At 37.1% G+C, this 288,358-nt stretch overlaps 3 long non-coding RNA genes across 7 annotated transcripts; 1 reads left to right on the top strand and 2 right to left on the bottom strand.

The window, feature by feature from the left end:
- Positions 1–82,234: 82,234 nt before the first annotated feature.
- LOC120099707 (uncharacterized) lies at positions 82,235–92,060 on the bottom strand. The gene is made up of 3 exons (XR_005498872.2): positions 91,940–92,060; positions 89,954–90,024; positions 82,235–82,356 (listed from the first exon to the last, which is right to left on the bottom strand). It is a non-coding gene; the product is annotated as an uncharacterized LOC120099707 (long non-coding RNA).
- Positions 86,615–236,335, top strand: LOC134484339 (uncharacterized). Of its 3 annotated transcripts, XR_010061743.1 has the most exons (5): positions 86,615–86,762; positions 87,052–87,116; positions 91,705–91,764; positions 222,340–222,423; positions 236,118–236,335. It is a non-coding gene; the product is annotated as an uncharacterized LOC134484339 (long non-coding RNA). The 3 variants fall into 3 exon arrangements; XR_010061742.1 differs by lacking the exons at positions 222,340–222,423; positions 236,118–236,335 and adding an exon at positions 92,519–92,626; XR_010061744.1 differs by lacking the exons at positions 222,340–222,423; positions 236,118–236,335 and adding an exon at positions 92,109–92,475.
- Positions 223,577–263,597, bottom strand: LOC134484338 (uncharacterized). Of its 3 annotated transcripts, XR_010061740.1 has the most exons (5): positions 263,362–263,597; positions 262,355–262,409; positions 237,369–237,507; positions 230,347–230,544; positions 223,577–223,928 (listed from the first exon to the last, which is right to left on the bottom strand). It is a non-coding gene; the product is annotated as an uncharacterized LOC134484338 (long non-coding RNA). The 3 variants fall into 3 exon arrangements; XR_010061739.1 differs by lacking the exons at positions 223,577–223,928; positions 230,347–230,544 and adding an exon at positions 236,073–236,236 and having other exon boundaries at positions 263,362–263,591; XR_010061741.1 differs by lacking the exons at positions 223,577–223,928; positions 230,347–230,544; positions 262,355–262,409; positions 263,362–263,597 and adding exons at positions 236,073–236,236; positions 238,751–238,853.
- Between the last annotated feature and the right edge of the window lie 24,761 nt (positions 263,598–288,358).

Genomic DNA, 288,358 nt, shown 5'->3' with positions numbered 1-288,358 from the left:
AAAGACTGAGATGATGAAGACTCAACTAGAAGCACTTCTCTCTCCCACATATCAGTGTCAGACACAAACTGCACTAAAGGGATCATAATCCTGGAGAAGTTTACTCTAAGCTAAGATCAAAATACGTGTCCATCCCTTCTTCCTTAGGATGTTTTTCTTCTTGACAAAAAGAATAAAGGCCATGGGCTCTCAGGAAACAACTGTGCCCTTCCCAACACATGGGTTTTGGAATAAAGAATGAATGATATAAACTCTGTGACTTTCAGGAACCATAAGATCAGGGAAGTCCAGATGTTTCTGAGATGCTTCCATCTCCGGATTCCCATATGTGGAAGGCTCAGATCAAGGCTGTCTCTTCAGGGAACCCACTAAACCCCTACCCATGACTAACTGAGCTCTGCAATGGACCACATATTTCTTCCTTTTTTATACCAATACAGAGGGGCAGCTTCTTTCTCCCCATCTCTGATCTCCTCATCCTCTTTGTTCTCCCTACCAAATGGCTGTTTACTCTTAATTAAAGGCCAATTAGCAAGCCCTAGAGGTACTGAAGGAATATCTGAGAGGCAGTTGCTGTCACAGCAACACTTGTGACATTACAGAAGGATCTAGGGCTCTCCAGGATACAAGAGATTTTTCAGGGAGGGCCTAATGATGATGTCACTGAGAACTGCCAAGGCCTTCCTGCTGAACAGCTTTCCTTACATTACCAGTTTTGAGAGTGCCTTTTCCAGGAGACTCTCTTGTGACACAGGGTAAACCTTTATGTGCTCCATCTCTCTAAGCCTTGAGACTTCTCTTGTCCTCATTAGTGGTAACATGCTCTGAATGGAGAATGTTAGTCTGGGGCTCGGCATGGGTAGAAATGATTTAGGAAAATAAAGTATAGGATATTCTTCTAGATAATATTTTTATTCCCAGGTTCATTCGTGTGACTTACTGTTCAATATTCTATGATTTCTCTTTTCCCCAACTGGCTGTATTTTCCCTATAGACGACTAATTTATTGAATATTGTATTACACAATTGTGATCATGTTCTAGTGTGCTTCTCTTGCTTAGTGCTGAAAAAAGTGATACCCAATACTGTATTAGAACAAATATTACATAGTACACCTAAAGAAAACAAATTACTTCCAAGGCCAACATAACTTCATAAGTAAGCAATTTGAATTTACAGAGAAATGTATTATTGTAAATTGTATTATTTATCTTCAAAAGTACCCTTATAAGGATCTTTAAAACAATAGAAATCTAAACATCTGTATAAAAATTTCATTCCTGCTTTAAAAAAATCAGAATGCACATCTGTGATATTGAGTTGTAAAGTGCGTAAATAAATAAATGAATTTTAAAGACACAGATGTCCCATCTATGGTCAACATGTTTTGGGAAAGCCCAATTCTAGTTGTTCGGTACCCACATGAAGACTCTGTAGTGCCTATGTCCTTAGAGGCCATAATCCTTTTCATTCTATTCTTCCATCAGAGTCCCAAGCTCTACCCATGGTTTGGCTAGTTGATGTCTGCTTCTGTATGAGTCAGCAGTTTAGTGGAGTCTCTCAGAGGGAAGCCATCTTAGATTCCTTTCTCCAAGCATATCAGAGTTTCATTAATAATGTCAGGGATCAGTGCTCATCTACGGGGTGGGACTTAATCTGCACTAACCATTGGTCAATCATTCCACACTCTCTGCTCTATGCACGGACCTTTCATTTCTTGTGGTCAGAATAAATTTTGGGTCAAAAGTTGGTGTCTCTCTCACTCCATTTGGTTTGCTCTCTGGCTACAGGAGATGGCTTCTTCAGGTCCATATCAGTGAGGCTGTGAGTCTCAGCTAAGGAAACACTCATTGATTCATGGGCATCTCTTACCCCAGGTCTCTGCCACTTTCTGGATATGACTTCTACCTCCACACCCCTTTCCATCTAGGCTGCTGTATCTGGCCTCTGTAGCAGAGTATGTGATAACAGAGACTAGATATCCAAGGTGAGGAGATACCCATGGGGTCCACTCCTGATCAGAGGAGAAAGGGCTAGGAGAAAGATTGTGAGAAGGGTGAACCTGAGGGGGGCAGTGTGCAGTAGGTACAGTGAATATATAAACAAATAACTATGAAAATAACTAAGTCTACTTGAAGGTAGGAAGCAGATATGTGTATATGTGTGTGTGTGTGTGTGTGTGTGTGTGTGTAACTAAGTAAACTTGAATGTAAGAAGCAGGTGCTTATGTGTTTGTGTGTGTGTGTAAGTAATTAAGTAAACTTGAAGTAAAGAGCAATTTTGCATGTGTCTGTGTGTGTTAGTGTGTGTGTATCTTTGTGTTTATGTCTGTGTGTATCTGTGTGTTTGTACGTGTGTGTTTGTTCATCTGTGTGTGTGTGTGTGTGTGTGTGTGTGTGTGTGTTTATCTGAAACTATGATATTGATGTTGAGAATCACCTGGTTGAAATTCTTTTACACCGCCCTATTAGAAATTAAAAAGGGGAGGAAAGACTACTCATGTTCCAAAATCGTAGGCCCTGGGTGCCCAGAACTGAAGTATGGACTGACCAAATGGTACACAAAGCAGAGGCTAACAATTCACTCTCCTGAGAACTACTTAGCAGTTCCAGTCCAATGCAATGAATTTACATGTACTGAGGAATATGGAATTGTAGCATAATGAGCTGAGATCATTTACAAACAATTTCTGGAAAATTTCCAAAGAGCTAAGAATGGATTTAGGGAATTTTCAAGGCCCCTGAGATATTAGTTTGTGGTTTAAACTCTGCCCAGATGGAAACGTTTAAATACTGGACTAATCTACTAAAGTAATTTAGTAGCAAGCATGCTTTACAATTAATTGCAATTAAGCATGGTGGTGAATAAAGAGAACACTGTAAAACAAAGTTATGTTTCTTAAAGTTTGTTTGAAGACAGCAAGAAAGAGCATAGTGGTTTTGTTTTCTTTCTTTCACAGACTTTTCACCTTTTTGAAAGAGCACTTTGGGATCCTTAATTACCTATTTATTATCAGACCTTCCTTCCAACCCAGAGTTCTTTCAGGTCTGCCTTGACTTCTTGGTTCATTACCTATAGACAATGGGGTTCAGCATGGATATCACTGTGGTATGGAAGATGACCAAGAATTTATCACCTACTTGTAGGTGGTTACATGTAGGTCTCAAGTAGTTTTGTCCCAACCCTACAAGGCAACCTATTCCCGATGAAAAATTGCCAAATGGGAATATACCTCTCGACTCATTTGTGTTGAATAGTTAATTAGGGCCATACAGTGGTCAAAGGCCATGGCTGCTAAGGCAGCACTCAGTTATACCTGAAATTGTGAAGAAAAAGTGTGGCACATCCCTCCTGAGTGACTCCTCAGATCTCACTTACAAGGCTCTCCATATCTTGCGTATGACAGAACCAGTGTATCCAATTCCCAGGATACATAAGTTCGCCAGAAAGAAGTGCATGGGGGTGTGTAGAGTTGGATTTATGTAGATAGCTAATGCTATGAGAGCAGAATGAAGGTTAACAGGAGGAAGCATTCTCCAGAAACCTCAAAGTTCTTGGTAATTGCAAAGCATTTTTAAAACAATCCCTTTTCCTGCCACAAAGAGCAATTGACACAATTGACACTCATCTCCTGGAAGACAGAACAGTAAGCCATTAGAAGGATTCTTGTAGATGAGAGATAATGATTTTTTAACAGTTTTAGACACTCACTTACATCGGAGTCAAAGTCTTTCTCTGTAGTCACAAAAATCAAACTTAGAAATGATTTATTCTCACAGATTTTCATATCTAATACTTTCTTTCTTAACACCAGGGGATTTTCCAAAATGTGCTAAGCATTGAGCAAAGTGTCCAAATATTTACAAAGATGGTGCAAACTTGTATTCTTGGCACTAATGAAGCTCAGGCAGAAGGTTTACCATGGGTCTGAGTTCAGATTCACATGCTGTATAAGCAATCATTCAAATTAAGGAAAGAAAACCTTGACTGTATCTCAAGTTTTTACCCATTCTAATCACTAACTAGTTATAAATGTTATGCAGAAAAACAGATCAACCCAGTCATTTCTACGCTTTCGTTTTGCCACAGGTATAGTCTCTCCAACCACCGTGTGTGTGTGTGTTGGGCCCCGATTATTCTCTGATTGCTCTTATGAATATTGAAACCCACACAGTAAAGGTATAATTTCCACAAGACCCTTTATTTTTGAAAAAAATGTAAAGTCAAATAATCATTTGATAAAAAATGTTTACAGGTTTACATACATAAATTTAAAGCCAGGGAACATCTAGATGTCTGCACAATATTGACATGGTCTGAGGTGCATCTGAGCCATGAAAGAGAAGAAGGATCAACCAAACAGGACCATAACCCTTCATGCTGGATTTTTCACTATGGCAGCTGTTATCTGTAACTTAATAGTTTCTGTCTCTTTATAGAACATGTTTTCTTAGTGAAACTATCACTGCAGAGGCATTAAATTTCTGTTTTCTTAATATTGTTCATGTTATTCTATCAATCAGACTATTGATTTAATTTAAAAAAGAGAAAAAATGAGGTGTTGTCTTGATATGTATTCCAGGCTAACCTGATTCCTTATTCCTCTCCCTCAGTCTTTTGAATGTGAGTATTCAAAAAGACATGGTGCCTGGCTTGATAGAAATTTCGTCCTATCCTTTCATCTCAGCATCTTAGAATTCCACCAAATTGCCTGTATTTCTGTACACATAGTATCTATACAGTTCATTCCTCTTTGCTCACTTTTGCATATGGCAGCTGCTGTGTGCTTGCTTGGTAACCTACATGGAAAGATGTTCAATTCCAGCACAGCCTTTTCTGTTTTCAGATGCCACCCTCTCTTCTTTCTACAGGCACATTCTGTTTTCACACTGTAACTTGTAAAGTAGCTGTAAGCACTGCGCTGGCGACTACTTTTCATCTTGTTCACATTGTAGCCTTATATGGAGACTGAGTATGGACTGCAAAGTTCTTATCATTATGTTTACCATCCTTACCAATCAATGAGCTCTGATGTAATGAGAAGCTCCAGTGTTTAGCTTATTTTGGCTCCTTTGGGATTCTGCCTGTCCCTTCCCATTATAACTTCTGAAGTTTAATCTCATGTCTCTCAAGTATTGGAGAGGTGGCTAACTCATTTTTCTCCCAGTCTGATATCTTTTCCCTTCAAATGATATAACCTTTCCTGTTTTGTTGGGTGTATATGTCTTTGCTGAAGATTGGGTTTTCTTGCCAAAAGATACTTTTTCCTGACAAGGTTAGAATAGGAGATACCACCAGCCTATTAGGTTCTATCTCTGTTTACTTGATATAATGGAATTTCAAAGATATGTGAGTAGATCAATCGCATGGTTGATCCACAAATCAAATGTGAGCTTCAGTATTTCCAAATTATAAATACACATGTTACCTATGTTTATAAATACTATATAAGACACACACACACAAACACACACATGCACACATACTCACATGTATGCCACATACATATGTGTGCCTATGTATTCATGCAGAAACACAGACACAGAAAAACAGAATAGAAAAAGAGCACATGGAGATTGTACATGTATTAAAATGTTAGTATAAACAACAATGCAGGGTAACAGTATTTGTTTACATCCCATTTCACCATTTGTTCACTTAAAGACGAGCCTGAGAAAACAATGTATTCCCAATGAGTTTGCTTGTGTGTGAAATAAGTTAATTTCCCAAATCACTTATGTTGATCTGGTATTGAATGTTTGTCAGCTACATGGGTCATGAGCATGTGTGCATGTCTACCCACACACATTTCAGATTTACGTTTGCTTACACTCTGTTTTGGGGAATTTCTCATCATCGTACATAATTTTCGTTTCTATTCACTAATTCATTACTAGATTAATTTTCTATTGGGAATAATAAAAAAACCCAGCTCCCCAAACAACAACAACAAAAAAAACAAAGCAATACATTATTTCTCATGGGGGCAGGAGACATAATCAGGTATACCAGTTTATTAGATCTATTAATTAGATCTGCATGCATTCATAAAAATCTAAGTGTAGAGAATATGAGACATACTTAAAGCTCTGACATTTATGAAGCAGGAGGTCTGTTGTACATACTTGACATCTCAGTGGACTCTGCAATTGTAGAAAAATTGTGGAATGCAAAGGATTCTATTGTGATGCATTTCACACTTATTTTGATGTACTGTAAATATTTCTCAATATTAAATTAAAACAAACAAACAAAAAGAAGTAAAAAATCACAGAAAATGAATACTTTTTTAAATTTGAAATATTTATAAAGAAACTTCCTTTTCATTAGTAGGTTCTGTATTTGTATAGGCATCTCTTTAAGTAGAGAGTGTGGCCTTTCCTCTCACAGTTAAATTTCCAGAAAATCAACTCAAGAACTAGAATGTTATATTTACATTTAAATTTGTGCAACAAAAATGATTCGTGGGAAATCCTGAGGCTGCAGGACATATTGACACAACTCCGCACCTCAGCACAGATCCCTGATGCAAGGAGAAATTGAACAGTGCTTCTGGACACTGTGATATAGGAACCGTCTGCCACTGGTACACAGGATTCTGGTCTGCAGCGAGGACTGCGCTGAATGGGCAAAAAGTTCCCTGTACCCAAATCCCATAGGGGTGACAGCTGCTTACACACATGAGAACAGAACACCAAAGACAACTCAATGACTAGGGCCAAGCGTAGAAACCTAAGAAACAAAACCAATACTACTTGGCATCAGCAGAGCCCAGTTATCCCACCAAAGAAAACACTGAATATATAAACTCACCAGAAAAGCAAGATTTAGATTTCAAATCACATTTGTTGATAGTGACGGAGGAATTTGAGATATACCTAAAGAATTGCATTAGAAAATTCCAGGAAAACACAAGTGAACAAGTAGAAGCCCTTTGAGAGGAAACACAAACATCCATGAAACAATTACAGGAAACATGACCAAACAGGTGTACGATTTGAAAATAGAAATAGAAATAATAAAGAAAGCAAAAAGTTGACAAAGATGGACATAGAAAAACAAAGGAAGAGACAAGGATCCGGAGATACAAGAATCACCAACAGAATGCAAGAGATAGAAGAGGAATCTCAGGGGCAGGAGATTCCATAGAAAACATCGACACAACTGATGAAGATAATGTAAAAACAAAAAGTTCCTGGCCCAAAACTTAAAGGAAATCCAGACGGAAATGAAAAGTTAAACCTGAGGTTAATAGGTATAGAAGAAAGATATGACTCCCAACTTATTGGGTTAGTAAATATCTTCAATAAAATTAAAAAAGAAAACTTCCCTGACCTATAGAAAGTGATGCCCCAAAACAAACAAGAAGCACACAGAATTCCAAAGAGATTGGAACAGAAGAGAAATTCCTCCCATCACATAATAGTCAAAACACCAAATGTGCAAAACAAAGAAAGAATATTAAAAGCAGTAAGGGAAAAAGGTCGAAGTGACATATATACTCAGACCTATAAGTATTACACCAGACTTCTCACCAGAGACTATGAAATTGAGAATATCCTGGACAGATGTCAAATAGACCCTAAGAGAGCAAAATTGCCAGACCAGGTTATTGTATCCAGTAAAACTTTCAGGTAACATAGACAGAGAAACCAAGATATTCCATGAAAAACCCAAATTTATGAAATGTCTTTCAGCAAATCCAGGCCTACAAAAGAAAATACATGGAAAACACCAACACAAGGAGAGAAAATACATCATACCAAAAACAAGAATATAATTTCCTTGCAATGAAATGAAAAGAGACAAACAAATATAATTCTACCTCTAATTAGAACAAAAATATCTCTCCACATCAATGGACTCAAGTCCGCAATGAAAAGGCACAGACTCACAGAATGGATACAGAAAGAGTATGAAGCATTTAGCTGTAGGCAGGAAACACACCTCAGAGACAAAGACGGATACTACCTCAGAGTACATGCCTGGAAAACAAATTTCAAGAAAATTGCCTGAACAAGCAAGCTGAAGTTGGATTATAATATCAAATAAAATTGAATTTCAACCAAAAGTCTTTAAAAAAGATAAGGAAGGAAAGGCCTTTCTAAAGAGGATAAAGAGGATGATGACTTCATAGTCATCATAGGATATATCCACCAAGATGAACTCTCCATTCTATGTATCTCCAAATGAAAGGGCACCTGCATTCATAAAAAAAAAAAAAAAAAAAAAAAAAAAAAAACCTTACTAAAGTACATAGCATACATTGCATTTCACATGATAGATAATAGTAGGAGATTTCAACACCCCACCCTCCTCACTGGAGAGATCATGGAAACAGAATTTGGACAGAGATGTAGAGAAACTAACAGAAGTTATGAACCAAATTTATTTACCAGATATTTATAGAATATTCCATCCTAAATATAAAAATATATACATTATTTTCAGAAGCTCAGTGAACCTTCTCAAAAATTAACCATATAATCGGTCACTAAACAGGTCTCAATATATACAGGAAGATAGAAATAGTCCCATGCATTCTGTAAGATCACCATACAATAAGACTGGTCTTGAACAAAAACAATAATGATAGAAAGCTCATGTATACATGGAATTTGAACCATGCTCTACTCTATGACAATGTGGTCAAGGAAGAAATAAAGACATAAATTAAAAACTTCTTAGAACTTAATGAAAATGAAGATACAACAATCCCAAACATATGTGACACAATGAAAGCAGTACTAAGAGGAAAACTTATAGCTCTGAATGCTTGGGAGAAGAAACAGGAGAGAGCATATATCAGCAGCTTGACCGCACACCTAAAGCTCTAGAACAAAAAGAAATAAGTAAACCCAAGAGGTGTAGAAGGCAGGAAATAATCAAACTCAGAGATGAAATGAATCAAGTAGAAACAAAAAGGACTTTACAAATAATCAACAACACCAGAATCTGTTTCTATGAGAAAAACAACAAGATATATAAACCCTTACCCAGACAAACCCGTGGTCACAGAGACTGTATCCACATTAACAAAATCAGAAATGAAAGGGGAGACATAAAAACAGAATTTGAAGAAATTGCAAAAATCATGAGATTTCACTATAAAAGCCTATATTCAAGAAAATTGGAAAATATGGAGGCAATGGACAATTTTGTAGACTGATACCAGGTACCAACATTAAATTAGGAACAAATAAACCATCTAAACAACCCCATTAATCCTAAAGAAATAAAAGAATTTATTAAAGGTCTCCCAACCAAAAAGATCCCAGTTCCAGTTGGGTTCAGTACAGGATTTTATTAAACCTTCATAGAAGACCTTGTAAAAATACTGTCCAAACTAATCCACAAAATTAAAACAGAGCACTATCAAATTGCTTCTATGTAGCCACAATTAGTCTAATACCTAAACCACACAAAGACCAAACAAAGAAAGAGAACTTCAGATCAATTTCCCTTATGAATATTGATGCAAAAATACTCAATAAAATACTTGCAAACCAAATCTAAAAAAACATCAAAATATTCATCCGTCATGATCAGGGATGCAGCAATGTTTTAATATAGAGATAACCATCAATGTGATCCAACATGTAAACAAACTCAAAGATAGGGACATATGGTCATTTCATTGTATGCTGAGAAAGCATTTGACAAAATTCAACAGCAATTCAGGATAAAAGTCGTGGAAAGATCAGGAATTGAATGTCCGTATCTTAACATAGTGAAAGAAGTATACAGAAATCCTCCAGCTAAGATCAAACTAAATGGAGAGAAACTTGAAGCAATCTCACTAAAATAAAGGACAAGACAAGTCTGCCCACTCTGTCCCCACTTATTCAATACAGTTCTTCATGTCAAAGCCAGAGCAATCAGACAGCAAATGGAAGACAATGGGATACAAATTGGAAAGGGGAGAAATCAAAATATCACTATTGGCACATGATAGCATAGTATAATTAAGTGATCCCAAAAGTTCCACCAGAGAACTTTTTAACCTGATAAACAACTTCAGAAAAATGTCAGGGTTTAAAATTAACTCAAACATACCAGGAGCCTTCCTCTCCTCAATGTATCCATAGACAGGCTGAGAAAGAAAATAGTGATTTCACAAACTTCACAATAGTCTAAAATAATATAAAATATCTTGGTGTGAATTTAACCAAGATAGTGAATGATCTGTATGCAAGAAGTTGAAGTATCTGAAGAAAGAAATTGAAGAAGGTCTCAGAAGATAGAAAGAGCTACCATGCTCATGGATTGACAGTAGTAATATAGTAAAGGTGACCATTGTGCCAAAAGCAAACTACACATTCAATGCAATCTCCATCAAAAATCCAACTGAATTCTTTAATAGAGATAGAAGAAACAATGTTAAAATTCATTTGGATTAAGAAAAAGCCAGGAAAGTGAAAACTATCTTCAACAATAACAGAACTTCTGGGGAAATCTTCAACCCAGAATTCAACAAGTATTACAGAGCAACAGTGATAAAAAGTGCACGGTGTTGGTACAGAGACAGAGAGATCGACAATGGAATAGAATTGAAGACCCAGAAATGAACCCACACTCCTATCAGTTGATCTTTGGCAAAGGAGATAAAATCATCAAAGGAAGAAACATAGCATTTTTCAAAAATAGGGCTTGTTCTACTGGAAGCCAGCGTGTAGAAGAAGGGAAAATATCCCATTCTTTTTTTTTTTGGTCCTTTTTTTCGGAGCTGGGGACCGAAAAATATACCATTCTTATGACCATGTACAAAGGTTAAGTCCAATAAGGGAGAGAGAGAGAGAGAGAGAGAGAGAGAGAGAGAGAGAGAGAGAGAGAGAGAGAGAGAGAGAGAGAGGGAGGGAGGGAGGGAGGGAGGGAGAGGAAGAGGAAGAGGAAGAAGAAGAAGAAGAAGAAGAAGAAGAAGAAGAAGAAGAAGAAGAAGAAGAAGAAGAAGAAGAAGAAGAAGAAGAAAGAGTTGAAACAGAATAAAAACTAAACTTTAATACTTCCCCATTCCCTCTCTTCCTCAGCTGTTGTGTAGGCAGTCATGTTAGTGAGACATTATGAGTTTAATTTCTGCTGTTACTTTGAGAACCCATCTCATAGTACTCTTTAGTCTTTTACAATCTTCTCGCACCCTCCTCTGTAATGTTTCTCAGCCTTGAATCAAGTGACATTTTGTAGATAGAGCCATTGAGAATGGACTTGAAATTGCTAACCTGCAGTTTGAATGGCTGGGGTTTTTCCTGTGATCTTTGTTGCAGAGACTGTAATTAATTCTGTATATAAGGACACATGGCTTTGATTGTTGTTAGGTAAGATACTTGCTTAAGTAAGTAAGGGGCTTTTCATTCTACCCCATAACCACAGCTTCAATAGCCTTCTACACATGGGTAAATTACCAGTACCATCCATGTTCATTGAACAGGACTTAAGCAAAATTAGAGAGTTTTTTGCTATTACCAAGCTATTTATGCCACTGCCCTGCCATCGTGGATATTCTGCCATGTTGATCATTGTGTTCTCCAGGCATGTTGTGAAAAATCACTTAAAACTGACAAGACTGATGATTGTAATTACAGGTTATACTAGAAATTCGACCAGTGCCTGGCACATCTTCCTGTAATAGAATATTGACTTTCTGATAGGCAGGAGGATGTAAAAGTTAAATTTAGTCTTAACTAAAAAAAGGAAATTAAAATTTTCCTGCTATAGACATTTACTTAATTGAAGCAAAATAAAATCTATTTACTTGATGTTGGGGAAATATCATTTAACAATATAATCCTAAATCCTTTTAAGTGATTAAAAATCACAGATTGTTATTAGCTGTCATACTGTGTAAAATTGGCATCAGGATTGTGACATTGAAATATTCTGTTTTATGCAAATGCATAGTAATAATGAACAAAATTATGTACCAAGCTTCATGCTTTAGGTAACTAATTGCATGTATTCAATTGTATCTAAGATAATTTTACATTATCTAGGTATCAAATGCATAATTATGATTAAAATAATTAAATATTAAAATAAGCATACTAGAGTTACCAAGTGGACATGGAAAATAAAATATATTAGAATAATCAAAAATATTTATTAAAAGCCAAATGATGAAAACATTGTATATATAAAAGCAGCCTGGAGCTATATGTCACCTTAAAGTGTTAGAGTGTGTTCCAGTGAGGTGGTTTAGCAGATAAAATTTCATGGCATGAAAAGCCAAGAACCTAAATTAGATACCTACTCATATATGTTTGGAAGACTTCTATATTCACTATATGACCAGAACACATGAAAGCTTACACAGAATATTAATAATGAGACTAATGAGAACAATAATACTAAGAAAAAAAACAAAACTCTAGGAATATTTTAAAAATTAATGTATTGCCCTTCAAATAGAAAATTCAACACATTTTCTTAGTACATTAACTATTCAAAGAACAACTAAAAAGGTCTTACTTCATTCTATATGAAAGCAAAAACACATCAGATGGACTGTGTAAAGAGAGAACTGCAAGGTGTAAAATTAGTATAGTCATTGCAGAGGAAAGAAACAGACACTAACCCAAGGTTTTGTAAGTAAACATTTGAAGGATTTAGTGCATAATATTAACATATTTAATCCAACACATCTTAAGATGATAAAGAAAAGAAAGCTGGAAAAAATAATGCATGTATGTAGTCATAGCACTTAAAACGTGGCAAGATGTTTCAAGTTCAATGATACCCTGAAATACATCAGAAAATTATAAATAGGTTATTTTTATTATGGAGTGAGTACTGTAGTATTAGCTTAGTGATTAAGAGTACTTACTGTTCTTAATAGCAAACACGTTCGGTTTCCAACACCCATGAAGCCACTTGTGATCATCTACAAAAGCAGCTCCTGGTCTCCCCATGTACCTGTGTTCATACGCACAAATCTATACATAGACATTCACACATAACAGATCATTAATATAAAAAGATTCATAAATCTATTTTCTGCACAAATTATAAAGAGTAAGCCTTCTACATATGCAAACAGAATTGATGGAATGTAATAAGAAAGAAAATTCACAAGTAGTATGAAGAGGAAGTTAAGGAGTAAAGCTTACACAGTTCAGTAAGCATAAAACGCTAAACTTCATGATTGAATTGCAATGTAGATGTTAAAAAGAATCTAGCATTTGAATTTATAAGTGAATCTATTTATAAATTATTTTATTTATTTACATTATTCCATTGTACACTCTCCTGGTCTCCTCCCAGAGTTCTTTATCCCATTCCACCTCTTCCTTCCCTGACTCCAAGAGGATTTTCCCCAAATCCTGCCAGACACCATAATCCCTGTGGCCTCAAGTCTCTCAAGGATTAGGCCAGACCAGTCAGTCCTCTGCTATACATGTGTCAGGGCATCAGACCAACTTGTGTATGCTGCCTGGTTGGTGGCTCAGTGTCTGGTAGATCTCAGAGGTCCGGGTTATTTGAGACTGGTGGTCTTCCTATAGAGGTTGCCCTCTGCTTCACCTTCGTCAATACTTCCCCTATTCAAAATATGACAGAAGTCAGAGACTGATACCCTTTTAAAATATATGTCTCATTTAATTTTGAATGGTATACTATGGGTTCTTTCACATAAAATTGATTACTATATGTATTTATTATAGTCTCTGAGATGGAAATTGGCAGTATTTATACAAATATTACATTACTTTACAGCCTTGACATCATTCCAACAACGTGTTTTGTAATTTATACAAAATATAATGTAAATAATCACCACTGAGTACAGTGCCTGAGTCAGTGTCCATGCTGATTTTCTGTAGCTTACTTTAGTTAATGAAAATGAAAATAATATGAAAGCCACCATGAGGTTATTATTTAAACAAATGAGTATACTACCATTTATTAAATGGATGATGTTCCATGAAGAAATTCCCCATGCACATGTATTCAAGATATATTGTTAAAAGAAAAACACATGACAGAATATTGCATTATGTAATCAAACTTCATAAACAGAAGATTTACACATATTCTTTAATTTTGTCAATGTAGAGTAAACCTGCTACAAGAGCATGGGAAGCAGTAGATAGAACACTGGGAGTTCTAGTTCAATTTGAGCTACACTATGAGACCCAATTTTAAAAACAAATAGAGTAGATTTGAAAGAATGTCTGCCAAACCGTTCTTAGTGGTTACATTTGAAAGTTTTAAGAAAGCAAGTTATTCTTTGACAATTCCACACTTGCACAACACATGTATGGAAGCCCTCTACACTCTCAATCTAATATCTTTCCCAATCAACATACTCTGTTTACACCAAATCCCATAGAACGTGCATGTCTTTTATCTTTTTTGCTTCATGACCCCCTGGATATAAACTGAGCCTCTTCTGTGAACATGTGCATGAAGCTATACATGTAACATCTGGTAAGACACCCATAGCTACATCATTTTCTATTTCCAGCATTGCACTTAATTCCTTTGAATAGGCAGTATCAATATTGTATAGAGTCTGTTCAGATAGATGTAACTATTGTGAGTTCCTGAGTGCCACAAATGTATCATGCTCAGAGGACAGCGTCTCACAGATCTCCTTAATTATTAATTAGCCCTTGAAAGAAGCCAAGCCCTGCATCTCACCTTCTCTCTAAACTGGAAGTTATCTTCAATGGGTTATCATTAGAAAATGAAAACTTAGTTTTCTCCAAGGCAATTTCACTGGGTAACCAAATTAATTTTAAGGGTAGACTGCATATAAAGCACTAAGGGAACTCAATATTATCTTTGGAAAATCCTTGTTAGGACTTTTTCTTCAGAATGTTTTTTTCCTTTTGTTATTTGTTTATTTATTTATTAATTTTTTCTCTGTATGTTTTGTGTATATATTTTTTCCTGGTTTTATGTTTCCATGGACTTCATGAGTATGTGAATGGAAGTCTGGGTCTCTGTGTCTGTATCTGATTCTTGTAGCATGCATTGGCTCTTTTCTATCTGCTTGTTTTGTTCTACTCCAGTTCATTAACTTTCATTTTATTTTTATCCCATAGATGACTGTTTTCTACTGAGAGTCAGAAGAATGTAGAAACAGATGATTAGAGAGGCATAGAAGAATGGGATAGTAGAGGGAAGGGAAATCATAATTCAAATATATTGCAAGAGAAAGTCTAATTTTAAGAAAATAATTTTAAAAACATACTTTCTAGGGCCTGTCTGTCCCCTTTTCTCAAAGTCCTAAGTAGCTCCACATCAAAAGTTAATGAAAATATTTAAAACCCTTTCGAAGACACAGCAAATGATTTATATACAGCCAATATGGAATGGACAATATGGGAGTGAAGCTTCTGTAGAGTTGCAATAATGCAGTAGGAGAGTCTTTAAATGCTTTCAGAGACATCAATCCACAGAGGTTCAGTGAGAGTTTCACATGATGGATGTTACAAGGTTTGAATGGGAAGGTATACATTTTCGATACTTCAGTTTTCATGAAACTCTTCAAGATCAAATTAAAAGTTCTATGGGATACAATCATGGCATAGGTATGTTCCTTTTAAATTTTCAAAATTAAACCAAGTAATACTAAAATATCCTTAATAAATAGAACATAATGTATCCTAAGCCCATATCAACATGACAATTAAGAAATAGAAGTAAATGCATATTAGTGGATAAAAGCTGTTTCTAGAGAGGCACTATCCTATTTCTGGGACAATTTCACTTCGTTGTCAGATTTGTTGAGTCAAAGTATGATAATGAAGGCCTTGCTGTAAAGTGCCATTCTCTCACTAAGGGACTCCCAAACCCTGTTGTATAGGGCACTAGCATTTCATTCAATCATCTGAAGCAATTTTGCAATATCTTTATAACATTAAAATGACTGTACAGGACTTAGTATTCATTAATATATCTTCTTCAAGCACAATACTTCTCATTCATTCTTTGGTGTATCAAAATTCCAAATTCAATTTTATGTAAATTAGATAATGATGGTGTTGATGATGTTGATGATGGTGGTGGTGGTGTTGGTGTTGTTGGTGGTGGTGGTGGTAGTGGTGGTGGTGGTAGTGGTGAAGATGATGAAGAAGTGGTCAAAAACGATCTGTTGGGACAGAGTACAAAGCACATACTATATTCAGTGTTTTTCCTTTCTTTAGTGTGACTAGGATCTACAGTGAGAAATAATCTATTGTCAGTGCTATGTTGGGAAGGAGAGGTTTAAGCTCATCAAAACCCCACAAAACACCAGAAGAGAAAGTAAAATTTGTCATGAGAAATTTATTTCTATTTTTAAAAGAAACCCTTGTCATAACCATAGCAATGAATCAATATAATTTTGTGAGGCAGCAAATTGCCTTTCATAGTTTAGCTAATTAATATAAAGTGATAATGTACAGAGTGCAATCCCTGGCTGTCAGAACCAAAGCCCATGGATTTTAGATCTCGTTGTCCTAGGATTTTAAAAATGAATGGCATAATTGATGGCAATGTGCCACCCTAAAAGTCTTACCACATAAGTCACAGAGACACCATAATATATGATGAGTATCAGGTTAGAACTTTTATATTCATAAGAATTTGGAGTTTCAAAGAGTAAAATTGTTGAGGTTAAGAACAGGACATTTTTCGATTTGGATTTCAATCTCTAGTGTGCAGTTTGGTTTTGGTGGATCATTATTCAGTGTTTCATTTTATTTTATTTGAACAGGTGATATAAGTTAACTGTACAGATTAATGAGCCTCAGTTTGATATTTCCATAATGCAGATAGCATTCACTGAACTAAGGTAACTAAATTTTTTCACTGAATTTTCTGCAACTTACAGGATACTCTATTCTATTTTTGAGAAAAATGACTTCCATAGAATATAGAAATCATTAATATATTTTCAGAAATTTTTTTTATTTTAGAATTTTTATTTATTCCTCACACATGTATACAATGTACCTTGATCACACCGATCCTTAACTTGGTTCTACACTCTCTGGATACATTCCCTTTTCAGTTTCATGTTCTTTATGTTTTCCTGTTTTATTTTCTTTATAATCCATTGGTTCACTGAGTACTGCCTGCTTGGATCTTCCCTAATCCATTGTCTTAATTATGTACAGGAATTTGTCATATGACTGTAGATGCAGTGAGCCCATAGGTCCAATAACTGTGTCATGTCTAGATGGGACAATTTCATCTTCTCGTTCCTCAAATTCTGCCTTCTCCTTTTCTGCAATGTTTCCCTAGCCTTATACTCAGCTCTCTTCTTCTCACTTTCTTAGCACTTATACCAGTTACACAAATCTACAGTAATTGCTGCACAGTACACCTACTCATTTCTCTGACCACAGCTCATAAAAGCAGTAATGTATGGACAAAAACAATAAGAATTGGAAGGCAGTTTGACAACATGGATATTTAGCCAAACAGGAATAGTAGAATCCTCTCTATTGCCAAGTGAACCATGGGAAAAATGTGACCATGATTATAACATGACATCTGACTTTCCTTCTATAGAAGAGGCTTCAAAGGCAAACAAACAGCAGTTGGCCACTTTAATAAGATTTAGATAATTGTCTTCATACTTCTGAATTTTCAACTGGCACAATGATATCTATTTTCATCAATATCCATGCCAATGATATAATTTTGCTCTTTTGTTGGTTAAATAAAGGTCTAGTGCCTATATAATTTATTTTTCCAATTGTGTAACATGGATATTGTGAAGAGCTAGAAGGTAAAGACATTCATGGAATTAACACTGGAGTAGACAGATTCCTTCAGGTAGATATTCCATAAGTGGTACTATTGGATCACAAATAATTTCAGTTTTCAGGTTTATATTAATTTCTTTAATAACTATATTAAATTTTAGACCCAACAAACTTATACCAGGGTTCTTTGTTCCAGCAACACTATACAAACACTGTTATTTGTAATTGTACTTCAGCAATGATTTGTGGGTTTAGTATTTTTCATGTAATTTTTGATAATTACTGTGCCATTATTTTAAGCATTTATTCAAATATATAGCGTATTTAATTGCATTACTTTATTTATGAAGCATAAGGTATTTTGTGTCTAAAAGATATGATCCATACGTCAGATAAAGAGCCAGCAAAGTTTTATTTTCTCCATTGATATTAACTTGGTATCTCTTAATGACACTCCATTGTGAGGATGTACCATATATCTGTGTCCATTCCTCTGTTGAAGAGCATTTGATTTCTTTCCAGCTTCTGGCTATTATAAATAAGGCTGCTATGAACATAGTCGAGCATGTGTCTTTGTTAAATGTTGGGGCATCTTTTGGGTATATGGCCAAGAAAGGTGTAGCTGGGTCTTCAGATATCTCAATGTCCAATTTTCTGAGGAAACTCCACACTGATTTCCAGAATTGTTGTTCCAGTCTCCAATCCCACCAACAATAGAGGTGTGTTCATCTCTTTACACATCCTCGCCACATTTGCAGTCACCTGAGTTTTTGATCATATCCATTCTGAGTTGTGTGAGATGAAATCTGAGGGTTGTTTTGATTTGCATTTCCCTTATGACTAAAGATAATACATTTCTTTAGGTATTTCCCTGCCATTCGATATTCTTCAGCTGTGAATTCTTTGTTTTGCTCTGAACCCCATTTTTCAATAGGGTTATTTTTCTCATACAGTCTAACTTCATGGTTTTTTTGTATATTTTGGAAGTAAGTCCTCTATCTGTTGTAGGATTGGTAAAGATCTTTTTTCCAATCTGTTGGTTGCCGTTTTGTCCTAACAGCAGTGTCCTATGCCTTACCGAAGCTTTGCAGTTTTATGAGATCGCATTTGTCGATTCTTGATCTTAGAGCATGAGTCTTTGGTGTTTTGTTCAGGAAATTATATTCAGTACCCATGTGTTCGAGATGCTTCCCCACGTTTTCTTCTATTGGTTTGAGTGTATCTGTGATGAAATGGATGTCTTTGATCCAGATGGACTTAAGCTTTCTACAGTGTAGTAACACTGGTTCGATCTGCATTCTTCTACATGCTGACCCCCAGTTGAATCAGCACCACTCTATAAACATGCTATCATTTTTTTTCCATTGATGGTTTTTGCTCCTTTCACACAAATTAAGTGACCATGGGTGTATGGGTTGATTTTTGGGTCTTAAATTCTATTCCACTGGTTTATTTGCCTACCTCTGTCTTAATGCCATACAGTTTTTATCACTGTTGCTCTGTAATATTGCTCGAGTGCATGGATAGTGGTTCCCAGGGAAGTAATTTTATTTTTGAGGAAAGTTTTAGCTATTCTGTGTTTTTTCTTATTCCAGATGAATTTATTAATTTTTCTCTCTAACTCTATGAAGAATTGGATTGGAATTTTGATGGGGATTGGAAAGAATCTGTAGGTTGCTTTTGGTATAATGGTCATTTTTACTGTATTATTTCTGCCAGTCCATGGACATGGGAGATCTTTCCACCTTCTGAAGTATGCTTCAGTTTGTTCAGAGACTTGAGGTTCTGCTCATATGCTTATATCTTTTACTTGCTTGTATAAAGTAACCCTGAGATATTTTATATTATTTGGGGGGTATTGTGAAGGGTGTCATATCCCTAGTTTCTTTCTCTGCTTGCTTAGCTTTTCTGCAGTTATTTTTATACCCAGCCACTTTGCTGAAATTGTTTATCAGGCTTATTAATTCTCTTGTGGACTTTTTGAGGTCACTAAGTATACTATCATATCAACTACAAACAGTACTATTTTGACTTCTTTTTTCCGATCTATATCCCTTTGACCCCCTTCAGTGTCTACTTGCTCTGGCTAAGATGTCTAGAACTATATTGAATAAGTTGTGAGAGAGTGGGCAGCCTTGTCTAGTCCCTGATTTCAGTGTGATTGTTTTAAGTTTCCCTCTACTTAGTTTAATGTTAGCTATGGATTAGCTGTATATGTTTAGGTATGGGCCTTAAATTCCTGTACTTTCCAGGTCTTTTGTCATGATGGGTGTTGAATTTTGTCAAATGCATTCTCAGCATCTAATGAAAGGATCATTGGGTTTTTATCTTTGAGTGTGATTATATAATGGATTAGGTTGAAGATTTCCACATACAAAACCATCCCTGCATGCCTGGGATAAAACCGACTTGATCATGAGGGATGATTGTTTTGATGTGTTCTTTGACTTTTTTTTGCAAGTCTTTTATTGAGTATTTTTGCATCGATATTCATAAGGGAAAATGGACTGAAGTTCTCTTTTTTGTTGGGTCATTTTGTGGCTTAGGAATTAGAGTAATTGTGGCTTCACAAAAGGAATTCAGTAGTGCTCCATCTGTTTAATTTTGTGGAATAGTTTGGACAGTATTGGTATGAAAATTTCTATGAATTCTGGATAGATTTTTGCACAAAACCCATCTGATCCTTGACTCTTTTTGTTAGGGAGGTTTTTAATGATTGGTTGTATTTCCTTAGCAGTTATTGGTTGTTTAAACATTTTTTTCTGTTCCTGACTTAGCTTTGGTACCTGGCATTACTCTAGAATATTGTCATTTTTCTCCAAATGTTCAAGTTTTGTTGATTATAGGCTTTTGTAGGACGATCTGATGACTTTTTAATTTTCTCTGATTCTGTTTTTCTGTCTCCCTTTTCAATTCTTTTTTTGTTAATTTGGACACACCCTGTGTGCCCTCTTGTTAGTCTGGCTAAGGGTTTATGTATCCTGTTGATTTTCTCAAAGAACCAGCTCTTGGTTCTGTTCATTCTTTGTATAGTCCATTTTGTTCTACTTGGTTGATTTTAGCCATAAGTTTGATTATTTCCTGCCTTCTACTATTCCTGGGTGTATTTGCTTCTTTTTGTTCTAGAGATTTTAGGTGTGCTCTCAAGCTGGTGACATATGCTCTCTCCTGTTTCTTTATGCAGACACTCACAGCTATGAGTTTTCCTTTTAGCACAGCTTTCATTTTATCTCAAAAGTTTGGGTATATTGTACCTTCATTTTCATTACATTCTATGAAATCTTTAGTTTCTTTCTTCATTTCTTCCTTGACAAAGTTATCATTGAGTAGAGCATTGTTCAACTTCCATGTTTATGTGAGTAGTTCTTTCCTAATTGTTATTGAAGAAGAGCCTTAGCCCATGGAAGTCTGATAGGGTACATTGGATTATTTCTATTTTTCTGTATCCTTTGAGGCTTGCTTTATGACTGATTATATGATCAATTTTGGAGAAAGTGCCATGAAGTGGTGAGACGAAGTTGTCCTTTTGTTTTATGATAGAATATTGTAAAATATCTGTTAAGTCCATTTGGTTTATAACTTCTGTTAGTCTGTATATGTCTCTGTTTAATTTCTGTTTCTGTTATCTGTCTAGTGATGGGAGTAGTGAGATTAAATCTCCTGGATTATTATTTTCGGTGCAATATGTTTTTTTGAGGTTTAGTAAGGTTTCTTTCATGTATTTGGAGCATAGATATTTATAATTTCTAGTTCATCTTGGTGGATTTTTGCTTTGATGAATATGAGATGTCCTTCCTTAAGCTTTTTGATCTCTTTTGGTTGAAAGTCGATTCTATATGATTTTAGAATGGCTACTCAAGCTTGATTCTTCAGACCATTTGCTTGGAATTTATTTTTCCAGCCTTTTATGCTGAGTCTGTCTTTGTATCTGAAGTGTGCTTCCTGTAGTTCAAAACGCTGGATCCTCATTGTGTATCCAGTTTGTCAGTCTGTGTCTTTTCTGTGGGGAATTGAGTCCATTGAAGTTGAGAGATATTAATGAATAGTGATGGCCACTTTCTCTTAATTACATAAATGGTGGTTACTTTAGGATTGTGTGGTTCTCTTTGATTTGTTGTGAAAATTAATTCTTGCTTTATCTATGATTTTACTTGCCTCTATGTGATGGGGCATGCCAGTGAGTGTCCTTTGTATTACTGGATATGTAGAAAAATATTGTGTAAATTTGGTTTTGTCATTGAATATCTTGGTTTCTTCATCTATTTTAATTGAGAGTTCTGCTGGATACAGTTGCCTGGGCTGTCGTTTGTGTTCTCTTAGTGTCTTTATGTCATCTGTCCAGGATCTTCTGGGTTTCATAGTCTCTGGTGAGAATTCTGGTGTAATTCTTATAGATTTGCCTTTATATGTAATTTAATCTTCCCCTTACTGCCTTTAATATTTTTATTTGTTTTGTGCATTTGGTGTTTTGACTATTATGGGATGGGAGGATATCATTTTCTGGTCCAATCTATTTTGAGTTCTGTAGGCTTTGTGTATGTTTATGGGCATTTCTTTCTTTAGATTAGGGAAGATTTCTTCCTTAATTTTTTTGGAGGTATTACTGTCCATTGACGTTGGCAGTCTTCACTCTCTTCTGTACCTGTTATCTTTATGTTTGATCTTCTCATTGTGCCCTGGATTTCCTGTATGTTTTGGGCTAGGAGCTTTTTCTGTTTTACATTATCTTTCACAGTTGTCTCAATGTTTTCTATGGAAACTTCTGCTCACTAGATTATGTCTTCTATCTCTTTTATCCTGTTGGTGATTCTCACATCTATGACTCCTGGTCTCTTTCCTAGGTTTTCCAACTCCAGGGTTGTCTTCCTTTGTGATTTCTTTATTGTTTCTATTTCCATTTTTAACTCCTGGATGGTTTTATTCATTTCCTTCTCCTTTTTTGTTGTTTTTCCAGTAGTTCTTTAAGGTATTTGTGTTCCTTCTTTTTGGGATTCCACCTGTTTACTTCTGTATTTTCTGTTATCCTGTATTCTCTTAAGGGAGTTATTTATGACCTTCTTAAAATCCTCCATCGTCATGATAAAATGTGAACTTAAATCTAGATCTTGCTTTTCTGGTGTGTTTAGATATCCAGTGTTTGCTTTGGTGGGAGATTTGGGCTCTGATGAACCCAAGTAGTCTTGATTTATGTTGTTTGATTTCCTGTGCTTCCCTCTAGCCATCAGGTTGTCTTTGGAATTTGCTTGTCTTGCTCTTTCTGTCAGTGGCTTGACCGTCCTGTAGGTTCATGTGTCAGGACTGCTGTAGACCTGTTTTACTTGTTTTTTTTTCCCCAGTCATGGGAACAGAGTATTCTGCTCTCATGCATCCAATTGCTCCTGTGTACTAGCTTTCATCTCTCCCTGTGGGCAGGAGCCAGAAAGAACTTCCCATACTTCTCCTAGGTCCTTCTGTGGGGGTAGATGACACAGAAGGCCCAAGGTGTTTTCCTCTTTAGTCAGGAATCTGGGCAGAAAGTAGTCTCCCTGGTTTCCCAGGAGTATCTGCTCCTCTGAAGATCTAGTTCACCCACCCTCAGGATTTGTGAGCAGGGAGGTGTTTGACCAGTTCACAGTCTAGAACTGCTCCTGCAGTTATACTCCTCCTATATTCCTGGGTCCAGAGGCACTATGGAGTTTTTTATAGGGCCAGAGATGAGAGTATGGGTGGGCAGACATGGCAGTCTCTGTGCCTTCTAGGCTCAGTATTGCCCACACTCCTGGGTGTTCATCTCTCTCCCACAGTGTTTAGGAGCAGGGAGCTCTGGGCTGGGATCAGCAAGGTTCAGGAGCTTGCTAGGAACTGGAAGTGCCTGGTACCAGAGATGTTGTTTCTTTGCTTGTCCTGAGTCCACCACTCAGGTCACTTAGAGGAAAAAAGTTGGATTCACTTCTGGTCTGAGGCCTGAAGTTGCTTCTCAGGCTGACTTTCAGCTCACTATGAGAGCCTCAGCGAGAAAGGTCCTGCCCCTACTGCACGTAGGTCCCTATGCGCAGGATGTCCAGATGGAGCTAGGTGGTTTTTTTTTTTTTTTTTTGTCAGGAATGTGATCAGAGTTCTCAGGAGTTTCTGCCTCTCAGACAGTCTAAGTCTTCCCCACCCCACATGAGAATTGGTAGTAGGTGCAGTTTGGACTACAGGGCTCCTTCAGCTTAACTGCTCCTATATTCATGTGTCCAGAGGCATTATGCAGTTTCTTCTTGGGCTAGGGATGTGGGCACAGGTGGGCAGAAGTGTCAATCTTTCCTTCCCTGAGGTCTCAGTATTGCCAGCTTGTAAAAATACAAGACTGATTTCCAGAATGGATATACCAACTTGCAATCTGACCAAAAAAGGAGGAAAGTTCCTCTTTCTCCACCTCCTTTTCAGAATCTGTTGTGAATTTCTTATCTTACCATTCTGAGTGGTGTGCTGTGTAACCTCAGAATTTGTTGATTTGCATTTACCTGATGGCTAAGGATGTTGATATTCCTCAGTAGAGAATTCTTTGTTTAGTGCTATTCACCATTTTTAAAGGACTATTTGATATTCTGGAGTCTAACTCCTTGAGACTTTTATAGATAGATTTTAGCCCTCTATCAGATGGAAGCTTGGCAGAGATCTTTTCTTAACCTATTTTATTACCTTTTTCCAAATTCCAGTTCCCTATGATTTTCAAAAGCTTTATGAAGTCCCATTTGTCAATTCTCGATCTTGGAGCAAAGACATTGGTGTTATGTTCAGTAAATTTCCCCACTTTTTCTTCTATTAGTTTTAGATTATATGTTTCTTGTGGAGATACTTGATCCACTTCGACTTGATCTTTGTACAGGGTGATAAGAATTGTTTGATTTCCATTCTTCTACATGCTAACCTCCAGTCGAATGAGAACCGTTTGTGGACAATTTTATCGTTCCATTGGTTGGTTTCGGTTTCATTTCAAACATAGGTGTGTGCCTTCATTTCTGGGCCTTCAATTATATTACACTGATCTACCTGACTGTCCCTTTACCATTCCGTTCAATTTTTATCATTATTGTTCTGTAATACAGCTTGAAGTCATCAATAGTGATTACCCCAGAAGTTCTTATATTGTTGAAGAACTTTTTCTCTATCATGGGGTTCTTGTTATTCCAACTGAATTTTCAAATTGCTCCTTCTAACTCTGTGAAGAATTGAGTTGGAATTTTGATGGTGATTGCCTTGAATCTTTTGATAACTTTTGGCAAGATGGCCACTTTTATAATATTAATCCTGCAAATGCAAGAGCATGGGAATTTTTTCCATCTTCTGAGATCTTCTTCAAAATTTTTCTTCAGAGACTTGAAATTCCTGTCATACAGAGCTTTCACTTGCTTGTTTAGAGTCTAGATGAGGTATTTTTTATTATTTGTGACTATTTTGAAGGCTGTCATTTCCTTATTTTCTCCTCAAACTGTTTATCCTTGAAATAGAATGCTATTGATTTGTTTGAGTTAAGTTTACATCCAGCCACTTTGCTGAAGTTGTTTATCAGATGAACGAGTACCCTGGTGGAATTTTGGGGCCTAAAATATACAATCACATCATCTTAAATCATGATATTTTACGTTCTTGCTTTCTAAATTTTTCCGTTTTCCAACATGTTTTTGTCTAATTTTTGTGGATAAGACTTCCAGTACTATATTGATGGGGTAAGTAGATATTGGGCAAAATTTTCTAGTTCGTGATATTTGTGGTAGTGCTTCAAGTCTCTCTTCAGTAAGTTTGTTGTTGGCAACTTTTTTTATGTAATTTCTATTACTATGTTTAAGTATGGGCATTGAATTCCTAATATTTTCCAAGACAATTAACATGAAGAAATATTGATTTTTCAAAATATTTTATCAGCATCTATAAAGATGATCATTTATTTCCCCCCCAGGAGTTTATTTACATAATTGATTCTTCTATGTCCTGAAATCCAGTTGAACCATAATTTCTTGAAAATTCTGTCTTTTTTCCATTTCATAATTTTAGCACCTTTGTCAAAGACAAAGGTGTGTGCATTCATTTCTGCATCTTCAGGCTAGTGAGCATTTCTTTGTCCCACAGAGTTCCCAAAGGAGTTTCAAATGTTCATTCCCTATCCTACAGGTCTCCAGTCTTTGCACTTATCCTCCAAATGTGGTGAAGAAGACAACTCTCGTCAAGGGGAGGTACAACAGGCCCCATAATACAAAGATGATTGCAAAACTTCCTATCTTAAAGGTAATCTCAGTGATTTCTCATAATCCACAAATGGATTAAGTCCTGCCCCCTCTCCACATGAGACTGTATTACCTTCACCAGCTGCCAAAGCAGGGCAGAGAGCTATGTCCACTCACGAAGACAGTCAAATGTGTCCCCCATCTCCAACAAAGTGCGTTATGCAATCTGCTTTGGGTAAAATGAGTTTGAAACCTGATTCTGCTGACAAAGGGGATTTCAGAACTTCCCTATTAAATCTAGAGGACCTTCCAAGTCCTCCACTATTAAAAAAATGTGCTTAAATCATCACTTATGTTCCAAGAGGGATAAAATACAGTCACAAATCCCCAAGTGAACCTCATAACACAAATACCAGCCCTGGCAGAGACAAAATTTTCTGCATGTACACCTTTAGATCAAGGATCATTGCCAGCTTCAGAAGGGGCTCTTGAGATTTCTATACTCAAGGAAGATGTGGTAGAAAATTCTGAGTCCACCCAAGGGACTCTTGTGCATTCTGTACATAAAAAATATGATTAGCACACTCTCCATCTCCCCCAGTACATCCAATGTCCCTATACAGAACATTATTCAAATATCCTCTAAAATTGAAAAGGACCTTCTTGACTTGTCATCAGGCCCAAAACGAGACAAGTTTATCTAAACACACAGTCAATGAGCCATGCACTGTCCATATTTATACAATGTACAGAGAAGATAAAACACCCCCTACCTCGTCAGAGAACTCTAGGTCATTCTGACCTGAAAGGAGAGGCTCCAAAATTTTCCACATATACATCAGAGATGCTAGAATTTCCCAAAACTGAGCAGGATTTTCTGAGTAGTACTCTACCTCATAAAGAGATTGTGGGACAAGAAACATCTACAAAAGGATATCTACCCACAGCCACATCTTTAGAAATGACTTGTGGATGTGACACAAATAAAAAAAGATGTTGTAGGACATTTTCTATCTTAGAGAAGGTTATGGATTCAACCATATGTTAACGAGGAGTGGGGGAACATGATATGCAAACACCAGTGTCTGCAGCATCCTTGATAACTGAGGAAAGGGATTCCTTCTTTTCCATTTGGGCAAAAGAATGCATACAACCTCTGCAAACTTCACAGGGGGCTATAGGACCTTCCTTATCTCCTCAAGATCAGCCATCTTCCCCAAATACAGAAGATGCTACACACTCTTTCAAATATGAACAAGGGGTTTCCAGTCCTTCTTTATACCCACAAGCTGGCCCAGAACATCTGAAAAATACATCAAAGACTTTGGATTTTACCTTATATTCTGAAGGGGCCTTGGAACCTGTTTTGCCTATCAAGCAGGCTATGGAACCTAACACTTCTACACGAAAGTCTGTTTCCACTTCTTCAGCAGAAGAAATTTTTTTTGGAACTTCCTCAATTACACAACAATATCTAGAAACATCGTTATCTGCTCATGAGGCTCTCAGCCCTCTCACATATGTCCATGATGGTCTAGGAGAGGTCACATCTTCTGAGGTCGTTCTAATACCTACACCACATTCTGACGTCACAGTCAGTATTTCTACACGTATACACGGTACATTAAGACCTTCCTCATCTGAGAAGGATGTCTTAGGATCTACTGCATCTCAACAGCTTGCTTTACAACTATCCCCATCTACCCAAGTAGATTTATTTCTCATGTCCACTCTGGGGAGAAATGGTCAACATTCTCCCTCTACCAAAATGGACCTCAGGAATCCAGTTTCTAGAAACAAAGGGTTAAGATTTGACCCTTCTGATGGAGTCTTGAGAAATTTCTCCTCGAAAGAAGACAGTTTCAACCTTACCCCTTCTGCCAAAAGGTATCCTTTGCCATCTTGTGCTGCCAAAGAGAAACCAAGAGGTACAACTATTCCTCAGGAGAGTCGCAAAAATTCTCCATATGTCCAAAGGGCCTTGTAATTTTCCAAAAATGATGAAGGAATTGTGGAAAGTTGCCAATCCTTACAAGGGCATGCTAGATATTCCACATTGTCCCAAAATGCTCAAGTACCTCCTCCTTCTACCAAAAAGGCATGCTCACCGTCTGCCCTAGGATTTCAGGGAATTTCATCACCCCTCTCTAGGGTTACAGAAACTGTTCTCCGTCCTCAAAGTAATTTGTCATTGTGAAAATTAGACTTCAAAAATACAAAAACGTTTTTTATATTTCCAAAGTTCTGATGGAAACTCCACATCGAAAAAAACTCATTTATACCTTGTGCCATTAGCCCAAGTGTATCAGAAAAATTCCATGTCTTCTAAAGCATCAAAAAAATCAATCTGTTTCTAGCACTCTTCCTGGGAAACATTTACCATCAGCCATAGAATCCCCAGTATCATCAAAATCTAAAAAAGGAGTATCTAGAATATTTATCATCTGCCCAAAGGTCTTTAAGATGTTCAGCAACTTCTCCATTAGCTTGGTTAACCCATAGAACAAAAGAACAAAAGCCATCTTCCCAGGGTGTTTTCCCAAGAACCACATAGTTTTTCTTTTCTTTATGCCAAGATATAATGCCAGCTTCCTTCGCCCCATCTCTATTCTCTTGACCCTCTTTCTTCTCCCTCCCAAATGGCTGTTTACTCTGAATTAGAGGCCAATTAGTAAACCCTAGAGTTACTGAAGGAATATCTGAGAGGCAGTCGCTTTGAGGACAACTCTGCAAACATCACAGAACCTGCTAGGGCTATCAAGGATACAAGAATATTTCAGGCAGGACCGAATGATGATGTCCCTGAGAACTTCCATGGCCTACATGCTAAACAGCTTTCCTTACATTGACTAATTTCTAGGGTGTCCTTTCCATGAGTGTCTCCTGTGACACAGTGGAAACCTTTACATACTACATCTCTCCAATGCTAAGTACTTCGATTGTTTCATTAGTGGTTACATTCTCTGAATGGAGAAAGTTAGTTAGGGGCTTAGCATGGGAAGAAAAGATCTAGGAATATGGAGTGGAGGAGATTCTTCTGGATAATAATTTTATTCCCAGGTCCATTCCTGTAACATACACTTCAATTCCCTAGGTTTTCTCTGTATATCCAAGCAAGTATTTTCCCTACAGACCTTCAAATGAATAAATATTGTATTAATTATTTTGTCTGCATTCCTTGAGAGGGGACGTTATATATATTCCTGAATGTGTACTCAAAAATTCAGTTTTCCAATTAAATTTTTTGCAATGATTTTGTCTACAAAGGGGGCACAGCAATAGAGTGAGTATAACAGTGTAAATACTTTGTACCTTCCTCAAATGATAAACTCCCAAATCCTTATTTTATCCAAACATTACCAGACATCATTAAAGCAAAGGACAGCATGGACTATAATATTCGGTTCTGTTGTCCCATTTGATATCAGTTCTGCGTTATCTACCTTACTGGATTCCCATGACGAGACTTGAGGGTTTTGGATGTTTTACCCTGATTCTTTCCTCAGGCCAAACATAAGATTCAGGAGGATGTGCAGAATGAGGAATAGAGTGTGGTCCAGTGAAACCTCAGCTTCATTAGGTTCATAAGAACAGGAGAGAGTCTATTTGGCACTGTCATTTGTGGATTCTACCTTCTTGATCTTGTATCCCAGAATCCATGACAAAATGCCATCTAAATTCATAGCCTTATCATATATATATATATATATATATATATATATATATATATGTGTGTGTATATATATATATGTGTATGTGTGTGTATGTGTGTGTATATAGATGATATATATATATATATATATATATATGATTTATAGACATATAGATATATAGATATATAGATATACGGATATAGATTTATAGATGTATAGATATACAGATATATAGATATATAGATATACAGATATATAGATATACAGATTATAGATATGGATATAGATAGAGATAGAGGTAGATATATTAGCCAGCAAAACTAGATAAGATGGATGAATCTTATTATTGCATGATTAGAAGAAACGGATATAGGTCTATCCTGAGAGACACAGTTAGAGCATGTCAAATACAGAAGTGAATGGTAGTGGCCAACCAGTGAACTGAAAACCGATCTCTTGTTGGTAGATTTTGAGAAGGGTTACAAGAGCTGAAGGAGCTTTTAATCCTATAAGGAAAAACATGCCATCAAACCAGAGTTTTCTGATAGTATACAAATATTCAAAGGTTGTACATGGATAGACCTATGGCTCCCACTTCATATGTAGCAGAGAATGGTCTTGTTGGTCACCAATGGAATGAGATGCCCTTGGTCTAAACTAGGTATTATTACCAATTCAATTGAATGTCAAAGAGCAATAAGAGGGATTATACAAGAAGGGCATGGGGACCGGTTAGGGATCTCATGGAAAGCAATCTGGGAAAGGAAAATATTTGAAATGTAAATATGGAAAATCAAATTAAAAAAGCAAAAAAAATCTTGCTAAAAATAATAAATATTAACTAAGTTAAAAATAAGAAAACTGCCATCGATTCATACATATTGAATGAGAAATCTAAAGGGTCACAATCAGGCAATGGCTGTCAGAGTAATCCTAGCGAAGAGACTGATATGATGAACTATAAACACATCTCACTCCCAAATCCCAGTATCAAACACAAACTGCACTATAGGTATTCAAATAATTAAGGAGATTCCTCTGAGCTGAGGACACATTAATTGTCTTTCACTTCTTCCTTAGGACCCTTTTCTTTTGGGCAAAAAAATAAAAGGCATGAGCTGTAAGGAAAAGGACAGTGCCCTCCCCTACACCTGGCTTTTTTGATAAATATATTAATGATATAAACTCTCTGACTTAAAGGAACCATTAGAAGGAGAGAAGTCCAGTTAGTTTTGACAGGTTCCGAGCCCCTGAACCCATGTGTGGAAGGGTCAGATCAATTGTATTTCTTCAACGTACCTACTCAACTCCTAGCAAAGAGTCAGTGAGATTTTCCGGGGTCAACATATTTCTTCCTTTGTTTTATACCAAGAAAGAAGACCATCTTTGTTCTCCCCATCTCTGAGCTTTTCATATTCTTTGTTCTCACTCCCAAATTGATATTTCCTCTGAACTAAAGGAGAATTAGTAAACCTTTTAGGCACTGAAGGAATATCCAAGAGGCATTTGCAGACACTTGTGACATCACAGGAGAAGCTAGGGCTCTCCAGGATACAAGAGATTTTTCATGGAGGGCCTAATGATGAATGTCTCTGAGAACTGCCATGGCCTCCCTGTAAACAGCTTTCTTTACATTGACCAGTTTCAAGAGTGCCTTTCCAGGTATGTCTCCCATGACATAGGGGAAACCTTTATGTACTCCATCTCTCTAAAGCTAGGGTCTTCTCTTTGCTTCGACAGTGGTTACATGCTCTGAATGGAGAAAGGTAGTCAGGGTCCTGACATGGGTAGTAATGATGTAGGAACTTGGGAGTGTAGGAGATTCTTCTGGATAATATTTTTATTCCCATGTCCATTCCTGTGACATACAGTTCCATTTTCTAGGTTTTCTCTGTTTTATAATGGCCAGTATTTTCGCTATAGACCTTTAGGTGAATGAATATTGCATTTCACTTTCTTTTTGTACATTCCTTGATAGGGGACTTTATAAATATTTCTGAATGTGTACTCTAAATTACTGTTTTCCAATTCCATTTTCTGCTATGATATTGGAAACAAATGTGGCCCGGCTATAGAGTGAGTATAATAGTGTGAATACTGTGTACTTACTTCAAATGATAAACTCCCAAAACCTTATTTTATCCAAAGATATCCATACATCAATAAAGCAAAGGACCACATGGACTATACATTTCGGTTCTCTAATCAAATTTGATAACTGTACTACATTATGTACCTTCCTGTGGTCCCATGGCCAGCCTTGAAAGTTTTAGATGTGTTACCATGATTCTTTTAAAGGCCAAATAAAAGAAACAGGGGTATGGGCAGGAAAAGGAAGGCCTGAGGGACAGTGAAACCTCAACTTCAATACCTTCATAAGTATAGGAGTGAGTCTATTAGACATTGACATTAGTAATTTCTACAATTTCTACATTCTTTACATAGTTGCACAGAATCCATGTTGACATTCCACCTAACCACCATATATATATATTTTTTTTTCTTTTCAGACACCAAAACTAGATAAGAGTGATGAAGCTAAGTAGTGCTATTGCTATTGGCCAGGAAACTGATATACATATGTCCTGAGAGAAACAGCTAGAGCATTTCAAATAAAGAATAGAATGCTAGTGGCAAACAGGTGAACTGAAATGGACCTCTTGTTGGTAGATTCTGAGAAAGAATAACAAGAGCTGAAGGAGCTTTCAACACCAAAAGAAAAAAAATGCTAATGAACCAGAGCTTTCTGGTACTAAACCAATATTCAAAATCTGTACTTGGACAGACCTATGAATCCAACTGCATATGTAGCAGAGGATGGCTTTTTGGGCACCAATGGAAGTAGAAGGCCTTGGTCCTTCCCTTGGTTTGACTCACAGTTAAAATAAATGTGAAAGGACAGTAAGGTAGTTTATAGAAGAACAGGAGAGGGACCAGTTAGGTATCTTATGGTAGTAAACTCTTGAAAGAAATAATATTTTAAATGTAAATGTACATATTTATTTGTTTAAAAAAACAAATAAAATTTGTAAAAATAAAAAAATATAAAAAATAAATGAAAAGAAAACTGACAGCTAAACACAAACACAGATGTTGACTCAGAAATCTAATGGATCACTGTCAGGGTATGGTAGTTACAGATATAATAGTGGAAAGACTAGGATGGTGAAGACTCAACTAGAAACACTTCTCTCTCCCAGATATCTGTATCAGACACAAACTGCACAATAGATATCTAAAGCATGGAGGAGTTTACTCTGAGCTAGGCACACAATACTTGTCCTTCCTTTCTTCCTTAGGTCCTTTCTCTTCTTGTCAAAAAGAATTAAGGCCATATGCTCTCAGGAAAACAACTGTGCCCTTCCCATCACTTGGCTTTTGATATATATGAATGATATAAACTCTCTGATTTCCAGGACCCATAAGAACAGGGAAGTCCAGATGCTTCTGAGAGGACCCCAAATCCTGATTCCCATTTGTGGAAGACTCAGATCAGTGCTATCTGTTCAGAAATATCACTCAACCCGTACCAAGGAGTCACTGAGCTTTCAGAAGCACACATATTTCTTCCTTTTTTTAGAGCAAAACAGAAGGGAAGCTTCCTTATCTCCATATCTGATCTCTTCATCCTCTTTTTTCTCACTCCCAAATGGCTGTTTACTCTGAAATGGATGCCATTTACTAAACTCTAGAGGTAATGAAGGAATACCTGAGAAGCAGATGCAGTCATGACAACACTTGTGACATCACAGAAGAAGACAAAGCTCTCCAGGTTACAAGAGATTTTTCAGGCAGGGCCTAATGATGATGTCACTGAAAACTGCCATTGTCTCCCTGCTAAATAGTTTTCTTTACATTGACCAGAGTTGAGGGTGCCCTTCCCTGGTTTGTCTCCTATGATTCAGTGGAAACATTTACTCCATCTCTCTAAAGCTAGAGATTTCCCTTTGCTTTATTAGTGGATACATGCTCTGAACGGGAAAATTTAGTCAAGGTCCTGGAATTGGTAGAAAAGATCGTGTAACATGGAGTGGAGGAGATTCTTCTGGATATTAATTTTATAACCAGGTACATTTTGTGAAATACAGTTCAATTTTGTAGGTTTTCTCCATTTCCCAAAGGCCAGTATTTTCCCTACAGACCTTCAATTGAATGTATATTTTATTTCACTTTCGTATTGTAAATTCCTCGATATGGGACTTTATAAATATTGCTGAATGTTTACTCAAAACTTTTTTTTTCCAATTCCATTTTCTGGAATGATTTTGGCAACAAATGTGGCCTAGCTATAGAATGAGTATAAGAGTGTAAATATTGTGTACCTACTTGAAATGATAAACTCCCAAATCCTTAATTTATCCCAAAATTATCAGGGATCAGTCAAGCAAAGGACAACATGGACTATAGAATGCGATTCTCTAGTCCCATTTGATATCAGTTTTGCATTATCTACCTTACTGTGTTCCCGTGGCCAGACTTGAGGTTTGCGGTTGTTCTACAATTATTCATTCTTCTGGAATAATAAGATTCAAGAAGGACAGGGAGAGGAATGGCTTGAGGTCCAGGGAAACCTCAACTTCAATATGTTCATAAGAAAAGGAGGGAGTCTATTTGACATTGTCCTTTGTGGATTCTACATTCTTGACATAGTTAAGCACAATCCATGTGAAAATTCTACTTATCCACGTAGCGGCAGGAGCCACGCTAAGGATATATATATAAGATAAGATTAGATAAGATTGATGACGCTAAGAAGTGCATTCTGCCAGGCAACAGATATAGATATTTCTTTTTTTTTTTTTTTTTTTTTTTTTTTTTTGGAGCTGGGGACCGAACCCAGGGCCTTGCGCTTCCTAGGCAAGCGCTCTACCACTGAGCTAAATCCCCAACCCCAATATTTCTTGAGAGACACAGCTAGAGCATATTATATACAGAAAAGAATGTGTTTTGTAAAAATATGAAAATAAAAAAGTAAAATTTCCTGTTACCCTGCTAACTCTGGCACCAATATGTCTGAAATTCTCTGCTAGATATCTTGGAGGAAACACATTCCCACTCCTCGGCTGCACAGTGTTTTTTGCCACCACACACTTTCCTATACACAAACCCTCACATAAAAATCACACAACACAATAATCTTTGATCTAGTAGATTAGATATAATTGCCCACTTAAACATACAAATCTGGGTACCATCCATCCCTTAGGAACATTAATAATAACATGTAAATACACAGAGCAAAATCTTAAATTCACTTACCATGGCTTCTCACTCTGTCATCTTTCTTTCTCTCCTTTTTCCTCTAGTCTTCTCCTCTTCTTTCAAACTTCTCTCCCGCCCATTCTTCCTTCTCCTCCCATGACAACCCTCCTTCTATCCTGTTCCTGCCACTCACATATACTTCACAAATTCAATAGGCAAGTGGTTCTGGTGAAGTAACCTGAGTCCTGAGTACAGGACTATGCAGCTGACCTTGGGGCATTGGAATTAGTATCAAACACAGATAACTTCAGGGCAAACCACAACATGAACCCTAGTGGACAAAAAGTGAACTGAAAATGGACTTCTTGTTGGTAGATTTTGAGAAAGGATTAGAAGAGGTGAAGGTGCTTTCCACCCCTTAAGAACAAGAATGCTAATGAAGCAGAGCTTTCTGGTAGTAGACCAATGTTCAAAAAATGTACATGAACATACTTATGTCTCCAACTACATATGTTGTAGAGGATGGCCTTGTTGGACAACAATGGTAGGAGAACCCTTGGTCCTGCCTAGGTTTGGCTCCCGGTAAAGTAAATGTCCAGGGGCAGTAAGGGTGGTTATAGGAAAAGGGTAAGGGGACCGGTAAGGAATCATATAGTCTGAAAACTGGGAAAAGAAATAATATTTTAAATGTAAATTTAGAAATATCCAATTAAAAAAGCAATAAAATTTGTTTAAAAACTAAAAAAAAATGATAGAAATAAAAGAAAATAAATCTGCCAGCTAATCACACCAATTGATTCAGTATTTTTAGGGGTCACTGTCATGGAATGGTATTCAGAGTAATACAAGTGGAAAGACTGATATGATTAAGTTTCATCTAAAAGCACTTCTCCTTCCCACATCTCCGTGTCAGACATGAACTGCATTATTAGAATCCAATGCATGCAGGAGTTTACTCTGTGCTGAGGACACAATACTTGCTTTACTTTCTTCTTTAGGACCTTTCCTTCTTAGCAAAAGGATAAAAGCTATGAGCTCCTTGGAAAAACTAGAGTGCCCTACCAAAACCTGACATTTGGGATAAAGAAATGAAATACATAAACTGTCTGACTCCCAAGAAAATTAACAAGCAGGAAAGTCCAGATGCTTCTGAGAGGCTCCCAGCTCCTGATTCCCATAAGTGTGAAGCTCAGATAAATGTTATCTCTTCAGTGAACCTACTCAACCCCTACACAATACTTAAAGAGCTTACCCATTGACCACGTATTCCTTCCTTTTTTTATACCAAGACAGAAGGCTAGCTTCCTACTCCCCATGTCTGGTCACTTCATCCTTTGTTTTCTCCCTCCCAAATGGCTGTTTACCCCCCATTAGTTGCCAATTTGTAAACCCTAGAGGTACTGAAGGAGAATCTGAGAGGCAGTTGCAGTCATGACAACACTTGTGACATCATAGAAGAAGCTTGGGCTCTCCAGGATACAAGAGATTTTTCAGGGAGGACTAATGATGATGTCACTGAGAATTGCCGTAGCCTACCTACTAAACAGCTTCCCTTCATTGACCATATTTGAGGGTGCCATTTCCAGAAGTTTCTCCTGTGACACAGTGGAAACCTTTACATACTTATTCTCTCTAAAGGTAGAGACTTCCCTTTGCTTCATTAGTGGGTACATGCTCTGAATGAACAAAGTTAGTCAGGTGCTTAGCATGGCAAGAAAAGATTTAGGAACATAGAGTGGAGGAGACTCTTCCAGATAATATTTTATTCCCAGGTACATTCCTGCGACTTACAGTTCAGTATCCCAGGTTTTCTCTATTTCCCAAAGTCCAGTATTTTGCCTACAGACCTTAATTGAATGAATATTGTATTTCACTTTCTCATTGTACATTCCTTGAAAAGAGACTTTAATATTCCTGTATGTGTACTCAAAAATTGTTTCTAATTCCATTTTCATCAAAGCAAAGGACAAAATGACTATAGAAATCACTTTTTTAGCACTTTTTGGAATCAGTACTACACTATCTATCTTCCTGTGTCCCCATTGCTAGACTGGAGGGTCGGATGTTTTACCATCATTGTCTCTGAAGGCCAAACATAAGATAAGAGAAGATGGGTAGAAATAAGAATGGCTTGAGGACCAGTATAACCTCAATTTCAGTAGAAACATAAGACAAGAGGGATTCTATTTGTGTCAATTCTCAACTCTACATTCTTGAACTAGTTGCGCAGAATCCATGTTACACTTCCATCTAACCACATAGTTTTAGGGTCATCAAAAGTATATACATATACTCATATACATATACATACATATATATATATATATATATATATATATATACCTCTGCCACCAAACTAGATAAGATTGATGTATCTAAAAAGTAAATTCTGCAAGCAACCAGATATAGATATTTCCTGAGAGACACAGGTAGATCATGTTAACTGCCTAAACCACACAAAGATCCAACAAAGAAAAAGAACTTCAGACCAATTTCCTCTATGAATATTGACGCAAAAATACTCAATATAATTCTTGTGAACCGAATCTAAAAAACAATCATCCATCATGATCAGGGATGCAGAGATGTTTTCATATACAGAAAACCGTCAATGTTATGTAACATATAAACAATCTCAAAGATAAGGACACATGGTCATTTCATTAGATGCTGAGAAAGCATTTGACAAAATTCAACAACACTTCAGTGTAGGGAGCGTTGACGTAAAGCATAAATGGTGCCGAAATCCAGTCCCGTCTGGAAGTAAACGATTTATTGCATATGCACAGGCTTGTCTCCTTGCCAGGGTGGCTGTAGGGTAATTAGGTGATCCGGCGCCCTCCTGTTGTGACAAAAGATACTGCACATGTGCGGGTTTTGCCCCTGGCATCAGTTTGACGGGATGGTAATAAGCTAATGAGGAATTCATGCGCCGCCAATACCTGAAGGAAAAGTAGCAGGGGTGATAGTGGGGTGATTCATTCTCCGCCAATCCCTGAAGGACAATTAGCATAGCCACAGCCTGTTGTGTATAGAAGGCAAGTGCTTTTGCCGCTAGAGGTCCCTGTATCACCAAAGAGGTGATATTGCCATAAAGGCTGTAGAGAAGAATCCGACAATGTCGTGTCTTCCTTGCCAGATGAGGTGTATACACTTATTGACCCCAAAAGTTTACCAGAGAACTTCTTAACCTGATAAACAACTTCAATAATGTGTCAGGGTATAAAATTAACTCAAACATACCAGGACCCTTCCTCTCCTCAATGGATAAACAGGCTAAGAAAGAAAATAATGAAACCACACACTTCACAATAGTCCCAAATAATGTAAAATATCTTGGTGTGAGATTAACCAAGCAGGTGAATTATCTGTATGACAAGAAGTTCAAGTATCTGAAGAAAGAAATTGAGAAAGATCTCAGAAGATAGAAAGAGCTTCCTTGCTTATGGATTGACACGACTAATATAGGGAAGATGACTATTTTCCCAATAGCAATGTACACATTCAATGCAATGCAATATCCATCAAAAATCCAACTGAATTCTTTAATAGAGATAGAAATAGCAATTTGCAAATTCATTTGGAATAAGAAAATGCCAGGACAGCTATAACTATCCTCAACAATAAAAGAACTTCTGGAGGAATCATCACTCCTTAACTCAAGCAGTATTACAGAGCGATAGTGATAAAAACTGCTTGGTATTTGTAAAGAGACAGATGGATGGACTAGTGGAATAGAATTGAAGACCCAGAAATGAACCCACACACCTATCATTTGATATTTGGCAAAGGAGATAAAACCTTCCAAAGGAAGATACATAGCATTTTCCAATTAGTGCTGGCTCAACTGGAAGTCAGCTTGTACAAGAATGCAAATTATCCCATTTTTATGACCATGTACAAAGCTTCAGTACAAGTGAATCAAGGACCTACACATCAAACCAGAATCACTCAAACTAATAGAAGAAAAGGTTGGGATGAGTCTTGAACACATGGGCACAGGGAAAGTTTCCTGAACAAAACACCAATGATGTAGGCTCTAAGATCACAAATTGACAAATAGGACCTAATAAAACATGAAAGCTTCTGTAAGGTAAAAGACACCATCATTTAGGCAAAGCTGTAACCAACAGACTGGGAAAATATTTTTACCAATCCTTTATCTGATAGTGGGTAATATTCAAAATGTACAAACAACTTAAGAAGTTAGACTCTAGAAAGCAAAAAAAAAAAAATTAAATACATACGTTCTAGGGCCTCTCTGCCCCCATTTCTTAAAATCCTAACATATCAAAAGTTAATGAAAATATTTTAAACCCTTTCCAAGGCACAGAAAATTATTTGCTTACAGCCAATCTGAATCAATCAGGCTGACTTTCAGTTCTTTATGAGAGGCACGAAGAAACATCCAGCCCCTACTGCTCCTAGGTCCCTATGCACAGGAGGCCCAGATGGAGCTAGGTGTTTTTTTTTTTTAAGTCAGGAATGTGAGCAGAATTCTCAGGGGTTTCTGTCCCTCTGATGGTCTCTGTGGTCTGACCACACCACACGAGATTTGGGAGTAGGATGCTGTTAGGACCAGTTCAGATCCAGTTGCAGTTTGGACTGCAGGGCTCCTGCAGCTTGACTGCTCCTATATACATGTGTCCAGATGCACTATGCACTTTCCTCTTGGGCTAGGCCTGTGGGAACAAGTGGGCGGAGGTGGCAGTCTCTCCTTCCCTGAGGTCTCAGTATTGTCCCCTCTTCTGTCTCACAGAGTTTCCAAAGGAGTTTCAAATGTTCATTCCCTATCCTGCAGGTCTCCAGTCTTTCCAATTCTCCTCCAAATGTGTTGGAAAAGACCCCTCTGGTCGAGGGGAGGTACAACAAGCCCCATCAAACAAAATGGTCTGCACATCTTCTTCTCTTAAAGGTAATCTCAATGATTTCCATATTCCACAAATGGATTAAGTCCTGCCCACTCTCTGCATGAGACTTTAATACCTTCGCCAACTGCCAAAACTTGGAAGAGAGCTTTGTCCACTCACAAAGACACTCAAAGATGTCCCCCATCTCCACCAAAGTGCCTTATGCAATCTGCTTCGGGTTAAATGAGTTGAAAACTGATTCTGCTGACAACGGGAATTTCTGAAATCACTATTAATCCAAGAGGAACTTCAAAGACCTCTATTATTAAAAAAGGACTTAAATCATCACTTATGATCCAAGGGGGGCAAAATACAGTCACAAATCCTCAAGTCAACCTCATAACACACATAACAGAAGAGGAGTGACAAAACTTTCTGCATGTACACCATTAGATCAAGAATGACTGCCAGTTTTTGAAGGGGCTCTTGAGAGTTCCACACCCACACAAGATATGTTAGAAAATTGTGAGTCCACCTAAGGAACTCTTGTGACTTCTTCACATAAAAAATATGATCTAGCACCCTCACCATCTCCCCCAGTACTTCCAATGTCCCTATAAAACAGAGAAATATTCAAATATCCTCTACCACCAAAAAGGACCCTCCTGACTTGTCATCGGGCCCAAAAAAGACAAGTTTATCATAACACATTGTCAATGAGTCATGCAGACTCCATATTGATACAATGTACAGAGAAGATAAAACATACCCTTCCTCCTCAGGGGACTCTATGTCATTCTGTCCTGAAAAGAGGGGCTCCAAAATTTTCCACATGTACATCAGAGATGCTAGAATTTCCCAAAACTGAGCATGATTCTCTGAGTAGTACTCTATCTCAAAAAGAGACTGCAGGACAAGAAACATCTACAAAAGGAGTTCTACCCACAGCCACATATTTAGAAATGGCTTGTGGACGCAACACGTGTACAAAAGATGTTCTAGGACATATTGCATATGTAGAGAAGGTTATGGATACAACCATATATGAACGAGGAGTAGAGGAACATGATATGCAAACACCAGTGTCTGTAGCATCCTCGACATCTGAGGAAAAGGATTCCTTGGATTCCATTTGTGCAAAGAATGGATATGACCTCCGCAAACTTCACAGATGACTATAGGAACTTCTTAATCTCCTCAAGATCAGCCATCTTCCCCAACTACAGAAGATGCTACACACTCTTCCAAATATGCACAAAGGGTTTCCAGTCCTTCTTTATACCCACAAACTGACCCAGAACACCTGCCAAATACCTAAAAGCCTTTCAATTTTACCTTATCTCCTGAAGGGGCCTTGGAACCTGTTTTGCCTATCAAGCAGGGTAGGGAACCTGACACTTCAATACTTCAATATGAAAGTCTCTTTCCATTTTTCCTGCAGAGGGAATTTTTCTTGGAACTTACACAGTTACACAACGATGTCTAGAACCTCCTTATCTGCTCATGAGAGTCTCACACCTCTCACATATGCCCCTGTTTCTCTAGGAGAGGTCACATCTCAGAGGTAGCTCTAATACATTCCCCCCATTCTGACATCACAGTCAGGATTTCCACATATATACACGATACATTAAGACCTTCCTCATGTGAGAAGGATGTCGTAGGATCTACTGCATCTGAACAGCATGCTTTACAACTATCCCCATCTACCCAATTAGATTTATTTCACATGTCCACTCTGTGGAGAGATACTTGACATTCTCCGTATACCAAATTGGACCACAGGCATCGAGTTTCTAGAAACAAAGGGTTAAGATTTTATCCTTTTGATGGAGTCTTTAGAAATTTCTCCTCTAAGGGAGACAGTTTCAACCTTCCCCCTTCTGCCAAAAGGGATCTTGTGCCATATTCTGCTGCCGAAGAGACACCAAAAGCTACAACTACTCCTCAGGTGAGTCTCACACCTTCTCCATCTGCCCAAAGGGACATGGAATTTTCAAAAAAGACTAAGGAATTGTGGAAAGTTGCCAATCCTTACAAGGGCATGCCGGACATTCCATATTGTCCCAAAATGCTCAAGTAACTCTTCCTTCAACTGAAAAGGCATGTTCACCATCTGCCCTAGGTTTCAGGGAATTTCTTCACCCCTCTCTAGTGCTCCAGAAAGTGTTTTCCATGCTCAAAGTGATTTGTCACTGAGCAAATTAGACTTCAAAGATACAAAACCTTTTTTTTTTATATTTACAAAGGTCTGAAGGGCAGTCCACATCGAAAAAAAACCATGTAGACCTTGTGTCATTAGCCCAAGTATATAAAAAAAATTTCCATGTCTTCTAAAGCATCTTAACATCAACCTGGCTCTAGCACTCATTCTGGGAAACATTTACCATCAGCCATACAATCCCCAGGACCATCAAAATCTAATAAGGGGTATCTAGAAACTTTGCCATCTGGCAAAAGGTCTTTAGGATGTTCAGCATCTTCTCCATGAGCTTGGTGAACCCATAGAACAAAAGAATTAAAGCCATCTTCCCAGGGTGTTTTCCCAAGATCCACATATTTCTTCTTTACTTTTATACCAAGACAGAAGGCCAGCTTCTTTCTCCCCATCTCTGATATCTTAATCCTCTTTGTTCTCCCTCCCAAATGGCTGTTTACTCTGAACAGTAGGCTAATTGGTAAATCCTAGAGGTACTGAAGGAATTTCCGAGGAGCAGTTGAAGACACGACAATACTTGTGACATCACAAGCTAGGGCTCTCCAGGATGTAAGAGATTTTTCAGGGAGGGCCTAATGATGATATCACTGAGAATTGCCATGGACTACCTGCTGAACTGCTTTACTAACATTGAGTAGATTCAAGGGTGCACTTCACAGAAGTGTCTCCTGTGACACAGTGGAAAACTTTACATACTTGATCTCTAAAGCTAGGGAATTCTCTTGGCTTCCTTAATGATTACATGCTCTGAATGGTGAAAGATAGCTAGGGACTTGGCATGGGTAGAAAAGATTTAGGAACATAGAGTGGAGGAAATTAATGTGGATAATAATTTTACTCCCAGGTCTAGTTCAATTTTCTCAGATTTATCTGTTTCCCAAACACTAGGATTTTCCCTATAGTCCTGTAATGGAATGAATATTATATTATATTTTCTTATTGTACATTCCACGATAGGGGACTTTATAATATTCCTGAATGTGTACTCAAAATTGTTTTTTCCAATTCCATTTCTGCAATGATTTTTGGCAACAGAGGTGGCCCAATTTTAGAATGAGCATAACAGTGTAAATACGGTATACATACTTCAATGACACACTCCCAAATCCTTATTTTATCCAAAAATTACCAGACATTAATAAAGGAAAGTACCACATGGACTATTTAATTCGTTTCTCTAGTCCCACTTGATATCAGTTCTGCAATATCTACCTTCCTGTGTTTCATTGCCATATTTGAGGGTTTTGGATATTTTACCATGATTCATTATTAAAGTCAAACATAAGATATAGGAGGATGGAAAGCGAGAGGAATGACTTGAGGACCAGTGAAGCCTCAATATAAGTAGTTTCAAAAGAACAGGATGGAGTCTAATTGGTGTTGCCATTTGTGGATTCTACAGTCTTGACCTAGATGCGCAGAATTCATGTTAAAATTCCAGCTAAAATTATAGCTGTAGGAGCCAACAAAAGTACATATATATACATCAGCCACCGAAACTACACAAGATTGATGGAGGTAAGAAATGCATTCTGTCAGATATAGATATTTCCTGAGAGACACAGCTAGATTATACAAATACAGAAGTGAATGGTAGTGGCGTACCAGTAAACTGGAAATGGACTTCTTGTTTTTATATTTTAAAAAAAGATTACAAGAGCTGAAGGGCTTTAACACTATAAGAACAACAATGCCAATGAACCAGAGCTTTCTGATACTAGAACAATATTCAAAAAATGTACATGGACAGAGCTATGGCTCCAACTGCATATGTGGAAGAGAATAGACTTGGTGGGCACCAATGGAAGGAGAAGTCCTTGGTCCTCCCTAGGTTTGACTCCAAGTTCAAGGTAATGTCAAGGGGTAATAAGGAGGGTTATAGCAGAAGGGCAGGGTAACGAGTAAATGATCTTTTAGGCAGGAAACTGGGAAAAGAAATAACATTTTAAATGAAAATATAGAAACATCCAGTTAAAAAAAGCAATAAAATTTGCTAAAAAATGAAAGATATAAAATAAAAGTAAACTGCCAACTAATTATACCTGTTGACTTGGAAATCTACAATGGTAGTCAGAGTAATACAAGTGGTAAGACTAAGATGATGATATCTGAACTAGAGCACTTCTCTCTCCCAGATAGAAGTATCAGACAGAAACTGCACTATAGGTATCCAAAACATTGAAGAGTTTACTCTGAGCTGAGGACATAATGCTTGTCCATCCCATCTTCCTAAGTAACTTTCTCTTTTTGAGAAAAAGTATAAAGTCCATGACCTGTCAGGGATACAACTGTGCCATTCACAACCCTTGACTTTGGAATAAAGGAATGAATGATATAAACTCTCTGACTTCCAGAAAGCAAAAGAAAAGGGAAGTCCAGATGCTTCTGAGAGGCTCCCGGCTCCTAATTCCCTTATGTGGAAGGCGAAGATAAAGGCTATCTCTTCAGAGTTACCCCTCAACACCTAACAAGGACATACTAAACTTTCCCAAGCACCACCTAATTTTCCTTGTTTTTTTATACCAAGACAGAAGGCCAGCTTCATTCTCTCCATTTCATATCCTTCATCCTCTTTTTTCTCACTTCCAAATTGTCTCTGAATTAGGCCAAATAGTAAACCTTAGAGGTATTGAAGGAAAATCTGAGAGGCAGTTGCAGTCATGAAAACAGAAGGAGCTAGGGGTCACCAGATTATAAGAGAGTTTTCAGGGAGGTTCTAATGATAATGTCACTGAGCACTACCGTGATCTACATGCTGAACACTTCCTTACATTGACCAGATTCAAGAGTGCCCTTACCAGGTATGTCTCAGGAAACACAGTGGAAACCTGTATGTACTACATCACTCTAAAGTAGAGACTTCTCTCTGCTTCTCTAGTCGTTACATGCTCTGAATGTAGAAAGTTAGCCAGGGGCTTAGCATGGGTAGAAACGATTTAGGAACATGGAGTGTAGGAAATACTTCTAGATAATATTTTTATTCCCAGGTTCATTCCTGTGACATAAAGTTCAATTTTCTGTGTTTTCTTTCTTTCCCAAATGCCAGTATTTTCTCTACAACCTTTAATTGAATGAATATTGTATTTCAATTTCTTACTGTAAATTCCTTGATAGGGGACTTTGTAAATGTTCCTCATTGTGTAATCAAAAATTCTGTTTTCCAATTAAATTTTCTGCAATGATTTTGGTCACAAAGGGGGCCCAGCTATAGAATGAGTACAACACTGTAACTACTGTGTACCTATTTCAAATGATGAATTCCCAAATCCTTTTTTTTTTACCAAAAAATTACCAGACATCAGGAAAGCAAAGTATAACATGGATTTTTTAATTCGGTTCTCTACTCCCATTTGATATCAGTACTACCCTATCTTCCAGTGTTCCCATGGCCAGACTTGAGTGTTTAGGATGTTTTACCATGATTCTTTCTCAAGGCCAAATGTAATCTACCAGATGATGGGCAGGGGAGAAGAATGGCTTGAGGACCAGTTAAATGTCTACTTCAATAGGTTCATAAAAACAGGAGGGAGTCTATTTACATAGTCATCTGTGAATTCTACATTTTTGACATAGTTGGGGAGAATCCTTGTTAACATTCCGCCTAACAACGTAAGTGTAGAAGCCTCCAAAATTATTTATATACATCAGCCACCAAAACTAGATAAGATTGATAAAGCTAATAAGTGCATTCTTCCAGGAACTGGATAAAGATATTTACTGAGAGACACAGATACAGCATGTCAAATACAGAAGTGAATGCTAGTAGCAAACCAGTGAACTGAAAACAGACCTCTTGTAGGTAAATATTGAAAAAGGTTAGAAGAGCTGAAGGTGATTTCAACCCCATAAGAACAACAATGCCAATAAACCAGAGCCTTCGGATACCAGACCAATAAACAAAGAACGTACATGGACTGATCTATGGCTCCAAATTCATATGTGGCAGAGGATGGCCTTTTTGGGCAAAAATGGTGATGATGCCCTTGGTCCTCTCTAATTTGTCTCCCAGTTCAAGGGAATGTCAATGGACAGAAAGTCTGGTTATAGAAGTAAGAAAAGGGAACATGTAGGGATCTTAAGGGAATAAACTGGGAAAGGAATTAATATTTTAATTGTAAATATAGAAAACATCCAGTTTAAAAAAAGCAATAAAATTCTCTAAAAAATATGAATGACATAAAAGAAAAGAAAGATGCCAAGTAATCACATGTATTTCCTAGGAAATTGAAGTGGTAGTCTGAGTAATACTAGTGGAAAGACTGAGATGATCAAGTCTCAACTAGAAGCACTTCTCTCTCCCAAATATCAGTGTCAGACACAAAATTCTCTATAGATATCCAAAGCATGAGTTTACTTGGAGCTAAGCATACAATACTTGTTTTTCCCTTCTTCCTTAGGACCTTTTCTTCTTGACAAAGTATAAAGGTCATGACTTATCAGGAAAACAAATATGCCCTTCAAATACTTGGCTTTTGGAATAAAGAAATGAATGATATAAACCCACTGTCTTCCAGGAACCATGAGAACAGAAAAGTCCAGAGTGTAGGAAGTTCTTATAGACAATATTTTTATTCACAGGTCATTCCTGTATACTCTATCTAGTTTCCAGTGTTTGCATGCCCAGACATAAGGGTAGGATGATTTATCATCATTCTTTCTTAAGTCCAAATGTAAGATACTGGACTAAGGACAGGGAGAAAAATGTCTTGAGGACCAGTTAAACATATTCTTCAATAGGTTAATAAAAACAGGAGAAAGTCTATTTGAAATTGTCATTTGTGAATTTTACACTATTGACATATTTGGCCAGAATCCATGATAATTTTCCACTTAAACATTTAGGTGTAGGAGCCACCAAAAGTATATATGTATACATCAGCCAACAAAACTAGGTAAGATTGATGAAGGTAAGAAGTGCTTTCTGCCAGGCACCAGATATAGATATTTACTGAGAGGCACAGATACAGCATGTCAAATACAGAAGTGAATGGTGGTAGTAAACCAGTGCACTGAAAACGGACATATTGTTGCTAAATCTTGAAAAAGGATTAGAAGAGCTGAGGGTGCTTTCAACACCATAAGAACAACTATGCCAATGATACAGAGCTTTATTTTACTAGACAAATATAAAAAGAAAGTACATGTACTGACCTATGGCTCCAAATGAATAAGTGGCTGAGGATGTCATTTTTGGGCAACATTGAAAAGAGAGGCACTTGTCCTTCCTAGTTTTTTCTTCCAATTCAAGGGAATGTCACGAGCCAGAAAGGCTGTTTAGAGAAGAAGGAAGGGGTTGGGGATTTAGCTCAATGGTAGAGCGCTTGCGTAGGAAGCGCAAGGCCCTGGGTTCGGTCCCCAGCTCTGAAAAAAAGAACAAAAAAAAAAAAAAGAAGAAGGAAATGGAATGCGTAGGGAACATATGATCAGGAAACTGGAAATGGAAATAGTATTTTAAATGTTTATATCTACTTAAAAATCTAGTTAAAAGGAATTAATTTTGCTAAAATATAAAAAAATGAATGATATAAAAGAAAATAAATGTGCAAAGTCATAACAATTATTGGCTCAGAAATTTAAAGTCATAGTCATAGTAATACTTGTGGAAAGACTGAGATGATGAAGTCTCAACTAGAAGAATATTCTCTCCCAAATATCAGTGTCAGACACAAACTGCACTATAGGTGTCCAAAGCACAGAGGAGATGATTACCTTGAGTTAGGGACAGAATATTTGTTTTTCCCTTCTCCTTAGGACCTTTTCTTCTTGACAAAAAGAGTAAAGATCCTTAGCTCTCATTAAAACAACTGTGCCTTTCACAACACTTGGTTTTTGGAATAAATAAATGAACGATATAATCCCTCAGGAACCATAAGAACAGGAAAGTCCTGTTGTTTCTGAGAGTCTCCAAGCTCATGATTCCCTTATTTATAAGGCACAGATTAAGGCTATCTTTTCAGCGATATCACTCAAGCCCTACAAAGGACTCACTGAACTTTCCAAAGGACCACATTTTTCTTCCTTATTTTTTATACCAAGACAGAAGGCCCGCTTCCTTCTCCCCATTTCCAAACACTTCTTCCTCTTTGTTACCACACCACAATTTGCTCTGAATTAGAGAATATTAGTAAAACCTATTGGTGAAGGAATAACTGAGAGGCTGTTGCAGTCACGACAATAGTTGTGACAACACAGAAGCTAGGACGCTCAAGGTTACAAGAGAGTTTTCAGGGAGGTACTAATGATGATGGCACTGAGAACTGCTGTGGACTACCTGCTGAACACCTTTCCTTACATTGACCAGATTCTAATTTTCACTTTCCAAGTATGTCTCCCGTTACACAGTTGAAACCTATACATAACACATCTCTCTAAAGCTAGAGAGTTCTCTCTGCTTCACAAGTGGTTACATGCTCTGAATGGAGAAAATTAGACAGGGTAGAAAAGATTTAGGAACATGGAGTGTAGGAGATAATTCTAGATAATATTTTTTTTGGTTCTTTTTTTCGGAGCTGGGGATCGAACCCAGGGCATTGCGCTTCCTAGGTAAGCGCTCTACCACTGAGCTAAATCCCCAGCCCCTCTAGATAATATTTTTATTCCCAATTTCATTCCGTTGATATAAAGTTCAATTTTCTGTGTTTTCTCTGTTTCCCAAAGGCCAGTATTTTCCCTACAGACCTTTAATTGAATGAATATTGTATTTCAATTCCTTATGGTTAATTCCTTGATAGGGGGTTTTGTAAATATTCCTCAATGTGTACTCAATAATTCTGTTTTCTAATTCCATTTTCTGCAATGATTTTTGTCACAAAGTGGGCCCAGCTATATAGTGAGTATAACAGCATAAATACTGTAAAACTACTTCAAATGATAAACTCACAAATACTTATTTTAACAAAAAAATTACCAGACATCAGGAAATCAAAAACAACATGGACTATTGTATTTGGTTATCTAATCCCATTTGATATCAGTACTACACTATCTAGCTTCCAGTTTTCCCATAGCCAGACCTGAGGGTTTAGGATGTTTTACCAAGATTCTTTCTTAAAACCAAATGTAAGATACCAGATGATGGGCAGGAAGAAGAATGGCTTGAGGACCAGTTATACGTCTACTTCAATAGGTTCATAAAAACAGGACGGAATCTATTTGCATTGTCATTTCTTAATTCTACATTCTTCACATAGTTCGGCAAAATCCATGTAAACATTCCACTTGACAAAATAGGTGTAAGAGCCACCAAAACTATATTTGTACTCATCAGCCAACCAAACTAGATAAGATTGATGAAGGTAAGAAGTTCATTCTGCAAGGAACCAGGTATAAATATTTACTGAGAGATACAGATACAGCATGTCAAATACAAAAGTGAATGCTGGGATATACCAGTTAACTGAAAACAGACCTCTTGTTGGTAAATTTTGAAAAAGGATTCGAAGAGCTGAAGGTGCTTTCAACCCGAGAAGAATAACAATGCCAGTGACCAGCGCTTTCTCATAATAGACAGATTTACAAAGAAAGTACATGGACTAACCTATGGCTCCAAATGCATATGTGGCAGAAAATGGCCTTTTTGGGCAACATTGGAAAGAGAAGCTCTTGTATTCCCTACTTTGTCTCCCAGTTCAAGGGAATGCATTGCGACAGAAAGGCTGGTTTGAAAAGAAGGAAATGGAACGGGTAGGAACCTTATGGGCAGGAAACTGGGAAAGGAAATAATATTTTAAAAGTAAATATAGAAACATCCAGTTATAAAACAATAAATTTTGGTAAAAAATAAAAAAAAATGATATGAAAGAAAGAAAGCTGCCAAGTAAAAAGACATCTTGACACAGAAATCTGAAGTGTTATTCAGAGCAATACTAGTGGAAAGACTGAGATGATGAAGTCTCAACTACAAATACTTCTCTATCCCAGATATCAGTGTGAGAGACAAACTGTACTATAGGTATCCAAAGCGTGGAGGAGTTTATTCAGAACTAGGGATACAATACTTGTTTTTCCCTTCTTCCTTAGGACCTTTTCTTCTTGAAAAAAAGAGTAAGGGACATGAGTTCTCAGGAAAACAACTGTGCCCTTCACAACACTTGGCTTTTGGTATAAAGAAATTAATGATATAAACTCTCTTATTTCAAGGAACCATAAGAACAGAGAAGTCCAGATAAGAACAGAGACGTGCAAATGCTTCTGAGAGTCTTCCAGCTCCTGATTCCCTTATGTGGAAGACTCAGATCAATGCTATCTCTTCAGCGATATCACTCAAACCCTACAAAGGACTCACTGAACTTTCCAAAGGACCACATATTTCTTCCTTGTTTTTTATACCAGGAAAGAAGATCAGCTTTTTTCTCCCTATTTCTATTCCCTTCATTGTCTTTGTTATCACTCCCAAATGTGCTCTGAAGTAGAGGCCTATTAGTAAACCCTAGAAGTACTGAAAGAATATCTCAGAGGAAGTTGCAGTCACAACAACACTTGTGACATCAGAGAAGAATCTAGTGCTCTCCAGGTTAGAAGAGAGTTTTCAGGGAATGCCTAACAATGATGTCACTGAAAACTGTCATGGCCTACCTGATGAACACCTTTCCTTACATTGACCAGATTCAAGTTTGTACTTTATAGGTATGTCTCCTATGACACAGTGGAAACCTTTATATACACCTTCTCTCTAAAGCTAGAGAATTCCCTGTGCTTGACTAGTGGTTACATGCTGTGGGGCGTGGCATGGGTGAAAACGATTTAGGAACATGGAGTGTAGGAGATGTTCCTAGATAATATTTTTAATCCCCGGTTCATTCCTGTGACACACAGTTAAATTTTTTAGGTTTTCTCTGTGTCACAATGACCAGTATTTTCCCTACAGATGTATAATTGAACGAATATTGTATTTCAATTTCTTATTGTAAATTCCTTGTTAGGTGACTTTGTAAATATTTCTCAGAAATTGATCTCAAAAATTCTGTTTTCAAGTACCATTTTCTGCAATGATATTGTCACATATGGGGCCCTGATATAGGGTAAGTATAATAGTGTAAATTCTGTGTACCTACTTCAAATGTAATCTCCCAAATTCTTATTTTATCGAAAAATTACCAGACATCAGGAGAACAAAGACAACATTGACTATTGAATTCTGTTTCTTGTCCCATTTGATATCAGTACTACACTCTCTAGCGTCCAGTGTTCCCATGGCCAGAATTGAGGGTTTAGGATGATTTACCATGATTCTTTCTTCAGGCCAAACGTAAGATACTGGATGATGTGCAGGGAAAAGAATGACCTGAGGACCAGTTAAACGTCTACTTCAGGTTTGGGATTTACCTCAATGGAGAGCGCTTGCCTAGCAAGCGCAAGACCCTCGGTTCCTTCCCCAGCTCTGAATAAAAGAGAAAAAATAAAGTCTACTTCAATAGGTTCATAAAAACAGGGGGAGTCTCTTTGAAATTGTCATTTTTGAATTCTATATTCTTGACCTAGTTGGTCAGAATCCATGTTAACTTTCCAATTAACTTCACAGGTGTAAGAGCCACCAAAAGTATATATGTATACATCAGACCAAAAAAAAAAAAAAAAACTAGATAAGATTGATGAAGGTAGGAAGTGCATTCTGCAAGGAACTGGATATAGATATTTACTGGAGACACAGATACAGCATGTCAAATACAGAAGTGAATGCTAGTAGCAAACCAGTGAACTGAAAACAGACATGTGGTTAAATTTAAAAAAAAAAGGATTAGAAGAACTGAACGTGCTTTAAACCACATAAGAACAATGATGCCAATGAACCAGAGATTTTTATAACTAGACCAATAATCAGAGAAAGTACGTGGACTAGCCTATGGCTACAAATGCATATCCTGCAGAGGATGGCCTTTTTGGGCAACATTGAAAAGAGAAGCCCTTGTCCCCTCTAATTTGTCTCCCTGTTCAAGGCAATGTCATGCGGCAGAAAGTTTGGTTAGAGAAGAAGGATATGGAACAGGTAGGGATCTTATGCACAGGAAACTGGAAAAGGAAATAATATTTTAAATGTATATATAGAAACATCTAATTAAAAAGCAATAAATTTTGTTTAAATATAAAAAAATGAATGATATAAAAGAAAAGAAAGCTGCAAAGTCATCACAAATATTGACTCAGAAATCTGAAGTGGTAGAGTAATACTAGTGGAATGACTGAGTTATTGAAGTCCCAACTAGAAGCACTTCTCTCTCCCAAATATCAGTGTCAGACACAAAGTGCATGATAGGTATACAAAGCATGTATGTGTTTACCTTTAGTTAGTGACACAATACTTGTTTTTCCTTTCTTCCTTAGGACCTTTTCTTCTTGCGAAAAAGTGTAAAAGTCATGAGTTCTCAGGAAAACAACTGTGCACTTCACAACACTTGGCTTTTGGAATAAAGAAATAAATGATATAAACCCTTTGACTTCCAGGAACCATAAGAACAGGGAAGTCTACATGCTTCTAAGAGCCTCACAGTTCCTTATTCCCTTATATAGAAGCTCAGATCAAGGCTATCTCTTCAGCCATCCCACTCAACCCCTACCAAGGGCTCTCTGAGTTTTCCAAAGGACCACATATTTCTTCCTTGTTTTTTTATACCAAGATAGAAGGCCAGCATCCTTCTACCCATTTCCTATCTCTTCATCCTCTTTATTATCACTCCCCAATTTCTCTGAATTACATGTCAAACAGTAACCACTTTCAAAGTATGTCTCCTGTGACACAGTGGAAACCTTTATGTACTCCATCTGTCTAATTCTAGAGATTTCTCTCTGCTTCACTAGTGGTTTCATGTTCTGAATGTCGAAACTTGTTCAGGGGCTTGGCATGGGTAATAAAGATGTAGGAACATGGAGTGTTGGAGATTCTTCTAGAGAATATTATTATTCATATGTCACAGATTTTTTCCTGTGACATACAGTTCAATTTTCTAGGTTTTCTCTGTTTCCCAAAGTCTAATATTTTCCTTACAGACCTTTTATTGAATGAATATTGTATTTGAATTTCTTATTGTAAATTCCTTGAAAAGCAACTGTAGGCAGCTGCGACGTGCCAGGACTCTAAGTTGGTGCTAGTTTCTGCCTTCCACCCTCCCAATGGTGAGCTCTCCTTTTAGTAAACTATTCCTTATTTGGCTATGCCGCCTGGCCTGCCAGATTCTGCATTTTGAAAGCCTATCTGCATGACCCATTTGGCTTGCTAGGATTGGCCAGCACTATCTATTTAAGTTTGGTTTGGGGGTTCCCTGGGGTCAGAAGATTGTATCAACGTTCCTGAGTAAAACTCGTCGAAGAAGATCTTCACTATTCGTGTCTTCCATGCTGGTCGAGGGTGGACACGGCAAGTGGTGACCCGTAAAGGGACCTCCTGATATCAGAACTTCTTGCAGTCGGGGCATCGCTGGAAATTTCCCAAGGTAAGGTGGGACCATAAGGACCGTGGGAAATAAGTGGTTATAAATTCTCAGGGTAGTTAAAAAGTAAGTTCTCGGTAGAAACAAACTGAAATTAGGAAGACACTTGGTAAATTTAGTCACAGCAGCCTAGAAAGTTTTGATCCTGAGGACCTCACAGTCTCATCCAATTTTTCTGGCTCTTCAAGAGCTCTTTGAGCATAAGAAACTAAAAATAAAAAGGAGCACCATAGAGATATTTTTGTGTGAATGCCATGTCTTTGCTCCCTGGTTCTCAGACTCTGGTAATCTTACTGTGGCAAGTTGGGAAAAAATAGGGAAAGACCTTGATTTTGCATTGGAACAGGGGACTCTAAGACCTGGGGTCCATCCAGTGTGGCGTTTACTGCATAGTTGTCCTGAGGATCAAAAATGTTGTCAGGCAACTATAGAGAAGGGGAAAGCTGCCCATGAAATGCTTCAAGAGGAAAGTTCAGAAAACCAGGGAAGTACAAAGGAGACAGACTCAGAAAAGACAGATATAGAGGAAGAAACAGATGAAACAGATTAAGAAGAAGAAAAGGAAAAAGTCTAAAATGGTGGAGGAACTCCCTAGGAGGGTCCCCTCAGCTCCTCCTCCCTGCAATGTTGTAGAGGGAGAAAATAAAGTTTCAGGTGCAGGGGGTCCTCCTGTGGTTAACAACGGCACTGTACATGTGCAGGGTTTTCACCCGGCATCAATTGGCTAGTAATATGCTAATGAGGGAGCAGCACAATGCTAATGAGGTAATTCATGCTCCACCAATCCCTGAAGAACAATTAGCATAGCCTCTGCTGCTGTCTATATAAGGTGAGCACTCTTGCTGCTTGAGGTCCCACTGTCCCTGTTCAAGAGAGCTGTACAATAAAGGCTTGTTCGCAGAGGAATCCTGTTGCCACGGCTTCTTCTTGCGAGACATTGGGCACGCAACAAACAGGTAGTCCATTCTGCCCAGAAGTCCAGTCCGCACATAAGTGAATCTGGCCTATCCTTTTTATGTGGATGCTAATCAACAAAGGTATCATGAGCCTTTAGACTTTAAGGTGATCAAGTCCCTGAAGGAATCAGTAACACTTATGGAATTATGGCCTCATTTACCATAGCTTAGGTTGAGGTCTGACACAGATTTTGCATGACTCCTAGTGATTGGATTAAACTTACTAGGGCCTGTCTTAGACTGGGACAGTATTTGTATTGGAGAACTTGTCTTATTGAGTTTCCCAATGAACACGCTGACTCTAACTTGGCAGCACGGCGAGGGGCAGCCAGTCTGTCTGGGATAGAGATATGTTGCTGGGTCAGGGACGCTTTGCCAATGCTCAGACAGGGTATCCAGGACAGGTTTACCAGCAGATTAAGAAGTTGCAACAAAGGCATGGAAATCATTACCTAATAAGGGAGAAGTGAGTGGAAACCTAATCAAGATCCTTCAACGACCTATGGAGCCATTCTCTGACTTTGTAGCCTGATTAGTGGAAGCAGCGGGGAGAGTCTTTGGCGACCCCGATACGGCTATGGCGTTGATTAAACAGTTGGCCTATGAACAGTGCACAAAGGAATGTCGAGCTGCTATCATTCCTTACAAGAATAAGGGACTTGAAGCTTGGATGAAGGTCTGTAGAGAAATAGGGGGACCTTTGTCTAATGCTGGACTTGTGGATGCTGTTATGCAGAAGACGCAGAGAAAAGGAGGAAGTTCAGGAGTGTGTGTTAAGTGTGATCAACAGGTGCACCTAAAAAGGCAATGTTGAGAAAGGAGAAGTCTATTCAGTACAGGAATTGGCCAACGCCCAAGGCAACAAGGTCTGTGCCAAAGTCCAAAAAGGGGAACCATTGGGCTCATGAGTGCCACTCGGTAAAAGACATCAATGGGCAGCCTCTTAGCTTGGGTTTTGGTGGAGCAGGTCCAAAAAATGGACAGTCGGTTCCAGGACACCAGGACCTACAAATATATGGGCCAGTGGAGAATCAGGACTTATAACAGAGTCACGAGATATGGCCGTCCCTTCGCCATCCGAGAGGACAAGGTGAGCCACTAAGTGCTCCACAGAACTGGACCTCTGCTCCACCAGCAGACCTGTACTAACGCCTTGAATGGGCGTCTAGTTGATAGAATCTGATTTAAAGGACCCCTTGAACCTGGGCCAGTAGGGTTACTTATAGGGAGATCATCTACATATTTAAAAGGACTACATGTCCATCCAGGAGTTATTTACCCAGATTATACTGGGGTAGTCAAGATCATGTTAGAATCACTGAAAGGTATTGCTGCCATTTCCCCTGGGGACAGAATACCCCAAATATTACTTTTGCCTAGACTTCATGAAAGATTTGTAGCCCACTCTAGAGGGAGAGGAGAGAATGGTTTCAGTTCCACAGTCTCCGATCTTACATTTTTAGCCTTGGGTTTAAACCAACGCCCAGTAATGGAGCTAAGGGTAGATGGTAAAAGGATCCTAGGAGTGTTGGATAAAGGGGCCGATAGAAGTATAATAGCTAAGAAAGATTGGCCCTCTGGAAGACCAGTACAGGCCTCATCTCAAACATTACAAGGTCTCCATTAGACAAAAGCTCCTGATATGAGGGCAAGACAACTGAGTTGGAGAGATCAGGAAGGGCATTCAGGAGTTATGCAACCGTATGGGTTGGATTTGCCCATTTCCCTTTGGGGGAGATATTTGCTGAAAGATATGGGTTTCAAATTGACCACTGAGTATTCTGAAACTTCACTAAAGATTATGAAACATATTGGCTATTTTCCTGGTATTGGAATAGGGAAACACCTGCAGGGTACGACTAACCCTATAACTGCCCAACAGAGAGAAAGGAATCAGGTCCTGGGTTTTTCCATGGGGCCACTGAAGAAGGGTTCCCATTACCTGGAAAACAGAGGAGCCGGTTTGGGTTCCTCAGTGGCTGCTTTCTTCTGAGAAGTTTGCTACAACTAAAGCTGGGTGCCAAGCTTATAAAACCATCAGTATTACCTTGGAATACCCCAATTTTTGTGTTTAAAAAGAAGTCAGGGAAATGGAGACTGTTGCATGATTTACGAGTTATTAATGAACAGATGCAAATCATGGGCCCCAGTGCAACTCGGGCTTCCTCTTTTATCCTCTCTGCCAGACTGTTGGCCTGTTGTAGTGATTGATATAAAAGATTGCTTTTTCTCCATACCTCTTTGTCCAAGAGATAGTGAAAGATTTGCTTTTACTGTTCCATCATGCAATCATGAAGAACTTGATCAACGACTACAATGGGTAGTTTTACCACAGGGTATGGCCAATAGTCCTTCCGTGTGTCAACTTTTTGTGGGCAATGCCATTGCCCCAATAAGACAGAAGTTTCCTGCACCCAATTTTACAGATGATATCCTTTTAACTGCAAAGTATGAAGAGATTTTAGATTTAGTATATGGAAATTTAGTTAAATTGCTAGAAGGTAGGGGATTTGATTACTGCCCCAGAAAAGGTACAAAAGGGCAATTTTGTAAATTATTTAAGAACAAAACTAAGTCCTTATACCTTTATCCCCCAGAAGGTTGAATTGAGGAAAGATAATCTTAAGACTCTTAATGATTTTGAAAAATTACTAGGAGATATTAATTGGGTCAGATGTCATTTAAAATTACCAAATTATGAATTAAAACCATTGTATAATACTTTAGTTGTGGATTCGGCCTTGTAATCTCCAAGACAATTGACTTATGAAGCAAAGGAAGCTTTAGAGAAGGTTGAAAAAGGATTACAAGGCACAATTTTACATCGATGGAAGGAGGGTGCTATGCATTCTAGCCACCCACAGCAGCACACAGTATTGTTGTGGCAAGAAGGTCCTCTGCTTTGGGTTTATCCCAAGGCTTCTCCAGCTAGATCAGTAGAGTATTATCGTACAGCAGTTGCATGATTAGCCCTGAATGTGATCCAACAGTGCGTACAATAATTTGTTGTTTCCCCTACCTCAATCATCGTGCCCTATACAGGTCAGCAGATGAAGATCTTGTGTGGCACTGTGGATGATTGGGCTATATCATGCTGTGGATTCCATGGAGAGATAGATAATCATTATCCAAAACACTCTTTGCTATCCTTCTTTAAAGAACATCCCGTGATCTTTCAGTGTTTCTATATAGGGGGCGCCAAACATTTTTACAGATGGATCCAAAAATGGCTGTGGAGCTTATGTGATTAACCATCAAGAGACAATTTTGTGCCAATATCAACCCGGCTCTCCACAAATAATTGAATTCAAGATTGTGCAGGAAGTGTACAAAATTGTTCCTTTGCTTTAATTTGCTCTCTGATTCGTCATATATGTTAATGCAGTTAAGATATTAGAAGTGGCTGGCCCTATTAAAATTAGCAGCACGGTATGCCAGCTGCTGAGAGAACTTCAGGAATTGATCTGAGAAAGAGGTCACAAGTTTTTTGTCCAAAATATTAGAGCACATAAAGGTTTGCCTGCTCCTCTCAGTGAGTGAAATGATCTTGTGGATAGATGTACCCGAATGGAGTTCATATTCCTAAGCTCATCATTGGATGAAGCCCAACAGTTTCATAAACAATTTAATGTGCTTACTAAGACCTTAGAGCAGAAGTTTCACTTGTCTTGAGCAGATGCTTGACAGATAGTTTTAGGATGTCAACAGTGTATCACTTTTCACCATCCCCATAGTGTAGGGGTTAATCCTAGAGGACTTTTGCCCCTAAAGGTTTGGCAAATGGATGTAACTCACATATCTGGATTTGGGAGCCTAAAATACATTCATGTTTCTGTGGATACTTGTTGAGGTGTCATTCATGCTACCCCTAGGAGTGGAGAAAATGCACCCAATGTTGTTGGACACTGCCTCTAAGCCTGGGCTGCTTGGGGAAACCCTCAACACTTAAAAACTGATCGTGGCCCAGCATAAACTGCCAAATCTTTCAAATCCTTTTATAAACAGATGAATGTGCCATGACCTGCCTTATAATCCCCAACATCAATGTGTTGTTGAGCAAGCACATCGTACCTTGAAGGAATGCATAATTAAACAAAAAAGGGGAATAGGCCATGGTAGAAGCCCCAAGGAACAGATATCCTTAGCCCCTTTTATTCTTAATTTTTTTTTTAATTTTGAATGATGATGGCCTTTCTGCTGCTGACCGACATCAGTGTCGGGCAGGCACATTGAAAGTTATGTGAAAGGGAAAGATGTGATCACTGGCTTATAGCATGGACCAGATCCCATGTTGGCATGTGCAAGAGGGTCTGTTTGTGTGTTTCCTCCGGATCTGCAAGATCCTTTGTAGGTCCCTGAAAGATTGACCAGGAGGTGCTACAAGAATGATGATCCTGCTGTTGCTGACACTCCTCGGTGTGACCCAAATGCTGGTTCAAACAGAGCACTGGTGGGGGATACTACCGGTGTTCCCAAGACTCATGCCGATACGTCATGACTTTTAAGCCCACTCCTCTAATTTGGTTAAACAGTTGTCACGTTATCTTCAAGGCAATTGGGCAGGAGAATTCGACTCCTAAATGGATCAGCTACATGTAGCCATCCTGAAGATGAACTCCACACGTGCAGATGCTAGACTGGCTACAAGATTGTCATCTTGGATTGCTAATGCTATGAATCATCTGAGGGTATGGGTGGGTATGGAAACCCTAGCTGGACTCTTGCTGCTGGTCTCCCTAGTGTGCCTGTGGTTTCTATTTTAGAATGAGGTTTGTTCAGAGGTGGCACACAGTTTGCAGCCATTGAAGCAGGACAGTCCCCTCAAGCCTGTCTAAGGGTCATTCAGAAGAAATTGTTGTACCTCACGCCCGAGTATGTGTGAGTGACTGTGCACAGTGATGGGCAACCTACCTTCTATCTATGGCATGGAAACTTGTGGAAGACGAGTTGTCCTAAGACTGGTTTAATGAAGATATGATCCTAAGACACGTGGTTGGGGGGGTCACCATGCTCAGTGGTTCCTTTGCCTTCTTGGTTAATTAAATAAAAGGGGGAACTATAGGCAGCGGTGTTTGGTCCGCCTCAAACATGGCAATGGTTTCCACCTTCCACCCTCCCAATGGTGCGCTCTCCTTGTAGTAAGCAGGTTCTTATTTGTCTATGCCTGCCTGGTCTGCTAGCTTCTGCATAGTGACAGCCTACCGGCATGGCCCACGTTGCTTGCTGGGATTGGCCAGCACTAGCTATTTAAGTGTGCTCCGGGGGTTCCCTAGTGTCTGAAAATTGTATCAAGGTTCCTGAGTAAAACTGCTTGAAGAAGATCTTCATTGGTCATGTCTTCCTTGTTAGTCGAGGTTGGGCATGATAAGGGACTTTGTAAATATTCCTCCATGTGTACTCAAAAATATTGTTTTCAAATTCCATTCTCTGCAATGATTTTGGTCACAAAGGGGACCCAGGTAATGAGTGAGTATAACATTGTAAATATGGTGTACCTATTTCAAATGATGAATTCCCAAATACTTATTTATAAAAAAATTACCAGACATCAGGAAAGCAAAGGACAACATGGACTAATGAATTTGGTTTCTTGTCCCATTTGATATCAGTACTACACTATTGAGCTTCCAGAATTCCTATGGCCAGACTTGAGGTTTTAGGATGTTTTAACATGATTCTATCTTAAGGCAAAACATAAGATACCAGATGATGGGCAGGGAGAAGAATGGCTTGAGGAACAGTTAAACATTTACTTAAATAGGTTTATAAAAACAGGAAGGAGTATTTTTGAAATGGTCATTTGTGAATTCTATGTTCTTGACATAGGTGGGCAGAATCCATGTTCACATTCCACTTAAACACTTAGGTGTTGGAGCCATCAAATATATATATACAAATCAGTCAAAAAAACTAGATATGATTGACGAAAGTAAGAAGTGCATTCTTCCAGGAACCAGATATAAATATTTCTTGAGAGACACAGATATAGCATGTCAAATACATAAGTTAATGCTAGTAGTAAGCCAGTGAACTGAATATGGACCTCTTTTTGGTAAATTTTGAATAAAGATAGAGGAGCTGAGGGTGTTTACAAACCCATACTAACAACCATAACAATGACCAGAGCTTTCTCGTACTAGCCCAACATACAAAAAAAGTACATGGACTGACCTATGGCTCCAAATGCATATGTGGCTGAGATGGCCTTTTTGGGCAACATTGGAAAGAGAGGCCTTGTCCTCCACAGTTTGTCTCCCAGTTGAAGAAAATTTCATGCGGCAGAAAGGCTGGTTAGAGAAGAAGGTAATGGAATGGGTAGGGATCTTATGGAAAGGAAATGAAGAAAGTAAATATTTTAAATGTATATGTAGAAACATCTACTTAAAGAAGAAAAAATTGCTAAAATATAAAAAAAAAGAATGATATAAAAGAAAAGAAAGCTGCCAAGCAATCTCACATATTGACTCAGAAATCTGAAGTGGTAGACAGGTTAATACTAGTATAAAGACTGAGATGATGAAGTCTCAACTAGAAGCAGTTCTCTCTCCCAGATATCAGTGTCAGACACAAAGTGCCCTATAGGTTTCCAAAGCATTGAGGAGTTTAACTTGAGTTAGGGACACAATACTTGTTTTTCCCTTCTTCCTTAGGACCTTTTCTTCTTGACAAAAACAGTACAGTCATGAGCTCTCAGGAAATCAACTGTGTCCTTCATAACACTTGGTATTGGAATAAAGAAATAAATGATATAAACCCTCTGACATCCAGCAACCATAAGAACAGGGAAGTCCAGAAGCTTCTGACAGTCTCCCAACTCCTATTTCCCTTATGTGGAAGGCTCACATCAAGGCTATCTCTTCAGAGACCCCACTCAATTCCTACCAAGGACTCACTGAGCTTTCCAAAGGACCACATATTTCTTCCTTGTTTTTTATACCAAGACAGAAGGCCAGCTTCCTTCTCCCCATCCTATCTCATCATCCACTTTGTTATCACTCTCCAATTTTCTCTGAATTAGAGGCCAATTAGTAAATCCTAGAGGTACTGAAGGATATCTGAGAGACAGTTGCAGTCATGACAACAGTTATGACATCACAGAATAAGCCAGAGCTCTCCAGGTTACAAGAGAGTTTTCAGGGAGGGCCTAATGGTCATGTCACTGAGAAATGCCATGTCCTACATCCTGAACATCTTTCTTTACATTGACAAGATTCAAGGGTGCCCTTTCCTGGTGTGTCTCCTTTGACACGGAGGAAACCTTTATGTACTCCATCTATCTAAAGTAGAGACTTCTCTCTGCTTCACTAGTGGTTACATGTTCTGAATGCAGAAATTTATTAAGGGGCATGGCATGGGTAAAAAAGATTTAGGAAAATGGAGTGTAGGAGATTCTTCTAGATAATATTTTTATTCTATATATCATAGGCTCATTCTTGTGACATACAGTTCAATATTTGAGGGTTTCTCTGTTTCTCAAAGGTCAGCATTTACCTACAGACCTTGAATAGAATGAATATTGTATTTCAATTTCTTACTGTATATTGCTTGATAAGGAACTTTGTAAATATTCTTCAATGTGTACTCAAAAATTTTGTTGGCCAATTCCATTTTCTTCAATGAATTTGGTCACAAGTGACTCCAGCTATAGAGTGATTATAAAAGTGTAAATACTGTGAACCTACTACAAATGATAAGCTCCCAAATCCTTATTTTATCAAAAAATTTCCAGACATCAGGAAAGCAAAGGACATTTTTCACTGTTGAATTCAGTTCTCTACTCCCATTTGATATCAGTACTAGACTACATAGCTTCCAGTTTTCCCATGGGCAGACTTGAGGGTTTAGGATGTTTCACCATGGTTCTTTCTTCAGGCCAATCCTAAGATATTGGATGATGTGAAGGGAGAAACATGGCTTGAGGAACAGTAAATTATCTACTTCAATAGGTAAACACAAGAGGACTATTTGAAACTGTCATTTGTGAATTCTAGATTCTTGACATAATTGGGCAGAACCCATGTTAACTTTCCCCTTAACCACATAGGTGTAGGAGCAACCAAAATCATATCATATATATATATATATATATATATATATATATATATATATATATATATATATATATATATATATATATATATATCAGCCAACCTAACTAGATAAGATAGGTGAAGGTAAGAATTGCATTCTGCCAGAAATCGGAAAAAGATTTTTCCCGAGAGACAATGATACAGCATGTCAAATACAGAAGTGAATGCTAGTAAAAAACCAGTGAATTAAAAACGGACCTGTTCTTGGTAAACTTAAAAAAAAAGGATTAGAAGAGCTTAAAGTACTTTCAACCCCATAAGAACAACAATGCCAATGAACCAGGGCTTTCTCTTACTGTACGAATACACAAAGAAAGTACATGGACTGAGGAATGGCTCCAAATGCATATGTGGCAATGGATGTAATTTTTGATCAACATTGGAAAGAGAAGCCCTTGTCCTCCCTTGTACATCTTTCAGTTCAAGGGAATGTCATGCGGGAGAAAGGCTGGTTAGAGAAAAAGGAAATGGGAATGTGTAGGGATCTTATGCTAAGGAAACTCAGAAAGGAAATAATATTTGAAATTTAAATATAGAAACATCCAGTTAAAAAAAAACAATAAAATTTGCTAAAAATAAAAAAGAAAGATATAAAAGAAAGTAAAAGCTGTCAAGTAATCACACATATTGACTCGTAAATGTGAAGTGGCAGAGTAATACTAGTGGAAAGACTGAGATGATGAAGTCTCAACTAGAAGCACTTCTGTCACGTTAATATTAGTGGCAGACAAAAAAATCACTAATGGTGTCCAAAGCATGTTGTTTACTTCGAGATAGCAACACAATATTTGTACTTCCCTTCTTCGTTAGTACCTTTCTTCTTGACAAAAACAGTAAAGGTCATGAGCTCTGGAAAACAAATATGCTCTTCACAATACTTGGGTTTTGTAATAAAGAAATGAATGATATAAACTATTTGAATTTTAGGAACCATAAGAACAGGGAAGTTCAGATGCTTCTAAGAGACTTGCAGCTCATGATTCCCATATGTGGAAGGTTCAAAAAAGGCTATCTCTTTAGCGATCCCACACAAATCCTACCTTGGACTCACTAAGCTTTCCAAGTACCACATATGCCTTTCTTTTTTTTTAAAAAAACAAGACAGAAAGCCAGCTTAATCCCCTTCTCATATCTCTTCATCTTCTTTTTTCTCACGCCCAAATAACTGTTTACTCTGAATTAGAGGCCAATTAGTAAACCCTAGAGGTAATGAAGGAACATCTGAAGATCAGTTGCAGTCACAGCAATACTTGTGACATCACAGAAGAAGCTTTGGCTCTCAAGGATACCAGAGATTTTTCATGAATGAACTAATGACGATGTCTCTAAGACCTGCCATGGCCTATCTGCTAAAGAGCTTTCCTTACATTGACTAGATTTGAGGGTGCCCTTTCCAGGTATGTCTTCTGTGACACAGTGGAAATGTTTACATACTCCATCTCTCTAAAGCTAGTGACTTCTCTTTGCTTCATTAGTGGTTACATGCTCTGAATGGACAAAGTTATTCAGGGTCTTGGCATGGGTCGATGAGATTTAGGAACAGGAGTGTAGAAGATTCTTCTAGATAATATTTTCATTCTCAGGTTCATTCCTGTGACACAGTTCAATTTTCTTCGTTTTCTATTTTCCCAAAGGCCAGTTATTCCCTACAGACCTTTAATTGAATGCATGTGTATTTCAATTTTTATTGTATATTCCTTGATAGGTGACTTTATACATATTCCTGAATGTGTACTGAAAATTCTTTTTTCCACTTCTATTTTCTTCAATGATTTTCGCAACAAAGGCACCCAGCTCTAGAGTGATTATAACACTGTAAATTGGGTGTACCTACTTCAAGTGGTAAACACCAAATTACTATTTCATCCTAACATTTCCACATATAAGTAAAGCATAAGACCACATGTAGTATAGAATTTGGTTCTCAGGTCCGTTTTGATCTCGGTTCTTCGTTCCAGTGTCTCAGGGCTAGATTTGAGGTTTTTGGATGTTTTACCATGATTCTTTCTTGAGGCCAAACATAAGATAGAGAAGGATAGGAAGTGATAAGAATGGCTTCAGGACCAGGGAGACCTCATCTTCAATAGTTTCATAAGAACAGGTGGGAATCTATTTGCCAATGCAATTTGTGGATTCTACATTCTTGACCTAGTTGCACTGAATCCATGTTAAAATTCCCCCTAACTTCATAAATGTTGGAGCCACCAAAAGTATATTCATATATATCATTATATATATATATATATATATATATGTATATGTATATATGTATATGTATATATACATATATATCATTATATATATATATCATACATATATCACACACACACACACACACACACACACACACACATATATATATATATATATATATATATATATATATATATATGTGATCAGCCACCAAAACTAGATAAGATTTATGAAGCTAAGAAGTGCATTCTACCAGGAACTGGATATAGATATTTCCTGAGAGACACAGTTAGAGCATGTCTAATACAGAAGTGAATGTTAGTGGCAAATCAGTGAACTGAAAACGAACATCTTGTTGGTAGATTTTGAGACAGTATTACATTGTTGAAGGTGCTGTTAACTACAAAAGAACAACATTCTCAATGACCAAGAGCTTTCTGGTACTAGACCAATATTCAAAGAATGAACATAGACAGAAATATGGCTCCAAATGCATATGTGGCAGAGGATTGCTTTTTTGGCACCAATGGAAGGAGAAGCCCTTGGTCCTACCTTGGTTTTTCTCCCAGTTTAAGGGAATGTCAAAGGGCAGAATTATGGTTAGAGAAGAAGGGATTGTGAACAGGTTGTGATTTAATGGGCAGGAAACTGAGAAAGGAAATAATATTTTAAACGTAAATATAGACTCATCCAGTTTAAAATCACTTAAATTGATAAAAAATTAAAAAAAGAAAGAAATAAAAGTAAAGAAAACTTCCAACTAATCACAGTTATTTACTCAGAAATCTAAATTGGTATTCAGAGTAATACTTGTGGTAAGACAAAGATGATGAAGTCTCAACTAGAAGCACTTCTTTCTCCGAGATATCCGTGTCAGACACAAAATGCACTATAGGTATCCAAAGCTTGGAGGAGTTTCCTCTGACCTGAGGACCCAATACTTGTCTTTACCTCCTTCCTTAGGACCTTTTTCTTCTGGGCAAAAAGAAAAAAAGGCCATAGATATCAGAAAAACAACTGTGCCCTCTCAAAATTTTGCTTTGTAATTAGGAAATGAATAATATAAAACCTTTGACATCCAGGAACCATAAGAACAGGGAAGTCCAGATGCTTCTGTGAAGCTTCCAGCTCTTGATTCCCATATGTGTAAGTCTCAGATCAAGTCTATCTCTTCAGCGATACCACTCCAACCCTTCCAAGGGATCCCTGAACTTTTCAAAGTACCACTTATTTTTCCTTTTTTTTTCATACAAAGACAGAAGGTCAGCTTCTTTCTCCCCATCTCTGATCTCTTTATCCTTTTTGTTCTCACTCCCAAATGGCTGTTTACTCTGAATTAGTGGCCAATTAGCAAACCGGAGAGTTACTGAGGGAATATGTGAGAGGCAGTTCCTGTCAGGACAGTAATTGTTACATCACAGAAGAAGCTAGGGCTCTCCTAGTTACAACAAATTTGTCATGGAGGTCCTATTTATGATGTCACTGAGAACTGCCATCTCCTACATGCTAAACATCTTTTCTTACATTTACCAGATTCGAAGGTGTCCTTTCCAGGTATGTCTCCTGTGACACACTGGAAACCTTTATGTACTCAATCTCTCTTAAGGTAGAGACTTATCTCTGCTCCACTAATGGTCACATGCTCTGAATGGGGAAAGTTAGCCAGAGGCATGGCTTGGGTCTCTAAGATCTAGGAATATGGAGTGCAGGAGATTCTACTGGATAATAATTTTATTCCCAGTTCCATTCCTCTGGCCTATAGTTCAATTTCCTCAGATATCTCTTTTTTCTAAAGGCCAATATTTTCCCTACAGACCTTTAATTGAGTGAATATTTTATTACATTTTCTTATTGTACATTACTTGATAGTGGACTTTATATATATTGCTGAATGTGTACTCCAATGTTCTATTATCCTATTCCATTTTTTTGCTCTGATTTTAGAAAAAAGGGGGCCCAGTTCTAAAGTGAATATAATAGTGTAAATATTCTGTATCTACTTAAATGATAAACTCCTAAATCCTTATTTTATCCAAAAATTACCTGACATTAATAAAGGAAAGGACAACATAGACTATATAATGTGGTTCTGCAGTGGCATTAGATAGCAGTTCTCTAATATCTACCTTCCAGTGTTTCCATGGCCAGATTTGAGGGTTTTGGATGTTTTACCATGATTCTTTATTCAGTCCAAACATAAAGTTCATGACATGGGCTGGGAGAGGAGTGGCTTGAAGTCCAGTGAATCTTCTACTTCAGTAGGTTCATAAGAATAGAAAGGAGTTTATATGGCTTTGTCATTTGTGGATTCTAAAATCTTAACCTAGTAGTGCATAATCCATGTTAAAAATCCACCAAACACCATAGCTGTACAAGGGACCAAATATATCCTCGTCATTCTGATTGGTGTGCTGTGGAAAATCAGGATTTTATTTTTATTTCCATTTACCTGATGGCAAAGGATGTTGATATTCCTCATTTGAGAATTCATTGTTTAGCTCTACAGACACAGAAACACACACACACACACACACACACACACGCACGCACGCACGCACACACACACACACACACACACACACACACATTCAGCAACCAGATGTAGATAAGAGTGATGAAGCTAAGGAGTCTATGCTGCCAGTGAACTGAAAATTGACATCTTGTTGGTAGGGTTTGAAAAAGGATTAAAAGAGCTAAAGGTGCTTTCAACACCATAAGAACAACAATGCAAATGCAACAGAGATTTCTGGTAATAAACTAATATTCAAAGACTGTACATGGAAAGAACTATGGCTCCAACTGCATATGTTGCAAAGGATGGCCTTGGGGTCACCAATGGAAGGAGAAGTCATTGGGTTTGACTCCAAGTTCAAGGCAATGTCAGGGGGCAGTAAGGTGGGTTATAGAAGAAGGGGAGCAGAATTGTATAGGCTAATTATGGAAAAGAAACTGGGAAAGGAAATAACATTTGAAATTCAAATGTAGAAATATCCAGTTAAAAAAGCAATAAAATTTTATAAAAAATAAAAAAAAATGGAAGAAAGAAAAGAAATCTGCCAGCTAATCAAACCTATTGACTCAGAAATCTAAAGAGTCACTGTCAGAGAATGGTATTCAGAGTAATACTAGTGGAAAGACTGAGATGATGAAGTCTCAACTAGAAGTTTTCTCCTCCAGATATCAGTGTTATAAACAAATTACACAATAGGAATCCAAAGCATGGAGGTGTTTACACTGCTGAGGAGACCATACTTTTCTTTCCTTTGTTTCTTTGGACCTTTTTCTTCAGAGCAAAAAGAGTAAAAGCCACGAGCTCTGAGAAGAACAAATGTGCCCTTCCCAACAACTGGCTTTTGTATTGAAGACATTGATTACATAAACGCTCTGACTTCCAGGAACCATATCAAGCAGGGAAGTCCAGATGATTCTAAGAAGATCGCAGCTCCTGATTCCCATGTGTGGAAGGCTCAGATAAAGGCTACTACTTCTGCAATCCCACTCAGTACGTACCCAAGACTCACTGAACTTTCCCATGGACCAGATTTGAGGGTGCCCTTTCCAAAGGTGTCTCCTGTGACATACTGGAAACCTTTACATATTATATATCTTTAAAGCTAGAGACTTCTCTTTGCTTCATTAGTACTTACATGTTCGGAATAGAGAATGTTGGTCAGGGGCTTGGCATGGGTAAAAAAGATCTAGGAACATGGTGTGGAGGAGAATATTCTGGATAATAATTCCACTTCCACGTCCATTCCTGTGACATACATTTCAAGTTCCTAGGTTTTCTCTGTTTCCTAAAGTCCAATATTTTCCCTCCAGACGTTAAATTGAATGATTATTGTATTACATTTTCTTATTGTACATTCTTTGAAAGAGGACTTTATATATTTTCCTGAATGTGTACTCAAAAATTCTGTTTTCTAATTTTATAATTACAATTATAAAATTATAATTATAAAAATTATTAATTATAATTTTATATTTTTGTAATGATATTGGCAACAAAGTGGGCCCAGCTAAAGCGTGAATATAACAATATAAATATTGTATACCTACTTCTAATGATAATGTCCCAAATCCTTATTTTATACAAAAATTACCAGCCATCAATAAAGCAAAGGAGAACATAGACCCTAGAATACGGTTCTAAATTTCTTTTAGGCTTGAAAAATTTTGCCTAGAAAGTTTTGTAGTTGTATTTGTGTCTTTATCCCTCCACTGGTGTCCTTCCGGGCTACAGGAGTTGGCCTCTTAATGTTCCATAACACCAATGTAAGTCACAGCTTCGGTAAACCCCATTGATTCGTGCGTACCTTCATTATCCCGGACTCTTTCTCTTCCTGGAGGTTTCCCCTACCTCCTCATCTCTAAAAGTTCAAGATATCCTTTCCTTCTCCTGACTATCGGGACATATCTCCTCTCCCTTCCCACACAGGATCCATTTTCCTCTTCCTTCCATCTCCCATCTAGTTCCTTCCCTCAATCGGCCTCCTAGACAATTTTATGCCCATTCTACATGAGACTCAATCCTATGCACTTGGGGCATTCTTCTTGTGTATCTTCTTTGTATCTATGAGCTTAGTGGAGAATGTCCTGTAGTTTACGGATAATATTACTTATAATTGAGCAATTTCAAAAACCCTGCTGGATCATATTTTTATATTAGTATTCAACTTTGAAAATGATAATTTAATATGTGTGAATGTCCGGAGGAACAAATTTAAGTAAAAAGAAACTTAAAACATAGATCAAATCACAGATTTTAAAAGTTGACCTAATAATAAAATTGTCTACTATCATAAAATTTGATTATATCACAGGCAATTTTTTAAGTGGTACAATAAATTTGGCAGACAAATGTTGTTTTTACCAAATAATTATGGATAATTTGACTAAGATCAAATAAGATAAATATATTATTTCCATTTTGATATCACTTGCTGGCATTTTTCCTCAAACATGATGTATATAGCATTAAACATAATGGTATTAGATTTAAATTTTAATATTTATTTTAACCTAACCTATAAAGTAACAGGTTGTCTTATTTTATTCTTGTTGACATTCAACCTCATCCTCGCTTTTTCAGTTCTTTATTCCTTACTGTCCTATGTCCCTCACCACTTATACTAGTCTCACTTCATTATTCTTACATCTACATCCATATCCCACATGTTCAATATCTTCCATGGCACACTGTTTAAAACCCAACTTTCTAATGTCTGCGACCTATATCAGTTAAATAAACTCAAACCATCCACAGCTTCACATAAATACAAGTATATTAGAAGGAGATTCTATGATCTATATGAGGAAGAACACATGGTATTTGCCTTTCTGAGTCTTTGCTACCTTACTCGGTATATTTTCTAGTTACATTTATTTTCCTGAAACCATGATAGTTTAGTTTTCCTAGGGCTTAATGAAATACCATTTCGTATATTGTCATATTCTTATGTATCTACATATCAATGAACATTCCTTACTATTCTCAATAAAACAACAATAGATTTTTTTGTGAATAATGATGAGAAAGCTCAGATAGAGAAGTCAAGATTAATTACTGACAAACTAAGAAAAAAATTTTAAAGAAAAAATTTGTGGTTATGTTAACTAGATCAGTGTATGCTAAGGTTAATAAAGGTTGTGGTATATATAATATTTTAATACTAATTAAAATTGTAGAATATTCATACTTTAGAGAATGTTTATAAAATTGTCCATCACTAAGTGATTTTCCACTAATAATTTAATTTTTTTATAAAATATTTTTGTTATATATATATATATATATTTAACTATTTACCTTAAAAATAAAGAACATTAAGAAGATACTGTCATAAAATTCAATAATAACACCAAAGACCTGTTAAATTAATTAAAAACGGACTAGAAGTTATGGAAAACCTCTTCAGTTAAATTAAGAGAATTAGAAAAGTGATAGCATTTTAATAGAAATGCACATGTCAAACAATATACTATAAAATCCTGAAACTATACTAAGATGGTTACTATTCATTCCTATGTGCTAAGGATTCATCAACAAGCATGGTATATGAAGAGAAGGCATATATCAGAAAAATTTATTCATGTTTAACATACTAACTTTCTTCATAAAACTCAAGCGGACAATTCTCTTTTTTGTTGCTTAAAAAGTTTGTACAAAGCACGGCTTTTGATTATAACATAATATTTCAAAACTATCATTAAATATGCAAAGATCTTAACACAAAACCCAGTGTTTTCAGAGCAACCATACAAACTTAAGAAGAAAAGAAAACATTTTTAAGTACATAGATATGCGTAATGAAGTCCCCACCTTACCAGTAACAGACGGGTCAAATTTATTGTTCTATATATTACCTAGAATACTCTATCCCAGTTCATTGTTCCTTAGCATATGTTTTTCCTCATCTTTCTCTGTTTCTTATCTTCTGAAAGCAGGTGGTATTTCTCATAAAATTAGTTCAAATCATAAAATCTTCACTCAACAAAAAGAAAGTGTTTACATTAGAGGAAAACCAATTAAAGGTTCTCATTCTTTATTGTGCAAAATTTTATATTTGATTTTGTATGCTTAATATGCTTCTACACCTTAGTGATGACCTTTCAAGATTGGCCTGAAATTCACCATTCTTAATTCACAATGTAAAAGCCCTTTAGCTAATCACAGAAAAGCCTTCAAAGTGTATTTACATAGGTTTATTTAATAAAAATTCAACTTATAGTTTAAGGGGAATAGTGATGTAAAGCACCTTTTCTTACATTTTCGGTGCCTTCAGATTATTTTATAGCTAAGTCATTTCATTAGAATGAAGAAAGAATTATTAACATCTTACTAAAATAAAATGAGAATTTTTTTTCTCTGTATAATACGGAACTTATTCTTGAACATATTTTTGACAGTGTTTCTTTTATATCCCTGGCAGTACCAGAAAACTCTCTCTCTCTCTCTCTCTCTCACCTTTTCTCTCTTTCTCTTACTGTAGACCAAGCTGGCCTTGAACTTAGAGTTCTGCCTGCTTCTGCTCCCTAGTACTAAGATTAAAGGCCTGTGCAACCACACCGCGTGCTTTTCTACATCTTTAACAAGCTCTTTTCTGATTATATTCCAAATCTTATGAAGTTAGTTCCCTAAAGTACTTAGAAGAAATCCAATACCAAAAATATATTTTGCATATCTAAGTCCCTCTTCCCGAGTTCCTCCTTCATCTAGTCTCCTAGCAAGCTCTCTGAAGGAACTGAAAACAGTTAATGTTTGCTTTCATTACAGGAATAAAGAAAAGGACTGTTTACTGCACAATCTCATGATATCACGGAACAATTCTTCCAACACTACAAAGTGAAATCTCATAAAAAGATGGGTACACGAAGCCACAGTTTATTACCTTCTATTTGGTTGTGCACACTGTGACCACCATTCATTTTAATCAGGTTTAACACAAAGGTAATATCTGCCCCAAGAATCCATTTCTACTATATTGACATATGCAGCCATGTTCAGTTAAATTTAAGCACCAACCGCACCAAAGTAAGGATTTATAAAATATCCAACAGAAACATGGGAAGACATTCTACAAAAATAAATTCATACCGAATAAATAAACAAAAGGTCTTTTACTATTTGTAACACAACATCTATCCATTTTTATTATATTGATTGGTTCTGTGTACATTCACAAGCAAAGAATATTGTATTTAAGCCAGGAAACAACTTGTGAGATTTAGTTCTCTCTATTATTTAGACTATGAAGACTAAATTTAGATATCAATGCTTAATAGAAAGCAATTTTAAATGTTGTGTCATTTAACTGTTTCTCAGATTTTTTTGTATAATTGAAAAAGTATAGCTAAATCTTGTTATTTAATATTTTTCCCACTCCATTTTAATATCTACTTTTACTCTGAGTAATAAGTCCAAATGGGATCTGATTACATATATTGGCCACATATGTATTTTTCTAAAACTTATAAGGCAAAGTTTTATATGCTAGAATGTACACTTTTGGGAGTACTGGAATTTAGTTCATCCTTTTTCATTATTTTCTCTGAAAGACTATTATTTACTAATTTGTTTTAAATTTTTAGAAGTATTTTGTGTGTGTGTGTGTGTGTGTGTGTGTGTGTGTGTGTGTGAGTGTGCCTGTTTGAGTATACATACATACATATACATGTTCATTTGATAATTCAAATATAATAAGACCAGAGAAAGTAGCTTGAGTGATATTGATAATTTATGGACACAGTTAATTTTTGTATATGATGTATATATAACCTTGAAAATATTTTATGAGTATTTTTCAAAAGCAATTTTTAAATATGTACACTAGATCACACATGCTAATTGCATTTTTATCTTTTTCCACACTAATTTTATCTCATTGGATGTCTAGAAAGAAATACATGGATCCATGAATCATGTCTTAACTCCAACTGTAGGTAGAATCAATGATAGATCTTACTTTTACTCACCTTTAGTTCATAAATTATATATTTAATTTGCTCTATTTATATTAGAAACGTGTGCCATATATATATATATATATATATATATATATGTATATATATATATATATTCATTGATAACTTCCTTCTGTCAACAGACATTAAGAATTAATTATTTATATGCATTATTACAAAATCTAAGAACATTACTTTCTTCCATAATCAGCAACCATAATGCATAAATATTAGAACCATTTCCTGACTCTCGCTATTAACAAAAAGTACTTGATATACCATTCCTATAAACATATTTTGATATTACCCATCAAAGTGTCTTCACGGAGATGTCTAACTTTTACTAAAGGGAAATATAGTAAAATTGTTATTATCTTTGAATCACAAATGATGTCAGTATTTTTTCCATTCTATATTTATTTAAATTGTAAAACACAGTTTTTTTAAAATAAGGCATAGAAAAAAGGGACATATTGGCTATAGACAGCAAAAGAGACCAAAGAAATTAATGCTAAACTCTAATATTTGAGCCAATATCAGAAATGGGAAATGATATTTTACTATTAATTTAATGAGACATAGTGTCATTTTTATTTAATATTTTTTCCTGAATATTTTATGTATTTTCAGTTCAAATGGTATATCCTTTCCTACCTTTCCCATAAACCCCCACTTCAGCTTCTTTGAGAATGTTCCCATTCCCACCCACCCACCTCAACCTCAATCCTCTGGCATTACCCTACACTGGGGATATAAGTCTTCACAGTAGTAAAGGCTTTTCCTTCCAATCATGCTCGACAGTGCATTTCTCTGCCACACATTTGGCTGGTATCGTGGGTTCCTCAATCTGTACTCACTAGTGGGTTGTTTAATCCCCCGAATTTATAGTGGGATCTTGTTGGTTGATGGTGTTTTTTTTCCTGGGGTTTTGCAAATCCCTTCAGATCATTAAGTATTTTCTCTAAAACTTCCATTGAAACCCCCTTGTTTAATCCAATGGTTAGCTGCAACCATCATCATTTATATCAGTAGGGATCTGTCAGAGCCTCTCATGAGACATCCATATCTGATTTCTATCAGCAAGGATTTGTTGGCATCAGCAATAAAGTCTGGATTGGGTGGCGGCATAGTGGATGGATCCCCATGTGGGGCAGTCTCTGGTTAACCCTTCTTCAGTCCCTGCTTGACTCTTTATCATTGTATTTCCTCCCATGAATATTTAGTTCCTTTTTCTTAGTAACAATGTAGCATCCACATTTTGGTCTTCTTTATGCTTGGGCTTCATATGACCTTTGGATTCTTTCTTATGAATATGTTTGTGTGTGTGTGTGTGTGTGTGTGTGTGTGTGTGTTTATAATACAATATATATGTATGTATGCACATATAATTATATATATATATATATATATATATATATATATATATATATATATATATATATATTGTTGCTATCCACATATAGCATCATGTGTCCTTGTTACATGTTGGAGCATCTTTTGGGTAAATAACCAAGAAGTGGTATTGTAGGATCCTCATGTATTACCAATTGTGTTAGAAAATTCCAGACTGATTTCCAGAGTGGTTATACCAGCTTCCAATCCCACCAACATTGGAGGAGTGTTCCTCTTTCTCTACCTCCTTTTAATTATCATTTGTCATCTGAATTTGTTTTTATCTTAGCCATTCTGATTGGTGTGCTGTGGAACCTCAGGTTTTTTTTTTTTTTTTTTTTGGTTTACATTTACCCGATGGGTAAGGATGTTGATATACCTTAGTTAAAAATTCATAGTTTAGCTCTATACACCATTTTGAAAGGACTATTTGATTCCCCGTAACATAATTCCTTGAGTCCTTATTTAGATTGAATTTAGCCCTCTATCATATGTAGGATTGGTAAAGATCTTTTCTTAATCGATTGGTTGCTCCTTTTTCCTAATGACAGTGCCTTTTTCCTTACAAAAGCTTTACAATTTTATGAAGTTCCATTTGTCAAATCTTGATCTTAGAGCATAAGCCTTTGGTTTTATATTCAGGAAATTTCCCCAGTGCCCAAGTGTCCAAGATTCTTTCACATTTTTTCTTCTATTAGTGTTAGGTTATATGATTTTATGTGGAGACCCTTGATCCACTTTGACTTGAGCTTTGTATGCGGTGATAAGAATTCATTGATTTCCCTTCTTCTGCATGCTAATTTCCAGTCAAACCAGCATTATTTGTTGAAAATGCTATGTTTATTCCATTGGATGGTTTTGGCTCCTTTGTCAAATATCAAGTGCCTGGGATGTGCCTTCACTTCTGGGTCTTCAATTCTATTCCATTGATGTGGGTATCTGTCTCTGTACCATAACCATTAAATTTTAATCATTATTTTTCTGTTATACAGTTTGAGGTAAGGGATAGTGATTCCCAAAGAAGGAAGAGATCTTTACCAATCCTGCAACAGATAGAGGCCTTATATCCAAAATGTACTAATAACTCAAGAAGTTAGACCGCAGGGAGACAAATAACCCTATTAAAAGTGAGGTTCAGAGCTAAACAAAGAATTCACAGCTGAGGAATGCCAAATGACTAAGAAACACCTAAAGAAATGTTCAACATCTTTAGTCATAAGGGAAATGCCAATCAAAACAACCCTGAGATTTCACTTCACACCAGTGAGAATGGCTAAGACCAAAAACTCAGGTGACAGCAAATGCTGGCAAGGATGTGGAGAAAGAGGATCACTCCTCCATTGTTGGTGGGAATGTACAACCATTCTCGAAATCAGTTTGGAGGTTCCTCAGAAAATTGGACATTGAACTGCCTGAGGATCCAGCTATACCTCTCTTGGGCATATACCCAAAAGATGCCCCAGCATATAAAAAAGACACGTGCTCCACTATGTTTATAGCAGCCTTATTCATAATAGCCAGAAGCTGGAAAAAACCCAGATGCCCTTCAACAGAGGAATGGATACATAAAATGTGGTACATCTACACAATGGAATGTTACTCAGCTATCAAAAACAATGCCTTTATGAAATTCATAGGCAAATTGATGGAACTGGAAAATATCAACCTGTGTGATGTAACCCAATCCCAGAAAAACACATATGGTATGCACTCATTAATATGTTGCTATTAACCCAAATGCTTGAATTACCCTAAATGCCTAGAACACATGAAATTCAAGATGGATGATCAAAATGTGAATGCTTCACTCCTTCTTTAAAAGGGGAATAAGAATACCCTTGGCACGGAATAGAGAGGCTAAGATTAAAACAGAGACAGAAGGAACATCCATTCAGAGCCTACCCTACGTGTGTCCCATACATATACAGTCACCCAATTAGACAAGATGGATGAAGCAAAGAAGATCAGGCAGACAGGAGTCAGTTGTAGATATCTGCTGAGAGACACAGCCAGAATATGGCAAATACTGAGGCAAACGCCAGCAGCAAAGCACTGAACTGAGAACAGGAAACCCGTTGAAGGAATCAGAGAAATAACTGGAAGAACTTGCAGGGGCTCTAGACCCCATATGAACAACAATATCAAGCAACCAGAGCTTCCAGTGACTAACCCAGTACCTAAAGACTATGCATGGACTGACCCTGAACTCTGACCTCATAGTAGCATTGAACATGCTAGTAAGATCACTCATGTAAGGGGAAGTCTTTGGTCCTGCTAAGACTGAACCCATAGTGAACATGATTGTTGGGGGGAGGGCAGCAATGGGGGGAGGATGGGGAGGGGAATACCCATAACGAAGGGGAGGTGGAGGGGTTGGGGTATGTTGGCCTGGAAACCGGGAAAGGGAATAATACTCAAAATGTAAATAAGAAATACTCAAGTTAATTAAAAAAAAGACATGAAAGGATACAGTGTTAGAAATATGCAAAAAAATTAAGTGAAAGACTACAGAAATTTGGAAGGGAGATGAGATGCGGGCAGGTCTAGGAGGAGCAGGAGGGATTGTGGGTGCACTTGATCAGAGCACATTGTATTACATGTACGGAATGTTCCACAAATGAAAAGCAAACCTTCCCATCCTTTTGCTAACCTTATGCTGTGTTACAATGCAAGGCTTTCAAGAAGAACACAGAGCAGATATCAGCTCCTGCTTCTTCCTTTAGGGGTGCCCTTGAGGTGAATAAACTTTACAAGCAGAAAAAAAAAAGAAAAAGTAAAGAAGTTCTTTTCTTGTTGAGGAGAGTTTTCTCTGTCATGGGGTTTTTGTTATTTCAAATGAATTTTCAAATTGCTCTTTCTAACTCTATGAAGCAGTGAGTTGGAATTGTGATAGCGATTGCCTTGAATATGTTGATTGCTTTTGCCAAGTTTGCCATTTTTGCAATATTAACTCTACCAATCCATAAGCATGGAAAATCTTTCCATCTGAGATTTTCTTCATTTTTTTTTCTTCACAGAGTTGAAGTTCTTGTCATAAAGACCTTTTACTTGCTTGGTTAGAGTCACACTGAGGTATTTTTTATTATTTGTGACTAATGTGAAAATTGTCATATCCCTAATTTCTTCTCAACCTGTTTATCCTTGAAGTAGAGGAAGCGTAATGATTTGTTTGAGTTAATTTTATATCCAGCCATTTTACAGAAGTTGTTTATTGGCTGAAGGAGTTCTCTGGTTGAATTTTTGGGGTCACTAAAATATACTATCATATCATATACAAATCATGATATTTTGACTTCTTGAATTCCCTTTGATCTCCTTTGGTTGTCTAATTTCTGTGAATAAGATTTCTAGTGCTATATAAAAGAAGTAAGTGGAGATTGGGCAAACTTTTCTATTCCCAGATATTTGTTGAATTGCTTCAAGGTTCTCTCCATTTATGTGATGTTGGGTACTTTTTTTGTAATATTGTTTTTACTAAGTTTATGTATGGACCTTGAATTTATAATATGTACCAAATCTTTTAACATGAAGAGGTATTGATTGTTTGCATTTTTTGTCACCATCTAACAAAGTGATCATTTGTTCCCCCAACCTGTGAGTTTTTTTAAATAATTGATTTTTCTATATGCTGACCTCACGTTGAACCATCACCATTTTTTGAAAATTCTGTCTTTTTTCCATTAAATGGTTTTAGAACATTTGTCAAAGATAAAGTGACCGTAGGTGTTTGCATTTATTTCTTGATCTCCAGGCTTGGATATCTGGTAAAATTTTCAATTACCATGAATGCAGAAACCAAGATACTCCATGACAAAGCCAAATTTACAAAACATCTTTCAACAAATCTAGCCCTACATGGGATAGTAGATGGACACTTCCAACACAAGAAAGGAACTACACCCTAGGAAAAATTTGGGAATTAATCTTTCAACAAACCCAAAAGATGATAGCCACACAAAAGTAATTACATTTCTAACAATAAAAATAACAGGAAAGAACAATAAATTTTATTTAATATCTCTTATCATCAATGGACTTAATTCTCCAATAAGAATATATAAACTAAGGGATTGAATAAATAAAGTGGACCGAACATTTTGCTGCATACAGGAAATACACCTTAATTATATAGACAGTCACTATCTCAAGGTAAAAGGCTGGAGAGAAATTCCAAGCAAATGGTCCCAAGAAACAAAACGGAAATAGCCTTTCTTACATTGAATAAAATTGACTTTCAACCAAAGATATCAAAAATGATAAGGAAGGACAAAATAATTGTCAAAGAAAAAATAATACTAAGATGAACTATCAATTATGAACAACTATGTTTCAAATGCTAGGGCACCTAAATTCACCAAAAGAAAATCACTAAGCCTCAAAGAATATATTGGCGCCAACACGATAATAGTGGGAGACTTCAATACCCAAGTTCATCAATTGACCGTTTGTGGCAACTGAAACTAAACTGATACATTAAAAATAACAGAAATAATCATCCAAATGGATTTAGCAGATATTTAAATAACATTTCATCCTAAAACTAGAGAATATACCTTTTTTCTTTGCACCTAAAAGTAACTTCTCCAAACTTACCATATACTCTGTCACTAAACAGGTCCATATAGATACCAGAATATTGATATAATCCCATGCACCCTATCAGATTATCATGGACTAGTGCTGGACTTCAATACTTTCTTATTTTTATATTTGTTTTTATTATTGATATTTGCTTAATGTGGTATTTTTGAAACACTAGCTTTCTTGATAGTTTGGCACTATGAAATCCAGGTTGGGTTTAGACTAATAGTAATTCTTCCATTTTGCCTCTATAGTAGCAAGAATGAGAGCTCCATTCCATTCTTTGGTATATACTATATTTTGAGTGAACATTTTGGGCACACTGTGCATTTAATGGTTTTCATCTTTTCTTAAGTATATATTATTATTATCTCATCTTAAAAATTTGTAACTTGACAATGACATTTTTAATATCATGTTTCTGAATGGGTCTTTTGATCTCATTTTGTTTATATTTTATCTCCATTTTAAATGGATTTTCCTTTTGAATATTTTCTGTCTTTAAGTATGTTTGTGCCTTTATGAGATTTTATTATTGTTTATCAATGAAAAAATGCATTTTATTTACACCAGCAGCCATACAGGAAGGGGAACACAAGAGTTAGTTAGCTATTTGTATAGTATGGGTTACTTATTAAAAAATAAAAATCTCTGAAACAAAGGACAGTGATTAATTTCACACTATCCTCCCCCAATGTTCCCAGCATACAGTAATTCCTAGTAATGGCCTGAGGTCATGTGGTGTTGGGAAATACTTTATGGAAGAATAAACCCACAAATCACAGAATATTTAAAGAAAATCTTTCTTCCATACAAACAGATACATAATACGATTACAGGGAGGTCAATACAATTAATTAAAGAAGATGTAAAGAATATGTTGTTACAAGAAACTGAGGACAAGGAAAGAATTTCAAACCACTGTCAACTATACAATGGTGAACATTTGTTCCCAAAAAGTGGTTTGTGTGCCAGAACAATAACAGCTGTACTGGACCCACCTTTTATCTACACAGAGTGGGGAGCTATAGTCCTATTGGAAACAATGAAGACAGAAAACCAAAACAATAGCAAAAGGGGGAATTAATATAAGCAATCTGGTAATGCAAACTACCAAAAACATCTTTATGTTCTAACCAGAAATCGCAGGAAAACTCATATCTGAGCGCCCTATCTAATAACAAGAGTGAGCAAGCCATGGCCTTTCTCCCTTTCATATTTTTAAGTACTTTACAGAAACAAGAATCTCAGATTGCTTTATCCATGATTTATGAAAGGGTTTTCTAGGCGTCATGTATTAAGAAATCATTTAAAGTATTTTTAGCTCCTGACAAGTTTTTATTAAAGTCCTCAATATTCTTGGACTTAGATGCCAAAGTGTAACTAGGCCAACCCTGAGCTGTAAAACTATGACAAGGCAACAATAACGGATATTTTCATGGCCCAAGCACTATAGCAATATACTATTGAGTACAGAGATCCAAATTTATTCAAACAGCTCAAGAGAGAAGGGAGAAAAAAGATTAGAAAAGTGATGAAGAATCAACACCTCCCGTGTGTATGCCAGCATTTATGGTTCTGCAGTAAGTCATAAGAGGCAGTATCCAAGTAGCAAGGGGAGGAAAGGACTAAGGACAAGACAGGGAGATAAACTAGCATGGCAGGTGTATATAAGAGAAAAGCTTAGACATGAAAATGTCCTGTAATTTAAAAAAAGATTTTTTCATTATTTTCTCATTTCAATCAAAAGAGACATCCATGAATGATTCTCCTCTAAGGCTTCCATAAAAGAGGTAAAACAAAAACGAATATAAACATTGAAAGTTTGAAAATAAAACAAAAGAAAAAGAACTTGTGTACGTTTCAGAGCAGGAGCACTGAAAATGAACTAAATCTGGTCAAGATGAAACCTTGAGTGAGAAGTAGGAACTAGAATTAAGAGCTGCAAGAGATAGGCAGGCGAGGAGTGACAGGAACATGGCCAGGCCTGAGAGATAAGACTGGTCCTTTACAAGGGCACAGAATGAGGTAAGAAAACATTTCAAATAAAGCAGCACCTTTCCTTTATGCTCACCTCAGTAATCCCATCCTCTAATAACCCCCGTTTACATACTAAAATAGAAGAGTTTGGTATGTATATCACTCATTTCCCATTTACTTTTATCCCTGCCTCCAAAGTCAGGAAGTCCAAACTTTCTAACTTCCAAGAACAAAAATACAGCCCCAGGTATAAGGGGGTCCTGAGGGCCAAGTGACAAACTGCAATATGTGAGAGTAGAGAATATGGAGATTTCTCATTCAACATAGCAGAAGTTTGATGGCCCAAGCTAGGAAAGGAAAAGGCAACCATATCAGGTAAACAAGGTCTGCTTCTCATAACATTAAACTCATTTATATTATTCTTTCCTTTAAAAAAGAAATACTTTATTTGGGCTTATAATCCAGAATATCAGAGTCAGTGATGGATGATATCAGAGTAAAGATAAACAGGCAGAGGTTGCTGAAAGATTACATCTCAGACCATAAGCAGAAGGTGGAGAAAACTAGATTGAAATAGCTTCAGTCTTTTGAAACCTCAAAGCCTACCCCTAACAACATACCTCCTGCAACAAGGACATACCACTTAGTGAGATTGCAATTTTTGGGCATTTACATTATTCTTAACTACACTTAGTCAAATCACTTCCCAGCTCAATCTTCATTTTGAATGAAGCTGATTTTCCTGCAAAGTGGCTGTACCATCTTCTCTTCCTAATATTGGCTTTCATCATGGGGATAATAGATGATTCTGGATGCATAGGGGATGTTTTTATTCCTATATATCATTCAATTTATGTACTACCTGTGTACTGACATTTCAATGAGTTTCATTTGGAAAAGGTATAAATGGTTGATCTTATATATACGGTTTCAACCTCTATTAACATCTTTTAGAAAATATCAAATATCCATTCTTGATTAATAATTTCTTCTCTCATATGATAAAAAAAAATTTACTCTAATCAAAATAATTCTCTATATTTTCATACTGAAAAATACAGAAGAATATTAAGATAATGTGGAATATTAAATCAGCTGAAGTGCATGTTCATTAATTAAGAATAACCAGAATCATTGATATGTTTTTGGAACATAATATACGAACAAATACCAAAGCATTGAATAAATAGTGTCAGAAGACGAGGGTCATTATATAAAATGTACCTTACCTTCAGATCCAGTGTTTTTGTTCATGTAGCAAGAATTCAATTTACCTACTCTTCCTCAGTATTTTTCATCCTCTCATTGACTCTAATTTCAAAGCTGTATCCTATAACTAGCATATTGTTAAATTTCAAACCAAGAACAGTGCATGTGTCAATCATTTTCCGCCTTTCCTTATTTGTGTTTTATTCTGTTCCCAAAGGCCATGTTGTGTTGAAGTTATGAAGAATTTCTTGCTCCTTTGATGAAAATTTTCTGAAAGCATAGTTTATTCATATTTGTAAAATACTATTGATATGTTTAATAGTACTGGATATTATAGTTAAAATCATCTGGGTTAGGAATTTTTGCATGTATATCATAACACACTAAAATACTAAAGATTAAAAGTAGAAGAGATAGAATTTATTACATGTTTTTACTCTTCTAGGGTTTGTAAGTTTACAAAATCTGAGCAAATGATTTCTTTCTGTGAAATTCACATTCATGAGCTATTATATTCTAATCAAACAGTGTGTCAGCACCAATAAACTTGGATTAAATTCTAATTGCAATACAAAATGTTTGTAGTAAGTCAATGGGCAAATAATTTGTCTGAATATACTAAATAAGCATGTAGTATAATCATAGGTTTGCTCTTAATTAAATAAGTACTCCCAGATACACCTTGAAAAAATACAGATAGTAATGTAAGTTTTTTTTTTTTATATAACAGCTAATAATGGTCTGAGTAATGGTTTAAATCAACAAACCATGAACAGTAAGGAGGAATGTCTAGTGAGTTAGAGGTTCTTTCAAGCATCTTCAAGGGTCTAAAATAAATTCATTTATAATTCTCCTAAATCCACTTATCATGAAATATTCCACATCAGAGTAAATAACACCAACATCTTTTCATTTTCTCAAAAAAAGTCATTGGGTTTCTTTTCTTCCTACTCAACCCACCCTCATTCTACTACCAAACACAACTATTTCCATCATAGCTCTCTGATATGACTCTTTTTCATTATCATTGACACTACTTCCAGATAGACTTCAAAAACATCCTTAAAATCATTCTCTGTATCATATCATAATTCATAAGTAACCAGAGTCCCTTACTATATACATTGTGAGTTAAACAAACTTATTTAAAACTATTCAATGATTTCTAAGACATTTTCAGTAAATAAAAATTATATGTCTAACATTGTTTCTATATTCCCATATGAGACATTGCCTGAGATTCAGCTTTATTTGGACCGTTCTTCTATCTGTTAATCAATACAAACTACTCTCATATTTACTTTTTTGGATATGTCAAGGTCTTTCTCCTCTTATCATCCTTATATTTACTGTAATTTTGCCCAAAATATAGATCAATTATTTTTCATCTAATTTAACTTAAATGTCACTTCCTCATGACAATCTCCATGACCTTATTTCTAAAATAGATTCTTCAACTACTTGCATACTATCAACTCCAACACACTGATTTATGCATTCATTTTTTTCTTTTTTCTTGTACTATAGTGCAATCTTTATAAAAGAAAGTTCATAATACTTTCTATTCATTCCTAATCTATACACTATTATGGACATGGTACATTAGTGGAGACTTATTATTTATTACATGATTCAGTAAGTTGCATAAATTAACTTTATACTATTCTTCATTTTAATGAATATGCATCCCGTGCATTGGTTAGACCATCATGTAGTAATTATGTGAGTTCTTCAATTCAATGACCTAGTTGACATTGCCTAAACATTTTAATTTGTCACAGATAGTCTCTGTCATATTCAAAACAATACTTTGTTCACTGAACAATTATCTCAGCTGGGAATATATTTGACATGAAAGAATGAGATTCCTAAGTTTAATTCACAGCATCCATGTGAAAATGCCAGCTGCCACATGTTTGTGGTACCATCTCTGAAGAGACAGAGAGATGATGATTTCTAGGCACTTACTTATCAGGGAGTCAAATTTCTTTTGTGAGCTGTTCCAGTGAAAGATTAAAAACCAAGAGGACCCAGAGCTGTGTTCCCAGAGCTGAACCTGTACCTCAGCTCTCTGTCCCCAGATCCAATGAGGAAATAGATGGACTTCCAGGAGTGCTGACACACTCAAGAGCACAGGAGAGACTTTTTCTTCTCAGAGGTAACTTCCTGGAGTGCTCAGAACCCACGAAAAGAGGTGCAGTCTGTTACAGCATACTTTTGTTTCTATCTATTCCATATAGCTGAAATTTATCCACAGTTCTTGGCACACAAGATAATTCAAGAGTTAACAACGGTCCCATTACTGTTGACACACAGGCTAAGAGAGAATACAAGCCACTTTCAGAGACAGCAAAACCAGCTAACTCCAGATGGTGAGGGGCAAGTATAATTCCCTAAGGAACATAAACTGATGTTACTAGACATCATCAGAAACCAGTTCTCCCACCAAAGCTAGCCCTGTCTACCCCTGACACACCAGAAAAGAGATAGAAAAGTTTGTAGTTCAAATCACTGAACATGATGAGGTTAAAGGATTTTAAGAAGGACATAAATAACTCCATCAAAGAAATACAAGACAACAGATGTAAAGAGATAGAAGACCTCATAGAGGAAACCCAAAAATCCCTTAACGAATTACATTACAACATAACCAAGCTGCTGGAGGAATTGAACAATCCATCAGGAAGTAAAAATGGAAACAGAAAACAACAACAACAACAACAACAACAACAACAACAACAACAGCAAACCACACAAAATGAACACTCTGAATATAGAAAACCTGGGAAAGATATTAGGAGTCATAAACGCAAGCATCAACCAACAGAATATAAAATATAGAAAAGAATCACAGGGGCAGAAGATACCATAGAAAACAGTTACACAATTGTCCAAAAATACAAAACAAAAAACTCATAACCCAAAACATCCAGGAAATCATAGACAAAATGAGAAGATAAAACCTAAGGATAATAGGTATAGAAGAGAATGAAACTCCCACTTTGAAGGGTCAGTAAATATCTTCTACAAAATTATACTAGAAATCTTCCCTAACCTAAAGAAAGAGACAACCTTGCACGTACAAAAAGCAAAAAGAATTCCAAAAAAATTGGAGCAGAAAAGAAATTTCTTCCATCACATAATAGTTAAAATATAAAGTGCACAAAACAAAGAAAAAAATATTAAACGCAGTAAGGGAAAAAGGTCGAGTAACATAAAAAGGGAGACCAATCAGTATTCCACACTTCTTAAAATAGACTGTGAAAGCTAGCAATCCTGGGTATATATCACACAGATCCTAAATGAAAAAAAAAATGTCAGCCCAGGCTACTGTAAAACCTCTCAACTACCATAGATGGAGATTCCAAGATATGCCATGTCATGAGCAAATTTACACAATATCTTTCCACAAATCCAGTCCTACAAAAGATGATAGATGGAAAATTCCAGTACAAGGCAGGAAACTACACCCAGAAAAAGAAAGAACACAATCTACTTTTAAAAAACACAAAAAAGAGATAATGTAGGTAGCCACAGAAACATAATTCGACATTTAACAAGAAAAATAATAGACAAAACCAATCATTTGTCCGATATCATTAAACATAAAAGGACTCAAATACCTATAAAACGACAAACACTAGAAGTCAACTGCCCTGGAATAAAAACACTTTATTCTTCCTCTGTCTGCAATGGAGGGGTCAGAGACATGGCCATCTGATGGACCAAGATCTAGAATTGACCTTGTGACTGAGGAGTGTCTCAAACATTCAGCCTCTGCTGTAGTGTACCTGAAACTGAATCCTTGTGAACAAGAATCCATAGAAGATTCTCACTTTGTTTGTGGCTGACCAGAACTTGTTCCTCAAACCTTATTGCATAGCCAATACAACTCTGACCACCAAAAAATCTCCAAGAACAATGGATTGAGGTCCCTTGGCCAATGAATAAAAATTCCAGCCTGGATCCAAGGCCACTTATCTAAGATTCTCACCAGAAAGGCCAATATCCCTCACACCCATACCTGTGCGTCTTATAGTAAGTTTAAATAGGGTTTAGATCCAGTGACTTTGACACAAGATTTCAGAATAAATCTCAGATTGCTGTCAAGTCTGTAGTGGAGGCCTTGGAGATAAGAATTTTCTTGAGTTCTCTGAAAATATGGAGCCCTGGAGTGCTGGGACCATAGTCTTCTATAGAAGGTAATCAGGAATAGTCTGTTACTTTCAAACTGGTTTAAGACCTTTCTCCTTTCAAAAACATTGGTATTTTTTTCTGCTCAGGATGATTAGGCCTTAGAGTTACTCATTTGACCAAATGGTCTCTCAGAACCATCCCTTTTGCTTGGGGCCCATGGAATATTTTACCTCAGACCATGGAGCATTGATCCCTCTGTTGAAGGTTCACTGAAATCCAAAAGGAGGGAGCAAATCCTGGAATCTCATGCTACTTCCTTGAGTAAGGTCACATGATATGTTGTGAAGTCTTCAGTCTGGTGCTCATTTCTCTTTGGTTGAATATAGTTTTTAGGAGGCAATCAGGCTTAGGACACCCCCAACTTTTCTTGAATCATGGAATCTATATTCAGTCTCTTGCAGATTCAGCTAAAGATGTGTATATGCTAGACTGTGAAGTACCATTAGAAGATGAAGCAATGTAGGACCTCTTGAGCTATTGTAAGCAATTTAATTTTTTCTCAAATACTAGGGGAATTTGAATACTCAAAACAATTTCCTGTCACAGGGACATCAGCAACTCTTCTTTACTCGGGGGTACTCATCTATTCTTTCTTTGATTAAGGAGGTGTCATATGTTATCCCTGAAAGAAAGGTTACTTCATATCATTCTAGTTTGTTCCAAGGAAGTTTAGATATTAATTTAGGGTGAGGAAACCCACACTATTTCTTGATATTATGGACTGTGCTACAGATATGTTTCCTAATTATTCCCTGGTTTCTCTATCAGTTCAAGGTAAACTGGAGGTTCAATTGGGATGCAATGAAGAGCCCCTGACAAGCATATTCTTCAAAGTAAGATGGATATATTCCACTTTCTTTGAATAAGAAAATCTAGACATACCCTTAAAGTTGAACTTGGCTTAATACAAATTCTTCTGATAAAGAACATACAGAGAAGCAAATGAAATGAATTCTCATACAGATGTTTATTTTTTCTTAAGGAAACTTTAAATTAATATCCCCTGACAATGGTTTCTTCCGAGAATCCACCTCTATCCAGAGAATCTCAGTTCTATTCTTCTAAGAGGTCATAATGTTTCCTTCTGACCTGGGTGGCCAGGCATACATAAATGTTTGAAGGAATGGCAGACCACATGGACATGATGTCCTCAGACATGTCAGTGCAAATCTGAGCCCTAACCTACGTTCTGCCTTTAAAGTTTGTAACATAAAATGGAGCAGTTTCATCTTTGTTGTCCATGATTATTCTGCTGCTTAACAGCTTGAGGAAAAGATAAATCCAGAGATTACCACCCAATATGTAAGAGCAAATTCCCTAATTTCTGGCAAGCACGCCTCATAGTCCCCAGACACATGGTTATTCTGGACTGTGAAAACAGTTGCACTTGACTCTCTTCTTCCAGTACCCAAGGTAAACCTTTGCCTGAAGGAATCTGTGACCTTTTCGCTCTTTCCAGTCCTCCTAAATGTTCTCTCTGAATATTGGGCCCTTGAATTTCCAACAAAGTAGTTGTATACCTAACTGACCAGACATATTTTCAAAAGTGACTCCTTCTATAATCCAGGGACTCGACTCTACTCCGGTTTGAAGTCCCAGAGTCGAAGTTTGGAATCAGAGTATATAACCCTTGCAAACTGCAATCAGGCAAATCAATAGAAATGTAATAATTTCAACATTTCTGCTTAGATCTTAACAGCTGAACGATCCAGAAGGATTAACCTAGCCAGAAACAATTATCCAAAGCCTTTGGCAGAAGAAATATGTTCCTGTCTTTTCTCTTGCATTAACAGAAATTATGAATATATAAAACTCTGAATGAGAATTTGAAACTTATGATTACTGCTGGAAACTTTATCCACTGTATAAGGTACCAGGGACCTTTTCTGTTGACAGAAGTGTGTATGGCACCTATATACACTATGCCTGAACAAATTTCTCTTCATTTTCAATAGTGCTTTAGAGTTTTCCTCTCTTACATGGGGTTCACTTTACCCAGTGTTAACTTACTCCTTCTTCTTATATTGTAGAGCATGTCAGTACTCGCAAAAGTACAGCATTGCCCTAGATCCTTTATGGTAAAGAGACTTAAAACCTGTTTGAAGACTTACATGGCCCTTTTATATTCCTATTCCCATCAAGTGGTGTTGTCTTTTCTTCTTAAAGAGCTGCCAGACCAAGGGAGTGTTATACCACGCATCCTACATGAATGATCATCTAACATTCCCTGTCTTTCCAGTAGGATTGTGGGTCAATTGTCTACTTCAATCCACCCAGGAGATTTTAGACCCTCAGCTTCTGCAAATGGGGGCTTGGGAAATCAAATTCTATTGAAAGGGCCCTAAAAATTATTCCCAGTGCACATCAATTGTCTCAGACCTCCTCCCTGTGTACTATGGGAATTTTGGAGTACCTGTGGAACTAAAGAATCACTAGAGCTGCCCTTCGTCCTATGCCACACAACACAGCTATTAAGAAAGTTTGCTTAAAACTAACCTCTTTATTCAAGGTATTCATACAACACATATGCAAACAATGGTATCTTATATTTCTCTGCTTCTAAATCCTAGTTCAGAAGACACAAAGCTAAATTGACTCTTATACTATGTGCCTTAAAGTAGGTCATCAAAATATACACCATTCCTATATTTTATTCACATATGTGTGTAGCTGAACACATCCATGAAGAAACATCACCGCTTCCTGAACCACTTATACTGTTGTTGTGACCATTGCCTGGACTAAAAGATATATAGGGTATACATATAGAGAACATACTTAGAAGTTACGGAGATAGAGGCAGTACATTTCTCCAAGACCCAGTGTAGCCGATAACCTTCCCCTGCTGACCATGGGTGAAGTGGATACTTCTTTTCTTCAAAATATGACTAGGGACCTCCACATTCTGAACCAATACATTCAGGACTTCACTTTTGCTAAAGATCTTCTCAGAACTTCCCATTTTCTGAATCTCTTCTCAGAACTCTACTGTTCTGATATACGTCCTAGACTCATTCCTCTTTGACGAGGCCCTGAGAACCACCCTGAATGATGATGTGACTCCTTCCCCATCAGTGTGGCCTTGGATCTTTCCCACCTCTTGATGGAGTACACTTCCTTTGTCCAAAGGAAATTCACACATTCCTTTATTCACAAGGTGACATGAGACATGCTTTTCCAAAAAATAGTATGCCATACCTTGTATTCTAAAGCAGTCCCTCACGAATTTGAATTACCTCACATGGATATACTCTAAATAATAGAAATTCAAGGCTTTTACCTTTTACCATGGTGGGTAGAGAAATATGTTCTTCCACTCGGGTTTGAGGTCCCAGTTCCTATATATAGAATCATTGATTGATGGAATCAATCTAATCACTAGAAATAAAGAGCACCCTTTGTTGCTGCCAATATATGGACATATTAAGACAAACTGAATGAGCAAAACATCCAGAGACAGTCATGCAGGCTGTTTAAAAAAGGCCTGGGATGTTACCTGCACTTCCCCATATTAAATACAAGATGTAAAATTCCTACCAACTAAAGAAGTGTAGAAATTGAACGGCATAGTTGGGGAAAATCCTTTACCAAATCAGGTAATAATGACATTCATGTTTCACAGGATGTTTCATACTACCAACCCCAACTCCAAGGGTTTTCTAACACATACCTTTGCACAATCAGATCTCAAAGTTTTCTCTTTCTTAAAGGCGTCAAGATCTTCCTTTTTCCATCAATTACCTAAGTCATTGAACAGAATGTCAGACCTCCCTCCTACAACTGAGCCTACTCTACACATTCCCTGGTTGCCTTATGTCCTCTCAAGTACTCATATAAAGGAAAGACCCCCAAACTTTGATTATTTGAAAGTGGGCTCAATTCACTTCACTTCTGATGAAAGAGGCCCCATGGTCTCATGGCATACCTCTGTAGAAGCCAGAATCAGATTCAATAACATGCAGTTCAATGTAGTACAAAATGGGATCTTCATCCACAAAAACTATAGACATCCAGTTCCTGGCCAAGGGAGTATTGGTATGGATTGATGCTCACAGAGAAATCTCAGGTTTGGCTCCTATGGGCAAGTCTCATTGATTCCATCTATATTTGTGAGGAGTTTCAGTTGTAGCCTCTAGCTCTGAATGCCCCAAGAGCATCACTTAATTACAAGGACATCTTATACCTGATTTAACTTCATTTTTCTTAATTGCCAAACTTGACCAAGATTGCCAGGCAATCATAATTCCAATTTCCCAGTGGGACATCATAAGATTCTTGGTGTAGATCAGAGGGCAGAGTACAGATAGCTAAAATTAAAATATATGCAACCTTACTACAGAAGGTTGTCAAAAATGCAATTTTTCCATCTCTCATTTATGGATGTGTACACATGTACACTTATAAATATATACACCATATATACATATATACATCACATATATGTATATATGTATATATACATTATATATATATATACACATCATAGGTATACATATATACATCATATATACATACATATATGATATATATATACATGTATACATCTTATATATACATATACATATACATATACGTACACGTACAGATACACATACACACACACATATGTGTGTGTGTGTATGTGTGTGTGTGTGTGTGTGTGTGTGTGTGTGTGTGTGTGTGTATCAATGGAGCATCACAGTTCAGACAATCACCCTGATAGAAGAGCATGCTGACTAATGGAAGCTGGAAAGAATAATTGGAAGAAAATTATGCAATACCATATGTTTTCCCACCACCAAAGGTGAGCTAGAATTTTTCCTTCTTCACAGTTAGGTGACTGGATCTTGGTAATTGGTTAAAAATGGCCAGGCACTTTCTTGTTTAGCAAAACAGTTCAGTATGACCCCATAAGTTGCAGTTATGAACACAGGTTACTCAAACTGCACCTATTTCCAAGCCATCTCAACACCATCCTTTTTAGATGAAGGGAAATCAGCACTTCACTTTGATTGGTAGCCTTCAGGTTTTTATTCTTTGACAAATAATACCTTACACCATCCCCTTCTGTCCAAGATCAGTTATAAGAATGACTATAGTTTACTATTGAGATCTCAGAATTTTTTTTTTGCCCAAGAGAACCAAGATTAAAGAGTCCTTAGAGCATACTCAACCTTCTAATAGGGATGTTTAGATCAAATGTAACCCTCTAATAGGGAGCTTTAGATCATGTCCATCTAATTATGGCCACTAAGAAATTACAGATGTGACCAAAGGTACTTCACTTAATTATGATCTATGTTAGTAAATCGTGAAACTTTCATTATTTGTCCTATATACCATCCTTCATGCTTATAACCGTCGTTGATGATTAGCTTCAAGAGGATTTAGAGACTGAAAATCATGACTGCTGAATAATATTAATGCTTGGATCCCTGACAGGCCTCCCATGGTGTAACTGAAGATACGATATGTGAAGTAGCCCTAGCTTGCCTGCTCAAGGTAGGCTTGAACACTCCATTATCCTTAAATAGGTTTGTCACTTTATGCAGATTCTACGTTTCTTTAATATTCTACTCTTAAACGTCATTACTTTAAATCACCAATTTATGTCCAGTATATATCAAATGTACATTCTGTATATAAGAGTGTCCGATATCTGTCTTATAAGACTTACAATTCCTGAAGTCATCTCTGGCACCCAGGTCTCAAACTCCACTTCCACTCAAAAAGGTCCTCAGCAGCTAACCTATTTGACAAAGAATGATTCTGAACCATGCTACTTTTGATGAAAGATGGCCCAAAATTAACACTTAATTGTGTCTCACATTCAAAACTTCCTCTAGGAGGGACATCAGAATGATACCTTTTGCTCCAGTTGTTCTCAAATTCACATCTTCTGTCCATGGGGTCTGTAATGTCACCGTTTCATAGAAGAACTTCAGTGTCTCTCCTTTTCCCTATGGGAGCATCAACACTCCACATCTACTCACAAGTATTTCACCTTTTTTCTCTGTATAGTGGGCAAGAGCACTTTCACCATAGGCCCACATTGGCCTGAAATATCTTCTTTTGCCCAAGGCGTACTCATGCCTGCACTCTCTTGTGGCCATCATTAGCACTTCTTCTCTTGATTTTGTGAGCCTGCTATATCCCAACTGTTTAGGATTACATACAAACTTATTTCTGCTACATGTATTCTGAGACATTCCTCCATGGAAGAAAGGGGTGTTGATCTTTTCTTGTCTGACAAAAGTCTTCAAAGCCCAAAGACAACTGCTGGAATGAAATGCAACCTATAGGACTGATGGAAGAATTGCTACCTGGACTTTCAAATGGCATGAAAATATATGGACATTCTAAATACTGAAAAAGAATAGGAAGCTGATCAAGCAATACTGGATTTTCCTCTGCTCCACGAGGTACTACCATTTTCTCCAGAATAAAATGTTTTTCTTATAATTTTAGAAGTAGCCAGAGATTTTAAACTTCTAACAAACCGGTATACAATATCTCCTTTGCACATTTTCTCAGAAATCCCGGTGATGTTCACGGTGCAATAACAACTTTTTCCCATGAAGTCTGGTATATTACCTTTTTGATGACTGACACAACAGTCCTACTTCTGTGCAAGTTCCCTACCTCCACCATCTTACTGAGTAAGATTTAGACTTATACAATTAAGAGGACTCCAGAAGGCCAAGGAATTACGACACATTCCCCATATGCCAAATCCATTTCCTCTCTAAAATTTCTAAGTTTATTGTCCTGAGAAACACTGTTCTGACGAAGAGATCTCAGAGAAATCTGGACTGAGTTCTCAAACAAGAGTCTAAAAGCAAGCACAAATCAGACTACTATCTTCATTGTGTTCCCTTACACAGAGGTGTCCTTTCACATGCAGAGGAATGTGTAGATGGACATATATTTTAATAAGATACTGAACCTAAGACTACTGCATTAGAGCCTCGTACAAGACTTCTAAGACTGTTGACTGCCTACCATGGATATTCAGATGTGTATTCTTTACTGTGATTTTCAGTTTGGAGTTGCTGAAGTAGTGTGTGGCTGGAATGTTCTATAATTTCCAAGGTATCAATCAACCTTCAACTTCTGCTCAATAGTACTCCAGACATAAGAGGAAGAGAAGCTATGCACATTCCATACAGTCCAGGGGACATCCTATTTCACCCTTATACTTTAAAACATCAAATATCTATCACCTTTTCCTGGAGGGACAGCAAAAATTCCTCTTCTGCACACAGGGAAATTAGATATTCCTCCACCTATTCAAAGGAATCTGAGGATCCTCTTTTCATTTATATGATTTTTTAATTTAAGTTTCAAATATACCATTTCCTGGTTTCCTGTTCATACGTCATCTATCTGCTCTCACTCCTTCTTTGATAATGGTGTTCCCATCCACATCATCCACCCGTCTAATCTTTCTCACCTTCCTTATATTAAGAGTCCACATTTGGAAGGATTAAGAGCTTTTCCTCCCCTTGTTGCCGAAAAAGACCATCTTGTGCTACATATACATCTACAGCCATGAGTCAATCCATGTATATACTTTGGGTGATGCTTTATTCCCTGGGGCCTTTCGTTGTTGGGCATTGTTGTCCTATGAGGTTGCAAGCCCCTTCAGGTCTTTCAACCGCTTCTCTAATTCCTGCAACTGGTGTTCCATTTTCAGATTAATGTTTTGCTGCTAGCATTCAACTATGAATTTTACCTGTTTTGGCTGTGTCTCTCAGGGACATCTATATCCAGTTCCAGTCAGCATGCACTTCTTAGCATCTATAATCTTATATACTTTTGGTGACTGTATATATGTATATGAGCCACAGGTGGGGCATGAATTCCTTCAGTCTCTACTTCTACCTTAGCCTCCACATAAACTCCCGTGAATGTTTTTTGTTCCGCCGTTTAAGAAGGAGTGAAGCTTGCATAATTTGATCATTCTTCTTGAACATCATGTGGTCTGTGGATTATATCTTGCCTAATTCGAACTTTTGGGCTAAAATCCACTTATCAGAGAGTGCATACTATGTGTCCTTTTCTGTGATTGGGTTACCTCACTCAGGGTGACGCTTTCTAGGTCAATCCATTTTCTTATGAGTTTCATGAATTCATTGATTTTAATGTGGAGTAGTAGAACATTGTACAGATGTATCACATTTTATGTATCCATTCATCAGTTGAAGAGCATCTTGATTCTTTCCAGTTCCTGGCTATTATAAATAATACTGCTGTGAGCATAGTGGAGCATGTGTCTTTGTTGTATGTTGCACCATCTTTTGTGTGTATGCAGAGTACAGGTACAGCTGGGTCCTCAGTTAGGGCATTATCCAATTTTCTCAGGAAACTTCAGAATGATTTCCAGAGTTATCGTACAGGTTTGCAATCCCTCCAATAATGGAGCAGTGTTCCTCTTTCTCCATAACCTCACCAACATCTGTTGTCACCTGAGTTTTTGATCTTAGCCATTCTGACTGCCGTGAGGTGGAACCTCGGGACTATTTTTATTTTTATTTCCTTGATGACTAAGGATGTTGAACATTTCTTGACACACTTCTCAGCTATTTGTTATTCCTTAGTTGAGAATTCTCTGTTTAGCTCTGCACCCCATTTTTCATAGGATTATTTGGCTCTCTGGTGTCTAACTTCTTGAGTTATTTGTATATTTTGGATATTAGCTCTGTATCAGGTGTAGGATTGATAAAGATCTTTTCCCAATCATTTCTTTGCTGTTTTCTCCTAATAACAGTGTCCTTTGACTTACAGAATCTTTGCAGTTTTATGAAGTCTCATTTCTGATTCTTGATCTTACAGTACAAACCAGTGGTGTTTAGTTCAGGAAATTTTTCCCAGTGCCCATGTGATCAAGATTCTTCTCTACTTATAGTTTCAGTTTATTGGGTTTGATGTAGAGGTTTTTGATCCACTCAGACTTAAGGTTTGATTAGGCCAATAAAAATGAATTGATTTGCATACTTCTACATGCTGCCCTCCACTTGTTGAAAATCCTAATTTTTTTTCATTGGATGGTTTTGGCCTCTTTGTCAAATATCAAGTGACCATTGATGTGTGTGTTTGTTTTGGGGTCTTCAATTCTATTGCACTTGTCAACATTCCTAGATCTGTACAAATACAACTTTTTTTTGTCATTGATTTTTTTTAATCACTATTGCCCTGTAATACTGCTTGAGGTAAGGAATGGTGATTCTCCCAGAGGTTCTTTTATTGTTGAGTACAGCATATGTATATTGTGCCATCACTTTTATTAAATTCTAAAAAGTCTTTATTCTTCCTTTATTTTTTGCTTGACAAGTTACCTTTGAGTGGAGCACTGTTCAACTTACAGGTATGTGTGGTCTCGCTGATGTTTTGTGGATATTGAAGATCAGCCTTTGTTTGTCACGGTTTGATTGGATAAATGGACATATTTCAGTTTTCTTAGATCTGTTGAGGCCTGTTTTGTGACTTGTTATATGATTAGTTTTGGAAAAAATACTATGAGATGCTGGGAAGAAGGCATATTATTTTGTTTTAGGATGAAATATTCTATAAATATATGTAATGTCCATTTTGTTCACAACTTTTGTTAGTTTGTCTAGATCTTTGTTTAATTTCTATTTCCATGATCTGTCCATTGAAGAGAACGTGGTGTTGAAATCTCCCACTCTTATTATGTGAGGAACATTGGGTGCTTTGAGCTTTAGTAAGGTATCCTTTAAGAATGCAGTTGCCCATGTATTTGGAGCAAAAATATTTAGGAGTGAGAGTTCCTATTGCTGTGATAATCTTTTGATAAATATGAAATTTCCTTCCTCACCTGTTTGGAAAACTTTTGGTTGATAGTCGATTATATTCCATAGTAGAATGGCAAATCCAGCTTCCGTCTATCAGACCATTTGCTTCAAAATTTGTTTTCTAGCCTAATACTCTCAGGTAGTGTCTGTCTTTGTCTCTAAGTTGTGTTTTTTACATGCAACAAAATGCTGGGTACTCTTTATGTATCCATTCATTTAGTCTATGTCTTTCTATTGGGGAATTCACTCCATTGTTGTTAAAATATATTAAGGAATAGTGATTGTTGCTTCTGTCATTTGTGTAGTTAGAGGTAGAATCATGTTTGTGTGTCTCTTTTCTTTTGGTTTCATAGCAAGATTAGTTTGTTGCTTTTTATAGTGTGTAGTCTCCCTCCTTGTGTTAGAGTTTTCTACCTATTATCTTTCGTAGGGCTGGATTTGTAGAAAGATACTGTATAAATTTCGTTCTGTCATGGAATATCTTCGTTATTCCATATGTGTTAATTGAGAATTTTCCTGGCAATAGTAGACTGGAATGGCTTTTGTGTTCTTTTATGGTCTAGAGTATATCATTGCAGGATCTTCTGACTTTCATAGTATCTGGTGAGAAACATTGTGTAATTCTCATAGGTCTGACTTTATATGTTACTTGCCCTTTTTCCCTTATTGCCTTTAAACTTCTTTCTTTATTTTGTGCATTTAGTGTTTTGACTATCATGCGATGTGAGGAATTTCTTTTCTGGTAAGATCAACTTAGAGCTCTTTTGGCTTCTGGCATGTTTTTCGGCATCTCTGTCTTTAGGTTGGGGAAGATTTCTTCAAAATTTTTTGAAGATATTTACTGGCCCTTTAAGTTGTGATTCTTCACTCTCTTTTATACTTCTTATTCTAACACTCGATCTTCTCATTGTGTCCTTGAGTCCAAACAACAGGTAACTTGGAGCAGAAAAGATGGTCTTATCTCTGCCTTCAAGTGTGTAGGCACTCTTACCAACTGGTTTTTAGCTCTCAGTACAGCCAGAAAACAAAAAAGTCCTTCAGCTGAATTCTCCTAGTTCCCTGTGTAAATATTGTGTACCTCCTTCAAATGATAAACTCTGAAAGCCTTATTTTATCCAAAATAGTTTTGGTGCATATGTGTGTGTGGGGGGGGTGGTTGTGTGTGTGTGTGTGTGTGTGTGTGTGTGTGTGTGTGTGTGTGTGTCACATGTCCAGCAGACTCTGAATGGTCATTACTTCAGTCTCCAAAGAACAATATCTCCCTACCCCTCTTATGGATATTTTATTTACTCTTTCAAGGAAGGAGTGAATCATCTGCATTTTGGTCCTCCTTCTTGAGTTTCATGTGGTCTGTGCATTGTATCATAGTTAACTTGAGCATTTGCACTGATATCCAATTAAAAATGAGTGCATACTTTGTTTTTCTGTAATTGAGTAACCACCCTCTGGATGATATTTTCTAGGTGCATCCATTTGCCTATGAATTTCATGAACTCATTATTTTTGATAAATGAGTACTAGTCCATTGTGTAAATATAGGCCATTTTCTGTATCCATTCTTCTGGTGTAGCACATCTGGGTTAATTCCAGCTTCTGGATATTATGAATAAGGCTGCTATGAACATAGTGTAACATTTGTCTTTGTTGTATGTTGGAGCATCTTTTGGGTATATGCCCAGGGGAGGTATAGTTGGGTCTTCAGCAAGTGCAATGACCAATTTTTGAGGAAACTCAGGTCTGATTTTCAGGAAGGTTGTATCAGTTTGCAATCCCAACAACAATGGAGGAGTGTTCCTCTTTCTCCACATCCTTTCCAGCATCTGCTGTCACCTGAGTCTTTGATCTTAGCCATTCTGACTGATGTGAGGTAGAATCACAGGGTTGTTTTGATTGGCATTTCCTTTATGACTAAGTAGGTTATACATAAACCAAATCGTTCTAAGATATGATGTTACCCTAACTGTTGTTCTGTATATAGCTGTGTGCCAATTGAACAATTTCTATCTCCTTCTTCAAAGTTCAAGTCAAATCACATCAAGGAAATCCACACACAATCACATATGCAGAAGCCAATAGAAGGGGCAGTGTCAGAAAGTGCCTAGAACACATTTGCACAGGAGAAAATTTTCAGAACAGTACACCAAAGGCTCTAAGATCACCAGTCAATTTACAAAATCCCATCATTCTGAAAACTTTCTTTAAAGCCAAGTACACTACCAATAGGAAACCAACAACCTACACATTTGGAAAAGAGTTTTACGAACCCTACATTTGAGAGAGTGCAAAAATTAAAAATATAAGAACACAGAAAGGTAAACTCCCACACAACAAAGAACCCAACTTTTAAACTGGATTAGAGAGCTAACCAAGAATTCTCAACTGAGGTATCTCAATAGGTGAAAAACATATCGAGAAATGTTTAACATCCTTAGTTCACATAAAGGCAAATCAAAATGAACATAAGAGTCTTCCTTAAAACAATCAGATTGGCTAAGAAAAAAACTAATGCAGTAGCAGAGTGGGCTAGGATGTAGGGAAAGTGGAACACTCCTCCACTGCTTGCGGGATTAGTAGCTGATAGCCACTTTGGATATCATCAGTGTGGAGGTCCAGAGAAAATTGCAAATAGCTTTACTTGAAAACCCAGCTTTACCACTCACTTCAACACATATACTCAAACTTGATCCACACATAACGTGGACATGTGGTTGAAGATATTCACAGCAGTCTTACTTATAACAGTCGAATGCTGGAAAGAACCATGATATACCTCATCTCCACTCAGGAATAAATACAGAAAGTGTGCTATATGTAAACAATGGAACATTACTTAGGTATTAAATATGAGGACACCAAGAACTCTGTAGACAAATGATGGAACATGAAAATAGTGAAGTAACAGAAATCGAAAAGGACATAACATGGGATGGACTTAGTGACTAGTAGATGTTAGCCCTTCTAACAGAATACCCACTATACAAATCTTTTATAACATGAAGGGTAACATGTGAGAAGGCCAAATGGCAGATACTTGGAACCCACTTAGAAGGGAGAACAAAATAATCATGGAATGCAGTGGAGTGGAAGAATCTAGATAGATGTGGAAAATGATGGATAAAGTGGTGGGAGTTGCACCAATTCAAAGAGACAGGAGAGAAATTCAGAGGAAACGTGGAGTAAATAACAATAAGCATCAGTGGTGGGTGGTGAACTTGGGTATCCCCAGGAAAATCCCAGATGCCAGGGATGCAAGTGTATCCCAGAAACTTACTGTGATGGTGGTAGTTTAAATACCGAGCAGGAAAATAGATAGAACAACTAGAGACTTCCTCCTGTAGCTAGACATGCCCCCCAGTGAAGGGGTGGTGCTGCCCACACAGCTCACATTTTTTTACCTATAAATCTCCAATCTAAAAATGTAAATACAAAAATGGAGCAGAGACTGAAGGAAAGGCAATCCAGAGACCACCCGACCAGAAGAACAATTTCATCCAGAGACTCCAAATCCTCAGACTATTCCTGAGGTCAAGATGTGCTCGCAGATAAGAGCCTAATACGTCTGTCCTCCGTGGGGCTCTGCCATCACCTGACCGTGACAGATGCAGAAACACCTAAGCATTTGCCAGCACCTGACAGCCACAAAGGAAGAGATAGGGGAATGACTTAAGGATCTGGAGGGATTTGGAACCCAATATGAAGAACAACAGTATCAATTAAGCTTACCCTTCAGAGGTTCAGGAAATTTTCCACCTTCTAGTATATGCTTTTGCCAGTGCAAGACTTCTGCTACATAGATACCAGAGCATATGGGGAAGACAACTGCCTCAACTGCCATATCTGGGAAGGGAAACAATTGGTCCTGTGGAGATGTCATATCAAAGAGAAGGGGGATGTTAGAGGGCAAAAGTCGAAGTGGGGAGCACCATATTAGAAAAATGAGGATCGGAATAGCTTAGGGAATTTAAGAAATAAAAACCAGTTTGGGAAATGACATTTGAAATGTAAACAAATAAATATATTATTTTATACATATAATGTGTATAATATAACACATTTATGTTTACAACAGAGATATTCACATCTGTCTCCTTAAGGACTATATATTTCATTTTCTGTACTATAGGTTTGTTGAGAGTTGAAATCCATAATTTTCGTGAGTTCTTACTATTGAAAATCACATAGATACACCCAATCAATGTTTTATCTCCTGTCCTTATAGCTATAAATCTTTAGTTACCACTACAAAAAAAAATATTTTTTACTTCTGTTGCATTGGGATTCCTTTCCATGCCTCAAATGTTTCCCAACTTAACTGTACATTTCTATATTCCCTCCATTGTTATCCTCTTCCCTCTTTCTTCACATTTGACATTCCTGTTCTTGACAGTGTTCCTCTGCAATCCATAAGTTCATTTGTATGTCCCAAAGTGAGGACAGTCTGGACCGCATCCCTTGAATTTACACTAAACTAATCAAACCGAAATAGTGTGGGGAATTAACATTCAGATTAAAGTGAAAATGTCTCCAATTTTTTTTTTTTTTTGATCTGGATTATCTCATCTATGATGACTTTCACAAGGTCCATTCATTGTCCTGAAAATTACATGCTTTCCTTTTTCAATCTGTAAAAGAACCACATTTTCTTTATGCATTCATTTGTAAAGGAACAACTTGAATATTTCTAATTATTCAAGGGTCTTTATACTAGGATGAATCAAAATTTGGATATATTTTCCTCGAGTTATATCTTTAGGCGCATCCATTTCCGGATTCCTGAAGAAACATCATACTGATTTCCAAAGGTGCTGTAGAAGTTTGCATTCCAACCAGGAGAATAGTAATGTTCCCCTCTCTCCATAACACAGCAAACATAAATTGACTCATGTGTTATAAAACTAAAATTTCTGAAAGGGAGGAAAAATTCTCAGAATAATTTTGTTTTGCATTTCTGTATTGTATAAGGATGATAAATATTTCATTTTCTATTCTTAGTCACTTGAGTTTCTTCACTTTTGAATATTTTGTTTAGATATGTAGCCTAATTTAATTTCGTTTCTTGATATATAGTGTTTTAGTTTTTCTAATATTATTTATAGAAGCACGTTTTTGAACATGTACATGGAAATAATGCTTATTATTTTTGAAAATAGCCACTTTAAAATCATTAAGATCAAATTACATAATGCACTCATTAAACTCACAGAATTGGCAGATCTGTTTTAACCAACTGAAATCATAAGGTCGCTTCATGAAATATCCCTATATAATAAAACATTTTCTACATACATTATACTGAGGAATATAGTTTATATATTTTACTCTTTGAGAATTTCCACCAATGAATGTTGATGATAATTTTCCATTTATTTTTTCCACATCACTCTATTTCTTTGAATCCTTCCTGTGTATATCTTCTACATTAAAGTACTGTTTAATAACTCTATGATAAACCCTTACAAATAATTTTCAATCCTCCAACTGAAGATACTAACTGTCCATAGTATGTCAGATAGTTATAGCAGTTTTCAGGCCTTTTCCCTGCATTCTTCCCTGTTGACTGGTTTGAAGCTGTGCAGGAAACAACAGCTGCTATGTGACATGAGGGCAATACTTCTTGTATCCAGACGACTCTCTTTATGTCTGATCCCACCCACAATTTGGGCACCTACAATCTCTTAGCACCTTGTTTCAGGATGGCTTTTTAGTCTTGGGGTATAACATGCATATCCAACTCATTATGGCTGAAATCAATAAAATGTAGACAACTATAAAATGAATGAAAGGAAGGGGTCACTCTTGGAAAGTATTAACAAGATCGTCATAACCTCTGGCCATGTTAGGTAATGAAAGGGTTGAATTAATAAAATGAAAGAGAATATAGGAAACATGGAGAAAACACAGATTATTTAGATTTACAGTCCCAAATCTAGAATATTTTTTAAAGCATTCGTGATTTACTGTGGGGAGCTGGCGTAGTGGCAATCCCAAGATGGAGTCCGGGACTGCTGCCACGTCTCACGAATAGCACCTGAAATTAAGCCCATGCCCCATTGTGAGAACTGCGCAGGCGCATCATAACATTATATGACGTGGACCTATGAACAGAGGTTACACAGACTGGTGAGGTGGTTGAGGGAGGATATAAGGGAGTGGCCTCGGGGGCTGGATGGAGGTATTGTTCCTGCTTGCAGACAAAAGGGTTCCTGAATAAACTGCTTTGAGAAGAACGTGTGGTGTTGCTCCTTTCCTGCTGGTCGGGGTTGGAAGTGAGAGTATATACTAGATGTATTGGGTATAGCAATATTAAATCAGCTCACTTTGCATAATTAAAACAGCTCTATACTAAATAATTACATAGAATCAGGTATTTAATTTCTCCCACCTCAAATATCATAGATTCACATGTATTCAGTTGAAAAGAAATGAATATACATTTAAATAGCATTTAAAGTGTTTAGGACTATTTCATAAAGTAGACAAAAGGATTTAATACATTAAAATTCTATTTTGAATCTGGTATTATCTAACAATGACAGAGAAAATAAGGAGAGAGAGTGAGACAGGGATACAATCTGGCAAAAGGGAAGGTAATGAGAGAGGGAGAAAGAGGTACGGACCACTGACACAAAGAGGGAAGTGGGAGTATTTTACACACTAATTTAAACCTATACACACATATTCTCAATAAAATACTTGTGAACAGATTCAAGTCAACATTAAAAATAATCTTCTACCAGATAAGCTTTCTTCAAATCCCAGACATACAAGAGAGAAAAATTTAAACAGGTCCACTACAAGCAACAAGAAGACAAGAATATACACTGGTTTCACAACTATGTATTACAGTATTTGGAATTTTAGCTGGAGGAATATGACAACCGAAGAAGATCCAGGGAATACAAATGAAAAATTAAGAAATCAAAATGTTCTCGTTTGCAGATGTCATGACACCATTTTAAAAACTCTAAAAATGTATCAGTCTCTTAAGACTGAAAAATACGGTCATAAAAGCAGAATATCATACGAACACACAAAATTCCTTAGCCTTCCTTTATGCCAATCCAAACCATACTTTGAGGAAATATGGGTCAAATTCCCCTCACAATAATCTGAATATATAAAATAAAATATTGTGGATGAAAATATTAAAAATGCAAAGACCACTATGAATTAGCTAGACGTGATCCTGAATAGAGTCAATTGTTCTTTAAAAGTTTAAGTTTCTTAAAGCTGAAAATATATTCACAATTCAAAGTGAAAACTCAAAACACGTTATCGTTTTTGTTTTCCAATTTCAAACCATGGGAGAGAAATCAGGGAAGTATTCCACTTGAAACACTCTTAAAATATATAACAAAATACCCTGAATTCGCATAGTTATAAAGCATACTATGAGAAGACATACGAAGTAACCATGATCCATCCAGAAAACATATAAGAACATTCCAGCTGATGTTCTGAAGGACCTTAAAGACTTGAATAAATCAAACTTTTACAGTTTTAAGGATAAGTAGATAGTATAATAATGTCAATTTTTGATTAATTAATAAAGGAAGGCTAAGGAATTTTGTGTGTTCATATGATATTCTGATTTTATGACCGTATTTTTTCAGTCTTAAGAGACTGATACATTTTTAGAGTTTTTAAATTGGTGTCATGACATCTGCAAACGAGAACATTTTGATTTCTTAATTTTTCATTTGTATTCCCTGGATCTTCTTCGGTTGTCATATTCCTCTAGCTAAAATTCCAAATACTGTAATACATAGTTTTGAAACCAGTGTATATTCTTGTCTTCTTGCTGCTTGTAGTGGACCTGTTTAAATTTTTCTCTCTTGTATGTCTGGGATTTGAAGAAAGCTTATCTGGTAGAAGATTATTATTAGAAATAAAATCTCCCCTTCTGGAGATTGCAGATTAGCCTCAGGAAATGGTTTTTGGCTGGCAGCACCATTGACAAAACAGTGTTTTGGTGGAGGATTTTCCATCAAAAACCTAAGCTTTACCACAGAGGCTAGGTCCAAAATACAAATGATAGTCAGTCAACAGTTTGCCATATCTTGTTATCCAAAGAAAAGGAACAGTTGATTTAGTCATGATTCGGTGATGACTCTAATTCATTTCAGAATCATAGATATTGCCAGCATATATAAAACCAAAAGACCCATATTCAAACAGCAGTATTCTCCGCATTGCCCACAGTCACCATAGTAATACCAGTGGTGAGCTCTACAGTATGGTTTGTTTCTGTTTCCTGTTTTTGCAGCTTATAAACCTTGTTTCTTTGACCCACAGAGAAGTTTCAAATAAAATAATGAAAAAAAATTTGAATTGAAAGCTATTGGTCGCTTGTAGTTGTAGTTAAAAATGAGGACCTCAAGCAATCTTCACTTGGTCCTCTTCTTTTAGGATTGGGGTTGATTCGCTTTTGCTTTTGCTTTTAGTTTCATTTTGGTGATTTTTTTTTGTTTTATTATGTTTTCTTTTTCTTTTTGTTCTTTTCTACATGCAGAGATCAAGAAGTGGTAAGAAGAATTTCAAGTACAAATTCAGATGGCTGGAAAGAGCCCAGTCTCTCTAACAGGTCCACATTGTTTGCTGTACTAGGGATTTTTCTCTTGCCTTTAATATTGCCCATTTCCACTTTTTGGATCCTTTTATCCTGGCATCATTAATACTACATGTATATTATAATTATTTGAATTTCAACTCTGAAATTCTAACTCCTCTATCTCCCACACAAAACCAGAGACATGGATTGAGTCTTGTTTGGTCACGTTTTGATTCTTAGATCGGGAATCTTCCTGCAAACACTGAAGGTCCTGTTCCCAAATTGATTCTCTATAGTTCAATAAAGATGCTCTTGGCCAACCAGTTGTGAGGATATCTAGTATTCCTGCAAACAGGCTAGTAGACACAAGGGTGGAGAAAGGATTTAAGGGTGGAGTAAGAGCTACCAGTCATGTGAGATCTATTACGGAGTGGCCATTTGTGTAGCAGGCAGGATGTTAGAAACACAGTAAGATAAGCTCATATTTGGGGTGCTGCGCTATGACTAATGAGAACTGAGCAATTGAGATAGGTTTAGAGGTGTTGAGAAGGGAGTAAAAAGGACAGTTTGCTATTTGGTAGAGGCTTAAAAATCCTGAAAATAGAGCTAAAGCACATCAAATATTCTTAAGCGTATGTGGCTTTCAAGTGCATTATAAGGGAACCTGATCAGCTCTGGGAGCTTGGACTTCCTTGAGCTTAAAGTGAGGCAGTAGGAACAATTTCTGCAGAGTCTTATGAGAGCAATCCATGACCATAATGACCGTGTCCAAAGTCACCTTGACCATGAGAGTTAAAGCTGACCCACATGCATCTTTTGATATAACCATTTCTTCTATGTGATCTTTTAGTGTTCCATTTGCTCAAAATTATTAGTGAAGAGGGTAAAATGATACTAAAGGCTACTCTTGGTTGGCAACTATTCATCTGAGATTAATTAAACCCCAGAGATAGAGGGAATATGTGAATAATTTCTGCATAATATAAGGGCAATGTAAAATGTATTTCTTATATGGATCTTTGGGGTGGGATGTTGCTTCTTTAACCTAGAACTTCATCAATATCTCGTCTTTATATTTATTTTTTCAGTCATCTGCAGATACTACCTTTTGAGGAATGAATCCTTCTCAGGAGACAATAGAGGGAACCTGCACTTCAATGATAATTAAATGGCACTTCAAGATATCAAATCAAAATATCAAAGTGAGAATGGAATAAATTTATTAGTACAGTGTTTTGCAAACAACTTCTTTCACAAACAGCTTTGGAAGGAGAATTCTGAAATTTTGCATTTCATATTTGACTTTGCTGGTACTCTGACAAAATCAACTCACAACTGTTTGGGGTTTTATGGGCAATTAAATACTACAAACAGAGCTGAATGAATCAGTGCTCTGTGGTATGTGTTAATATGGCTACAGTGAAGAACAACTATGCTAAAGCTATTCATCTGTTTTTCAAACAGCATCCTCATGCAACTGTGGACTTCTGTGGGTCTGTGGATGGATAGGTTGAGAACACTGGCTGAGAGCTGCAAATGCAGAAGTGGGATGGTACATGCTTGGATCATGAAAGGCCTGTGTGTAGATCATAAACAACTTCACAATATTCAATGCTTTAATAATTACTAGGAAGTAGACTTCTGTAAAATGACTTCAGCAGACCAGCATGGTAGAAAAACAGTAACTGATTCCCTGGAGATTTAAATCCACTGGATTGTGAAACATGGACTTAGAGGTAGAGACATGTCAGCACATGAAGACTGGATAATGAAACCACTGTTGTCTCTTAAGTTTCCCTAACCTATGGTTTGAGGCCAACAGCAACAGATTTTTTGCACTGAGGAATAGAATAAAAGCCAATTTGTTGAAAATCCCAATCATAAGAAAATACTGAAATCATCTGTGACGAACATCAACTCTCAGCATGGTTTCAGGATGTCTGAATGTCTGCTGTCAGCATGGGCTTTTACTGACATCCCTTTTATAACTGCAGAGCTCCAATCTGCTTCAGCCACATCATCATCTCTTAATTCTGTTGCAGGTAGATTAGATCACTGTGTCTGCCTATGCAGTCTTTCTCGACATATAAAGACCCAAGGAACAAATCTCACTCCAGGCAGCTGTTGAAAGTAATTTTGAATCGCATTGGTGTTGTTAGTAGATGTAATGTCTTCAAATCCCAGAAGACCATGTTTGCAAAGGAGTTGATTGAGGAAGTCTTGGGTATTTCTTTCATAGGGGCAGGTGGGATCGATGAACAGGACCGCTTTCTCAGACTAGATCTTGCAGTTTACATACACGTGAGCCATGCTGACAGGGTGGCTTCCCAGAATAGAATGTTCAGTTGACGATACTGGTCTGTTTGAGAGTGGCAAACCCAATGTATTCTAAACCATGCATTCTAGTTGAATCCCCATAGAAAACATGGAAGAAAGAAGCATTTACTTTTTCATTTTTGCACTAACAATGCTACCAAACACTCACAGACATTAGAACCTGCATACTGAAGATGTATCCATATACAAATGACCAGATGTGACATCTAGCCTTTTGAACTAATAAAATAATGGATTCTAGGACTTTAAAAATAGTCAGCCAGTGTTAAAGTATGTGGTCCATAGTGTGTGATAATTGTGACTAGTTCGATAGCTCTGTACAGAGAGATTCATCCTTTACTATCTCTTAGGGAACACGAACTACTACACCAGGTATCTAGAGAAGACCTTTTACTGCAGTTTGAGTCTAGCAAGAGTTTCAGCTCAGTTACAAATTTCCAATGGCCACATACCATTAGTCTGATATTCATACGCTGCTTTGATACAGTCCTACTTATATTCTATAGTTCTTGTCAACCGAATTAAAAGAGCATTGTATCCTATTAAAGAAATGCACAGTAATTTATTTGCATGAGTGCAGCAGAGAGAAGGATTATAGGATAAACAAGAATTGGAAAGCAAGATGTCCTTCCTTCTGAGGACCAAGACCAGGTAACCTGAACTACATAAAAATCTGAAACAAGTTGTCTTAAGTTTGATCTTTCCTTCAATCATGGGGCTCCTAGTGAAGGAGCTCAGTTCTCAAGAGTTGGCAAAAATTACCTTTATTGCTGAGCCAGGACAATTGCTGAATACTTCATTCATGGACCTGAAGAAACTCTGTATCCATCCTGCTATAATATGTATATATCTATGTATCATTCATAGAATGGACACTTTACTGTTGGTTTGAAAGCAACAGTTTGTCCCTGAAGAGACACAGATTTCTTCTTTCACAAATTATTTCACAGTCTGATGGTGGGTCTCATAAGTTCATTCCGGGATTTGCTTTACAGTAATCATTCAGTGATCTGGAAGAAACACTTATTTAATGTTGTGAGAACTACTAGAACAATATCAACCATCATTTTCCCTTCCCAGTTTAATTCTGAATCATTCTCCACTAAAGGTCTGTGGTCTCTGATGAAGGCAGCATCTCCACAGACTAGTCTGAATATTGCTCTTAGCACTGCATTTATGATACATCAATGTGATTTCCTTACCACTCTCATTCCCTAGAGAGTTTTTCAATTCATTTCATCTGATGGGTCTAATGTACATCATCACCAAGGATGAGTTTTGAGAGTTTTGCTAAAAAATTTAAAAAAAGAAAGAAATAATAGGAAAGAAAAGAAATAAAGGAAAACTGCAAGCTTATCTCACCAATTGACTCAGAAATCTAAAGTTTTATTCAGTGGAAATAATTGTGGAAAGTCTGAGATGATGATGTTTCAACTAGAAGCACTTCTCTCTCCAGGATATTAGTGTAAGAGTGAAACTGCACTATTGGTATCCAAAGAATGGAGGAGTTTACTCTGAGCAGACGACACAATACTTGTCTTCCATTTCTTACTTAGGACATTTTTATAATTGACAAAAAGAATAAATGCAATGAGCTCTCAGAAAAACATCTGTGACCTTCCAAAAACTTTGGAATAAAGAAATGAATGATATAAAATCTCTCACTTCCAGGAGCCATAAGAACTGCGAAGTCCAGATGTTTGTGAGAGGCTCACAGCTTTTGATTCCCATATGTGGAAGGCTCAGAACAAGTCTATCTCTTCAGTGATCCTACTGAACTCCTACCAAGGACTCACTGAGCTTTCCCAAGGACCGTGTATTTCTTCCTTTTTTTATACCAAGACAGAAGACCAGCTTCCTCCTTCCCATCTCTGATCTCTTCATCCTCTTTCTTCTCACTCCACAATGGATACTCTGAATTAGAGTTTAATTAGTAAATACTAGAGGTACTGAAGGGATATCTGGATGGAGTTGCAGTAACAACAACACTTGTGACATCACTGAAGAAGCTAGTCCTCTCCAGGTTACAATAGATGTTTCAGGGAGGGCCTCATGATTATGTCATTGAGATGTTACCTGTTAAACAGCTTTCCTTACATTGACCAGATTCAAAGGTGCCCATTCCACATATGTCTCCTGTGACACAGGGGAAACCTTTATGTACTCCCTCTCTCTAAAGGTAGAGACTTCTCTTTGCTTTATTAGCTATTACTTGAGATGGAGAAAGTAAGTCATGGGCTTGCCATGGGTAGAAGATTTAGGAACATGTAGTGTAGGAGATAATTCTAGATAATATTTTTATTCCCAGGTTCATTCCTGAGACATAGAGTTCAATTTTCTTCGTTATCTATGTATCACAAAGGCCAGTATTTTCCGTGCAGACCTTTAATTAAATGAATATTGTATTTCACTTTCTTATTGTACATTCCTTGACAGGGGAATTCATAATTATTCCTGAAGGTGTACTCAAAAATTCTGTTTTCCAATTCCAATTTCTGCAATGATTTTGACAACAAAGTGTGCCCATCTTTAGAGTGAGCATAACGGTATGAATACTGTGTACTCACTTCTAATATTAAACTCCTAAATGCTTCTTTTATGTAATAATTACAAGGCATCTGCAAAGCAAAGGGCAAGATGGGGTACAGATTTCGATTCTATAGTCCCATTTGATATCAATTCTGCACTACCTATCTTCCTGTGTCCCTATGGCCAGACTTAAGGGTTTTGGATGTTTTATCATTGTTCTTTCTTAAGTAGAAACCTTAGATACCGGAGGATAGGCAGGGAGAAAAACGGCATGGTTATCAGTCAAACCTCCAATTCAATATGTTCATAATACAGGAGGGAGTCTATTTGACATTGTCATTTCTGAATTCTACATTCTTGACCTAGTTGGGCAGATTCTATGTTAACGTTCCAACTAACCACCTGGCTGTAGGAGCCACAAAAAGTGTATATATACATCTGCCACCAAAATGATATAAAATTGATGAAGCTAAGAAGTGCATTCTGCCAGGAACCGGATATAGACATTTCCTGAGAGACACAGCTAGAATATGTGAAATACAGAGGTAAATGATAGTGACAAACCCATGAACTGAATGAAAATGGACTTCTTGTGGTAAATGTTGGGAAAGGATTACAAGATCTGAATGGGGCTTTAATCCGCACAAGGACAATGCCAATGAATGAAAACTTTCTGGTACTAAATCAATATTCAAAGACTGAACATGGACAGACCAATGGCTTCAACTGCATATGAAGCAGAAGATGGCCTTCGTGAGCACCAATGAAAGAAGAGGCCCTTGATCCTCCCTAGGTTTGATTCCCAGTTCAACGGAATGTAAAGAGACAGTAAGATGGGTTATAGAAAAAGGGGAGGGGGACAGGTTAGGGCTCTTATGGACAGGAAACTGGGTAAGGAAATTACATTTGAAATGTAATTAAAGAAGTATCCAATTAAAAAAGCATTAAAAATTCCTAAAAAAATGATAGAAGTAAAAGAAAAGAAAACTATCAATGAATCATACATATTGATGCAGAAATCTAAAGGGTATGTATCAGGGAATGGTAATCAGAGTAATACTAGTGGAAAGACTGAGATGACGATGTATTAACTAGATGCACATCTCTGTCCCAAATATCAGTGTCAGAAACAAAGTGCAGTATAGGAATCCAAATCAAGGCGGAGTTTACATTGAGCTGAGGATACAATACTTGTCATCCCTCCTTCCTTAGGACCTTTTTATCCTGGGCAAAAAGAATGAAAGCCAGGAGCTATCAGAAAAACAACTGTACACTTCCTAATACCTGACTTTTGGAATAAAGAAATTAATGATAAAAAATCTCTGACTTCCAGGAACCATAACAAGCAAGGAAATCCAGATGTTACTGAGAGGGTCCCACCTTCTGAATCCCATATGTGGAAGGCTCAGATCAAGTCTATGTGTTCAGTGAACCCTCACAACCCCTACACAGCACTCACTGTTCTTTTCCATGTACCATATATTTTTCGTTTTTTAAACTAAAACCCTAGGCCAACTTCCTTCTCCCCATTTCTGATATCTACATTCTATTTGTTCTCCCTCCCAAATAGCTGTTTACACTGAAATAAAGGCCTATTACTAAAATCTAGAGGCACTGAATGAATGTCTGAGAGGAAGTTGCAGTCAGGAAAACACTAGTGACATCACAGGAGAAGCTAGGGCTCTCCAGTATACAAGAGATTTTTCAGGGATGGCCTAAGGATCATGTCACTGAGAACTGGCATGGCCTACCTCCTAAAGCGCTTTCTTTATATCGACCAGATTCTAGGGTGATGTTCCAGGTGTGTCCTTTGACACAGTGGAAAACTTTATGTAGAACATCTCTCTAAAGCTAGAGAGTTCTCTTTGCTTTATTAGTGGTTACATGCTCTGAATGAAGAAAGCTATAAAGGGTATGGTATGTGTAGAAAATATCTAGGAACATGGGACGTAGGAGATTCTTCTGTATTATAATTTTATTCCCATTTCCATTCCTGTGACAAACAGTTCAATTTCCTAAGTTCTATCTGTTTCCCAAAGGCCTTTGTTTCCCTACAGATATTTAATTGAGTGGATTTTGAATTTCATTGTCTAATTGTTCATTCCTTGATAGCGGACTTTATAGATATTCCTGAATGTGTCCTCAAAAATTCCGTTTTGCAATTCTAGTTTTTTGCAATGATTTTTGCAAAAAAGCTGGCCAAACTAAAAAGTGAATGTAATAGTGTAAATATTGTGTACCTACTTCAAATGATAAACTCCCAAATTTTTATTTTATGCAAAAATTACCTGATATCAGTAAATCAAAGGGCAGCATGGACTATACAATGCGGTTCTGTAGTCCCATTAGATATCATTTCGGTAATATCTACCTTCCTGTGTTCCAAGGGTGAGACTTCAAGCTTTTGGATGTTTTACCATGATTCTTTCTTCAAGCCATACTAAAGATACAGTATGATGGGAAGGGAGAGGAATGGCTTGAGGTCCAGTAAAAGCTAAACTTCAATAGGCACATAAGAACAGGATTGATATTTTCATTTGTGGATTCTCCATTCTTGACCTACGACCTCAGAATCCATGTTAAAATTTCAACTAAATTCATAGATGTTTAAGCCACCAAATATATATATATATATATATATATATATAGAGATAGAGAAGAGATAGAGCTAGAGACTGAGACAGAGACAGAGAAAGATAGATAGATAGATAGATAGATAGATAGATAGATAGATAGATCAGACACAAAAACTAGATACGATTAAGGTTAATAAAGCTAAGAAGTGCATGCTGCCAGTAACAGGTTATATATCTTCCCTGAGAGACACAGCTAGAGCATGTCAATTACAGAAGTGAATGCTAGTGGCAAACCAGAGAAGTGTAACGGACCTCTTGTTGTTAAATTTTTAGAAAGGATTACAAGAGCTGAAGACATTATCAACACCATCAGAAGAATAATGCGAATGAACAAGAACCTTCTGGTACTATAAAGATATTCAAAGACTGTACATGGACAGACCTATTGCTCCAACTGCATGTGTGGCAGAGGATGGCATTGTTGGACACCAAAGGAAGGAGAGGCCCTTGGTTCTCCATAGGTTTGACTCCCAGTTCAAGGAAATTTCAACGGGTAGTAAGGGTGGTTTAAGTGTAAAGGAAAGCAAACATTTAGGTCTCTTATGGAGAGGAAACTGGGAATGCAAATAACATTTAAATATAGATATAGAAATATCCAAAAAGTATTAAAATTAGCTTAAAATTTAAAAAAATGAAAGAAATAAAAGTAAATAAAACTGCAAGGTAATCAGACATATTGATTCATAAATCTAGAGGGACACTGTCAGGGAATGGTAGTCAGCATAACACTAGTGGAAAGACTGAGATGATGAACTCTCAACTAGAAGTATTTCTCTCTCCCAGATATCTGTGTCAGACACAAACTGAGATGTAGGAATAAAAAACATGGAGGAGTTTACTATGAGCTGAGGATACAATACTTGTCTTTCCCTCTTTCCTTGGGACTTTTTCCTTCTGGGAGAAAAAATAGAACCCATGCACTCTCAGAAAGAAAAAACAAAAACAAAAACAAAAACAAAAACAAAAACAAACAAACAAACAAAAAAAAAAACAGTACCCGTCCCAACACCTGGCTTTTGTAATAATGAAATTAATGATAATAAAATTTCCGACTTCCAGAAACCATAACAAACAAGGAAATCCAGATGCTACTAAAAGGCTACCACTTCCTCAATCCCATATGTGGAAGGCTCAAATCAAGGTTGTGTGTTCAGTGAACCCTCACAAACCCTGCTCAGCACTCACTGCGCTTTCCCATGTATTTCCCAAATACTTCCACATATTTCTTCATTTTTTTTAAACTGAAACAGAAGGCCAACTTTCTTCTACTCATTTTGTTATGTACATCGTCTTTGTTCTCTTTCCCAAATAGCTGTTTACACTGAAATAAAGGCCTATTACTAAAATCTAGAGGCACTGAATGAATGTCTGAGAGGAAGTTGCAGTCAGGAAAACACTAGTGACATCACAGGAGAAGCTAGGGCTCTCCAGTATACAAGAGATTTTTCAGGGATGGCCTAAGGATCATGTCACTGAGAACTGGCATGGCCTACCTCCTAAAGCGCTTTCTTTATATCGACCAGATTCTAGGGTGATGTTCCAGGTGTGTCCTTTGACACAGTGGAAAACTTTATGTAGAACATCTCTCTAAAGCTAGAGAGTTCTCTTTGCTTTATTAGTGGTTACATGCTCTGAATGAAGAAAGCTATAAAGGGTATGGTATGTGTAGAAAATATCTAGGAACATGGGACGTAGGAGATTCTTCTGTATTATAATTTTATTCCCATTTCCATTCCTGTGACAAACAGTTCAATTTCCTAAGTTCTATCTGTTTCCCAAAGGCCTTTGTTTCCCTACAGATATTTAATTGAGTGGATTTTGAATTTCATTGTCTAATTGTTCATTCCTTGATAGCGGACTTTATAGATATTCCTGAATGTGTCCTCAAAAATTCCGTTTTGCAATTCTAGTTTTTTGCAATGATTTTTGCAAAAAAGCTGGCCAAACTAAAAAGTGAATGTAATAGTGTAAATATTGTGTACCTACTTCAAATGATAAACTCCCAAATTTTTATTTTATGCAAAAATTACCTGATATCAGTAAATCAAAGGGCAGCATGGACTATACAATGCGGTTCTGTAGTCCCATTAGATATCATTTCGGTAATATCTACCTTCCTGTGTTCCAAGGGTGAGACTTCAAGCTTTTGGATGTTTTACCATGATTCTTTCTTCAAGCCATACTAAAGATACAGTATGATGGGAAGGGAGAGGAATGGCTTGAGGTCCAGTAAAAGCTAAACTTCAATAGGCACATAAGAACAGGATTGATATTTTCATTTGTGGATTCTCCATTCTTGACCTACGACCTCAGAATCCATGTTAAAATTTCAACTAAATTCATAGATGTTTAAGCCACCAAATATATATATATATATATATATATATATATATATATATATATATATATATATATATATATATCAATATAGAGATAGAGAAGAGATAGAGCTAGAGACTGAGACAGAGACAGAGAAAGATAGATAGATAGATAGATAGATAGATAGATAGATAGATCAGACACAAAAACTAGATACGATTAAGGTTAATAAAGCTAAGAAGTGCATGCTGCCAGTAACAGGTTATATATCTTCCCTGAGAGACACAGCTAGAGCATGTCAATTACAGAAGTGAATGCTAGTGGCAAACCAGAGAAGTGTAACGGACCTCTTGTTGTTAAATTTTTAGAAAGGATTACAAGAGCTGAAGACATTATCAACACCATCAGAAGAATAATGCGAATGAACAAGAACCTTCTGGTACTATAAAGATATTCAAAGACTGTACATGGACAGACCTATTGCTCCAACTGCATGTGTGGCAGAGGATGGCATGGTTGGACACCAAAGGAAGGAGAGGCCCTTGGTTCTCCATAGGTTTGACTCCCAGTTCAAGGAAATTTCAACGGGTAGTAAGGGTGGTTTAAGTGTAAAGGAAAGCAAACATTTAGGTCTCTTATGGAGAGGAAACTGGGAATGGAAATAACATTTAAATATAGATATAGAAATATCCAAAAAGTATTAAAATTAGCTTAAAATTTAAAAAAATGAAAGAAATAAAAGTAAATAAAACTGCAAGGTAATCAGACATATTGATTCATAAATCTAGAGGGACACTGTCAGGGAATGGTAGTCAGCATAACACTAGTGGAAAGACTGAGATGATGAACTCTCAACTAGAAGTATTTCTCTCTCCCAGATATCTGTGTCAGACACAAACTGAGATGTAGGAATAAAAAACATGGAGGAGTTTACTATGAGCTGAGGATACAATACTTGTCTTTCCCTCTTTCCTTGGGACTTTTTCCTTCTGGGAGAAAAAATAGAACCCATGCACTCTCAGAAAGAAAAAACAAAAACAAAAACAAAAACAAAAACAAAAACAAACAAACAAACAAAAAAAAAAAAACAGTACCCGTCCCAACACCTGGCTTTTGTAATAATGAAATTAATGATAATAAAATTTCCGACTTCCAGAAACCATAACAAACAAGGAAATCCAGATGCTACTAAAAGGCTACCACTTCCTCAATCCCATATGTGGAAGGCTCAAATCAAGGTTGTGTGTTCAGTGAACCCTCACAAACCCTGCTCAGCACTCACTGCGCTTTCCCATGTATTTCCCAAATACTTCCACATATTTCTTCATTTTTTTTAAACTGAAACAGAAGGCCAACTTTCTTCTACTCATTTTGTTATGTACATCGTCTTTGTTCTCTTTCCCAAATGGCTGTTTGCACTGAAATAGAGGCCATTTAGTAATCCCTAGAGGTACTGAGGGAATATATGTTATGCAGTTTTTTGTGACATCACAAAAGCTAGGGCTCTCCAGGGTACAAGATATTTTTTCAGGGAGGGCCAAATGATGATGTCACTGAGAACTGCCATGACCTACCTGCTAAACAGCTTTCTTTACATTCACCAGGTTCGAGTTTGCCTTTTCCAGGAATGTCTACTGTGACACAGTGGTAACATTTATGTACTACACCTCTCTACAGCTGGAAACTTCTCTTGCTTCATCAGTGTTTACAGGATCTACATGGAGAAAGTCAGTTACGGGCTTGTATTGAGTAGAAAAGATCTAGAAACATGGGATGTAGGAGATTCTTCTGGATAATAATTCTATTCCCAGGTCCATTCCTGTGACAAACAGTTCAATTTCCTAGGTTTTCCCTGTTTCCCACAGGCTATTTTTTCACTACAGATGTTTAATTGAGTGAATTTTTTATTTCATTTTCTAATTGTTCATTCCTTGAAAGGGGACTTTATAGATTTTCCTGAATGTGTACTCAAATATACTGTTTTCAAATTCCAGTTTTTTGGCAATGATTTTGGAAACAAACATGGCCAAACTATGAAGTGAATTTAACAGTGTAAATATTGCGTACCTACTTAAAATGATAAACTCCCAAATTTTTATTTTATGCAAAAAAATAACTGCCTGAGTAAATCAAAGGACAGCGTGGACTATGTAGTCCCATTAGATATCATTTCTGTAAAATCTACCTTCCCTTGTTCCAAGGGTGAGATTTCAGGATTTTGGATGTTTTAAGATGATTCTTTCTTCAGGCCAAAGATAAGATACAGGAGCATTGGCAGGGAGGGAAGAATTTGAATTCCAATGAAACCTCAACTTTATTAGTATCATAAGAACAGGAGCGAGTCTATTTGGCATTGCCATTTGTGTATTCTACATTCTTGATATACCTGCTCAGAGTCCATGTTAAATTCCATCTAATCTCATAGCTGTAGGAAAAGTGGAATAAATGACAATAAACATAAGTGGTTGGGGGTGAACTTGGGTTTCCCCAGAAAAGTCACAGGTGCCAGGTATGCAAGAGGTTCTGATAAGCCTAATGGGATGATGGTAGTTGAAATACCAAGCAGCAAAGTGATAGAACCACAGAGACTGCCTCCTGTAGCTAGACATAATCAGCCACCAAAACTAGATAAGATTGATGATCTTAAGAAGCACATTCTGTCAGGAACCAGATATAGATCTTTCCTAAGGGACACACCAAGAGCATGTCAAATACAGAAGTGAATGTATTGTTGCAAAAATATAAAAATAAAAAAAATTGTCTTATATTCCGCTATCTCTGGCACTGTAGTTTCTCAAGTCTCTGCTAAATATCTTGGTTGAATACATCCCCACTCCTCAGCTGCCCAGTGTCTCTTAGTCCCACACATGATCTTACATTCAAAACCTCACATGAAAGAACACACAACACAATAAACTTTGATCCAATTGATAAGATTTAATACCCTACTTAAGCATACAAAACCTGGTAACATCCATACCTTAGGAACATTAATTCCAACCAGTAAATACCCAGAGCAGAATCCTAACCTCACCTGCCATGGCTTCTCACCTCTCCACCTGTCTCTCCTTTTTCCTCTAGTCTCTTCTATTTCCTTCAAACTTCTTTCCTGCCCATCCTTCCTTTTCCTCCAATGATAGGCCTCCTTCTATCCTGTACCTGCCCCTCACCTGTACTTCACAAATTTAATGGGAAAGTGGTTCTGGGGAATTCACCTGAGTTCTGAGTACAGGACAAGGCAGCTGTCCTTGAAGCAGTGGATCAGGATCAAAATACAGATAACTTCACTGTAAACAATGTTTCTCCCTTTTTGTCCAGTTAAACAGACTTTTCATTTATATATCAATTGAGTAAGATAATTACTGTTCTGCAATTTATAAAGCATTTGATATACTCAACACCCAGTCCAAAACTATACCAGTTAGAAAGTACATTTAGTTTTTCATTCCAGCTTCATCAAGGCTTAAAATCTATATTATGTCTTGGCTAGCTTGTATACTATCTGATAACTATCCAATAAAATATGTATAGGCAGAGTTATACAGCCTGATAAACAATGAGACTATAATCAGTATCCAACCCTGTCAGAAATCTGAGAATGACCAAATATCTATACACATAGGAAGCCTAAGAGGAATTCTAGAACTGAGAGGTTGTAGAGACAAATCTCCACTAGCACAATCCCCTGTTAGCAACAGGTGAGTTTAAGTCTTCAGCCTTCTGACACAAGATCAACTGACAGCCTACTGAAATGTATACTCGGAAGGGCTCACTATCCTGTATTGGCAGGGTTTATCAGTCAAATCCTCTGGATAATTTGTCCTTTTCTGGATAGTATTAATCTGCAGATGAAACAGGCATTTTTTCCAGTGACTGCCTAGCCACAAAGTATTGCCTCACTTGGAGGTAGAGATGTTCAAATTCATCATTAAATCTGCCAAAGGGGAACAGTTAGGAGAAGATAAGTAATAACAAAAGATAAGTAATAACTTTAAATCTCAAATTTTGTGGATTTCTGACATTTTTGAAAAGCATCTATCTATCTAAGACAATCTGGACTGTTGTCTTTATATATTAATTTTGTTTTGATAGAACTCTTACAAAGTCAGAGCCATGACTTCGCTATTTGAATCTTAACTCACAGGTGTAAGCACCTCAGAAGTCTGTAATGAAAACAATAATAGGACTGTCTCTTGTAATTTTAAATTTTTCTGTCCAATAATTTCTATACCCAAACAAAGAAAATGTTAAGCTTAGTTACCAAAGGCGATTATGACTGTATAACTCAATCTAGCTTATTACTCCTTGCTAAATTTCAACCAATTTTTCAATTCTTTATAAAAAACAACTTTAGAATAAACACTTCCAGCCCCACCCCAAATATTCCAGGGAAATGAGTTGTACATGGGCGTTGAGATATCCTTAGGGGTAGGGGGTAGGAAGAATGAAGCAAATGCAATAGCCGATATGTCCTGACTGGTCCCAGCTGAAGGTCATTGAGACCAGGATTCCAAGTAGTCACAGTCTGCAAAACACAACTCTCAAGACAAAGGTTTAGAATCGAGATATCTTTTTGTTTGATTCTCCTGAATATATTTTTCAGGCGATCTACCACTATCAAACCTGATCAGTATGACTCTGAGAGGTTTCCAGAATCCTAAGCAAAATTTTTAAAAACACAAGGACAAAATCTTTCTCCCAAAATAATCTGTTACTTAATCTGAAACAAGAGAAGCTTTTATCTTACACTCCCTCCCAGAGTAATAATATAAGCATAAAACTCAAATTCACACCCATCCTAAAGATTAAACAATTTTTAAAAAAGGAATTTATGTAAAAATGATTCTGATATAAATCTGTTCTTGGTGATATCAGGAAATAAACCCAAAATTCCCATGGAGCCCATGTTAAGAGAATTTGAGCTTGCTATTGTCGTAAATATCAAAAGTAACCAAAAACCATCGCTAGACGTCATCAACGAGCCATATAGTGGGGTAATTCATACCTTCTATCAATTCTAATATCAATAAGGAACACTTTAAACCAGGACTTTTCCCCAAAATATCTCAATCTGTTAAGCTCTCTACTGGAAGCCACAGATTTTTCTTTACCCTTAATAACTTCTACAATATATGTCTGCATTCACTTTCCCTGGTGTTACAGACATTTCATCACAACTCTCTACTTGGTAGTGCCTAATTTTTCCCTAAGTTCTGAGCAGTAGATGAAAATCCCCACCTAATTCAGGTAATCTCTCTACTCTCTTCTTTCTAAAAACAAACTTAATCACTTGTTAATAATACCTGAAAAGAAGAAATACCTTGTGTAACTAGGATTTCCACCCAAAATTCCCCTGTGGAGCCCATGTTAAAAAGAAAATGAGTATCCTGAAAGACATTCTAAACAACTTTATTTAAAAAGCAGCTTTAATATCTTAACTCTCTGAGCTGCCATTACTTATTACACAGAATGGTACCAACATCCTGTCAGCCCAGGCTGTTTCCCCATTTCTTTGTTTGATTTTCTGCTCTTAAGTTATCAAGAATTAATAGGGCACCAGAGTCCTCTTACTTAGAAAATAAAAATTTTATTTTTATGATTACTAGTGGATTCTTGCCCATCACCTTGGTTTGCCATCTGTTGTTGTAAAAAGAAAAAAGAAAAAAAAGAAAACTTGTTTTTTTTTTTTTACCCTGCTATCACTAGCACCGGAGTGTCCCAATATATCTGGTACATATCTTGGTGAAAACACATCCCTACTCCCTGTCCGTCAAGTTTCCCTTGCCGCCACACACTTTTCTATATTCAAACTCTCACATAGAAGAACACATAACACAATCATTTTGACCCAATTGATAAGATATAATTGCCCACTTAAATATACAAAGCACTTTACCATCCATCCGTTAGGAATATTAATAACAACCTGTAAATACACAGAGCATAATCGTAACCTCACCTGCCATGGCTTCTCACCCTCTCTTCCTATATCTCCTTTTTCCTCTAGTCTCCTCCTCCTCCTTCAAACATCTCTCTCACCCATCCTTCCTTCTCCTTCAATGGCAGGCCTCCTTCTATCCTGTACCTGACCTTCACCTGTACTTTACAAATTCAATGGGAGGTGGTTCTGGAGTAGTCACCTGAGTTCTGAGTACATGAGTAGGCAGCTGTCATTAGGGTAGTGGAATTAGCATCAAAATACAGATAACTTCAGGGCAAACCACAACAAGTAGCTTTGATATCCTAGAGATATCTTTAAATCCATGTAAAATTGCAAATGTGATCAGGTTCTAGTTTCTTCTTGTCCTTGATGCTGAGAAAAGTGATACCCAATAGTGTATGAGAACAAATATTACATAGTACACGTAAAGAAAACAAATTACTCCCAAGGCCAGCGTAACTTCATAAGTAAGCAATTTGAATTTAGAGAGAAATGGTTTAATATTGTATTATTTATCTTTAAATATACTCTAATAAGAATCTTTTAAAAAGCACAAGTCTAAATATCTTTATAAAACTGTCATATCTATTTTAAATTATCAGAATGCACACCTGTGAATGTCAAACCTTATTAAATCCTATCAGGAAGCTGAGGGTACAACTGGGACAGAAATCAGTCCTCAGCAGTCCAGCCTCTGTGACAGTCACACCATTAGCCGGTGCCACCATTGTACTTGATGCCAGACCTTAAAAAGTCCCAGCTTTTCCGAACTTCAAATTGTCCCCTAAATTGTTTTTTTTTTCTTTTTTTCTTTTCTTTTTTTTTTTTTTTTACATCAGAGCCAGTAGTTAAATCATGTTAGCCAGCTTAACGAACAATTTTATTTTTCCAAATGTTTTTTATGGGTGATGGCCATCGCTCATTATTCTACATTTCCTTGGGTGATGGTGGAAGCATTGGTCTGCCACAGAGGAAACTCCTAAAAGACCTCAACCACTATTATTGCAAATGCCAATGATGTTGTTCCCTGAGTGGTGGGAAGCTACGGGACGAGGTTTATGTACTTCTTAGAATTAGAGAGATATGAGGGGAAAAACCGAATGAAACACTTCATGAAGTTCTCAGTACACTTGGTCCTTGGTTCTATGACTCACCAAGGTGCAATGAGTCAGTGCTAAACAGTGGGCCATACTCCAGGATTTCTAAAACACTGTGCCATTCCTCCTTCAAAGGCCTTGGCAATACTCCATGCCAGAACCTTATTTAAACAATGCTTTCACCATGGATAGAATTTGAAATAATATACTGAATAGGAAGAGTGGGCAGCTTTAACTTGTCCTTCACTTTAATGGAATTACTTTAAGTTTCTTTATATTTAGCATGATGTTCATTACTGGCTTGCTGTCCATTGCTTCTACTATGTTTCTCCATAGAACTGGTCTCCCTTATCACTTTCAAGCTTTAAGCATAAAGAGGGATTGCAATTGCTTTTTCAGCATCTAATGAGATTATCATGTGATTTTTTTTCAGTTTCATTATATAGTAGATTATATTGATGGATTTTCAGAAATTGAACCATCCCACTAGAAATTAAAAATTACACAGCATAACCTATGAAAGGGAGCACATACTCGCCTGCATACTCTAAAACCACTCCCCCCAAAAAAAGCAAAAACAGCATGTAAACAAAAAAAAAAAACATGCACCCTACAGAACAGATTTTATACTAACATACACACTCAAGCATCCCACAAAAAAACAAAAACAAAAACAAAAACAAAAATACATGCAAGCAAGAAAACCCCACACCCCCAACATCAAAATAGCATGAAGTAAATATCACTGGTCACTAATACCTTTAACCATTAATGTCCTCTATTAAACAATAAAAGGACAGAGGATAACACAATGGATTTAAAAACAGGATCTGTCATTCTGTTGCATTCAAGAAACACTCCAGCAATTGTGATAGACAAAGCCTCAGACTAAGGTGTTGGAAAAGGTTTTCCAAGGAATTGAAACAAGAAACAAGATGGTGTAGCCATTTTAACATCCAGCAAATCAGTCTTTCAACCAAAAGTAATCAAAAGAGAAGGGGAAGGACACTTCATATTCATCAGAGGAATAATCCACCAAAATGGCATCTCAAATCTGGGTGTCTATATCCCAAAGACAAAAGTAGCAACATTAGTGAGAGAAATATTGCTGAAGCTGAATATCACATCGAACTTCACACATTAATAGTGGGGGACATCAATGTGACATCTCACCAAGGGCAGGTCATTGAGACAGAAACTAAAAAAGAAAACAATAAAAATAAAGATATAACTGACACGGGTTTAAGTTAATCTGACCTCACCGATTTCTACAGATTTTTTCACATGAACACAAAAGTACACACTTTCTTTTCAGTACTGCACGGAACCTTATCCTAAACTGAACATGTTCTCCCTCACGGAACAAGCCACAGCAGATACAGAAAGACTGTGCTAACCATTGAGTCATCTCAGAACACCATGGATTAAAACAATAACAAAAAGTCAATGAACTCATGGAAATTCAATAGCTGGAAACTGAAGCACCACCAGTTCAGAGAAGACTTGAAAAAAAAAGTGTTCTTAGAATTCAGTGAAAATGATGGCATAACGTCTCCAAACTTAAGGCAAATAAGGAAAGCAGTGCTAAGAGGAACGTGCACATGCAGCAGAGAGCACTTTCATAAAGAAACCGGAGTGACCCCATACTAGCAACTTCCCAGCACACCTGAAAGCTCTAGAATAAAAAGAATCAAATACATATTAAAGGAGGGGACAGAGAGAAATGATCAGACTCGGGGTGAGAGTGATCCATCAGAAACAAAGAGAATACAAATATCAACAAAAACAATAACTGGTTCCTTGGGAAAATCAACCAGACAGACAAACCCTTAAACAGATAATATAATAGAAGGTAAGACAGCATCCAAATAACAAAATCAGAAATGAACAGGGAGTCAACCTATTCACACTGATGGAAGGCACAGAATCATTAGGTCTCAAAAACCTGCTGTCTACAAAATTAAAATCTCTGAACTAAATGGATGATTGTGTATATGAATACCACTGACCACAAGTAATCTGAGGTAAGATGAACTATGTAAATAGCTCTACAACCCCTAGAGAGACACAAACAGTAATTAAAAGTTTCCTCACTGCAAAATCCCCAGGACCAGATTGATTGAGTGCAGACTTTTACCAGATTTTCAAAGAATTCTCAACCTACTCCAAAACACAGAAACAGAAGGAAAATCGCCAAACTGATTCCATGACAGCACAGTTGCCCTGACACCAATATCACAAAACGACTCAACAAAGAAAGAATTTCAGACGAATTTCCCTTACAAACATCGGTGGAAAAAATACTAGGTAAAATGCACCAAAACAAAATCCAAGGACATATCAATGTGCCATCCAGCGCCATCTACTAGGCTTTTTCCTGAGGATGCAGGAGTGGATCAATCTATGAAAACCCATCAAAGTGATCCACCATATTAACAAACTGAACTGAAAAAAAATATTCTGCCCGCAGCATTTCACATTTATGTGGGAGCTCCCCTTGAATTTAACTTTGTGGTAGTTGCTTATCATGACAAGTATATATATAAATATGTACATATATATTTTAGTAAAGTAACATATTAAATTGTTATATCCTAACATTATAATTTATAACAAATATTAATATATTATATTAATATTAACATATTGTATTTATACATAAATTATTATATTAATATGGTAAATACAATTAATATTATTATATTATGTTACTATATTAAATTAATACATAGTGATATAATATTGTAACTGATATATTACATTAATATGTCAAAATTAATATAGTAATTATTAATATATTAATATGAATTATTAATATCTACTATTACAAAATGGTGTGAAGGAGCTGAATGAAGAAACAAGGAAAAAATTGCAAGACTATCTCTTTAGATGCTGAAAAGCCTTTGACAGAATCCATCGTCCTTCCCTATTTATGGTCTCAGGGAGACCAGGGATGTCAGGCACATACCTAATGCAATAAAATACTAAAATAAATCCAAAATATATTACACAAAATGCAATATAGCATGGCAACTGTTCATATCAAAATAAGGGGGGAAAAGCAAAAGGCAATTCAACTAAATTGGAGAATGAGAACAGACTTCTAATCTCTCAGCATCCTTTCAGTAAATTCCTTAAATTCCCAGCTAGAGCAAAAAGACAACCAAAGGAAGTCGAGGGGATGATATCGGAAATAGAGAACTCAGTGTATCGCCATTCACACATCATATAATAGTGAACACATTTGATCCCAAAGTTTTACCAGAAATGACCTATATATGAAAAACACCTTCAGCCAAGTGGACAGATTAAATGAAAATAATCTGTCATGCAAATGACATAGAGGCTGAGAAGAAATTATGGAAGCAACACCAATCACAATGGGTATATTTTATTTATATAAAATATAAAATATGAAATATAAAACAACTCTAACCTAGCACATCAGAAACATGTCTGTTGTGAACTCCATGTCTCTGAAGAGAGAAGCTGAGGAAGGTAGCAGAAGACAGAAAGACCTCCCTTGCTCACAGACGGGTAGAATTAAGAGAATCAAAGAGGCAATCTTACTTTTGGGTGAAGATACAAAGTTGCAATCTTGCAGTCAGGTGTGACATGGTTGCCAAGGTGCCTGCAGGACTAAAGGCAATCTTACAGTCTTGTGTGGAGTCAAAGAAGACATCTTGCTGTTTGGGTGTGACATGGTTGCCCAATGGGCACATGTGACATCATTGGCTGAGGAAGCAAGGTCAATCTGAAACATCTCCGGCTTTCTAGCATGCAGATAGTGTCACAATTTCTAAATCACATAAGTCACCGAAAATAACCAGGGTAAAAATCTCTGACAGAGGGATGGCAGGCATTACTGGAGAAGGAAATGGCTTTGATGTCTGTAAGAACAAACTGCTCATGCCACGCCTTCCAGTCAGCCCAAGTATCATGGGATGAGGAGATCTAGATTTAGAGACTGAATGTTTAATGTTTTCTTGGGAAATTTTAGCCTGCTCGCGACAGTTCACTGTTATCAGGAAATATTTGAAGTGGAATACTATGCAGGAATGAAAAATAAGGACATTCTGAAGCTGCGGTCAACTAGAATGAACGAGTTGAGAAACCTGAAACTCCTCTGGGTGAGATCATTGAAGACCTCAAGAAAAAGCAACACTGGGCCTTGGTCACTGAAGACAGATATCCATAGAAAATACAGCAGACATGACTGAGGAAGAAACAGCTGTGTCTACTGGACTACGGAGAAATGGTTAGAGCCACTACAAGGGGAGATCTCTATTAACAGAAAATTTGATCCAGAAATACTGTTGAGGAAAGCTTGTTGAAATTTCTGAACCCAATGTGTCCATAAAGAAAACACACAATCTGGTTAGTATGATTATAATCTATAAATGTGTATTGGGTAGATCAAACCCTATCATAATGAATTCCCCAACCATAAAACCCCTTGCTACATGTGCTTTCTCCAGGCCATATGGATTCTTTCCATCATTACTTCATCTTCTTTTTCCTCACTCCTCTCCCTTCCCCTCTTACCCTCTTCTGCCTCTCTACCTAAACCCACAGTCAAACCTCCAGTACCATCTTTCCCCTCCGGCTATCAGTAATAGGCTCTAGCATCTACTGACCAGTTAAAATGGGAAAAAGGTTCATATGCGAGCACAATCACCTGAGTTCTTGATAGAGGGCCAGTCGGGGGGAAACGTCCTTTGAGGAAGCAGATAAATATCAGGATACAAATTGCATTTGCTGGGGGAAGAGCAAATCCTTATAATGCTTTCCATATCTATCCAGTGGATTCTGAGAAAATGGGGAATATTCTTCCTAAAGACCCAGCTATACTACACCTGGTCTTATATCTGAAAAGACCTCTGCCATACGGCAAGGACATATACTCCATTATGTTACTAGCGGATTTCTTCACAATGAACAGAAAATAGAAATAAGCCAGATGCCTCTCAAATAAACAATGGCTACAGATAATGTGGTTCATTTACACAATGGAATACTACACACATATGAAAAATAAGGACATTGAGAAGCTGCGGTCAAGTAGATGGAATAAGAAAGTATTGTCCTAATGAGGTTACTGAGACCCAAAGTAACATGTAGATATTCACCTAAAAGAGGGTATTAGCCATAATGTACAGATCTCACACACTAAGATCTACCGAACCAAAGAGGATAAACAAGTAGAAAGGGCCAAGAAAATGTCTTGAATTTCACTCAGAAGGAGGAATAAACTAATGAGAGGAGGCAGATGGCAGGAAAAGATTGTCTGCCTAAGGGGATGGGAAGGGAAATGGGGTTTGAGAATAATTTCATGGGAGAGACGGGCAAGAGGGACAGAGGGCCAAGAGAATAAACTGAAATCAAAGACTGTGCAGAATGGGTGCTATCTCTATGATTTTCCTGCAATCTGGAAAGTGTGAGGCTACCCCAGCGTCCATGAGGGTGACTTTAGCTGAGACTGTTAAAAGTGAGGATACAGATACTGAAATGGTCACTTTCTGTAGCCAGAGAGGAACCAAGGTGGAAGGATAAGGACCCAAACCCACCCCCAAAATTTTGACCCAGAAATTGCTTCCACCATAAGAAACACAGGGACAGAAATGGAACAGGAAAAGAGGGAATGGCCAAAGGATAAGTGGCCGGATGTGAGCCTTATCCTAATGGCAAACGACAAACACTGACATTAATAGTCCTTTCTTGTGTTTGCAGACGGGATGGTAGCGTTATTGTCCTCTGCAAGGCTCCACCAAGCAGCCGACTGACACAGAAGCAGAGGCGCACGGACAAATATCGGACGGAGCTCAGTGATTCTCAGCAAAGTGCTGAAGGAAGGACTGAGAGAGGCAGAGGAGCACAATGGTCTTCACGTGGGTTCACTATACCCGTCGCCTGTCTGTGGATCCTGTTTTCCCACCCGGGCGTTTTCAGGACCTGGTGGGAAACGATGAATCTAGTCCTGCAGAGACTTGATGTGCCAGGGGATTGGGTGTACCCAGAGGGGTCCTCCACTCTCTCAGAGAAAAAAGGGGAGAGGCTAGTAGGAGGGACTGTAAATGGTGGGACCCTGGAGGAATGTGGTGACAGGGCAGCATTCAGAATGTTACCTGTTGAATAGATGCAACTATTCTTGCAAGGGGGCACAGGCATGACATCACTGGGACGGGGTGTGACATCATGGGTGTTGGTCATGACATGGTGTGGGTGGGACATGACATTATGAGAGTGGGACATGACCTAATGGAGGTGGGGGCATGATATCATAGGGATAGGGGCATGATATCATGATATCATGAAGCTTCAGGGAAAATAGATGAAACTAGAAAAAAAAAAAGCCATCCCAAGAGTGAACTGAGACCTAGAGACACAAACATGGCGGGCGTTTACCTATGATTGGTATCAGCTGTGAGATAAATGTTATTCTATCTACAATCTACAAATGCAGAGAGGACACAGGAAAGGAGAAGGCCGGTGAGGGGGAAAGCATCGACCTCTCTGAAAGGAAAACTGGAACAGATTCTGTGGGTGAGTGCGGACGACTGAGGACAGGAGCGGAATGTTGGTGGGGAAGATGGAGGGATAGCACGGTACAGAGAGAACGGGACAGAATTAGGGGACATACGGGTTAATGCAGAAACTCGATGGATGCACTTGTTAATTCACGGAATCTAAAGGGCAAACTCCAGAGGATTTAATTTGACTGAGAACGCAGAGTTCGAAACTTCAATCCTTTGAAATCAAGCAAGTGCGACCTCAGGGTTCGGACGGGGCACATTCAGTAGAGCCTGTTTCTGAGAAGGTCAAATGGAGATCTCTGAACAACAGACCGATGCTGGGACAGAGATTATAAAGGCTCAAGCAAACGAGGCCTTCGTGGTACCTTAAGCCTCCATCGATATCAATGCACCCGAAAACCCCTTCCCGCTCTCCAAGGTTTGTGTAGCCTTTGTTCAACCCGAGTAAAATATATGCACACAGCGCGTCCCTGAATACCTTCTAACAGAGTTGTGACACTGAATACCTTGGAGCAACCCCAAACTCACTTGTAGGCTGACCAATATTCTGTTGACCGACTAGTTCCTGGGGCCTCTTCACACTTTTGCACCTGGACACTCTAGGAAGCATACAACAGAGATGTGTGTGTGTGTGTGTGTGTGTGTGTGTGTGTGTTTGTGTGTGTGTGTGTGTGTTTGTGTGTGTGTATATTTTTATGTGTGTGTTTCTATGTGTGTGTTTCTGTGTGTGTCTCTATAAGTGTACGTGTGTGTGTCCCTGTGTGTTTCTCTGTGTGTGTATTTTTATGTGTGTCAATGTTTGTATGTGTGTGTGTCTGTGTGTGTGTCTCTCTGTGTGTATGTGTTTGTGTATATGTGTGTATATGTGTGTCTCTGTGTGTGTGGGTCTCTGTGTGTGTGTCTGTCTGTCTATCTGTCTATGTCTGTCTGTGTGTGTCTTTTTGTACGTGTGTGTGTCTGTGTGTGTTTGTGTGCATATGTGTGTGTATGTGTGTGTGTGTGTATGTGTGTGTGTGTGTGTGTGTGTTTGTGTGTGTTAGTCACCCACAATCTAACCATCCTCACACACAGACTGACTGGATTGCTTTTCTTTTTGGAAGGTTGGCAAATCTTTCTCTTGTCCTAAGAAAACAACACCCTGGTTCTCAACTCTCTCTGAGAAGCCGTGACAGGTTGAGTGATTTTCATGTATGAGGAGTCTATCCTAGTGAAAATTGCTTTCATGGATACAATTACTCTTGAAAAACATGTCTCAAAATTTACTTTCCTTAGTCTGTGACCCCTTGAGGGGATTATTCCATTATTATTATTATTATTATTATTATTATTATTATTATTATTATCATCATCATCATCATCATCATCATCAATATATATTATTATTGTTGTCATAATCATCATCATATATTATTATTATTATTATTATTATTATTATTCCAGGGTAATTCCATTATATTATTGTCTGCGCTGTTACCAGTTTGCTAATGTTCACTGATGGCAGCCAGGTTTTGGTTTACATGGGTCCCATTGGACAGCCAGGTTTTGGTTCTTGGAACAGAAAGTTATATTTACATGTTCCCAAGAGCAAATACATGCAAGTACAGAAAGTTCCTTGGTCTTCTACATGAGAGTGACACCCTCACATAGGCCTCTGATCTATTTGAGAAACAGAATTTAGACAAGCAATGAAAAGGTTTGTGACCAAAGACCCAAGTTAGTGAGAAATAAGACAGTTTTTCACAATTTTTCAGGCTTTTGGGATTAGTAGACATTACATAACCATCTTTTCATTCATAGCAGGAATAATCAAAATTATTAAATAATAGTAGGCAGAAAATTTTAACGACATATGTATGCTAGCTAATTTAAATTCCTTATTTCGTCTCTGGAACATTATATATTATCTTTCTGGTTCTTCTTGAAATTCTTTGAAGATGTGAAAACCGGTATGTGTTTATCTGTACATATTCATAAAGCATGGCTGTTGCTCTAGTGATGGACAGAAGGCACGACTGTCAAGAGACAGACTGACTTTCTTTCCAAAGGATTAAATCTTCATGTTCATGGAGGCAGATTTGGTCTTAGGTGCAGATGTTTAAAATCCCCTGACAATGCTTCCTACAGCTACCGTTTCCTATATGTGGTAATATCCTATGATGTGGGTTTGTTCTTTGAATTTTGTTTCAAGATTTACAAGAAAGTTTCGACTGCATGTAATATTTGAAGATGTTGTTTTTGGTTTTTTTTTTTTTTTTTCTTTTCTATCGATGTTTTCCGGGGCATAGACTCTCAGGCATTTTCCAATCCATCCCTCACAGCAGGGGCTGCAAATGAGATGAGTCTACATCAGGAATAAAGGAAAGAAGACAGGTAAGGTAATAGAGGACCCCCTGATGTATTAATCCCCTGTGAATCTGAGATGACTGTTGTCATCAACCTGTATATATAAACTTTAGCTTTACAACAAAGTACACTCACATCAGTTTAAACCTTTGTACTTTCATTGTGTAAATATTTGCAATAAAGTGAGTTTTCAAAGTGATTAAGTTCTGTGATGTGTGTAACACTTTAACAGATTCCCTTGTATAACTTAATAGAATACAGAAATGGTTTTTCTTCATGTATGTAATGAAGACAGTGTCTTTTCTAACAAGATATGTAGTAATATTGGCCTCTATAAAATTTAATATGTTCATACCTTGCCAAAACATCAACCACAATTACTTTTGAAATACTTCCTTTACTCACTCAGTGTTTTTTCTTAATATTGACTTTAAGATGCATTTAGTAAAATAAATATTGAGGAGGATGGAGGGAGAGAGGAGACTGAATGGGAGGGGAGGTAGAGAAGGGAGTGGGCTTTGGAGGAATTAGGTATAGGGAAAGCAGGGAAAAGAGAATTGAAGTCACAAGTGTGGGTTGCGCATCTCTAGGAAGTGCCAGAGATCTGAGAAAGGCGAGGATCCAGGGTGTCTATTGGGGTGACTTTAGCAGTGGGGATACAGATCCTTAATTTGCCACTTCTGTAGCCAGGCATGACTCCCAGAGATGTGACAAAGACCAAAATCCACCCACAAAACATTCAATCTAAAATCAACACAGCCTACAAGACCTTCAGAGACAAAGATAGATAGAGCAGACATGGAAGGAACATCCAACCAATGGTTAGTGCAGATTGAGACCTACCCCATGGGCAAGCACCAATCTCTGAACTACTAAAGATACTCTATTGTGCTTGCAGACAGAATCCTAGCATAACTGTCCTCTGAGTGACTCCACCCAACAGCTGAGAGAAACAAGTGTAAAGATTCACCACCAAACACTAACTGGAGCTTGGAGAGTCTTTTGAAAAAAAAAATTGTGAAGCATCGAGGCTCTGATGATATGAAGGACTCCACAGGAAGTCCAATAGAGTCAACTCACAGAGACTATTGGCATATGTCAAAGACTGAAGCGCCAACAAGAGAGTGATCGTGGACTGAACCTGAGCCCCCAGGACATAGGTAGGAAATGTGTAGCTTTGTCTTCTTACGGGTTCCCCCGACAATGGGTGATGGCATCCCATGAAGTTGGAGCACTGATTTTGGCATGTAAAGTGAGTAAATAAATAAATGAATTTTAAAGACACAGATGTCCCATCTACAGACAACATGTTTTGGGAAAACCCAATTCTAGTTGTTCAGTACCCACATGAAGACAAGTGGAGTGCCTATGCCCTTTGAGGCCACAATCCTTTTCATTCTCTTCTTCCATCAGAGTCCCCTGGCTCCACCAGTGGTTTGGCTAGTGGATGTCTGCTTCTGTCTGAGTCAGCAGCTTAATGGAGTCTCCAAGAGGGAAGCCATGATAGACTCTTTTCTCCAAGCATAACAGATAATAGTGTCAGGGATCGGTGCTTATCCATGGGGTGGGTCTTAATCTGCACTAACCATTGGTTGATCATTCCTCACTCTCTGCTCTATGCACGGCCCTTTCATTTCTTGTGGTCAGAATAAATATTGGGTCAAAAGTTGGTGTCTCTCTCACTCCATTTGGTTTGCTCTCTGGCTACAGGAAATGGCTTCTTCAGGTCCATTTCACTGAGGCTGTGTGTCTCAGCTAAGGAAGCACCCACTAATTAATGGGCATCTCTTACCCCAGCTCTCTGCCTCTTTCTGGATATGACCTCTACTTCCACACTCCTGTCCATCTAGGCTGTTGTGTCTGGCCTCAGTAGCAGAGGATGTGATCACAGAGACTACATAGGCAAGGTGAGGAAATACCTGTGGGGTCCCCTCCTACTCAGAGGAGAAAGGACTGGGGGAAGGATTGTGAGAGGGGTGAACTGGAGGGAGGCAGTGTGCAGCAGGTAAAGTGAATAAATAAACAAATAACTATGAATATAACTAAGTCTACTTGAAGGTAAGAAGCAGGTGTGTGTGTGTGTGTGTGTGTGTATGTGTGTGTCAGTTGTAAGTAAGTAAGTAAATTTGAAGTAAAGATCAGGTGTGCATGCGTCTGTGTGTGTGAGTGTGTGTGTTTGTGTATATGTATGTGTTTCTGTGTGAATATATATATATATATATATATATATATATATATATATATGAAAATAAGCAGGTGGGTGTGTGTTTAATATTAAATTATCACATTTGAGAAAACAGTGATCTATGCAGAAGACAGGAAAGCTTAGGCACTATATTTACAAAAGAATGGTGTTTGCTGAAGATGAAGAAATGATTCGATGATCAATAGCATTATCTCATCTTCCAGAGAACCCTGGGACGATCCCTAGCTCCCAAGTGACAGCTCACAAGTGGCTGTAATTTCAGCATCACAGAATCTCACACCCTCTTCAACCTCCTGGATACTAGGCATGCATGTGCTGCACACGTGAACAAGCACGTCAAACTCTTACATATGTTCAACAAAAAGTTTAAAAACGGAAGAGCAATTCCTGTTTGGCATAATTTGTTTTTCGTGAATATTCATGGTGATGATCACAGTAAAACAAACACTGTATTTATCTATAGTGCAATCAAAGCCACTAAAATTTAATGATCACGAGTCACATAAAATCTATTTATTTAAAAAAATTGCAATAATAATTTGCAGTAATGAAATTAAAATTTTATCAATATACAAATTAATAAACATAAATATTCTCATATAGAGCTGAAAATAATACTTTCCACCTATGTGTTTGGCTTTTATAAATATTGCAGTTTGTGGTTAGTTTTTTTCTTGGTTTTTGGAGGAGTTCATTTCCAGGTATTAGACCATAAACTGTATAAACTCATGGCAGAATACACTACAGGAACTTAGGCTCTCTTGTGTTGAATCCAGGAAGGTTGCTATCTGTTTTCCTTCTTGTCTGATCAATTTTCTCTATGTACATTGCAAGGTTATATTTGTTCTTGGATTCTTCCACGTTTGTGAAGCTGACAGATGATAGATGATAAGTGGAGAATATTTAATTTTTGAAGATCATTTTTTGAAGCTATGTCCTGATGTGTGCACTTACAATGTTGTAGATTTTCCAATGCGTGGCCAAATGAACAGCTATTCATGGACTAAACATGCCTTATAACTACTGTTCCTTTGTCTTTTTAAAGAAGAAGTCAAAAAGGGGTGGTGTTTAATATAAAGGACTCTGAGTGGGAAAACAGGAAGGAGGACAGCATTTGAGACATAAATAAATTAATAAAATAAATAAATACAAAATATAAAGCAGAAGTCAAACTATACAGGAATATCAAATTTAATTGATAGGAAACAGTATGGTTTTGTATCGTAACCTACTTTCTGGATTTTATTTAATTTAATCAATCTAATGACTAATACTCATAAATCAGAACGTTGACCAAATCATGATAGCAATGTTTCTAGAACTGTACACTTTCTATTCCCGTATCCAATCCAGAAATCCAGTTGATATTTAGTTATTACATATCTTATGACATTCTATTCTGTGATAATTCATTACAATTTTTATCTTCTGTGACAACACCTTTGAAGATAAATAATTACTTAGCTAGAATGTTTTTAAATTCTGATTTACTCAGTGTTTTTTCTCTTTTAGGTTAAGATTATATGTACTAGACACAGATACCAAAAAGTGTTTTTTGCTTAGCTTATCACAGTTAATCATTAGGAAAATGACTGTCATCTTAACAACACCCAATTATGGAGCAATGAAATTATTTTAAATTATTTTCCTTTTGTAGTTAAAATATTTTAATGTATTTTTCTTTTGTATTTCCTTTTAAAATAGTAGAAGTAATAGGAGAATTACTTAAAGCCTATGGAAAGACTTTGTGTCTCTTCAAAATTTTAGGATTTGTTTTCAGCATCAGTCATTTTTTTATCAACATTTTGACCTGAATGGTCCTTACTGCATGTAAGTAGACTCAGAACAATGAGTCCGAGAAGAATACAATAATTGTCTTTCTTTTGGGTGACTGATGCCTAAGATAATACTGTAGTTTTGGTGTCATGGTAATTTTTTTAATGTCTTCCATATTTTCAGCACACTTAAATGGAATTTTATTTTTGTTTCATTATAGTCATAAAGACTTAAGATTCTAATTTTATGTTATTTTATTTTCTTGTTGAATAGCAACCTGAACCTAATGATCTGACAATAGCTGAGTTTTATATTTGTATTCTGTCACTTGTAAACCCACTTCAATTCCTGTATAATGTGTGCATGCATGATTTTGTGCGTGTGTGTGTGCTTGTGTGTTTGTACGTGTATTTGTACGTGTGTGTATGTGCATGTGTGTGTGTGTGTTTATCTGAAACTATGATATTAATGTTGAGAATCACCTGGCTGAAATTCTTTTCCACCGCCATATTAGAAATCAAAAAGTGGAGGAAAGACTACCCCTCTTCCAAAATCATAGGACCTAGGTGCCCAGAACTGTCCAAATGGTACACAAAGCAGAGGCTAACAATTCACTGTCCTGAGAACTACTCAGCAGTTCCAGTCCAATGCAATGAATTTACATGTACTGAGGAATATGGAATTGTAGAATAATGAGCTGAGATCATTTACAAACAATTTCTGGAAGATTTCCAAAGAGCTGTGAATGGATACAGAGAATTTTCAAGGCCCCCGAAACATAGCATGTAGTTTACAATTGTTTGCAATTAAGCATGGTGGTGAATAAAGAGAACACTCTAAAACAAAGTAATGTTTTTTTTTTTAAAGTTTGTTTCAAGACAGCCAGAAAGAGCACAGTGGTTTTGTTTTCTTTCTTTCACAGACTTTGCACCTTTTTGAAAGTGTATTTTGGGATCCTTAAATACCTATTTATTATCAGAACTATCTTCAAACCCAGAGTTCTTCTCAGTGCTGTTTTGACTTCTCGGTTCCTTAAGCTATAGATGATGAGGTTCAGCATGTATATCACTGTGGTATGGAAGATGACCTAGAATATATCAACTCCTTGTGGGTGGTAAGATTTGGGCTTCAAGTAGTTTTGTCCCAACCCTACAAGGCAACCTAATCCACATGAAACAATTGCCAAAATGGCACATACCTCAAAACCCATTTGATTGCATAGTAAAGCTGGGCCATATACTGGTAAAAGACCATGGTTGCCAATAGGCAGCACTCAGTTGTACGAAAAAGTGTGAAGAAAAACATGTGTGGCACATCCCTCCTGAGACATTCCTCAGATCTCACTTACAAGGCTCTAAATATCTTGGGTATGACAGAGCCAGTGTAACCAATTAACAGGATACATAACTTCACCAAAAAGAAATACATGGGGGTGTGTAGAGATGGACTAGTGTAGATAGCAAAGGCTATGAGAGTAGACTGAGGGAGAACAGGAGGAAGCATTCTCCAGGAACCTCAAAGTTCTTGGCAATTGCAAAGCATTTGACAGACAAGACTTTTTCCTGCCACAAAGAGCAATTGACACAATTCACACTCATCTCCAGGAAGACAGCAGTAAGCCATTAGAAGGATTCTTGAAGATGAGAGATATTGATGTTTTAATACTTTTAGAAAATCAGTTACATCAGAGTCAAAGTCTTTCTCTGTAGACAAAAAATCAAAGCTTAGAAGTGATTTTTCTCACAGATTTTCATATCTAATACTTTCTCTCTTAACACCTGGGGATTTTCCAAAGTGTGCTAAGCATTGAGCCAAGTGTCCAAATATTTACAAAGATAGTGCAAGCTTGAATCCTGGCATTAGTGAACCTCAGGCAGAAGGTTTATCATGGGTCTGAGTCCAATTTCACAAGCTGTATAAGCAATCATTCAAATTAAGGAAAAGAAAACCTTGAACGTATCTCAATTTTTTACCCATTCTTATCATTCACGAGTTATCAATGTTATGCTGAAAAACTGATCAACCCACACATTTTTGTGTTTTCATGTTGCCATAGTTATAGTCTTTCCAACCACCCTGTGTGTGTGTTTGGCCCCGATTATTCTCTGATTACTATTATGAATATTCAAACCCACACAATAAAGGTATCATTTCCTCACAACTCATTATTTTTGAAGATAAAGGAAAATAAAATAATCATTTGATAAATAAATTATTACTGGTTTTAATACATAGAATTAATGCAAGGCACATATCGATGTCTGCACAGTAACGAGGTCATCAGAGAAGCTTTTTAAGATGTGTAAAGTGAGCCATGAAAGTGAAGAAGGATCATCCACACAACACCATACCCCTCATGCCACAACCTTAAATATGACAGCTTGTATTTGTAACTTAATAGTTCCTGTCTCTTTATAGAACATGTTTTCTTACCAGGAGTATCACTGCGTAGGCATTAAATTTCTGTTTTCTTAATATCGTTAATGATATTCTATCAACCAGACTATTGATTTAAATAAAGAAAACTAGAATAAAAGATGTATTATCTGGATATGTAGTCCAGGCTAACCTGAAATTCCTAATTTCTCTCCCTCATTCTCTTGAATGTCAGTATTCTAAGAGCAAGACATTGTGCCTGGCTTGATAGAATTTCCTTCCTATTCTTTCATCTGAACATCATAGAATTCCAACAAACTACCTGTATTTCTTTACACACAGTATCTTTACAGTTCATTCCTCTTTGCTCATTTTTGCATATGGCACCTGCTGTGTGCTTGCTTGGTTACTTACATGGAAAACTGTTCACTTCCAGCACAGCCTTGTATGTGTTCAAATACCATCCTTCTCTTCTGTCTATAGTTACACTCTGTTTTTCACAATGTAACTGATAAAGTAGCTGTTAGCGCTGTGGTGGTGACTACTTTTCATCCTGTTCACATTGTAGCCTTATATGGAAACTGAGTATGGACTGCAAAGTTCTTATCATTATGTTTACCATCCTTAATAATCTCTGAGCTCATGTGTAATGAGAAGCTCCAGTATTTAGCTTAGTTTGGTTCCTTGGGGATTCTGCCTTTCCCTTCCCATTATATCTTTTGAAGATATAATGTCCTCATATCCCTCAAATATTGGAATGTGGCAAACTCATTTTTCTCACACTCTGATAACTTTTCCCTTCAAATGAGATGGCCTCTCCTGTCTTGAGTAGTGAATATGTCTTTTCTGAAGTTTGGGTTTTTTGCCAAAAGATACTCCACTCTTTCCTGACCAGAGTATAGTAGGAGATATCACCAGCCTCTTAGGCTCTCTTTCTATTCACTTGATATCATGAAACGTCAGAGGTATGTGAGTAGATCAGCAAATGGATGATCAACAAATCAAATGTGGGTTTCAGTATTTTCAAATTATAAATAAATAAACATGTTACATATGTTCATAAATACCATATAAGAAACACAACCACATGCACACATACACAAACACACACACACACACACACACACACACACAGAGAGAAAAACACACACTTTTATGCCACATCCACATTTGTGCCTATATATTCATGCAGAGAGAGAGACACAGAGAAACACAATAGGGAAAGAGCACATAGAGATTGTACATGAACTAAAATGTTAGTATAAATAACAATGAAGGATAACAATATTTGTTTACATCCTGCTTCACCATTTGGTCACTTATAAACAGGGCTAAGAAAAAAATGTATTCCCCATGAGTTTTCTTTTCTGTAAATACGTTAATTTCCCAAATCACTTAAGTTGATTGTGTGTGGAATGCTTGTCATCTACGTGCGTCATGAGCATGTGTGCACGTCTACCCACAAACATTTCAGATTTACATTTTATACACTCTGTTTTGGAGAATTTCTCACCATGTTACATAATTTTGGTTTCTATTCACTAATTGATAACTAGATAATTTTATACTGGGGATAGTGAAAAACACAGCTCCCCAAAACAACAACAACAACAAAAAAAGAAAAACAATACATAGTTTTCTTATGGGGGCAGGGGAAATAGCCAGGTATAATAGCTTATTAGATCTATTAGATTAGATCTGCCCATTCATGCAAAGTTATGAAAATCTAAGTGTAGAGAAAATAGAGTAGACTTAAAGCTCAGACAATTATGAAGCAGGAGTGCTCTTGTAAATAACTGACAATTTAGTGGACTCTGCTCTTGTAGAAAAAATGCTTGAATCCATAGGATTCTATTGTGATGCATTTCACACTTATTTTGATGTACTGTAAGTATTTCTCCATATTAAATTAAAACAAACAAAAACAAATAAATAACCTTCCCACAGCCAACACAGAAATAGACTACATTTTTATTTGAAATATGTTTAAAGCAACTTCCTTTTCCTTAGTAGTTTCTGTATTTTTATTGGTAGCTTTCTAGAGAGTGAGGCCTTGCCACTCCCAGTAAAATTTTCAAAATATCAACTCAAGAACTAGCATGTTTTATTTACATTTGAATTTGTGCAATAAAAATGATTCACGAGAAATCTTGAGGCTGGGATTTTTACTGTGATCTTTGTTGCAGAGACTGTAATTAATTCTTTACACAAAGCTTTGATTGTTGTTAGGTATGATACTGGCTTAAGTAAGTAAGGGACTGTTCATTCTCCCCCTTAACCACAGCTTCAATAGCCTTATATACATGTCTAAATTACCAGTACCATCCATGTTCATTGAACAGGACTTAAGCAAAATTAGAGTGCTGTTGGCTGTCACCAAGCTATTTATGCCACTGCCCTGCCCTTTTGGTTATCCTGCCATGTTGATCATTGTGTTTTACAGGCTTGATGTGAACAATCACTTGAAGCTGGCAAGACTGATGATTGTAATTACAGGTTATACTAGAAATTCAACCTGTGCCTGGCACATCTTGCTTTATAAGAATAGTGACTTTCTGATAGGCAGGAGGATGTAAAAGTTAAATTTGGTCTTAACTAAAAAAAGTAAATTAACTTTTTCCTGCTACAGCATCTTTAATTAACTGAAGCAAAATAAAATCTATTTACTTAATGTTGGGGAAACATCATTTAACAGTATAATCCATCTCCTTTTAAGTTATAAAAAGTCACAGATAGTTGGAAGCTGTCATACTCTGTAAAATTGGCATCAGGATAGTGACAAGGAAATATTCTCTGTTTTATGCAAATGCATAATAATAATAAACGAAATTATGTACCAAGCTTCATGCTTTAGGTAACTAATTGCATGCATTCAATTGTATCTAAGATAATTTCATATTAGCTAGGTATCAAGTGCTTTATAATTATGATTAAATTATTAATTAAATATTAAAATAAGCATACAACAGTTACCAAGTAGACAGGGAAAATACAATATATTAGAATAGTCAAAAATATTTATTAAAATCCAAATGATGAAAAAATTGTATATATAAAAGAAGCCTGGAGTTATATGTCACCTTAAAGTGTCATTGTGTGTTCCAGTGAGGTAGTTTAGCAGATAAAATTTCATGCCATGAAAAACCAAGAACCTAAATTTAATACCTACACATATATGTTTGGAAGACTTCTATATTCACCACATGACCAGAACACATAAAAGCTTACACAGAATATTAATAATGAGACTTATGAGAACAATAATAATAAGAAAAAGAAAAAAAAAACAAAACTCTAGGAACATTTTAAAGAAATAATGTATTGGCCTTAAAATAGGAAATTCAACACATTTTCTTTGTACATTTACTATTCAACTTTTACTTCATTCTATATGGAATAAAAATCACATCAGATGGATTGTGTAAAGAAAGAGAGGACTGCAAACTGTAAAATTAATATAGTCATTGCAGGGAAAGAAACAGAAACTATCCCAAGGTTCGATAAGTAAACATTTAGAGGATTTACTGCATAATATTAACATATTTAATCCAACACATCTTACGATGAAAAAGAAAAGAAAGCTGGAAAAAATAATGCCTGAATGTAGTCATAGCACCTAAAATGTGGCAAGATGTCTCAAATTCAAAGATACCATGAAATACATGAGAAAATTATAAAGTTTGATTTTATTATGGAATAAGTATTGTAGTGTTAGCTTAGTAGTTAAGAGCACTTACTGCTCAAAGAGCAAACATGTTCAGTTTCCAACACCCAGGAAGCCACTTGCAACCAGCTGTAAATGCAGCTCCAGGGGATCTGACAGCTCCTGGTCTCCCCAGGTGCCTGTGTTCATGTGCACAAATCTATACATAGACATTCACACATAACAGATAATTAAAATAAAAAGATTCATGAATGTATTTTCTGCCAAAATTATAAATAGTAAGCCTTCTACATATGCAAACACAATTGATGCAATGTAATAAGAAAGGAGACAATTCGCAAATAGTACGAAGAGTAAACTAAGGATTAATGCTAACACAGTTCAGTAAGCATAAAATTCTAAACTTCACGAGTGAATTGCAATGTGGATGTTAAAAAGAAACTAGCATTTTAATTTTTGAGTAAACTATTTTATAAATTATATTATTTATTTACATTATTTCCATTGTACACTCTCCTGGTCCCCTCCCACAGTTCCTCATCCCATTCCACCTCTTCCTTCCCTGACTCCAAGAGGATATTCCCCAGATCCTGCCAGGCACCATAATCCCTGTCGACTCAAGTCACTCAAGGGTTAGGCCAGACCAGCCAGTCCTCTGCTATACATGTGTCAGGAACTCAGATCACTTTGTGTATCCTTCCTGGTTGGTGGCACAGTGTCTGGGAAATCTCAGCGGTCCAGATTAGTTGAGACTGCTGGTCTTCCTACAGAGGTTGCCCTCTCCTTCAACTTCCTCAATCCTTCACCTAATTAAAGAACTGACAGAGACTGATAACTTTTTAAAATATATGTCCTATTTAATTTTTAATGGTATAGTATGGGTTTTAATATAAAATAGATGGAAATTTGGCAGTATTTATACAAGTATTGCATTAATTAACAGCCTTGACATCATTCCAACAACGTGTTTTGTAATTTGTACAAAATACAATGTAAATAATCACCTTTGAGAACAGTGCCTGAGTCAGTGTCCATGCTGATTTTCTGTAGTAAACTTTAGTTAATGAAAATGAAAATTATCTGAATGCCACCATTAGGTTATTATTTAAGCAAATGAGTATACTACCATTTATTAAATGCATGATGTTCCATGAAGAAATTCCCCATGAACATGTATTCAATATATATTTTTAAATGAAAAACAAATGACAGAATTATGTAATCAAAATTCATAAACAGAAGATTTACACATATTCTATAATTTTGTTAATGTAGAGTAAACCTACCTCAACAGCAGGGGAGGAAGTAGACAGAACACTGGGAGTTCTAGGTCAATTTGAACTACACACTGAGACATAATTTTAAAAACAAATATATCAGATTTGAAAGAATGTCTGTCAAAGTGTTCTTAGTGGTTACATTTGGAAGTTTTAAGAAAGCAAGTTATTCTTTGACAACACCATACATGCACAACACATGTATGGAAGCCCTCTAAACTCCCAATCTCCTATGTGCCCCAACCAACATACCTTTTTAGAACAAATCTCCATAGCACGTGCATGTCTTTTATCTTTTTTTTGCTTCATGACTCCCTGGATATAACCTGAGCCTCTTCTGTGAGCATGGGCATGAAGCTATACACGTAAGAACCGGTAAGACACCCCTGGCTACATCATTTTCTATTCTCCAGCACTGCGCTTAGTTCTTTAAATAGACAGGATCAATATTATATAGAGTCTATTCAATAGATGTAACTATTATTTGTTACTGAGTGCCACAACTGTATCATGCTCAGAGGACAGATCCTCACTGATCTCCTTACCTATTAATTAGCCCTTGAAAGAAGCCAAGCCCTGCACATCACCTTATCTCTAAACTGGAAGTTATCTCCAATAGGTAATCATTTGAATATGAAAACTTAGTTTTCTCCAAGGGAATCTAACTGGGTACACGAACTAATTTTAAGCGTAGACTTCATATAAAGCACTAACGGAACTGAACATCATCTTTGGAGGATCCTTGTCTCATAATGGGTCAGGACTTTTTCTTCAAAATGTCTTTTTCCTTTTGTTACTTGTTTATTTATCTATTAATTGTTACTCTGTATGTTTTGTGTATATATTTTTTCCTGGTTTTATGTTTCCATGGAATTCCTGAGTGTGTGAATGGAAGTCTGGGTCTCTGTGTCTGTATCTGATATTTTTACCTTGTATTGGCTCTTTTCTATCTGCTTGTTTTGTTCTACACCAGTTCATTAACTTTTATTTTATTTTTATCCCTTAAATAACTGTTTGTATTCTAGTGAGTGTCAGAACAATGTAGATACAGATGACAGGAGAGGAATAGAAGAAGGGGGGTAATAGAGGGAAGGGAAATCATAATTCAAATATATTGCAACAGAAAGTCTAATTTTAAGAAAAGAATTTTAAAAACATACTTTTTAGTGCCTGTCTGCCCCCGTTTCTCAAAGTCTTAACTAGTTTCATATCAAAAGTTAATGAAAATATTTTAAACCCTTTCCAAATCACAGAAATTGATTTTATTAGAGCCGATCTGGAACTGCAACTATGGGAGTGAAGCTTCTATAGAGTTGCCATAATGCAGTAGGTGAGTCTTTAAATATTTTCAGAGACATTAATCCACTGAGGTTCAGTGGGAGTTTCACATGATGGATGTTACAAATTATGAATTGGAAGATATATATTTTTGATACTTCAGTTTTCATGAAACATTTCAAGATTAAATTAAAAGTTGTATGGGATACAATCATGGAATATGTATGTTCCTTTGAAATTTTCAAAATTAACCCAAATAATACTAAAATATCATTAATAAATCAGAACATATTGTATCCTAAGCCCATATCAACATGACAATTAAGAAATAGAAGTAGATGCGTATTAGTGGATAAAAGCTGTTTCTGGAGAGGCACTATAGTATTTCTGGGACAATTTCACTTTGTTGGTAGATGGGTTAAATCAAAGTCTGATAATGAAAGTCTTGCTGTAAAAGTCCATTCTCTCACTAAGGGACTCTCAAACCCTTTTGTATAGAGCACTAGCAGTTCCATCAATCATCTGAAGCAAATTTGGCAATGTCTTTATAACATTATAATTACTTTATAACATTATAATTACTTATAACATTATTATTACTAGTGTTCATCAACATCTATTCTTCAAGCAGAATATTTCTCATTTCATTCTTCAGTGTAACAAAATTCCAAATTCAATTTCATGTAAATTAGATGATGTTGGTGATGATGGCGTTGATAATGGTGTTCGGGGGATTGGGGGTGGTAGTGGTGGTGGTGGTGGAGGTGATTATGAAGATGACGTTGAAGAGGTCAAGAAAGAACTTTTTGGACAGAAAACAAAGCCCTAACTATTTTCGATGTTTTTCGTATCTTTAGTGTGTATAAGATCGACAGTGAAAAATAATCTATTGTAAGTGCTATCTTGGAAAGGAAGAGGTTTAATCTCATCAATAGTCCACAAACCAGAAGAGAAAGCAAATTTTGGCATGAGAAATTTATATGTATTCTCACATGAAACCCTTACCATAATTATAGCAATGAATCAATATAATTGTGTGAATTAGCAAATTGCCTTTCAGAGTTTAAGTAATTAATATAAAGTGATCATGTACAGAGTGAAATCCATGGCTCTCAGACCAAAGCCCATGGATTTAATATCTTGTTGTCCTAGGATTTTAAAAATGAATGACATAATTGATGGCAATGTACTACCCTGAAATTCTTACCATATAAGTGACAAAGACACCATATTATATGCTGTGTATCAGGTTAGACTTTTTTCATTCATATGTATTCAGAGTTTCAAAGAGTAAAATGGTTGAGGTTAAGAACAGGGCATTTTTCGGTTTGCATTTAAATCTCTAGTGTGCAGTTTGGTTTTGGTGGATCATTACACAGTGTTTCATTTCATCTTATTTGAACAGGTAATATAAGGTAACTGTACAGATTAATGAGCCTCAGTTCTATATTTCCATAATGCAGACACCATGCACTGAATTAATGTAACTACTTTTTTTCACTGACTTTCCTGCAACTTACCAAAAGTTAAGATACTGTATTCTACTTTTAGGGGGAAAATTGAGTTCCATAGGATATCAAAATCCTTAATAGATTTTCAGAATTTTTTCTCATTTTAGAAATTTTATTTATTCTTCATACATGTATGTACAATGTACCATGATCACACCTATCATTAATATGGTTCTACTCCCCCCAGATACATTTCCTTTCCAGTTTCATCTTCTTTGTATTTTCCATTTTTCTTTTCTTTGAAATCCATTTGTTCAGTGAGTACTCACTACTGGGATGTTCTCTAATCTTGTTGTCTTAATCATGTGCAGAACATGTGCATAAGAGTGTAGCTGAGGGGGTCGGGGATTTAGCTCAGTGGTAGAGCACTTGCCCAGCCAGCATGGCCCTGGGTTTGGTCCCCAGCTCCGAAAAAAAAAAAAAGAAAAAAAGAAAGATCGTAGCTGAAGTGAGACCATCGGTCCAATAATTGTGTCATGTCCAGAAGTCACAATTGCATCCTCCCTCCCATCATGTTCTGCCTTCTCCTTTTAGGCAATGTTTCCCCAGCCTTATGCTCAGCATTCTTCTTCTCACGCTCTTAGCACGTATATACGTTACACATATCTGCACTAATTGCTGCACAGTACACGTATACTTTTCTCTGACCACGGCTCATGAAAGCTGTAATCTATGGACAAAAACAATAAGAATTGTAGGGCAGTTTTACAACATGGCCATTTAGCAAAACAGGAGTAATAGAATCCTCTCTACAGCCATCTGAGACATGGGAAAACTTTGACCGTGTTTATAACATGACATCTGACTTTCCTTCTATAGAAGAGGCTTCAAAGTCACACAAACAGTAGTTGCCTACTTTCATAAGATTAAGGCATTTGTCCTCACAGTTCTGTTTCTTTCAATTGGGACAATGATATCTAGCTTCATCAATATCCGTGCCAATGATGTAATTGTGCTCATTTTATGGTTACATAAAGGTCTATTGCCTATATATGTTATTTATCCAATTTTGTAACATGGATATTGTGAACTGTGAGAAGATAAACTCATTTAATGTAGGTATCACAGAAATATACAGGTAGATTCCTACAGGTACATATTTCATTAGTGGTACTACTGAAAAACAAATGATTTCAGTTTTTAGTTTCTATATCTTTTTCTATAATAGTTATATTAAAATTTAGTTTGAGCAGCTGTATACCAGGGTACATTTTCAAGCAACACAGTATAATCATTGTCATTTGTATTTATACTTAACCAATGATTTGTGGGTTTAGTATTTTTCATGTACATTTTGATAATTATTGTGCAATTATTTTAAGCATTTGTTCTAGTATGTAATATATTTCTGAAGAATAAGGTATATTGGGTCTTATTCTATGGATATGATCCCTATGTCAGATAAAGAGTTGGAAAACACCTTCTTTTATGATAAGGTAAATTGCATCATCATTGCACTGATTCTTCTGCTAAGTTTCAAGTGCTGTTCATGCATATATATATAAACTAGAAATATCTATGGGAAGGTGAAGGAGAGGAAAATGTAAGACCAAAAATATGTTAAATGCTATATATATATATATATATATATATATATATATATATATATATGGAATCTTCAGTTCATGTATTTGTTCATGATAAAAAGCATGTTATTTAATGGGAAATAAGTTTTATGTTAACGACTCTAGCTCAATCCTCAATACTCAGTTATATTTCTTTTGCCCACGGTCCTCGTTTGGCATAGCTATGCGTGCCTTCTGAAGAAAATTGCATTCCCAGACCTCTATTTATGACCTCTGGTGGTAAGGAGAGAGAAGCTAAACAGCTATCCAAGAGGAAGTCCACAAATTGAGATTGGATTCAGAGCACAGTATTTATCTACAGTGAGACTATAATCTAGTAGATTACTGTTAAAGAAATAGCAAATTGTGTAATATTTTTTTTAATTTCCATACCAAACGCTGTCACTCCCTTGTCACTTCCTCACAGAGTTCTGTCCCAATCCTCTTCTCTCCAAAGATGATGACACGGCTTCTAATGGCCCCAACTCTGAAACATCAAGTCTCTACAGAATTAGGCACATTCTCTCCAACTGCAGCCCGACAACGGAAACCTGTCTGGGAACAGATTCCTCAGTCAGGCTACAACTTTCAGGACTTCCCCCACTCAAGTTTTTTGCGGAAGCCGCATGAAGATTGATCTACCTGTCTGCCACATATGCACCAGGGGCCTAGGTCCACCCTGTGCATGATCTTTGGTTGGGGGCTCAGGCTCTAAGAATTCCCCGTGGTCTAGGTTAGTTGACACTGTTGGTATTCGTGTGCAGTTCCTATTGCCTTTTGGGCCATCAAACTGTCCACAAGCTCCATCCATTGTTTGGCTGTAGGTGTCTGTATCTGTCTGAGTCAGCTCCTGGGTGGAGTCTCTCAGTACAACATGCTCCTATGTGCAAGTGTAACACAACAACATTAATAATGCCATGAATTGGTGCTTGGCCATGGGATGGATCTCAATTTGCACTGGCAATTCACACAGTCGCTGATTTTCTTTTAGATTTGACAAATTTTGCATAGATTGCTTTGTGGGTGTACTTGTATCTTTAACCCTCCACTGGTGATCCTTCCTGGCTAGAGGAGTTGACCACTTCATGTTCCATATCACCAATGTGAGTCACAGCTTAGGAACCCCCATAGATTCGTGGATACCTCCCTTATCCCAGGACTCTTTCTCACCGTGGAGATTTCCCCTATGTCCTCATCCCCATAAGTTCAAGATTTCCTTTCCTTCTCATAACTATCTGGCCATATCTCCTGTCCCTTCCCACACATAATCCATTATTTTCTCCCTTCCTTCTCCCATCCAGTTCCTTCCCTCAATCTCCCTCCAAGACTATTTTATTCCCCATTCTAAATGAGATTCAAGCATCTGCACTTGAGCCTTTTTTCTTGTTTATCTTCTTTGGATCTATGAGCTTTATGGAGGGTATTCTGTAGTTTATGGATATTATGAACTTATAATTGAGCAATTTCAACAAGCCTGCTGAATCATATTTTTATAGTAGTATATCAACATTGAAATTATAGTTCAGTAAGAGTGAATGTCAGGAGGGGCAAAAATTAAGCAAAAAGCAACTTAAACATCGATCAAATCACATATTTTACCAGTTGATATTCTTATAATAATAATACTCTACCACCATAAGTAATTGTTACCTCTCAGGCGATTTTTTAAATGATACCAAAATTGGCAGGTAAGTGATTTTTTTACCAAATAATTATGGTTTTTTTGACTAAGATCAAATATGATAAATATATTGTTTTGATATCACTTACTGGCATTTTTTCTCAAACATGATGTATATTGCATTAAATGTTAAGGTATTATCCTACCTCCGAAAAAAAAAAGAAAAAAATTACGGTATCAGTTTTAAATTTTAATATTTATTTTAACCAAACCTATAAAGTAACAGGTTGCCTTATGTCATGTTTGTAGACATTCAACTTCTTCCTTCCTTCCTACTTTTTCCCCATGCCCACTATGTCCCTAACACTTGCACTATTCTGTCTGTGTTATTCTTACGTTTACATTCATATTCCACATGTTCAATAACATCCAACCCATACTGTTTAAAACCCTACTCTCTAATTTCTTGAGATCCATTCCAGTTTAATGAACTCAAACCACTAACAGCTTCACATAAATACAAGTATAAGAAAATGAGATTCTATTATCTACATTGGAAAGAACACGTGGTATTTGCCTTTCTGAGTCTTTGTTACCTTACTTGGTATATTTTCTAGTTGTATCTATTTTCCTGAAACCATCATAGTTTAGTTTTCCTAGGGGTGAATGAAATACCATTGTGTATATAGTGTCAATCTTGCCTATCTACCTATCAATGAATATTCCTTACTATTCTCAATAAAAAAACAATAGATTTCTTTATGAATAACGATGAGAAATCTCAGATACATAAGTCAAGATTTATTACTGACAAACTAAGAAAAAAATTTTGAAAGATAAATATAATAACATCTTTGTGTTTATATTAACTAGAGATGTGTATGTTGATAACGTAGTATCCATAGTATTTTATACTAATTAAAAATGGAGAATATTTAATAATTTAGAGAAGGTTTGTAAAATTGTCCATCATTAAGTGATATTTCCACTAAAAATTTATTCTTTTTATAAAATATTTTGATATATATATACATATATATACATATATATATACATATTTAATTTACCTTCAAAATAAAGCACATTAAGAAGTTACTGGAATAAAATTCAATAAGAAATCCAAAGACCTGTTATATGAATAAACAGCAGACTAGGAATTATTGAAAACCTCTCCAGTTAAATTAAGAGACTTAGAAAGGAGTTAGCATTTTAATTGAAATACACATGTTTAACAAGATACAATAAAATCCTGAAACTCTAGCAAGATGGTTACAATGCATTCCTATCTGCTAAGGTTTCATCACACACATGGTACATGAAGAGAATGTATATATGAGAAATATTTATTCATAATTAACATTGTAACTTTCTTCATAAACTCAAGCAGACATGTATCTATTTTGTTGCTTAAAAAGTATGTACAAACTACGGATTTTGATAATAACACTAATATTTCAAAACTATCATGTAAACATGCTAAGATTTTAATACAAAAGCCAGAGGTTTCAGAGCAACCATAGAATCTTAAGATGAAAAAGAAAAATGTTCTACGTACATAGATAGGCATAATGAAGTCCCCAGATAACCAATACCAGAGGGGTCAAATTTATTGTCCTATATATTCCATAGAATTATCTGTCCCAGTTCATTATCCCTTAGCTCACTCTTTTCTTATCTTTCTCTGTTTCTTATCTTCTCAGAGCAGGTTGTATTTCTCACAAAATTTGTTCAAATCATCTGATCTTCACTCCAACAAAAAGAAGCTGTATACTTTAGAGGAAAACCAATTAAAGGTTCTCATTCTTTATTGTGCACCGTTTTAGATTAGATTTTGTATGCTTAATAGACATCTACACCTCAGTGATGTCCTTTCAAGATTGGTCTGAAATCCACCCTTAATTAACAATGTAAAAGCCCTTTAGCTAATCACAGAAAAGCCTTCAAAGTATATATATTTGGGTTTATTTAATAAAAATTCAGCTTGTAGTTTAAGCATAATAGTGATGGAAACATCTTTTCATGCATTTTCAGTGCCTTCACATTATTTTATAGCTAAAATATTGCATTAGACTCAAGATAAAATTGTTAACATCTTACTAAAATAAAATGAAAAATTTTTTCTTTGTATAATACAGAACTTATAATTGAACTTTTTTCGAGACAGTGTTTCTTTTGTATCCCTGGCATTACCAGAACCCTCTCTTTCCCTTTCTCTGTAGACCAAGCTGGCATTGAGTTTGAGTTCTTCTGCCTGCTTCTACCACCCCAGTGCTAAGATTAAAGGCCTGTGCCACCACACCCAGTGCTTTCTACATCTTTAACAAGCTCTTGTCTGATTATATTCCTAATCTTATGAAGTCAGTTCCCTAGAAGTACCTATAAGAAATCCAATACCAAAATCATATTTTGCACACCTAAATCCATCATCCTGAGTTACTGATTGATCTAGTCACCTAACAAGCTCTCTGAGGGAACTGAAAACAACAAATAATTGCTTTCATTACAGGAATAAAGAAAAGGCCTTCTCACTGCACAATCTCATGATATCATGGAACAATTCTTCCAACATTACAAAGTGAAATCTCATAAAAATCCCTGTACCTGAAGCCACAGTTTCTTACGTTGTGTTTGGTTGTGCACACTATGACTGCCATTTCATTATAACCTGGTTGAACCAAAAGGTATTCTCTTCCCCAAGGATCCATTTCTATTATATTGTCATAATCAGCCATGTTCATTTAAATTTAACCACCTAGCACACCAAAGTGAGGATTTATAAAATACCCAACAAAAAACTGGGAAGAAATGCTACAAAAATAAATTCATGCCTAACAAAGAAACAGAATGTCTTTTACTTGTTGTAACACAGCGTCTATACATTTTCATTGTATTGATTGGTTCTGGGTATATTTGCAAGCCAATAAAATTGTATTTAAATCAGGAAACAACTTGTGAGGTTTAGTTCTGTCTATTCCATAGCCTATGAACACTATATTTAGATATCAATAGATATTAATAGAGAGCAATTTTCCATGTTGTGTCATTTCACTGTTTCTCAGATTTTTTTGTATAATTGAAACAGTATAGCTAAAGCTTGTTATTTAATATTTTCCCACTCCATTTCAATTTCTACTCTAATTCTGAATGATAAGTCTAACTGGAATCTGATTACATATATTGGCCCCATACTTATTTTCCTTAAAATCATGAAGCAAAGTTTTATATGCTAGAAAGTATATTTTTGGGAGGACATTTTTTTTTATTAACTTGAGTATTTCTTATATACACTTCGAGTGTTATTCCCTTTTCCAGTTTCCAGGGAAACATCCCCCTCCCCCCTCTTGTTGTTTATGGGTTTTCCCCTCACCATCCTCCCCCCCTTTTCGCACTCCCCCCAAAAATCGAGTTCACTGGGGGTTCAGTCTTAGCAGGACCCAGGGCTTGCCCTTCCTCTGGTGCTCTTACTAGGATATTCATTGCTCCCTATGAGGTCAGAGTCCATGTATAGTCTTTAGGTAGTGGTTTAGTCCCTGGAAGCTCTGGTTGCTTGGCATTGTTGTACATATGAGGTCTCGAGCCCCTTTGAGCTCTTCCAACTCTTTCTCTGATTCCTTCAACGGGGGTCCTATTCTCAGTTCAGTGGTTTGCTGTTGGCATTCGCCTCTGTATTTGCTGTATTCTGGCTGTGTCTCTCAGGAGTGACCTACATCCGGCTCCTGTCAGCTTGCACTTCTTTGCTTCATCCATCTTGTCTAATTGGATGGCTGTATATGCATGGGCCACATGTGGGGCACGCTTTGAAAGGGTGTTCCTTCTGTGTCTGTTTTAATCTTTGCCTGTCTATTCCCTGCCAGGTGTATTCTTGTTCCCCTTTTCAAGAAGGCGTGAAGCATTCACATTTTGATAATCCGTCTTGAGTTTCATTTGTTCTAGGCATCTAGGATAATTCAAGCATTTGGGCTAATAGCCACTTATCAATGAGTGCATACCATGTGTGTTTTTCTGTGATTGAGTTACCTCACTCAAGATGACATTTTCCAGTTCCGACCATTTGCCTACGAATTTCATAAGGTCATTGTTTTTGATAACTGATTAATATTCCATTGTGTAGATGTACCACATTTTCTGTATCCATTCCTCTGTTGAAGGGCATCTGGGTTCTTTCCAGCTTCTGGCTATTATAAATAAGGCTGCGACGAACATAGTTGAGCACGTGTCTTTTTTATATGTTGGGGCATCTTTTGGGTATAAGCCTAAGAGAGGTAGGGCTGGATCCTTAGGCAGTTAAATGTCCAATTTTCTGAGTAACCTCCAGACTGATTTCCAGAATGATTGTACCAGTCTGCAATCCCACCAACCTTGGAGGAGTGTTCCTCTTTCTCCACATCCTCGCCAGCATGTGCTGTCACCTGAGTTTTTGATCTTAGCCATTCTCACTGGGGTGAGGTGAAATCTCAGGGTTGTTTTGATATGCATTTGGGAGGACCTTTTAATGGAAATTTAGTTCATCCCTTTTCATTAGTTGTTTCTGAATGACTTTATTATTTACTAATTTGTTTTAGACTTTTAGAAGTATTATATTGTTGTGTGTGTGTGTGTGTATGTACATACATATGTATATGTGATAGTTTAAATCTAATTTGACGAGAGAAAGTTGCTTGAGTGTTATTAATAATTTATGGACACAGTGACTTTTTGTATATGCTGTGTATATAACCTTGAAAATATGTACTTTATGGTTCTCCAAGAGCAATGATCAAATATGTATACTAGATCAAGCATACTAATTTCAGTTTTAGCTTTTTCCACACTAATTTTATCTCATTAGATGTCAAGAAAGAAATAAACGGAAGCATGAATCATCTCTTTACTCCAAATATAGGTAGACTCAATGATATATCTTGCTTTTGTACATGATTGCTCACCTTTAGTTCATAAATTATATATTTAATTTGCTCTATTTATATTAGAAATGTGTGGCATATTGTATATAGGTATTCGTTGATAATTTCCTTCTGTCAACAAACATTAGGAATAAAGGATTTATAAACATTATTACAAATTCTAAGATCATCCAGCTTCTTCCATAGTCAAATACCAAAATGCATAAATATCATAAACATTTTGTAATTTTAACTATTAACAGAAGTATTTGATGTACCATTCCTATAAAAATATTTTGATATTAACCATTAAAATTTTTCAAGGCGTAGTATAACTATTAATAAAGGTAAGTATAGTCAAATTGTTACTATCTTTGAATCACAAATGATGTCAGTATTTTACATAGCCAAATATGCATAAACATGTAATTTTACACCTGGATTCCATAAACGTACATTGATACATTTCCACTCAAATCACCTGGGTCCAACTTACACGCATTCTCACAATTACACTATTACGCACACACACACATTCGTACATTCTTGTAATTACATACTTACACAGACATACTTACTTCCATATGCATATAGACCAAAAGACCAAGCACCAGTGCAGAAAAATGTGTTCCAATCGTTATTACATAGAGAAAGAAATCGCTTCTATCCTTTTAATGCTAAGTGAATTAAACCCAAGTTTGTAAGAGAAAAGGCTTGCTCCTTTTAATAAGAGTGAGCCTGAGTTGGTATTATGAAATAACCATTTCTGTCCTATGGTAAGGAGAAATATGCCTGCACCTTCTGTTCTTTCCAGCGTCTTCTCTTTTCCTCTTCTTCTCTGCATTCTGCATATTACTCTCTTATGTTACCTATAGTCTCTAAGTTATTCTTCTCTACATTTCTTCTTAGACCAGATATTTTTGACTCAGTTCTACTAAGCTCAGTTCTCCTTAGCTCAAAGCTGACTTTTCAGCTCAGCCCCTCTCCAGCTCAGTCCATCTGTCTCTGTCCTTCCAGTTCAGTCCTTCTCTCTCAGTCCTTCTGTGTGTCTTTTCTTTCTCCTCAATACATAAACATATTTCAGAATACATGATCACATGTTACAAAGTTCATCACTAGTTCATATGAAAGATCAAACCATAAATTGTAATACAATTTACAACCGAGAATTTTTATATGAATATCCATCAATTATAATTATCTGGCTAAACATTCGTCACTAGGGTGAGCTCTACAGGTTCACTGAATATCTAAAACCATCGTTGATAGAGAAATTATTTCCAGACAAACCCAGGAAATATCTTATCCTCTGTCCTTGCACCTGTAACAAACCGTTTGTTCTCTTTTTGTGACTGTTGATAACTGTTTTGCAACCTCTTGGAATGTGTTCTGAGTAGGAGAAAGTCTGTTTATTATCTCAGAACAATTAACTGGTGACACCTGGGAGACTGGCAGTGTTCTCACTGCAATTTTGATTATTACAAAGAGACTTATAGCAGTCCCACTATAAAAGAGCTTAATATCCATTGATATAATTTTAGGAATTATTGTAGAATCATTATTAAGACTAAATAATTCATCTATTTGTCTGTATAGCATCACTACAGGACAGTACAACTTCATAGGCCTGTAGAGATCTGCTCCAAAGGGGTGTACTCTTACTCAATGATTGTTATATATGTCTAATAATAACAACATGAATAGCATTTCAATAGCAGGAAGCTTTCTCAAAATGAATCCCTTACAGCCTTACTTTTAAGGGCAAACCAGTTGTGGATTATAAAATAATCCAAGACTATCCATATGAGGATGATCACCTGCTAGTTATTAGCTTGTCCTGTTATGGCTCCTGACACTTTCTTCTCAGTCCCACACGGTACCTTCTCCAAAACTGACAATATGATCCATCACAAAACAGGCCTCAACATATACAAGAAGATGGAATTTATCCCATGCTTCCGATGAGATCACTACAGACTAAGAATGGACTTCAATAACAACAAGATCCACATGTACATGGTATCCGAGGAATGATTTACCAAAGGAGAACTTATTCAAGGAAGAAATAAATAAAAAAAAATTGAAGACATTTTGAATAACGAAAAACACAGTGTAACTTGGAACACAAAAATGCAATGCCAAGAGGAAAACTCATAGCTCTGAGAGGCTCCACAATAAAACAGGAGCTAATAAAGACTAGCAGTTTGACAGAACACCTGAAAACTCAGAATCAATAAAATTCCAAATACACCAAGAGGACTAGACAGCAGGAAAAAATCCAACTCTGAACTGAAATCAACCAGGTAGAAACAAAAGGAATTATATAAAGAATCAACAAAACCAGGAGCTGGTTCTTTGAAAACTCCAGAAGATAGGTAAATCCTTAGTATTCAAATTAAAAATAACAAAATCAGAAGTGAAATAGAGATCTAACCTTAGAAAATGATGAAACTCAAAAAATTATCAGATCATACTATAAAAGTCTATACTTAACAAAATGGGAAAGTAAGGATTAAATGGATAATTTTCTGGACAGATACAAGGTACCAAAGTTGAATCACGATCAGATAATCCATCTAAATACTCCCATAACTCCTAAAGAAGTAGAAACAGTCATTAAATGTCTCTGAACCAAAAGATCCCAGGACCAGAAAGGTTTAGTACAGATTCTCTCAGACGTTCATAGAATACCTAATACCAATATTCTCCAAACTATTCCACAATCTAGACATAGAAGGAACACTACACAATTCCTTCCCTGACACCACAGTTATGCTTATAACTAAAGCAAACAAAGACCCAACAAAGAAAGAGAATTTCAGTCAATTTTTTCATGAATATCCCTGCAAAAATTCTCAGTAAATTTCTAGCAAGGCAAATCCAAGAACACATCAAAGCAATGATCCATCATGAACAAGTAGGCTTCATCCTGGAGATACAGGGATGGTTTAATATACAGAACCTGATCACTAATCAAACTAATCCCACTATAAAAACAAATTCAAAGAAAACAAAACAAACAATCATCTCATTAGATGCTGAGAAAGCATTGTCCAGAACCTACCCCTTCATGTTAAAAGTCTTGAAAATACCATAAATTCAAGGACCATACTGTACTCACTAAGAACAATATACAACAAATCAGTAGCCACATCAGACTAAATGGAGAGAAACTTAATGCAATCCCACTAAAATCAGGAACTAGATAAGGATACCCACTCTCTCCCTACCTTTTCAATATAGTATTCGAAGTCCTAGCCAGAGTAATTAGAAACAATTGGAGGTAAATGGATAATATTGCTAAGGAAGTATTCAAAATGTCACTATATGCAGATGATGTGACCCCACAAATTCCACCAGTGAATTTTTAAGACTGATAAACAACCTTGGCAGAGTGGCAGAGTATAAAATAGATTCAAACAAATAAGTAGCCTTCCTCTACTCAAAAGAAAAACAGGCTGAGAAAGAAATTACAGAAATGACACACTTGACAATAGTCAAAAAGCATGTAAAATACCTCAGTGTGACTCTAACCAAGCAAGTGAAAGATATGTAAAAGAACACATGTCTCTGAAGAAAAAAAATTGAAGATCTCAGAAATTAGAAAGATCTTCCATGTTGTGTATTGACAGGATTAATATTGTAAAAATGGACATTTTGCCAAACGCAAACTACAGATTCAACGCAATTCCCATGAATATTCCAACTCAATTCTTCACAGACATAGAATTGGCAGTTTGCATATTTATTTGGAATAAAATAAATCCCAGGATATGGAAAACTATTCTGAAAAATAAAAATATTTTGGGGAAATCACCATCCCTGAGCACAAGTTGTATTACAGAGCAATGTATGATCGAAAACTGTATTGTATTGGCATGAAGACAGGAAGGTACATAAATGAAATAGAAGTGAAGCCCAGAAATGAACCCACACAGCTATCGCCACTTGAAAATTGACAAAGGATCTAAAACCATCCAGTAGATAAAAAGATAGTATTTTTTTTAGACTGTGCTGTTTCAACTGAAGGACAGAATGTAGAAGAATGCAAATCAATCAATTCCTATCTCCTTGTACAAAGCACAAGTAAAAGTGGACTAAAGACCTCCACATGAAACCAGATAAACTGAAACTAATTAATGAAATAGCAGGGAAAAGCCTTCAACACATTGGTACTGGGGAAATTTTCCTGAATAGAACACCAAAGGCTTTTGTTCTAAGATCAAGAATCAACAAATGGAACATCATAAAATTTCAAAGTTTCTGTAAGGCAAAGGCACTATCATTAGTTTCATACAGCAACTAAAAGATTGGGAAAAGATTTTTCCCAATCCTAAATCCATTAGAGAGCTAATATCCAATATTAAAAAAAAAAAAAAAAAAACTCAAGAAGATTTACTCCAGAGAATCAAATACCCTATTTATTAGTGGGGTACAGTTCTAAACAAATAAATTCTCAACTGATGAATATTGAATGGATGAGAAGCAAATAAAGAAATGTTCAGCATCCATAGTCCTTGTGGAAATGCAAATCAAAACAGTCCTAGATTCTACTTCATACAACTCAGAATGCCTAAGTTAAAAAGTCAGGTGACAACAGACTCTGGCAAGGGTGTGGAGAGAAAGGAACACTCTGTCACTGTTGACATTACAAGCTCTTAAAACCACTCTGGAAACCAGGCTGGAGGTTCTTCAGAAAATTGAACATAGTATTTAGTAACTGAGGACCCAGCTCTACCATTCGATGGCATATACCCAAAACTTGCTCCTACCTACAACAAGGACACATGCTCCACTATGTTCATACAGGCCTTATTTGTAAAAGACAGAAGCTGGAAAGAACCCAGATGTCTCTCAAATGAGAAACAGATTCATATAATGTGGTCCATTTACACAATGGTGTGTTACTCAGCTATTAAATAGAATGACTTCATGAAATTCATAGGCAAATGGATGAAACTAGAAAATATCATCCTGAGTGAAGTAACAAAGTCACAAATAAATGCCCATAGCATGCACTCACTGGTAAGAGGAAATTATCCTAAGAGCTCAGAATATCCAATATAAACTCATATACACTCTGAAGCTTAACAAGAAAGGCCAAATTGGGACTGCTTCAATCCCAATCAGAAGGGGGAAGAAAATTATCATGGGAGGCAGATGGAGAAAGGACCCTGTGTGGGAGAGGGGAGTGAAATAGAAAAACAGGAGAGCAGGATCAGATGTGGGAAGAGACAGGAGAGAAGCACAGAGGACCAAGACAATGAGAATAGAAAGAAGGAACAGTGGAGGATTTGGGTAACCTCTAGAATGTCCCAGATTCTAAGGATGTGACAGGTTCCTGAACCCAAAAGTGATGACATTAGCCAACATACACAACAACAATGAAATTAAACCTGAAGACAACACCTGCAGTAGATAGACATGTCCCCCAGTGCAAGGATGGGACCAGTCACCCATCTCTTATTAAATCAGAGTTAGTCTGTGTAATGGAAATGCAGGGGCAAATATGGAGCAGAGGCTGAAAGAAAGACCATCCAGCAATCTGCAGACACCAAAATAGACACTGTTGCTGATGCTGAGCTGTGCTTGCAAACAGGAGTCTGGTATGGCTGTCCTCTGAGAAGCTCTGCCAGAACCTGACTGATACAGATGCAGATATTCACAGCCAACCATTGAACTGAGACTACACTTCCCAATGGAAGATGAAGGGGAAGGGCTGATGTTGCTGAAGGAGACTGTAATTAGAGGTAGAACAACGGTATCAATTAACCAGACACCTTAGAGCTCCCATGGCCCTAACCACCAACCTTAGAATATACATGGTTTGGTACCCTACATATGTAGCAGAGAACTGCCTCATCTCACATCAGTGGTAGGGGAACCACTTGGTCCTTTGGATGCTTGATTCCCAGAAAAGAGTGATTCTAGAGGGGTGAAGAAAGAATGATTGGGGCTTGCGTAGTCTCCCTCTTCGAGACAAAGAGGAGGAATATGTGGAGGTGTGGTTCATGGAAAGGGGATAATATTTGAAATATAAACAAATACAATGCTTAATAATACTACTAATAAAGGAGTGGTATTTTCCATACATTACCTTACTGCACAGGTTAGCTTGGAACATTTATTGTTGCCTAGATGCATATTTCTTCCTACAGTACCTGACATCTTGTTTCTCTGAGGAGTGTAGCCTTAGATCTTCCTCTTCATTCAAAGAAGGAATAAATCTTAACTACTTTCTCCAAGCAAGGGTGATTGTAGATATGTCTGTAAAAGGCAGGAGGCATTTGTAAAAGCTAATTTTTCCTTTGATGATAATGAAGTGTCCTTCCTTATGCTTTTTGATGACTTTTGGTTGAAAGTCAATTTTCTATAATATTAGAATGCCTATTCCAGCTTGCTTCTTCAGACAAATTGCATGGAAAATTGTTTTCCAGACTTTTACTCTAAGGTAGTGTCTTTCTCTGTCCGTGAAGTGTGTTTCGTTTAGAGCAATACCCTGGGTCCGAATTATGTATCCAATGATCATTCTGATTATTTTTAGTAGCAAATTGAATCCATTAACGTTGAGAGATATTAAGGAATAGTGATGGTCCCTTTCTATTATTTTCATAATTGAGGTTAGTTTATGTTTGTGTGCTTCTCTTCTCTTTGTTTTGTTGTGAAAAGATTAATTTCTTGCTTTATCTATCATTTTACTTGCCTCCTTGTTTTGGGGTTTTCTAGTTAGTGTCCTTTGTAGGACTGGATATGTAGAAAGATATTGTGTAAATTTGATTTTGTCATAGAATATCTTTGTTTCTCCATCTATGTTAATTGACAGTTTGGCTGGATACAGTAGCCTGAGATGGCGTTTTTGTTCTCTTAGTGTCTGTACAACATCTATCCAGGATCATCTGGCTTTCATGGTATCTGGTGAGAATTCTGGTGTAATTCTGATAGGTTTGCTTTTATATGTTACTTGACATTTTCCCTTACTGCTTTTAATATTTTTTATTTCTTTTCCCCATTTGTTGTTTTGTCTATGATGTAATGGGAGGATATCCTTTTCTGGTCCAATCTATTTGGAGTTTTGTAGGCTTTGTGTATGTTTATGGGCATCTCTTTCTTTAGATTTGAGAAGTTTTCTTCTATAATTTTGTTGAAGATATTACTGTCCCTTGATGTTGACAGTCTTCACTCTCTTCTATACCTGTTATCCTTAGGTTTGATCTTCTGATTGTGTCCTGGATTTACTGTATGTTTTGGGCTAGCTGCTTTTCCATTTTACATTATCTTTGACAGTTGTGTCAACGTTTTCTATGGAATCTTCTGCTCAATAGATTATGTCTTCTATCACTTTTATCCTGTTGTTGATTCTCACTTCTCTAACTCCTCGTCTCTTTCCTAGGTTTTCTATTTACAGGGTTTTCTTCCTTGTGCTTTCTTTATTTTTTCTATTTCCATTTTTAACTCCTGGATGGTTTTGTTCATTTCCTTCTCCTGTTTTGTTGTTTTTCCAGTAGTACTTTAAGGTAGTTTTGAGTTCCCTCTTTCAGGGATTCTACTTGTTTACTTCTGTATTTTCTCTTGTTCTGTACTTTCTTAAGGGAGTTATTTATGACCTTCTTAACATCGTCCATCGTCATTATAAAACGTGAATTTAAATCTAGATCTTTCTTTTCTGGTATGTATAGATATCCAGTGTTTGCTTTGATTGGAGATTTGGGCTCTGATGAGCCCAAGTAGTCTTCATTTCTGTTGTTTGCATTACTATGATCGCCTCTAGCCTTCAGGTAGAATCTGAATTTAGCTTGTCTTCCTCTTTCAGACAGTGGCTGGACCATCCTGTAGGCTAAGGTGTCAGGACTGCTGTAGACCCGTTTTCCTGTTTTTTTTTTTTTTCTCAGTTAATGGAAGAGAGTATTTTGTTCTCATGCATGCAGTTGCTCCTGTCCATGGGCTTTCATCTGTCTCTGTGGGCAGGACCCAGAAGGAATTTCCCATACTTCTCCTAGGTACTTCTGTGATGGGAGGGCATACAGAAGGCACAAGGTGTTTTCCTCTTGAGTCAGGAATCTGGGCAGAGAATAGTCTCCTCTAATTTCCCAGGAGTGTCTGCTCCTCTGAAGGTCTAGTTCCCCCACCATCAGGATTTTTGTGCAGAGAGCACTTAGTCCTGTTCTGCTCAGATCCAGGCACAGTCTGGAACATGGTGCTCCTGCAGTTTTACTCCTCCTATATTCCTGTGTCCAGAGGCACTATGCTGTTTTGTCTTGGGCCAGAAATGTGGGTAATGGTGGGCAGAAGTGGAAGTCTCTGTTCCTTGTAGGCCCACTATTGCCAACATTCCTGGGTGGTTAGCTCTCCCACAGTGTCTAGGAGCAGGGAGATCTGGGATGGGATCAGCGAGGGTCAGGAGCCAGCTAGAAACTGGAAGTCCCTTGTCCTAGAGGAGTTCTGCCTTTGCATGTCCGAGTCCACCAGTCAGGTCAGTTAGAGGAGAAAAGTTGGACTCACCTCTGGTCTTAGGCCTGAACTCGCTCATTGGACTGACTTTCAGCTTTCAATGAGGGCTGCAACCAGAAATGTCTTGCCCCTACTGCTCCTGGGTCCCTTTGCCCAGGAGGCCCAGATGGAGCTGGGTGGTTTTTTTTTCCTGAGTCAAGAATATGAGCAGAGTTCTCAGGGTTTTTTGCCCCTCTGATGGTCTAAGACTTCCCCACACCACATGAGATTTGGGTGTTGAATACTGTTTGCACCAGTTCATATCCAGGTGCAGTTTGGACTGCAGGGCTCCTGCAGCTTGACTGCTCCTATATTCATGTGTCCAGAGGCACTATGCAGTTTCCTCTTGGACTAGGGATGTGGATAAAGGTGGGCAGAAGTGGTAATCTCTCCTTCCCTTATTTTTCAGTATTGCCCACTCTTCTGGGTGATCAACTCGCTATCCCTAAGAGTTTCCAAAGGAGTTTCAAATGTTCATTCCCTATCCTACCTGTCTGCAGTCTTTCCAATTCTCTCCAAAGTGTGTTGAAAAAGACCCCTCTGGTCAAGGGGAGGTACAACAGGCCCCATCAGACAAAGAGGACTTCAAAAGTTATTCTCTTAAAGGTAATCTCAGTGATTTCTCATATTCAACAAATGGGTTAAGTCAAACCCACTCTCCACATGAGACTTTACTACCTTCTCCAGCTTTCAAAGCAGTGCAGAGAACTATGTCAACTCAGAAAGACATCAAAGACATCCCCCATCTCCAACAATGTGCCTTATACAATCTGCTTCCTGTAAATGCGTTTGAAACCTGATTCTGCTGACAAAGGGGATTTCAGAACTTCTCTATTAAACCAAGAGGACGTTCAAGAGTCCTCCACTCTTAAAAATGGGCTTAAATCATCACTTATGGTCCAAGGGGGACAAAATACATTCACAAATCCCCAAGTGAACCTCATAACACACATACCAGCCCAAGCAGAGACAAAATTTTCTACATGTACACCAATAGATCAAGGATCATTGCCAGTTTCAGAATGTGATCTTGAGTGTTCCACACCCATGCAAGATGTGGTAGAAAATTGTGAGTCCATCCTAGGGACGCTTGTGCATTCTGCACATAAAAAATGTGATCTAGCACACTCACCATCTCCCCCAGTACTTCCAGTGTTCCTAAACAACAGAGAATTATTCAAATATCCTCTACCATTGAAAAGGATACTCCTGACTTGTCATCAGGACCAAAAGAGACAAGTTTATCACAGCACACAGTCTATGAGCCATGGAGTCTCCATATTTATACAATGTACAGAGATGATAAAACATCAACTACCACCTCAGGGGACTCTAGGTCGTTCTGTCCTGAAAGGAGAGGCTAGAAAATTTTCCACATATACATCAGAGATGCTAGAATTTCCCAAAACTGAGCAGGATTCTGAGTAGTATTCTAACTCATAAAGAGACTGTGGGGCAAGAAACATCTACAAAAGGAGTCCTACCCACAGCCTCATCTTTAGAAATGGCTAGTGGATATGACACATATACAAAAGATGTTCTAGGATATATTCCATCTGTAGAGAAGGTTATGGTTATGGATCCAACCATATGCAAACGAGGAGTAGGGGAACATGATATGCAAACTACAGTGTTTGTACCATCCTCAACATCTCAGGAAAGGGATTTCTAGGATGCCAGTTTTGCAAAAGAATACTTATGACCTCCGCAAACTTCACAGGAGGCTATAGCAACTTCCTTATCTCCTCAAGATCAGCCATCTTCCCCAACTGCAGAAGAAGCTACACACTCTTCCAAATATGCCAAAGGTTGCCCCTTCTTTATAACCACAAGTGGACCAAGAACATGTGCCAATTACAACAAATGCTCTGGATTTTACCTTATCTTCTGAAGGGGCTTTGGAACCTGTTTTGCCTATCAGGCAGGCAAGGGAACCTGACATTTCCATACTAAAGTCTTTTTCCACTTCTCAGGCAGAAGAAATTTTTCCTGGAACTTCCACAATTCCACAACAATACCCAGAAACATCCTTATCTGCTCATGAGGCTCTCAGATCTCTCACATATGTCCATGATGCTCTAGGAGTTGTACATCTTCAGAGGAAGCTCTAATACCTTCCCCTGATTCTCATGTCACAGTCAGGATTTCTACATATATACATGGTACATTAAGACCTTCCTCTTCAGAGAAGGATGGCTAAGGACCTACTGCATCTGAACAGCATGCTTTACAACTATCCCCAGCTACCCACATGGATTTATTTCACAAATCCACTCAGGGGATATAAAGTTGACATTCTCCCTCTACCAAAATGGACCACAGGCATCCAGTTTATAGAAACAAAATGTTAAGATTTGATCCTTCTGATGTAGTCTTGAGAAAATTCTCCTCTAAGAAGGACAGTTTCAAACTTACCCCTTCTCCCATCTTCACCTGCCAAAGAGACAACAAAAGCTACAATTACCTCACGAGAGTCTCCCACCTTCTCCATCTGTCCAAAGGTCTTTGGATTTTCCAAAAATGATGAAGGTATTGTGGAAAGTTGCCAATTCTTACAGGGGCATGCTGGACATTCCATATTGTCCCAGATGCTCAAGTAACTCCTCCTTCTATCAAAAAGGCAGGTTCACCATCTGTCCTAGGGTTTCAGGGAATTTCTTCACCCCACTCTAGGGCTCCAGAAAGTGTTCTCCATGCTCAAAGTGATTTGTCATTGTGAAAATTAGACTTCAAAAACACCGTATTTTTTTTTTTATATTTCCAAAGGTCTGAGGGATAGTCCACATCGGAAAAACATCATTTAGACCTTGTGCCATTAGCCAAAGTATATCAGAAAAATTCCATATCTTCCAAAGCATCTAAAAATCAATCTGGCTCTAGCACTCTTCCAGGCAAATATTTACCATCAGCAATACAAACCTCAGGACAATCAAAATCTAAAAAGGGGTATCTAGAAAATTTACCATCTGACCAAAGCTATTTAGGAGGTTCAGCAACTTCTCCAAGAGGTCGGTGAATCTAGAGAACAAAAGAACTAAAGCCATCTTCCCAGGGTATTTTCCCAAGACCCACACATTTCTTCTTTTATTTTATGCCAATACAGATGTCCAGCTTCCTTCTCCCCATCTCTGATCTCTTCATCCTATATGTGCTCCCTCTAAAATACCTCTTTACTCTGAATTAGAGGCCAATTATTAAACCATAGTTACGCAGAGGGAATATCTGAGAGGCAGTTGCTGTCAAACAACACTTGTCATGTCACAGAAGAAGCTAGGGCTCTCCAGGATACAAGAGATTTTTCATGGAGGGCCTAATGATGAGGTCACTGAGAACTGCCATAGTCCAACTGCTGAACAGATTTCCTTATTTTGACCAGATTCAAGGGTGCCCTTTCCAGGATGTCTCCTGTGACACTGTGGAAAACTTGACGTACTCCATCACGCTAAAGCTAGAGACTTCTCTCTGCTTCATTACTGGTTAAATGCTCTGAATGGAGAAAGTTAATCAGGGGCTTGGCATGGGTAGAAAAGATCTAGGAACACGGAGATAAGGAGACTCTTCTGAAGATTAATGTTATTCCCAGGTCCAATTCTATGACATAATGTTCAATTCCCTAGGTTTTCTCTGTTTCCCAGGTGCCAGTATTTTCCCTATAGACCTTTAATTGAGTGAATATTGTGCTACATTTTCTGATTATACATTCATTCACATGGGACAATTTATATTTTCCTGCATGTGTACTAAAAAATTTCATTTTTCCAATTACATTTTTTTGCAATGAATATGGCTACAAACGGGGCCCAGCTATAGAGCTAATATAACAGTGTAAATGTTGTGTACCTCCTTCAAATGATAAACTCCCAAAACCTCATTTTATCCATTAAGTAGCAGACATCAGTTAAGCAAAGGACAACATGGAGTACAGAATATGGTTCTGTGGTTCTATTAGATATCAGTTCTCTAATATCGACCTTCCTGTGGTCCCATGGCAAGACAGGTCCACAGGGTTTTGGATGTTTGACCATGATTCATTCTTCAGGCTAAACATCAGTTTTTGGGTGATGGGCGACAAGAAGAGTGGCTTGAGGTCCAGTGAAACCTCAACTTCAATAGGTTGTAAGAACACGAGGGAGTCTATTTGGCATTGTCATTTGTGGATCCTGGATTCTTGACCTAATTACGCAGAATCCATGTAAATATTTCATCAAATCTCATAATAGTAGGAGCCACCAAATATATATATATATATATATATATATATATATATATATGATAGATAGATAGATATAGATATAGATATAGATATAGATATAGATATAGATATAGATATAGATATAGATATAGATATAGATATAGATATAGATATAGATAGATATAGATATAGATATAGATATAGATATAGATATAGATATAGATACATTGTTTGATATATTGATAAACCAGTCACTAGATAGGATTGTTGAAGCTAAGAAGAGCATGCTGCCAGGAACTTGATATAGATCTTTCATGAGAGACACAACTAGAGCATGTCAAATACAGAAGTGAATGCTAGTGGCAAACAAGAGAACTCAAAATCGACCTCTATTTTATGGATGTTGAGAAATGATTACTCGAGCTGAATGGGCTTTCAACCCCACAACAACAACAATTTCAACTAACCAGAGATTTCTGGTGCTAAACCAATATTCAGAGACTGTGTCTGGACAGACCTATGGCTCCAACTGCATAGGTAGCAGAGGATGGACTTGTTGGGCCCCAATGGAAGGAGAAGCCCTTGGTCCTCCCTAGGTTTGCCTCCCAGTTCAAGGGAATGTAGTGGTGCAGTAAAGGGGACTATAGAATAAGGTTAGTGGGACTGTTTAGGGATCTCATGGACAGGAAACTGGAAAAAGAAATAATATTTAAAATGTAAATATAAAAATATCCAATTAGAAAAAGCAATAAAAATTGCTAAAAAATAAAAAAAGAGAGAGAAAAAAAGAAAAGTTAACTGCCAGCTAATCACACCTATTCACGCAGAAATCTAAAGGGTAACTGTCAGGGAATGGTAGTCAGAGTAGTACTTGTGGAAAGACTGAGATGATGAAGTCTCCAATAGATGCTCTGCCCTCTCCCAGATGTCAGGGACTGACACAAACTGCACTGTAGGAATACAAAGCAAGGAGGGGTTTACTCCGAGCTGAGGACACAATACTTGTCTTTTCCTTCTTCCTTGGGACCTTTCCCTTCTGTTAAAAATATAAAAGCCATGAGCTCTCAGGAAACAACTAGGCCCTTTCCAACACCTGGCTTTTGGAATAACAAAATTAATGATATAAACTCTCTGACTACAAGGAACCATAACAAGCAAGGAAGTCCAGATGCTTCTGAGAGGCCCTCAGCTCCTGATTCCCATATGTTGAAGGCTCAGATAAAGGCTATCTCTTCAGCAAACCCACTCAACCCCTAACCAGGTCTCACTGAGCTTTCCAATGGACCAAGTATTTCTTTCTTTTTTATACAAAGAGAGAAGGCCAGCTTCTTTCTCCCCAACACTCTTCTCTTTATGCTCTTTCTTCTCATTCCCAAATGGCTGTTTACTCTAAATTAGAGACAATTAGTAAACCTTAGAGGTACTGAAGGATTATCTGAAAGGCAGTTGCAGTCAGAAAAACACTTGTGACATCACAGAAGAAGCTAGGACTCTCCAGGATACAAGAGATTTTTCAGGATGGGCCTAATGATGATGTCACTGAGAGCTGCTATGGCCTACCTGATAAACAGCTTTCCCTACATTGACCAGATTCAAGAGTGCCTTTTCCAGGAGTGTCTCTTGTGACACAGTGGAAGCCTTTATGTACTCCATCTCTCTAAAGCTAGAGTCATCTCTTTGCTTCATTAGTGGCTAGATGTTCTGAATGGAGAAAGTTAGTCAGGATCTTGGCATGGGTTGAAAAGGTTTAGGAACATGGATTGTAGGAGATTCTTCTGGATAATTATATTCCCAGGTTCATTCTTGTCACATACACTTCAATTTCCTATGTTTTCGCTGTTTTTCAAAGACAAGTATTTTTCTTACAGATCTTCAATTGATGAAATATTGTATTAATTTTTTTCCTACATTCCTTGAGAGGGGATATTATATATATATATATATATATATATATATATATATATATATATATATATATATATATATATTCCTGAATATGTATTAAAAATTGTTTTCCAATTCAATTTTTTTGCAATGATTTTGGCAAATATTGGGACCAGGTACACAGTGAGTATGACAGTGTAAATTTTGTGTACGTACTTCAAATAATAAACTACCAAATCCTTATTTTTTTCAAAAATTTTCAGACATCAGTAAAGCAGAGGACCACATGGAGTATCGAATTTTTTTCTCTAGATTTTTGGTATCAGTAGTACAGTATCACCTTCCAGTGTCCCAGGGACAGATTTGAGGGTTTTGGATGCTTTACCATGATTCTTTCTTCAGGCCAAACAAAAGATTCAGGAGAATGGGCAGGGAGAGGAATTACTGAAGTCCAGGGAACCCTGAACTTCAGTAGGTTCATAAGAACAGGAGGGAGTCTATTTGGCATTTTAATTTGAAGATTCTACATTCTTGACCTAGTTGCACAGAATCCATGTTTAAATTCCACCTTACTTCATCACTGCAGGAACCATCAACGTGTGTGTGTGTGTGTGTGTGTGTGTGTGTGTGTGTGTGTGTGTGTGTGTGTATGCCACCAAAAATAGATAAGATTGATGAAGCTAAGAAGTTCATTCTGCCAGGAACCAGATATATATCTTTCCTTAGAGACATGCACATTAAATGCGAAAGTGGGTGCTAGTGGCAAACCAGTGAACTTAAAATGGATGTCTTGTTGGTAGATTTTGAGAAAGTATTACAAGAGGTGAAGGGGCTTTAACCGCATATGAACAACAATGCAAATCAGTCAGTGCTCTCTGGTACTAAACCAATATTCAATGTAGGTACACAGACAAAACTATGGCTGGTTATGTCCTTCTTAAGCATCAATGGAAGGACAACCCATTTGTTCTCCCTGGGTTAGACTCACAATTCAATGGAACATAAAGGGCCAGTAAGGGGCATAATAGAACAAGAGCAGGAGTCTGGTTAAGGATCTTATGGGGAGGAAATAGGAAAAGGAAATAACATTTGAATATAAATATAGAAATATCCAATTAATAATAAGGAATAAAATATGGTAAAAATAAAAAAAATGAAAGAAATTAAAGAAAAGAGCAAGACCAACTATTCACACCTATTGACTCAGAAATCTAAAAAGTAAGAGTAATACTAGTGAAAAGATGGAGACGATGAAGTATCTACTAGGATCACTTCTCTATCAAAGAGAAAAGGGTCAGACACAAACTTCACTAAATGAATCCAAATCATGGAGCTTACTCTGAGCTGCGGACAAAAGACCTGTCTTTCCTTTTTCCTTAGCAACTTTTTCTTCTGTGAAAAAAAATAATAAGAGTCAGGAGCTTTCAGGTAAACAACTATGCCCTTCCTAACTCTTGGATTTTGTAAGAAATTAATGATATAAGCTCTCTGAAGTCCAGGACCCATAACAAGCAGGGAAATCCAGATGCTTCTGAGAGGCTCCCAACTCCTGATACCCATATGTAGAAGGGTCAGATCAAGGCTATCTCTTCAGAGAATTCATTCAAAACCAACGCAGGACTCACCAAGCTTTCCCATAGCTAATGTATATCTTCCATTTTTTTTTTTATACAAAGACAGAAGGTCAGCTTCCTTCCGCCCATCTCTGATATCTTCTTCCTCTTTGTTCTCCCTCCCTGTTTACTCTGAATTAGGAGCCAATTAGTATACCCTAGAGGTACTGAAGGAATATCTGCGATTCAATTGCAGTCAGAAAAACACTCATGATGTCACCGAAGAAGCTAGGTAAATGCAGGATACAAGAGATTTTTCAGGGAGGGCCTAATGATGTTGTCACTGAGAGCTGCCATGGCCTACCTACTGAAATCCTTTATTTACATTGAGCAGATTCGAGGGTGCACTTCACAGGAGACTCTTCTGTGACACAGTAGAAACCTTTACATACTACATCTCTCTAAAGCTAGAGAATTCTCTTTGCTTCATTATTGGGTACATGCTCTGAATGGACAAAGTTAGTCAGGGTCTTGGTATGGGTAGAAAAGGTTTAGGAACATGGAGTGGAGGAGATTCTTCTGGATAATAATTTTATTCCCATGTCCATTCCTGTGACGTACAGTTCAATTCCTAGTTTTTCTCTGTTTCCCAAGGACACGTATTTTCCATCAAGACTTTTAATTGAATGAATATTGTATTACATTTTCTTATTGTACATTCCTTGATAGGGGACTTTTAATATTCCTGAATATGTAATCAATACTTATGTTTTCCTTTTCAATTTTTTTGCAATGATTTTGGCAACAAAGATGGCACAGCTATAGAATGAATATAACAGTATAAATACTCTATACCTTCTTCAAATGATAAACTCCCAAATCCTTATTTGCCAAAAAAATTACGAGACATCAGTAAAGCAAAGGACAACATGTACAATAGAATGAGGTTCTGTAGTCCTATTAGGTGTCAGTTCTCTAATAACTACCATGCTGTTTTCCCAGTGACACTCTGGAGGGTTTTAGATATTTTATCATGCTTCTTTCTTCAGACAAAACATGAGATTCATTTGGATGGGAAGGGAGAGGAATGGCTTCAGGTCCAGGGACACCTCACCATTACTAATTTCATAAGAAAAGGAGAGATTCTATTTGACATTGTCATTTGTGGATTCTTTATAATTGAGCTTGCTACAAAGAATCAATGTAAATATCATTCCTAATCTCATGTGTGTAGGAGCCACCAAATATATATGTAAATAGATGAATATTATCCATTATATTATGATATATATATATATATATATATATATATATATATGTGTGTGTGTGTGTGTGTGTGTGTGTGTGTGTGTGTGTGTGTGTGTGTCCAGCCACCAAAACTAGATAAGACTGTTGAATCTTAGAAGGCATGCTACCAGGAACAGGATGCAGATGTTTCCTGAGAGACACAGCTCAAGGACATCCAATTCAGAAGTGAAAGCTCGTGTCAAACCAGTGAACTGAGAACGGACCTCTTGTTGTTAGATTTTGAGAAACGATTACAAGAGCTGAAAGGGCGTCAACACCATAAGAACAAGAATGCCAAAAAAACAGAAATTTCATTTTCAACCAATATTAAAAGAATGTATATGGACAGGCTTAGTGCTCCAACTGTGGAGGAGTATGGCCTTTTTGGTCACCAAAGGAAGGAGAACTCCTTTGGTTTAATGCCTAGGTTTAACTCCCAGTTCATGGGAATATCAAGGGGCAGTAAGGGTGGTTATAGAGGAATTGGATGGGGACCGCTTATAGATCTTATGGACAGGAAACTGGAAAAGGACATAACATTTGTAATGAAAATATAGAAATATCCAATTAAAGAAGCAAATAACTTGTTAATTTAGAGAAAATGATAGAAGTTATAAAAAAGAGAACTGCCTGCTAATCATCCTTATGACTCAGAAACATAAAGAGTCATGGACAATGCATGGTAGTCAGAGTAATACTAGTTGAAAGATTGAGATGATGAAGTCTCAACTAGAAGCACTTCTCTCTCCAAGATGTCAGTGTCAGAAACAATGTGCACACTAATTTCTTCATCCCTCACATAACTGTAGCCTTTTATTTTTGATGTTGAAAAATAAATCGAGGCTTGCATTTGAGAAGCATCATTGATCATAGTATTCTGCTAATGCAGTTTATCCAAGATTCTTTTTTTTTTTATTAACTTGAGTATTTCTTATATACATTTCAAGTGTTATTCCCTTTCCCGGTTTCCGGGCAAAATCCCCCTCCCCCTCCTCTTCCTTATGGGTGTTCTCCTCCCAACCCTCCCCCCATTGCCGCCCTCCCCCCATAGTCTAGTTCACTGGGGGTTCAGTCTTAGCAGGACCCAGGGCTTCCCCTTCCACTGGTGCTCTTACTAGGATATTCATTGCTACCTATGGGGTCAGAGTCCAGGGTCAGTCCATATATAGTCTTTAGGTAGTGGCTTAGTCCCTGGAAGCTCTGGTTGCTTGACATTGTTGTACTTTTGGGGTCTCGAGCCCCTTCAAGCTCTTCCAGTTCTTTCTCTGATTCCTTCAACGGGGGACCTATTCTCAGTTCAGTGGTTTGCTGCTGGCATTCGCCTCTGTATTTGCTGTATTCTGGCTGTGTCTCTCAGGAGCGATCTACATCCGGCTCCTGTCGGTCTGCACTTCTTTGCTTCATCCATCTTGTCCAATTGGGTGGCTGTATATGTATGGGCCACCTGTAGGGCAGGCTCTGAATGGGTGTTCCTTCAGTCTCTGTTTTAATCTTTGCCTCTCCCTTCCCAGCCAAGGGTATTCTTTTTCCTCATTTAAAGAAGGAGTGAAGCATTCTTAAATACACAAATGCCATAAAATCCCAGAACACACAATTTACTTATTACTAAGCAAAATTAGCACTTCAAAGAGTATTTCAAGGTTGTGCCATTTTGGTAACTAGAACGGCTAGGTACTAAGTGGGAGTATTTATTTAATTTAGTGTTTAAAAGTATTCTTCTTTTATGTGTGTGTTTGCCCGAATATATGTAAGTTTACCTTGTGTGTACCTAGTCCCTTCAGAAGTGAGGAGAAGAAAATGAGTCCCAGGCATTGGAATTGCAGATGGCTGTGAGCTGTCATGGGGTACTGGGAACTGAGCAAGTTCCTCTCCAAGATCAACAGGTTTCCTTAGGTACTGAGCCATTCATCCAATCCTATTTTAACTTTAAACAAGTGTATTCATTAAACTAGTAGGTTAACAAAAACCTACAATCAGTCCCCTTGTACTGCTCTCTTTTTGCACTCCCTATAGACAAACATTTGTAATTATCCATCCCATTTGCCTCCATAATTGTAAATGTTTTGATTAGTCAGTTTTAAACATTATCAATGAGCTGACAATTAGCTTTTAAATAAAAAAATATGCCAGCAAAAATCAGCAAAAGGTTTCCATAGGGCATCTCCTCAGTCTTCATTCTGAATTCTTCAGATTAGTTCCTACCCCCTGCCCTAACTCCTCTTCTTGCTACACAGTGTATCCTCTTCTATTTTCATGTCACATGTGGTGATCACTACCATCCCCTCCTGCCTTAATAGCTCTTTTTAACCCTTTCATGGTCCCCTTTCTAGTTTCATTTCACACACACCCAACCTAGGTTCCTCATTGAGAGGAGGCAGGCAGAATTTGTATGACACTGTAACAGGATTTCAGAATGAAGGTAAACTGGACTGCACAATGCCTTCTTCACTTTTTTCTTATAAATTTACGATTATATTTCAAGAAAGTATAACTTTATTTTCTAGAGCATTAAAATATAAAATAATAAGGGTTTGGGGATTTAGGTATGCGGTAGAGTGCTTGCCTACCAAGTGAAAGTCCCTGGGTTCAGTCCTCAGCTCCAAAAAATAAGAAAAAAGAAAAAAAAACAAAATATATAATAATAAAGAAACTGACTGACAGAATCTATTTGCCAATATCACTGTATGGAATTCTACAAATGAGAAGTGTATGGCAGAAAACAAACTAGCATTGATACAGAGCCACTGAACTTACACAGTGAGCACAGGAAACAAATGTGTCCAAGTGTTTACTAAACACAACAACAGTCATAAAAAACCCATGTGTGGTGATAATGAAGCAGCTTTACCTGTCCCTGCTTTCTTTCTTTCTTTAAAACGGTACTAGGGACTGAAATCTGCATCCTGTGTCTGCTTGTGCCTGCATGCTGACACCTGGCCCTGCCCCTTGTTTCCCTTTAGTTGAGAATTATAAAAAAGTATGTTCAATGCTCAGTGATGTTTCCTAAATTCTCATGTGAGGATGACTGCTTCCCTGCAAGGGCTCACACGAGGCCCTGATGCACACAGCATTTGCTTACGTATGCTGCTCCAGTCTTCACAGGCAACTTTCTCTGCCCAGGACCCCACAATCACATTCTTTTCAAAACACAAATTTGACATAATGGTGACATTTTGATATAGGTCAATACATTAACTCAGGCTTAGAGAGATGGTTCAGCAGTTAAAAACACTCTCAAGATGTCCTGAGATCAAATCCCAGCAACCACATGGTGGCTCACAACCATCTGTAATGGAATCTGATGCCCTCTTCCGGTGTGTCTGAAGACAGCTACAGGGTAGTCATATGCATGAAATAATATATAAATCCTTAAAAATTGTTAACTCAATCTCTATGCTATCCACAGCAGAACATTAGGCCAATAAAATTATCAAGAGTTAATGAAGTCTAACACTCTTACTTTGATAATCTTCTGCAGACTTCGCTGTCTGAATGGCCTAGTTGGTGTACAGCTGCGATTGGATAAAACAGCTAGATTCCCAGTTCATGGCTCAATGTTTTCAATATCTAATCACATTTACCTTTACTAAATCATCTGTGTAAGGATTCTTGTTCTTTTAATTTAAAATTCAACATCTCTTAGCCCTGTAACTCTAATATGCCAGTAAAATCAGAAATAATATAATATAATATAAAATATATTATATACAATATATGACATATATATTTTTTCTCCCACTTTGATTGGGTGGGCACTCAATTCTAACAAATGTCCCACTGGCTCTACTACACAAAAAAGAAACAGATACGGTGTTTTGTGGACTATATTGGTATCTGGGATAATTGTTTTGTAATCATATTAGTTAACTAGACCTGTGTCAGTACTGCTGTATGACCTATCTAAAGATATATCTAAGATAAGTGTAAATGTTCCACACATGCTTTTTGGGGGTATAAAATTTCTTGTCAGAGGAAATTGTTATCTCCTGCATTCTTATCAAAGAAACCCCAGTCCATCTTGAGATCCCAGATGAGGATATAGCAGGAGCTGATGATGCAAAAGATGACCACAGGTAAAAGAACACCATGGTGTCAGAGTGACTTCGTTCTGGAGAAAGAGGAGAGAAGAGGAAAAGGAAAGAAAAGGTTACTAGATTGAATTACAGTTCCTTAGTGAAGGTAGATTCTTCATAACACCATAAAGAAATCAAACTGTTAAAACAAACATCCTTAAAAGAATCCTTGTCAAACAATGGTTAATAACAAATATGACTTCTCTGATGTGCCTCAACAATCATTGAGCTACCAGTATACAAAATTATACAAATGTTTACTAGGGGTCTGTAGCATTTCAGTGTACTCTTTTGATGTCTAAACATGAAATTTAAACTTCTACCACAAGGTGACAGCTTAGGGTAAAAGATGGGGAGAAAAACAATGCAGAAACCACAGGAAGAGCCTGCACCACTTTCTCTCCAAGAGCATCTGGGGTGTTTTTAACTTTAGAGTATCCTTCACACACTGGATCATCAATGCTTACCCTTCAGGAGCACAGAGGACTCCAGAGAAAATGCTGAGAACACAACAGAGGTTGTGTCACTTACTTGCCCTTTATGTTTATGGAGCCGAGCTTCCCGCAAGCTACAGAGATACATGACATTCCCTCCACGCCTCCCCCAACTGAGGCATCACCCATTCAAAGGCTAATCTGTCTTTATGCTGGAAACTTTTGGCTTTATTCTGAGAACACAATAAAGCACATCAAATCAGAATAAAAACAATTTGTAAACATAGTCATACATTTTAAACTTTTTGGTTTTGAGTGCCATTTGCTTTCGGAAATCCTCCTATGGTTATTTCATTTGTCCCCTTGATGTTCTCCAGTTTCAAGATATGGCTAGATAACCAATAAACTGGTTCTGAATTACCAGGAAAAATAATGGTGCACAGGATCTAACCTCAAAATGTTTTTTAATTTTGTCAGTTTCTCATACTGTCTCATGCATTCTCCACAATTTGTCCTATTAAACAAGTATTTACTGTTCATTTTATAGTTATTAATGAGGTGAGTATGGAATGATCCAAAGGTAACTGATAATTTGCTGGGTATCAGACATTTGCTACATAAGTGAAGCTGAGTTCAAATGAAGTACAAGGAGCTGCAAAAAACATTAAGGAGAATGGGAGTTTCCCACAGAAGAAAATGCACACCGGCAGCATTTGTGATATTTCTAGAAAAATAAATATACAATATTGTGAATGCTAGGAGGATAAAGTGAGGTCATTCAAGGTTGAAGACATTTTTGAAAAGGTTTTAGGTATGAAAGTGTGTTATGTTTTAAAAAATTGTTGTTTATATCTAGGGTTTATAAAACATAAAACAACACACAAGATAGTTTGTAACCACTTGAAATAACATTGGAAAAGACATAGGTTTTGATTTCTGAATGCCTTTTTGAACCTTAGGGTCATTATTTTATTCAAATAAATGCTCAGAAATTTACTGACACAAGAATTGCACAGTCAGAAAGAGCTGATACCTTGCAGGCCTAGAACAACTGGAGTCAGTATGTCTTATCTCATAAGATACATAACTGTTTGCTGACACAGTCATTATTAAACGGTAAGGCATATAAACTTACAGCTAGGTATATGTTAAAATAATAGACACTCAGAATGTATCACTTCTTCCTGGTGTAAACTCTTTTTCTCTACCCTTCGCAGGTTGCATATATTCTATCTGGATGATAGAAACACTGTGCATTGTTGGTCTACTGTATATCTTCTTTCAACTCCACATGCAACAGTAAGTGGCATAAAACTGCGTCTGATGGGAAAATTTATATCATGGAAATCAAGAAAGACTATAACAGAGTATTCCCAATCTGTACTCCCACCTCAGAGCTGGTTTATTAAATAAATATACACCAGCATATGACTTACTTAGCTTCCTTTAGACAGTTAGTATGAGGTAAAGGCAAGTGATCCTAATTGGATCTATCAAAAAAAGAAGAAAATAGAGGAAGAGGAGGAAGAAGAAAAAAGGATGAAGAGGAGGAGGAAGAAAAGAAAGAACAGAACAGAACAGAAAGGCTCTGTTTTGATAGGAAACAATCTCCAGGTTTAATTCACTGTGGTTATTTGAATAGGTTTGGCCAAACAGACTGAAGCCTGGGTCCAAAGAGAGTGGCACTATTAAGAGGTGTGGCCTTGTAGGAAGAGACAGCTTTATTTCTGATATGTTCATGCTAGGCCCACTGTAATATACAGTTTCCTTATGTTCCCTTTGGATCAAGATGTAGAACTCTAAGTTCCTTCTCAGCATCAGTCTGTCTGTTCTTTGTCATGCTTCACACCATGAAAATGTATTAAACTTCTGAAACTTGTAAGCCAGCTATAATTAAATGTTTTCCTTTATAAGAATTGCTGTGATGATATTGTCTATTCACAGCAATAAAGTACTCAGAAAGTCATAAGAATTTTCTTCATAAGCATATTGGTCTAAATATTTATATTAGAACACTGAATTTGAATTCTAAGTATGTAACAAAAAACTTGTTATCTAGCTATATTTGGATTTCTTCAGAGGTCAGTTAAGTAGTAGGACTTATCAGCTTCACGGGTAATTAAAACACGCTCACAACTTATCTACCAAGGTTTGCAAAAATAAAGCAAATTCAGGAATGGATTGATATCCAGTCTTCAATATTTAAAAAAATAAGATGGAAGATGCACATAGAGATTAAAAGACAAGATATTTGATGATAAATTAGCAACTTTCAAAATGAAATGTTTATGATAAGCCATGTAATCTACAAATTTTATTTCATTTTAATAATAGTAATAATAATAATAGTAATAATAGTAATAGTAATAAATTAACTAGCTTGCTAGTAAGTGAGGACTTGCACATAATAAAGACATATATCCAGTAAGTCATATGCTGGTGTTTGTCAAGTGAGCATAAGTAGTATCAAGTCTTATTACTTTATTAGTTAATGAAGAAATAAATATAAATTAATGTCAGAGGAAAGTATTAATACTGAAACAAAACACAGTATACTAATCTCCCTGCATTTCTTCATTTTTGGCTTGTCTTTATAATACAATTGTTAAGATGGTGTGAGCAGCTTCCTATTTCTAAGCCCATTTATTCTATGAAACTTGTAGGAGAAACACATTTAGTTGTACTGGCTTTTAAATATCTTCACAGACTATTCCAGAGTAGGTTATATTTTACGTCAGATATCAATGATGCACCCATGCTACATTTGGGACTCATTTTTTTATCTTCCCTATTTCCCTAATAAAGAATGTTCCTCCTTTAAGTCCTCCTCCTTCTTTGGTATTCAGAGGACATACTGGAAGGATGCTACCACCACTTTAGTCCAGCAATTACACCGTAATCTCTCTTGGCTTACCCTGCTAGTCCACTTTAGTAATAGTAAGGATCACAGAAAATCAAGTCATTGCTATTCTGCCAGAGGAGTCTCTTTCTTACTCATCTGCCATATTTGAAGCAGAATATATGGAACAAATTTATAGAACTGATATCTATTGAATTTAAAATAAAAATAAATTTCATATCAGTTGCTGAACAACAGCCATGATAGGAATGAAAGTGAAATAAGAAGGGAGAGGAGTGAAAGGTAGGAAACCAGAGCACCAAACAGCAACCCATCTCTTTTTGAAAGGTGCTTAATGGGGCAGCATGTGAAGGGTGTCTATCCTCTCAAAAGTCTCCTACTCTGATAATTAACACGTTGAAACCAAATTTAGATAAAAAGTTAAATGGGGCATACTTTGGAGTAAGCTGAATTATGCCTGAGGTTTGCGCATATGAAAATTTGCATTTATTCCTATAATCCCCCAGATCAAACTACTGATTTTTGAGATTACTACTGTTCTCTGAGAAATTAATAGGCAGAAAATCTGCAACATATAATAATGTAAAAGCTGTATGACCTCTGAAGAAATTATAGCCTGTACTCTGACTAATTATATGTTGCATGACATCCTCACAGTGACAGGCAGCAGCCGTGGGCACATATCCAGCAGTCATGAGTTCATGACTCTCAGCAACTGGTAATCCCCAGTGCAAATACTCTGATATGTTGTCGGCTAAATGCATGAAATCCACTTAGACAGACCATATTCTCAATGCTCATGAATTACAGGACACAACTTTCTCAACCGTCAGAAGTATGGGTGCCTAGTCACTGGTCATCAGTGACTTTTAGTGCACATATGATTCCACATGGTACTCCTTAGGTGATGACCATCTTCATCTTTGAGTGTGAAAAGCAGCCATTCTCATTTTCATTCACAGTTAAAGATACGACAATCCGAGAGACGGGAGGTACAAAATAACTGGTTTTGATCTGAGTTGGAAGCCAGACTCTATCACTTCCCAACCTTATGGTTACAGGAGACTTGTACTCTTACATAATTGGATGTAGAATGTGGCTAACTAGTCCTAAGAATAAAAAAGGAAAAGTGAAATAGCAATTCTATTCCGAAAATTTGTACCTCAGAGCATGCTTCCCTGATCCCCTCTCACATTTAAAGTGAAAAGGAAGTCCTAGAAGTATGGAGTACGATTAAAAATATTTCGACGCAAAAATACTCAATAAAATTCTGGCAAACCGAATTCAAGAGCACATCAAAACAATCATCCACCATGATCAAGTAGGCTTCATCCCAGGCATGCAGGGATGGTTTAATATACGGAAAACCATCAACGTGATCCATTATATAAACAAACTGAAAGAACAGAACCACATGATCATTTCATTAGATGCTGAGAAAGCATTTGACAAAATTCAACACCCCTTCATGATAAAAGTCCTGGAAAGAATAGGAATTCAAGGCCCATACCTAAAAATAGTAAAAGCCATATACAGCAAACCAGTTGCTAACATTAAACTAAATGGAGAGAAACTTGAAGCAATCCCACTAAAATCAGGGACTAGACAAGGCTGCCCACTCTCTCCCTACTTATTCAATATAGTTCTTGAAATTCTAGCCAGAGCAATCAGACAACAAAAGGAGATCAAAGGGATACAGATCGGAAAAGAAGAGGTCAAAATATCACTATTTGCAGATGACATGATAGTATATTTAAGTGATCCCAAAAGTTCCACCAGAGAACTACTAAAGCTGATAAACAACTTCAGCAAAGTGGCTGGGTATAAAATTAACTCAAATAAATCAGTTGCCTTCCTCTATACAAAAGAGAAACAAGCCGAGAAAGAAATTAGGGAAACGACACCCTTCATAATAGACCCAAATAATATAAAGTACCTCGGTGTGACTTTAACCAAGCAAGTAAAAGATCTGTACAATAAGAACTTCAAGACACTGAGGAAAGAAATTGAAGAAGACCTCAGAAGATGGAAAGATCTCCCATGCTCATGGATTGGCAGGATTAATATAGTAAAAATGGCCATTTTACCAAAAGCAATCTACAGATTCAATGCAATCCCCATCAAAATACCAATCCAGTTCTTCAAAGAGTTAGACAGAACAATTTGCAAATTCATCTGGAATAACAAAAAACCCAGGATAGCTAAAGCTATCCTCAACAATAAAAGGACTTCAGGGGGAATCACTATCTCTGAACTCAAGCAGTATTACAGAGCAATAGTGATAAAAACTGCATGGTATTGGTACAGAGACAGACAGATAGACCATTGGAATAGAATTGAAGACCCAGAAATGAACCCACACACCTATGGTCACTTGATTTTTGACAAAGGATTCAAAACCATCCAATGGAAAAAAGATAGCATTTTCAGCAAATGGTGCTGGTTCAACTGGAGGGCAACATGTAGAAGAATGCAGATCGATCCATGCTTATCACCCTGTACAAAGCTTAAGTCCAAGTGGATCAAGGACCTCCACATCTAACCAGACACACTCAAACTAATAGAAGAAAAACTAGGGAAGCATCTGGAACACATGGGCACTGGAAAAAATTTCTTGAACAAAACACCAATGGCTTATGCTCTAAGATCAAGAATCGACAAATGGGATCTCATAAAACTGCAAAGCTTCTGTAAGGCAAAGGACACTGTGGTTAGGACAAAACGGCAACCAACAGATTGGGAAAAGATCTTTACCAATCCTACAACAGATAGAGGCCTTATATCCAAAATATACAAAGAACTCAACAAGTTAGACCACAGGGAAACAAATAACCCTATTAAAAAATGGGGTTCAGAGCTAAACAAAGAATTCACAGCTGAGGAATGCCGAATGGCTGAGAAACACCTAAAGAAATGTTCAACATCTTTAGTCTAAGGGAAATGCAAATCAAAACAACCCTGAGATTTCACCTCACACCAGTGCGATTGGCTAAGATCAAAAATTCAGGTGACAGCAGATGCTGGCGAGGATGTGGAGAAAGAGGAACACTCCTCCATTGTTGGTGGGATTGCAGACTGGTAAAACCATTCTGGAAATCAGTCTGGAGGTTCCTCAGAAAATTGGACATTGATCTGCCTGAGGATCCAGCTATACCTCTCTTGGGCATATACCCAAAAGATGCCTCAACATATAAAAGAGACACGTGCTCCACTAAGTTCATCGCAGCCTTATTTATAATAGCCAGAAAATGGAAAGAACCCAGATGCCCTTCAACAGAGGAATGGATACAGAAAATGTGGTACATCTACACAATGGAATATTACTCAGCTATCAAAAACAACGAGTTTATGAAATTCGTAGGCAAATGGTTGGAACTGGAAAATATCATCCTGAGTGAGCTTACCCAATCACAGAAAGACGTACATGGTATGCACTCATTGATAAGTGGCTATTAGCCCAAATGCTTGAATTACCCTAGATCCCTAGAACAAACGAAACTCAAGACGGATGATCAAAATGTGAATGCTTCACTCCTTCTTTAAATGAGGAAAAAGAATACCCTTGGCAGGGAAGGGAGAGGCAAAGAGTAAAACAGAGACTGAAGGAACACCCATTCAGAGCCTGCCCCACATGTGGCCCATACACATACAGCCACCCAATTAGACAAGATGGATGAAGCAAAGAAGTGCAGACCAATAGGAGCCGGATGTAGATCTCTCCTGAGAGACACAGCCAGAATACAGCAAATACAGAGTCGAATGCCAGCAGCAAACCACTGAACTGAGAATAGGTCCCCTATTGAAGGAATCAGAGAAATAACTGAAAGAGCTTGAAGGGGCTCGAGACCCCAAAAGTACAACAATGCCAAGCAACCAGAGCTTCCAGGGAGTAAGCCACTACCTAAAGACTATACATGGACTGACCCTGGACTCTGACCCCATAGGTAGCAATGAATATCCTAGTAAGAGCACCAGTGGAAGGGGAAGCCCTGGGTCCTGCTAAGACTGAACCCCCAGTGAACTAGTCTATGGGGGGAGGGCGGCAATTGGGGGAGGGTTGGGAGGGCAACACCCATAAGGAAGGGGAGGGGGGAGGGGGATGTTTGCCCGGAAACTGGGAAAGGGAATAACACTCGAAATGTATATAAGAAATACTCAAGTTAATAAAAAAAAAGTAAAAAAAAAAAAAGAAGTGATTAAGAAATGAAAAAAAAAATATTTCGACGATAATGCAGGGAAATTATTTTAAACCATACATAGAGGTTAAGGGAGCAGCTCTGTGGTAGAGCAACACTCTGCCTGTGTGAGACCTGGACTTGACATTCACATCAAAAGAAAAAAAAAACCCAGCTGGCGGGGATGTGAGCAATGGGAACATTACTCCATTGCTGGTGGGAGTGACATTTGGAGATTTCTCAGAAAACTGGCAATAGTACTAACCCAAGACATAGCTATACCAGTCCTGAGCATATTCCCAAAAGATGCTCCACCATCCCACAAACACTTCCTCAATTTTATTCACGATAGTCAGGAATTGAAAACAACCTAGATGACCCTCAGCTGAGGGATTGATACAGAAGACTTGGTACATCTACAGAATGGACTACTATCCAACTATTAAAAAAAATACATCATGAATTTTGCAGACAAGTGGATGGAGAATATCATCCTGAGTGATGTAACCCAATCCCAAAAGGACATGCCTGGTATGTATTCACTAATAAATGATATTAGCCAGAAAACACAGGATACTCATGTTACATTCCACAGACCCAAAGAAGCTAAACAGGAAGGAAGGCACAATTGTGAACACTTCAAACTCACATAGAAGGGGAATAAAAATGTCATTAGAGTCAGATGGAGGGAGGGAACTGGGTGGAAGAGGGGATGAGAAGGGGAATGGGGGGAATTCATTAGCAGGTGTGGGGAGGAAAAGGAGGGATGGCCAAATGGACATGAGAATGAGTGTAAATCTGCAACTGACAGGGGTAGGTGTGGGCAACTCCAAGGTGAGACAGACCTGGGATAAGGGAGTTGACCAAGGTCAATGGGAGCATCCTTAGCTGTGACTCACAGCACTGGGGATATGGTACCCAAAGAGGACACTTCCTGTAGCCAAGGCAGAAACCTTGGTGAAACAAGAGAGACACCATCCCATCCATGAAACTTGACCCAAAATCTATCCTGTCGTCAAGAAATGCAGGGACAGGGGATGGATCAAAGGCTTAGAGAATGGCCAACCAATAACTGGCCCAACTATAGATGCATCACATGGGCAAACACTAATCCCTAACAGCATTAATGAGTGTCTGTTATGCTTACATACAGGAGTCTAGCATGGCTGTTCCCTGAGAGTCTCCACCGAGCAGCTGACTCAGACAGATGTAGGTAACCAAAGGAAAAGAGTTGTCAGAACTTGAGGACTCTTATGTAAGAATTAGAAGGAAGGATTTTGGGACCAGAAGGGGAGTGGAACACCATACAAAGACCAACAGAAGCAACTCATCTGGATCTTTTAGGCTCTCAGAGACTGAATCACCAATGAAAGAACATACCCAGGTTAGACCTAGGCCTCCCTGCACAGAAGCAGCCTGGACTTCATGTCGGTCCTGAACATCTTGCGGTGGGTGTTCCCAAAAGCTGTTGCCTGCATGTAGGATATGTTCTAACTGGGCTGGCATGTCAGGTTTCAGGAGCAGTGGATATGCCTAGTCTTTTAGAGACTTGATGTGTAAGGGTTGGGGGATATCCAGGAAGAACCCTACCTAGTCAGAGGAGAAGGGATTGGGGAATGCGGAGAAGGAATGTGTGAGTCAGTGATGAGGAGGGGGCAGTGGGCAGGATGTAAAGTGAATTAAGTTAAAAAAATAATAATAAAGGGGGAAAAAACCCTAAGTGGTAGTGTCACATATCTTTAATCCCAGCACTTAGGAGGCAGAGGCAGGCAGTATATAACTGATAAGTGGGTTCAATATAATTCTAAAATTAGGAAAAGAAATTAAAAGAGGCAAAACAACCAGGAAACGAATAGTAAGGCAGGGGGAATCTGTTTACCAAATTGAGATGTAATATGCAGTTCCAGTATTGGCAAACACAAAACACAAATGAAGAATCTAGGAATGGACACCACAGCCCCCAAAATGCCTAATTGATCTTGAAAGCTGACGTTCAATAGAGCAGAGACAGCTCTTTTCAATAACACTAGTGTTACTCAAACCTGACAGCCAGATATAATAAAAATTTGACTATTTCAAAACATACATAGAAATTCAATCAAAATAGATCATGGACTTACCTGTAAAACAAGAAAATAGGACACCAATTAAAACGTGAAGACCGAGATAAAAAAAAGAAAAGAAAAAAAAAAAAGAAAACTTCAGACCAAGGCCTTGGTAAAGAGTCTTCATACAAGGAAATATTGATAAACTAAACTTTGATTGTTAAAGGCCATGTTAGGAGGAAAAGCAGCAGCAGATGCTTCTTTGTGTAGCCCTGGCCAACTTGGAACTCTCTGTAGACCAGACTGATTTGAAACTCAGGGATACACCTGCCTCCACTTCCCTAGTGCAGGGATTAAAGGATGGGCCACGACTGCATGACTGGGGTAATATTTTTTTTTATAAAAACTACCAGATTTTAAAAACTACCAGATGAATTCTACCTAATATGTAAAGAACTCAACAAATTAAAAAAAAAAAAAACTAATAGGAAATTCAACCAAGGGTGGATTGAAAACATACACTGATAATTCATCAAGAAACATGAAATTCCAAATGAAACGACTAAATTCCATTTAATCATCTAGCAGTCTGGCACATGTGCTTGCAAATTGCTCTACAGAGTGACAGATGAAAACTGAAGCGACCTCTGATATACTGAAGTTGTCCAGAAGTGTGCTAAAAAGTAGACAAAGCTCCTTTCTGGGACTGGGTCAGTGTTTGAGATGGCTGGCTGTTCTTCCAGAGGACCCAGGTTTAATTCCCAGCATCCATATGTTTCTTCACGACTACCTAAAACTCCAGTTCCAGAAGTTTCCATACCCTCTTCTGACTTCTAAGGACATCAGGCTCACACATGGTGCAGACATACATGCATGCTCAATGTTCACATTCATAAAAATATTAAGAGGAAGAGAGAGACATTCTCTAGTATTTCACTTGTGCTTTCTACATGTTTCTGTCACACCATGGAGCTCAACCAACCAAACTCAGACACATGAGTCTTACACAGAAGGTAAACCTTACAGGAAACAAAGGAACTGTATTTTACACTTGTAAACCTATAATGTAGATGAGTGCCTCTTTCAGTGTAGCACAGTTCATATGGTAGCAAAGTAAGCCAGTCCTACTCTGTCTATATTTCCAAGGCCATGTTCCAGCTCTTGACATACCAAGGCTTTTCACTCAAATGTTTCTTTAAAATTATTTCTGGCAGAGGACTTGGTTAAATTGAAAGATGGAGGTAATGAAACCTTACTGTAGGCAATGAAAAATTATGTGGGGGATTAATAAGAAAAAAATTAGAACCTTTTAAGTAGTGTTTGTTTGAAGAGGAAGACTTGGGTGGGGAGGTTTTTGATACAGGGTCTTACTATGTAACTTTGGCTGTCCTCAAACTCAAAATCCTCCTGACTCAGGCTCTCAAGTGCTGGGATTACTGGGCTATACCCCCACACCCAGCTGTGAAGTTCTTGATATAGGAAACAGAATAGTGTTTGTGTAAGTGTCAGGGAAAAGAAGGACCACCCAGCAGTTTCTACACTTTGTACAGTTTTCTTTGCTTTAGTCTTTCTGTACCAGAAATGAGATATGTTGAGTAGGTTATAATATTTCACTTTATTTGGTAAATGTTGATTCGCCTTGTGTAAACACGTAAAATTTTTGCTTTTAAAGAAGATAAGCTCTTTGATCTCCTTTAAAACCATTAAAAAATATGTACCAAGCACTGAGAAGCCTGCCTGAATCAAATGCAAATGCTGTTTCGATGAAATATTAGGTGATGACTAGATTTTTCTTTTCCTTTCCACTAAATAGAACGGAAGCAATATTTTACTGTATGAAACAAATTTTCTTTCCATATTTCAATGAAAACCATATACTGCATACTATTCAGGGTATCACTGAGGAGGCCAAGGTGTAGCTGAGTATAAGGATATGCTTAGCATGCTCAAGGCTTTATTGTAAATCCCCAACATGTGTATGTGCAATGTGTGCACATTTTTGTCCACTACATTTTAAGATATATATATATATATATATATATATATATGACATGTTTTATTTATTAGCATAATAGCCAACTTCCTAATTTTTTTCAATACTTCCTTTAAAATGTATTTTATTGGGGCAGGACAGATGGCTCGATGTTAAGAGCACTGGCTGTTCTAGAGGATCCGGGTTTAATTCCTAGGACTCACATGGCAGCTCACAGCTGTGTGCAGCTCCAGTTCCAGAAGAATCTGGAGAGAGAGAGAGAGAGAGAGAGAGAGAGAGAGAGAGAGAGAGAGAGAGGTATAGATACACACACAAATGGTATTTTGTTTCAAATGTGTTCATGAATGAAATATGAATCTTTGAACACAGAGATTGGCTGCTAGCTGAATTCTTTTGTCTCCAAATATCAATGATAGCAAATAACTAATATCAAATATGTTTATTTTTAATATAACAAAAGAGGCCAAATAAATATTATCATAACTACTCTTCCTAAATAGGGTGCCTAAATGCTCACCCACAATGATTCTAAGTGCAGAGTTAATGCATCCACCTCTATCTTAACAAATCATGCAGCATAAAATAAAAACAACCACTTCACTGTATCAATTTTGAAAGTGCACTTAATACAGTGCTGTTACTATGGTAACCCAGGCAGACTAGTTCTTTGAAAGAATCACATCAGAGTCTAAACAAGATCATGTCATGGTCTTTTACTCTTCTTTCCTCACGAATGTTTCTTTTGCAAAAGCCTCAATAGAACAATATCTACATAATTAGTCATTTTGTCTACCTTCTTTTGTCCCAGTAATTATTTCTAAAGACTTTGTTTTTTTAGGACACTATCCAGTAAAATAACCTAACTAGGTCTGGGGCAATGGCTCAAATGGTAGGGCATCAGCCTAGCAAACTGATGCCCTGAGTTTGATGTCCATCACCACATAATACTGGTTGTTGTTGTTGCACATTACTGTAATCCTAGCTCTTAAGAGGGAAACAGAAAGAAAGGAGTAGGAAGTTCAAAGTCAAGTTTGCTACATAATGAATTTGAAGCTAGTCAGACCTATGTGTGGCCTAGCCCTGTCTTTTTTTAATTTTTATGTGAGACTTGTAATTTTTGTTTTGTTTTGTTCTGTTCTGTTCTGTTTTTTGTTTTCTCATTCAAGACAGTGCTTTTCTGTGTAACTCTGGCTATCTCAGAATTCACTCTATAGACAAGGGTGGACTTAAACTCAAAGATCTACCTGCCTCTGTTGGGATTAAACGTATGTACTGATACCTCCTGACATGAGACCCAATCTTAAAGAAAGAAAAAAGGAAAGAAAGGAAGGAAGGAAGGAAGGAAGGAAGGAAAGAAGGAAGGAAGAATGGAAGGAAGAAAAGAAGGAAGGAAATGAAACCTGAACACAATTCAACGACAAAATTTTGCCATGCCAAGTTCTAGACTTTTTGGTACAAAAATGATTTATGTGTCCGATATGCAGCAATATTCAATTTTTTAAAAAAAAACTTTTTGATATGATCAACAAAATTAATAAACGGCTACTCCATTTTTCTCTCCAGGGCATTCATGCAGCAAGCACACCTATAAAGTCTATACCATGTTTTCAGGACGATTCTTACAATGATTCTGTGAAGTAAATAGGTATAGGTATTATTATCTCCACTTTAAAGATATAGCTATGTGTAAGACAAAACAGCCGTGACAAATGGGGTCAAGGGAAACAGAAGAAGGAAACAGAATTACCCCTTACACTGCCAGGTGAGACTGGATGAGCCCTGTGGCTCAGTGACCACATGGCACACCACACTCAGGATCCTGAGCAAGAGCCTGGTATCAAAAAATAAAATTAAGGAGCGAGACAGGGTTACTCACTTCTGTAAACCCAGAACTTCAGTGGATATGGCAGGAGGACCAGACCTTCACGGTCATTCTCAGCTGCATGTCGTCTGAATGTCATCTTTTATCTGTGGTCTTGCAGGATGTGTGAGAGATTTGTGCTAAGGGTTTTACTGATCACTGCTCACAAAAAATAGTATAATAGAAGCCTTTCAAAAATATTTGGTTTTAAACCTCCACAAATTTACCACTTTAACCATTCCTTAGGATATACAGTTAAACAAAGCTCTATTATTTTAAATCAGATATAAGGAAATAATAATAATGTAATCTCACATTGTTTTGTTTTTGAGAAAAGAATATATTTACTATCAGTTTACATACATATGCAGTAGATAAGTAATCAATGCATCAAATATATTAATGTAAAACTCTACCACATTAACCTATAGTTAAATAGGAAATATATATATTTATTAGTACAGAACTGCTTCATTTATAAATAAATTTGCTGGCTCAAACTTCTGTTCACATTCCCTAGCCCCCTGTGATACTGGGGACAAAGCATCCATTTCCTCATAAGCCAACTGTTCAAACACAGAGGTCAGAAAACAACCTGATGGAGGCAGGTCTTTTTTCTCTACCATGGGTGCTCAGGGACTGAACTCAGGCTGTCAAGTTTTGCTTCAGGTGCCTTTACTTGTGAAGCAATTTGCTGGCCCATCCCAACCTTCATTGTATTTCTTCTTACATCGTGCTAAGGAATGACCACAGAGCTCCATGAATGACAGGTAAGCTATATTATTTATTTTGAGACAGGATCTTATTATGTTGCCAAGTTTTTCTGAACTCACTCTGTAAATAAGACAGGCCTTTGACTTGTAATCCTTTTGTGTTGTTAAAGTTCTTTATGTAAACATAAGTTCCTCAAGGCTGAGTCTCAATGCTGAGCTTCGTGATTGTAAACGGTGTGAAGACCCTAAGCCGACTTCCTTAGACTGTCCCTTTGAAAGTCACTCACTGTTCACGCCTGAGTCTGAACATGCCTGTGACTATCCAAATCTGTCAAATGTGTTCTCTGTGTGTGGGGAGCTTGGCATCAGTGTCTTCCCAGGCATTTTCTACCTTATTTTTTCAGACAAGGTCTCTGATTGAACCTGCAGCTCAATGACACCATAATATGACTGGAAAGCAAGTCACACTGTCTATCTCCCCAGAGTTGGAGTTATAGGTGTTTGCTGCCTTCCACAGCCTTTACATGGGTGTTAGGGACCAAATTCACTACAGCCCTAAAATGTATGCTTAGCAGGGCACCAGCCCTTACCAATCTGAAAGCTAAACATGTGACCAGACATCACAGATCTACACAGAGTTCCCCTTGTTTTGCTGCAGCCTGCTTATTTGCAGTGACCACCAATGTGATAAATGCACTGATTTATGTTTTTTTTTTCTGTATCAAATAAAATATTATGTGATCACCTCCAGTGGTTATAACCTGAGTCTGTGCTCCCAGGCTACGAGCACTTAGGTTTTCCTCAAGAATTAACTATCTCTTATTTCCTGGGGTGAGTGCTGTATTTTGTGTCAATAGCACCTACCAGCAATTTTAACTTCCTAATGAATATATTACTAGTATAATTTATCCCAATACTCATTTATATCTGAGACAGGATGCAGGTGTTTCTGATTATTTAGTAAAAGAAGCCATATAGCATCTTTTACCAAATCAACTGTCAATTCTATGAATCAAGGTGCATACTGGTGTTGACTACTGGCATTCCTTAGGAGGAACTAAAATTATGGAATTCATGGGGATGTGTTTCCTTCACTGAGGTACTAAATTAAATTCTATCACTTAACAAGAATGGATACATTTTCAATACTATTCTAGCATTGACCCTATGTCATAATATGAATGTTCAGGGACACCAATATCATGGTACTAACAGTGCCCTCATCTGACATAGCATCAGATACATGTTAGAGCAACAGTAGTTTTGTACTTCTGAATATGTCTCCCAATAGAGCCACACAGAAAAGGTTACTGAGAACAATTTACGTGAGTATTTAAAAGCACTTTACTAATCTGCATTAGTCACAGCTCTTTGCACTGTATAAGGTGTGGGCTGATGCCCTGTACTCAGCAGACAAAGAAGGAATGCATTTTAGTGCAAGGATGGGATATCACTGATTGACAGTTCTTGGAAAAAGGTTAAAAATTCAAAAGGAGCGTCTGCATTTGGTTCTGAACTTAAAAGCTTTTTTTTTTCTATTCCCAACAGAAGAGCAGTAGCAAGTCATAGCAGGATGCCTTGGAGATGAGAAACAGGAGCGATCAGAGAACTCAATTTGCAATTAAATGGACTGTAAACAATTCTTACAAGTTCATCAAAGAAAATGATTAAAAATAAACTTGGTTGCGAGAGGGATTTTTATGCACCTAACCATTTCTTAACCTCATTAATAAACAAGGAAATTTCAACCTCCCCAAACCCCCCAAGAAAAAATTAACAACAAAGTGCTCAAAAAAAAAAAAAAAAACACTCTAATGAACTAAATTAAAACCCCAGGCAGCTATACGTTTATAGCCACTGAGCAACAGACAGGATGAAACAGCATCACAATTCTTACCAACTGACTGCAAGTCTTACTGATAATAACTGCTAATTGAAATGAGATAAAAAACTGTATTCAAGGCTAAACTGAGATAACCCGGGTCTGGAGCCTCAGCAGAACCAACAGCAGGGATGGCAGAGTCCAGGGCAACAGATTGCAGTAGTAAGGGCTCAGATGGGAGACCTCAGCCTACCTTTGTGGGTGCTGTAAAGGGCTGGAAATGTCACGATGAAGAAAGTCGTAGAGTATTTGCCAGGCAGCATTTACTGGATGAGGAAAGGCTCTTCTTGTGTCACAGTACCAGCACAGGCACTGAATGAAATAAAGCCAAGCAGGAATGCACTGAACAGTGGCTCGCACTCTGTATGTATATCTGTGGCAAAATTCTGGTTCTGTGAAGATTTCAAAGAAGAAGGAAAACAATATCACAATTCAAATAAATTAACTGTTCATACCATTTAGTCTCACAGTACAGGTAACCATCAACATATCCGTAAAACCCTAACCCGTGGGTTCACAGTCACTTTCTCCTAGGCAGACACCGCTTGCTCGACCTCTTTAGTGGATGAGAAACCGGAGAAGCTGAGGTGACTACTGGGCAATGTTTTTTTGATTTCTGAATATCCTAGAACCAATTCAAACAATTTTGTACTTTTTTCAGTTGTAATAAAATTATAGGAAAAGAGTCTATGAATAAAAGGAAGAAAAACACATGCTTTGTTCTATGACTTTAAACATAGGAAAATGTAGAAATATCACGGGTACTGAGACAACTTTGTAAGTGGCAAGTTACTATAAACATACACCCAGAGCACGCTCTCTATGGCCTCCTCATAATCATAGAATGCTTATGGCTCATTATTGTTTTTTATTGCTGCTCTGCAGTAATTTTTATTTTGGGGACAGGATTACATTTATGCACCCCAGGATGACCGACCACCCTATGGCTTCAGCCTCCCTTGCAGGGATTGCAGGGGCGTGGTGGCCTGCCACACCCAATTTATCATGATCTTTTCTGAGTACAAGCTAGATCTGTCTCCATTAGATCTTTGTTATTAATGCAGAATTCCTAACTAAATGAACTTGGCATCACCTAAGCATGAGTAAAGAGACAGAAGAAGGTCAAGACTTCTGAATTGACCAGGATGTTCTTTCTCACAGCATCTGACATGATTCTAAGCAATCAGTACATGGACCACTGGCACCTACAATGGCATCCTGAGCATTTCTATGAGGACAAGTTGCTGGCACTCTAGCAGTTGTGATACATATCCCAACACATATGAAGGTTGAGAGATTACTGCTGAATTCTTTAAGTGTAAGTTTTAGATATATTGGCAAGTGGTTGACTAAAATCATAACACAACCTAAAAGCCAAATAAATGTTTTCAGATAAGGAGATTGCTAACAGGGTGACAAACACATTTAATTAGATGTGCAATGCTGTTGGATGAGTTTTCATCATGACCTTTACTGGCATAGTTATCATTCCCAATAGTTCTTTGTTAATGCTGGCAATTCACTAGTGTGAATACAAAATTATACACTAACTTGTGGATCATTTGGCAACCAGCCCGCCTCTCATCCCATTTTAGTTCTAATTGTTAAAACAGATCATATATTCCAGGTCCATGTGAATCACTGACAGGCTGATCATCTGATCAGCCAACCAGAAATTTTAAAAGCCTACCTAATGGAAGGGAGCAGTAAATACTGGAAACTGAGAAAAAGAAAGGAAAAAAATGAGAAAACATAGAAACAGTTCTCTAGTTCAAGGCTGACCATTCAGAGTGACTGCTGGTAAAAAGGAAACCAATAAATCACACAGATACACAAAGCTCAGACAACGAGGGTGGGTAAAGTAGTAAAGTAGGAAGGAGTTGAATGCAAAATTGGAAGGTAAACAGTGGATGAGTGTGTGGTTGTTGTTGAGGAAAGCAGGAAGGAAGGGGAGGGAGAATATGCTAGCCATAGTGGTTCGTTCCTGTAGGCCTTCACTTAGAAGGCTGAGGCAGCAATGCAACAAGTTTGAGGCTAGTCTGTGCTACGGAGTAAGACCCTTTCAAGAAAAAATAAGTGACGGAAGCACAATAGGCAACCTGTTCTTAGGGTACAAAGCATTTGCTGGACAGGGGAGCACTTGGTTGACTACAAATCTCTGCTTTGCCTATAAAAGACAGGAAGGGCCAGACAGTGGGGGCTCATGCCTCTAATCCCAAAACAGGGAGGAAGAGGCAGGCAGATCTCTGAATTGGTGGCCAGCCTGGTCTACAATGTGAGTTGTAGGCAGCTGCACAGAAAAACCCTTTCTCAGAAAATCAGGGAGAGAAAAACAGGCAGGGAGTGTGATCATCTAAGGCCTGTTGCATTCTCTAAACTAAATTACACTCTTAGAGCATTGGGTTTCAAGCCCAGGGTCTTATGCACATGATGTATGCACTCTACCACTTGACTGCACCCACAGACTATATAATATTGATTTCACTAATGAAATGGTAATGACTGTGTTCGCCTTAAAATTTCCACAAAAATCACATCTGACCACTATTCTGAATATAATGATAAATCTTTTAAGCAACTAACTCATGCAATATATTCCCTTAGAGTTTATTGAATGGTATAGCTCAATTCTTATAACAATTCTCTTAAGGAGAATAGGTTGAGACAGAACTCACTATGTAGCTCAGGCTGACCTCTAACTTGAAATTCTCCTGCCTAAGTGCCAGGATCATAGTGTGTAACATCACTCCAAACTATGTCAATGGCATGTTTGCTGCTTTAGAGACATTAAGGGAGTTTTACTTTTGCTACTGTGAATGCTATCTTTTGATCAGGAAATTTTCATAGTACATTATTGAGGAATGAATATGTAGGTACAGTGACCATTATGAAATCAATTTCTCTGTCACAAGTTTAAGTTTTACCATAGGCTCCTGGAGTACAGCACCCTGGGCCCCATCACTGTTCTAACTGTAGGACTTGCTGTACCTTTTACTTCAAATTACAATACTAATTTTCCAATGTTCACTTCATTTTCAAGAGGCATATTTGTCTTGCTTCAACGGTTGCTTGCTCTCTTCTAGCCCTTTTCATATTTGTTTTAACAGACTTGATTATTATTATTCAGATTTACTCTTCGGATTACCACTAATGGCCTTCTTAAATCTCCTGTCCTCCTGGCTTTCATTCAGATTTCTATTTTCACACTAATTTAAACTATTACTAACCACTGTGACTCATCAATACCTCCACATCCCTCTAATCTTTTTAAATCAAATATCTTGTGCGAACTGAGTGACAAAAGCACACTTCAACATCTGTCTAGGTCCAGGGCATCTAGGACTATTGGAGTAGAGATATGATAAGTCCATAAAAACTATTTTAGAAAAAAAGGAGGTTCTGAGGTACCCTGGGTGAAGTCACTTACTTTTATAGGTTTTCTGGCTTCTGAGCTGCTGCTTGTAGCCCAGCCAGAAAGTCTGGAATTAGATGCCCAGAACCACAGTACCTTGGTCAAGGTCAGAATCCTAAGGGAGGTGTGTGGAATGGAAACTGACTCTCAATACTATTATTGTTATCAGACAGAGATCCATAAATGGACCCAGAACTTGGTTTTTATTTTCCAAAATTATTCAGTCCCTCTTTTTTGATATGAACAGGGTGGCCAGTAACAGTTTGCCTGCATTGCCTTTGGATTGATTAACTTTAAAAACATTCTATAAAATATAGATGAGTGTCTGAGTTTTCTCATTGGAAGAGAGTTTCTTTGTGCTCTATTTGTATTGTTCACTGGATCTTAAGGAAACGCTTATCATAACTCTGGATAGAGGCTCTTTACTCAGATCTTTTCTTCCCAAAGGAGAAAGATCAGAGGTTACCTGTAGGAAAATAATTGCAGGAGCTGCACATTCTGAAGCCATATTCGACTGTTGAGGACACAAGGAACTTAATTGGATCAATCCTAGGTATGCAATGAGATACTTCGGGAGAAGAAGAGGAAAGGGCACTTGGGCATGGCTGATGCACAGCATGATGTCATCAATACTAAAAAGAAAGAGGGTTGGTGTAGTTCTTCCTTATGTTAATAAATGTGTATAATTTTTTTAATGTTTTTTCTCTCCACGCATGGTTACGGAAAGATTGACATAATTTATTTATTATTATTTACATTTTAAATGTTATTCCCTTTCTCCGTTTCACCTCCAGGAACAAACTATCCCATCCCTCTTCCCCTGATTCTATGATGGAGCTCCTTATACACATACCACCTACTCCCTACAACCTCCATTCCCTGACATTCCCCTACCCTGGGACATTGAGACTTGACAGGACAAAGGACCTCTCCTTCCAAGTCCATCCTCTGCTACATATATGGCTAGAGTTATAGGTCAATCCCTGTGTACTCTTGGGATTGTAGTTTGGTCCCTGTTATTTCCTGGGGGAAGGATATTTTTAAAGTTGTCACAGATATAATTTTAAGGAAACAGGTGCAAAGCAGAGAGGAACATGTTGTTATAAACATAAGCACACATCTATGGAAGGAAACTAATTAGAATGTCCAGTAGTTCTTATGATGCCCAGCCATACTTCTCCAGATTTCCAGTGTTTTTTTGTCACTGAACTCAGCCATTTAACATTAAAGGAAGGCCATTCTAACTCAAAGAATCCATACACACATCCTTGTCTTTATAAGTCTTCAGGAAATAATAAAGATATTATCCCCAAGGAGAGAACTGCTTATTAGTTTTAATAAAAATTCTCAACTCACAATGACAAACAACAGAATGTTCAGAAGAGACAGAGATAGACAACACATAAACAAATGTATATAAGGAGACAATTAATGGTGGCTACAACACAATCATACACTTCCGAAAAGGGTCATTTGGAGACATCTCACTAGAATCTTGATGTCTGTTACCAGAAGTAAAAAAATGGCCATCACTATGTTCAACAGAAGGTGTTATATCGAGTAGTGAAGTGGCAAGATAAATGACAATTTCTATAGGCAATTTAGACCAGGGTATCACAGGTGAATGAACAACTCTGTTGAGTTTCTTTGTCTTGGTTCCCTGTTGAATGCCTCAGGTTGCACTTTGAAAGAATTCTTCAGATATCAGGGTCATAGTCCATGATAAAATGTATAAGTTGCTCAAACTGGTTACAATTTCAAAAAGACAAATCTAAGGCTTCCCGATATTACAGGGTAAAATCGACAGACACCTCAGAATGACCAAAGCTTGGAGGAAAACATTTTCAATAGACTAACTCCAAATGCAAATTGCCAGATTGAGTTTTAAAGACACATATCCTGTTTGGCTATTGAAGGGGGAAACAAGAAAGCAGTCTAACAAGAGTCAAGAACATGTGGTTAGCTATGTCATCTTCTCAGTTTCTAAAAGAAAGTTGGGTGTTCTGCCATAAAACTTATCAGGCCAGGGGGTAGAATCACGAAACAGCTTGAGCTTAGAAAAGATGGAGGGATGTTTGTCCTCATAGCCAATGTGAAAAGATAATAGACAAACTAATGCAGAATGACAAAGGGTGCAAAACCACCAGGCATGGAGATTGGTATCTAATGAAGTGCTTCTAATGGGTGAAGAAAATAAAACAGGGTAGTGAAGAAGGTATTTATAAATATAACCTAAGGTTGTATTTACACATGGTTGTCTAAATAACCATAACTAGTTGTAGAAAATGATTAATAATTGAAATCAATAATTGCTTCGTATTTTGTTAACAAAGTGTTTCTATAGATTTTTGTGTTTTCTTTCATCAATTACTGTACCATGCAATATAATAACAATTAGGACAATACAATCATTTTCATATTCATTTCAAATTTGAGATAATAAAGAGTGCCATAAATCCCATTTCACCTATTCTAAATCTATAACATGTTTGACATTGTGGAATTGATAATTATATCGCATTCAGTATAACTATGACCTGGTTTAATATATAATTCGTTTCGATTTGTATGTAGCATCATTCTACTATATCAAGGTACCATTATAATCTGGTCATTAATTTCATTTACAAATTATTCACAATATAAGGAAGTATGATGTTGTCTCAAGTTGACAAGAAGTAGACTCGTGATGGCTAATTTGGTTGCCTACTTGACTACAACTGGAATTATATAAAACCATAAAATAATGGGCATATCTTTGAAGAACTTCTGCTTTCATTCAATGTGACAAGATCTACTTCTAGTCTGAATATGTAAAATACAAAAACACACATTGAATCCAGATATTTAATTCTGCTACAAAGTGAGCAATTCCTTCTATTGGAAGCCTATATGAGGACATGGAAGAAAGAGGTGTTTGTTCTTATCTTGCTTGTTCTGTCTTGATAGAAAGTTTATTTCATTACTGGCATTAAATCTTAATTTAAAAGAATTCCAAAACCACAGAAGACAACTTAAGACATCATTCTTGGTGATGGAGCAACTATAAGATTCTTGAACTTAACTTTCACAGCCAGTCATTGTTGGATTAACTGGACCAGAGACTGTAAGTCACTCAAATAAATCTCTCCTCACCCCATATGTCCACAAACCAATACAGGCACAACACACACACACACACACACACACACACACACACACACACACACATAAACATATATATATATATATATATATATATATATATATATATATATATATATATCAGATCTATACTTCTCTATCTGTTCATCTACCTACCATGATACCTAGATACCTAGACATATAAATAGACACAAACATTAATGTTAGGTTGTGTCAAATTGGTATAGACCCAGGATAGAGTAGGTGCCTCCAACCAAGTCACAGGGATTTGGTGCTTAATTCTTCTCAATCCAAGATATCTGTTACTGCTGTGGAAGCAAACTTCCTCCATAAATAGTACTCAGTTAAACAGGACATAAACAAAACTGTGCGAGAGTTTATAGGTATCTTAAGAAAAAAGATAAAGAATGCCAATAAAGAATTTTGGTTTCAATTAAACTTCATGCATTTAGACTCCGTCTTTAGCACTATGTTTCACGGCTCAATACTCTACTTTTTTTTCCCTGAGGCCTACATGCACAATGGACAACCAGGAAGACACTGCTTCAAGCACTTGCCAGCCAAATCCCCTTAAAGCACACTCTGCAGGAGTAAACTACACCCTCAATCTTGCACTCCATTTTCTGATGCACAACTCTGACTGCTTTCATGGAGACCAGCTGTGACTAGGACTAACCACATAAGGTCCTGCCCCAATTCCTTGTGTAACAAGACCCCTTAAAGCACACCCAGGAACCTTAAATAGCATCCTAATCCCTAGGGTCCATTATCTGGAGAACAACTTCCACCTCTTTGCTCTAGATTAATTTGGTGACAGAGTCCCCAATCAAAACTTATACTAGATACCATAGAAACAAGTTAAGCACCCAAAACCCAATAGGCCACATAGGCCATAAACATCTGTGGATAGACTCCTACTGGGCTTGAACTTTTGCAAGTAACTGGTGCTCTGGGACACACAGACTAGAAGTTAGAAAAAAAACAGGAATCAATGGTGTGGGGCATCCAAAAGCACTTTTCCAATGATAATCTCAGAAATAATCATGTAAATCAATAATAACTGCAAAACCAAGAGAGCTAAAGGCCAACATAAGATCACAATCAATAACTCCAGGGCAATTGGTAAAACCATGTTCTAGCTATCCTAAAGCAGCCTGTCATGAATATTAAATCACAGCTGCAGCAGAAAATGACCTTAAATCTAATCTTATGAAGATGGTAGAGAACTTTAAAGAAGTAATGAATAAGACCTGTAAATAAATATAGGAAAAGACGATCAAATGAGTGAAGAAAATGAATAAGATTGTACAAGGCCTGAAAAGAAAAATACAAGAAATGATAAAAACATAAAATAAAGAAACCCTGGAGACAGAAACCCTAGGTAAGAGAACAGAAACTATAGACGCAAACATCAACAAGGGAATATAAGAGATGGGAGTGGCAATTGCAGCCATAGAAGACAGAAGGAATTAATCTATCAGTAAAGAAAAATAGTAAATCTAAAACCTCCGAGAAATATGGGACACTATGAAAAAAGTAAAAAACAAACAAACAAACCTAAGTGCAATAGTAATAGTTGGAGAAGATTCTCAGTTCAAAATTCCAGGAACAATTTTCCACAAAGTAATAGAAGAAACCTCTCCTAACCTAAGGGAAAAGATGTCCATGAATGTACATGAAGTTTACAGAACAAGAAATATGTTTGACTAAAAGAAAAGAAATCAAACAAATGTGTCCACATAATAATCAAAACACTTAATCTACAGAAAAAGGATATTAAACGGTACAAGGCAAAAAGCCCAAGAAACAAACATAGGCAAACTTAACAAAATTATATTAATTTTCAGCAGAAGGTCTAAAAGCCAGAAAGGCCTAGCCAGATGTCTTACATACAATAAGAGAACACAGATATAGGAAAAGATCACCATGGATTAAAGCTAGGATTAAAAATCAAGGAAAAGTCTCTACAAACTCATATAAATTAGACAACTCTTTACCGAATGACTGATGGCCTCGAGAGGACATACAGAAATTAAAAACATTCTAAAATTCAGTGAAAATGAAGGAGTAGCATACAGAAACTCATGAGAAACAATGAGAGAATTGCAAAGAGGAGAGTTCACTTCAAAAAGGGCCTTTCCAGTCCAATCAGAGAGATCACGTACCAGCAACTTAAAAACACAGGGGAAACATCTAGAAGAAAAAAAAAAAGAAAAAGGGAGGGAGACAGAAGGAAGTTATCAAACTCAAGGCTGGAATCAGTAAATTAGAAAAAAGGAACACAATAATATTATCAAGGATCCCAAGAGTTGATAAAATTAACAAGTTAGCTAATCTAATTCAAACATGGAGGGACACTATCCTAACTAACAAAATAGAGAAATGAAGGGAAATATAACGAGGAACAATGAGATAACTCAAAGAATCCTTAGATTTACTACAAAAGCATATACTCCTTAACATTAAAAAATCAGAACAAAATAGTCAATTTCAAATTTAAATCAAGGTAAACAACTTAAATGAAGGTAAAGCCCCTAAGGAAATAGAATCATTAAAAGTCTCCCAACTAAAAAAGGGGGTGTAGAGTATGGCAGATTGGAACACATGTGGGAATCCTCCATCTCTAAGGCAAAGGATAGGGAGCAATGGAAGAGGAGCATTTGAGAGTGGGAATGGGATGAGAGGACTTGGAAAAGGCTGTAGTCCAGATGCAAAGGGAAGAGATGAAGGGAATTAAAACAAAGGAATTACTGGCCATATGACCTAACTCTCCCGCAGTTTTCCTTACTGTGTTGCAGTCTTCCTTTCCCTAACTTATGTTCCTTGTCTCACACACTTGTGGGCCCCTCAGACATGGGCACAGAGCTGTCACACAGAAGAGCCTGGAGAAATATTTGTTGATTGTCTGCTGAGAAGAGGGCAAGCTGTAGAACACACCTCCTCTCATATTTTGATTTTCGCCAACTAGCAACCTTCTAGGATACTTATGGAAGGTGATTCCGACCAATTGTGGATGACAGAAATTTTCTTCAGTCCTTTAAGGGGAGAAAATGCAAAGCTGGGAGTAGGTGAGAAAGCCTTCTGAATCCTAAGTGAAAGCTTTGTGTGGAGTTCCTCTACTTGCTTTCTGGTAAATCAGGGAAGAACCAGGCAAGAGTGCTTTCCTGGCGTACTAGGATATTGTAATCTAGTTTGTATGCAACAGGGCCACCAGGGGAAAGGATGGTTAGGAAGGCAAGAAATAACCAAAGAGCCTTGTAAGAGTCCATTGTCTTGGAAGTATGTCTGACTAATGCATACTACACATCACCATTTAGAGCTCCTTCTTATGTCACAGTGGGAGCCTGTCAGTATATGACAATTGCGGCACCCTGACTGTACAGAGGATCTCTGAGACATACAATTCTTTATACACTAATCCTGATCTCTATAAGGTGTCAGGGGAGTGACCTTGGAGCACAGAGACAATAGGAAGACATAGCGCAAAACACACACCCACACACACACACACACACACACACACACACACACACACACACACACCAACACCACCACCAACAACAACAACAAGAAAAACAAAAACAAACAAACAAACAAAAAACAGCAAAGAGGTAATTTGTTGTAGAAAGAAAATTAATCCCAATCTAGTGTTTTTACCCTGTCTTTGTCCATTTTATTCCCTGTTAAAAGACACACACACAACACACACACACTCGCACACACACACACACACACACACACACCAAACATACATACACAATTTTATTTAGATAAGCTATTATGAGGAATGGAACTGGCCAGATATTTACACTCTATCTCATTAAAATCTATTGTCTATCTATAATTCCACACTATTAGTATGTTTTCTCTGGCCTTATCTTAAGTCCAATTAACCAGATGGTATGTCCATGCTTTTTTGAAACATCAACCATTGCATGTTCCACCTCTTTCACTCTTTTTCTCTTCTGGGTCTAATATGCCTTCCTCCTCCACCCTGACAGTAAATTCAGCCTCAAGTCTTCCAATGATCCCTTTTGGCTTCTTCAAACATCACACATACCTGTGTGTGTGCATGGGCATATGCATGTGCCTGTGAGTTTGTGTGTGCTTATGTGTGTGTGTGTGTGTGTGTGTGTGTGTGTGTGTGGGTGTGTGTGTGCGTGCGTGTGTGTGGGTGTGTGCATGCACATATTCACATGGTTAAAACACAAACAAACTTTGAACATAAAAAGAGAACTCATAACTCATTTGAAACAGCACTATTAGATGAGTTTATCAATCATCAAAAAAAAGTATTTCTGTTCTCAACTGGTGGCTTTTTACATACATGTTGGGAATTCAAACTCAGGTCCTCATATTTGCATGACAATGAAATCACCAAATATGACATCAGCCGAACAAATTACATTTGAATTTTGTAAGCTTCTTAGGTTTAGTCTACATGTTAGTTATAAATTCAGATACTATTTGTTTAAATACAAGTTGTATGGTTGCATAGAAATTTTTAAGAGTCCTCAGATGCCTGATAGTGTTGGTTCATGCCTTTAATTCCAGTACCTGATAATGGGTGGTTGTAACTGTGAACTAAAGGCCAGCCTGGTCTATGTAGTGAGTACCATGATACCCAGGGCAATACAAATAAAACACTGTTTAAGAAAACAAAACAAACACAAAGACAGACAAACAGACAAAAGTGGCCCTTTGTCTGGAGCAATCTAGGAAAGGCTCAGGCTAACAGGTGACCCTCCTTGATTTCTCTGACCATTTGCGTGGACTAAGATGCATGAGCTAGAGTTCCAAAGGGTCAAGAGTCTTCATCTGGGGATTGCTTCTTGCACCTGATTTGCCTTTCCTCTCAGACTTACAAGCACAAGAATTGCTGTGCATTGCCCTGTCCCCCAACAGTCCCCACTGAGTATCTGTCCTGCAGATCAACATAAAGATAAGCTTTCATATAATAATGTTGGTTAGATGAATTAATGATTTTATAGACTTCCTCATTTGCTTCAGATAATCTTAGAAATTAGGATTAAAGATATGATTTTAGTTGTTTGCTAGAAAGATGTAATAAAGCAAAACTAAAGGATAGAATGAGACCATTCCACTTAATAGTAAATAAAGGCTATATAATTATAAATACAAAAGTATTTAATTATTACTCTAAAAAGAGAAATAAGTTGGGGACGAATTTTTATTCAAGGTAAATATTCAGGACCACGTCTTAAGTCACAACTGTGCATGAAGTTTAGGCAATGCCATAGGACACTGTTTCTTTCAAATTATAAAGAACATATAAAATGAAACAACCCTTTGAACATCCTTCTCTAACTCCCATGATTTGTAATATTTTATATCTGAGGTATTTTTTAAGATCATTTGTTTAAGGAGACATAAAAATGCCATTGAAAAGAAATAAGTTTGGTGCTTTGGGGGACTCTTTCTCTACCCTATCAATCCTTGCATCGATCCAACGATCCACCCAAATGTATTGGTAGGTCCTCTACGTTTAATATCCACATACATGGAGGTATATTTGTATGCATTTAAGAATGCAGAACACCTGTGGATGAATCAGCTGTTGGACTGAATGACTATATATAAAATGTACACCAGTCTAAGCACATTATCCTATGTAAAGTATTTAACAATAACCTTTGGAACATTTTACCTAGATGGAATTCTTTTTTGCATAGAGAGAATATTGTCTAAAATCTATGAAAAGGTAAAAGCACTAAACAAAAGGTTGTGCAGCTTTTTTTTTTTGGTTCATCTGATATATATGGACATTATATATATGTATATATATATGTATATATATATATATATATATATATATATATATATATATATATATATATAAACATCAGTGGGAGTGATGTCTTTCTTTCCCTTTTATATGAGGTTCAATAACAGTTAAGGAGCTCCCCAATCAGGGAGAGGCTCCTGGCTGACTTGCCAGAGAAAGCAGGAATAAATATTTTTCCTGAATTCCTTCTGCTAAATAGCATGTGGTAATCAACACATATTAACACTTGTTTAAGAACAAGTAATGAAGAGCTAAGGATTAGCACAGAACAGTAGGACAAAACGGAAATAGTTAATAAAGTGTCAAATTTGATGAACAAGTGATTCCCATATTTCTTTATTTATACTCATTTGGATCTGATCACAATCTATGGATCTGGTAATCAACTTCTTTGTTCTGGGTGAAGGTCCCCACAATGACTCTTCATTGCTCAGGGATGCCATCTTGTATTTACATGCTTTTGTGCTAATTTAACAATAATCCAGAATCATCCAACCTAGCTGTCAAATATCACATTATCTGATGTTTCCAAGCCAAGTAATTGCTAGTCCCTACTGGCCATGGCATATCACGGTGTTGAAAATCCATTGTAGCCCTCAGCAATGCTTCTTCAAAACTTGTCAGCAGCTGCTGTACTAATCCACACATCCTTTCATTCATAAACTTTCTCCTGTGAGAAAGAATAACCTATACAGCAGGCATCCTGTACTCTGTTGTGTACGATGTTATTCTTTCAGCCGACACATTTCACTGTGTACTTATTTTTTTTTTTTATTAACTTGAGTATTTCTTATATACATTTCGAGTGTTATTCCCTTTCCCGGTTTCCGGGCAAACATCCCCCTCCCCCCTCCCCTTCCTTATGGGTGTTGCCCTCCCAACCCTCCCCCCATTGCCGCCCTCCCCCCATAGTCTAGTTCACTGGGGGTTCAGTCTTAGCAGGACCCAGGGCTTCCCCTTCCACTGGTGCTCTTACTAGGATATTCATTGCTACCTATGGGGTCAGAGTCCAGGGTCAGTCCATGTATAGTCTTTAGGTAGTGGCTTACTCCCTGGAAGCTCTGGTTGCTTGGCATTGTTATACTTTTGGGGTCTCGAGCCCCTTCAAGCTCTTCCAGTTCTTTCTCTGATTCCTTCAATAGGGGACCTATTCTCAGTTCAATGGTTAGCTGCTGGCATTCGCCTCTTTATTTGCTGTATTCTGGCTGTGTCTCTCAGGAGCGATCTACATCCGGCTCCTGTCGGTCTGCACTTCTTTGCTTCATCCATCTTGTCCAATTGGGTGGCTGTATGTGTATGGGCCACATGTGGGGCAGGCTCTGAATGGGTGTTCCTTCAGTCTCTGTTTTAATCTTTGCCTCTCCCTTCCCTGCCAAGGGTATTCTTTTTCCTCATTTAAAGAAGGAGTGAAGCATTCACATTTTGATCATCCGTCTTGAGTTTCGTTTGTTCTAGGGATCTAGGGTAATTCAACCATTTGGGCTAATAGCCACTTATCAATGAGTGCATACCATGTATGTCTTTCTGTGATTGGGTTAGCTCACTCAGGATGATATTTTCCAGTTCCAACCATTTGCCTACGAATTTCATAAACTCGTTGTTTTTGATAGCTGAGTAATATTCCATTGTGTAGATGTACCACATTTTCTGTATCCATTCCTCTGTTGAAGGGCATCTGGGTTCTTTCCATTTTCTGGCTATTATAAATAAGGCTGCGATGAACATAGTGGAGCACGTGTCTCTTTTATATGTTGAGGCATCTTTTGGGTATATGCCCAAGAGAGGTATAGCTGGATCCTCAGGCTGTTCAATGTCCAATTTTCTGAGGAACCTCCAGACTGATTTCCAGAATGGTTTTACCAGTCTGCAATTCCACCAACAATGGAGGAGTGTTCCTCTTTCTCCACATCCTCGCCAGCATCTGCTGTCACCTGAGTTTTTGATCTTAGCCAATCGCACTGGTGTGAGGTGAAATCTCAGGGTTGTTTTGATTTGCATTTCCCTTATGACTAAAGATGTTGAACATTTCTTTAGGTGTTTCTCAGCCATTCGGCATTCCTCAGCTGTGAATTCTTTGTTTAGCTCTGAACCCCATTTTTTAATAGGGTTATTTGTTTCCCTGCGGTCTAACTTATTGAGTTCTTTGTATATTTTGGATATAAGGCCTCTATCTGTTGTAGGATTGGTAAAGATCTTTTCCCAATCTGTTGGTTGCCGTTTTGTCCTAACCACAGTGTCCTTTGCCTTACAGAAGCTTTGCAGTTTTATGAGATCCCATTTGTCGATTCTTGATCTTAGAGCATAAGCCATTGGTGTTTTGTTCAGGAAATTTTTTCCAGTGCCCATGTGTTCCAGATGCTTCCCTAGTTTTTCTTCTATTAGTTTGAGTGTGTCTGGTTAGATGTGGAGGTCCTTGATCCACTTGGACTTAAGCTTTGTACAGGGTGATAAGCATGGATCGATCTGCATTTTTCTACATGTTGCCCTCCAGTTGAACCAGCACCATTTGCTGAAAATGCTATCTTTTTTCCATTGGATGGTTTTGGCTCCTTTGTCAAAAATCAAGTGACCATAGGTGTGTGGGTTCATTTCTGGGTCTTCATTTCTATTCCATTGGTCTATCTGTCTGTCTCTGTACCAATACCATGCAGTTTTTATCACTATTGCTCTGTAATACTGCTTGAGTTCAGGGATAGTGATTCCCCCTGAAGTCCTTTTATTGTTGAGGATAGCTTTAGCTATCCTGGGTTTTTTGTTATTCCAGATGAATTTGCAAATTGTTCTGTCTAACTCTTTGAAGAACTGGATTGGTATTTTGATGGGGATTGCATTGAATCTGTAGATTGCTTTTGGTAAAATGGCCATTTTTACTATATTAATCCTGCCAATCCATGAGCATGGGAGATCTTTCCATCTTCTGAGGTCTTCTTCAATTTCTTTCCTCAGTGTCTTGAAGTTCTTATTGTACAGATCTTTTACTTGCTTGGTTAAAGTCACACCGAGGTACTTTATATTATTTGGGTCTATTATGAAGGGTGTCGTTTCCCTAATTTCTTTCTCGGCTTGTTTCTCTTTTGTATAGAGAAAGGCAACTGATTTATTTGAGTTAATTTTATACCCAGCCACTTTGCTGAAGTTGTTTATCAGCTTTAGTAGTTCTCTGGTGGAACTTTTGGGATCACTTAAATATACTATCATGTCATCTGCAAATAGTGATATTTTGACCTCTTCTTTTCCGATCTGTATCCCTTTGATCTCCTTTTGTTGTCTGATTGCTCTGGCTAGAACTTCAAGAACTATATTGAATACGTAGGGAGAGAGTGGGCAGCCTTGTCTAGTCCCTGATTTTAGTGGGATTGCTTCAAGTTTCTCTCCATTTAGTTTAATGTTAGCAACTGGTTTGCTGTATATGGCTTTTACTATGTTTAGGTATGGACCTTGAATTCCTATTCTTTCCAGGACTTTTATCATGAAGGGGTGTTGAATTTTGTCAAATGCTTTCTCAGCATCTAATGAAATGATCGTGTGGTTCTGTTCTGTCAGTTTGTTTATATAATGGATCACGTTGATGGTTTTCCATATATTAAATCATCCCTGCATGCCTGGGATGAAGCCTACTTGATCATGGTGGATGATTGTTTTGATGTGCTCTTGAATTCGGTTTGCCAGAATTTTATTGAGTATTTTTGCGTCGATATTCATAAGGGAAATTGGTCTGAAGTTCTCTTTCTTTGTTGTGTCTTTGTGTGGTTTATGTATAAGAGTAATTGTGGCTTCGTAGAAGGAATTCGGTAGGGCTCCATCTGTTTCAATTTTGTGGAATAGTTTGGATAATATTGGTATGAGGTCTTCGATGAAGGTTTGATAGAATTCTGCACTAAACCCGTCTGGACCTGGGCTCTTTTTGGTTGGGAGACCTTTAATGACTGCTTCTATTTCCTTAGGAGTTATGGGGTTGTTTAACTGGTTTATCTGTTCCTGATTTAACTTCGATACCTGGTATCTGTCTAGGAAATTGTCCATTTCCTGAAGATTTTCAAATTTTGTTGAATATAGGTTTTTATAGTAAGATCTGATGATTTTTTTAATTTCCTCCGAATCTGTAGTTATGTCTCCCTTTTCATTTCTGATTTTGTTAATTTGGACACACTCTCTGTGTCCTCTCGTTAGTCTGGCTAAGGGTTTATCTATCTTGTTGATTTTCTCAAAGAACCAACTTTTGGTTCTGTTGATTCTTTCTATGGTCCTTTTTGTTTCTACTTGGTTGATTTCAGCTCTGAGTTTGATTATTTCCTGCCTTCTACTCCTCCTGGGTGTATTTGCTTCTTTTTGTTCTAGAGCTTTTAGGTGTGCTGTCAAGCTGCTGACATATGCTCTTTCCTGTTTCTTTCTGCAGGCACTCAGCGCTATGAGTTTTCCTCTTAGCACAGCTTACATTGTGTCCCATAAGTTTGAGTATGTTGTATCTTCATTTTCATTAAATTCTAAAAAGTTTTTAATTTCTTTTTTTATTTCTTCCTTGACCAGGTTATCATTGAGTAGAGCATTGTTTAATTTCCACGTATATGTGGGCATTCTTCCCTTATTGTTATTGAAGACCAGTTTTAGGCCGTGGTGGTCCGATAGCACGCATGGGATTATTTCTATCTTTCTGTCCCTGTTGAGGCCCGTTTTTTGACCAATTATATGGTCAATTTTGGAGAAAGTACCATGAGGAGCTGAGAAGAATGTATATCCTTTTGCTTTAGGATAGAATGTTCTATAAATATCCGTTAAGTCCATTTGGCCAATGACTTCTCTTAGTCTGTCTACATCACTGTTTAATTTCTGTTTCCATGATCTGTCCATTGATGAGAGTGGGGTGTTGAAATCTCCCACTATTATTGTGTGATGTGCAATGTGTGTTTTGAGCTTTAGTAAGGTTTCTTATACGTATGTAGGTGCCCTTGTATTTGGTGCATAGATATTTAGGATTGAGAGTTCATCTTGGTTGATTTTTCCTTTGATGAATATGAAGTGTCCTTCCTTATCTTTTTTTGATGACTTTTAGTTGGAAATTGATTTTATTTGATATTAGAATGGCTACTCCAGCTTGCTTCTTCTGACCATTTGCTTGGAAAGTTGTTTTCCAGCCTTTCACTCTGATGTAGTGTCTGTCTTTGTCTCTGAGGTGTGTTTCCTGTAGGCAGCAGAATGCAGGGTCCTCGTTGCGTATCTAGTTTGTTAATCTATGTCTTTTTATTGGGGAGTTGAGGCCATTGATATTGAGAGATATTAAGGAATAGTGATTATTGCTTCCCGTTATATTCATATTTGGATGTGAGGTTACGTTTGTGTGCTTTCATTCTCTTTGTTTTGTTGCCAAGACGATTAGTTTCTTGCTTCTTCTAGGGTATAGCTTGCCTCCTTATGTTGGGCTTTACCATTTATTATCCTTTGTAGTGCTGGATTTGTAGAAAGATATTGTGTAAATTTCGTTTTGTCATGGAATATCTTGGTTTCTCCATCAATGTTAATTGAGAGTTTTGCTGGATACAGTAACCTGGGCTGGCATTTGTGTTCTCTTAGGGTCTGTATGAAATCAGTCCAGGATCTTCTGGCCTTCATAGTTTCTGGCGAGAAGTCTGGTGTGATTCTGATAGGTCTCCCTTTATATGTTACTTGACCTTTTTCCCTTACTGCTTTTAATATTCTTTCTTTATTTTGTGCGTTTGGTGTTTTGACAATTATGTGACGGGAGGTGTTTCTTTTCTGGTCCAATCTATTTGGAGTTCTGTAGGCTTCTTGTATGTCTATTGGTATCTCTTTTTTTAGGTTAGGGAAGTTTTCTTCTATGATTTTGTTGAAGATATTTACTGGTCCTTTGAGCTGGGAGTCTTCACTCTCTTCTATACCTATTATCCTTAGGTTTGATCTTCTCATTGAGTCCTGGATTTCCTGTATGTTTTGGACCAGTAGCTTTTTCCGCTTTACATTATCTTTGACAGTTGAGTCAATGATTTCTATGGAATCTTCTGCTCCTGAGATTCTCTGTTCCATCTCTTGTATTCTGTTGTTGAAGCTTGTATCTACAGCTCCTTGTCTCTTCTTTTGGTTTTCTATATCCAGGGTTGTTTCCATGTGTTCTTTCTTGATTGCTTCTATTTCCATTTTTAATTCCTTCAACTGTTTGATTGTGTTTTCCTGGAATTCTTTCAGGGATTTTTGCGATTCCTCTCTGTAGGCTTTTACTTGTTTATTAATGTTTTCCTGTGCTTCCCTAAGTGTGTTCATGTCTTTCTTGAAGTCCTCCAGCATCATGATCAAATATGATTTTGAAACTAGATCTTGCTTTTCTGGTGTGTTTGGATATTCCATGTTTGTTTTGGTGGGAGAATTGGGCTCCGATGATGGCATGTAGTCTTGGTTTCTGTTGCTTGGGTTCCTGCGCTTGCCTCTTGCCATCAGATTATCTCTAGTGTTACTTTGTTCTGCTATTTCTGACAGTGGCTAGACTGTCCTATAAGCCTGTGTGTCAGGAGTGCTGTAGACCTGTTTTCCTCTTTTTCAGTCAGTTATGGGGACAGAGTGTTCTGCTTTCGGGCGTGTAGTTTTTCCTCTCTACAGGTCTTCAGCTGTTCCTGTGGGCCTGTGTCTTGAGTTCACCAGGCAGCTTTCTTGCAGCAGAAAATTTGGTCTTACCTGTGGTCCCGAGGCTCAGGTTTGCTCGTGGGGTGCTGCCCAGGGGCTCTCTGCAGCGGCAGCAACCAGGAAGACCTGTGCCGCCCCTTCCGGGAACTTTAGTGCACCAGGGTTCCAGATGGTCTTTGGCTTTTTCCTCTGGCGTCCGAGATGTGTGTGCAGGGAGCAGTCTCTTCTGGTTTCCCAGGCTTGTCCACCTCTCTGAAGGTTTAGCTCTCCCACCCACGGGATTTGGGTGCAGAGAACTGTTTATCCGGTCTGTTTCCCTCAGGTTCTGGCGGGGTCCTGTCGCTCCTGGGCCCTCCCCCACGGGAGCCCAGAGGCCTTATACAGTTTCCTCTTGGGCCAGGGATGTGGGCAGGGGTGAGCAATGTTGGTGGTCTCTTCTGCTCTGCAGCCTCAGGAGTGCCCACCTGACCAGGCGGTTGGGTCTCTCTCTCACCGGGTCTGGGAGCAGAGAGCTGCTGCGGGGCGGGATCCGCGGGTCACTGTGTACTTATTATATATCGCAAACACTATTGGGAAACATCTGCCTATCCAAAAATCTCAAATGAAACCAGGATGAACTTTAAAAACTTTAAAAACGATTTTTCATGATCAGACCTTTAGTTCAGGCTTTGAAACATAACAATACACATTGATTTTCCTTATGGAAGAATAAATTCCTGACAAGAGTAGGGAGAGATTGCTGTCATCTCTGTAGAATATTAACATCAGTATCCCATTTATGTGATATGGAGAGGCTTCGATACTGTACTGTGTAAATAATATGATGTTTTTGGTGTAGTCTGTCTAAATAACAGTGTGACATCCATATAGATTCCTGACCCAGCATATACGGAACCCGGAGGATTCAGTCAGCTTGCTAAAGCCACTAATAGAGGAATGTTGCTCACCAACTCCTTGTTGTTGTACACCTTATTGGACTACTTGCTACTGGGTGTCAAGGTTCAGAACAACTTTGTCATATATATATGACAGGAAACAAATTGGGGAAAGGTCTACACCAATGCTACACCTGACAGAGGGCTATTAACTAATACATACAAAGAACTCAAGAAGTAATGCTTCAGAGAGACAAATAAACCTATTAAAATTGTGGTCCAAACTAAACAAAGATTTCTCAACTGAGGAATATCAAACATTTGAGAAGCATCTAAAGAAATGTGCATCATTTTTAGTCATCTAGGAAATGTCAATGAAAACAACCCTGAGATTCCACCTCCCACATGTAAGAAAGGCTGAAATAAAAACTCAGGAGATAGCAGATGTTGATAAGGATGTCAAAAATGGGGAATGCTCCTTCTTTGTTGGTGGGATTACAAACTGGTTCAAACACTCTAGAAATCAGTCTGAGATTCCTCAGAAAATTAGAAATTGCACGACCTGAGGACCCAGATATATTTCTTTTTGGCATATAACCAAAAGATGCTCCAATATACAAAAAAGAGACAACCTCAACTATGGTCATAGCAGCCTTATTTATAATACCCAGGACTTAGAAGGAACCCTAATGGCATTCATCAGAGGAATGAATACAGAAAATGTGGTACATCTACGCAATGGTGTACTACTAGGGTATCAAACCAATGATCTCAAAAAAGACATAGACAAAAGGAATGAACTAGAAAATATCACACTGATTGAGGTAATGCAATCACAGAAAAATACACATTGTTTGAAATCACTGAAAGTGAATATTGGCATAAAAGCTCAAGTTACCCAAGATGCAGTCCACAGACAACTGGAAGCTTAAGAAAAGTACACACAAAATGTGCATGGTTCACTCCTTTTTAAAAGGTGGAACGATACTATTTAAGAATTAAGAGCAGAGACTGATGGAATCCCATTCAGATCATGCCAAACATGTGGCAGAAATATGTATGTATGTATATATATATATATATATATATATATATATATATATATATCACTCACTAGAATAGATAAATTGATAAGTTTGATAAAGCTAAGAAGTGCATGCTGACAGCAACTGTATATAGATCTTCCATGTGAGACACAGCTAGAGCACATCAAATACAGAAGTGCATTCTAGTGGCACATCAATGAGCTGAAAACGGACAGTAAGGGGGTTATATAAGAGGAGGGGGACCAGATAGAGATCTTCTGGGCAGGAAATTGGGAAAGGAAATAAGATTTGACATGTAAATATAAAAATATCGAATAAAACAGGAATAAAATTTGCTTAAAATTAAAAAAATGTAAGAAATAAGAGAAAAGAAAGCTGCCAGGTAATCACAGCTATTAACTCAGAAATCAAAAGATCATTGTCAGGGAATGGTAGTCAGAGTAATACTAGTGGAAAGACTGAGATAAGGAAATCTCAACTAGAATCGTTCTCTCTCTGAGATATCAATGTCAGACACAAACTTCACTATAGGAATCCAAAGAATGGAAGAGTTAACTGTGAGAGGAGGACACAGTACTTGTCTTTCTCTTCATCTTTAGGACCTTTTTCTTCTTGACAAAAAGAATAAAGGCCATGAGCTCTCAGGAAAACAACTGTGCCCTGCTGAACACTTGGCATTTGGAATAAAGAAATTAATGATATAAAATCTCTAACTTCCAGGAACCAAAAGAACAGGGAAGTCCATATGTTTCTGAAAGGGCCCAAGCTCATTATTCCCATATGTGGAAGGGTCAGATCAAGGCTATCTCTTCAGAGATCCCACTCAACCCCTACTAAAGTCTCTGTGAGCTATCCCAAGTATCATATATTTCTTCCTTTTTTTTGTTACACCAAGTCAGAAGGCCAACTTTCTTCTCCCCATCACTGATATCATCATCCTCTTTATTCTCCCTCCCAAATGGCTGTTTACATTGAATTAGAGACCAATTAGTTTACCCTAAAGGTACTGAAGGAATATATGAGAGGCAGTTGCAGCCACGACAATACTTGTGACATCACAGAAGAAGCTAAGGGCCTCCAGGCTACAAGAGATATTTGAAGCAGGGTCTAATGATGATGTCACTGAGAACTGCCATGGCCTAATAGATAAACAGTTTTCCTTACATTGATTAGAATTGGAGTGCCCTCTCCAGGTATGTCTCCTGTGACACAGTGCAAACCTTTACGTACTCCATCTCTCTAAAGCTAGAGAAATCTCTTTGCTTCATTAGTGGTTACATGCTCTGAATGGAGAAATGTACTCAGGGTTTGGCATGGATAGAAATGATTTAGGAATATGGAGTGGAGAAGAATCTTCTATATAATAATTAATTGCCATGTTCATTCCTGTGATATATAGTTCAATTTTCTAGGTTTTCTCTGTTTCCTAAAGGCCAGTATTCTCCGTACAGATATTTAATTGAATAAATATTGTATTTCACTTTCTTATTGTACATTCCTTGATAGGGGACTTTATAAATATTCCTTAATTATGTACTCAAAAATATTTTGGTTTACAATTTCATTTTTTGGAATGATTTTGGCAACAAAGGGGGCCCAGCTATAGAGTAACTATAACAGTGTAAATATTGTGCACCTACTTCAAATGATAAACTCTCAAATCCTTATTTAATCCAAAATAGTTTGGTGCATATATATATATATATATATATATATATATATATATATATATATATATGTGTGTGTGTGTGTGTGTGTGTGTGTGTGTGTGTGTGCCAAAAGTCTAGCAGATTCTGAATGGCCATTTCTTCAGTCTCCTAAGAAGAATGCATCCCTACCCCTCTTATGGATATTTTATTTACCCTTAAGGAAGGCGTGAATCATGTGCATTTTGTTCCTCCTTCTTGAGTTTCATGTGGTCTGTGCATTGTATCATAGCTAATTACAACATTTAGGCTGATATTCAATAATCAATGATTATATACTTTATTTGTTTTTCTGTGATTGGGTAACCTCACTCAGGATGATATTTTGTAGGTCCATCCATTTGCCTATGAATTTCATGCACTCATTGTTTTTGATAGCTGAGTACTAGTCCATTGTGTTAATATAGGCCATTTTCTGTATACATTCTTCTGGTGAAGTACATCTGGGCTCTTTCCAGCTTCTGGATATTATGAATAAGGCTGCTATGAACATAGTGTAACATTTGTCCTTGTTGTATGTTGGAGCATCTTTTGGGTATATGCCCAGGTAAGGTATAGCTGCGTCTTCAGCAAGTGCAATTTTGGAGGAAACTCAGGACTGATTTACAGAGAGGTTTTACCAGTTTGCAATCCCAACAACAATGGAGGAGTGTTCCTCTTTCTCCATATACTTGACAGCATATGGTGTAACCTGAATTTTGACATTAGTCATTCTGACTGATGTGAGGAGGTATCTCACGGTTGTTTTTATTTGCATTTCAGTGATGACTAAGTATGTTATACATAACACAAAGCGTTCTAAGAAATGATATTCTCCTAACTGGTGGTCTAGATATAGCTCTGTGCCAATTGATCCATTTCTCTGTCCTTCAAAGTTAAAGGCCAAGAACATCAATGAAATCCTCACAAAATCAGATATGCAGAAGCCAATAGAAGGAACAGTGTCAGAAAGTGCCTAGAACACATTTGCACAGGAGAAAATTTTAAGAACAGAACACCAAAGGTTCAGACTCTAAGAGCACCAATCAATTTACGAAATCCCATCATTCTGAAAACTTTCTTTAAAGTCAAGTACACTGACAATAGGAAAACAGCAACCTACACATTTGGAAAAGAGTTTTATGAACCATACATCTGAGAGAGGGCCAAAACCAAAAATATAGAAAGAACTCAGAAATGTAAACTCCCAGACAATCAAGCAACACAACTTTTAAACTGGATTACAGAGCTAACAAAGAATTCTCAACTGAGGTAGCTCAGTAAGTGAAAAACATATCGAGAAATGTTTAACATCCTTAGTTCACAAAAAGGCAAATCAAAATGAACACAAGAGTCTTTGTTAAAACAATCAGGATGGCTAAAACAGAACATTAATGCAGTAGCATAGTGGGCTAGAATGTAGAGAAAGTTTAACACTCCTACAATGCTCGTGGGATTTGTAGCTGGATAGTCACTTTGGATGTCTAAGTGGAGGTTCAGAGAAAATTGCACATAGCTTTACTTGAAAACCCAGCTTTACCACTCACTTAAACAAATAGACTCAATCTTGATCCACACATAACACGGACATGTGATTGAAGATATTCACAGCAGTCTTACTTATAATATTTGAATGCTGGAAACAATCATGGTATACCTCATCTCCACTCAGGAATAAATATAGAAAATATGCTATATTTAAACAATGGAACATTATTCAGGTATTAAAAATGAGGACACCAAGAGCTTTGTAGACAAAGGATGAACTGGAAAATACTGAAGTAACAGAGATCGAAAAGGACCAAACATGGGATGCACTCAGTGACAAGCAGATCTTAGCCCTGCTAACAGAATACCCGCTATACAAATCCTTTATAACATGAAGGGTAATATGTTAGAAGGCCAAATTGTGGATGCCTGCAATCCACTTAGGAGGGAGAACAAAATAAACATGGAAGGCAGAGGAGTGGAGGAAGAGAGAGTAGCTAGAGGTGGAAAATGATGGACAAAGTGGTGGGAGTTGCAACAATTAAAAGAGACAGTGGAGAAATTCAGAGGAAATGTGGAGTAAATAAAAATAAGCATCAGTTGTTGGTGGTGAACTTGGGTATCTCCAGGAAAATCCCTGATGCCAGGGATGCAAGTATATCCCAGAAACTTACTGTGATGGTGGTAGTTTAAATACCGAGCAGGAAAATAGATAGAACAACTAGAGACTGCCTCCTGTAGCTCGACATGCCCACCTGTGAAGGGATGGTGCTGCCCACACAGCTCACAATTTTTATCTATAAATGTCAAATCTAAAAAATCTAAATACAAAAATTAGCAGAGACTGTAGGAAAGGCAATGCAGATACCACCCAACCAGAAGATCAATTTCATCCACAGACTCCAAATACTCGGACTATTCCTGATGTCAAGATGTGCTTGCATTAAGACCCTAATACGTCTCCCCTCTGAGGGGCTCTGCCATCTCCTGACTGTGACCGATGCAGAAAAACCTAAGCATTTGACAACACCTGACAGCCACAAAAGAAGAGTTAGGGGAGTGAATTATGGATCTGGAGTGGATTGGAACCCAATATGAAGAACAAAAGTATCCACTAAGTTTTCTCTTCAGATGTTCAGGAAATTTTCCATCTCCTAGAGTATGCTTTGTCCAGTCCAAGACTTCTGCTACAAAGATATCAGAGCATATGTGGAATACAACTGCCTCATCTGCCATATCTGGGAAGGGAGGCAATTGGTCCTGGGAGACTTCATATCCCAGAGAAGGTGGATGTGGTCATGCAGATGGGGTAGCACAATATTAGAAAAATGAGGATCAGAATACCTTAGTGGTTTCAAGAAAGGAAGACCAATTTGGGAAATGACATTGGAAATGTAAATAAAAAATAGATTATTTTACACATATAATGTATATAATATAATACATTTATGTTTACAACAGAGATATTCACGTCTGTCTCATTAAGGAATATATATTTCATTATCTATACTATAGGTTTATTGAAAGTTGAAATCCATAATTTTTGTGAGTTTCTTATTATTGAAAATTCACATAGATATACCCAATCAATGTTTTATTTTATGTCCTTATGGCTATAAATCTTTAGTTACGTCGACAAAAAATATTTTTTATTTCTGTTTCATTAGGTTTCCATTCAATGCCTCAAATGTCTCCTAATTTAACTGTACATCTCTATATTCCCTCCATTGTCATCCTCTTCCCTCTTTCTTCAAATGTGACATTCCCGTTCCTGACAGTGTTCCTCTGCAATCCATAAGTACATGTGTAAATGCCAAAGTGAGGACAGTCTGGACCACATCCCTTGACATTTACAATAAAGTAATCATAGCAATACAGTGTGGAGACTTAACATTCAGATTAAAGTGAAAATGTATCCCATTTTTCTTTTTTGATCTGGATTATCTCATCTATGATGACGCTCACAAAATACATTCATTGTCCTGAAAATTACATGCTTTCCCATTCCAATCTGTTAAAAGCACCACATTTTCTTTATGCATTCATTTGTTAAGGAACAACTTGAACATTACCAAATATTCAAGGGTTTCTATACTAGGATGAATCAACATTTGGATATATTTTCCTCGAGTTATTTCCATTTCTGCATTCCTGTAGAAACATCATATTGATTTCCAAAGTTGCTGTACAAGTTTGCATCCCCACCAGGAGAATAGGAATGTTCCACTCCCTCCACAACACAAGAAACAAAAGTTGACTCATGTGTTATAAAACTAAATTTTCAGAAAGGGAGGAAAAAAATCTCAGAATAATTTTGATTTGCATTTCAGTAATGTATAAGGATGATAAATATTTCATTTTCGATTCTTAGTCACTTGAATTTCTTCACTTTTGAATATTTTGTTTGGATATGTAGCCCAATATAATTATGTTTTCTTGATATATAGTGTTTTGGTTTTTATAATATGATTTATAGAAGCCCGTTGTTGAACATGTACATGGAAATAAAGCTTACTATTTTTGAAAAAAACCACTTTAAACTTATTAAGATAAAATTACAAAATGCACTCATTAAACTCACAGAATTGGCAGATCTGTTGTAACCAACAGAAACCATAACGTAGCTTCATTAAATATCCCTATATAATAAAACATTTTCTATATACATAATATTGAGGAATATAGTTTATATATTTTACTCTTTGAGAATTTCCACCAAGGAATTTTGATATTTTTATCATTTTTTTACACATATCACTCTATTTCTTTGAATCCTACCTGTGTATATCTTCTTCATTAAAATAGTGTTTAATAACTCTATGATAAACCCTTACTAATATTTTTTCAACCCTCCAACAGAAGACACTAACTGTCCATAGTATGTCAGGTAGTTATAGCAGCTTTCAGGTCTTTTCACTGGATTCTTGACTGTTGACTGGCTTGAAGCTGTGTAGGAAGCCACAGCTGCTATGTGACATGAGGGCAGCACTTCTTGTATCCAGAAGACGCTTCATGTCTGATCCCATCCACAATTTGGGCACCTACACTCTCTTTGCACCTTGTTTCAGGATGGCTTTTTAGCCTTGGGGAAGGGGTATAACATGTGTATCCAACTCATTATGGCTGAAATCAATAAAATGTAGACAACTATATAATGAAAGAAAGGAAGAGGTCACCCTTGGAAGGTATTAACAAGATCGTCATACCCTCTGGCCATGTTACGTAATGAAAGGTTTGAATTAATAAAATGAAAGAGAATATAGGAAACATGGAGAAAACTCAGACTATTTAGATTTACAGTCCCAAATCTAGAATATTTTTAAAGCATTCGTGATTTACTGTGGGAAGCGTGTTTAGCGGAAATCCCAAGATGGAGCTTGGGACTGCTACCCTGTCTCCCGACCAGCACGTGAAATTAAGCCACGCCCAATCATGAGAGCTGCACCGGTGCACCATGACGATTGAGCAGGCCATGTGACATGGACCTATGAATGGAGGTTATGCAGACTGGACGGTTGAGGTGGTTGAGGGCGCATATAAGGGAGTGGGCTCGGGGGCTGGATGGAGACATTGTTCTGGCTTGCAGAAAAAGGGTTCCTGAATAAACTGCTTTGGGAAGAACATCATTGTGTCACACCTTTCCTGCTGGTCAGGGTTGGAAGCGACAGGAAAAAAGAGTTACAGAAGACTGGCAGAAAGAAAGGAAGTTATCACACATTAATTTGCACCTATACACACATATTCTCAATAAAATACTTGTGAACAGATTCAAGACAACATTAAAAAATAATCTTCAACCAGGTAAGCTTTCTCCAATTCCCAGACTTACAAGTTTGATTAGTCTTGGGGAAGCTATAAGTATGGAGGATATAGTTCAACATAGTAAAGGCAAGTTACAAGAAGCCCACCACAAGCATTGTGCTAAAGAGAGAAAAATTCAAAGCAGTTCTACTAAAAGCAGGAAGAAGACAAGTATATACACTGGTTTCATACCTATATATTACAGTATTTGTAATTTTACCTAGAACAATATGACAACCTAAGAAGATCCAGGAATACAAAAGAAAAAATGAAGAAATCAAATTGGTCTCAGTTGCAGATGTCATGATACCATTTTAAAAACTCTAAAAATGTGTCAGTCTCTTAAGACTGAAAAATATGGTCATAAAAGTAGAATATCATACGAACACACATAATTCCTGAGCCTTCATTTATGCCAATCCAAACCATACTGTGAGAAAATATGGGTAAAATTCCCCTCACAATAATCTGAAAATATAAAATAAAATATTGTGGATAAAAATATTTAAAATGCAAAGAGCACTATGAATTAGCTAGAAGTGATCCTGAATAGAGACAATTGTTCTCTGAAAGATTAAGTTTCTTAAAGCTGAAAATACATTCATAAAATAGTAGAATTCAAAGTGAACACAGAAAACACGTTATCTTTCCTGTTTTCCAATTTCAAACAATAGGAGGGAAATCAAGGAAATATTCCACTTGAAACACTCTTAAAGTATATAACAAAATACCGTAGATTAGCATAGTTTTAAAGCATAATATTAGTTAGAAGACATATGAAGTAACCATGATCCATCCAGAATATATATAAGAACGTTCCAGCTGATGTTCTGAAGAACCTTAAAGACTTGAATACATCAAATCTTTTATAGTTTTAAGGATAAGTAGATAATATAATAATGTCAATTTTTGATTAATTAAAAAGTTAATGCAATAAATATTGATTAGAAAATTTTACTACAATAAATCACCTACTTTTACGAAACTCAAGAATTTGACTATAATTATTCTGCTATGGGACAGAGGACAACTTTAAAATACAAAGTGCTAACATGTCTAGGGAGATAATTTTAAAGAGAAATAAAGAGGGAGGAACAATATCATGAGATTAAAAAAAAGTAAGAGTTACATACATATGATGTTGTTGGCAGAGTAAATATTTCAAAAGATTGGAGCGTCCAGGATTGATTTATTGTTTTAAAAGTGAGGTTACATACCAGCAGGAGGATGGACTATCGGATCAGATCTCAAGAAAATGCCAAATGTTCTAGTTAGTACTACTATGTTTTAGTAAATATAAATGCCAATGTGGGAAATTGAAGGTTTTATTCACAACACAAGTTCCAGTTCATAATCAATGGAATCCAAGAAAAGAACACAAGGCAGCAGCATGAAATGAAAGAGGAACTCTGCTTATTAATCTGCTCAGCTACCTTTCTCTACAACCTCCTCAGCTTACTAGTGCTGGTACCATCCACAGTGGGCAAAGTCCCCATACATAAACTAGCCATCAAGAAAATGCAATACACTGATGCCTACAAGCCATTCTGATGGAGTCAGTTGCTCAATAATGCATTGTTTAGACAGCCACAATAAGCAATCACAGTAAGCCATAAAAGGAAAATAGAAAACTTAGTCAATGCAAGGTAAGAGTACCCCTTCATGAATGGAATTTGAGGTCAAAAGTGAAGTTCTATGTGAGGAAGAAATTAGAAGGATTTATGCCAGAAATCACACATTATTTAAAATAAAAGTGACAACAAGACAAAGCTACCAATAAAATATTGTTAAGTTTGACATTTTGAAACCTCTTCTGGAGATTGAAAGGTAGCCTCAGGAAATGGATTTTGGCTGGCAGCACCATTGAACATCCAGTATTTGGTGGAGGATTTTCCATCAGAAGCCTTAGCTTTACCACAGAGGCTAGGTACAAAATACAAATCATAGTCAGTCAACTGATTGGCATATCTTGTGCTCCAAAGAAAAGGAACAGTTCATTTATTCATGATTTGGTGATGACTCTAACTCATTTCAGAGTCATAGATATTGCCAGCATATAGAAAACCATAAGACCCATTGTCAAACAGCAGTATTCTCCGCATTGCCCACAGTCACCATAGTAATAACAGTGGTGAGCTCTACAGTATTATTTGTTTCTGTTTCCTGTTTTTGCAGCTTATAAACCTTGTTCCTTGGACCCAAAGAGAAGTTTCAAATAAAATAATGAACAATTTTTGCATTGAAAGCTATTGGTGGTTTGTAGTGTAGTTAAAAATGAGGACCTCAAACAATCTTCACTTGGTCTTCTTCTTTTAGGATTGCGGTTGATTCGGTTTTGCTTTTGCTTTTTGTTTCATTTTGTTTGTTTTTTTGTTTAATTATGTTTTCTTTTTCTTTTTGTTATTTGTACATACAGAGATCAAGAAGTGGTCAGAAGAATTTCAAGTTCAAATTCATATGGCTGGGAAGAACCCAGTCTTTCTACCACGTCCACATTTTTTGCTGTACTAGGGAATTTCTCTTGCCTTTAATGTTGCCCATTTCCACTTTTTGGATCCTTTTATCTTGGCATAATTAATACTATAAATATATTATAATTATTTGAATTTCAACTCTGAAACTCTAATTGCTCTATCTCCCTCCCAAAACCAGAGATATGGATTGAGTCTTGTTTGGTCACGTTTTGATTCTTAGATCGGGAATCTTCCTGCAAACACTGAAGGTCCTGTTCCAAAATTGATTCTGTATAGTTCAATAAAGATGCTCTTGGCCAATCAGTTGTGTGGATATCTAGTATTCCTGCAAACAGGCTAGTAGACACAAGGGTGAAGAAAGGATTTAAGGGTGGAGTAATAGCTACCAGTCATGTGAGATCTAGTATGGAGTGGCCATTGATGTAGCAGGCAGGATGTTAGAAACACAGTAAGATGAGGGCATATTGGGGTGCTGAGCTATGACCAATGAAACTGAGCAATTAAGCTAGGGCTCATTTAGAGGTGTTGAGGAGGGAGTAAAAAGGACAGCTTGCTATTTGTTAGAGGCTTAAAAAAACTTGACAATAGAGCTAAAGCACATCAAATGTTCCTCAGCGTATGTGGCTTTCAAGTGCATTCTAAGGGAATCTGATCAGCTCTGGTAGCTTGGTCTTCCTGGAGCTTACACTGAGGCAATAGGAAAAACCTTCTGCAGAGTCTTATGAGAGCAATCCATGACCACAATGAGCGTGTCCAAATTGACCTTGACCATGAGAGTTAGAGCTGACCCACATGTATCTTTTGATTATAACCATTTCTTCTATGTGATCTTTTAGTGTTCTATTTGTTCAAAACTATTAGTGAAGAAGGTAAAATGGTTCTAAAGGCTATTCTTGTTTGTCAACTATTCATCTGAGATTATTTAATCCCCAATGATAGAGGGAATATGTGAAGAATTTCTTAATAATATAAGGTCAATGTCAAATGTGCTTCTTATATGGATCTTTGGAGTAGGATGTTGCATCTTTACCCTAGAATTTTATCAAGATCTATTCTTTATATTTATTTTTTCAGGCATCTGCAGATACATCCCTTTGAAAAATGAATCCTTCTCACTAGAGACCATAGAGAGAACCTGCATTTCAATGATAATTAAATGTCATTTCAAGACATCAAATCAAAATATCAAAGTGAGAATGGAATAAATTTATTAGGACAGTGTTTTGCGAACAACTTCTTTCACAAACAGCCTTGGAAGGAGAGTTCTGATATTTTGCATTTTATATTTGACTTTGCTCGTACTCTGACACAATCAACTCAGAGCTGTTTGGGACTTTATGGGCAATTAAACACGACAAACAGAGCTGAATGCATCATATACTCTGCCGTCTGTGTTAATATGGCTACAGTGAAGAACAACCATGCTAAAGCTATTCATCAGTTTCTCAAACAACATCCTCATACAAGTGTGGACTTCTGTGGGTTGTTGGATGAATAGATTAAAACACTGGCTGAGAGTTGCCAAGGCAGATGTGGGATGGTACATGCTTGGGGCTTGAAAGGCCTGTGTGTAGATCATAAACAACTTCATAATATTCATTGCTTTAATAATTACTAGGAAGTGGACTTCTGTAAAATGACTTCAGAAGACCAGCATGGTAGGCAAACAGTAACTGATTCCCTGGAGATTTAAATGATCTGGATTGTGAAACATGGACTTAGAGGTAGAGACATGTCAGAACATGAAGACTGGAAAATCAAACTTCTGTTGCCTCTTAAGTTTCCCTACCCCATGGTTTGAGGCAAACAGCAACAGATTTTTTGCACTGAGGAATAGAATGAAAGCCAATTTGTTCTAAATCCCAATCCTAAGAAAATACTGAAATCATCTGTGACGCACTTCAACTCTCAGCATGGTTGAATGTCTGCTGTCAGCATGGGCTTTTACAGCCATCCCTTTTATAACTGCAGAGCTCCAAACTGCTTCAGCAACATCATTATATTCTCTTCCTGTTGCAGGGAGATTAGATCACTGTGACTACCTATGCAGTCTTTCTCTACCTTTAAAGATCCAAGGAACTATTCTCACTCCAGTGACCTGTTGTAAGTAATCTTGAATCACATTGTTGTTGTTAGTAGATCTAATCTCTTCGAATCCCAGAAGACCATGTGTCCAAAAAAGTTGATTGAGGAAGTCTTGGGTGTTTCTGTAGTATTGGCAGGTGTGATTGATGAACAGGACTGCCTTCCCAGACTAGATCTTGCAGTTCACATACACCTGAGCCATTCTGACAGCGTGCAGCTTCCCAGAAATGAATGTTCAGTTGAAGATACTGGTCTGTTTGAGAATGGCAATCCCAGTCTATTCTTAACTATGCCTTTTATTTGAATCCCCATAGAAAACATGGAAGAATGAAGCTTTTACTTTTTCATGTTTGCACTCACAATGCTACCAAACCCTCACATACATTAGAACCTGCATACTGAAAATTTATCCATATACCTATTACCAGATGAGACACCAAGCCTTTTGGACTAATAAACCAATGGATTCTAGGAGTTTACAAATAGTCAGCCATTGTTAAATTATGTCGTCCACAGTCTGTGATCATTTTGAACAATCAGATTCCTATATACAGAGAGATTAATCCTTTACTATCTGTTGGGAACACCAACTACTACACCAGTTATCTAGAGAAGACCTTTTATGTCAGTTTGTCTCTAGTAAGAGTTTCAGCTCAGTTACAAATTTCCAATGGACACATTCCCGTAGTCTGACTTTCAAAGGATGCTTTGATACAGCCCTTCTTATTTTCTATAGTTCTTGGCAACAGAATTAAAATATCAATTGTAATCTATCAATGAAATGCACCCTAATTTATTTGCATTAGTGCATCAGAGAGAAGGATTATAGGATGAACAAGAATTGAAAAACAAGATGTCCTTCCTTCTGAGAACCAAGACCAGGAAATCTGAACTACATAGAAATCTGAGACAAGTTGTCTGAAGTTTGTTCTTTCCTTCAATCATGGATCTCCTAGTGAAGGAGCTCAGGTCTCATGAGTTGGCAAAAAATAACTTTATTCCTGAGCCAGATCAACTGCTGAATACCTCTTTCATGGACCTGAAGAAACTCTGTATTCATCCTGCTATAATGTGTATATATCTATGTATCATTCATAGAATGGACACTTTACTGTTTGTTTGAAAGCGACAGTTTGTCCCTGAAGAGACACTAATTTCTTCTTTCGCACATTATTTCACAGGCTGATGGTGGGTCTCATAAGTTTATTCTGGAAGTTGCTTTACAATAATCATTCTCTGATCTGGAAGAGACCCTTTTTAATGTTATGAGATCTGTTAGAACCATATCAACCATCATTTTCCATTCCCAGTTTAGTACTGAATCATTCTAAACTAAAGGTCTGTGGTCTCTGATAAAGGCAGCATCTCCCCAGACTAGTATTAATATTGCTCTTGGCACTGCATTTATGATACATCAATGTGATTTCCTTACCATTATCATCCCCAGGAGAGTTTTTCAATTCTTCATTTCATCTGATGGGTCTAATCTACATCGTCACCCAGGATGATATTTGAGAGTTTTGCTAAAAAATTTTAAAAAAAGAAAGAAAGAAAAGAAAGGAAAAATGAAAGCTTATCTCACCAATTGACTCAGAACTTAAATGTTATTCAGTGGAAATACTAGTGGAAAGATTGAGATGATGAAGTCTCAACTAGAAGGACTTCTCTCTCCCAGATATTAGTGTAAGAAACAAACTGCACTATTGGTATTCAAAGCATGGAGGAGTTTGCTCTGAGCAGAGGACACAATACTTTTCTCTCCCTTATTATTTAGGACCTTTTTATATTTTATGAAAAGAATTAATGCCATGAGCTCTCAGGAAAACATCTGTGACCATCCAAATACTTGGCTTTTGGAGTAAGTAAATGAATGATATAAAATCTCTGACTTCCAGCGGCATAAGAACTGCGAAGTCCAGATGTTTCAGAGAGGCTCACAGCTCTTGATTCCCGTATGTGTAAGGCTCAGATCCAATCTATCTCTTCAGTGATCCTACTCAACCCCTACCAAGGATTCACTGAGATTTCCCAAGGACCACATATTTCTTCCTTTTTTTTTGACACCAAGTCAGAAGACCAGCTTCCTCCTCCCCATCACTGATCTCTTCATCCTCTTTCTTCTCACTCCCCAATGGCTCGTTTTTCTGAATTACAGGCCAGTTAGTAAACTCTAGAGGTCCTGAAGGAATATTTGAAAGGGAGTTGCAGTCACAACAACACTTGTGACATCACAGAAAAAGCCTACCTGCTAAATAGCTTCCTTACATGAACCAGATACAAGGGTGCCCTTTCCTGGTATGTCTCTTGTGACACAATGGAAACCTTTACGAACTCCATCTCTCTAAATCTACAAACTTATCTTTGCTTCATTAGTGGTTACATGCTCTAAATGGTGAAATTTGGTCAGGGACCTGGCATGGGTAGAAAAGATTTAGGAACATGGAGTGTAGGAGATTCTTCTAGATAATATTTTATTCCTAGGTACATTACTGTGAAAAACAGTTCAAATTCTAGGATTTCTCTGTATCACAAAGGCCAGTATTTTCTCTACAGACCTTTAGTTTTAATGAATACTGTATTTCACTTCTTACTGTATATTCCTTGATAGGTGATTTTATAAATGTTCCTGAATGTGTACTCAAACATTCTATTTTCTAACTCATTTTTTGCAATGATTTCTCAACAAAGGCGCACAGCAATAGACTGAGTATAACAGTAAATATGGTGTAGCGACATCAAACGATAAACTCCAAAATTATATTTTATCCAAAATTTCCAGATATCAGTTAAAAAAGGACCATATGGAGCATAGAATTTTCTTTTCTAGTCACTTTTGATATCATCTGCAAAAATATCTACATTCTAGTGTCTCAGGCCCAGATTTAATTGTTTAGGATGTTTTACCATGTTTCTTTCTTAAGGCCAAGCAGAAGGTAGAGGAGGATGATCACAAAGAAGAATGGCTTCTGGACCAGTGAAACCTCAACTTCAATAGGTTCATAAGAACAGGAGAGAGTCTACTTGGCAATGCCATTTGTGGATTCTACCTTCTTGACCTATTTGCGCAGAATCCATGTTAAAATTCCACCTAACTTCATAATTGTAGGAGTCACCAAAAGTATATATAACAGCCACCAAATTAAATAAGATTGATGAAGCTAAGAAGTGCATTGTACCAGGACCTGGATGTAGATATTTCCTGAGAGACATAGCTAAAGCATGTCAATTACAGAAGGGAATGCTAGTGGCAAACCAGTGAACTGAAAACGGACCTCTTGTTGGTAGATTTTGAGAAAGGATTACAAGAGTTGAAGGTGATTTCAACACCATAACAACAACGGTACCAATGAACCAGAACTTCCTGGTACTAGACCAATATTCAAAGACTTTACATGGACAGACCAATTTCTCTAAATGGATATGTGGCAGATGATGATCTTAATGGACACTAATGGAAGGAGAAGCCCTTGATCAAACCCAGAATTGTCTTATAGTTCAAGGGATTGTCAAGGGGCAGAAAGTGTCATTAAAGAAGGGATAGTGAATAGGTAGGTATTTTACAAGAAGGAAAATTAGAAAGAAAATAATATTTTACAGGTAAATAGAGAAACATCTAGTTTAAAAAAAGCAATTAAATTTGCTAAAAATAAATAAACTCAAGATATAAAAGATAAGAAAACAGTCATCTAATCAAACCCATTGACTCAAAATTCTAAAGTGGTATTCAGAGTAATACTAGTGGAAAGACAGAGATGATGAAGTCTCAACTAGAAGCACATCTCTCTCCCAAATATCAGAGTCAGATAAAAACTGCACTATAGGAATCCAAAGCATGGAGGTGTTTACTCTGAGCTAGGGACACAATACTTGTCTTTCCCTTCTTCCTTAGGACGTCTTTCTTTTGGACAAAAAAAAAAAAAAAAAAGGCCATGAGGTCACAGCAAATCAACTGTACTGTTCCCAAAACTTGGCTTTTGGAATAAAGCAATGAATGATATAAACACTCTGACTTCCAGGAACCATAAGAACTTGGAATTACAGATGCTTCTGAGGAGCTCTCAGCTCCTGATTCCCATATAGTGAAGGCTCAGATCAAGGCTATCTCTTTAGTTACTCCAGTCAACACGTATGAAGTATGCACTTAGCATTCCTAAGGACGACGTATTTTTCTCTTATTTTAATACCACGGCAGAAGGCCAGGTTCCTTCTCCCCATCATTGTTGGGCACTATGGGAGTAGAAGCCTTTTGTCCTCCCTAGCTTTGTCTCCTAGTTCAAGGGAATGTCAATTGGCAGAAAAGGGGTTTTGAAAAGAAGAAAAGGGAACAGATATGGATCTCAAGGGCAGGAATCTGGGAAAGGAAATAATATTTTAAATTTAAATATAGAAACAACCAGTTTAAAAAAAACAATAAAATTTGCTAAAGAGTAAATATAATGAAAGATAAGAAAGAAAACTGACAATTAATCACATATATTGACTCAGAAATCCAAAGTGGTATTCAGAGTAAAACTAGTGGAAAGACTGACATGATGAAGTCTCAAACAGAAGCACTTCTCTCTCCCAGATATCAGTGTCAGACACAAACGGCAGCATAGGTATCCAAAGCATGGTGGAGTTTACTCTGAGAAGAGGACACAATACTTGTCAATCCTATCTTCCTTAGGACACTTTCTTTTTTACAAAAAGAATAAAGGCTATGAGATCTCAGGAAAACAACTGTGCCCTTCCCAAAACTTGGCTTTTGAAATAAAGAAATAAATGATATAAATTCTCTGACTTCCAAGAACTATAATAACAGGGAAGTCCAGATGTTTTTGGGAGGCTCCCAGCTTCTGTTACCCTTATATTGAAGGCTCAGATCAAGGCTGTCTCTTCAGCCATCCCATTCAATCTGTACCAATGACTCACTGAGCTTTCCCAAGGACCATGTATTTCTTCCTTTTTTTATATCAAGAAAGAAGGCCAGCATCCTTCTCCCCATCTCTGATCTCTTCATCCTCATTGCTTTCACTCCAAAATGGCTGTTTACTCTGAATTAGAATTCAATTAGTAAACATTAGAGGTACTGATAGGGAGTTTCAGTCACAACAATACTTGTGACATCACAGAAGCTAGGGCTTTCCAGGTTACAAGAGATGTTTCAGGGAGGGCCTAATGATTATGTCATTGAGAAGTTCAATGGTATACCTGCTAAACAGCTTTCCTTACATAGACCAGATTCGAGGGTGCCCATTCCATGTATGTCTCCTGTGACACAGTGGAAACCTTTACATACTCCATCTCTCTTAAGCTAGAGATTTATCTTTGATTTTTTAAGCAGTTACATGCTTGGGATGGAAAAAGTTAATAAGGGCCTTGGCATGGGTAGAAAAGTTTAAGGAACATCTAATGTAGGAGGTTCTTCTAGATATTATTTTTATTCCCAGGTTCATTCCAGTGACATAGAGTTAAATTTTCTTGGTAAACTATGTATCACAAAGGCCAGTATTTTCCCTACAGTCCTGTAATTAAATGAATATTGTATTTTACTTTCTTATTGTACTTTCATTGACAGGGCATTTCATAAATATTCCTGAAAGTGTACTCAAATATATTAATTTCCAATTCCATTTTCTACAATGATTTGGCAACAAATTGTGCCTAGCTATAGACTGAGCATAATGGTGTAAATACTGTGTACTGACTTCAAATGATAAACTCCTAAATGCTTATTTCATCTAAAAATTACCAGACATCAGCAACACAAAGGGCAACATGGACTATAGAATTCGGTTCTCTAGTCCCATTTGATATTAATTCTGTACTACCTATCTTCCTGTGTTCCCATGGCCAGACTTGAGGGTTTTGGATGTTTTAATATTATTCTTTCTTAAGTAAAAACCTTAGATACTGGAGGATAGGCAGGGAGAAGAATGGCATTACCACCAGTAAAACCTCAAATTCAATATGTTCATAATACAGGATGGTATATATATATATATATATATATATATATATATATATATATACATACATCTGCCACCAAAACGATATAAAATTGATGAAGCTAAGAAGTGCATTATGCCAGGAACAGATATAGACCTTTCCTGAGAGACACAGCTAGAGTATGTGAAATACAGTGTTAAATGATAACGGCAAATCCTGAACTGAAAATGGATTTCTTGTTGGTAAATGTTGAGAAAGGATTACAAGATCTGAATGGGGCTTTAATCCCCATAAGAACAATGCCAATGAACGAAACCTTTCTGGTACTAAATCAACATTCAAGACTGCACATTACAGACCAATGGCTCCAATTCCATATGTATCAGAAGATGGTCTTGGTGAGCAACAATGGAAGAAGAGGCCCTTGGTCCACCCTAGGTTTGATTCCCAGTTCAACGGAATGTCAAGAGGCAGTAAGGGGGTTATAGAAAAAGGGGAATTGGACAGGTCAGGGCTCTTTTGGAGAGGAAACTGGGAAAGGAAATTATATTTGAAAAGAAAATATAGAAGTATCCAATTAAAAAAGCAATAAATTGCTTAAAAAATGATATAAGTAAAAGAAAAGAAAATTGTCAAGGAATCATACGTATCGACCCAGAAATTTAAAGGGTACCTGTCAGGGAATTGTAATCAGAGTAATACTAGTGGAAAGACTGAGATGATGATGTCGCAGCTAGATGCACTTCTCTGTCACAGATATCAGTGTCAGAAACAAAGTGCACTATAGGAATCCAAAGCAAGGAGGAATTTACACTGAGCAGAGGATACAATACTTGTCATCACTCCTTCCTTAGGAACTTTTTCTCATGGAGAAAAATAATGAAAGTCATGAGCTCTCAGAAAAACAACTGAACCCTTCCGAACCCCTGCCTTTTGGAATAAAGAAATTAATAATAAAAAATCTCTGACTTCCAGGAGCCATAACCAGCAAGGAAATGCAGATGCAACTGAGAGGCTCTCACCTCCTGAATCCAATATGTTGAAGGTTCAGATCAAGGCAATGTGTTCAGTGTACCCTCACAACCCCTACACAGTACCCAGAGCTTTCCCATGTACCATGTATTTCTTCGTTTTTTAAACTAAAACATTAGGCCAAATTCGTTCCCCCCATCTCTGATATCTACATCCTATTTGTTCTCCCTCCTAAATAGCTGTTTAAACTAAAATAAAGGCCAATTAATAAACCTTAGAGGTACTAAAGGAACGTCTGAGAGGCAGCTGCAGTCACGACATTACTTTTGATATCACAGAAGAAGCTAGGGCTCTCTAGGTTGCAAGAGATTTTTTAGATACGGCCTAATGACATTATCCCTGAGAATTGCCATGGCCTACCTGCTAAAGATCTTTCTTTATATTGACCAGATTCTAGGGTGCCCTTTCCAGGAGTGTCTCCTTTGACACAGTGGAAACATTTATGCAGAACATCTCTCTAATGCTAGAGAGTTCCCTTTGCTTTATGAGTGGTTACCTGCTCTGAATGGACAAAGTTATTCAGGGTCTTGGTATGTGTAGAAAATACCTAGTAACATGGGATGTAGGAGAGTCTTCTGGATAATTTTATTACCAGGTCCATTCCTGTGACAAACAGTTCAATTTCCTAAGTTCTATCTGTTTCCCAAAGGGCATTGTTTCCCTTCAGATATTAAAATAAGTGGATTATGTATTTCATTTTCTAATTGTTAATTCCTTGATAGGGGACTTTATAGATATTCCTGAATGTGTACTCAATAATTCTGTTTTCCAAATCTAGTTTTTTGCAATGATTTTCGCAACAAAGCTGGCCAAGCTAAAGAGTGAATTTAATAGTGTAAATATTGTGTACCTACTTCAAATGATAAACGCCCAAATTTTTATTTAATGCAGAAATTACCTGACATCAGTAAATAAAAGGACAGCATGGACAATAGAATGCAGTTCTGTAGTCACATTAGATATCATTTCTTTAATATCTACCTTCCTGTGTTCCAAGGGTGAGACTTCAGGCTTTTGGATGTTTTACAATGATACTTTCTTCAAGCCAAACAATAGATACAGGATGATGAGAAGGGAGAAGAATGGCTTGAGTTCCAGTAAAACCTCAACCTCAATAGGCTCATAAGAACAGGAGGGAGTATATTTGGTATTGTCATTTGTGGATACTCCATTCTTCACCTAGGAGCACAGAATCCATATTAAAATTTCACATAATTTCATAGATGTAGAAGCCACCAAATATATATAAATATATATATATATATATATATATATATATATATATGCAGAGACAGAGACAGAGACAGAGACAGAGACAAGGATAGATATCTAGATAGATAACTAGATAGATAGATAGATAGATAGATAGATAGATAGATAGATCAGCCACCAAAATTAGATATGATTAAGATTAATGAAGCTAAGAAGTGCATGATTCCAGGGACAGGTTATATATATTTCCTGAGAGACACAGCTAGAGCATGTTATTTACACAAGTGAGTGCCAGTGGCAAACCAGAGATTTGTAAATGGACCTCTTCTTGGTAAATTTTGAGAAAGGTTTACTAGAGCTGAAGATGCTCTACCCCATCAGTAGAACAATGACAATGAACAAGAACATTCTGGTACTATACAGGTATTCAAAGACTGTACATGGGCAGACCTATGGGTCCAACTGCATATGTAGCAGAGGATTGCATTGTTGGACACCAAAGGAAGGAGAGGCCCTTGGTTCTCCCTAGGTTTGACTCCCAGTTCAAGGAAATGTCGAGGGGCAGTAAGGGGGGTTTAAATGTAAAGGAAGGGAAACGTTCAGGTCTTTTATGGAGAGGATACTGGGAGAGGAAAAAAACATTTAAAATGTAGATATAGAAATATCCAAAAAATATTAAAATTAACTTAAAAATTAAAAAAAATCAAAGAAATATAAGTAAATAAAACTGCAAGGTAATCAGACATATTGATTCAGAAATCTAGAGGGACACTGTCAGGGAATGGTAGTCAGCATAACACTAGTGGAAAGAATGAGGTGATGAAGTTTCAAATAGAAGCGTTTCTCTCTCCCAGATATCAGTGTCAGACAGAAACTGTACTATAGGAATCCAAAGCTGGAGGAGATTACTCTGAGCTGAGCATACAATACTTGTCTTTCCCTTCCTCCTTAGGTCTTTTTCCTTTTGGGGGAAAAAATAAAAGGCATGAGCTCTCAGAAAAAAAAAAAACACTATACCTGTCCCAACACCTGACTTTTGGAATAATAAAATTAATGATAAAAAATCTCTGATTCTCAGGAACCATAACAAGCAAGGAAAACCAGATGCTACTGGGAGGTTCGCACTTCCTGAATCCCATTATGGAAGGCTCAGATCAAGACTACGTGTTCAGTGAACCCTCACAACCCCTACACAGCACTCACTGTGCTTTCCCATGTACCACATATTTCATTTTTTTAAACTAAACAGAAGGCCAACATTCTTCTACTCATTTCTGTTATGTACATACTCTTTGTTCTCCCTCCCAAATGACTGTTTGTACTGAAATAGAGGCCATTTAGTATTCCCTAGATGTACTGCAGGAATATCTGTGATGCAGTTCCTTGTGACATCACAAAAGCTAGTGCTCTCCAGGGTACAAGAAATTTTTCAGGGAGGGCCAAATGATGATGTCACTGAGAACTGCCATGGCCTACCTGCTTTCCTTATATTGACCAGATTCAAGGGTGCCTATTCCAGGAGAGTCTCCTGTGACACAGTGGTAACCTTTATGTACTATATCTCTCTACAGCTGGAAACTTCTCTTTTCTTCATCAGTGGTTACAGGCTCTTAATGGACCAAGTCCGTTAGGGGCTTGTATTGGGTAGAAAAGATCTAGGAACATGGGTTGTAGGAGATTCATCTGGATATTTTCTCTATTACCGGGTCCATTCCTGTTACAAACAGTTCAATTTTCTAGATTTTCCCTCTTTCTCAAAGGCCATTTTTTTTCTCTACAGGCATTTAACTGAGTGAATTTTGTATTTCATTTTCTCATTGTTCATTCCTTGTTAGGGGACTTTATAGATATTCCTGTATGTGTACTCAAACATTCTGTTTACCAATTCTAGATTTTTGCAATGATTTTGGCAACAAAGGTGGCCAAGCTATAAAGTGAATTTGCAAGTGTAAATATTGTGTATCTACTTAAAATGATAAACTATCAAATTTTTATTTTATGCATATACATAGCTGCCTGAGTAAATAAAAGGAGAGCAGGGACAATTGAAAATGTTTCTGTAGTCCCATTAGATATCATTTCTGTAATATCTACCTTCCTGTGTTCCAAAGGGTGATATTTCAGCATTTTGGATGTTTTAAAATGATTCTTTCTTCTGGCCAAAGATAAGATAAAGGAGGATTGACAGGGAGGGAAGAACTTGAAGTCCAGTGAAACCTCAACTTTAATAGGCTCATAAAAACAGGAGCGATTCTATTTGGCATTGGCATTTGTGGATTCTACATTCTTGACGTAGCTGCTCAAAATCCATGTTAAATATATATATATATATAAAATCAGCCACCAAAACTAGATAAGATTGATGAACCTAAGAAGCACATTCTGTCTGGAACCAGATGTAGATCTTTCCTTGGGACACACCTAGAGCATGTCAAATACAGAAGTGAATGTGCTGTTGCAAAAATATAAAAATAAAAGTAGTCTTTTACCCCGCGAACACTTTCACCGTAGTTTCCCAAGCCTCTGCTAGATATCTTGGTTGAATACAGCCCTACTCCTCATCTGCCCAGTGTCTCTTACTGCCACACACATTCTTACACTCAAATCCTCACATAAAAGAACACACAACAAAATAATCTTTGACCCAATTGATAAGATATAATAGCCCACTTAAGCATACCAAGCCTGGTACCATCCATACCTTTGGAACATTAATAACAACAAGTAAATACACAGAGCAGAATCTTAACTTCACCTGCCATGGCTTCTCACCTCTCCTCTTTCTGTCTCCCCTTTTTCCTCTAGTCTCTTCTACTTCCTTCAAACTTCTTTCCTGCCCATCCTTCCTTCCTCCAATGATAGGCCTCCTTCTATACTGGACCTGCCCCTCACCTGTACTTCACAAATTTAATGGTAAAGTGGTTTTGCAGAATTCACCTGAGTTCTGAGTACAGGACAAGGCAGCTGTCCTTAGAGCAGTGGATTAGCATCAAAATACAGATAACTTCAGTGTAAACAATGTTTCCCACTTTTTGTCCAGTTAAACAGACTTTTCATTTATATATCAATTGAGTAAGATTATTACCATTCAACAATTTATAAAGCATTTGATATATTCAACACCCAGTCTGTCACTATATCAGTTAGAAATAACATTTAGTTCTTCATTTCAGCTTGAGAAAGGCTTAAAATCTATATTATGTCTTGGTAGCTTGTATACTATCTGATAACTATCCAAAAATATCTATATCCAGATTTATACGGCCTGATAAGCAATGAGACTATAATCAGTCTCCAAACGCGCCAGAAATCTGAGAAAGACCAAATATCTATACACATAGGAAGCCTAAGACGACTTCTAGTACTGAGAGGTTGTAGAGACAAATTTCCACTAGCACAGTCCACTGTTAGCAACATGTGAGTGGGATACTTCCTCCACTTTTCAGTGTTTTTTCCTAAATATTGACTTTAAAATGCATTTAGCATAATAAATATTGAGGAGGATGGAGGGAGGGAGGAAACTGAATGGGAGGGGAGGTAGGGAAGGGAGTGGGCTTTGGAGGAATTAGTTATAGGGAAAGCAGGGAAAAGAGAATGGAAATCACAAGTGTGGGGTGCACATCTCAAGGAAGATCCAGAGAACTGGGAAAGGCGAGTCCCCAGGATGTCTATGGGGGTGACTGTAGCAATGAGGGTACAGATCCTTAATTTGCCAATTCTGTAGCCAGGAATGACTAACAGTGATGTGACAAGGAAAAAAAACCCACCCATTAAACCTTCAATCCAAAGTGAACACAGCCTACAAGATCTTCAGAGACAAAGATAGAAACAGTAGACATGGAAGGAATTTCCAACCAATGGTTATTACAGATTGAGACCTACCGCGTGAGCAATCACCTATCTCTGATACATTAAAGATATTCTATCATGCTTGCAGACAGATTCCTAGTATAACTTTCCTCTCTGTGACTCCACCCTATAGCTGAGAGAAACAAGTGTAGAGATTCACCACCAAACATTAGCTGGAGCTTGGGGAGTCTTTAAAAAAACAGGTGAAGAATCGAGGCCCAGATAATATGAGGGACTTCACAGAAAGACCAATAGAATCAACTCATGGGGACTCTTGGGGTTTGTCAAAGATTGAACCAGTAACCAGAGAGTGAATATGGACTGAGCCTGAGCCACCAGGACATAGGTAGGAAATATATAGCTTTGTCTTTTTATGGGTTCCCCTGACAATGGGTGTTGGCGTACCTTGAAGATGGAGCACCGATCTTGGGATGTAAAGTGAGTAAATAAATGAATGAATTTTAAAGAAACAGATGTCCCATCTACATACAACATGTTTTGGGGAAACCCAATTCTAGTTGTTCGGTACCCACATGAAGACAAAGCCTGTGGACTGCCTATATCCTTAGAGGCCATAATCCTTTTCATTCTGTTCTTCCATCTGTGTCCCCAAGCACCACCCCTGGTATGGCTAATGGATGTGTGCTTCTGTCTGAGTCAGCAGCTTAGTGGAGTGTCTCAGAGGGAAGCCATGTTAGACTCCTTTCTCCAAGCATAACAGAGTGTCAGTAATAGTGTCAGGGATTGGTGCTCATCCCTGGGATGGGCCTCGATCTGCACTAACCATTGGTTGATATTTCCTCACTCTCTGTTCTATGCACGGCGCCTTCATTTCTTGTGGTCAGAATAAATTTTGGGTCAAAAGTAGGTGTCTTTATCACTCCATTTGGGTTGCTCTCTGGCTACCGGAGATTGCTTCTTCAGGTCCATATCACTGAGGCTGTGAGTCTCAACTAAGGAAACACCCATTGATTCATCGGCATCTTTTACCCCAGCTCTCTGCCTCTTTCTGGATATGACCTCTACCTCCTCAACCCATTCATCTAGGCTGCTGTGTCTGTCCTCACTAGCAGATGGTGTGATCAAAGAGACTAGATATGCAAGGTGAGGAGATACCCGAGGGTTCCCCTCCTGCTCAGAGGAGAAAAGGCTGGGAGAAGGATTGTGAGAGGGGTGAACTGGAGGGGGCAGTGTGCAGCATGTAAAGTGAATAAATAAGCAAATAACTATGAAAATAACTAAGTCTACTTGAAGGTAAGAAGCAGGTGTGTGTGTGTAAGTAAGTAAGTAAGTAAACTTGAATGTAAGAGCAGTGTGTGTGTGTGTGTGTGTGTGTGAGTGTGAGTGTGTGTGGCTGTGTATGTATTTGTGTGTGTATGTTATATATATATATATATATATATATATATATATATATATATATATATATATACAAATACATATATACATATATATATATATATATACAAATACATATATACATATATACATATATATACATATATATATATGTGTATATATATATGAAGTTAAGAACAGGTGGGTGTATGTTTAATATTAAATTAAAACATTTGAGAAAACAGTAGTCTATGCAGAAGACAGGACAATTAAGTCACTATATTTACAAAAAATGGTGTTTGCTGCAGATGAATGAATGATTCGGTGATTAATAGCATTATCTGTTCTTCCAGAGAACCCGTTGACAGCTCACAAGTGGCTGTAATTTCAGCATCACGGAACCTCACACCTTCTTCAACCTCCTGGACAGTAGGCATGCATGTGTTGCACATGTGAACAAGCATATGTACAACTAAAAGTATAAAAACAGAAGAGCAGTTCCTGCTTGACATAATTTGATTTTCGTGAATATTCATAGTAATGATCACAGTCAAATAAACACTTTATTGTTCTATAGCGCAATGAAAACCACTAAAAGGTAATGATCACATAAGTCACTTAAAATCTATTTATTTAAAAAATTGCAATAAAAATTTGCAGAAATGAATTTAAAATTTTATTAATATATGAATTAAAAAATATTAATATTCTCATATAGAGCTGAAAATAATACTTTACACATATTTCTTTGGCTTGTATAAATATTGCAGTTTGTGGTTAATTTGCTGCTGGTTTTTGTAGGAGTTCTTTTCCAGGTATTAGCCCATAAACTCTATAAACTCATGAAGAATACACTACAGGAACGTAGGCTCTATTGTGTTGAATCCAGGAAGGTTGCTATATGTTTTCCTTCTTGTCTGATCAATTTTCTCTACGTACATTACAAGGATATTTTTGTTCATGGGTTCTTCCACTTTTGTCAAGCTGATAGCTGATAGCTGATTACTGGAGAATATTTAATTTTTGAAGATCATTTTTGAAGATATTTCCTAATGTCTGCACTATCAATGATATAGATTTTCAAATGTGTGGCCAAAGGAACAGCTATCAAGGGACTAAACATGACTTTTAACTAGTGTTGCTTTGTCTTTTTGAAAGAAGTAATCGGAAAGGGATGCTGTTTGTTTTAAGGGACTCTGGGGGAAAACAGGAAGGAGGACAGCATTTGAGACATAAATAAATTAAAAAAATAAATAAATACAAAAAATAAAGAAGAATTCAAACTATACAGGAAAAACCGATTTAATTGCTAGGAAAGAGTATGGTTTTATGTCGTGTCCTAATTCCTGAATTTTTATACTTTAAGCAATCTAATGACTAATTCTCAAAAATCAGAAAATTGAAAAAAAAATTGTTACAAGTAACACAGTAGGTTTACCAAATCATAACAACAATGTTTCTAGAACTGTACACTTTCTATGCCCATATCCAATCCAGAAATCCAGTTAACATTTACTTATTACATATCTTAAGTCATTCAGTTTTGTGATAATTCATTACTATTTTTATCTTCTGTGACCACACCTTTGAAGATAACTACTTACCTTGCAAGAATGTCTCTGAATTTGGATTTGCCCAGTGGTTTTCCTCTTTTAGGTTGAGATTATATGTACTTGACACCGATACCACAAAGTGTTTCTTGCTTCGCTTATCGCAGTTAAGCATTAGGAGGATATCTGTCATCTTAACAAGAACCAAATATGGAGCAATGAAATTATTTTAAATTATTTTCCTTTCATATTTAAAATATTTTAATGTATTTTCTTTTGTATTTCCTTTTAAAGTAATAGAAGTTAAAAGAGAATTACTTAATGCCTATGGAAAGACTGTGTGTCTCTTCAATACTTTATGCATTGCTTTCAACATCTCGTCATTTTTTTACCAACATTTTGACCTGAATGGTCCTTACTCCATGTAAGTAGACTCAGAACAATGAGTCTGAGGAGAATATAATTACTGTCTTTCTGTATGGGTGACTCATGCCTAAAACAATACTGTAGTTTTGGTGTCATGGTAATGTGTCAATGTCTTCAATATTTTCAGCACACTTAAATGGAATTTTATTTTTGTTTCATTATACTCATAAAGACTCAAGATTCTAATTTTATATTATTTTATTTTACTTTTGAATAGCAACCTGAATCTAATTACATAACTCTAGCTGACTTTTATATTTGTATTCGGTCACTTGTAAACCCACTTCAGTTCCTGTATGTGAATGCATATTTGTGTGTGTGTGGATGTGTGTGTGTAAGTGCATGTGTGTATGTGTGTGTGTGCCTGTGTGTGTGTGTGTGTGTGTGTGTGTGTGTGTACATGTGTGTGTGTTTATCTGAAACTATGATATTGATCTTGAGAATCACCTGGCTGAAATTCTTTTCCACAGCCCTTTTAGAAATCAAAAAGTGGAGGAAAGACTACTCCTGTTCCAAAATAATAGACACTGGGTGAACAGAACTGAAGTATGGACTGATCAAATGGTACACAAAGCAGAGGTTAACAATTCACTCTCCTGAGAACTAATTAACAGTTCCAGTCCAATGCAAAGAATTTACATGTACTGAGGAATATGGAATTGTATTATAATGAGCTGAGATCATGTACAAACAATTTCTGAAAGATTTCCAAATAGCTAAGAATGGATACAGAGAATTTTCAAGACCCTGAGACATTAACATGTGGTTTAAACTCTGTCCAGAGGAAACCACTTAAGTACAGGATTAATCTACTAAAGTAATTTAGTAGCAAGCATACTTTACAATTGTTTGCAATTAAGCATGGTGGTGAATAAAGAGAACACTTTAAAAAAAGGTATGTTTCTTAAAGTTTGTTTCAAGACAGCAAGAAAAAGCACAGTTATTATTTTTTTTCTTTCTTTCACAGACTTTGCACCTTTTTGAAAGAGCACTTTGGGATCCTTAATTACCTATTTATTATCAGAACTTTCTTCAGACCCAGAGTTCTTTTCAGTCCTGTCTTGACTTCTTCGTACTTTAAGCAAAGATGATGGGTTCAGCATGGATATCACTGTGGTATGGAAGATGACCAATAGTTTTTCAACTCCTTGTGGGTGGTTAGATTTGGATATCAAGTAGTTTTTTCCCAACCCTACAAGGCAACCTATTCCCCATGAAACAATTGCCTTGTGGGAACATACCTCACTACTCATTTGGGCTGCAGAATGAAGCAGGTCCATACAGTGGACAAAGGCCATGGCTGGCAATAGGAAGCACTCAATTATACAAAAAGTGTGAAGAAAAACGTCTGTGTGGAACATCCCTCCTGAGAGATTCCTCAGATCTCACTTTCAAGGCTCTCCATATATTGGGTATGACAGAACTAGTGTAACCAATTTTCAGGATACATAAGTTCATCAGAAAAATGTACATGGGGGTGTGTAGAGATGGACTGGTGCAGATAATAAAGGCAATGAGAGCAGGATGAGGGTGAACAGGAGGAAGCATTCTCCAGGTACCTCAAACTTCTTGGCAATTGAAAAGTATTTGACAGACAAGTCCTTTTCCTGCCACAAAGAGCAATTGACACAATTTGCACTCATCTCCTGGAAGACAGAGCATTAAGCCATTAGAAGGATTCTTACAGATAAGAGATATTGATTTTTTAATACTTTTAGACACTCAGTTACATCAGAGTCAAAGTCTTTCTCTGTAGTCACAAAAATCAAAGCTTAGAAGTGATTTATTCTCACAGATTTTCATATCTAACACTTTCTCTCTTAACACCAGGAGATTTTCCAAAGTGTGTTAAGCATTGAGTCAAGTGTCCAAATATTTACAAAGCTGGTGCAAACTTGTAGTCTTTGCACTAATGCAGTTCAGGCAGAAATTTTCCCATGGGTGAGTTCAGTTTCACATGCTGTATAAGCAATCATTGAAATTAAGGAAAAGAAAACCTTGACTGTATCTCAACTTTTTCCCCATTCTAATCAGTATCTAGTTATAAATGTTATGCAGAAAAATAGATCAACCTACTTATTTCTATGCTTTCGTATTGCCACAGTATAGTCTCTCCAACCACCCTGTGTGTGTGTTGGGTCCCGATTATTCTCTGATTGCTATTATGAATATTCAAACCCACACAATAAAGGTATAAATTCCTCAAGACCCATTAATTTGAAGATAATGCAAAATCAAGTAATCATTTGATAAATAAATGATAACTGTTTTTAATACATAGAATTAAAGGCAAGGCACATATTGATGTCTACACAGTAAGGAGGTCATCAGAGAAGCTTTTTAAGATGTGTAAAGTGAGACATGGAAGTGAAGAATGATCAACCAAACAACACCATACCCCTTCGTGCCACAACCTTCAATATGACAGATGGTATTTGTAACTTAATAATTAACGTCTCTTTATAGAACATGTTTTTTAGCAGGAGTATCACTGCATAGGCGTTAAATTACTATTTTCTTAATATTTTTGTGATATTCTATCAACCAGACTTTTGATTTAAATAAATAAAAAAAAGAATAAAAGATGTATTGTCTTGATATGTAGTCCGGGCTAACCTGAAATTCCTAATTTCTCTGTCTCAGTCTCTTGAATGTGAGTATTCTAAGAACAGGATATGGTGCCTGACTTGACAGAAATTCCTTCCTATTCTTTATTCTCAACATCATAGAATTCCAACAAACTACCTGTATTTCTGTACACATAGTATTTATACAGTTCATCCCTCTTTGCTCATTTTTGCATATGGCACCTGTGGTGTGATTGCTTGGTTACTTTCATGGAAAATTGTTCAGTTTCAGCAGAGCCTAGTCTGTTTTCAAATATCTACCTGTTCTTCTCTCTATAGTTACACTCTGTTTTTCACAATGTCACTGCTAAAGTAGCTGTTAGCACTGTGGTGGTGACTACTTTTCATCTTGTTCACATTGTTGCTTTATATGGAGACTGAGTATGGACTGCAAAGTTCTTATCATTATGTTTACCATCCTTACCAATATCTGAGCTCTCATGTAATGAGGAACTCCAGTGCTAAGCGTAATTTGGTTCCTTGGGGATTCTGCCTGTCCCTTCCCATTATATCTTCTGAAGTTCAGTCTCATGTCCCTCAAATATTGGAATGTGGCAAACTCATTTTTCTCACACTCTGATAACTTTTCCCTTCAAATGAGATGTCCTTTCCTGTTTTGTGGAGTGTATATGTATTTCCTGAAGTTTGGTTTTTCTTGACAAAAAATATACCACTTTTTCCTGACAAGTGTAGAGTAGGAGATATCACCAGCCTCTTAGGTTCCCTCTCTATTCACTTGATATAATGAAATGTCAGAGGTATGTGAGTAGATCAGCACATGGTTAATCCACAAATCAAATGTGATCTTCAGTATTTCCAAATTTTAGATAAATAAACATGTTATCTATGTTTATAAATACCATATAAGACACACACACACACACACACATACACACACTCACACACACACTTGTATGCCTATATATTCATGCAGAGACAGAGACACAGAAAACACAATAGAAAAAAGCACGTAGAGGTTGTACATGAATTAAAATGTTAGTACAAGCAACAATGAAGGATAACAGTATTTGTTTACATCCTGCTTCACCATTTGATCACTTATAAACACTGCTAAGAAAAAAAGCATTCCCCATGAGTTTGCTTCTGTATGAATAAGTTAATTTCCCAAATCACTTAAGTTGATCAGGTGTGGAATGCGTGTCAGCTACATGGGTCATGAGCTTGTGTGCATGTCTAGCCACAAACATTTTAGATTTACATTTGGGTACACGCTATTTTGGGGAATTTCTCACCACAATACATAATTTTCGTTTCTGTTCAATAATTGATCACTAGATTAATTTTCTATTTGGGTTAATGAAAAAACACAGCTCTCCAAAACAACAAAAAAAGAAAAACAATACACGATTTTCTTGTGGGGGCAGGGGACATAGTCAGGTATAATACTTTATTAGATCTATTAGATTGATCTGACCCATTCATACAAAAGTTATAAAAATCTAAGTGTAGAGAACATAGGGTAGACTTAAAACTCTGACAGTTATGAAGCGAGAGTGCTGTTGAACATACTTGACCATTCAGTGGACTCTGTTCTTGTAGAAAAATAAATGCTGGAATGCATAGGTTTCTATTGTTATGCATTTCACACTTATTTTAATGTAGTGTAAATATTTGTCCATTTTAAAATAAAAGAAACAAAAAACCAAAACAAATAAACAGCCTTCCCACAGCGAACACAGAGAATGACTATATTTTTAATATGAAATATTTTTAAAGCAACTTACTTTTCATTAGTAATTTCTGTATTTGTATAGTTAGCTCTCTAGTTAGAGAGTGAGGCCTTTCTTCTCCCAGGTAAATTTCCAGAATATTAACTCAAGAACTAGAATGTTGTATTTACATTTGGATGTGTGCAATAAAAATGACTCACGAGAAATCCTGAGGTTTCATAAAAGAAAACTTACTAAAGCTAAAAGCACACATTGCACCTGACATGATAATAGTAGGATATTTCAACACCCCATCCTCATCACTGGAGAGATCTTGGAAACAGAAATTAAACAGAGATGTAGAGAACATAATAGAAGTTATGAACCAAATGGATTTAACGGATATTTATAGAACATTCCATCCTAAAATATAGGGATATACATTCTTCTCATAACGTCAGGGCACCTTCTTCAAAATTGACCACACAATCGGTCCCTCAGCAGACCTCAACTGATACAGGAAGATAGAAATAATCCCATGCATTCTATAAGATCACCACACATAACACTTGTCTTCAACAATAACAATAATGTCAGAATGCTCACGTATACATGGAAGTTGAAAAATGCTTTACTCCATGACAAATTGGTCAAGGACGAAATAAGGATAGAAATTAAAGACTTCTTAGAACTTAATGAAAATGAAGACACAACATTCCCAAACATATGTGACACAATGAAAGCAGAGCTAAAAATAAAAACTTATAGATCTGAGTTCTTGCGAAAAGAAACAGGAGAGAGCATATATCAGGAGCTTGATAGCACATGTAAAAGCTCTAGAACAAAAAGAACTAAGTAAACCCAAGGGGGTAGAAAGCAGGAAATAAAACTCAGAGATGAAATCAATGAAGCAGAAATGAAAAGGACCATACAAAGAATCAACAAAACCAGGAGCTGTTTCTTTGACAAAAACAATAAGATAGATAAACCCTTAGCCAAACCAACCAGAGGTAAAAGAGACTGTATCGAAATTCACAAAATCAGAAAAGAAAAGGGAGACATAACAAGGGAATCTGAAGAAAGTAAAAAAAAAAAAAAAAAAAAAAAAAACATCAGATTCTAGTATAAAAGCCTATATTCAACAAAACTACAAAATCTGGAGGAAATGGACAATTTCGTAGACAGATACCAGGTAGCAAAGTTAAAACAGGAACAAATAAACTATCTAAAGAACCCCATAACTCCTAAAGAAATAGAAGCAGATATTGAAAGTCTCCCAACCAAACAGAGCCCAAGTAGAGATGGTTCAGTGCAGAATTTTATCAGACCTTCTTAGAAGACCTCATACAAATATTATCCAAACTCTTCCACAAAATTGAAACAGACAGAGAACTACCACACTCCTTACATGAATCCACAATTACTCTTATACTTAACCCACACAAATACTCAGCACAGAAAGAGAACTTCAGACCAATATCCCTTATGAATATTGATGAAAAATATGTATAACATTCTTGCAAACCGAATCTAAGAACACATCAAAAAAATCATCCATCATGATCAAGTAGACTTGAACCCAGGGATGGAAGGATGGTTTAATATAGTAAAATCCATGAATGTAATCCATCATGTAAAAAACCTCAAAATTAAAGAGCACATGAACATTTCATTAGATGGTGTGAAAGCATTTGACAAAATTCAACAATCCTTGTAGATAAAAATCCTGGAAAAATCAAGAAATGAAGGCTCATATCAAAACATAGTGTGAGGCTGGGGATTTAGCTCAGAGGTAGAGCGCTTACCTAGGAAGCGCAAGGCCCGGGGCTCTTTCCCCAGCTCTGAAAAAAAGAACCAAAAAGAAAAAAAAAACATAGTGTAAGAAATATACAGCATACCTGTTGCTAACATCAAACTAAATGGAAAGAAATTTGAAGCATTCACACTAAAACCAGGAACTAGACAAGGCTGCCCAACTCTCTCCCTACTCATTCTAAACAAGACTTCATGCCATAGTCAGAGAAATCAGACAGCATAAGGGGTTCAACCAGATTCAAATTGGAAGAGAAGGTATCAAAATATCACTATTTGCAGATGATATGATTGTATATACTTAAGTGACCCCAAAAGTTCCACCAGAGAATTTCTCAACCTGATAAATTACTACAGCAAAGTGTCAGGGTATAAAATTACCTCAAACATACCACTATCCTTCCTCTCCTCAATGGATAAACACGCTGAGAAAAAATAATGAAATCACACACTCCACAATAGTCCCAAATAATAAAAAATAACTTGGTGTTAGTTTAAACAAGCAAATGAATGATCTCTATGACAAGAAGTTCAAGTATCTGAAGGAAGGAATTGAGGAAGATCTCAGAACATAGAAAGAGATTCCTTGCTCATGTATTGACAGGATTAATTTAGTAAAGATGACTATTTTGCCAAAAGCAATGTACAGATTCAATGCAATCTCCATCAAAATTCCTACTCACTTCTTTAATAAAGCTAGAAAGAGAAATTTGCAAATTCATTCCGAATAAGAAAAAAGCCATGTAGCTAAAACTATCCTCAACAAAAAAAGAACTTCTGGGGGAATCATCACCCCTGAACTCAAGCAGTATTTCAGAGCAATAGTGATAAAAAAACTGCATGGTATTGGTAAAGAGACAGATGGATAGACCAGTAGAATAGAATTGAAGACCAAGTAATGAACCCACACACCCTATCGTTTGATATTTGGCAAAGGAGATAAAACCATCCAAATGAAGAAACATAGCATTTTCCAGGAATAGTGCTGGTTCAACTGGAAGTCAGCATGTAGAAGAATGAAAATAATCCCAATTTTATGACCATGTACAAAGCTTAAGTACAAGTTAATCAAGGACTTACACATAAAACCAGATACACTCAAACTAATGGAAGAAAAGGTGGGGAAGAATCTTGGACACATGGGCGTTGGAGAACATTTCCTGAGTAAAACACTAGTGACTTATGCTTTAAGATCAAGAATTGACAAATAGGAGATCATAAAACAGCAAAGTTTCTGTAAGGCAAAAGACACTGTCATTAGGATAAAACTGCAACCAACGGATTGGAAAAGATTTTTGCCAATCCTATATCTGACAGTGGATAATATCCAAAATATACAAAGAACTTAAGAAGTTAGACTCTAGAAAGCAAAAATATCCTATTAAAAATGGGGTAGAGTGAGTTACAAGACATTCTCAGCTGAAGGTTTTCAACTGGCCAAAAAACACCTAAATAAATTTTCAACATTCTTAGTCATCAGGGAAATTCAATCAAAACAAATCTGAGATTCCACCTCACACCAGTCAGAATGGGTAAGATATAAATCTGAGGTGACAGTAGATGCTGGCAAGGATGTGGAGAAAGAGGAACACTCCTCCATTGTTGGTGGGATTACAGACTGGTACAACCCTTTTGAAAATCATCTGAAGTTTCCTCAGAAAATTGGACATTCCATTACCTGAGTACCCAGTAATACCTCTCTTTGCCATATAACCAAAAGATGTTCCAATAAACAACAGTGCAATATAGTCGAATATGTTCATAGCAGCCTTATTTAAAATAGTCAGAAGCTGGAAAGAACCCAGATGCCCTTCAAGAGAGGAATGGATACAGAAAATGTGGTACATCTACACAGTAGATTATTACTCAGCTATCAAAACAATGACTTCATGAAATTCATAGGCAAATAGAATAACCTAGAAAATATCATCCTACATGAGGTTATTCTATCAAAGAAAAACGTACTTGGTATGCATTCATTGGTAAGTAGATATTATCCAAAAAGCTTGAATTACCCATCGTGCAATACACAGACCACATGAAACTCAAGAAGGATGATTAAAATTCAGATGCTTCACTCCTTCTTTAAAAGGGGAAACAAAATACCCATGGGAGGGGATAAGGAGGCAAAGTTTATAACTGAGATTGAAGGACCTGCCGTTCAGAGCCTGGCTCACATGTAACCCATACATATACAGTCACCAAAACTAGATAAGATGTATGAAGCTAAGAAGTGCAGGCTGACGATAACTGGATATTGATCCCTCCTGAGAGACACAGCCAGATTATGTCAAATACAGAGGCAAATGCCATCAGCAAACCACTGAACCAAATCAGACCCCAGTTGGAGGAATTAGGGAAAGGATTGAAAGAACTGAAGTTAATAATAACAATCTCAACCAAACAGAGCTTCCAGGGACCAAATTTCCAACAGCAAGACTATACATGGCCTGACCCATGGTTCCAACTGCCTGTGGCAAAGGATGGTCTTGTTGAGAAACAATGGAATGAGAAACAATTTTTTTTTGGACAATGTTGTACCCCCAGTGTAGGAGAATGTGGGGAGGTGTAGGGAGGCTGTGAGTGGAGAGGTGAACTCCCTTATAGAAGGGTAGGGGGAAGGGTTAAGGGGCTTGTGGACTGGAAACATGGAAAAGGGAATAACATTCGAAATGTAAACAGGAAATATCCAACAGTGAGAGAGAGAAAGAGTGAGAGAGAGAGAGAGAGAGAGAGAGAGAGAGAGAGAGAGAGAGAGGGAGAGGAGGAAGAATAAGAGGAAGAATAAGAGGAAGAATAAGAGGAAGAAGAAGAGGAAGAAGAAGAAGAAGAAGAAGAAGAAGAAGAAGAAGAAGAAGAAGAAGAAGAAGAAGAAGAAGAAGAAGAAAAAGAAGAAGAAGAAGAAGAAGAAGAGGAAGAGGAAGAGGAAGAGGAAGAGGAAGAGGAAGAGGAAGAGGAAGAGGAAGAGGAAGAAGAAGAAGAAGAAGAAGAAGAAGAAGAAGAAGAAGAAGGAATTGAAAGCAAAAGAAAAATAAACTTCCATTCTTCCCCATTCCCTCTCTTCCTCAGCTGTTGTTTAGGCAGTCATGTTAGTGAGATGCTATAAGTGTAATTTCTGGTGTTACTTTGGAACACCATCTCATAGTATACTTTAGTCTCTTACAATCTTCTTTCCCCTCTTCTGTAATGTTTCTCAGCCTTGAGTCAAGTGACGTTTTATAGATAGATGCATTGAGACTGCACCTGAAATTTCTATCCTGCATTTTGAAAGGCTGGGATTTTTACTGTGATCTTTGTTGCAGAGACTGTAATTAATTCTGTAATTAAGGACACATGACTTTGATTGATGTTAGGTATGATACTGGCTTAAGTAAGTAAGGGACTGTATATACTCCCCCATAGTCACAGCTGCAATAGCCTTATTTATGTGGCTAAATTACCAGTACCATCCATGTTCATTGAACAGGACTTAAGCAAAATTAGAGAGCTGTTGGCTATCAGCAAGCTATTTCTGCCACTGCACTGCCCTTATGTTTATCCTGTGATGTTGATCATTGTGTTTTACAGGCATGATGTGAACAATCACTTGAAACTGACAAGACTGGTGATTGTAATTACATGCTATACTAGAAATTAGACCTGTGCCTGGCACATCTTTCTCTTTAATAGTTACTTTCTGATACTCAGGAGAATGTAAAAGTTAAATTTAGTCTTAAACTAACAAAAGGAAATTAAACTTTTTCCTGCTATAGAGCGTTTTTTAATTGAAGCAAAATAAATATTTACTTGATGTTGGGGAAATATAATTTAATAGTATAATCCAAACACCTTTTAAGTGATTGAAAGTCACATGTAGTTGGTAGCTGTCATACTTTCTAAAATTGGCATCAGGATTATAACGATGAAATATTCTCTGCTTTATGCAAATACATAGGAATAATGAACAAAATTACGTATCAAGCTTCATGCTTTAGGTAAATAATTGCATTTATTCAATTGTATATAAGATTATATCATATTAGCTAGGTTTCAATTGCATAATAATCATGATTAAATTATTAATTAAATATTAAAATAAGCATACTTGGGTTACCAAGTATAAATGGAAAATAAAATATATTAGAATAACCAAAAATATTTATTAAAAGCAAAATGATGAAAATATTGTTTACATAAAAGCAGCCTGGAGCTATATGTCACCTTAAAGTTTTATAGTGTGTTCCAGTGAGGTGTCCCAGCAGATAAAATTTCATGCCTTGAAAAACCAAGAACCTAAATTTGATACCTACACATATATGTTTTGAAGACTTCAATATTCACCACAACACCTGCACACATAAAAGGCTACACAGAATATTAATAATGAGACTAATGAGAACAATAATAATAAGAAAAAGAAAAAAAACAAAACTATAGGAACATTTTAAATAAATAATATATTGTATTGGTCTTAAAATAGGAAATTAAACACATTTTCTTAGTACACTAACTATTCAAAGGAAAACTAACAGGCTTTTACTTCATTCTATATGAAAGCAAAAACACATGAGATCGATTGTGCAGAGGACAGAAACAGACACTTATCCAAGGTTCTATAAGAAAAATTTGAAAGATCTACAGTATAATATTAACATATTTAATCAAACACATCTTACGATGATAAAGGAAAGAAAACTGGAAAAAATGATGGCTGAGTGTAGTCTCAACACCTAGAATGTGCCAAGATGTCTCAAATACAAAGACACCAGAAATACATGAGAAAATGATAAATAGGTTGATTTTATTATGGAATAAGTATTGTAATATTAGCTTAGTGGTTAAGAGCACTTATACTCATAAGAGCAAACACATTCATTTTCCAACATCCACGAAGCCACTTGCAACCAGCTGTAACAGCAGCTCCAGGGGATCTGACATCTCCTGGTCTCCCCAGGTGCCTGTGTCCATGTGCACAAATCTATTCATACGCATTCACACATAACAGATCACTCAAATAAAAAAGATTCATGAATGTATTTTCTGCACATATTATGAATAGTAAGCATTCTACATATGCAAACACAATTGCTACAATATAATAAGAAAGAAGAAAATTCGCAAATAGTATGAAGAGTAAATTAAGGATTAAAGCTTACACAGTTCAGTAAGGATAAAATGTTAAACTTCACTATTGAATTGCAATGTGGATGTTAAAAAAATCTAACATTTGAATTTATGAGTAAAACTATTTTATAAATTATTTAAATACATTCCTTCCATTGTACAATCTCCTTGTCCCCTCACACAGTTACTCATCCCATTCCACCTCTTCCTTCCCTGACTCCAAGACGATGTTCCCCAGATCCTGCCAGGCCCCATAATCCCTGGGGCCTCAAAACTCTCAAGGTTTAGGTCAGACCAGGCAGTCGTCAGCTATACATGCGTCAGGGCATCAGATCAGATAGTGTATGCTGCCTGGTTGTTGGCTCAGCGTCTGGGAGATATCAACAGTCCAGAATAGTTGAGACTGCTGGTCTTCCTATAGAGGTTGCCCCCCACTTCAACTTCATCAATCCTTCCCCTAATCCAACAACTGACAGAAATCAGAGACTGATACCGTTTTAAAATATATGTATCATTTAATTTTGAATGGTACACTATGGGTTCTTTCACAAAAAATTGATAGCATTATGAATTTATTATAGTCTTCAGAGATGGAAATTTGGCAGTATTTATACAAGTATTTCATTACTTTACAGCATTGAGATCATTCCAACAATGTGTTTTGTAATTTAAACAAAATATATTGTAAATAATCACCACTGAGTACAGTGCCAAAGTCATTGTCCATGCTGATTTTCTGTAGCGAACTTTACTTAATGAAAATGAAAATAATCTGAATGCCACAATTAGGTTATTATTTAAACAAATGAGTAATCTACCATTTATTAAATGCATGATATTCCATGAAGAAATTCCTCATGCACATGTATTCAAGATATATTGTTAAATGAAAAACAAATGAGATAATATTGCATTATGTAATTAAACTTTATAAACAGAAGATTAACATATATTCTATAATTTTGTCAATGTAGAGTAAACCTGATACAAGAGCATGGGAGGCAGTAGACAGAACACTGGGAGTTCTAGGTCATTTTGAGCTACACAATGAGATCCAATTTTAAAAACAAATAGATCTGATTTGAAAGAATATCTGCCAAACCGATCTTAGTGGTTACATTTGGAAGTTTTAAGAAAGCAAGTTATTCTTTGACAATTCCATACATGCACAACACATGTATGGAAGCCCACTACACTCCCAATATCTTATCTTCCCCAACCAACATATCCTCTTTAGACCAAATCCCCTCAGCACATGCATATCTTTTATTTTTCTTTCATGACCCCCTGGATTTAACCTGAGTCACTTCTGTGAAAAAGACCATGAAGCTATACACTTAACAACTGGTAAGACACCAGTGGCTACATCATTTTCTATTCTCCAACACTTCGCTTAGTTCCTTTGAATAGGCAGGGTCAATATTATATAGGGTCTGTTCAGATAGATGTAAGTATTCTGAGTTCCTGAGTGCCACAACTGTATCAAGGTCAGAAGACAGCACCTCACAGATTTCCTTACCTATTAATTAGCCCTTGAAAGAGGCCAAGCCCTGCATATCACCTTATCTCTACACTGGAAGTTATCTCCGGTGGATAATCATTTGAAAATGAAAACTTAGTTTTCTCCAAGGGAATCTCACTGGGTAACCAAACTAATTTTAAGGGTAGAATTCGTATAAAGAAATAAGGGAACTGAACAACATCTTTGGGGGATCCTTGTCTCATAATATGACAGGAGTTTTTATTCGGAATGTCTTTTTCCTTTTGTTATTTATTTATTTATTTATTTATTTATCTATTAATTTTTACTCGGTATGTTTTGTGTATATATTTTTTCCTGGTTTTCTGTTTCCATGAAATACCTGATTGTGTGAATGGAAGTCTGTGTCTCTGTGTCTGTATCAGATTCTTGTAGCCTGCATTGGCTCTTTTCTATCTGTTGTTTTGTTCTATTCAAATTCATGAACTTTCATTTTATTTTTATCCCTTAGATGACTGTTTGTTTTCTAGTGAGAGTCAGAAGAATGTAGATATAGATGACTGGAGAGGAATAGAAGAAGGAGGGAATAGAGGAAAGGGAAATCATAATTCAAATACATTGCATGAAAAAGTCAAATTTTAAGAAAAGAATTTTAAAAAACATACTTTCTAGTGCCTGTCTGCCCACTTTTCTCAAAGGCTTAACAAATTTTATATTAAAAGTTAATAAAAATATTTTAAATCCTTTCCAAGGCAAGGAAAATTATTTGTTTACAGCCAATCTGGAACTACAACTATGGGAGTGAAGCTTCTGTAGAGTTGCAATATTGCAATAGGAAATTCTTTAAATGCTTTCAGAGATATTAATCCACGGAAGTCCAGTGGGAGTTTCACATGATGGATGTTAGAAATTTTCAATGGGAAGATATACATTTTCGATACTTCAGTTTTCATGCAACTCTTCAAGATCAAATTAAATGTATGGGATACAATCAAGGAAGAGGTATGATCCTTTGAAATTTTCACAATTAACCCAAATAATACTAAAATACCATTAATAATTCAGAATATATTGTATCCTAAGCCCACATCAGCATGACAAATAAGAAATAGAAGTAGATGTGTATCAGTGGATAAAAGCTGTTTCTGGAGAGGCACTATTTTATTTCTGGGACAATTTCACTTCGTTGGTTAAAGTAAAGTTTGATAATGAAGGCCTTGCTGTAAAAGATCATTCTCTCTCAACAGGAATTTCAAACCCTGATGTACAGCACGCTAGCATTTCAATCAATCATCTGAAGAAACCTTGATAATGTCTTTATAACATTAAAATGACTGTACAGGAGTTAGTGTTAATCAACATCTCTTCTTCAAGCAAAATACTTCTCATTTCATCCTTTGGTGTAACAAGATTCCAAATTCAATTTCATGTAAATTAGATGAAGATGATGATGTTGATGTTGATGATGGTGGTGGAGGGGGTGGTGGTGTTGGTGGTGGTGTTGGTTGTGGTGGTGAATATGATGAAGAAGTCAAAAACGATCTTTTGGGACAGAGAACAAAGCCCATACTATATTCAGTGTTTTTCCTATCTTTATTGTGTCTAGGATCGAGAGTGGAAAATAATCTATTGTAAGTGCTATGTTTGGAAGGAAGAGGTTTAAGCTCATCAGTAGCCCACTATCCATTACAAGAGAAAGCAAATTTGTCCTGAGAAATATATATATATATATATATATATATATATATATATATACACATGAAACCCTTACCATAAACATAGCAATGAATCAATTTAATTATGTGAGGCAGCAAATTGCCTTTCAGAGTTTAGCTAATTAATATAAAGTGATCATGTACAGAGTGCACTCCCTGGCTGTCAGGACCAAAGCCCATGAATTTTAGATCTTGTTGTCCTAGGATTTTAAAAGTGAATGACATAATTGATGGCAATGTGCAACTCTAAAAGTCTTACTATATAAGTCACAGAGACACCATAATATATGCTGATTATCAGGTTAGAACTTTTATATTCATAAGTATTTGGAGATTCAAAGAGTAAAATTGTTGAGGTTAAGAACAGGGCATTTTTAGGTTTGCATTTCAATCTCTAGTGTGCAGTTTGGTTTTGGTGGATCATTACACAGTGTTTTATTTTATTTTATTTGAACAGGTGATATAAGTTAACTGTACAGATTAATGAGTCTCAGTTTGATATTTCCATAATACAGACAGCATGCACTGAACTAATGTAACTACATTTTTTCACTGAATATTCTGAAACTTACAAAAAGTTAGGATTCTCCATTCTATTTTTGGGAAAAAATGACTTCCATAGGATATAAAAATCCTTAATATATTTTCAGAACTTTTTCCTTATTTTAGAATTTTATTTATTCTTCACACACGAATACAATGTACCTTGATCACACCGATCCTTAACTTGGTTCTACTCTCTCTGGATTCATTCCATTTCCAGCTTCATGTTCTTTATATTTTCCTGTTTTATTTTCTTTATAATCTATTGGTTCACTGATTACTGCCTGTTGGGATCTTCCCTAATTCATTGTCTTAACTGTGTACAGGACTTGTGCATACGACTGTAGACGCAGTGAGTCCATTGGTCCAACAACTGTTTCATCTATAGATGTCACGGTTGAATCCTCTCACTCCCCAATTTTGCCTTCTCCTTTTCTGCTGTTTCCCCATCCTTATGCTCAGCTTTCTTCTTCTCATGGTCTTAGCACTTATATAAGTTACACAGATCTACAGTAATTACTGCACAGTACACCTATACATTTCTCTGACCACAGATCATTAAAAGTAGTAATGTATGGATAAAAACAGTTAGTATTGGAAGGCAGTATAACAACATGGCCATTTAGCAAAACAGGAATAGTAGGATCCTCTCTATGGCCATGTGAGCCATGGGGAAAATGTGACCGTGTTTACATGACATCTGACTTTCCTTCAATAGTAGAGGCTTCAAAGTCAAACAAACAGCAGTTGGCCATTTTCATAAAATTTATATAATTGTCTTCATATTTCTGGATTTTCAACTGGCACAATGATATCTAGTTTCATCAATATCCATGCCAATGATAGAATTTTGCTCTTTTGATGGTTAAAAAAAAGGTCTGGTGCCTATATAAATTATTTTTCCAATTTTGTAACATGGATATTTTGAACAGTGAGAAGGTAAATACAGTCATGGAGTTATACCTGGAATAGACATATTCCTCAAGGTACATATTCCTTCAGTGTTACTATTGAATCACAAATAATTTCAGTTTTCAGTTTTATATTAATTTCTTTAGTAGCTATATTGAATTTTAGATCCAACAAACATATACCAGGGTTCTTTGTTCCAGCAACACTATACAAACACTGTCATTTGTATTTGTACTTCATCAACAATTTGTGGGTTTAGTAATTTTCATATAATTTTTGATAATTACTGTGCCATTATTTTAAGCATTTAATCAACCATATTGCATATTTAATTGCATTACTTTATTTCTGATGAATAAGATATTTTGTGTCTTATAGATATGATCCATACATCAGATAAAGAGCCAGTAAAGTTTCTCCATCGTTATTTAGTTGGTATCTCTTAATGACACTCCATTGTGAACATGTGCCATATTTCCTGTATCCATTCTTCTGTTGATAAGCATCTAGGTTCTTTCCAGCTTCTCCTATTATAAATAAGGCTGCTATGAACATAGTGGAGCACGTGTCTTTGATACATGTTGGGGCATCTTTGGATATATGCCAAAGAGAGGTGTAGTTGGGCCTTCAGATAAATCAATGTCCAATTTTCTGAGGAACCTCCAGACTGATTTCCAGAATTGTTGTTCCAGTCTCCAATCCCACCAAAAATGGGGGGTGTTCCTCTTTTTCCACATCCTCGCCAGGGTTTGCTATCAGCTGAGTTTTTGATCTAAGCCATTCTGACTGGTGCGAGGTGAAATATCAGGGTTCTTTTGATTTGCATTTACCTTATGACTAAAGATGTTGAACATTTCTTTAGGTATTTCCCTGCCAATCGATATTCTTCAGAAGTGAATTCTTTGTTTTGCTCTGAACCCCATTTTTCAATAGGGTTCTTTGTCTCCCTGCCGGCTAACTTCATGTGTTCTTTGAATATTTTGGATATACACTCTCTATCTGTTATAGGATTGGTAAAGATCTTTTTCCAATCTGTTGGTTGCCATTTTGTCCTAACAACAATGTCCTATGCCATACAGAAGCTTTGCAATTTTATGTGATCACATTTGTCAATTCTTGATCTTAGAGCATGAGCCATTTTTGTTTTATTCAGGAAATTTTCTCCAGTGCCCATGTGTTTGAGATACTTACCCAATTTTCTTCCCTTAGTTTGAGTGTATCTGGTTTGATGTGGAGGTCCTTGATCTAGTTGGACTAAAGGTTTCTACAGGGCAGTAAGTATGGATCAATTTGCTTTCTTCTACATGCTGACCTCCAGTTGAACCAACACCATTTGCAGAAAATGCTATCTTTTTTTCCATTGGATGGATTTGGCTCCATTCTCAAAAGTTAAGTGACCATGGGTTCATTTCTGGGTCTTCAATTCTATTCCACTGGTTTATATGCCTGACTCTGTCTTAAAGCCATATGGTTTTTATCACTATTGCTCTGTAATACTCCTTGAGTTCAGGGATAGTGATTACCAGGGAAGTCCTTTTATTGTTGAGGACAGTTTTAGCTATCCTGGTTTTTTTTTCCAGAAGAATTTATGAATTGTTCTGTCTAACTCCATGAAGAATTGGACTGAAATTTTGATGGGGATTGGAATGAATCTGTAGGTTGCTTTTGGTATAATTGCCATTTTTACTATATTAATCCTGCCAGTCCATGAGCATTGGAGATCTTTCCATTTTCTGAAATCTTTTTCACTTTCTTCGGAGACATGATGTTCTGCTCATGTGCTTATATCTTTTACTTGCTTGGATAAAGTCACCCTGAGATATTTTATATTATTTGAGGCTATTTTGAAGGGTGTCATATCCCTAGTTTTTTTTTCTCCGCTTGTTTAGCTTTTGTGCAGAGTTATTTTTATCCCCAGGCCCTTTGCTGAAATTGTTTATCAGGCTTAGTAATTCTCTTGTGGAACTTTTGAGGTCACTAAGTATACTATCATATCATCTGCAAAGAGTGCTATTTTGACTTCTTCCTTTCCAAACTTAATCCCTTTGACCTACTTTAGTGTCTGCTTGCTCTGGCTAAGACGTCTAGAACTGTATTGAATAAGTTGTGAGAGAGTGGGCAGCCTTGTCTAGTCCCTGATTTCAGTGTGATTGCTTTAAATTTCTCTCCACTTAGTTTAATGTTAGCTATGTATTTGCTGTATATATTTAGGTATGGGCCTTAAATATCTGTCCTTTCCAGGACTTTTATCATCAAGGGATGTTGAATTTTGTCAAAATCTTTCTCAGCATCTAATGAAAGATTTTCATATTTGAGTTTCTTTATGCAATGGATTAGATTGTTGGTTTTCTGTATTAAAACATCCCTGCAAGTCTGGAATGAATCCTTCTTAATCATAGTGTATTATTGTTTAATGTGATGTAGGATTAGGTTTGCAACAATTTCTTTGAGTATTTTTGTGTCGATATTGGTAAGAGAAATTAGTCTGATGTTCTCTTTCTTTGTTTGGTCTTTCTGTGTTTTAGTTATTACAGCAATTGTGGCTTCATGAAAGCAATTCGGTAGTACTACATCTTTTCAATTTTATGGAATACTTTGGACAGTATTGTTATGAAAATTTCAGTGAATTTTGGATGGATTTCTGCATTAAACCTATCTGATCCTGGACTCTTTTTGGTTGGGAGAGTTTTGATGATTGCTTGTATTCCTTTGGGAGTTATGAGTTGTTCAAATGGTTTATCTTTTCCTGATTTAGCTTTGGTACCTAGTATTTGTCTAGGAAATTGTTCTTTTTCTCCAGATTTTCAAGTTTTGTTGAACATAGGCTTTTGTAGTAGATTGATTTTTTTTTTTAAATTTCCTCTGATACTGCTGTTAAGTCTCCCTTTTTAATATTTGATTTTGTTAATTTGGACACTCTCTGTATCCTCTGTTTAGTCTGGCTGTGGGTTAATATATACTGTTGATTTTCTCAGAGAGCCAGGTATTGGTTCTGTTGATTCTTTGTATAGTCCCTTTTTTTCTACTTGGTTGATATCAGCTCTGTGTTTGATTATTTCCTGACTTCTACTCATCCTGGGTGTATTTGCTTCTTTTTAATCTAGAGGTTTTAGGTGTGCTGTCAAGCTGCTGATGTATCCTCTCTCCTGTTTCTTTCTGTAGGCACTCAGAGCTATGGGTTTTCCTCTTAGAACAGCTTTCATTGTGTCCCAAGAGTTTGGGTGTATTGTACCTTCATTTTCATTGAATTATAAGAAGTCTTTAATTTCTTCCTTTAATGTTTCCTTGACCACATTTTCATTGAGTAGTGCATTATTCAACTTCCATGTATATGTTGGTGTTCTTTCCTGATTGTTTTTGAAGAACAGCCTTAGCCCATGGAAGTCTGGTAGAGTGCATGGAATTATTGCTATATTTCTGTATCCTTTGAGGCCTGCTTTTTGACTGATTATATGATCAGTGTTGGAGAAAGGGCCATGAGGTGGTGAGATTAATGTATTTCCTTTTGTTTTGGATAGAATGTTCTCTAAATATCTGTTAAGTCCATTTGATTTATACCTTCTGTTAGTCTCTCTATGTATCTGTTTAATTTCTCTTTCCGTGATCTGTCCAGTGGTGAGAATGGGGTGTTGAAATCTCATACTCTTATTATTTGCGGTGCCATATGTTCTTTGAATTTAGTAAGGTTTCTTCTTTGTATATAGGTGCCCTTGTATTTGCAGCATAGATATTTATGATTTCGAGTACATCTCGGTGGATTTTTCCTTTGATAAATATGAAGTGTCCTTCCTTATGCTTTTGAAGGACTTTCGGTTGAAAGTTGATTTTGTATGATATTAGAATGGATACTCCAGCTTGCTTCTTCAGACCATTTCTTTGGAAAGTTTTTTTCCAGTCTTTTCCTCTGATGTAGTGTCTGTCTTTGTCTCTGAAGTGTGTTTCCTGTAGTGCAACACGCTGTGTCCTCAATACATATCCAGTGTGTCAATCTGTGTATTTTTAGTGGGTAATTGAGTCCATTGATGATGAGAGATATTAAAGAATAGTGATGGTCGCTTTCTGTTATTTTCATAATTGCAGGTTAGAAAATGATTGTGTGCTTCTCTTCGATTTGTTGTGAAAAGATTAATTTCTTGCTTTATCTATGATGTTATTTGCCTCCTTGTTTTGGGGCTTGCCAGTTAGGGTCCTTTGCAGGACTGGATATGTAGAAAGATATTCTGTAATTTGGTTTTGTCATGGAATATTTTGGTTTCTCCATCTATGTTAATTAGGAGTTTTGCTGGATACAGTATCCTGGGATGGTGTTTTTGTTCTCTTAGTGTCTGTATGACATCTGTCCAGGATCTTCTGGCTTTCGTAGTATCTGCTGAGAATTCTGTTTTAATTCTGATAGGTCTGTCTTTATATGTTACTTGACCTCTTCCATTACTGCTCTTAATATTTTTATTTGTTTTTCGATTTTGGTGTTTTGAGTATTATGTGATGGGACGATTTCCTTTTCTGGTCCAATCTATTTGGAGTTCTGTCGGCTTTGTGTATGTTTATGGGCATCTCTTTCTTTAGATTAGGGAAGTTTCTTTCTATAATTTTGTTGAACATATTACTGTCCCTTGATGTTGACAGTCTTCACTCTCTTCTATACCTGTTAAGCTTAGGTTTGATCTACACATTGTGCCCCGCATATCCTTTATGTTTTGGGCTAGCTGCTTTTCCATTTAAATTATCTTTGACAGTTGTGTCAATGATTTCTATGGAATCTTGTGCTCCTTAGATTATGTCTTCAATCTCTTTTATCCTGTTGGTGATTCTCGCACCTGTGACTCCTGGTCTCTTTCCTAGGTTTTCCATTTTCAGAGTTGTCTTCCTTGTGCTTTCTTTATTGTGTCTATTTCTATTTTTAACTCCAGGGTGGTTTTGTATATTTCCTTCTCCTGTTTTGCAGTTTTTCCAGTAGTTCTTTAAGGTACTTTTGAGTTCACTCTTTCAGGGATTCTACTTGTTTACTTCTGTATTTTCTATTGTCCTTTGTATTCTTAAAGGAGTTATTTATGACCTTCTTAACACATTCCCCCGTCATGATAAAATGTGAATTTAAATCTAGATCTTGCTTTTGTTTAGATATACACTGTTTGTTTTGATGGGAGAATTGGGTTCTGTTGTGCCTAAGTAGTCTTGATTTCTGTTGCTTGTGTTCCTGACTAGCCATCAGGTTGTCTCTGTAGCTAGCTTCTCTTGGTCTTTCTGTTGGTGGTTGACCGCCCAGTAGGCTTGTGTGTCAGGATTGCTGTAGACCTGTTTTCCTGTTTTGTTTTACCCAGTTATGGGAACAAAGTATTCTGTTCTCAGGCATGTAGTTGCTCCTGTCCACTCCCTTTCATCTTTCCCTGTGGGCGGGAATGAGAAGGAAGTTCCCATACTTCTCCTAGGTCCCACTGTAGGGTGGGGACACTGATGGCACAAAATGTTTTCCTCTTGAGTCAGGAATCTTGGCAGAGTGTAGTCCTCTCTGGTTTCCCAGGAGTGTCTGCTTCTCTGAAGGTCTAGTTCCCCCACACTCAGGATTTTGGTACAAGGAGCTTGTTTGAACAGTTCAGTTCAGATCCAGGCACAGTCTGGAACATGGTGCTCCTTTAGATTTACTCCTCCTATATTCCTGTGTCCAGAAGCACTAGGCAGTTTTGTCTTGGGCTAGAGGTGTGGGCAATGGTGGGCAGAAGTGGCAGTCTCTGTTCCTTGTACGCTTGGTATTGCCCACACTCCTGGGTGATCAGCTCTCTCTCCCACAGCATCTAGAATCAGGGAGCTCTGGGCCAGGACCACAGAAGTTCAGGAGCCTGCAAGAAACTGGAACTGACTGGTCCCAGGGCAGTTCTGCCTTTGTGTGTCCTGAGACCACCACTCAGCTCACTTCAAGCAGAAAAGTTTGATTCACCTCTTGTCTCAGGCCTGAAGTCACTCGTTGGGCTGACTTGCAGATTTCCATGAAGGCTGCAACCAAAAATGTTCTGCCCCTACTGCCCCTAGGTCCCTATTAACAGGAGGCCCAGATGGAGCTAGGTGTTTTTTTCTTGAGTCAGTACTGTGAGCAGAGTTCTCAGGGGTTTCTGCCCCTCTGACAATCTAAGACTTCCTCAACCCACATGAGATTAGGGTGTAGAATAATGTTAGGACCAGTTCAGATCCAGGAGCAGTTTGTACTGCATGGTTCCTGAAGCTTGACTACTCCTATATTCATGTGTCCAGAGGCACTCTGCAGTTTCCTCTTGGGCTAGGAATGTGTGCACCGGTGATCAGAAGTGGCAATCTCTCCTTCCCTGTGGTCTCAGTATTGCCCACTCTTCTGGGTGATCAGCTTTCTGTCCCACAGAGTTTCCAAAGGAGATTCAAATGTTCATTCCCTATCCTACAGGTCTCCAGTCTTTCCAATTCTCCTCCAAAGTGTATTGGAAAAGACCCTTCTGTTCAAGGGGAGTACAGCAAATCCCATCAGACAAAGAGGGCTGCAAAAGTTCTTCTCTTAAAGGTTATCTCTGTGATTTCTCATATTCCACAAATGGATTAAATCCTGTCCTGTCTCTCCATGAGACTTTACTACCTTGGCCAGCTGCCAAAGCAGGGATCAGAGCCATGTCCACTCACAAAGACAGACAAAGATGCCTCCCATCTCCACCAAGTGCCTTATGCAATCTGCTTCGGGTAAAATGAGTTTGAAACCTGATTCTGCTGACAAAGGGAATTTCAGAAGTACCCTATTAAACCAAGAGGACCTTCAATGTCCTATACTATTAAAAATGGGCTTAAATAATCACTTATGGTCCAAGGGGGACAAAATCCCCAAGTGAACCTCATAACACACATACCAGCCCAAGCAGAGACAAAATTTTCTGCATTTACACCATTATTTCAAGGACCACTGCCAGTTTCAGAAGGGGCTCTTGAGAATTCCAAACACATGTAAGATGTGTTAGAAAATTCTGAGTCCACCCAAGGAACTCTTACGCCTTCCGAACATAAAAAAATATGTTCTAGCACCCTCACCATTTCCCCTTGTACTGCAAATGTCCCTATACAACAGAGAATTATTCAAATATCTTCTACCACTGAAAAGGACCCACGGGACTTGTCATTAGGCTCAAAAGAGCCAGGTTTATCACAACACACAGTCAATGAGCCATGCAGGCTCCATATTTATACAATGTGCAGAGAAGATAAAACATCTCCTACATCCTCAGGGGACTCTAGGTCATTTTGTCCTGAACGGAGAGGTTCCAAAATTTTCCACATATAAATCAGAGATGCTAGAATTTCCAAAACTGAGCAGTATTCTCTGAGTAGTACTCTATCTCATAAAGATTCTGTGAGACAAGAATCATCTACAAAAGAGTTCTACCCACAGCCACATCTTTAGGATTGGCTTGTGGATTGGACACATGTGCAAAAGATGTTCTAGGACATATTCCATCTGTAGAGAAGATTATGGGTCGAATCATATGTGAACCAGGAGTAGGGGAACATGATATGCAAACACCAGAGTCTGTAGCATCCCCGAAATCTGAGGAAAGGGATTCCTTGGATTCCATTAGTGCAAAAGAATGCATATGACCTCCGCAAACTTCACAGGAGTCTATAGAACTTCCTTATCTCCTCAAGATTAGCCATCTTCCCCAACTACAGAAGATGCTACACACTCTTCCAAATATGCAGAAAGGGTTGCCTGTCCTTCTTTATACCCACAAGCGGACCCAGAACATTTGTAAAATACTTCAATGGCTCTGCACTTTTCCTTACCTTCTGAAGGGGCCTTGGAACCTGTTTTGCCTGTCAAGCAGGCTAGGGAAACTGACTCTTCTATACGAAAGTCTGTTTCCTCTTCTCTAGCAAAAGAAATATTTCTTGGAACTTCCTCAATTAGTCAACAATATGTAGAAACATCCTTATCTGCTCATGAGGCTCTCAGCCCTCTCACATATGTCCATGATGCTGCAGGAGAGGTCTCATCTTCAGAGGTAGCTCTAATACCTACACCCCATTTTTATGTCAGTCAGGATTTCTAAACATGTACAAGGTACATTAAGACCTTCCTCATCTGAGAAGGATGTCTTAGGATCTACTGCATCTGAACAGCATGCTTTACAACTATCCCCATCTACCCAAATAGATTTCTTTCACATGTCCACTCTGGGCAGAAATACTCGATATTCTCCCTCTACCAAAATGGACCACAGGCATCCAGTTTCTAGAAACAGTGGTTTAAGGTTTGTTCCTTCTGATGGAGTCTTGAAAAATTTCTCCTCTAAGGAAGACAGTTTCAACCTTCCCCCTTCTGCCAAAAGAAATCTTGTGCTATCTTCTTCTGCAAAAGAGACACCAAAAGCTACAACTACTCCTCAGGTGAGTCCCACACATTCTCCATCTGTCCAAAGGGCCGTGGAATTTTCAAAAAATGACGAAGGAAATGTGGAAAGTTACCAATCCTTTCAAGGGAATGCTGGACATCTCATGTCCTCCAAAGATGCTCAAAGTGATTTGTTATTGTCCAAATTAGACTTCAAAAACACAAAACCCTTTTACTTTTCCAAAGGTCTGACGGAATGTCCACATCAAAAAAAAAATCATTTGGACCTTATGCCATTAGCCCATGCATCTAAAAATCAATCTGGCTCTAGTACTCTTCCTGGAATACATTGACCACCAGCCATACAATCCCCAGGACAATTGAAATCTAAAAAGGGGTATCTAGAAACTTTACCATCTGCCCAAAAGTCTTTAGGATGTTCAGCAACTTCTCCAAGAGCTCGGCGCACCTAGAGAACAAAATAACTATAGTCATCTTCCCAGGGTATTTTCCCAAGAACCACATATTTCTTCTTTTATTTTATATCAAGACAGAAGGCCAGCTTACTTCTCCCCATCTCTGATCTCTTCATCCTATCTGTTCTCCCTTCCAAATGGCTCTTTACTCCTAATTAGAGGCCAAATAGTAAACCATAGATATATAGAAGGAATATCTGAGAGGTAGTTGCTGTCAAGATAAACCTTGTGATGTCACAGAGGAAGCTAGTGTTCTCCAGGATGCAAGAGATTTTTCATGGAGGGCCTAATGATGATGTCACTGAGAAGTTCCATGGCCTACCTGCTGAACAGCTTTCCTTACATTGACCAGATTTGGAAGTGCCCTCTCCAGGAGTGTTTCCTGTGACACAGTAGAAATCTTTACATGCTACATCTCTCTAAAGCTGGAGACTTCTCTCTTCTTCATTAGTGATCACATGCTCTGAATGAAGAAAGTTATTCAGGGGTTTGTCATGGGTAGAAAAGATCTAGGAACAAGGAAGGAAGGAGATTCTACTCGAGATTTAATTTACTCCAATTTCCAACCTTCTGACATAAATTTCAATTCCCTAGATTTAATCTGTTTCCTAGTTGCCAATATTTTCCCTACAGAATTAATTGAATGAATATTGTGCTACATTTTGTGACTGGAAATTCATGGACCGTGGGCATCATTTATGTTCCTGCATGTGTATTTAAAAATTTCATTTTTCCAATTCCATTTTTGCAATGAATTTGTCAACAAATGGGGCCCACTTATAGAGTGAATATAATAGTGGAAATATAGTGTACCTTCTTCAAATGATCAACTCCCCAATCCTTATTTTAATCTATAAATTACCAGACATCAGTTAAGCAAAGGACAGTATGGACTATAGAATTTGGTTTTGTAGTTCTATTATATATCTTTTCTCTAATACCAACCTTCCTGTTTGTCCAGGGAAAGACTTGATGATTTTGGATGTTTTACCATGATTCTTCCTTCAGGCCAAACATTAGTTTCTGGGTGATGGGCAGCAAGAGGAATGGCTTGAGGTCCAGTGAAACCTCAACTTCAGTATGTTATGAGAACAGGAGGGAGTCTATTTGGCATTGTCATTTGTGGATCATATATTCTTGACCTAGTTAGGCACAATCCATGTAAATATTCCATCAAAAATCGTAGTTGTAGGAGCCACCAAAAGTATATATAAGTTTAAAAGTATATATAAAGTATATATATGATAGATAGATAGATATAGATATAGGTATAGATAGATATAGAAATAGGTATAGATATAGTTATAGATATAGATGATATAGATATAGTTATAGATATAGATGATATAGATATATATTTTAGGTATAGATATAGATGATATAGATATAGATAAGGATATAGAGATAGAGATAGAGATAGAGATAGATAGATATAGATTGATATAGATATATAGATATACCAGGCACCAAAACTAGATAGGATGATTGAAGCTAAGAAGATCATACTGCCAGGAACTGGATATAGATCATTCATGAGAGAACCAGCTAGAGCATGTCAAATACAGAAGTGAATGTTAGTGACAAACCAGAGAACTGAAAATGGACCTCTTGTTTTAAGATGATAAGAAAGGATTACAACTGAATGGACTTTCAACCCCATAAGAACAACAATTCAACTAAGTAGAGATTTCTGGTACTAAACCAATATTCAAAGACTGGGCATAGACAGACTATGGCTCCAACTGAATAGGTAACAGAGTATGGTCTTGTAGAGCCCCAATGGAAGGAGAAGCCCTTGCTCCTCCCTAGGTTTGCCTCCCAACTCAAGGGAATGTCAAGGTACAGTAAGGGGGGTTATAGAAGAAGGTTAGTGGGACTGTTTAGGGATCTCATGGACAGGAAACTGGGATAAAAAATAACATTTGAAATGTAAATATAAAAATATCCAATTAGGAAAAGTAATAAAAATTGCTTAAAAAATAAAAAAAAAATGACAGAAAAAAAGAAAAGTTAACTGCCAGCTAATCATACCTATTGACTCAGAAATCTAAATGGTAACTGTCAGGGAATGGTAGTCAGAGAAATACTAGTGGAAAAACTGAGATGATGAAATCTCAAATAGAAGCACTTCTCTCTCCCAGTTATCAGTGTCAGACCCAAACTTCACTATAGGAATCCAAATTAAGGAGGACTGTACTCTGAGCTGAGGACACAATACTTGTCTTTCCCTTCTTCCTTAGGACCTTTCTCTTCTGGGAAAAAATTATAAAAGCCATGAGCTGTCACAGAACAACTGGGCCCTTTCCAACACCTGGATTTTGGAATAAAGAAATGAATGATATAAACTCTCTGACATCAAGGAAACATAACAAGAAGGGATGTCCAGATGCTTCTGGGAAGCCCTCAGTTCCTGATTCCCTTATGATAAGATAAAGATAAAGGCTATCTCTTCAGCAAACCAAGTCAACCCATAAACAGGGCTCACTGAGCTTTCCTCTGGGCCAAGTATTTTTTTTTATTTTTTTATACAAATACACTCCCAATTGGTTCTTTATTCTGAATTGAAGGCCAATTATGAAACCCTGGAGGTACTGAAGGAATATCCAAGTGTCTGTTGCTGTCAGCACAACACTTGTGACATCACAGAAGAAGTTAGGGCTCTCCAGGATACAAGAGATTTTACATGGTGGGCTTAATGATGATGTCACTGAGAATTGCCATAGCCTACCTGCTAAACGATTTCCTTACATTGACCAGATTTGGAGGTGCCATTTCCAAGAGTGTCTCCTGTGACACAGTAGAAACCTTTACATATTCATCTCTCTAAAACTAGAGACGTCTCTCTGCTTCATTAGTGGATACATGCTCTGAATAGAGATAGTTTGTTAGGGGCTTGGCATGGGTAGAAAAGATCTAGGAACAAGGAGTGAAGGAGATTCTTCTGGAGATTAATTATTTCCCCAGGTCCAATCTTTTGACCTATAGTTCAATTCCCTAGGTTTCGTCAGTTTTCCATATGCCAGTATTTTCCCCACAGAACTTTAATCGAGTGAATATTGTTTTACATTTTCTGATTGTACATTAATTGACAGGAGACATATATATTCCTGCATGTGTACTCAAAAATTTCATTTTTACAATTCCATTTTTTTTGCAATGAATTCGATAACAAACTTGGCCCAACTATAGAGTGACTACACAGTGGAAATGTTGTGTACATAGGTCAAATGATCAACTCCCAAATCCTTATTTGATCCTAATATTACCAGACATCAATAAAGCAAAGGACCACATGGACTATACAATTCAGTTCTCTAGTCACATTTGATATCTGTACTACAAAATCTACCTTCCTGTATTCTGATTGCCAGACTTGAAGGTTTTAGATATTTTACCATGATTCTTTCTTAAGGCCAATATAAGAAACAGGAAGATGGCAGGGTGAAGAAAGCTAGAAGAACAGTGAAACCTCAACTTCAAGTACAGGAAAGAGTCTATATAACATTGTCATTTGTAAATGGTACATTCTTGACCTAGTTGTGCAGAATCCATGTTAACATTCCACCTAACCAAATAGCTGGAGGAGGCACCAAAAGTGTGTGTATGTGTGTGTGTGTGTGTGTGTGTGTGTGTATCAGTCACCAGTAATAGATAAGATTTATGAAGCTAAGAAGTGCATTCTGCCAGAAAACGGATATAGATATTTTTTGAGAGACACAACTACAGCATGTCAAATAAAGAAGTGAATGCTAGTGGCAAACCAATGAACTGAAAATGGACATCATTTTGGTAGAATTTGAGAAAGGCTAACATGAGCTGAAGGAACCTTCAACCCCATAAGAACAACAATGCTAATGAAACAAAGTTTTCTGGTACGAGACTAATATTGAAAGACTCTACGTGAACAGACCTATGTCTCCAAATCCAGAGAATGGCCTTGTTGGGCACCAGTGGAAGAAGAAGCCCCTGGTACTCCCTTGGTTTGATTCACAGTTAAAGAGAATTTGAAGGGACAGTAAGGGGGGTTATAGAAGAAGTTGAGAAGGACTGGTTAGGGATCTAATGGGAGGAAACTCTTAAAGGGAATAATATTATAATTGTAAATAGAGAAATAAACATTTAAAGAGACAAATAAATTTGTAAAAATTAAAAAATAAGATATAAAAGAAAAGAAAACTGACAGCTAAACACAGCTATTGACACAGAAATCTAATGGGTCACTCTCAGGGAATGGTAGTCAGAGAAATAATATTGGAAAGACTGAGATGGTGAAGTCTCAACTAGAAACACTTCTCTTTCCCGATATCAGTGTCAGACAAAAACTAAACAATAGATATAAATAGCATGGAGGAGATTACTTTGAGCTAGGGACAAAATACTTGTTCTTCCCTTCTTCCTTAGGTCCTTTTTCTTCTTGTCAAAAAGAATAATAGCCATGAGCTCTCAGAAAGAAAACTGTGCCCTTCCCAACACTTTTGAAATAAAGTAATGATAGAAACTCTCTGAGTTCAAGGAACCATAATATTCAGGGAAGTCCAGATGCTTCTGAGAGTTTCCCAGCTCCTGATTCCCATATGTGGAAGGCTCAGGTCAAGGCTGTCTCTTAAGAGAACCCACTCAACCCCTACAAAGGTCTCACATAGCTTTACCATGGACCACATATTTCTTCTTTTTTATACCAAGACAGAAGGCCAGGTTCCTTCTCCCCATCTCTGATCTCTTCATCCTCTTTTTTTTTCTCTCCCAAATGGCTGTTTATTCTGAATTACAGATCAATTAGTAAACTCTAGAGGTACTGATGGAATATCTAAGAGGCAGATGATGTCACAACACTTGTGACATCACAGAAGAAACTAGGGCTCTCCAGGATACGAGAGATTTTTAATGGAGGGCCTAATGATGATGTCACTGAGACTTGCTATGGCCTACCTGCTGAACCAATTTCCTTACATTGACCAGGTTCAAGAGTGCCTTTTCCAGAAGAGTCTCTTGCAAAACAGTCGAAACCATTACATACTACATCTCTCTAAATCTATAGATTTCTCTTGGCCTCATTAGTGGTTACATGCTCTGAATGAAGATAATTAGTCAGGGACTTGACATGGGTAGAAATCACTTAGGAACATAAAGTATAGGAGATTCTTCTACATAATATTTTTATTCCCAGGTTCATTCCAGTGACATACAGTTAAATTTTCTAGGTTTTCTCTGTTTCCCAATGGGCATATTTCCCTATAGACCATTAATTTATTGAATATTGTATTACAAAAAATGTGATCATGTTTTAGTTTTCTTCTCTTGCATAGTGTTGAAAAAGTGATACCCAATACAGTATTAGAACAAATATTACATAGTAACCTAAAGAAAACAAATTATTCCCAAGTCCAACATAACTTCATAAGTAAGCAATTTGATTTTACAGAGAAATGGTTAAGTATTGTATTATTTATCTTCAAAAATACTCTTATAAGAATCTTTAAATAAACAGTAATATAAACATCTGTATAAAAATGTCATCTACTTCAAATTATCAGAATGCACATCTGTGATTGGGAATCATTATTAAATCCTATCAGGAAGCAGAGGGTAAAACTGGTTCAGAAATCAGTCATCAACATTCCAGCCTTTGTGACAGTCACACCATAAGTCTGTGCCGCCATTGTTCTTGATCCCTGACCTTAAAAGACCCCAGCCTTTCTGAACTACCAATTGTTCCATACATTGTTTTTTATAACAAAGTCAGTACGGAAAAGATCTTAGCCAGCTTCACAATCAATTTTATTTTTCCAAATGCTTTTTAAGGGTTGTGGTCCTTTTTAAGGGTTGTGACAATTCTACATTTCCTTGGTCAACGATAGAAGCACTGATCTACCCAAGGGGCAATTGCTAAAAGACCTGGACCACGGTTATTGCAAATGCCAATGGCTCTGCCCTCTGAGTGGTGGGAAGCTCCATGAGGATTTTCATGCACTTCTTAGATTAAGAGAGAATGATTGCAATAACTGAGTGACACTCTGTGTCAAGTTCTCGTGGGGTTCATGACTCACCAAGGTCCAAGGAGACTGTGCTGAAGAGTGGGCCATACCCCAGGAGTTCTAAAGCTGTGTGTAAAGCCTCCATCACAGGCCTTGGCCATACTCCATGTCAGAATCAATTTTGAACTATGCTTTTACCCTGGATAGAATTTCAAATACTACAAAGAATAGGGAGAGTGGGCAGCCTTACATTGTCCTTGATTTAATGGAATTGCTTTATGTTTCTTTCCCTTTAGATTGATGTTGGGTACCGGCCTGCTGTCCATTGCCTCTATTATGTTTCTGCATAGGAATCGTATCCCTGATTGGTCTCATGCTTTTAACATGAATGGTGGTTGGAATATTTTTGCAAGCTTTTACAGCATATAATGAGATTATCATGTGGTTTTTCTCTTTCAGTTTCACTTTATAGTGAATTATATTGATGGATTTTCAGAAATTGAACCATCCCTGCCTCCCACTAGAAATTAATAATTACACAGCATAAACTACAGAAAGTATCTCACATTTACATGCATACTCCAATAGCTCCCCAGAAAACAAAAACAAAAAATACAAACAAAAAAAACCATGCACCCCACTGAAGAGAAGTAATACTCACATACCTTCTCAAACATCCCAATCGAAAACACAAAAACCAAAAACATGCAAGCAAAAAAACCATGCTTCCGCAACATCTCATTAATACCTTTAGGCATTAATGTCCTCTACTCAACAGTAAAAGGACACAGGATAACACAATGGATTTAAAAAGAGGAAACATCCTTCTGTTGCACCCAAGAAACACAATCCAGGTACCGAGCTAGACACAACCTCAGACCAAGGGGTTGGAAAAGTTTTTCCAAGCAAATGGACACAAGAAACAAAATGGTGTAACCATTCTAACATCCAGCAAATCAGACTTTCTACCAAAGCTAATGAAAAGAGACTGGGAAGGACACTTATTATGCATCAGAGGAAATATCCACCAAAATGGCATCTCAATTCTGGATGTCTATAAGACAAAGACAAAATCAGCAATATTGGTTAGAGAAATATTGCTGAAGTTTAAATATCACATCGAAGCTCAACATTAATAGTGGGGTCCATCAATGTCCCACTCTCACTAAGGGCAGACCATTGAAACAGAAACTAAAATAAATAAATAAATAAATAAATAAATAAATAAATAAATGATGTCCCTAACACGGGGTTCAATTAAATTGACCACACTGATATCTACAGTATAGTTCACATGAACACAAAAGTATACACTCTCTTTTCAGTACCTCATGGAACCTTATCCTAAACTGACCTTGTTCTCCCACTCTAAACAAGCCACAACGGATACAGAAAGACTATGCTAAGCATTGGATCTTCTCAGATCGCCAGGGATTAAAACTGGACTTCAACAATAAGAAAAATTATATAAACTCATTGAAATTCAAAAGCTCCAAACTGAAGAACCACAAGTTCAGAGAAGACAAGAAAAAGAAAAAGCATTCCTAGAATTTAATGAAAATGAAGGCACAGCTTCCCCAAACTTAAGGGACGTAAGGAAAGCAGTGTTAAGGGGAACATGCATATGCAGCACAGGGAGCTTTCATAAAGAAATCAGAGTGACCGCACACTAGCAACTTCCCAGCATACCCTAAATCTCTAAAATAAAAATAAGCAAATACATATTAAAGTAGGGGACAGAAAGAAATGATCAAACTCGGGGTGAGAGTGATCCATCAGAAACAAAGTGAATACAAAAATTAACAAAAAGTAGAGCTAGTTCCTTGGGAAAATCAAGCAGACATACAAAGCCCTAAACAAATAATGTAATAGGAGGTAAGACAGCATCCAAATAACAAAATCAGAAAAGAATAGGGAGCCGCATAGACGGACACTGATGAAAGTCACAGAATCATTAGGTGTCAAAAACCTGCTGTCTGCAAAATTAGAATCTCTGAATTAAATGGATGATTGTATCGAAGGATAACACTGACCACAGGTAAACTGAGGTCAGATAAACTATGTGAATAGCTCTACAACCCTTAAAGAGTAATTTAACCTTTAAACAGTAATTAAAAGTTTCCCCACTGTAAAATTCCCAGGGCCAGATTGATTGAGCGCAGACTTCTACCAGATTTTCAAAGATATCTCAACCTACGCCTAAACACAGAAACAGAAGGAAAATAGCCAAACTGATTCCATGACAGCATTGTCGCCCTGACACCAAAATCACAAATCAACTCAACAAAGAAAGAATTTCAGACGAATTCCCTGACGAACATTGGTGGAAAAAAGACTAGGTAAAATGCTTGAAAACAAAATCCAAGGACATTTCAATCCGCCATCCAGCGACATTTAGTAGGCTTGCTCCTGAGGATGCAGGAGTGGATCAATCGATGAAAACTGATCAAAGTGATCCACCATATTAACAAACTGAACTGAAAAAAATATTCTGCCCTCAGCACTTTACATTAAAGTGGGAGTTCTCCTTTGATTTTACTTTTTGGAAGTTGCATATCATGCAATATATATATATATATATATATATATATATATATATATATATATTAACATATTAAATTGTTATATCTTAATATTATATTATATAACTAATATTAATGTATTATATTAATATTAACATTTTGTATTATACATTAAATTATATTAATATGGTAAATATAATTAATATTGATATGTTATGTTATGATATTAAATTAATAAATAGTGATATAATAAATTAAATGAAATATTATATTAATATATCAAAATTAATATATTAATTATTAATATATTTAATATGAATTTTTAATATGCACTATTACACAATGGTGTGAAGGAGCAGAATTGAAGAAACAAAGAAAAAAATGCAAGACTATCTCTTTAGATGCTGAAAAAGCCTTTGACAGAATAAATCGTCCTTCGCTATTTTTGGTCTCAGGGAGACCAGGGATGACAGTCACATACATAATGCAATAAAATACTAAAATAAATACAAAAATATTACATAAAATGAAATAAAGCAGTCCACCAATTAATACCAAATATGGGGGGGAAACAAAAGGCAATTCGACTAAATTGGAGAATGAGAACAGACTGCTCATTTCGCAGCATCCTTTCAGAAAAGTCCTTAAATTCCCAGCTAGAGCAATAAGACAACCAAAGGAAGTCGAGGGGATGATATTGGAAAATCAGAACTCAGTGTATCACCATTCACACATCATATAATAGTGAACATATGTGATCCCAAAGATTTACCAGAAATGACCTACATATGAATAACACCTTCAGCCGAGTGGACGGATGAAAAATTAAATGAAAATAATCTGTCATGCAAATGACAGAGAGGCTGAGAAGAAATTAGGGAAGGAATGCCATTCACAATGGGCATATGTGTGTATATATATATATATACATATATATATATATATGATATGAAATATAAAATAACTCTAACCTAGCACATCAGAAACATGTCTGGTGTGAACTCCAAGTCTCTGAAGAGAGAAACTGAGGAAGGTAGCAGAAGACAAAAAGACCTCCCATGCTCACGGACAGGTAGGATTAAGAGATTCAAAGAGGCCATCTTACTTTTGGGTGAAGATACAAAATTGCTATCTCACTGTCAGGTGTGACATGGTTGCCAAAGTGCATGCACGACAAGAGGCAATCTTGCAGTCATGTGTGGAGTCAAAGACGACATCTTGCTATTTGGGTTTGACATGGTTGCCCAATGAGCACATGTTACCTCATTGGCTGTGGAGGCAGGGTCAACCTGAAACATCTCTAGCTTTCTAACATGCAGATGGTGTCACAATTTCTAAATCACATAAGTCACCGAAAATAACCAGGGTAAAAATCTCTAACAGAGGGATGGCAGCCACTACTGGAGAAGGAAATGGATTTGGCGTCTGTAAGAACAAACTGCTCATGCCACACCATTCAATCAGCCCAAGCATCATTGGATGAGGAGATCTAGATTTAGATACTGAATGTTTAATGTTTTCTTGGGAAATTTTAGCCTGCTCGCTACGGTTCACTATTATCAGGAAATATTTGAAATGGTATACTATGCAGCTGTGAAAAATAAGGACATTTTGAAGCTGCAGTCAACTAGATAGAACGAGTTGAGAAACCTGAAACCTCTGAGTGAGATCATTGAAGACCTCGAGAAAAGGGAACACTGGGCCTGGGTCACTGAAGACACAGAATTCCATAGAAATTACAAGAGACATGACTGAAGAAGGAACAACTTTGTCTACTGGACTATGGAGCAATGGTTAGAGACCCTACAAGGGGAGATCTCTATTAACAGAAAATTTAATCCAGAAATACTGTTGAGGAAAGCTTGTTGGAATTTCTGAACCCAATGAACCCATTAAAAAAAACACACAATCTGGTTATTATAATTACTATCTATAAATGTGTATTGGGCAGATCTAACGCTATCATAATGTATTCCCCAACCAGAAAACACGTTGCTACATGTGCTTTCTCAAGGCCATATGGATTCTTTCCATCCTCTTTTTCTTCAGTCCTCTACCTTCCCCTCTTACCCTCTTCTGCCTCTCTACCTAACCCCACAGCCAAACCTCCAGTACCAACTTTCCACTCTGGCTCTCAGTAATAGGCTCTAGCATTTACTGACCAGTTAAAATGGGAAGAAGGTTCATATGCCATCTCCTAAGTCCATGACAGAGGGCCAGTCGGGGGGAAACCTCCTTTGAGGAAGCAGATAAATATCAGGATACAAATTACTTTTGCTGGGGGAAGAGCAAATACTTATAATGCTTTCCATATCTATCCAGTGGATTCTGATAAAATGGGGAATATTCTTCCTAAAGAACTGGCTATACTACATCTTGTCTTATATCTGAAAAGACCTCTGCCATACCGCAAGGACATGTACTCCATTATGTTCATAGTGGATTTCTTCATAAAGAACAGAAAATAGAAATAAGCCAGATGCCCCTCAACCAAACAATGGCTACAGATAATGTGGTTCCTTTACACAATGGAATACTACACATATATGAAAAATAAGGACATTGAGAAGCTGCAGTCAAGTAGATGGAATGAGAAAGTATTATCCTGAATGAGGTTACTGAGACCCAAAGTAACATGTACATATTCACTTAAAGGGGGTTTTAGCCATAAACTACAGAATTCACACACTAAGATCTACAGAACCAAAGAGGATAAACAAGAAGAAAGGACCAAGAAAAATTCTTTAATTTCACTCAGAAGGAGGAATAAACTAATGAGAAGAGGCAGATGGAAGGAAAAGATTGTGTGCCTAAGGGGATGGGAAGGTAAATGGGGTTTGAGAATCATTTCTTGGGAGAGACGGGCAAGTGGGACTGAGGGCCAAGAGAATAAACTGAAATCAAAGACTGGGCAGGGTGGGTGCTATCTCTGTGATTTCCCTGCAGTCTGGGATGGGTGAGACTGCCCCTGCGTCCATGAGAGTGACTTTAGCTGAGACTCTTAACAGTGGGGATACAGATACTGAAATGTTCACTTTCTTCAGCCAGAGAGGACCCAAGGTGGAAGGATAAGGACCCAAAGCCACCCCCAAAATTTTGACTCAGAAATTGCCTCCACCATAAGAAACACATGGACAGAAATAGAAAAGGAATGAGGGAATGGCCAAAGGATAAGTGCCCGGATGTGAGCCTTATCCTAATGGCAAACGACAAACACTGACATTATTAGTGGTCCTTTCTTGTGTTTGCAGACGGGAGGGTCGCCTTATGTCCTCGGCAAGGCTCCATCAAGCAGCCGACAGACACAGAAGCAGAGGTGCACGGCCAAATAACGGACGGAGCTCAGTGATTCTCACTGAAGAGCTGAAGGAAGGACTGACAGAGGTAGAGGAGCACAATGGTCTTCACGTGTGTACACTAAACCTGTCGCCTGTCTGTGGATCCTGTTCTCTTACTCGGGCTGCGTTTTCAGTACCTGATGGGAGACAATGAATCTAGTTCTGCAGAGACTTGATGTGCCAGGGGAGAGGTTGCACCAAGAGGGGTCCTCCACTCTGTCAGAGAAGAAGGGGAGTGAATAGAAGGAGGGGCTGTAAATGGGTGGAGCCTGGAGGAGTGTGGTGAAAGGGCAGCATTCAGAATGTTACCTGTTGAATATATGCAACTATTCAAGCAAGGGGCGCAGGCATGACATCACTGGGATGGGGGCGTGAAATCATGGGTGTTGGGCATGACATCGTGTGGGTGGGACATGACATCATGAAAGTGTTACATGACATCATGGAGGTGAGGGCATGATATCATCGTGATGAGGGCATGATATCATGAAGCATCATGGAAAATAGTTGAAATTAGGAAAAAAAAACACCCCAAACACCCAGAGAGTGAACTGAGACCTAGGGAGACAAACATGGCGCACGTTTACCTATGGATAGTATCAGCTGTGAGATAAATCTTATTCTATCTACAATCCACAAATGGAGAGAGGTCACAGGAAAGGTGAAGGCCGGTGAGGGGAAAGCATTGACCTCTCTGAAGGAAAACTGGAACAGATTCTGTGGATGAGTGAGGGCGACTGAGGACATGAGCAGAAGGTCAGAGGGGAAGAAGGAGAGATAGCGCGGTGCAAAGAGAACCGGCCAGAGTTGGGGACATACGGGTTAGTGCAGAAACTTGATGGATGAACTGGTTTATTCACGGCATCTAGAGGGCAACCTCCCGAGGATGTAATCTGATAGAGAACGCAGAGTCCGAACCTTCAATCCTTTGAAGTCAAGGGAGTAGGACTTCAGGATTGGGGATGGTCACATTCAGTCAAGTCGGTTTCTGAGGAAGTCAAATGGAGATCCCTGAACAACAGACGGATGCTGGGACAGAGATTATAAAAGCTCAAGCAAATGATGCCTTCCTGGTACCTTAAGCCTCTTATCGATGTAAATGCACCCGAAAACCCCTTCCCCCTCTCCAAGATTTGCGTAGCCCTTGTTCAACCTGAGTAAAATATATGCACACAGCACGTCCCTGAATACCTTCTAAGAGAGTTGTGACACTGAATACCTTGGAGCAACCCCCAACTCACTTGCAGGCTGACCAATAATGTGTTGACCGACTAGTTCCTGGGGCCACTTCATCCTTTTGCACCTAAACACTCTAGGAAGCATACATCAGAGGTGTGTGTGTGTGTGTGTGTGTGTGTGTGTGTGCGTGTGTCTGTGTCTGTGTGTTTCTGTGTGTGTGTATTTTTATGTGTGTGAGTGTTTATGTGTGATTGTTTGTCTGTGTGTCTCTCTGTGAGTCTGTGTGTGTGTGTCTGTGTGTGTATTTTTATGTGTGGGAGAGTTTGTATGTGTGTGTTTCTTTGTGTGTCTCTCTGTGTTTATGTGTGTCTGTATATGTGTGTATGTGTGTCTGTCTCTGTGTCTGTGTCTCTGTGTGTGTGTTTCTGTCTGTTTGTCTATCGGTCTGTGTCTCTCTGTGTATCTTTGTGTATGCGTGTGTGTGTCTGTTTGTGTTTGTGTGCATATGTGTGTGTGTGCCTGTGTGTGTGTGTGCATGCGTGTGTGTGTGTGTGTGTGTGTGTGTGTGTGTGTTAGTCATGCACAAGCTAACCATCCTTACACACAGACTGTCTGGTTTGCTTTTCTTTTTGGAAGGTTGGCAAATCTTTCTCTTGTCCTAAGAAAAGACCACCCTGGTTCTCAACTCTCTGTGAATACATGACAGGTTGAGTGATTTTCATGTATGAGGAGTCTGTCCTAGTGAGAATTACTTTAATTGATACAATAACCCTTGAAAAAAACGTCTCTACATTTACTTTCCTTAGTCTGTGATCCCTTGAGGGGAATATTCCATTATTATTATTATTATTATTATTATTATTATTATTATTATTATTGTCATCATCATTATATATCATTATTATTATTATTATTATTATTATTATTATCCCAGAATTATTCCATTATATTATTGTCTGCGCTGTTACTAGTTTGCTAATATTCACTGATGCCAGGAAGATTATGGTTCATGTGGGTCCCAATGGACGGCCTTGTTTTAGTTCTTGAAACTGAAAGTTTTATTTACATGTTCCCTAGAGCAAATACATGCAAGTACAGAAAGTTCCTTGGTCTTCTTCATGAGACTGACACCCTCACGTAGTCCTCTGATCTATTTGAGAAAGAGAATTTGGACGAGCAATGGAAAGGTTGGTGACCAAAGACCCAAGGTAGGGAGAAATAATACAATTTTTCACAATGTTTCAGGCTTTGAGGATTGGTAGACATTAAATAACCATCTCTTCATTCATAGCAGGAATAGTCAAAATTATTAAATAATAGTAGGCTGAAAAATTTAACAACATATGTATGATGACTAATTTAAATTCCATATTTCGTCTCTGGAACATTATGTATTCTTTTTCAGGTTCTTCTTGTAATTCTTTGAAAAACGTGGAAACCAGTATGTGTTTATCTGTACACATTCATAAAGCATGGCCGTTGCTCTAGTGATGGACAGATGACATGACTATCAGGAGACAGACTGACTTCTTGCCAAAAGAGTAAATCTTCATGTTCACGGAGCCAGTTTCATTCCTAGGTGCAAATGTTTAAAATACCCTGAGAATGCTTCCTCCAGCTACCGTTTCCTATACGTGGTAATATCCTAGGGTGTGGGTTTGTTCTTTGCATTTTGTTTCAAGATCTACAAGAAAGTTTCGATTGTGTATACTATTTGGAGATGTTGTCTTTTATCTTTTCTATCGTTGTATACTGGGTTGTAGACACTCAGCATTTTCTGATCCATCTCTCACATGAGGGGCTGCAAATGAGATGAGTCTTCATCAGGAAAAAAGGAAAGAAGACAGGTAAGGTAATAGATGACTCCCTGATGTATTTATCTCCTGTGAATATGAGATGACTGTTGTCATCAACCTGTTTATATAAACTTTAACTTTACAACAAAGTACACTTACATGAGTTTAAACCGTTGTACTTTTCATTTTGTAAATATTTGCAATAAAGGGAGCATTCAAAGTAATAAAGTTGTGTGATGTATGTAACTCTTTTAACAGATTCCCTTGTATAACTTAATAGAATATATAAATGGTTTTCCTTCAAGTTGAATGTAATAAAGACAGTGACTCTTATATCAATATATGTAGTAATTGTGGCCTCTATAAAATTTAATATGTTCATATCTTGCCTAAACATCGACCATAATTACTGAAATTCTCCCTATACTTACTCAGTATTTTTCCTAAATATTGACTTTAAAATGCATTCAGCAGAATAGATATTGAGGCGGATGGAGGAAAGGAGGAAACTGAATGGGAGGGGAGGTAGAGAAGGGAATGTGTAGGAGGAATTGGATATAGTGGGTTTGGAGGAACTAGGTATAGTGAATGAATGGAAAAGGGAATGGAAATCACAAGTGTGGGGTGTGCATCTCTAGGAAGTGCCAGAGACCTGGGAAAGGCAAATCCCCAGGGTGTCCATTGGGGTGACATTCGCAATGGGGATAAGGATTCTTAAAATGCCACTTCTGTTGCCACACATGACTACCAGTGATGTGACAAGAAAAAAAAAAAAAAAAAAAAAAACAACAACCAAAAAACCTTCAGTCCAAAATGAACACAACCTACAAGACCTTCAGAGACAAAGATAGATAGAGCAGACATGGTAGGTACGTCCAACCAATGGTTAGCACAGATTGATATCTACCCCGTGGGCAATCACCGATCGCTGACACTATTACAGATACTCTATCATGCTTGCATACAGAATCCTAGCATAACTGTCCTCTTAGTGACTCCACCCAACAGCTGAGAGAAAGAAGTGTAAAGATTCACCGCCAAACATTAGCTGGAGCTTGGGGAGTCTTTAAAAAAACAGGTGAAGAATCGAGGCCCAGATATTATGAGGGACTCCACAGGAAGACCAATAAAGTCAACTCACAGGGACTCTTGTGGTTTGCCAAACACTGAACCACCAACCGGAGAGTGAACTTGTACTGAACCTGAGCCCTTAGGACATAGGAAGGAAATGTGTAGCTTTTTTTCTTTTTATGGGTTCCCCCGACAATGGGTGTTGGTGTACCCTGAAGATGGGATGTAAAGTGAGAAAATAAATAAATAAATTTTAAAGACACAGATGTCTCATCTATAGACAACTTGTTTGGGAAAGCCCAATTCTAGTTGTTCGGTACCCACATGAAGACAAAGCCTGTGGAGTGCCTATACCCTTAGAGGCCATAATCCTTTTCATTCTGTTCTTCAATCAGAGTTCCAAGCTCCACCCATAGTTTGGCTAGTTGATGTCTGCTACTGACTGAGTCAGCAGCTTAGTGGAGTCTCTCAGAGGGAAGCCATGCTAGACTCCTTTCTCCAAGCATAACAGAGTGTCATTAATAGTATCAGGGATTGGGGCTCATCCATGGGTGGTTTTCAATCTGCACTAACCATTGGTTAATCATTCCACTCTCTCTGCTCTATGCACTGCCTTTTTATTTCTTGTGGTCAGAATAAATTTTGGGTCAAAAGTTGGTGTCTCTATCATTCCATTTCGTTTGATCTCTGGCTACAGGAGATGTCTTCTTCATGTAGATATCACTGAGGCTGTGAGTCTCAGCTAAGGAAACACCCATTGATTCAAGGGCATCTCTTACCCCAGCTCTTTGCCTCTTTCTGGATATGACATCTACCTTACCACCCTTATCCATGTAGACTGCTGTGTCTGTCCTCTGTAGCAGAGGATGTGATCACAGAGACTAGATATGCGAGCAGAGGAGATACCTGTGAGGTCCCCTCCTGCTCAGAGGAGGGAGGGCTAGAGGAAGGATTGTGAGAGGGGTGAACGGGAGGGTGGCAGTGTGCAGTATGTAAAGTGAATAAATAAACAAATAGCTTTGAAAATACCTAAGTATACTTGAAGGTAAGAAGCAGTGTGTGTGTGTGTGTGTGTGTGTGTGTGTGTGTGTATGTAAGTAAGTAAGTAAACTTGAAAGTAAGAGCAGTTGTGCATGTGTCTGTGTATGTGTGTAAGTAAGTAAACTTGAAAGTAAGAGCAGTTGTGCATGTGTCTGTGTGTGTGTCTGTGTGTGTGTCTGTGTGTATATATTATATACATATACATATATATATATATATATATATACATATATACATATATACATGTATATATACATATATATATACATATATATATACATATATATGTATATATACATATATATACATATATATATGTATATATACATATATATATACATATATATATATATATATATATATATATATATATATATATATATATATGATGGCAAGAAGCAGGTGGCTATGTGTTTAATATTAACTTATCACAATTGAGAAAATAGTGGTTTATGCAGAAGACAGGACAGTTTAGGCACTATATTAAGAAAAAAATGGCGTTGCTGAAGATGAAGGTATGATTCGGTGATTAATAGCATTATCTGTTCTTCCAGAGAACCCAGTGCCGATATACAGCTCCCGAGTGACAGCTCACAAGTGGCTGTAATTTCAGCATCATCGAATCTGACACGCTCTTCAACCTCCTGGATACTAGGCATGGATGAGTTGCACACGTGAACAAGCAGGTAAAACTCTTACATATGTAGGACAAAAAGAATAAAAACAGAAGAGCAGTTCCTGATTGACATAATTTGATTTTTGTGAATATTCATAGTGATAATCACAGTCAAATAAATACTTTAGTAATCTATAATGCAATCAAAGCCACTAAAGTTAATTATCACGAGTCACTTAAAATCTATTGATTTAAAAATTTGCAATAAAAATTTGCAGTCATGAAATTAAAATTTTATTAATATACAAATTAATAAACATTAATATTCTCATATAGAGCTGAAAATAATACTTTCCACCTATTTGTTTGGCTTTTATAAATATTGCAGTTTGTGGTTAGTTTGTTCTTGGTTTTTGTAGGAGTTCATTTCCAGGTATTATCCAATAATCTCTGTTGAGGCTCTCTTATGTTGAATCTAGGAGGGTTGCTATATGTTTTTCTTCTTGTCTGATCATTTTTAAATATGTATATGACAAAGATACTTATGTTCTTGGATCTTTCCAGTATTGTCAAGCTGATAGCTTATAGCTGATAACTTGAGAATATTTAATTTTTGAAGATCATTTTTGAAACTATTTCCTGATGTCTGTACTATCGGTGTTGTAGATTTTCAAATACATGTAAAACAGCTATTCAGGAACTAATCATGCCTTATGTCTACTGTTGTTCTGTCATTTTAGAAGAAGAAATCAGAAAGGGATGGGGGTTGAGGTAAAGGACTCTGTGGGGGAAGACAGGAAGGAGGGCAACATTTGAGATATAAATTAAAAAAAATGAATAAATACCAAAAATAAAGCTGAAGTCAAAATGTACAGGAAAATCAAATTTAATTGATAGGAAACAGTACTCTTTTTTTATCGTAATCTAATTCCTCAATTTTATATTCCATAATCCATCTAATGAGTAATTCTCAAAAATCAGATAATTGAAAAACATTAACATATTACAAGTACCACAGTGATTTGAGCAAATCATAAAAGCAATGGTTCTACTACTGTACATGTTCTATGCCCGTATAAAATCCAGAAATCCAGTTGACCCTTAATCATTACATATCTTTGTTTATTCTATTCTGTGATAATTCATTACTATTTTTATCTTCTGTGACTACACCTTTGAAGTGAAATAATTACTTTGCTAGAATGTCTCTGAATTTGGATTTGCCTAGTGTTTTTTCTCTTTTAGGTCGAGATTCTATGTACTTGGCAGAGATGCCAAAAAGTGTTTCCTTCTTTGTTTATCTCAGTTCAGCATTAGGTGGATGACTGGCATCTTAATAACACCCAATTAAGGAGCAATGAAATTATTTTAAATTACTTTTCTTTTGTAGTTTAAAATATTTTAATGTATTTTTCTTTTATATTTTCTTTTAAAGTAATAGAAGTTATAGGAGAAGTACTTGAAGACTATGGAAAGACTGTGTGTCTCTTCAAAACTTTAGGCTTTGTTTTCAGCTTCTCCGTCATTTTTTTCCAACTCTCTGGCCTTAATGGTCCTTACTGCGTGTAAGTAGACTGAGAACAATGATTTTGAGGAGAATCTAATCATTGTCTTTCTGTATGGGTGACTCATGCCTAAAATAATACTCTAGATTTAGTGTCATTGTAATTTATATTTTAAAGTCTTCCATATTTTCTGCACACTTGAAAAGAATTCTATTTTTCTTTCATTATACACTATTCTAATTTTATTTTATTTTATTTTATTTTATTTGGGAATAACAACCAGAATCTAATTATCTGACACAAGCTGACCATTTATATTAGTCTTCTGTCACTTGTAAACCCACTTAATTTTCTGTATAATGTGCAGATAAATGCATGTGTATGTGTGTGTGTGAGTGTGTGCGTGTTTGTGTGTGTGTGTGTGTGTGTGTGTGTGTTTATCTGAAACACGGATGTTGATTTTGAGAATCACCTGGCTGAAATTCTTTTCCACCGCCCTGTTAGAAATCATAAAAGGGAGGAAAGATTACTCCTGTTCCAAAATAATAGGCCCTGCGCGCCCAAATCTGACATGTGGACTCACCTAATAGTACAAAAAGCAGAGACTAACAATTTACTGACCTGAGAACTACTTAGCAGTTCCAGTCGAATGCACTGAATTTACATGTACTGAGGAGTTTGGAATTGAAACATAATGTACTGAAGTATTTTCTTGGAAGATTTCCAAATATGTAAGAAAGGATACAGAGGACTTTCAAGCCCCTGAGACATTAGCATGTGGTTTAAACTCTGCCCATATCAAAATCTTTAAGTACTGGACTAATCTACTAAAGTTATGTAATAGCAAGCAAACATTAATATTGTTTACAATTAAGAATGGTGGTGAATATAGAGAACACTCTAAAACAAAGTTATGTTTCTTAAAGTTTCTTTCAAAACAGCCAGAAAGATCACAGTGTTTTGTTTTCTTTCTTTCACAGACTATGCACATAATTATTATCACAATTTTCTTCGAACCCATATTTCTTCCTAGTGCTTCCTTGATTTCTTGGTTCCTTATGCTATAGATGATGAGGCTCAGCATGGATGTCACTGCTGTATAGACCAAGAGTTTATCAACTCTTGATGTGTGGTTATATTTGGGCCTCAAGTAATTTTGTCCAAACCCTACAATGGAACCTATTTCCCATGAAATATTTGATAAATGGACACATACCCCATGACTCATTTGGATTGCATAGTTAATCTTGCCAATACCATAGCCAAAGGCCATGACTGCCAATAGACAGCACTCAGTTATACTAAAAAGTGTGGAGAAAAACATCTGTGTGGTACATCCCTCCTAAGAGAGCCCTCAGATCACACTGACAAGCCTCTCCATATCTTGGGTATGACAGAGCCCCTGTAGCCAATTTCCAGGTTACATAAGTTGAGCAGAAAGAAGTGCATGGGGTGCGTAGAGATGGACTGGTGCAGATAGCAAAGACAATGAGAGCAGGATAAGGGTGTACAGGAGGAAACATTCTCCAGGGACCTCAGAGAACTTGGCATTTGCAAAGCATTTGAAAGACAAGACCTTTTCCTGCCACAAAGAGCAATTGACACAATTGACACTCATCTCCGGAAACACAGAGCAGTAAGAAGTCAGTAGGATTCTTGCAGATGAGAGATATTATTTTTTTAGTATTTTAGAGCCTCATTTACATCAGAGTCAAAGTCTTCTTCTGCAGTAACAAAAATCAAAGCTTAGAAAAGATTTTTTCTCACATAATTCCATATCTAATACTTTCTCTCTTAACACCAGGGGATTTTTTTAAAGTGTGCTAAGCATTGAGCCAAGTGTCCATATATTTACAAGAGAAGGTGAAAACATGGAGTCCTGCCACTAATGAAGCTCAGGCACAAGATTTACCTTGCGTTTAAGTTCAGTTTCACATGCTGTACAAGCTATCAATCAAAGGAAGGAAAAAAAAACCTTGACTGTATTTCAATTTTTACCCAGTCTTATCATTAACCTGTCATCAATATTATACAGAAAAACTGATCAAAACACTCATCTTTATGCTTCCTGATGCCACAAGTATAGTATCTCCAACTATAGTGTGTGTGTGTGTGTGTGTGTGTGTGTGTGTGTGTGTGTGTGGAGCCCAGATTATTCTCTGATTGCAATTATGTATATTCAAACCCACACAATAAAGGAATCATTTCCTAAAGACTCATCGTTTTTGAAGATAAAGTAAAATCAAAAAATCATTGGATATATAAATGATTACTGGTTTACATACATAAATTTAAAGCCAGGGTACATCTAGATATCTGCACAATAATGACGTGGTCAGAGATGCTGAGCCATGAAAGAGAAGAAGGATCAACCAAACAGGATCATAACCCTTCATGCTACATCCTTCAATAATGCAGCTGTTATCTGTAACTTAATAATACCTGTCTCTTTATAGAACATGTTTTCTTAGTGAGAGTATCACTGCATAGACATTACATTTCTGTTTTCTTAAAATTGTTCATGATATTCTATCAATCACACTAGTGATTTGAATTTAAAAAAAGAGAAAAAAAGAGGTGTTGTCTTGATATGTATTCCAGGGTAAACTGAAATTCCTTATTCCTCTCCCTCAGTCTCTTAAATGTGAGTATTGTAAGAGCAAGACATTGTGCTGAGCTTGATAGAAATTTCTTCCTATTCTTTCATCTCAACATCTTAAAAATCTACCAAATTGCCTGTATTTATATACACATAGTATCTATACTGTTCATTCCTCTTTGCTCACTTTTGCATAGGGTAGCTGCTGTGTTGCTTGGTTACTTACATGGAAAGCTGTTCAATTCCAGCACAGCCTGGTCTGTTTTCAGATATCATCCTTCTCTTCTTTCTACAGTTACATTCTGTTTTTCACACTGTAACTTGTAAAGTAGCTGTTAGCACTGTGTAGGCTTTTCACCTTGTTCAAATTGTAGTCTTATATGGAGACTGAGTATGGTCTACCATCCTTACCAACCCATGAGCTGTCATGTAATGAGAAGCTCCAGTGTTTAGCTTATTTTGGCTTCTTAGGGATTCTGCCTGTCCCTTCCCGTTATATCTTCTGAAATTCAATCTCATGTCTCTCAAGTATTGGAGATGTGGCTTACTCATTTTTCTCCCAGTCTGATATCTTTTCCCTTTAAATGACATAACCTTTCCTGTTTTGTAGGGTGTATATGTGTTTGCTGAAGTTTGGGTTTTGTTGCCAAAAAATATTTTTTCCTGACAAGGGTAGAATTGGAGATACCACAAGCCTATTAAGTTCTCTCTCTACTCACTTGATATAATGGAATTTCAGAGATATGTGAGTAGATCAGTCGCATGGTTGATCAACAAATCAAATGTGAGTTTCAGTATTTCCAAATTATAAATACACATGTTACCTATGTTTACAAATTCCATAAAAGACACACACACACGCACACACATATACACACACACATGCACAAACACTCACATGTATGCCACATACACATGTGTTCCTATATATTCATGCAGAAACACAGACACAGAGAAACACAATAGAGAAAGAGCACATGAAGATTGTACATGAATTAAAATGTTAGTATAAACAACAAAGCAGGGTAACAGTATTTGTTTACATACTGTTTCACCATTTGGTCACTTAAAGACGCGAGTGAGAAAACAATGTATTCCCAATGAGTTTGCTTGTGTGTGCAATAAGTTAAATTCTCAAATCACTCAAGTTGGTCTGTTGTTAAATGCTTGTCAGCTACATGGGTCATGAGCATGTGTGCATGTCTACCGACACACATTTCAGATTTACCTTTGTGTTCACTCTGTTTTGGGGAATTCCTCATAATCATTCATAATTTTCGTTTCTATCCACTAATTCATCACTAGATTAATTTTCTATTGGGGATACTGAAAAACACAGTTCTCCAAACAACAACAACAAAAAAGCAAAACAATACATAGTCCCTCATGGGGGCTGGAGACTTAGTCAGGTATACTAGCTTATTACATCTATTAGATTAGATCTGCACCCATTCATGCAAAAGTTATAAAAATCTAAGTGTAGAGAACGAGACAGACTTAAAGCTCTGACAATTATAAAACAGGAGGTCTGTTGTACAGACCTCTCAGTGGACTCTGGTCTTGTATAAAAATTGCTGGAATGCAGAGGATTCTATTGTGATGCATTTCACACCTATTTTGATGTACTGTAAATATTTCTCAATATTAAATTAAAACAAACCTCAGCCCACATCCCTGATGCAAGGAGAAATTGAACAGTACTTCTGGACACTGGGATACAGGAACAGTCAGCCACAGGTACCCACGATTCGGGTCTGTAACAAGGCCTGCACTGAATGGCCAAACAGTTCCCTGTAAGCAAATCCCTTAGGGGAGAGAGCTGGACCCTCAGGAGTGTGGATAATCCTGAGAAGTCAGAGGAGAATACCCAGCTTCCCACCATAAAGACCCAAGAGGGTTTTGCACAGTGCCAACTTTGCCCATGGAGGGTAAGTACATACAGGAACAGTCAGGGTCAGGATCATTTGATTCCTGCCTGTTCCTAGAGCTGGAAGAAGGTCTCCAGGAGTGCCTACACATATGGGAACAGAACACCTGTTCGCAGGAAAGGCTAAAAGAAAACAAGAAAAGAGTTCTACCACAGTGCTGACACAGAGGGCTACAGCAGGGTCAAGTCACTCACAGAAGCAGTAAGGCAAGTGAACACCAAAGACAACCCAATAACTAGGAGCAGGCGAAGAAACCTAACTAACAAAAACCAATACTACTTGGCATCAGCAGAGCCCAGTTATCCCACCTAAGAAAATACTGGATATTTAAACACAGCAGAAAAGCAAGACTTAGATTTATAATCACATTTGTTGATAATGATGGAGGACTTTGAGGGAAACCTAAAGAATCCCCTTAGAAAAATGCAGGAGAACACAAGTGAACAAGTAGAAGCCCTTCAAGAGGAAAAAAAAAATCCATGAAAGAATTACAGGAAACATCACCAGACAGGAAGATGACTTGAAAATAGATATAGAAATAATAGAGAAAGTAAAAAGTTGACAAAGATGGAGACAGAAAAACAAAGGAGGAGACAAAGGGCCGTAGATACAAGAATCACCAGCAGAATGCAAGATATAGAAAAGAGAATTTCATGGACAGGTGATTCCATAGAAATCATCCACACAACTGATGAAGATAATGGAAAACAAATGTTCCTGGCCCAAAACATACAGGATATCTAGGATAAAATGAAAGTTCAAACCTGAGGTTAATAGGTATAGAAGAAAGAGAAGACTCCCAACTTGAAGGGCCAGTAAATATATTCAACCAAATTAAAAAAGAAAAGTTCCCTAACCTAAAGAAAGTGATGCCCATAAACAAACAAGAAGCCCCCAGAACTCCAAATATATTGGAGCAGAAGAGAAATTACTCATATCACATAATAGTCAAAACTCCAAATGTGCAAAGCAAAGAAATAATATTAAAAGCAGTAAGGGAAATAGGTCCAAGTGAAATATATAGTCAGACCTATAAGAATTACACCAGACTTCTCACTAGTGACAATGAAAGTGAGAATATGCTGGACGGATTTCAAATAAACCCTAAGAGAGCACAATTGCCAGACCAGGTTACTGTATCCAGTAAAACTTTCAAGGATCATAGACAGAGAAACCTAGATATTCCATGACAAAACCAAATTTATGAAATCTCTTTCAGCAAATCTAGGCCTACAAAAGAAAATGCATGGAAAACTCCAACACAAGGAGAGAAAATACATCATACCAAAAACAAGAATATAATTTCCTTGCAATGAAATGAAAAGAGAGACAAAGAAACATAATTCTACCTCTGACTAGGAAAATAACTATCTCTCAACATCAATGAACTCAATTCGCCAATGAAAAGACACAGACTCACAGAATGGATACATAAAGAGTAGCGAGCATTTTGCTGTAGACAGGAAACACACCTCAGAGACAAAGACGGATACTACCTCAGACTACATGACTGGAAAACAAATTTCAAGAAAATTGCCTGAATAAGCAAACTGAAGTTAGATTATAATATCAATTAAAATTGACTTTCAACTAAAAGTCTTTAAGAAAAAGATAAGGAAGGACATGGCTTTCTAAGGAGGAAAAGGAGGATTATGACATCATAGTCATGAAAGGAAAAATCCACCAAGATGAACTCTCAACCGTATGTATCTATACTCCAAATGAAAGGTGACCTGCATTCATAAAAGAAACCTTACAGAAGTACAAAGCATACATTGGACTTCTCATGATAGATAATAGTAGGAGATTTCAACACTCCACTCTTATAACTGGAGAGATCATGAAAACAGAAATTGGACAGAGATGTAGAGAAATTAACAGAAGTTATGAACCAAATTTATTTATCAGATATTTATAGAACATTCCATCATAAAAATAAAAGGATATACATTATTTTCAGAAACTCATTGAACCTTCTCCAAAATTTACCATATAATCAGTCCCTAAACAGGCCTCAACATATGCAGGAAGACAGAAATAATCACATGGATTCTATCAGATCACCACACACAAAAACTGGTCTTCAACAATAACAATAACGTCAGAAAACTAACGTATATGTGGAAATTGAACAATGCTCTACTTTATGACAATTTGGTCAAGGAAGAAATAAAGAAAGAATATAAAGACTTCTTAGAACTTAATGAAAATGAAGATACAACAGTCCCAAATATAAGTAACACAATGAAAGCAGTGCTAAGAGGAAAAGTTATAGCTCTGAATGCTTGGGAGAAGAAATAGGAGAGAGCCTATATCAGCAGGTTGACTACACACCTAAAAGCTCTAGAACAAAAAGAAAAAAGTAAACCCAA

Source organism: Rattus norvegicus, chromosome Y (genome assembly GCF_036323735.1).
Source record: "Rattus norvegicus strain BN/NHsdMcwi chromosome Y, GRCr8, whole genome shotgun sequence".
NCBI classification, from domain to species: domain Eukaryota; kingdom Metazoa; phylum Chordata; class Mammalia; order Rodentia; family Muridae; genus Rattus; species Rattus norvegicus.
This window is presented reverse-complemented; position numbering and strand designations above follow the sequence as displayed.